Raw genomic sequence first — 206,493 nt, forward strand, 5'->3', positions numbered from 1 at the left:
CAAAAAAGGACTGATTCTGCAGGTGGTGACCACAGACCACTTCTCAGTTCCTATGCTTCCTGGCTGATGTTTTGTCACTTTTGAATGCTGGCGGTGCTCTCACTCTAGTGGTAGCATGAGACGGAGTCTACAACCCACACAAGTGGCTCAGGTAGTGCAGTTCATCCAGGATGGCACATCAATGCGAGCTGTGGCAAAAAGGTTTGCTGTGTCTGTCAGCGTAGTGTCCAGAGCATGGAGGCGCTACCAGGAGGACAGGCAGTACATCAGGAGACGTGGAGGAGGCCGTAGGAGGGCAACAACCCAGCAGCAGGACCGCTACCTCCGCCTTTGTGCAAGGAGGTGCACTGCCAGCGCCCTGCAAAATGACCTCCAGCAGGCCACAAATGTGCAGGTGTCAGCATATGGTCTCACAAGGGGTCTGAGGATCTCATCTCGGTACCTAATGGCAGTCAGGCTACCTCTGGCGAGCACATGGAGGGCTGTGCGGTCCCACAAGAAATGCCACCCCACACCATGACTGACCCATCGCCAACCCGTCATGCTGGAGGATGTTGCAGGCAGCAGAACGTTCTCCACGGCGTCTCCAGACTCTGTCACGTCTGTCACATGTGTTTCATTGTGCTCAGTGTGAACCTGCTTTCATCTGTGAAGAGCACAGGCGCAGTGGCAAATTTGCCAATCTTGGTGTTCTCTGGCAAATGCCAAACGTCCTGCACGGTGTTGGGCTGTAAGCACAACCCCCACCTGTGGACGTCGGGCCCTCATACCACCCTCATGGAGTCTGTTTCTGACCGTTTGAGCAGACACATGCACATTTGTGGCCTGCTGGAGGTCATTTTGCAGGGCGCTGGCAGTGCACCTCCTTGCACAAAGGCGGAGGTAGCGTCCTGCTGCTGGGTTTTGCCCTCCTACGGCTTCCTCCACGTCTCCTGATGTACTGCCTGTCTCCTGGTAGCGCCTCCATGCTCTGGACACTACGCTGACAGACACAGCAAACCTTTTTGCCACAGCTCGCATTGATGTGCCATCCTGGATGAACTGCACTACCTGAGCCACTTGTGTGGGTTGTAGACTCCGTCTCATGCTACCACTAGAGTGAGAGCACCGCCAGCATTCAAAAAGTGACCAAAACATCAGCCAGGAAGCATAGGAACTGAGAAGTGGTCTGTGGTCACCACCTGCAAATCAGTCCTTTTTTGGGGTGTCTTGCTAATTGCCTATAATTTCCACCTTTTGTCTATTCCATTTGCACAACAGCATGTGAAATTTATTGTCAATCAGTGTTGCTTCCTAAGTGGACAGTTTGATTTCACAGAAGTGTGATTGACTTGGAGTTACATTGTGTTGTTTAAGTGTTCCCTTTATTTTTTTGAGCAGTGTATTTAACATGGATCTCTGGCTTGTTTGGCACATTTTCTACCAGCCCGGTCTGAAAAGCTTCGGGCTTGAATCTGTGATGGGCCAGTTTCTACAGTTCTTCCTCTTAGTCTCTCATTTCTCTTGTAAAAAAATTATCATTTAAATCACGACGGAACTTAAAAAAAGTGGCCCCTAACACAGGTAGGCTACACGCAGTCATATCATACACACACACGCACACACACACACACACACACACACACACACACACACACACACTCATGTAACACACTATCACACACTATCACACACACACACACACACACACTCATGTAACACACACACACACACAATATCACACACACACACAGACACACTCATGTAACACACTATCACACACACACACACACACACACACACACACACACACACACACACACACACACACACACACACACACACACACACACACACACACACACACACTCATGTAACACACTATCATACACACACACTCATGTAACACACTGTCATATATACACACACAGGTGACACACTGAATCACACAAAGACAGGCTACACACTCACGTACACACACCTAATGAATCACTCACAAACATAATCATCGCACACACATACGCAGGTAAACGGCTACACACCTAATTATTCTCTCACAAACAGGTAACAACCTACTAACCACACACACAGAAGCTATTAACTAATAACTTCTCAACCTCTCTCTCTTTCCCTCGCTTTTCTCTTTCTCTCTCTCTCCTCTATGTCTGTCTCTCTCTCTTTCCCTCTCTCTCTCTCTTTCCCTCTCTCTCTCTCTCCTTTCTCTCCTCTCTCTCTCTCTGTCTTACTCTCCTCTCTCTTTCCCTCGCTCTTCTCTTTCTCTCTCTCTCCTCTATGTCTGTCTCTCTCTCTTTCCCTCTCTCTCTCTCCTTTCTCTCCTCTCTCTCTCTGTCTTTATCTCCTCTCTCTTACCCTCTCTCTCTCTGATTCTCCTCTCCCTCAATCTCTCTCTTTCTCTTTCTTTCCTCTGTCTCTCCTTCTATTTCTTCCCTCTGTCTTTCTCTCCTCTCTCCTCCCCGCTCTCTCTCTCTCTCTCTCTCCTCTCTCCCCTATCTCTCCTCCCCTCTCCCCTCTCTCTCTCTCTCTCTCCTCTCCTCTCCTCCCCTCTCTCCTCTCTCTCTCGCTCTCCTCTCTCCCCTCTCTCTCCTCCCCTCTCCTTGCTCTCTCTCTCTCCTCCCCTCTCCTCGCTCTCTCTCTCCTCTCTCTCCTCTCTCTCCTCTCCCCTCGCTCTCCTCCCCTCTCCTCTCTCTCTTCTCTCTCTCCTCTCCTCTCTCCCCTCACTCTCCTCTCTCTCCTCTCTCTCCTCTCCTCTCCCCTCTCTCTCCCTCTCTCCTCTCTTCTCTCTCTCCTCTCCTCTCCTCCCCTCTCTCCTCTCTCTCTCTCTTTCTCTCCTCTCTCCCCTCTCTCTCCTCCCCTCTCCTCTCTCGCTCTCTCTCCTCTCTCTCTCCTCTCTCTCCTATCCCCTCTCTCTCCTCCCCTCTCCTCTCTCTCTCTCTCCTCTCTTCTCTCCTATCCTCCCCTCTCTCCTCTCTCTATCCTCTCTCCCCTCTCTCCTCTCTCTCATCTCTCTCTCCCCTCTCTTTCCTCTCTCTCCTCTCTCTCTCTCTCCTCTCTCTCCTCTCTCTCTCCTCTCTTCTCTCTCTCCTCTCCTCTCCTCCCCTCTCTCCTCTCTCTCTCTCCTCTCTCCCCTCTCTCCTCTCTCCCCTCTCTCTCCTCTCTCCTCACTAGTCCTCTCTCCTCTCTCCTCACTAGTCCTCTCTCCCCTCTCTCTCCTCTCTACTCACTAGTCCTCTCTCCCCTCTCTCTCCTCCCCTCTCCTCTCTCTCTCTCTCTCTCCTCTCTCTCTTCTCTCCTCTCTCTCCTCTCTCTCCAGGTGTGAGTCTGTTGGTTCCATCAGGTACTATTCCTCAGGGGAAGTTCTATGAGATCTACCTCACCATCAACAAGTGGGAGAAAACCACGTAAGTAAACTAGACTCATCCAAGGTAACCTACACACACACACACACACACACACACACACACACACACACACACACACACACACACACACACACACACACACACACACACACACACACACACACACCTACACACACCTATACACCCACACACACCCACACACCCACACACCTACACACCTACACACACACACACACACACACACACCTACACACACACACAGTTTTTCCCCTAGGTCACGAAAGTCAGAAAAGCAATAAAATTAATCGCTTACCTTTGATCATCTTCGGATGTTTCCACTCACGAGACTCCCAGTTACACAACAAATGTTATTTTTGTTCGATAAATATTACTTTTATCACAAAAAAACGCCATTTGGGTTGCGCATTATGTTGAGAAAACAAAAGCCGTGTTCCGTTCGACAAATTCCAAAAAGTGTCCGTAATGGTCGTAGAAACATGTCAAATGTTTTTAATAATCAAACCTCAGGTTGTTTTTAACAAACATAATCAATAATATTTCAAACGGACCATAACCTATTCTTTAAGAGAGAAACGGAAAATGGGGAGCCCCTCTGTCACGCGCAGGAAATATTCAGAGGACACCGGACTACTTTTGAAAAATGTCGCTCATTTTTCAAAATAAAAGCCTGAAACTATGTCTAAAGCCTGGTCACAGCCTGAGGAAGCCATTGGAAAAGGAATCTGGTTGATACCCCTTTAAATGGAGGTTAGACGGGCCAGGGAACACCAATTGTTTTTTTAAATATCACTTCCGGGTTACATTTTCTCAGGTTTTCGCTTGCAGAATAAGTATTGTTATACTCACAGACAATATTTTGACAGTTTTGGAAACTTTGGAGTGTTTTCTATCCTAATCTGTAAATTATATGCATATTCTACGATCTGGGCCAGAGAAAATGTCCGTTTACGTTGACCCCTAGCGCTAAGAAGTTAAAGTACTACTTACGTCGTTTTTTGGGGGGTATCTGTACTTTACTTTACTATTTATATTTTTGACAACTTTTACTTTTTACTCCGTACATTTTCCCTGACAACCAAAAAGTACTTGTTACATTTTGATAGGAAAATGGTCAAATTCACACACTTATCAAGAAAACATCCTTGGTCATCCCTTCTGCCTCTGATCTGGCCGACTTAAGTATGACGTTTGAGTCGTTTTTTCCCACCACTGATTTTCAGTTCATAAGTTCTCTGTGACATGTTCACTCTAAAGTACTGTTGATCAGCTTTGACCCTGTCCCGTTAGGCTAGGCTATGCTAGTCAGCTTTTTTGATGAGGAGGATCCCGGATCCGGGAGAGAGAAGCGGTAGTGACATTATGCTTGCAGTCTCTCTACGATCAGGCCATCTCAAATGTCGATATCCAATCTAGTTGCTGGTGGTATGGTAAAGTAAACAATCATTTAAAAAGGACACTGGTATTCTTGTCTCTGAGTGTCTTCTAGGTTACTGTCGGAGGTCATGGATGAGACAGTGTTATTAACATGTTATTACTATGTGTTATTGTAGGTTACTGTCGGAGGTCATGGATGAGACAGTGTTATTAACATGTTATTACTATGTGTTATTGTAGGTTACCGTCGGAGGTCATGGATGAGACAGTGTTATTAACATGTTATTACTATGTGTTATTAACATGTTATTACTATGTGTTATTGCAGGTTGCCGTCGGAGGGCAGTCAGACAGTGCTGAGCCCGGTGGTGAGCTGTGGTCCATCAGGCATGCTACTGAGTCGACCTGTGGTCCTCACTCTGCCACACTGTGCCCAGCTAGATACCCCAACACCAGACTGGACCCTCACCCTCAAGACACAGACACACCAAGGGGCATGGGAGGTAAGACATGGGGAGGGAGAGAGAGAAGGAAGGGGCCAGGGGAGGAGGAGAGACAGAGAGGAGGGAAGAAGAGAGAGAGAAGGAAGGGGCCAGGGGAGAAGGAGTACAGAGAGAAGGAGGGGAGAAGAGAGAGAGAAGGAGGAGGGAGGAGAGACAGAAAGAGGGAGGGAAGAAGAGAGTGACAAGGACGGGAGGGAAGAAGACAGACAGACAGAGAGGGGTAGGAGAAGAAGCATGGGAGGTGAGGAGAGGAGTAGGGGAGGGAGAGAGAGGGAGATACCTAGTCAGTTGTACAACTTAATGCATTCATCTGAAATGTGTCTTCCGCATTTAACCCCTCTGAATCAGAGAGGTGCGGGGAACAGTGGGTTAACTGCCTTGCTCAATGGGCAGAACGACTGATTTTTTACCTTGTCAGCTCGGGGATTCAATCCAGCAACCTTTTTGGTTACTGGCCCAACGCTCTAACCGCTAGGCTACCTGGCACCAAGTAGGAAACAGTTGAGAAAATGTGCTGTAGACTAGAGATGATGAAATAGGGTCGAAGGTCATAATCAGAAATAAAGTGTAAGATTTAAAATGAGAAGTTGGAACATGATCTGGACAGGTCACCTCTACTGTCTCTACCGGGCTGGATGACAGGTCACCTCTACTGTCTCTACTGGGCTGGATGACAGGTCACCTCTACTGTCTCTACCGGGCTGGATGACAGGTCACCTCTACTGTCTCTAACTGGGCTGGATGACAGGTCACCTCTGCTGTCTCTACCTGGCTGGATGACAGGTCACCTCCGCTGTCTCTACCTGGCTGGATGACAGGTCACATCCTCTGTCTCCACCGGGCTGGATGACAGGTCACATCCGCTGTCTTTACCGGGCTGGATGACAGGTCACCTCTGCTGTCTCTACCTGGCTGGATGACAGGTCACCTCTGCTGTCTCTACCTGGCTGGATGACAGGTCACCTCTGCTGTCTTTACCGGGCTGGATGACAGGTCGTCTCTGGTGTCTCTACCAGGCTGGATGACAGGTCACATCCGCTGTCTCTACCGAGCTGGATGACAGGTCACCTCTGCTGTCTCTACCGGGCTGGATGACAGGTCACCTCCGCTGTCTCTACTGGGCTGGATGACAGGTCACCTCTACTGTCTCTACCGGGCTGGATGACAGGTCACCTCTGCTGTCTCTACCGGGCTGGATGACAGGTCACCTCTGCTGTCTCTACCGGGCTGGATGACAGGTCACCTCTGCTGTCTTTACCGGGCTGGAAGACAGGTCACCTCTGCTGCCTCTACCTGGCTGGATGACAGGTCACCTCTACTGTCTCTACCGAACTGGATGTCAGGTCACCTCTGCTGTCTCTACCGGGCTGGATGACAGGTCACCTCTGCTGTCTCTACCAGGCTGGATGACAGGTCACCTCTGCTGTCTCTACCGGGCTGGATGACAGGTCACCTCTGCTGTCTCTACCTGGCTGGATGACAGGTCACCTCTGCTGCCTCTACCTGGCTGGATGACAGGTCACCTCTGCTGTCTCTACCTGGCTGGATGACAGGTCACCTCTGCTGTCTCTACCTGGCTGGATGACAGGTCACCTCTGCTGTCTCTACTGGGCTGGATGAAAGGTCACCTCTACTGTCTCTACCGGGCTGGATGACAGGTCACCTCTGCTGTCTTTACCGGGCTGGATGACAGGTCACCTCTACTGTCTTTACCGGGCTGGATGACAGGTCACCTCTGCTGTCTCTACCGGGCTGGATGACAGGTCACCTCTACTGTCTCTACCGGGCTGGATGACAGGTCACCTCTACTGTCTCTACCGGGCTGGATGACAGGTCACCTCTGCTGTCTCTACCGGGCTGGATGACAGGTCACCTCTGCTGTCTCTACTGGGCTGGATGACAGGTCACCTCTACTGTCTCTACCGGGCTGGATGACAGGTCACCTCTGCTGTCTCTACCGGGCTGGATGACAGGTCACCTCTGCTGTCTCTACCGGGCTGGATGACAGGTCACCTCTGCTGTCTCTACCGGCCTGGATGCATTTCTGTGTCCTATACTGTCCTAAAACTGTACTCACTTTAATTGAATTCTTCTTTACCTTGATGCCAGAATAGATGATGTAAATGTTTATGTCCAGAAGTCCAGTCCCCAGTCAGTTCTTTAACCCCTTCTACTCTGCACTACCTCTATCCTGCCACTAGGAGGTGCTGACGGTGGGAGAGGAGAGTCTATCGTCCCCCTGCTACCTCCAGCTAGAGGAGTCTAACTGCCACGTGGTGATGGAGCAGTTGGGGACCTACGGTCTAGTGGGCCAGTCCTGCCCTCCCCAGCCCGCCTGTAAGAGGCTACAGCTGGCCCTGTTCGCCCCCAGAGCCCCCTGTCTCTCCCTGGATTACATCCTGAGGATTTACTGCACACAGGACACACCACACGCCCTGAAGGTAGGGCTGTCTGTCTGGTTCTCTGGCTGTCTGTCTGGTTCTCTGGCTGTCTTGTCTGGTTCTCTGGCTGTCTGTTTCTATGTCTGTCTGGTTCTCTGGCTGTCTTGTCTGGTTCTCGATCTGTCTGGTTCTATGTATTTCTGTTTCTATATATGTCTGGTTATATGTCTGTCTGATTCTATGTCTGTCTGATTATATGTCTGTCTGGTTCTCTGGCTGTCTGGTTCTATGTCTTTCTGTTTCTATATCTGTCTGGTTCTCTGGCTGTCTGGTTCTATGTCTGTCTGGTTCTATGTATTTCTGTTTCTATATATGTCTGGTTCTCTGGCTGTCTGGTTCTATGTCTTTCTGTTTCTATATCTGTCTGGTTCTCTGGCTGTCTGGTTCCCTGTCTGTCTGGTTCTATGTATGTCTGATTATATGTCTGTCTGGTTCTCTGGCTGTCTGGTTCTATGTCTCTCTGGTTCTTTGTCTGTCTGGTTCTATGTCTGTCTGGTTCTATGTCTCTCTGGTTCTATGTCTGCCTGGTTCTATGTTTCTCTGGTTCTATGTCTGTCTGTTTCTATTTCTCTCTGGTTCTATGTCCTTCTGGTTCTATGTCTGTCTGTTTCTATGTCTGTCTGTTTCTATGTCTTTCCGGTTCTATGTCTTTCTGGTTCTATGTCTTTCTGGTTCTATGTCTGTCTGTTTCTATGTCTGTCTGGTTCTATGTCTGCCTGGTTCTATGTCTGTCTGTTTCTTTGTCTTTCTGGTTCTCTGGCTGTCTTTCTGGTTCTATGTCTGCCTGGTTCTATGTCTGTCTGTTTCTATGTCTGTCTGGTTCTATGTCTGCCTGGTTCTATGTCTGCCTGGGTCTATGTCTGTCTAGTTCTCTGGCTGTCTTTCTTTTTCCATGTCTCTCTTGTTCTATGTCTGTCTGGTTCTATGTCTGTCTGGTTCTTGTCTGCCTGGTTCTATGTCTTTCTGGTTCTATGTCTCTCTGGTTCTATGTCTCTCTGGTTCTATGTCTTTCTGATTCTATGTCTTTCTGGTTCTATGTCTGTCTGGTTCTATGTCTGTCTGGTTCTATGTCTTTCTGGTTCTATGTCTTTCTGGTTCTAGGCCTATCTATATGTCTGTCCTGCCTGTGTCTTCACCCCCTTTTCTCTCTGTGTATCTCTCTCTCTACCTTTCTCCTACCTCTCCCTCTCTGTCTCTGTCTTCATCTTTCTCTCTGTCTCTGTCTCTGTCGCTCTCTCTACCTCTCTCTGCCTCTCCCTCTCTGTCTCGCTCTCCCTCTGTCTCTCTCTCTCTACCTCTCTCTGCTTCTCCCTCTCTGTCTCTGTCTCTCTCTCCTTCTGTCTCTGTCTCTCTCTACCTCTCTCTGCCTCTCCCTCTCTGTCGCTCTCTCCCTCTGTCTCTCTCTCTACCTCTCTCTGCCTCTCCCTCTCTCCCTCTCTCTCTCTACCTCTCTCTGCCTCTCCCTCTCTCCCTCTGTCTCTCTCTCTACCTCTCTCTGCCTCTCCCTCTCTGTCGCTCTCTCCCTCTGTCTCTCTCTCTACCTCTCTCTGCCTCTCCCTCTCTCCCTCTCTCTCTCTACCTCTCTCTGCCTCTCCCTCTCTCCCTCTGTCTCTCTCTCTACCTCTCTCTGCCTCTCCCTCTCTGTCTCTGTCTCTGTCTCTCTCTCTACCTCTCTCTCTGCCTCTACCTCTCTGTCTCTCGCTCTCTACCTCTCTCTCTGCCTCTCCCTCTCTGTCTCTCTGTCTCTCTCTCTACCTCTCTCTGCCTCTCCCTCTCTACCTCTCTCTCTCTACCTCTCTCTCTCTCTACCTCTCTCCCTGCCTCTCCCTCTCTGTCTCTGTCTATCTCTCTCTGTAGGAGGTGTTGGAGTTGGAGAGGAGTCTAGGGGGGGTGTTGCTGGAGGACCCTAAACCCCTGCTGTTTAAAGATAGCTACCACAACTTGCGTCTGTCCATCCATGACATCCCTCACTCGCAATGGAGAAGCAAACTACTGGCCAAGTACCAGGTCAGACACACACACACACTCTCTCTTTCAAACACACTAATGTAATATAATGTCTTCCTCAAGAGATTTCGTAGTGATAGTCGGAGACTCCACATTAATGCTCATGATTTTGGAATGAGATGTTCGACGAGCAGGTGTCCACATCCTGTTGGGTCATTGAGTCTAGAGAATATGTCTATTTAGCCAATCGATACATGTCTTCCCCCAGGAGATTCCATTCTACCACATCTGGAGTGGTGGTCAGAGACCCCTTCACTGTACCTTCAACCTAGAGAGAGGCAGCCTGGCCGTGTCTCAGCTCACCTGTAAGATCTGCGTCAGACAGGTGGAAGGAGAGGGACAGATCTTCCAACTGCACACAGACATACAGGAGGTAACAGGGGGAAGGGTTTCACTGTAACACACAGACATACAGGAGGTAACAGGGGGAAGGGTTTCACTGTAACACACAGACAGGTGGAAGGAGAGGGACAGATCTTCCAACTACACACTGACATACAGGAGGTAACAGGGGGAAGGGTTTCACTGTAACACACAGACAGGTTGAAGGAGAGGGACAGATCTTCCAACTACACACTGACATACAGGAGGTAACAGGGGGAAGGGTTTCACTGTAACACACAGACATACAGGAGGTAACAGGGGGAAGGGTTTCACTGTAACACACAGTCATACAGGAGGTAACAAGGGGAAGGGTTTCACTGTAACACACAGACAGGTGGAAGGAGAGGGACAGACCTTCCAGCTGCACACTGACATACAGGAGGTAACAGGGGGAAGGGTTTCACTGTAACACACAGACAGGTGGAAGGAGAGGGACAGACCTTCCAGCTGCACACTGACATACAGGAGGTAACAGGGGGAAGGGTTTCACTGTAACACACAGTCATACAGGAGGTAACAGGGGGAATGGTTTCACTGTAACACACAGACGGGTGGAAGGAGAGGGACAGATCTTCCAACTACACACTGACATACAGGAGGTAACAGGGGGAAGGGTTTCACTGTAACACACAGACATACAGGAGGTAACAGGGGGAATGGTTTCACTGTAACACACAGACGGGTGGAAGGAGAGGGACAGATCTTCCAACTACACACTGACATACAGGAGGTAACAGGGGGAAGGGTTTCACTGTAACACACAGACAGGTGGAAGGAGAGGGACAGATCTACCAGCTGCACACTGACATACAGGAGGTAACAGGGGGAAGGGTTTCACTGTGACACACAGTCATAAAGGAGGTAACAGGGGGAAGAGTTTCACTGTAACACACAGACAGGTGGAAGGAGAGGGACAGATCTTCCAGCTACACACAGACATACAGGAGGTAAACAGGGGGAAGGGTTTCACTGTAACACACAGTCATACAGGAAGTACATGTTACAATCAGACAGCACATTTCACACTTGTCATTCTAAAGTCGGAGAATACCAACCCTTTCCCAGGGCTTAGCCGGCCCTGGGGACTTTTTGGAGATAGCCAATGACTGTGTTCCGTTATGTCATTTAATTTTGAATTTTCTACTCCAGAAAAGTGGCAGTTGGTTTCAGTTAGCAGAAGCTTGTGTGAAGAGAAGCGAAGCTAGCCTCGGGCTAGTATTAACCCAGGGTTAACGATAGCCCTGGGCTAAGTACATTTCAAAGCTCTTGAGTCAGGTTTGTCCTGGATCCTAACTGCTATCTCTCTCCATCCACCCATCCTCTCTCTACCTCCAGAGCCTCCCGCCCTGCTTCCCCCTCCCCTCCGTGGGTACCTGCCTGCCCTCCTCCCAGGCGGGACCCTATGCCTTCCGTCTGCCCACCTCCATACGACAGAAGATCTGTGCCAGTCTGGATGCCCCCAGCGCCCGCGGCTGTGACTGGAGACTACTGGCACACAGCCTGGGCTTCGACAGGTGACAGCGAGAGATAAAGAGGGGAGGGAGTGAGAGATAGAGGGGAAGAGCGAGAGATAGAGGGGGGAGAGAGAGAGGGGAGGGAGAGCGAGAGACAGAGGGGGAGAGTGTGAGATAGAGATAGAGGGGGGAGATAGTGAGAGATAGAGGGGGGAGAGCGAGAGAGAGAGGGGGGGAGAGTGAGAGATAGAGGGGGGAGAGAGAGAGGGGAGGGAGAGCGAGAGGGGGGAGAGCGAGAGATAGGGGGGAGGAAAGAGCGAGAGACAGAGTGGGGAGAGAGCGAGAGATAGAGGGGGGAGAGAGTGTGAGATAGAGATAGATGCGAGAGATAGAGGGGGAGTGAGTGGGAGATAGAGATAGAGGGGGTAGAGAGTGGGAGATAGAGATAGAGGGGAGAGAGAGTGGGAGATAGAGATAGAGGGGGGAGAGAGAGTGGGAGATAGAGATAGAGGGGAGAGAGAGAGAGGGAGATAGAGGGGAGAGAGAGTGGGAGATAGAGATAGAGGGGAGAGAGAGTGGGAGATAGAGATAGAGGGGAGAGAGAAAGAGGGAGATAGAGGGGAGAGAGAGTGGGAGATAGAGGGGAGAGAGAGTGGGAGATAGAGAGAGAGATAGAGATAGAGGGGGTGTGCTCGTGCAGGCTGTGTTTATAATTACATTCTATCTGCATGTTAATTAAGGAGAGAATAATTATGACCTTTGTTATTCTGTCCACATGTGCTGTCGTTAACGTCTCTCCCTCTCTCTCTCTCTCTCCCTCCTCTCTCCCTCCCTCCCCCCTCTCTCCTCCCCCCCCTCCCCCCTCCCTCTCTCTCTCTCCCTCCTCTCTCCCTCCCCCTCCCTCTCTCTCTCTCTCTCTCCCTCCTCTCTCCCTCCCCCTCCCTCTCTCTCTCTCTCTCTCCCTCCTCTCTCCCTCCCCCCTCCCTCTCTCTCTCCCTCCCCTCTCCCTCCCCCCTCTCTCCCCCCCCTCCCTCCCTCCCTCCTCTCTCCCTCCCTCTCTCCCTCTCCCCTCCCTCCCTCCCTCCCTCCCTCCCTCCCTCCCTCCCTCCCTCAGGTATCTAAACTACTTTGCAACAAAGCCCAGCCCCACAGCTGTTCTGTTGGACCTATGGGAGGCCTGTCACCAAGGCGATGCGGACCTGGTGTCCCTGGCGACAGCACTCGAGGAGATGGGCAAAAGTGAGGTCCTGGTTGTCATGGCGACAGACGGCGATTGCTGATTGGTCAAAGAAAAAGGAGACAGAGGGGGAAAAAAGTAGGGGGGGGGAGATCTTGTCATCGTAAAGAAATAAATTCAATACACCAATACTTGCCTATGGACACGGAAACATGCCCAGTCCTTCTGCACTACAGACTCCTATGGAAACATGCCCAGTCCACACCTTCTGCATAGACTTAGCACTACAGACTATTAGCTTTCTCTTGCCTGTAATACCTCTGTCCCATGGCCCATCACCTCTCAGTGCCCCCTTCATCAGCCTCTCTATGCCCAGCACACCCACCCCATCCTGGGCTAGCTCTGCTACCAGCTACCCAGGCTCACCTTGAGGCCTAACTCCCCCTCAGCAATGTTGCAGCTCTCCTGAAGAGGAACGATGTTGGTGTGAAATCCTGTGTGGTTTGAACTGTGTTGTTTTAACAGAGCAGAAACAAAGCTGTTTAACTTGTACATAAAACAACCACTGGAGACCTTCAACAGTGAAATGTCAAGCACTCATACAATCAAAGTGCACACACACACACACACACACACACACACACACAAACACAAACACAAACACACATACACACATACACACACAAACACACACACACACACACACGAACACACACACACGAACACACACACACACAGTACAGACACAGACACAGTCACAGGTACAGACACAGACACCCTTACAGACACAGACACAGTTACAGACACAGACACAGACACAGTTACAGACACAGTCGCAGTCACAGACACAGTTACAGACACAGTCACAGCTACAGACACAGTCGCAGTCACAGACACAGTTACAGATACAGACACAGTCGCAGTCACAGACACAGTTACAGACACAGTTACAGACACAGACACAGTTACAGACACAGTTACAGACACAGACACCCTTACAGACACAGTTACAGTTACAGACACAGTCGCAGTCACAGACACAGTTACAGACACAGTCACAGCTACAGACACAGACACAGTTACAGACACAGACACAGACACAGTTACAGACACAGACACAGTTACAGACACAGTCGCAGTCACAGACACAGTTACAGACACAGTCACAGCTACAGACACAGTCACAGACACAGTTACAGACACAGTCACAGTTACGGACACAGACACCCTTACAGACACAGACACAGTTACAGACATAGACACAGTCACAGTTACAGACACAGTCGCAGTCACAGACACAGTTACAGACACAGTCACAGACTCATTCTCAGACACCGTCACAGTTACAGACACAGTCACAGACACAGTTACAGACACAGTTACAGACACAGTCACAGACACCGTCACAGACACTGTTACAGACACAGTCACAGACACAGTCACAGTTACAGACATAGACACAGACACCATTACAGACACAGTTACAGATACAGGTACAGGCACAGCTACAGACACAGTCACAGACTCATTCTCAGACACAGTCACAGTTACAGACATAGACACAGACACCATTACAGACACACTTACAGATACAGGTACAGACACAGCTACAGACACAGTCACAGACTCATTCTCAGACACAGTTACAGACATAGACACAGACACCATTACAGACACAGTTACAGATACAGGTACAGACACAGCTACAGACACAGTCACAGACTCATTCTCAGACACAGTCACAGTTACAGACACAGACACAGACACCATCACAGACACAGTTACAGATACAGGTACAGACACAGCTACAGTCACAGTCACAGACACCATTACAGACACAGTCACAGTTACAGATACAGGTACAGACACCGTCACAGACACAGTTACAGATACAGGTACAGACACCATTACAGACACAGTCACAGTCACAGACACAGTCACAGACACAGACACCATTACAGACACAGTTACAGATACAGGTACAGACACAGTCACAGACACAGAGAGCTGCTGGATGCGGACACAGACACACTTCTATATCCCTTTACACTGACGCGGTTTTCACTGACAAGACAACAATCAATCATATCAGGAATAATTCCCCTCTAATCTCACGTTGATTTCAGTTTTTATATTTTCCTTTAATTTTGGGGGGGGGGGGGTTGAAAGGGGGTAAATATGGTTTGTATTGAAGTTTCTACAGTAGCAGAGGGTTTGTGGGTCTGGGGATGGACGGGGTGGATGACTGACTATCTGATCAGTAGGTCTCGGTGGGATAAAGCTTCATTATAATACTGTATAGAGGCTTGTACATGCTTATAGGTGGGGTGACGGTCCAGATCGATTGATTCTTGATGCCACCAAACGCCTCAAAGCCTTTTGCGTCCCAAATGGCACCCTATTCCCGATATAGTGCACTAGTTTTTGACTAGGGCCCTATGGCACCCTATTCCCGATATAGTGCACTAGTTTTTGACTAGGGCCCTATGGCACCCTATTCCCGATATAGTGCACTAGTTTTTGACTAGGGCCCTATGGCACCCTATTCCCGATATAGTGCACTAGTTTTTGACTAGGGGCCTATGGCACCCTATTCCCGATATAGTGCACTAGTTTTTGACTAGGGCCCGTAGGACTCTGGTCTAAAGCAGTGCACTACATAGTAAATAGGGTTCCATTTGGGACGCAAGCGTTCACCTTCACAGAGGTTCTCTCCTCCTTCTCTCATCTCCTCTCTCCCTTCGTCCTTCTATCTTTCTGCTGCCGTCTGTCGTTTTTTAACCCGTTGAGTATATAAACAGCTGGAGAGGTTTCTGGTCAACTCTGTTTCTGGTCAACTCTGTTTCTGGTCAACCCTGTTTCTGGTCAACCCTGTTTCTGGTCAACTCTGTTTCTGGTCAACTCTGTTTCTGGTCAACCCTGTTTCTGGTCAACCCTGTTTCTGTTTTTTTCCAGTAGGGAACGCTTTTTATCTTTCTTATTAAGTTATTATCCATATTTGTGGATTGTTCTTTTTTTTAATTTTCTTTTTTTAAAACTTTTTCTCTCGTTTGTTTATGTCATTACCGTTATGTGATGTCATCGCTGTTATGTGATGTCATCGCTGTTGTACGATGTCATCGCTGTTATATGATGTCATCGCTGTTAAATGACGTCATCACTTATGTGAGGTCATCGCTGTTACGTGACCACGACGACTCTGTTTTCTCGGTTGTGTTTTATGACGGTCACTGAGCTCATGCGTTCCGTTGTGGTTGTTTATACCACAGCGGAGAAAGACTACTACAGTGATATTGGCTATCGCGTTGTCTTTGAGTTGATTCTAGAAGAAGGCCTCGTTGGAGAGTTACAGAACACAAGGGGCAAGGGGACAAAAGGAGACAAGATCAAATTGTTGATAACAAAACAAATGTTTGCTTATATGATTTGTAATTTTCCAATATGGTGTACATATACTCTTGTCAAAGTAGTCAAATGTATTCAGTAAAACAAAATGAGTTCTGGTGAAAATCGGATTTACTGTGTTGACATTCTGCGTTGTTGTGATTGGGCAGATTTTTTGTATATTTGCAGGTTAATGTCGCCTTGTATTGAACAACTGGCAGCAATGGATCATAAACTTTACCTCGAGCTTTTTCCTCTTCAGTGTTTTATCCATCCCTTTACCTGTTTCTAGCTTTCCATCTGAGTCTCTCTTTCTGTCTCTCTGTCTACCTCCTCCTCCTCCTCCTCCTCCTTCTGTTATTATCACGCTTGTTTCTGCCTGTTTTCAACCGTCTCCTTCCTGGTCGTATTCTTCATGTTACTTTGTGCATCGTCAGAATATTGTTACTGTCTAAAACACAGCAGGTTGTCTGGATGCTGTCTTCGTTAACAATGTTGTCATTACTTTATACTTCTATTATGATTATTATCCCTAGATGCGAGAAAGGGGGGGGGGGGGGAAGTGTTAACCTCTTGAGTATATATTCCAAATGGCACTCTATTCCCTATATCAGGTTATTGAACTCTGACCCCACGAGGGCCGGAGCCTGCTGGTTTTCTGTTCTACCTGATTATTAATTGAACACGCCTGGTGTCCCAGGTCTAAAAATCAGTCCCTGGCTGAATCTCAAACCGAACACTTGGGCCCCTAAGCCCTTTATCGAGTGGCCACTTGCTCTTGTGTTCGATAGTGAACGGTCAAGTCTCAAACGTTTTGGCCAAAATGAGCATCGAGATGATGCTGACTCAGGACAGAGCAAGCTGTTTTCTGCTTCATTCAAACTTGTTCATTGTGATAAAATGAACGTTACTACAGTAGCTAGCTTACTTATGGAAGGAGCATATCATTTAGTGTTGAACTAGCTGGCTTGTTAGCTGTCTTTGTCGTTTCATATGAAGTGACCTGATCCATACACGATCAAACTTCAGAAATACACTAAACAACTAAGACCTCGTCCAAATTAAACTTCAAAATGAAATACAGATTTCTTGATTTCTTGATTTTCATCAGACTCATTTTTTTTGTTGTAGGGCAAAGTAGACTGTTGTTGCTAGGTAACACGCTAAGATTCACAGGAAGAAGTTGCTGTCATGGGCACCGAGTCGGCGTAGGATGCCCACTTGATAGAGGCCTCTGAAGGTCGCAGTAGGAGCCGTAGCCTTTTACATTTACTCGATTGACTCTTGAACACAGCTATCGGGTGCTCAAAGTGTTCGGTGTGAGATTCAGCCCCTGATAGAGGGGAACAATGAAAACAAAGGCACTGGAACTGGCTTCGAAGTCCAGAGTTGAATTTGAGGACCCTGTATAGTGCACTACTTTGGGTCATAAGGACCCTGGTTGAAAATAGTGCACTATATAGGAAACTGGGTGCCAGTCCTGGTCTAAAGTAGTGCACTATATATAGGGAATAGAGTGCCATAGGGCCCTGGTCTAAAGTAGTGCACTATATAGGGAATAAGGTGCCATAGGGCCCTTGTCTAAAGTAGTGCACTATATAGGGAATGGGGTGCCAGTCCTGGTCTAAAGTAGTGCACTATATATAGGGAATAGGGTGCCAGTCCTGGTCTAAAGTAGTGCACTATATATAGGGAATAGGGTGCCAGTCCTGGTCTAAAGTAGTGCACTATATATGGAATAGGGTGCCATTTGGGAATTAACCCTGTTCTCTTAGACCGCAGAAACCAAAGCACAGGCAGTATATTCTATTGTCATCGCCCTTCTCCAACAGAAACCAAAGCACAGGCAGTATATTCTATTGTCATCGCCCTTCTCCAACAGAAACGGGGAACAATCGGTTGAATTCGTCCGTCTGTGTGTTACTCATATCTCAACAGTTCTATGTGTTCTCTTTGTACGCAAGCAACGTGCTATTCAAGTACAAAAATCCCTGAAATAAATGTATTATTTTTTCCAGATCAGATCAGGGCATATAGAAACAGGGTTGAAGAGTTAAGTCGTCACTGAGGCGGTTTTGTAAATTACTTTTAAAAATGAAAAGCACATGTTGATCAGACGTGCTGACTGTGGAATACAGGGCTACGGCAAGCAACAAAGGACATAATCACTGCTCACTGCTCAGTGAAGCACGATCTGGGGAAGAGTAAAAACAAGATGGTGACGAGGAGGAAGAGGACAATAATGATGAACCTTTTAGGATCCTGTCCAACAGAAAAAGACATCTGGAACAAAGACCAGAGAGTACTGAAGTACTACTGAAATACTACTGAAGTACTACTGAAATACTACTGAAGTACTACTGAAGTACTGTTCTCTCTCTCCTAAACCTTGAACTGTGTGATGAGGGGGATTATAGAGGCCGTTGTGAATCCTTCAGATGAGATGTTATGTTGTGTATCCAACTGGATTCTGGTCCAATCTTTCGCCTGGAGTGGGAGACAGTTGGCGCTCGATGGCGCCCCCCTAAGGGTGATACCTGTACCTGCGTCTGACTCCTCCACATTGCTGTCTGGTCAAAGAGAAACAAGAAATAAGCCTTTGATTGTGAACCGAACCCATGTCGTTTGTTATGAGAAAAACAAAAAAAAACTACAGAATTCAGAGATACATTTGTTTTCATTTAAATCTGTAAACTACCAATTGTAAATAAGCCTCTAGCCTTCTTAACTGTAACTAAATATAATTTTTATGCAATAAATTATATTTCCTAGTTTAACGAGAACCTCCTGTCGTTTTTTTGTTGTTGTGGAAGATTGGGAGATTGGAGAGTGAAGACTGCATTCACAGTAAAGGCTGCATAAAAGTATGTGGATATATTGAAGCAACATCTCAAGACATCAGTCAGGAAGTTGAAGCTTGGTCGCAAATGGGTCTTCCAAATGGACGATGACCCCAAGCATACTTCCAAAGTTGTGGCAAAATGGCTTAAGGACAACAAAGTCAAGGTATTGGAGTGGCCATCACAAAGCCCTGACCTCAATCCTAATGAAAATGTGTTGGCAGAACTGAAAAAGCGTGTGTGAGCAAGGAGGCCTAGAAACCTGACTCAGATACACCATCTCTGTCAGGAGGAATGGGCCAAAATTCACCCAACTTATTGTGGGAAGCTTGTGGAAGGCTACCCAAAACATTTGAACCAAGTTAAACAATTTAAAGGCAATGCTACCAAATACTAATTGAGTGTATGTAAACTTCTGACCCACTGGGAACGTGATGAAAGAAATAAAAGCTGAAATAAATCATTCTCTAATATTATTCTGACATTTCACATTCTTAAAATAAAGTGGTGATCCTAACTGACCTAAGACAGTGAATTTTTCCTTGGATTAAATGTCAGGAATTGTGAAAAACTGAGTTTAAATGTATTTGGCTAAGGTGTATGTAAACCTCCGACTTCAACCTTATATATGGGGGATTGGAAATGATGAAGACAATTACATTGATGGAAGCCACAATCTATCTGCAGTATTAAAGCTGATCTACAATGTAAAACATAATAATAAATATAGTTTCGTGCTTCTAAAACTTTGATGGATCAATGTGAAGAGAGAAGTACAACAACAGGTAGAAACTGAGCGGAAAACATTGTTGTTTCAAAGACTAACAACGAAATGTACAGCGCTTTCTAAGGGATTATTCAAAACTCAAGCCCCTCAAAATGTTTTTAAATACATCATGAAATTAAAATAATGATTGTGCCATTACTCTGTAATGCTCGTCGTTGGAATGAGAAGAGGAGGACCAATGCGCAGCGTGGTAAGTGTCCATATTGATAATTTATTATCATGAACACAAAACTAAATAACGAGAACGAAACGAAACAGTCCTGAACGGCGAATACAAAGAAAAAAAACACTGAACAGAAAATAATCACCCACAAAACACAATGAAAAACAGGCTACCTTAATATGACTCCCAATCAGAGACAACGACTGACACCTGCCTGATTGAGAACCATACTAGGCCAAACACATAGAAACAGACAACCTAGACATACAACATAGAATGCCCACCCACATCACACCCTGACCAAACAAAACATAGAAACATACAAAGCAATCTATGGTCAGGGCTTGACACACAATACAAAGCCTTCCACATATTATGCACAGCAGAATATTTATTTAAAAAATGTTTTAACTGGTTTAAGATGTCTTTAGTACATAATTGGTCCCTACTCCAAAATTAACATCAAAAAAATGTTTTAACTGGTTTAAGATGTCTTTGGTACATAATTGGTCCCTACTCCAAAATTAACATCAATTCTAGTAATCACCTTTTGAGTGTGGAGTGTAACATAAGGTAACCAGCCCATCCAGTACTCACACTGCATTACTGTGAGTACTGGATGGGCTGGTTACCTTATGTTACACTCTAAACGTTCTATTCATGAGTCTGGGTGTCACGCCCTGACCATAGAGAGCCTTTTTATTCTCTATGTTGGTTATGCTATCCAGGACCTCTATACCAGGTGGTGTCAGAGGAAGGCACAAACATTTTCAAAGACTCGAGACACCCAAGTCATAGACTGTTCTCTCTGCTTCCGCATGGTAATCGGTACCGGATCGCCAAGTCTAGGTCCAAAAGGCTCCTTAACAGCTTCTACCCCCAAGCCATAAGACTCCTGAACAATTAATCAAATGGCTACCCAGACTATTTACATTGACCCGATGCACACTCATGAGACTCTACCCACACGCTCACACATACTTACACTGACACTCCAACACACACACGCACACACACACACACGCACGCACGCACGTACACACACACACACACACACACACACACACACACACACACACACACACACACACACACACACACACGAAACACAGACAAACATGCATGTTGACGCCACACATAGACACACTTTCACACTTCACATACGCTGCTGCTACTCTGTTTATTATCTTTCCTGACAGACTAGTCCCTTTACCCTAAATACACAGTACCTGTCACGCCCTGACCATATTATTATTATTATATTATTCTCCATGTTGGTTAGGTCGGGGTGTGACTAAGGTGGGTTATCTAGGTTGTTTTGTGTCTATGTTGGCCTGGTATGGTTCCCAATCAGAGGCAGCTGTTTATCGTTGTCTCTGATTGGGGATCATATTTAGGCAGCCATTTCCCCACTGTGTTTTGTGGGATCTTGTTTATGTGTAGTTGCCTGTGAGCACTCCATAGCTTCACGTATCGTTTGCTGTTTTTCTTCTTGTTTTGTGCGTTTCACAAATAAAAAGATGTGGAACCCATATCACGCTGCGCCTTGGTCAGAATGTTATTTAGACGATCGTGACACTGGGAGAGGCCTAAGCGATGCTGTTGGTTCATTGATTGTGCAGGGCAGCTTACTGAGTAAATTGGTGTTTGATTTTGAATCGCCAAGTAATAGGGAACGGTTTATATTTTCAAAATGAAGACCCTGACATTACTTTTCCTAACAGAATATCTCCACCGGGCGTTTCCATCTCCTTCTCTCTCGCCTTCCTTTCTCCAGCGTGCAGAGCGAGGGGCTGCCAACAATTTAATTATGGGTAGCTGCAGGAACTTTGGATAGCCCGTGGAGTTTGGGCGGAATATCTGTCGTGCAGCAAGGGGCTGCACGCTCCTCAAACAGGGGTTGATGTGTGAAGTAAAATAACCCCATTTGATTGAAAAATGAACCAGCAGGAATGCTCTATTGGAGGAGGGCAGAGACCGTGTGGTGCCAGGACAACAACCTCTCCCTCAACGTGATCAAATTTAAGGAGATGATTGTGGACTAAAGGAAAAGGAGGACCGAGCACGCCTCCATTCTCATCGACTGGGCTGCAGTGGAGCAGGTTGAGAGCTTCAAGTTCCTTGGTGTCCACATCAGCAACAAACTATCATGGTCCAAACACACTAAGGCAGTCGTAAAGAGGGCACAACAAAAGCCTATTCCCCCTCAGGAGACTGAAAAGATTTGTCATGGGTCCTCAGATCCTCAAAAAGGTTCTACAACTGCACCATCGAGAGCATCCTGACTGGTTGCATTACCGCCTGGTATGGCAACTGCTCGGCCTCCAACCGCAAGGCACTACAGGGGGTAGTGGGTACAGTCCAGTACATCACTGGGGCCAAGCTTCCTGCCTACCAGGACCTCTATACCAGGCGGTGTCAGAGGAAGTCCCTAAAAATTGTCAAATACTCCACCCTAGTCATGGACTGTTCTCTATGCTACCACACGTCAAGTGGTACCGGAACGCCAAGTCTAGGTCCAAAAGACTTCCTAACGGCTTTTACCCCTAAGCCATAAGACCCCTGAACAGCTAATCAAATGGCAACCCAGACCCCTCTTTTACACTGCTGCTACTCTCTGTTTATTATCTATGCATAGTCACCTTAACTCTACCTACATGTACATATTACCTCAATTACCTCGACTAACCGGTGCCCCTACACATTGGCTCTGTACCGGTACCCCCTGTATATAGCCTCGCTATTGTTATTTTACTGCTGCTCTTTAATTATTTGTTACTTTTATTTTAAATATTTTATGTAACACTTTTTTTTCTTAACTGCATTGTTGGTTAAGGGCTTGTAAGTAAGCATTTCACTGTAATGTCTACACCTGTTGTATGTGACAAATACAATTTGATTTGATTTGATTTATATGGATGATATGTTCCTGCCCATTTGATAATGGGTCATTCTAAATCTAAACTAATTTGACAAATTAGTAAAGACAAGATTCAATTGAAAATAGTCTGATGGGGGAAAATAAGATTGATGAGAGAATAGTGTGTGCAGCCTGAGGCAAGGAACAGAGCACATGTTTTTTGGGGGGACTTTCTCAAATCATCAATAGCCTGTATAGTCTCATCATGCAGCCCATATATGTTTCTAAGACTTTCTAAAGTTGCCAAATAACTTGAAATGTAGTTTATAGGATCTGTTTCCAGATGAATACAGGGGGAAGACTAGTCTTCCCCCCCCCAAAAAAATTGACCGATTACATTTTTTTTCACCCAATCTTTCGTCTCTCTGTGTTTCATAATTTTCCTTCAATTCGTAAAAGAGGATATCTCACCGGATAAAGCATCCGAGCGCCCCTCTGTCTCTACGTGTAGACCATCTATCTGGTCCAAACGAGTACGACATTGTTGCCGCCCGTAGCAAAAATGTGCCAATCATTGTTGAGCTAAACTGAGCGAGCTCAACTGTGATTGGTCCTGGCGCACCAAGAAAAAGTGTCAAAGGAAGCCAGCTTGGATTTTGGCGTCACTCCTGTCAAATCCCATTGAGAGCAATACGTCATTGACAGAAACGACTTGAATTGTTGCATCTTGTTACGCTGTTGTCCTCCGGGGGTAACTGTAGCTAGCTAAAATTGTCCCTTTCCTAAATTAGCCATGGATGGAGATAGGGATTTGGACTTGTGGTTTTATCTTACTTCTCCGTACCGGGCCAATGATTACAAAGGAGATTCTGATCCACCCATTATTTCATACATTGTTGTGCCCCTGTCCTGAGAGGATGGATGTTCAATATGTAGCTAGATGTAGTCGGCTAATGTTAACTAGCTAACGTTGCTCATGAATGGAAGTTAGGCTAGCAAGCTAGCATTTTAGCCAGGTAGCCTTGGACAACAAAAACTAAAAGTGTGTACTGTATGACAGAGTGATAGACCTGGAATAGTTGGTGCACATTTGGTGCTTTTTTTTTATGTAGGCCTACTGTTTATATATTTAATTGGCCGATGGATCCTACCAATCATTGAAGTGCTTTGTTTTCATGAGCACAGTTTACGTTTAGCCCCCCCCCCCCCCCCCCCCCCCCTATCAGGTGTTCAACAGGAAACAGAAGAAGATGGAAGTCAACATGTTTCAACAGAAATCAAAAATCATGGACAGCAACATCATATTTGGCTTATGTTGATTGGACTAAATTGTTTTTGGTATCTTTCAGTTGTCATAGGTGATTTGATGATGTTAAAATGGTGGCGGTATCGTGTTTTCTTTGCGACTTGGCTGTAATTCTTATTGGTCCAAAATCAATAGTTGTTTAGCTGTCCGAGAAATGTCGGAGAAATGTATTTGTTTGACCATACTGTAGGTCATGTAACTGTTTGTTACATGCAATATGCTTTGTGGACTAAACCGGACAGAGGTCGCTATCCGGTTTTGGGATAAAACAAAGGTGTGGTTGAATTTATTCTGCCACTGTGTCTAATTATTGTCTCGGCCTTTAGGTCTACTACAGACTATAACATGGTGTATAACCAGGTCTACTACAGACTATAACATGGTGTATAACCAGGTCTACTACAGACTATAACATGGTGTATAACCAGGTCTACTACAGACTATAACATGGTGTATAACCAGGTCTACTACAGACTATAACATGGTGTATTAGTCTACTACAGACTATAACATGGTGTATAGGTCTACTACAGACTATAACATGGTGTATAGCCAGGTCTACTACAGACTATAACATGGTGTATAGGTCTACTACAGACTATAACATGGTGTATAGGTCTACTACAGACTATAACATGGTGTATAGGTCTACTACAGACTATAACATGGTGTATAATCAGGTCTACTACAGTCTATAAAATGGTGTATAGCCAGGTCTACTACAGACTATAACATGGTGTATAGGTCTACTACAGACTATAACATGGTGTATAGGTCTACTACAGACTATAACATGGTGTATAATCAGGTCTACTACAGTCTATAAAATGGTGTATAGCCAGGTCTACTACAGACTATAACATGGTGTATAGGTCTACTACAGACTATAACATGGTGTATAGGTCTACTACAGACTATAACATGGTGTATAGGTCTACTACAGACTATAACATGGTGTATAGCCAGGTCTACTACAGACTATAACATGGTGTATAGCCAGGTCTACTACAGACTATAACATGGTGTATAACCAGGTCTACTACAGACTATAACATGGTGTATAGCCAGGTCTACTACAGACTATAACATGGTGTATAACCAGGTCTACTACAGACTATAACATGGTGTATAGGTCTACTACAGACTATAACATGGTGTATAGGTCTACTACAGACTATAACATGGTGTATAGGTCTACTACAGACTATAACATGGTGTATAACCAGGTCTACTACAGACTATAACATGGTGCATAGCCAGGTCCACTACAGACTATAACATGGTGTACAACCAGGTCTACTACAGACTATAACATGGTGTATAGGTCTACTACAGACTATAACATGGTGTATAGCCAGGTCTACTACAGACTATAACATGGTGTATAACCAGGTCTACTACAGACTATAACATGGTGTATTAGTCTACTACAGACTATAACATGGTGTATAACCAGGTCTACTACAGACTATAACATGGTGTATAGGTCTACTACAGACTATAACATGGTGTATAGCCAGGCCTACTACAGACTATAACATGGTGTATAACCAGGCCTACTACAGACTATAACATGGTGTATAACCAGGCCTACTACAGACTATAACATGGTGTATAGGTCTACTACAGACTATAACATGGTGTATAGCCAGGTCTACTACAGACTATAACATGGTGTATAGCCAGGTCTACTACAGACTATAACATGGTGTATAGGTCTACTACAGACTATAACATGGTGTATAGCCAGGTCTACTACAGACTATAACATGGTGTATAGGTCTACTACAGACTATAACATGGTGTATAGCCAGGTCTACTACAGACTATAACATGGTGTATAGCCAGGTCTACTACAGACTATAACATGGTGTATAGCCAGGCCTACTACAGACTATAACATGGTGTATAGCCAGGCCTACTACAGACTATAACATGGTGTATAACCAGGCCTTCTTTAGGTCATGTCATATGCTGTTCTTCCTAAATAAATGGTCTTCATGTCATGATGTTTCTTTTATATCTTCTAAAACTAACTAAACAAATTATTGTGATGACGTATATTAAATTGATTTATTATACATTCTTAAATGTAGACTTTCCAAAGGCTTGTATACGTGGAGGTCTGGAGATGCTGAAGATGTTCAAGTTAATTAACGGTCAATTACCATGAGGCTGGCAGTGTTTTTCATGACAATAAAAAGCCCGGACTAAATTTTATGACTTCCTCTTAGAGAGTCCACTTGGAGTTACTTTCATCGATTCACCAGACCCCAACCACTTCTCCACCCAACCCGACACCACATATTGATTAGCCAGAATAAAAGGATCCATTCGCTCCACAAATCTCACTTCCACTGGGTCAGAATCATCTTTGCCATCATTGGGACAAAGCCTGAGCTCAGCGGTCTTCACGGCACCGCAGGTAATTCATTCTCACTCTCCTGAGATTCAATTTCTGAGCTACCAGAGTATATTGGGGTTTTTTTAAACTTGAAGGCAATCTTCCTCGCCACACTGCTTCCCTCTACACTCAGGTCCTTTCCTCACTACACTGCTTCCCTCTACACTCAGGTCTTTTCCTTGCCACACTGCTTCCCTCTACACTCAGGTCCTTTCCTCACCACACAGCTTCCCTCTACACTCAGGTCCTTTCCTCGCCACACTGCTTCCCTATACACTCAGGTCCTTTCCTCACCACGCTGCTTCCCTATACACTCAGGTCCTTTCCTCGCCACACTGCTTCCCTCTACACTCAGGTCCTTTCCTCGCCGCACTGCTTCCCTATACACTCAGGTCCTTTCCTCGCCACACTGCTTCCCTCTACACTCAGGTCCTTTCCTCGCCACGCTGCTTCCCTCTACACTCAGGTCCTTTCCTCGCCACACTGCTTCCCTATACACTCAGGTCCTTTCCTCGCCACACTGCTTCCCTATACACTCAGGTCCTTTCCTCACCACGCTGCTTCCCTATACACTCAGGTCCTTTCCTCGCCACACTGCTTCCCTCTACACTCAGGTCCTTTCCTCGCCACACTGCTTCCCTCTACACTCAGGTCCTTTCCTCACCACACTGCTTCCCTCTACACTCAGGTCCTTTCCTCGCCACACTGCTTCCCTCTACACTCAGGTCCTTTCCTCACCACACAGCTTCCCTCTACACTCAGGTCCTTTCCTCGCCACACTGCTTCCCTCTACACTCAGGTCCTTTCCTCACTACACTGCTTCCCTCTACACTCAGGTCTTTTCCTTGCCACACTGCTTCCCTCTACACTCAGGTCCTTTCCTCACCACACAGCTTCCCTCTACACTCAGGTCCTTTCCTCGCCACACTGCTTCCCTCTACACTCAGGTCCTTTCCTCACCACACTGCTTCCCTCTACACTCAGGTCCTTTCCTCGCCGCACTGCTTCCCTCTACACTCAGGTCCTTTCCTCACCACACAGCTTCCCTCTACACTCAGGTCCTTTCCTCACCACACTGCTTCCCTCTACACTCAGGTCCTTTCCTCGCCACACTGCTTCCCTCTACACTCAGGTCCTTTCCTCGCCACACTGCTTCCCTATACACTCAGGTCCTTTCCTCGCCACGCTGCTTCCCTCTACACTCAGGTCCTTTCCTCGCCACGCTGCTTCCCTATACACTCAGGTCCTTTCCTCACCAGGTGTGCTCGGCTCAGTGCATCAGCGATCTGCCTCTCCTTTCCTGGTTTGTATGTCACATGTAGACTGTATCTCTGTAGTCTCATCAGCGATCTGTGCAGTCTGGCTGGTGCTTTCTGGAGCGACTTCTTGAAGATTGTTTCCAAGAGTTTGTGGTCTGACTCCATCTGGATCTGGTTTCCATACAGGTACTGATGAAACTTCTCACAGCCAATCACAATCACCAGTAGCTCTTTTCAGTTTGAGCGTATCTCTTTGGACAGTCAGTGAGGGATCTTGACCCGTATGCGATTGGCTGACCATCTTGTAGGATCACAGCTCCCAAGCCTTCTGAGCTTGCATCTACAGATAGTGTCACAGTTTCATTTTGTCACATCGTTGTACTTTAACGTATTGCATGACGAGTGTTTTCCAGCTTTTGAAGCTTTATTTCCTGTGAAGACTCCAAGTGCCACTGTCTCCTTCTAGCAGTTGTGTCAGTGGTGTGCTGACACATCTGAGAGATTTGGGATGAACATTGTGAGATACTGCAACCCAGGAACCTCTGAAGTGCTGCTTTGTCCTCTGGCTCTGGCATTTATAGTTGTTGCTCTGACCTTTTGGGAGTCTGGATTCAGGCTTTCTTTGCTTAACACGTGTCCAATGTAGCGAATTTCTGTCATTCTGATTTTACACTTGTCCTTATTCAGTTTCAAGTTGATGCTTCTCAGTCTGTCTAGTAGCTGTCTCAGTCTCCGGGCATGCTGCTCTGTGACATCACCTCAGACAAGAATGTCATCCATGATGTTCACGACACCTTCCAGACCTTCCAGATGCTGGGCGAGGCACCTCTGGAACACCTCTGGAGCACCTCTGGAACACCTCTGGAGTACCTCTGGAGCACCTCTGGAACACCTCTGGAACACCTCTGGAGCACCTCTGGAACACCTCTGGAGCACCTCTGGAACACCTCTGGAGCACCTCTGGAGCACCTCTGGAACACCTCTGGAACACCTCTGGAGCACCTCTGGAACACCTTTGGAACACCTCTGGAGCACCTCTGGAACACCTCCGGAACACCTCTGGAGCACCTCTGGAACACCTCTGGAGCACCTCTGGAAGACCTCCGGAACACCTCTGGAGCACCTCTGGAACACCTCTGGAGCACCTCTGGAGCACCTCTGGAACACCTCTGGAGCACCTCTGGAACACCTCCGGAACACCTCTGGAACACCTCTGGAACACCTTTGGAACACCTCTGGAGCACCTCTGGAACACCTCTGGAGCGGGACGCGATTCCGAACGGCAGTCTCTTCAATGAATACCTCCCAAACGGCATATTGAACGTGCAGAGTCGGGAGCTCTCTTCTTCCAGTTGGATTTGCCAGAATCCTTAGTTTGTATCAACTACTGAAAATACCTTGGCGTTAGGCCTTTCAGCAACTACCTCTTTAATGGTACAGAAAGGATCATGTTCTCTCTTTAATGGCTTTGTTTAGATCCGGTGGTTTCATGCATACCGTATTTTGTTTGGCTTCACGATTGTCGCCAAGGTTTTTACCCATTCAGTAGGCTCAGTCTGCCTGACGACGACATCTATGTTTTTCATTGCTGTTCGGTTCCTTTTCCAGTTTTTGTTTTAGTGCTACAGGCATTTTTTCTGGGTGAGTGAACCGCTGGTGTGACTTCTGGGTCTATTTGTACAGTGGGGCAAAAAAGTATTTAGTCAGCCACCAATTGTGCAAGTTCTCCCACTTAAAAAGATGAGAGAGGCCTGTAATTTTCATCATAGGTACACTTCAACTATGACAGACAAAATGAGAAAAAAAATCCAGAAAATCACATTGTAGGATTTTTTATGAATTTATTTGCAAATTATGGTGGAAAATAAGTATTTGGTCAATAACAAAAGTTTATCTCAATACTTTGTTATATACCCTTTGTTGGCAATGACAGAGGTCAAACGTTTTCTGTAAGTCTTCACAAGGTTTTCACACACTGTTGCTGGTATTTTGGCCCATTCCCCCATGCAGATCTCCTCTAGAGCAGTGATGTTTTGGGGCTGTTGCTGGGCAACACGGACTTTCAACTCCCTCCAAAGATTTTCTATGGGGTTGAGATCTGGAGACTGGCTAGGCCACTCCAGGACCTTGAAATGCTTCTTACGAAGCCACTCCTTCGTTGCCCGGGCGGTATGTTTGGGATCATTGTCATGCTGAAAGACCCAGCCACGTTTCATCTTCAATGCCCTTGCTGATGGAAGGAGGTTTTCACTCAAAATCTCACGATACATGGCCCCATACATGGCCCCATTCTGTCCTTTACACGGATCAGTCGTCCTGGTCCCTTTGCAGAAAAACAGCCCCAAAGCATGATGTTTCCACCCCCATGCTTCACAGTAGGTATGGTGTTCTTGGATGCAACTCAGCATTCTTTGTCCTCCAAACACGACGAGTTGAGTTTTTACCAAAAAGTTCTATTTTGGTTTCATCTGACCATATGACATTCTCCCAATCTTCTTCTGGATCATCCAAATGCTCTCTAGCAAACTTCAGACGGGCCTGGACATGTACTGGCTTAAGCAGGGGGACACGTCTGGCACTGCAGGATTTGAGACCCTGGCGGCGTAGTGTGTTACTGATGGTAGGCTTTGTTACTTTGGTCCCAGGTCATTCACTAGGTCCCCCCGTGTGGTTCTGGGATTTTTGCTCACCGTTCTTGTGATCATTTTGACCCCACGGGGTGAGATCTTGCGTGGAGCCCCAGATCGAGGGAGATTATCAGTGGTCTTGTATTTCTTCCATTTCCTAATAATTGCTCCCACAGTTGATTTCTTCAAACCAAGCTGCTTACCTATTGCAGACTCAGTCTTCCCAGCCTGGTGCAGGTCTACAATTTTGTTTCTGGTGTCCTTTGACAGCTCTTTGGTCTTGGCCATAGTGGAGTTTGGAGTGTGACTGTTTGAGGTTGTGGACAGGTGTCTTTTATACTGATAACAAGTTCAAACAGGTGCCATTAATACAGGTAACGAGTGGAGGACAGAGGAGCATCTTAAAGAAGAAGTTACAGGTCTGTGAGAGCCAGAAATCTTGCTTGTTTGTAGGTGACCAAATACTTATTTTCCACCATAATTTGCAAATAAATTCATTAAAAATCCTACAATGTGATTTTCTGGATTTTTTTCCTCATTTTGTCTGTCATAGTTGAAGTGTACCTATGATGAAAATTACAGGCCTCTCTCATCTTTTTAAGTGGGAGAACTTGCACAATTGGTGGCTGACTAAATACTTTTTTGCCCCGCTGTATGTGATGAACTACTGGAGCACTTCCAGGTCCTGTGAATAAATCTTCATATTCACTCAAAAATGTCCGTCTGTGCTTTGTTCATATTCACTCAAAATGTCCGTCTGTGCTTTGTTCATATTCACTCAAAATGTCCGTCTCTGTGCTTTGTTCATATTCACTCAAAATGTCCGTCTCTGTGCTTTGTTCGAGCTTGAATATTCTCTGTATTAAACCCATTTGCAGACACGCTGATCCTCCAAGTATTACAGGGGACATCTTGTTCTATCACTTGAAATCCCAGTTCAAAACACTTTCTCTTTGTATTTGACATTTGAGTGTTTTCTTGCCTTTTGGCTCCATCTGGTGGCCAGAATATGGCACAAGCTTGCAGTTGAATTTTTCCATGGAATCACCATTCACTTTCACTTTCAGTGTTTTCAAGTCTCTCACAGACAAGATGTTACCCTCGGCTCCTGTATCCAGCTTAACAGAACGTTTGTGATTGTTTCTGTCCAGTGCTCTTTCTCAGTATTTGTCTCGTTGCCAAGACAAATCACAAATGACATGTCCTCATTTCCTGCTGTCATCTGCCTGTCAATGCTGTGAATCCTGCACTTTTCTGTCCGTGTGCGTGAGGAGCACATTTTGGTGTAATTATTTTTTCTGTAACATGCTTTGTATATCTGACCGTATGCTGGACATTTTTGTGGTTCATATTTGTTCCCACAACGTGAGGATTCTCCCTGCGACCTCTTTTCTTTACAAGCTGTGTTTTCTTTTGCTTATGCACCTTGAGAACCAGCACCTCGACTTCATCATGAAACATTTTCAGCTGGCTCACTTCACTAGCACGGAAAATGTCTATTGCTCTAGCTAGCAGGAAGTCTGGTTCTCTGAGTAATCTGCCTCGCACTTGGTCATTTGTGATTCCACACACACTTCTGTCCCGTGTCTCCACACGTCTGTCCCGTGTCTCCACACGTCTGTCCCGTGTCTCCACACGTCTGTCCCGTGTCTCCACACACGTCTGTCCAGTGTCTCCACACGTCTGTCCAGTGTCTCCACACGTCTGTCCCGTGTCTCCACACGTCTGTCCCGTGTCTCCACACGTCTGTCCCGTGTCTCCACACGTCTGTCCCGTGTCTCCACACACGTCTGTCCAGTGTCTCCACACGTCTGTCCTGTGTCTCCACACGTCTGTCCCGTGTCTCCACACACACCACTGTCCCGTGTCTCCACACGTCTGTCCCGTGACTCCACACGTCTGTCCCGTGTCTCCACATACACGTCTGTCCCGTGTCTCCACACACACGTCTGTCCCGTGTCTCCACACGTCTGTCCAGTGTCTCCACACGTCTGTCCCGTGTCTCCACACGTCTGTCCCGTGTCTCCACACGTCTGTCCCGTGTCTCCACACGTCTGTCCCGTGTCTCCACACACGTCTGTCCAGTGTCTCCACACGTCTGTCCTGTGTCTCCACACGTCTGTCCCGTGTCTCCACACACACCACTGTCCCGTGTCTCCACACGTCTGTCCCGTGACTCCACACGTCTGTCCCGTGTCTCCACATACACGTCTGTCCCGTGTCTCCACACACACGTCTGTCCCGTGTCTCCACACGTCTGTCCCGGGTCTCCACACACACCACTGTCCCGTGTCTCCACACGTCTGTCCAGTGACTCCACACGTCTGTCCCGTGTCTCCACACACACGTCTGTCCCGTGACTCCACACGTCTGTCCCGTGTCTCCACACGTCTGTCCCGGGTCTCCACACACACCACTGTCCTGTGTCTCCACACGTCTGTCCCGTGTCTCCACACGTCTGTCCCGTGTCTCCACACACACCACTGTCCCGTGTCTCCACACGTCTGTCCCGTGTCTCCACACGTCTGTCCCGTGTCTCCACACACGTCTGTCCAGTGTCTCCACACGTCTGTCCCGTGTCTCCACACGTCTGTCCAGTGTCTCCACACGTCTGTCCCGTGTCTCCACACGTCTGTCCCGTGTCTCCACACGTCTGTCCCGTGTCTCCACACGTCTGTCCCGTGTCTCCACACGTCTGTCCCGTGTCTCCACACACACCACTGTCCCGTGTCTCCACACGTCTGTCCCGTGTCTCCACACGTCTGTCCCGTGTCTCCACACACGTCTGTCCAGTGTCTCCACACGTCTGTCCCGTGTCTCCACACGTCTGTCCAGTGTCTCCACACTTCTGTCCCGTGTCTCCACACGTCTGTCCCGTGTCTCCACACGTCTGTCCCGTGTCTCCACACGTCTGTCCCGTGTCTCCACAAGTCTGTCCCGTGTCTCCACACACGTCTGTCCAGTGTCTCCACACGTCTGTCCTGTGTCTCCACACGTCTGTCCCGTGTCTCCACACACACCACTGTCCCGTGTCTCCACACGTCTGTCCCGTGACTCCACACGTCTGTCCCGTGTCTCCACATACACGTCTGTCCCGTGTCTCCACACACACGTCTGTCCCGTGTCTCCACACGTCTGTCCAGTGTCTCCACACGTCTGTCCCGTGTCTCCACACGTCTGTCCCGTGTCTCCACACGTCTGTCCCGTGTCTCCACACACGTCTGTCCAGTGTCTCCACACGTCTGTCCTGTGTCTCCACACGTCTGTCCCGTGTCTCCACACACACCACTGTCCCGTGTCTCCACACGTCTGTCCCGTGACTCCACACGTCTGTCCCGTGTCTCCACATACACGTCTGTCCCGTGTCTCCACACACACGTCTGTCCCGTGTCTCCACACGTCTGTCCCGTGTCTCCACACACACCACTGTCCCGTGTCTCCACACGTCTGTCCAGTGACTCCACACGTCTGTCCCGTGTCTCCACACACACGTCTGTCCCGTGACTCCACACGTCTGTCCCGTGTCTCCACACGTCTGTCCCGGGTCTCCACACACACCACTGTCCTGTGTCTCCACACGTCTGTCCCGTGTCTCCACACGTCTGTCCCGTGTCTCCACACACACCACTGTCCCGTGTCTCCACACGTCTGTCCCGTGTCTCCACACGTCTGTCCCGTGTCTCCACACACGTCTGTCCAGTGTCTCCACACGTCTGTCCCGTGTCTCCACACGTCTGTCCCGTGTCTCCACACGTCTGTCCTGTGTCTCCACACACACCAGTGTCCCGTGTCTCCACACGTCTGTCCCGTGTCTCCACACGTCTGTCCCGTGTCTCCACACGTCTGTCCCGTGTCTCCACACGTCTGTCCCGTGTCTCCACACGTCTGTCCCGTGTCTCCACACGTCTGTCCCGTGTCTCCACACGTCTGTCCCGTGTCTCCACACGTCTGTCCCGTGTCTCCACACACACGTCTGTCCCGTGTCTCCACACATCTGTCCCGTGTCTCCACACGTCTGTCCCGTGTCTCCACACGTCTGTCCTGTGTCTCCACACACACGTCTGTCCCGTGTCTCCACACGTCTGTCCTGTGTCTCCACACGTCTGTCCCGTGTCTCCACACACACGTCTGTCCCGTGTCTCCACACATCTGTCCCGTGTCTCCACACGTCTGTCCCGTGTCTCCACACGTCTGTCCCGTGTCTCCACACGTCTGTCCCGGGTCTCCACACACACCACTGTCCTGTGTCTCCACACGTCTGTCCCGTGTCTCCACACGTCTGTCCCGTGTCTCCACACACATGTCTGTCCCGTGTCAGTGACTCGGTAAATTATTTAGATCTGTCACATAAGCATCAGGTGACTCTGTTTGTCCTTGTACTCATAAAAAAAGATATGTCTCAGGTACGTCAGATTTTTTCTCGGCTCACAGTATGTTCTGAAAAAGCTATTTTAACTCATCAAAATCATCAACATCGTCAAAATCATCAACATCGTCAAAATCATCAACATCGTCAAAATCATCAACATCGTCAAAATCAAAAGTAGTGAATACCTTGATTGCATAATCTTCGGCAATCGTGCAGGAATGTGGCACATTTAACTTTTTCTGATTTTTCTGAGATGCCATTGGTGATGATATAAAGGTGGAATTTCTGGTTTCACTCTCTCCATTATGGGGGGTGATAAGTGCCAGAATTAATTCTCGTTAAGCTACTGATACCTACCCTCAAGTCACCTAACGTCTTCCTAGCGCCATAAAATACAGCCATGAATTAACATGGACTGTCAATGGAGACAAGTCGTTTTTCTAAGGCATCAAACTGCCGACGCATTTACGTCACGTTCATGTCAAGTGACACGTACACGTCACGTATCAGTTAGCTTGTAAGTTTATTATGAAAGATCTTACCATGAAAAAAAAAATGTCTACATGTGCATGATTTTGTCCCAAAAGAAATTCATTGCCAGAGAAATCTAATCAATTTCATTTGTCGATTTAGCTAAAATAGGCGCATCACCTCAATACAAAAATGATTAGGCTAGTTGATTTGCAGCCAGCCACCATTACTGTGTAGATATGCCTATTTCTCACATCAATACGGACACAAGGGCTTCTTTGTTGGAGGTAACCTCGGTCTCTAGTGGTGCATTCAAAACAACTCGGAAATCTCTGACTTCCGACTTCAGTGCGTTGAAGACAACTGGGAACTCGGTTTGAACGGTCATTCAACTCGGGATTTCCAATTCAGAAACTCGGGCATCTTCCTCTGACCTGAAAATCACTGATGTCATGATTTGACCTCGTTCCCCCCCCCCCCCCCCCAGAATTGCCAGTTTACCAGTTTTAACAGACACAATCACTGTCACCATGCAATCCTTAGGCTATACATTTCTGTGGAGATGCCTTACAGTTAAAAGTAGGGCTTGAATTGAGGCGGTATGTGAGGATATAGGCCTAACCTTTGTTATAGAGTCGGACACAAAGCATATGCTACCCCTTGTTTGCTTAGCCATAGGAAAAACAATGGTCCAGATTATATAAGCGATCTAGCCTAACAATGATTAACTCCACGATTATTTCCGCAAAGTCTACCAGCCTATCGAAGGTCTTACTCAGCCTCTACGTCACAGGAAAATGTGGTTGTTTAATTTAAATGCTCCGCAACCAATAATATTAGTGGTAGTCTATGCCTACAGCAAGACCAGAAAGATAGAATCTGTATGAGTCTATGCATAGACCAAACAGCTTAACAGATACACTTTTTTTTTGTTCAGGGGAATCTCATTGAATCAGGCTATTCATTTCAGTGCTGTTGCGTTCTTACGCATATCGTTAGACTAAACGGAAGCAAAAACAACCCCAGCCTGTTTTGATCACATGATGAAGCCTGAACATTTCAGCTGTTTGATTTAGCCCACAACCGCCTACAGATTTGATACACATGAAGACCTCAATTTAATCCGGATTTGACAAACAACAGCCTGACTTTTCCCCCGCGTTATTTTTGTTACCAATTAGGTTAAATGTAGTCCTATTAATAAGCTTTTAAGGCTTTTCTATTTATTTGCATCGGCTAACCATTGAGATTAATTTTATTTACCATCTGCTTTTTATGAATAAACAGGCATCGGGGTAAAAAATTATAGTATCATTTCGATGCCCCCCCCCCCCCCCCCCCACACACACACACACACACACACACACAAACACACGCACACACACACAAACACAGTTACTTACCTTACAGATCACAAAGTCAGCTAATTTCCACTCCATTCATATGCAAATATATTGTTTTCATACACTGGCTTGTCTGGCTATCATGTTTTTATTTTAAACTGTTCTTCCCTTATCTACACTGAAATAATATAATTTCAGTAGTCCTCTATTATGATATTTTAAAATCATAGCTCATTAGTACACCCTTGTGGTTGAATATATATATATATCGTAGGTCCTAGGATACAACACGAATAGTGCTGAACTAACAAATGCCATCAAGGGACACGTTATAATTTACAATAATGAACCTTGTGAAACAAGCTGTGAAAACCAATCTGGCAATATTTAAGATCTAAATATTTTTTGGGTACATGGTCTGTCAAATTACTTTCACAGATTTATTTTGTACACTCTCATGGCAATCGTAGACAAATACTGAATTCTGGCGTGTGGAATATAGAGGAGTTGGGTGCTGTGTGGATGGGAGGTTCTGCCTGTCCTGCCTGCCTTGTTCTCAATAGGCAGTCAGTCTCTAAAAGGGGACGTAAAGAGGGAGACGGCGAAGTCCAGGCACTGATGCTCTCTTTGTTCTGAGTGTTTACAGTGCTAGTGGTTTTTAGCTCATCTGTGTATCACACATTATGTGCCCAGTATGATAGTTGTCTTGCTCTTTCTTAGCAGATAATGACAACATGACAATAACAGTAGCTGTAGATGATGTAATGAAAAGTTGGAGGGTGGTTGGTAACGGAGGACATCAGGTGGATCCATGTCTGGGTTTTGGGTAGAACCCCTAGGTCCTGGGGAACAGGTAATGGAGGGCATCAGGTGGATCCACGTCTGGGTTTTGGGTAGAACCCCTAGGTCCTAGAGAACAGGTAATGGAGGACATCAGGTGGATCCACGTCTAGGTTTTGGGCAGAACCCCTAGGTCCTAGAGAACAGGTAATGGAGGGCATCAGGTGGATCCACGTCTGGGTTTTGGGTAGAACCCCTAGGTCCTAGAGAACAGGTAATGGAGGGCATCAGGTGGATCCACGTCTGGGTTTTGGGTAGAACCCCTAGGTCCTAGAGAACAGGTAATGGAGGGCATCAGGTGGATCCACGTCTGGGTTTTGGGTAGAACCCCTAGGTCCTGGAGAACAGGTAATGGAGGGCATCAGGTGGATCCACGTCTGGGTTTTGGGCAGAACCCCTAGGTCCTAGAGAACCGGAGCAGAGTAAAGGAAACAGGGTAGGAGACAGAGACGTAAACAAGCAAACACACAGGTTACAGGTTGATCAGGTATGTAAAAAATACAGTTATTGAATTATTTAATATAAAATGTTTGATTAGACATGCAATAATATTAATGGCAGACAGAAAATAAAGGATTCTTTTCTGTAATTGTTTATGTCAGTGGGGTGGATGTGGGAGGTAAGGGATGGTCCCTGGAAAAGATGAGAGAGGTGAGTTGTGACAGAAACTCCAGGGCTGTCACGCCCTGACCTTAGTTATCTATGTTTTCTGTATTATTTTGGTCAGGTCAGGGTGTGACGAGGGTGGGTATGCGTGTTTTGTGTTGTCTAGGGTTTTTGTTTATCTATGGGGATTTTGTGTGTCTAGGTAATGTAGGTTTATGGTGGCCTGAATTGGTTCCCAATCAGAGGCAGCTGTTATTCGTTGTCTCTGATTGGGGATCCTATTTAGGTTGCCATTTTCCACTTAGGTAGTGTGGGTAGTTGTCTATGTGTAGTTGCCTGTCAGCACTCGTTTTATATAGCGTCACGTTCGTGTTGTTTCTTTGTTAGTTTGTTTAGTGTTTCTTTCTTCATTAAAAGAAGAATGTATGCATATCACGCTGCTCCTTGGTCTCATCAATACGACGAACGTGACAAGGGTGGTGTCATGACAACTGCAGTCATACACCTTAACAGTACCGACGTGGCAACGGAGGTAACTTAAAACGTGACCCGGTGGTTAGCTTTGGAGAAACCCATGGGCCAGTGTTGGTAATGCTGACAGCATGGGGATGGAGGCAAATGCAAATAGTTATCATTTGCAAATAGTTACCTTAACGGATGGTGACCCCAGCTAGGAGCGAAAGAGCAGCGAGGTTTCCCAGGTCTCGCCTTCCTTCGCCCTTCTTTCAAGCCAAGTCATTCACCCAGATGACGAAGCACTCGGTCCCCTTGATTCTTCTCCGGTGGGCGGCTCCCGTACAGCAGGGATTGGGATGATTACTATGGGGGCACTGCTGTTGTGTGCCAAGATAATTACCTTCAGGTTGTCCTCCCACCCTTAGTATCCGTCAAGGGACTTGTCCATGGCGGTCTTGAGGGTCTGGTTGGTCCGTTCATCCATACCTGGAGTCACCATACATCTACACATTCACATTATATATAACTCACTGTACTGTCAGTGTCAATTTTCGGAAAACTATAAATTACTGGACACCTATGCGAAACAATGCTATAGCCATTACGTTATTAACCACTAACATGTAAGCTAACATTGACTGAAACCAACTAGCCTAGAGCTAACTAGCGCTTAGCCAAGCAAAATTTGATTAGCATCAAGCTAGCGAACTGTTATACGCTATTTTCGTACAAATATTAACACTAACACATTTTATCGTGACTTCACATATTTACAGATATTACCTGAACTGAACTGAGTCTGTTGAAAGAAAATAAAACTACACCTCCATTGTTTGCTGTTTGTGGTTTTAGGCTGGGTTACTGTACAGCACTTTGAGATATCAGCTGATGTAAGAATGGCTATATAAATAAATTGGATTTGATTTGATTTGATGTAAAACATTGTTGAAAAAAGTACAGAATGTTCGGAAGGCATTGTAATCCCTTCTCTTAATGTAAACCATTAGCAACCTAGCCAACCTCCATTACTTTACAACGGGGAAAATACCAACCAGTTGTTTCACCAAACTCATGGACTACGTAGTTAACCATGTTACCTCAATATTTTGAGAGTCATATTGCACTTTTGCACGTTACGTACCTGAATTAATAGTGTAAAATTATGAGACGGAGAAACATTCGTTTTTCAGTAGTAGGCATTGTCCAAGATTGAAGAAGAAAATCTCCAAGAATCTCACTAACTATCCCCATTGACGTCACAGCTCCCCCTAGTGGCAGTAATCATATACATTACTTTAAATATAAATACCTGGGAGACCTAGAAAATGATACAAAGGATGGCTCCATAAGATAACAAACAAAATAAAAACATCAAAAATATGACCATACATATTTGTGTGTGTCACATATACACATGGCATATTCTTGGGTACCACCTTGACATCTCTGATCTGCTTGCCTCAGTAAATGAATGCTAGAACATTGGTAGCCAGGATTAGCTGTTTGTATCTAGTCTCTTATTAATAATTGCATAACTGGGCAAGTTAGACACCTTATCTTCAGTTTGCATGTGAGCATGTATTTTTTTTCTGTCCATGTTGAGTGATCACACTGTAGGTCACTTTGCCTGCTTGCAAATGTGTGCTAAACCTATATTTTCACACACATATATACACACACATACACACATACACACATATATATACACACACACACAGTGGCGGTTCTAGCTTGTATGGCTCCCAGGGTGCCCACGTTACACCCCTGAAAAAGGGGGGAAAGAATCACGACTGTGATACGGTAATGTTACCTCATTGAAACTTTTAGTGCAATGAGAAAAAGACCGCGATTTCTCCGTGAACTTGAGTGGAGACCAGAGCAATCGATCTCAGGCTCATAGATTAAGAGCATTTAGTAGATCACAGATTAACACTTTTACCCACGACAAAATAAAGTAATCAACATAACGTTTACACATTCCTCTCACAATTCGTACCCTTTTTATGCTTGACGGATTTGAACAGAATTATATAAATGTTATCAATCTATCAACTAATACTGAATGCATGATCTTCTTAACCTTAGATGTTTTAAGATCCTCACATACTATGAACTTGCTAATACTTTTTAATGTATAACAGGCTATTAGTATTTCCTTTAACCTGTCACACCCACTCCGACAAGGTTAATTGACCCACAGTCCCACACGGTGACATGATATCATTGACGTGACGTGCAAATGAGCGATAGAACACAGATCGCGCAAATGTCACCATTCCAATTTTTTTTGGTGCGGGCGCCCCGTGCCGCCACCGGCAAGATGCCGCCCTGGGCAGCTGCCCATGTCACCTTTACCTAAATCCGCCACTGCACACACACACACACACACACACACACTACTGTAGCATCTTGTTAACATTTTTCACATTTTAGGCGTCCAGCTGAGGCTTTGGATGGATGATGATGCACTGAGATGGGCACAGAGGTAGGTATGTATGTACAATCCTTTTCAGTGTGGCAGCAAATGAGTTGAACAGGAGAAGAGGATGAGAGGTTGCTTGTGGAGGGAGAGCAGTGTGGGTGGTGGGTAGAACAGCTGCAGTGACGCTGATGGGATGCTCTGGCTCATCATTTCTTGACTAAAAGAAGATTTAGAAATGAGTTCAACATTGCCATAGTTCAACAGCTGAAAAGCCCCACATTAACATACTCCCAGAGATAGCAAGACACCCAGTGTTCACTGACTGAAGTAGCCTTCCCATCCTCATCAATGAAATAAATTATACTACAGCACAATCAATTACGGTATTTTTGTAGGCTTTAGGCTACTCCTGTATCAACCTTGTACAATACCATAATCCTTGAACGAAGTAGCGTACCCAGCCACATTTACAATTTCATTCATCAACTAGATAAATAACACTAGCACATACAGTTACATCATTGTAGAACAGGCTACTCCTGTATCCACACTATATTAGGATACCATTATGATGTCATCATTGTAGAACAGGCTACTACTGTATCCACACTATATTAGGATACCATTATGATGTCATCATTGTAGAACAGGCTACTCCTGTATCCACACTATATTAGGATACCATTATGATGTCATCATTGTAGAACAGGCTACTCCTGTATCCACACTATATTAGGGTACCATTATGATGTCATCATTGTAGAACAGGCTACTCCTGTATCCACACTATATTAGGATACCATTATGATTTCATTGGTCTTGTCAGGCATGATTTTAGGTCTTCGATCGAAGTTGTATGTTGTACCTCGTATACATTTTGGTGAGGATTTTTTCTCACCTGAGTAGGCTCGTTTCACTGGCAAAAATAAAATTAAACCATCTAGTGTTCAGCGAAATAACAACACAATGTCAAATACAGGTAGCTCTAGTCAAATAATTAACATCCAATCACATTAACCGTTACTCTCTCGCGGGAATTCCACTAACGGTCCGTATGTAGCCAAACGTAGCTGCTGCTCATGGTATCTGTACTGATGGCGCAAAAGCCATGACAGGGAGACATAGTGGAGTGGTAACGCACATGCAAGCAGTTACTCCTGACGCCACTTAGGTACACTGCAGCATCCACCGAGAGGCTCTTGCTGCCAAGGGAATGCCTGACAGCTTGAAAGACGTTTTGGACACTACAGTGAAAATGGTTAACTTTGTTAAAGCAAGGCCCCTGAACTCTCGTGTATTTTCTGCACTATGCAATGATATGGGCAGAGACCATGTAACGCTTTTACAACATACAGAAGTGCACTGGTTATCAACGGGCAAAGTATTGACACGTTTTTTTTAAAATTGAGAGACGAGCTTAAAATTTTCTTTACTGACCATAATTTTCACTTGTCTGACCGCTTGCATGATGACGAGTTTCTCACATGACTGGCCTGTCTGGGTGATGTTTTTTCTCGCATGAATGATCTGAGTCTAGGATTACAGTGACTCTCCGCAACTATATTCAATGTGCCGGACAAAATTGAGACTGTGATTAACAAATTGGAGCTCTTCTCTGTCTGCATTAACAAGGACAACACACAGGTCTTCCCATCATTGTATGATTATTTGTGTGGAAATGAACTCAAGCTTACGGACAATGTCAAATGTGATATAGCAAAGCACCTGAGTGAGTTGCGTACGCAATTACGCAGGTACTTTCCCGAAACGGATGACACAAACAACTGGATTCGTTATCCCTTTCATGCCCTGCCTCCAGTCCACTTACAGATATCTGAACAAGAGAGCCTCATCAAATTGCGACAAGCGGTTCTGTGAAAATTTAATTTAATCAGAAGCCACTGCCAGATTTCTTGATTAGGCTGCACTCAGAGTATCCTTTCTTGGCAAATCACGCTGTTAAGACACTGATGCCCTTTGCAACCACGTACCTATGTGAGAGTGGATTCTCGGCCCTCACTAGCATGAAAACTAAATACTGGCACAGACTGTGTGTGGAAAATGATTTAAGAGACTCTCTCCAATACAACCCAACATTGCAGAGTTATGTGCATCCTTTCAAGCACACCCTTCTCATTAACCTGTGGTGAGTTATTCACGATTTTCGATGAACAAATAAGGTTTTATATGTAAGATGGTTAAATAAAGAGCAGAATTATTGATATTTATTATATTATTATTTGTGCCCTGGTCCTATAAGAGCTCTTTGTCACTTCCCACGAGCCGTGTTGTGACAAAAAGTCACACTGATTTTTATGTTTAATAAATGTATTGTGTTGTGTGTGTGGAAGGCTTACAATGATGGCAAACAACAACATTTGAGAGTGCGCTGACCCTGGTGCTAGAGGGGGTACAGCTGACCCTGGTGCTAGAGGGGGTACAGCTGACCCTGGTGCTAGAGGGGGTACAGCTGACCCTGGTGCTAGAGGGGGTACGCAGGTAGAGGTTGAATGTTTGAATGGGTACGGAACTATAAAAAGTTTGGGAACCACTGCATAGTACAATGGCATGTAGTGTATTACAATGTAAGATATATATATATATATATATATATCCTATAGCACCGTGTGTGTATATTTTAATTTACAATTTAATCAATCCATTAAATAAATAGTACTAGGACATAAAATTACATTATTATTGTACACTTGCCTACTCCCCTATCAACACAGAAAATAATATTGCTTAATTGCTTTCGACAATACGTTATCAACTTGTGTTTTTGAGAACCTGCTGGACTGTAAATTCTTAGCGCTGTGTGTTCTCTTCCAGGTGCTTGTAAGGGCACAGACGACAGACAGGTAGAATTCAAATCAAATCCAATTTTATTGGTCACATACACATATTTAGCAGATGCTATTGTGGCTGTAGCGAAATGCTTGTGTTCCTAGCTCCAACAGTACAGTAGTATCTAACAATTCACAACAATACACACAATTCCAGTTAAGGTAGTTTATTGATGCTGATTCACATAGAGTAGGAAGCTATAAATAATATGGCTACAATTGGTTATCTGCTGCACAGGGCAATACAACCTAACAACATGGCTGTGACTTCACTAATGAAGCACTACCGAGCAGCACTACCAGCACTACCGAGCAGCACTACCAGCACTACCGAGCAGCACTACCGAGCAGCACTACCGAGCAGCACTACAAGCACTACCAAGCAGCACTACCGAGCAGCACTACCAGCACTACCGAGCAGCACTACCAGCACTACCGAGCAACACTACCGAGCAGCACTACCGAGCAACACTACCGAGCAGCACTACCGAGCAGCACTACCGAGCAGCACTACCGAGCAGCACTACCAGCACTACCGAGCAGCACTACCGAGCAGCACTACCAGCACTACCGAGCAGCACTACCGAGCAGCACTACCAGCACTACCGAGCAGCACTACCGAGCAGCACTACCAGCACTACCGAGCAGCACTACCGAGCAGCACTACCGAGCAGCACTACCAGCACTACCGAGCAGCACTACCAGCACTACCGAGCAGCACTACCGAGCAGCACTACCGAGCAACACTACCGAGCACCATCCTCCTCACACAACTGCGTTAACTTGAATGTCTATAGCTACTGTACATCCAAGTCTCATTGCTAACAAAATAGCCACATAATCTACACAGTAAACATCCATACTACCAGAGCGCATATAAGACTAGACACTGGTGGACATTATACTATATAAATGTCTGAAATGAGATGACAGAAACAACAGGGTTAGCAAGCTTACAGTTGCTAGCTCACGGTAAAAATGCAAATTAGCGTAACAAAGTGGAGTGCGTCCACAACACATGAATAGTAAATCATATGAACTGACATTTCTGAAGGACGCACACTGGCCTTGGCTAAAACAAAGGATGCTAATTAAAGGTAATTACAGAAGATGGCTGGAACTTATCACTTGGCTTGTGTACTTTCTCTAGTTACTTCCTTTCCCTCAGTTATTGGGGGCAGCAGGAAGGGCAGCAGGTAGCCTAGTGGTTAGAGCGTTGGACTAGTAACCGAAAGGTTGCAAGCTTGAATCCCTGAGCTGACAAGGAAAAAATCTGTCGTTTTACCCCTGAACAAGGCAGTTAACAGTTAACCCACTGTTCCTAGGCTGTCATTGAAAATAAAAATGTGTTCTTAACTGACCTAGTTAAATAAAGGTCAAATATTTATTGCCCAGCATGCTCTGCTCCACATCACAGGTGGGCGGAGCTACAGCTCTCCTATGTTAAACTAATATTTACTCTCAAAAGTCTTTCGTACAACTTGTTATCAGCAAAAAGTATTATTTTCAAATTTAAAAAAATTGCCTCATCAACACAGTAGGCCTAAATATTTTCTAACGATATCACTACTTAAATATTGCCTACTTACTCCTCAATCGGATCAAAGACATCTTGATAATTTTTTCATCGTCTCTAAGAAAACTGTCTGGGCTAGACACTCTCGAAAATCGCGTCTGCCGCTTGTAAAAAAATAAAATAAAACAATTGTCTGTGTTGCCGCCGAACTCTCAAATACCGTGCCCGTCTCTCACTCTATGAACGGTCACTGCTTTCCGGATTCCTTGGGACGACCTTACCCTGAACCCTAAACTATAACCCTTAACTAACATTAAACTTAACCATTTTACATGTCTACTTGATTGAGGTATGGACATCCCAAGGATCCCGAATAGCACATACCCTCTGGGAAAGCCTATGAACTCCTCTATTCGACTGAAGACCACGGACACAGCTCTTATTGGTTGTCTAATACTGGGAACTGGAAACAACACCGTCTGTGATTGGCTAACAAGATTTAGATCTGAAAACAGTGAGATAACATACCATGCAATGAGGTGTTGAGGGAAAGACAGATTACCTATAGATTGGACATAATCTTTTCTAGGCCCATTAGTGATAACAGGAAATACACAAGCCGTAGGCTACACTATCACTCAGGGTGGCTACTTCGGAATGTCGGCTTGCACGGGTAAAAATGGTAAGTTTCTAACATTTATGTTTGAGATTTAACTAATATAAATAGAAACGATGCACCTTTATGACTTTCATTAACACGCAGGCGTTGGTATGACGACGTGTTAGTTACACACAGCCGTCGGTATGACGACGTGTTAGTTACACACATCCGTCACGCAGGCTTTTGGATGACGACGTGTTAGTTACACACAGCCATCGGTATGACGACGTGTTAGTTACACACAGCCGTCACGCAGGCGTTGGGATGACGACGTGTTAGTTACACACAGCCGTCGGTATGACGACGTGTTAGTTACACACATCCGTCACGCAGGCGTTGGGATGACGACGTGTTAGTTACACACAGCCGTCGGTATGACGACGTGTTAGTTACACACAGCCGTCACGCAGGCGTTGGGATGACGACGTGTTAGTTACACACAGCCGTCGGTATGACGACGTGTTAGTTACACACAGCCGTCACGCAGGCGTTGGGATGACGACGTGTTAGTTACACACAGCCGTCGGTATGACGACGTGTTAGTTACACACAACCGTTACGCAGGCGTTGGTATGGCGACGTGTTAGTTACAGACAGCCGTCACGCAGGCGTTAGTAAGGCGTTCAATGGTAGGCGACAGCCACACGGTGGTACGGTTACCTTGGCTTAATTCTGTCATTTATCACCCCCTATACTCCCATCTTTCAGGTAGATTTCTATGGAACGCTGTTTGGGTTTTTGTGTGTCAAAAAAGAAACACACGTCAAATAACACTATATGATGCGTCAAATCAGCTTTTAAATTTGACACGTCAAATAACAAAATTATATTTTAGAATGTTGTGTGTGCTGAATTTGTGTTTACAGTACTGCGTTGGTAATAAAACATTATTTGTTCAACCAAATGGGAAAACGTCTGCGCTGAGCATTTGAAATAAGAGCAGGATCAAAAATGTTTGCAAATATCTTTCATACAGATGTTATTCTAAACTATAGCTTGGTATCTAGCTAGCACCAATACAACCAGCCTGAACACAATGACCAGTAGCAATTGCAGTCATTTTCAATATTCTTAGCAATGATTTAGGAATCCATGTGAGTAAGTATTAGCTAGTTAGCCACTTGTTGTTCTCCTATTGAAATCGAACTTCAGTTCATGAAAATAACTACATTAGCTAGACATCTACCCTGTTGCCCAAAGCTAACATTATAAGCAGCCAGCTAGCTCCAGTTGGCTAGTGAGGCTTGACCGGACTGGGTTATGTGTTATGAAGCTAGCCACAATAGTGGAATTTGCAGTTCGCCTTCAAAATCAAACTCAGTTTGAGCAAATAAAAGAGAAGGGGATTCAGCTCATTCTCTGTGGACACGCCACACATTAAATGTACACGCTTGCATATGACATCATTAACAGACAAGTCATGACACACAGTGGTGCTCCACTTGATTCAGGTCTCACTTTTTATTATGTGAAAGTTTTTTATACATTTAAACATATTAAAACTCATCTTTGAAGATCCATTAAATACAGCATATCTGTACATGTTAATTTAGTTTTTTTCTGCTGCAGTGATTAGCGTGTTTAGATTAAATCCACAAGCATTACTATCTTGGTTTTGGAAGAGGCTGGTGGAGGGAATCACCCAGACTAGCTTGGCTCAGTACCCAAGTGCTCCCCCCCCAAAGTCCTCCTCAGAGTTATCAGACTCCAAAACATCCACGTTGCTTTGTTTTTCCTATGTAAGTGTTCAATACACCATAGTAGTGTAACGACCCTGGGTTTATAATCGGGGGAATCGACTCTGCCGCACGAGCATGCTTTTGCGGCACAGTCGATAGCGCACCGGACTTCGGGCTAGAAGGTCGAGGGTTCGGGACCTGCTCCCTGCTGTTTCATTACAGTAGGTTGACTGGTACAATAAATGAGGGCTGTACAGTATTCATTCACAATACACGGGTATAACTTTTCTAAACCATCGCTAATAAAATATGCGGTCCCACATCGCCGTCTGCTGCTGAATATGAGTACTGCACGATTAATCCATGCACTTGTGGATATGTTGTGAATATCTGCGACGACTGCTCTGAATTCTGCTGTCCAGGCTCTATCACATCCGGCGGTGATTTTTGAGTGCCATAGGGCGGCGCACAATTAGCCCAGCTTCGTCCGGGTTTGGCCGTCATTGTAAATAACAATTTGTTCTTAACTGACTTGCCCAGTTAAGTAAAGGTTAAATAAAACAAAACATTTAAAACAATACTCTGGTCTCTCTAGTCAGGAACTTGATAGAAACACACCGGGGGTGTTTTGGTTTCCACTAGTTACCACAACTACAAAGTGTAAAAAATCGTCAAAATGTATATTAACAGAAAATAACTTTTTGTTCTTAATTTACGGTTAGGGTTAAGCATAAGGTTAACATTGTGGTTAAGGTTAGGTTTAAAATCAAATTTTAAGAAGCTACATTTAAGAAAAGGGCGGAGTTTATAACTCTGTGGCTGTGGTAACTGGTGACGACCGAGTATTTCGAGCCGAGACTAAGACAACAATAAAACAAGTCAAGTTCATCTGACATCGGATACAACATATTCTGACACGCCAAAGCCAACAACATCAGCGAATGTGTGCTTTCTTTCTCGTCATGCTGATGGGTGACACGCGTCCAATAGTAGGTGAGTATCGGATGGTACATGAATATCGATAAGGGATATTTGTTTTCTTGAGTACACACCGCACATTGATTGGTGACTGACGGTGTATTCTGAACGTTTCAAGAAGTCTGTTCCATACGGTGTTATCGGTTTGATACGTTGTACCGTGGATTCAATCAAACGAATGATGTAGGGAGTGTATAAAGGTTACTAGATTGCTGCTGCAGTGTGGAAAGGCAGGTGAACGAACCGGTTGAATTACTATTGTGTTTGCGGATAGATGCGTTATGAACAAATATAGCCACTAAACTCGTGATCACAGTTTCAGACCAGTCAATCTCAGGCTGATGTGATTGTGAATTAGCCTAGTCGATGCGTCATCTATCCACAGCAGTTGTGCAAAGCACAGAACTAGAATTAAAGTCGTGATTCTATTTCCATGCCTGCCAACACGTGATACTTATGGATGCAAGATCAGCACTTTACAATCCTATAGTCCTCTCTGGTTGACTAGTAGAGGACTAGTCCTCTCTGGTTTCGGTGAGGTTGCAAAACTCTTGTTTTGCAAGAAAATAGCAGAACGGAAGACCGCATCATTTAATCACATCACACCTATAACTATATGAGTGACATTGGTTCACTGGAACAAGTATTGTGGCTTCATGTGATCTGTCTGGTCACGTTTTCATTCAAATCGGTTAACCCAGAACTAAAAGCTTGCGTCATTTGGTCAGATGCTTAGTTATGTTGAGTAGTCTGTCAACGAGAGAGAACGTGTTCATAAACTGCCCAACTGTAGGCTGGCTACATTCATTTAAACGGACTGGTGTCGTCCTGGTGTGTCTGTCACAGTCAAGGACACGGGGGAGTACCTGCGTAGCCTAGTGGTTAGAGCGTTGGACTATTAACCGAAAGGTTGCTACATTTACATTTACATTTAAGTCATTTAGCAGACGCTCTTATCCAGAGCGACTTACAAATTTTGCTAGATCGAATCCCCGAGCTGACAAGGTACTAATCTGTTGTTCTGCCCCTGAACAAGGCAGTTAATCCACTGTTCCTTGGCTGTCATTGAAAATAAGAATTTGTTCATAACTGACTTGCCTGGTTAAATAAATAAAAAGTGTGCGCAACTCACTCAGGTGAGTTCTATTTGACATTGTCCATCATTGAGTTCATCCTTGTTAATACAGACAGAGAAGAGCTCCAACTTCTTAATCATAGCCTAAATGATGTCCCGATCATTGAATATAGTTGCGGAGAGTCCCTGTAATCCTAGATTCAGATCATTCAGGGAGAAAAAACATCACCCAGACAGGCCAGTTGTGTGAGAAACTCGTCATCATGCAAGCAGTCAGACAAGTGAAAATTATTGTCAGTAAAGAAACCTTTAAGCTCGTCTCTCAATTTAAAAAAAACATATCATACTTTGCCCCTTGATAACCAGCGCTCTTCTGTATGTTGTAAAAGCTGCCCATATTGCATAGTGCAGAAAATACACGAGAGTTCAGGGGCCTTGCTTTAACAAAGTTAACCATTTTCACTGTAGTGTCCAAAACGTCTTTCAAGCTGTCAGGCATTCCCTTGGCAGCAAGAGCCTCTCGGTGGATGCTGCAGTGTACCCAAGTGGCGTCGGGAGCAACTGCTTGTGTAACAGTATAACTTTAGACCGTCCCTTCGCCCCGACACGGGCGCGAACCAGGGACCCTCTGCACACATCAACAACAGTCACCCACGAAGCGTCGTTACCCATCGCTCCACAAAAGCCGCGGCCCTTGCAGAGCAAGGGGAAACACTACTTCTAGGTTTCAGAGCAAGTGACGTAACTGATTGAAACGCTATTAGCGCGTACCCGCTAACTAGCTAGCCATTTCACATCCGTTACACTTGCACGTGCGTTACCACTCCACTATGTCTCCCTGTCATGGCTTTTGCACCATCAGTACAGATACCAAAACATCTTGACCACCAAAGTCCATTTGATGTCACAAAGCTGTCCAGTACTTAAAAAATATCCTATCCTGTTGTCCTGGTTTCCAGAAGAGGATGTCTTCCTTAATTGACCCCCCATAAACGTAATGTACATATACCAGGAGCTGTGCCAGGCCCGCCACGTCTGTCGACTCATCCAGCTGTAACACATAGAGTTCACTGGCTTTTATGCGAAGCAGTAAATGTTTCAAAACATCTCCTGCCATGTCACTGATGCACTGTGAAACAGTGTTGTTTGATGAAGGCATTGTCTGTATAGTTTTTTGGGCCTTTTCCCCCAGCATTGTCCCAGCCATATCCGCGGAAGCAGGAAGAATTAAGTCCTCCACAATAGTATGGGGCTTGCCTGTCCTAGCCACTCGGTAGCTCACCATATAAGACATTAATAGCTCCTTCTTATTAATGGTATCTGTTGCTTTTATACATCTCTTACTACTTGAAAGTCATCTTTATTTTCGCTCAAACTCCTGTGGCTTATTTTTCAAATTTGTCGTTTCTAAATATCTGAGTAAAAGTATTTAGAAACAATGTGATTGGCCGTTAATTATTTGACGAGGCTACCTGTATTTGACATTGTGTTGTTATTTTGCTGAACACTAGATGGTTTAATTTTATTTTTTGGCAGTGAAACGAGGCAACTCCATTTATTAATAATTTTAAAAAAGGAATCACATTTTTATTTTGGCGTACCCCCGACGGCGTTGCGCGTACCTCTGGGGGTCAAAACCATTTGAGAATACCTGCTCTAGAACAAGCAGCTGAAATGGTGCAATGTCCAGGTCAAAACCATTTGAGAATACCTGCTCTAGAACAAGCAGCTGAAATGGTGCGATGTCCAGGTCAAAACCATTTGAGAATACCTGCTCTAGAACAAGCAGCTGAAATGGTGCGATGTCCAGGTCGAATACCAGATTGGGGAAATGGTGCAATGTCCAGGTCAAAACCATTTGAGAATACCTGCTCTAGAACAAGCAGCTGAAATGGTGCGTTGTCCAGGTCAAAACCATTTGAGAATACCTGCTCAGAACAAGCAGCTGAAATGGTGCGATGTCCAGGTCAAAACCATTTGAGAATACCTGCTCTAGAACAAGCAGCTGAAATGGTGCGATGTCCAGGTCGAAACCATTTGAGAATACCTGCTCTAGAACAAGCAGCTGAAATGGTGCGATGTCCAGGTCAAAACCATTTGAGAATACCTGCTCTAGAACAAGCAGCTGAAATGGTGCGATGTCCAGGTCAAAACCATTTGAGAATACCTGCTCTAGAACAAGCAGCTGAAATGGTGCGATGTCCAGGTCAAAACCATTTGAGAATACCTGCTCTAGAACAAGCAGCTGAAATGGTGCGATGTCCAGGTCGAATACCAGATTGATGAAATGGTGCGATGTCCAGGTCGAATACCAGATTGATGAAATGGTGCGATGTCCAGGTCGAATACCAGATTGATGAAATGGTGCGATGTCCAGGTCGAATAACAGATTAGTGAAATGGTGCGATGTCCAGGTCGAATACCAGATTGATGAAATGGTGCGATGTCCAGGTCGAATACCAGATTGATGAAATGGTGCGATGTCCAGGTCGAATAACAGATTAGTGAAATGGTGCGATGTCCAGGTCGAATACCAGATTGATGAAATGGTGCGATGTCTAGGTCGAAACCCAGATTGGTGAAATGGTGCGATGTCCAGGTCGAATAACAGATTAGTGAAATGGTGCGATGTCCAGGTCCAAAACCAGATTGATGAAATGGTGCTTTGTCCAGGTCCAAAACCAGATTAGTGAAATGGTGCGATGTCCAGGTCCAAAACCAGATTAGTGAAATGGTGCGATGTCCAGGTCCAAAACCAGATTAGTGAAATGGTGCGATGTCCAGGTCCAAAACCAGATTGATGAAATGGTGCTTTGTCCAGGTCCAAAACCAGATTGATGAAATGGTGCGATGTCCAGGTCCAAAACCAGATTAGTGAAATGGTGCGATGTCCAGGTCCAAAACCAGATTAGTGAAATGGTGCGATGTCCAGGTCCAAAACCAGATTGATGCACATTTAGAATAGAATGAGAAGTTTAAAAAGTTATTAGCTGAGAGTTGGCCAGGGATTCTAAATCTTTGGAAAGACAAAATAATTGTTGAATTGGACAAAAGTCAGAAGGATCTCCTCTTTTATGGGGAAGAGGACATATGCTGCTTTCCAGATCTTAGGGGGGGGGGGGGGGGAGTGGGTGCTTCAGAGATTTAACTACTTTCCAGAAGTTCACTGGATTCCCACCATTCACCATTCCCACCACCTACATAGTGTGAGACTTTCTTTCTTGTTTTATCCAGTCAAGGACAGATGAAACGTTCCAACTGTGGCAGAAGTTAGGACTGTCTTTAACAGTGGTGTTAGGTCTACCTCTGTGTCTATATAGACCTGTCTTTAACAGTTAACTGTGGTGTTAGTCTACCTCTGTGTCTATATAGACCTGTCTTTAACAGTTAACTGTGGTGTTAGTCTACCTCTGTGTCTATATAGACCTGTCTTTAACAGTTAACTGTGGTTAGTCTACCTCTGTGTCTATATAGACCTGTCTTTAACAGTTAACTGTGGTGTTAGTCTACCTCTGTGTCTATATAGACCTGTCTTTAACAGTTAACTGTGGTGTTAGTCTACCTCTGTGTCTATATAGACCTGTCTTTAACAGTTAACTGTGGTGTTAGTCTACCTCTGTGTCTATATAGACCTGTCTTTAACAGTTAACTGTGGTGTTAGGTCTATATAGACACAGCGGTAGACTGTCTCAACTAGGGAGGAGAGGTAGTTTTCACATTCCACTTTTAAGTGGAACACAAGCAGCTATGTCAAATGCTCTCTCACCTCTAAACTAACTGTCCGTGACATCCTTTTACCATGGTGTTACACACACACACACACACACACACACACACACACACACACACACACACACACACGTACGTCTATAAGTATCTGAGTGGTAGTGTTGTGGGTCATGTGCTGATGTCAGGGGTCACGGTCATCCTGAACTTCCCGTTCTATAAGCGTGGAGGATATGTGTGTGTGTTCCTGTTACATGGTACAGATAAAACACTGTATTCAGTACTATAACTGTCATGGTCGTTGGTCAAACACATTCATGTGAGCTCTCTCTTCCCCCTGTCTCTGTTCTTCTCTCTCCTTCCTCTCTCTTCCCCCTCCCCTGTCTCTGTCCTTTCTCTCTCTTCCCCCTGTCTCTGTCCTCTCTCCTTCCTCTCTCTTCCCCCTCCCCTGTCTCTATCCTTCTCTGTCCTTCCTCTCTCTTCCCCCTTCCCTGTCTCTGTCCTTCTCTCTCCTTCCTCTCTCTTCCCCCTCCCCTGTCTCTGTCCTTCTCTCTCCTTCCTCTCTCTTCCCCCTCCCCTGTCTCTGTCCTTCTCTCTCCTTCCTCTCTCTTCCCCCTCCCCTGTCTCTGTCCTTCTCTCTCCTTCCTCTCTCTTCCCCCTCCCCTGTCTCTGTCCTTCTCTCTCCTTCCTCTCTCTTCCCCCTCCCCTGTCTCTGCCCTTCTCTCTCCTTCCTCTCTCTTCCCCCTCCCCCTGTCTCTGTCCTTCTCTCTCCTTCCTCTCTCTTCCCCCTCCCCCTGTCTCTGTCCTTCTCTCTCCTTCCTCTCTCTTCCCCCTCCCCCTGTCTCTGTCCTTCTCTCTCCTTCCTCTCTCTTCCCCCCCCCCTGTCTCTGTCCTTCTCTCTCCTTCCTCTCTCTCCCCCCCCCCCTGTCTCTGTCCTTCTCTCTCCTTCATCTCTCTTCCCCGTCCCCTGTCTCTGTCCTTCTCTCTCCTTCCTCTCTCTTCCCCGTCCCCTGTCTCTGTCCTTCTCTCTCCTTCCTCTCTCTTCCCCCCCCCCTGTCTCTGTCCTTCTCTCTCCTTCCTCTCTCTTCCCCCTCCCCCCTGTCTCTGTCCTTCTCTCTCCTTCCTCTCTCTTCCCCGTCCCCTGTCTCTGTCCTTCTCTCTCCTTCCTCTCTCTTCCTCCCCCTGTCTCTGTCCTTCTCTCTCCTTCCTCTCTCTTCCCCGTCCCCTGTCTCTGTCCTTCTCTCTCCTTCCTCTCTCTTCCTCCCCCTGTCTCTGTCCTTCTCTCTCCTTCCTCTCTCTTCCCCCTCCCCCTGTCTCTGTCCTTCTCTCTCCTTCCTCCCTCTGTCTGTAGGTGCTGCAGCCTGACTGCCCGTACTGCCCTGGTCCCCAGTGTCAGCCTGACTGCCCGTACTGCCCTGGTCCCCAATATCAGCCTGACTGCTCTTACTGCCCTGGTCCCCAGTGTCAGCCTGACTGCTCATACTGCCCTGGTCCCCAGTGTCAGCCTGACTGCCCGTACTGCCCTGGTCCCCAGTATCAGCCTGACTGCTGGTACTGCCCTGGTCCCCAGTATCGCCTGAGGCTTCCCCCCACACTATGGACCTCAACCTTGGGTAGAGCAGTCCTACACACCCCTGGAGGAACACTCCACCCTCTCTCCTTTCCTCCCTCTTCCCCCTCCCCTGTCTCTGTCCTTCTCTCTCCTTGTCTCCTCCTCTCCTCCTGTCCCTCTCCATCCCTCTCTCCTCCATCTCTCTCCTCCATCCATCCCTCTCTCCTCTCTGTCTCCCTCTCTTTCTCCATTCCCCTGTGTGTGATGATGGCTGAAGGTACAGAGTCTCTACAGGCCAGTGTAAACTCTTACTGGGCAGCTTCTCCCATCCACGCCTCCGCTATGTCTGACGAGGAGACCGAGGGACAGGTCCCTGATGAGGTAAACCACATCAACACGTTTCAAGATGTGTTAGTCGTGTATATATACAGGATATTTGTGGTGTACATCACACAACTAAATGCTGACTGCAGGTTCAATCCGGACCATGCAACAACAAGACATAATAAAAGATAAGAATACGAACATAAAGTAAATGTCTCAGTAGAATATAATAAACATTTTAGCATCAGTATAAAACAGGAAGGCACAATTTATAGTCCGATATTTACACGTGTTTTAAAGGGGGAATAAATTGTGTAGTATTTAGAAATCATAAAGGAGTCTGTTAGCAGCGTGTGTGTGTGTGTGTGTGTGTGTGTGTGTGTGTGTGTGTGTGTGTGTGTGTGTGTGTGTGTGTGTGTGTGTGTGTGTGTGTGTGTGTGTGTGTGTGTGTGTGTGTGTGGACATCACAACATGTCATTTAGAAAGGCAGAAATCTAAAAATTGTGGACATTATAGTGTATATTAAACTGCTTTATTTTCAATGCTACACTAACCCAATGCTACACTATCCCAATGCTACACTAACCCAATGCTACACTGACCCAATGCTACACTAACCCAATGCTACACTGACCCAATGCTACACTATCCCAATGCTACACTAACCCAATGCTACACTGACCCAATGCTACACTAACCCAATGCTACACTAACCCAATGCTACACTAACCCAATGCTACACTAACCCAATGCTACACTGACCCAATGCTACACTAACCCAATGCTACACTAACCCAATGCTACACTAACCCAATGCTACACTAACCCAATGCTACACTAACCCAATGCTACACTGACCCAATGCTACACTGACCCAATGCTACACTAACCCAATGCTACACTAACCCAATGCTACACTAACCCAATGCTACACTAACCCAATGCTACACTGACCCAATGCTAACTTTTATAACCTTTCCCCACATTTACCCGTAACACATCCACTTCCTTACATTGTAGATAGACAGGGCCCCTCTCCTGCCCAAGCAGCATCATGCAGGACCCCCAGGGGCCACCGGGAGGCCCCTAGCCTCCCGCCACTGTCCAGAAGACTCGTACTGTATGGTGTACATGATCTTCTTCCTGTTGGGCATCGGCTCCCTGCTGCCCTGGAACTTCTTCATTACGGCTAAACACTACTGGACCTACAAGCTGAGCAATAATACTGATGGTGATGGAGAGGAGCCTCGCTCAGATCTTAGTGTGAGTCAGTGAAGTTGTGTCTCTCTGCCTGGTCTGTCTTGTCTTGTCTGTCTGTCTGTGTCTCTGTCTCTGTCTGTCTGTCTGTGTCTCTGTCTCTGTCTGTCTGTCTGTGTCTCTGTCTCTGTCTGTCTGTCTGTATACTGCATTAAATCACTTTGACAGCTGTAGGAATTTAAGTGCTCGTTCACTTGCAACACAATTAGATATCGCAATCGGGGACGGCAGTTAGCCTTGTGGTTAGAGCGTTGGACTAGTAACCGGAAGGTTGCAAGATCGAATCCCCGAGTTGACAAGGTAAAAATCTGTCGTTCTGCCCCTGAACAAGGCAGTTAACCCACCGTTCCCCAGTAGGCCATCATTGTAAATAAGAATTTGTTCTTAACTGACTTACCTGCTTAAATAAAGGTAAAATAAAACAATAATCTGTGTCAGGTGGGCGTCGTTTTTAAAGATGATTCTATTGCCAACATGGCTAGCTAAACTATAAAATATAACACTATAGTGTTAGCCGTTAGCCGTTAGCCGTTCCAAAAGCCACTTCAGACAAACAGATTGTAATGTTGGTGCCCCTAGAAAGGAGCCATGATGGCATTCAGGTGCTAATTGTGTTCACAATACAACAAACAGGCTTATTCTGTTCAGGACGTCCCAGGGTATAACGTCATGTCATCCCTGGTACTGTGGATCAAATGGAGAACCTGAGCTCTGACGCTATGTATAACATGTTACTGTACAGACGCCATGTATAACATGTTACTGTACAGCCACTGAGCTCTGACGTCATGTATAACATGTTACTGTACAGACGCCATGTATAACATGTTACTGTACAGACGTCATGTATAACATGTTACTGTACAGACGTCATGTATAACATGTTACTGTACAGACGTCATGTATAACATGTTACTGTACAGACGTCATGTATAACGTGTTACTGTACAGACGTCATGTATAACATGTTACTGTACAGACGTCATGTATAACATGTTACTGTACAGACGTCATGTATAACATGTTACTGTACAGACGTCATGTATAACATGTTACTGTACAGACGCCATGTATAACGTGTTACTGTACAGACGTCATGTATAACGTGTTACTGTACAGACGTCATGTATAACATGTTACTGTACAGACGTCATGTATAACATGTTACTGTACAGACGTCATGTATAACATGTTACTGTACAGACGCCATGTATAACATGTTACTGTACAGACGTCATGTATAACATGTTACTGTACAGACGCCATGTATAACATGTTACTGTACAGACGTCATGTATAACGTGTTACTGTACAGACGTCATGTATAACGTGTTACTGTACAGACGTCATGTATAACGTGTTACTGTACAGACGTCATGTATAACGTGTTACTGTACAGACGTCATGTATAACATGTTACTGTACAGACGTCATGTATAACGTGTTACTGTACAGACGTCATGTATAACATGTTACTGTACAGACGTCATGTATAACATGTTACTGTACAGCCACTGAGCTCTGACGTCATGTATAACATGTTACTGTACAGACGTCATGTATAACATGTTACTGTACAGACGCCATGTATGACGTGTTACTGTACAGACGTCATGTATAACGTGTTACTGTACAGACGTCATGTATAACATGTTACTGTACAGACGTCATGTATAACGTGTTACTGTACAGACGTCATGTATAACGTGTTACTGTACAGACGTCATGTATGACGTGTTACTGTACAGACGTCATGTATAACATGTTACTGTACAGACGCCATGTATAACATGTTACTGTACAGCCACTGAGCTCTGACGTCATGTATAACATGTTACTGTACAGACGTCATGTATAACGTGTTACTGTACAGACGTCATGTATAACATGTTACTGTACAGACGTCATGTATAACATGTTACTGTACAGACGTCATGTATAACATGTTACTGTACAGCCACTGAGCTCTGACGTCATGTATAACATGTTACTGTACAGCCACTGAGCTCTGACGCTATGTATAACATGTTACTGTACAGACGTCATGTATAACATGTTACTGTACAGCCACTGAGCTCTGACGTCATGTATAACATGTTACTGTACAGACGTCATGTATAACATGTTACTGTACAGACGTCATGTATAACATGTTACTGTACAGACGTCATGTATAACATGTTACTGTACAGACGCCATGTATAACGTGTTACTGTACAGACGTCATGTATAACATGTTACTGTACAGACGTCATGTATAACATGTTACTGTACAGACGCCATGTATAACATGTTACTGTACAGACGTCATGTATAACATGTTACTGTACAGACGTCATGTATAACATGTTACTGTACAGACGTCATGTATAACGTGTTACTGTACAGACGTCATGTATAACGTGTTACTGTACAGACGTCATGTATAACATGTTACTGTACAGACGTCATGTATAACATGTTACTGTACAGACGTCATGTATAACATGTTACTGTACAGACGTCATGTATAACATGTTACTGTACAGCCACTGAGCTCTGACGTCATGTATAACGTGTTACTGTACAGACGCCATGTATAACATGTTACTGTACAGCCACTGAGCTCTGACGTCATGTATAACGTGTTACTGTACAGCCACTGAGCTCTGACGTCATGTATAACGTGTTACTGTACAGACGCCATGTATAACATGTTACTGTACAGCCACTGAGCTCTGACGTCATGTATAACGTGTTACTGTACAGACGCCATGTATAACATGTTACTGTACAGCCACTGAGCTCTGACGTCATGTATAACATGTTACTGTACAGACGCCATGTATAACATGTTACTGTACAGACGCCATGTATAACATGTTACTGTACAGCCACTGAGGTCTGACGTCATGTATAACATGTTACTGTACAGCCACTGCGTTTCAATTTAGACTAAATCTGCCATTTTCAACCGGTGTAAGGGATGACGGGCTGTGAGTGGGAAGGTCTATGATGAATGCCCTGACTGTAAGACTCTCTGGATAGGAGTGTCTGCTAAATGACTAAAATGTGACTGTTTCCCTCTGGCCTTGACAGGAGTACTTTGAGAGCTATCTGGCCATAGCCTCCACTGTGCCTTCGGTCCTCTGTCTAGTCCTCAACTACCTACTAGTTAACAGGTAACCTACACTGTGCCTTCGGTCCTCAACTACCTACTAGTTAACAGGTAACCTCCACTGTGCCTTCGGTCCTCAACTACCTACTAGTTAACAGGTAACCTCCACTGTGCCTTCGGTCCTGTCTGGTCCTCAACTACCTACTAGTTAACAGGTAACCTCCACTGTGCCTTCAGTCCTCTGTCTAGTCCTCAACTACCTACTAGTTAACAGGTATTCTTCACTGTGCCTTCGGTCCTCTGTCTGGTCCTCAACTACCTACTAGTTAACAGGTAACCTCCACTGTGCCTTCGGTCCTCAACTACCTACTAGTTAACAGGTAACCTCCACTGTGCCTTCGGTCCTCAACTACCTACTAGTTAACAGGTAACCTCCACTGTGCCTTCGGTCCTCTGTCTAGTCCTCAACTACCTACTAGTTAACAGGTAACACACACATACCAAATCAAAAGCCAAATCCCCCTTCAGAGAACATCATGAGAGGGACCAGATTCAATCAGCCTATCAGTAGGCCTGGCTACAAACACTGGAGCCTGTGAGGTCACATGTTCTCTCGGCCAAACAGATGGTCTGTTCTGGATATAAAGGACTCAGTATCCTTCCACACCGTGACCTTTATTTTACAGTCCTGCAGTTTGTTTTGGACCTTTTTAAATGTAAGTGTTGAGGGAAGGCATCACTGCTACTTCCTGAAACTGAAGACGTTTTGGCCTTCTTTAGAGTTTTCCTTGTATTGACATCCATTGTCCTCCAAGAGTTGCTGAATCTCCTGTACTAAAGGCATTGGATAAGCCTGATCCCAGATCTGTGTGGGCTGTCTTGCCAACTCCTAGTTACAACTCACGACTGGCACAAACAGATCTGGGATCAGGCTGGGTCTGGGACAATGTAGATGTCGACAATTCTGATCATAGTCTCCATCCCTCCGGCTGAGGGGGGGGGGGGGGGGTGAGCATAAAGACACATTTCACTTCTCTGCAAGTTAATGAAGTACTTCTTATGTGTAATTAGTATAAAGTGGCAGGTAGGTCTGAATAACACAATCCCAGTCTCTCATGCGTGGACCAGACCTGGGTTCAAATAGTATTTCAAATCATTTCAAATCGTTTTATATGTGCTTGATTTGAGCTTGCCTGGCACAATGGGACCAACAGAATGGTCTCTAAACTTCAAACCCCGCCCACCTAGCACTCCAGGTAGGCTAAAGCAAACGCTCAAAAGTATTTGAAAGATTTCAAATAGTACTTGAACCCATGTCATGTGTTGAGCAGTCTTGCCGTCTAATTTAATCCACTCGATCCACTTCCTGGTTGATCAGCAACACCATACCATTGATGCGTCCTCATACGTAGGTTTGGTTCGCTCCGAGCAGAACACGGATAGGCGAAGCGAACGTCTTATACAATATCACTGTTGTTTTGTCCCTCTTGAGCCACTGTAGCAACAACATAGCCAGAAACACTATCTCAAAAATAAATCAAGAAATCTGTCATAAATGTTGACAGTGATGCCGTTTTAGGGCCTAGCTTCTGCCCTCTCCTCTTTCTCTCGTTGAATGACAGCAAACACATTGAAGAATCACGTCCCACCCCTATTGTTGACCGGTCACCGACGATGGGGCATAGACTTCGACTAGAGAACTTCGACTTGCCTCTCTGATGTAAAGGGAACGCAGTGCTAGAACAGAGGGATGCCAATCCATCAGTCAGTCTCCCTCAGTCAGTCTCCCTCAGTCAGTCCCTCAGTCAGTCTCCCTCAGTCAGTCTCCCTCAGTCAGTCTCCCTCAGTCAGTCTCCCTCAGTCAGTCTCCCTCAGTCAGTCTCCCTCAGTCAGTCTCCCTCAGTCAGTCTCCCTCTGTCAGTCTCCCTCTGTCAGTCTCCCTCTGTCAGTCTCCCTCTGTCAGTCAGTCTCTCTGTCAGTCTCCCTCAGTCAGTCTCTCTGTCAGTCTCCCTCAGTCAGTCTCTCTGTCAGTCTCCCTCAGTCAGTCTCCCTCAGTCAGTCTCCCTCAGTCAGTCTCCCTCAGTCAGTCTCCCTCAGTCAGTCTCCCTCTGTCAGTCTCCCTCTGTCAGTCTCCCTCTGTCAGTCTCCCTCTGTCAGTCTCCCTCTGTCAGTCTCCCTCTGTCAGTCTCCCTCTGTCAGTCTCCCTCTGTCAGTCTCCCTCTGTCAGTCTCCCTCTGTCAGTCTCCCTCTGTCAGTCTCCCTCAGTCAGTCTCTCTGTCAGTCTCTCTGTCAGTCTCTCTGTCAGTCTCTCTCTGTCAGTCTCTCTCTGTCAGTCTCTCTCAGTCAGTCTCTCTCAGTCAGTCTCCCTCAGTCAGTCTCCCTCAGTCAGTCTCCCTCAGTCAGTCTCCCTCTCAGTCTCTCTGTCAGTCTCTCTGTCAGTCTCTCTGTCAGTCTCTCTGTCAGTCTCTCTGTCAGTCTCTCTGTCAGTCTCTCTCTCTGTCAGTCTCTCTCTCTGTCAGTCTCTCTCTCTGTCAGTCTCTCTCTGTCAGTCTCTCTCTGTCAGTCTCTCTCTGTCTGTCTCTCTCTGTCTGTCTCTCTCTGTCAGTCTCTCTCTGTCAGTCTCTCTCTGTCTGTCTCTCTCTCTGTCTCTCTCTCTGTCAGTCTCTCTCTGTCAGTCTCTCTCTGTCAGTCTCCCTCAGTCAGTCTCCCTCAGTCAGTCTCCCTCAGTCAGTCTCCCTCTCTGTCTCTCCCTCTCGGTCTCTCTGTCTCTCTCTCTCTGTCAGTCTCTCTCTGTCAGTCTCTCTCTGTCAGTCTCTCTCTGTCAGTCTCTCTCTGTCAGTCTCTCTCAGTCAGTCTCTCTGTCTCTCTCTGTCTCTCTCTCTCTGTCTCTCTCTGTCAGTCTCTCTCTGTCAGTCTCTCTCAGTCAGTCTCTCAGTCAGTCTCTCTCTGTCTGTCTCTCTTTTAGGTTGTCCCCAGCGGTGCGTATCCTGTCTTCTCTGCTCATCATCTTGGCTGTTTTCATAGTGACCACGGTCATGGTCAAGGTGTGTAATATATATACTACCGTTCAAAAGTTTGGGGTCACTTATAAATGTCCTTGTTTTCCATGAAAACATACTTGACAAGGTTATAAATAAATAATGATAATTGAAATAATAATTGAGTACTTCAAACTTTGCTTTTGTCAAAGAATCCTCCATTTGCAGCAATTACAGCCTTGCAGACCTTTGGCATTCTAGTTGTCAATTTGTTGAGGTAATCTGAAGAGATTTCACCCCATGCTTCCTGAAGCACCTCCCACAAGTTCGATTGGCTTGATGGGCACTTCTTTACGTACCATACGGTCAAGCTGCTCCCACAACAGCTCAATAGGGTTGAGATCCGGTGACTGTGCTGGCCACTCCATTATAGACAGAATACCAGCTGACTGCTTCTTCCCTAAATAGTTATTGCATAGTTTGGAGCTGTGCTTTGGGTCATTGTCCTGTTGTAGGAGGAAATTGGCTCCAATTAAGCGCCGTCCACAGGGTATGGCATGGCGTTGCAAAATTGAGTGATAGCCTTCCTTCTTCAAGATCCCTTTTACCCTGTACAAATCTCCCTCTTTACCACCACCAAAGCACCCCCAGACCATCACGTTGCCTCCACCATGCTTCACTGATGGTTCACTCCTCCAGTATCTTTTCATTTGTTCTGCGTCTCACGAATGTTCTTCTTTGTGATCTGAACACATCAAACATAGATTCGTCTGTCCATAACACTGTTTTCCAATCTTCCTCTGTCCAGTGTCTGTGTTCTTTTGCCCATCTTAGTATTTTCTTTTTATTGGCCAGTCTGAAATATGGATTTTTCTTTGCAACTCTGCCTAGAAGGCCAGCATCCCGGAGTCGCCTCTTCACTGTTGACGTTGAGACTGGTGTTTTGCGGGTACTATTTAAGGAAGCTGCCAGTTGAGGACTTGTGATGCCTCTGTTTCTCAAACTAGACACTCTAATGTACTTGTCCTCTTGCTCAGTTATGCACCGGGGCTTCACACTCCTCTTTCTATTCTGGTTAGAGCCAGTTTGTGCTGTTCTGTGAAGGGAGTAGTGCACAGCGTTGTACGAGATCTTCAGTTTCTTGGAAATTTCTCGCATGGAATAGCCTTCATTTCTCAGAACAAGAACAGACTGACGAGTTTCAGAATAAAGTTCTTTATTTCTGGCCATTTTGATCCTGTACTCGAACCCACAAATGCTGATGCTCCAGATACTCAACTAGTCTAAAGAAGGCCAGTTTTATTCCTTCTTTAAACAGAACAACAGTTTTCAGCTGTGCTAACATAATTGCAAAATGGTTTTCTGATGATCAATTAGCCTTTTAAAATGATAAACTTGGATTAGCTAACACAATGTGCCATTAGAACACAGGAGTGATGGTTGCTGATAATGGGCCTCTGTATGCCTATGTAGATATTCCATTAAAAATCAGCCGTTTCCAGCTACAATAGTCATTTAACAATGTCTACACTGTATTTCTGATCAGTTTGATGTTATTTTATTTTAATGGCCAAACAAATAGTTTTTCTTTCAAAAACAAGGACATTTCTAAGTGACCCCAAACTTTTGAATGGTAGTATATATATATATATATATATATATATATATATATATATATTAACAAATTATCTGTGGTAGGCTATGTGAATAACGTGGTAGGCTACATACATATATATATGGCTTTACAAAATGACATGGGTAACATGGTTTATTGTGTGAATGTCAAGTCTGTAATGTACAGTTTATTTTGTATACAGCTGTAATGTACAGTACCAGTCAAAAGTTTGGCCACACCTACTCATTCCAGGGTTTTTCTTTGTTTTTACTATTTTCTACATTGTAGAATAATAGTGAAGACATCAACACTATAAAATAATACACATGGGAATCATGTACTAACCCCCCCAAAAAAATATATATTTGAGTGGTCACCCTTTGCATTGGCATTCTCTCAACCAGCTACATGAGGTAGTCACCTGGAATGCATTTCAATTAACAGGTGTGCCTTGTTAAAAGTTAATTTGTGGAATTTCTTTCCTTCTACAATGTAGAAAATAGTAAAAGTAAAGAACCCTGGAATGAGTAGATGTGTCCAAACTTTTGACTGGTACTGTATACGTGTCTAAGACAGTTTTAACCTCAGGACATTAAAGTTGATGCTACTGTACAGGTGGATTCGTCTGGCTGTAGAGAGCAGTTCTTCTTTGGGACTTTAGCCAGTGTTGCTATGGTCAGTGGGGCATCCAACCTCTTCTCTGGCTCTGTGTTCGGGATCAGTGGGCATTTCCCCATGAGGATATCACAGGCACTCATATCAGGTATCTCACACACACACACACACATGCACACTAAGTCTCTCATATTGGGAAGATTAATGTGTCTACATTCCATACTTAGCCAATATCATATACCCAACAGTCTAGTCTACATGATAATAAACCATAGCATACCTGAACTGTTCCCTTGGAGACTCTCTGTATCTGTCCCATCACTGCTTACATTCTCTTAGCCGGGGCTTTCACACTTGAACCACTCATCAGCTGATTTGACTTCCTTCTGCTTAATCCAGACATCACTTTATAACAGCATAACACAGTCAGTTCTTTTGCTCTCTCCCTCTCCCCCATCCCTCTCTACCGCCATCCCCCTCTCCCCCTCCCTCTCTCTCCCCCTCCCTCTCTCTCCCCCTCCCTCTCTCTCCCCCTCCCTCTCTCTCCGCCTCCCTCTCTCTCCCTATCCCTCTCTCTCCCTCTCCCCCATCCCTCTCTACCTCCATCCCCCTCTCTCTCTCCCCATCCCTCCCTCCCTCTCTCCCATCCCTCTCTACCGCCATCCCCCTCTCTCTCTCCCCATCCCTCTCCCTCCATCCCCCTCTCCCCATCCCCCTCTCTCCATCCCCATCCCTCTCTCCCCCATCCCTTTCTACCGCCATCCCCCTCTATCTCTCCCCATCCCTCTCTCTCCCTCCATCCCCCTCTCCCCATCCCGCTCTCCCCCTCCCCATCCCTCTCTCTCCCCATCCCGCTCTCCCCCTCCCCCTCCCTCTCTCTCCCTCTATCCCGCTCTCCCCCTCCCTCTCTCTCCCCATCCCTCTATCCCCCCATCTCTCTCCCCCCTCCCTCCCCCACCTCTCCCTCTCCCAGGCCAGGCTATGGGTGGTACTATCAGTGCAGTAGCCTCCATAGTGGACTTGGCAGCAGCTAAAGATGTGACTGACAGCGCTCTAGCTTACTTCCTGACAGCTGACGTCTTCATCCTTCTCTGCATCATCATGTACCTGCTGCTGCCCAAACTGGCTTACTCACGGTACACACACACACACACACACACAGACACACACGCACAGCAATAACACTCTCACTCTCACCATATCAATCAAATGTATTTATAAAGCCCTTTCTACATCAGCCGATGTCACACAAAGCTATACAGAAACCCCAAACAGCAAGCAATGCAGATGTAGAAGCACGGTGGCTAGGAAAAACTCCCTAGAAAGGCCCAAACCTAGGAAGAAACCTAGAGAGGAACCAGGCTCTGAGGGGTGGCCAATCCTCTTCTGGTTGTGCCGGGTGGAGATTATAACAGAACATGGCCAAGATGTTCAAATGTTCATAAATGACCAGCAGGGTCAAATAATAATAATCACAGTGGTTGTCGAGGGTGCAACAGGTCAGCACCTCAGGAGTAAATGTCAGTTGGCTTTTCATAGCCGATCATTCAGAGGTCGAGACAGCAGGTGCGGTAGAGAGAGAGAGTCCAAAACAAGGTTTCCATAGCCACAGGCAGAACAGTTGAAACTGGAGCAGCAGCAGGGGGACTGGGGTGGACTGGGGACAGCGGGTGGACTGGGGACAGCGGGTGGACTGGGGACAGCAGGTGGACTGGGGTGGACTGGGGACAGCGGGTGGACTGGGGACAGCAGGTGGACTAATATAGACTGTACAACAATGTGCATACACATGTGTCAAAGAGGCTGAGTGAGATGTGGGGAGAGATGAGGAACTGTAGCGAGACTGAGTTTTGTCCTGTTGTGGTCAGGCAAACCACAGTTAAATGAAACTAGTCTCCTCTCCCGAAACCAAGGAAACAAGCTTTATTGATACTGAGAATAACATAAACGCTTCCCAGTGTCTGTTTCTTAAAAACCTTTTGATATGAGCCTTTGTCAAAAAACCTTCTCACAGACGGCTCCTTTGACTCAAAAGGCATCAATATCAACAACACGTTATCAGTAGAGACAAAGGAGAGGTGCTGTTTGTTCAGGTTATCGGTGTGATAAACCTGGAGGAGCTCTTAGATTACGAGGTGCATTATTACAGAGAACAAACAGCAGTTGATGCTGAACAGTAAACGCGGCCAAAAAAGCATTTTTCTGGGAAAAACTATTCCAGAACTAAACCAGGAAGTGTTTTGAACAAAAGCTTGCTGGACATAGTTTACTATTCAGCATTGTAATACATTACAAGTGCTAAAGATCAATGACTTCTAACTAAATGACTTAATTACATAGAGAGACAACATATTATAGACCTTATAATATTACATTATAAAGGCTTATACGTAGTTATAACAAGTTATAAAGCATATACCTACAGGTGTTACCAATGTTATTGCATAGATGATACATGATTTAAATGTTGCATACCGTGGATGTCGTTTAACGCAGCCCCCTCCGCACCTCTCTGATTCAGAGGGGTTTGGGTTTAAATGCAGAAGACACATTTCAGTTGAATGCATTCAGTTGTACAACTGACTAGGTAACCCCCCTTTCCCCTACTGAAACTGTTTCCCTTCCTCAGGCACTACATGCTGGCAGCAGAGTATAACAGGTCAGAGTCTCTACCAGAGCCCCGTGGTGAGCCGGACGGCCACGAGGGGGCACCAGCCAGCACGGTCCCCTCCGTGTCCATCCCTCCTCTAAAACCCATCCTTCAGAAGACATGGCTCCTGGGTCTCTGTGTCTTCTACGTCTTCTTCATCTCTATAATGGTGTTCCCTGCCGTCTCCTCTGGGATCCAGGTAGAAGGACTAAGATGTCTCCTTACTAACAATGACAGTTCTGAGGGGGGTAAACAGAGCTGCTAGTCTACAACGCAAACTGAATTCTAAGACAATAGTCAACTTGGGGACAATTAAGTTATCTTATCTTTTATGTTATATTATCTCATTTTGTCTTCTCTTCAGTCTGTTAACCAGGACAGCATGTTGTCTTCTCTTCTCAGTCTGTTAACCAGGACAGCATGTTGTCTTCTCAGTCTGTTAACCAGGACAGCATGTTGTCTTCTCTTCTGTCTGTTAACCAGGACAGCATGTTGTCTTCTCAGTCTGTTAACCAGGACAGCATGTTGTCTTCTCTTCTCAGTCTGTTAACAAGGACAGCATTTTGTCTTCTCTTCAGTCTGTTAACCAGGACAGCATGTTGTCTTCTCTTCTCAGTCTGTTAACAAGGACAGCATGTTGTCTTCTCTTCTGTCTGTTAACCAGGACAGCATGGTGTCTTCTCTTCTGTCTGTTAACCAGGACAGCATGTTGTCTTCTCAGTCTGTTAACCAGGACAGCATGTTGTCTTCTCTTCTCAGTCTGTTAACCAGGACGGCATGTTGTCTTCTCTTCTCAGTCTGTTAACCAGGACGGCATGTTGTCTTCTCTTCTCAGTCTGTTAACCAGGACGGCATGTTGTCTTCTCTTCTCAGTCTGTTAACCAGGACGGCATGTTGTCTTCTCAGTCTAACCAGGACGGCATTTTGTCTTCTCAGTCTGTTAACCAGGACGGCATGTTGTCTTCTCTTCTCAGTCTGTTAACCAGGACGGCATGTTGTCTTCTCTTCTCAGTCTGTTAACCAGGACGGCATGTTGTCTTCTCTTCTGTCTGTTAACCAGGACGGCATGTTGTCTTCTCTTCTCAGTCTGTTAACCAGGACGGCATGTTGTCTTCTCTTCTCAGTCTGTTAACCAGGACAGCACGTTCTCTTCTCAGTCTGTTAACCAGGACAGCACGTTCTCTTCTCAGTCTGTTAACCAGGACAGCATGTGGCCTTCTCTTCTCAGTCTGTTAACCAGGACGGCATGTTGTCTTCTCTTCTCAGTCTGTTAACCAGGACAGCACGTTCTCTTCTCAGTCTGTTAACCAGGACGGCATGTTGTCTTCTCTTCAGTCTGTTAACCAGGACGGCATGTTGTCTTCTCAGTCTGTTAACCAGGACGGCATATTGTCTTCTCTTCTCAGTCTGTTAACCAGGACAGCATGTTGTCTTCTCTTCTCAGTCTGTTAACCAGGACGGCACGTTGTCTTCTCTTCTCAGTCTGTTAACCAGGACAGCATGTTGTCTTCTCTTCTCAGTCTGTTAACCAGGACGGCATGTTGTCTTCTCTTCTCAGTCTGTTAACCAGGACGGCATGTTGTCTTCTCTTCTCAGTCTGTTAACCAGGACAGCATGTTGTCTTCTCTTCTGTCTGTTAACCAGGACAGCATGTTGTCTTCTCTTCTCAGTCTGTTAACAAAGACAGCATGTTGTCTTCTCAGTCTGTTAACCAGGACAGCATGTTGTCTTCTCTTCAGTCTGTTAACCAGGACAGCATGTTGTCTTCTCTTCTGTCTGTTAACCAGGACAGCATGTTGTCTTCTCAGTCTGTTAACCAGGACGGCATGTTGTCGTCTCTTCTCAGTCTGTTAACCAGGACGGCATGTTGTCTTCTCTTCTCAGTCTGTTAACCAGGACAGCATGTTGTCTTCTCTTCTCAGTCTGTTAACCAGGACGGCATGTTGTCGTCTCTTCTCAGTCTGTTAACCAGGACGGCATGTTGTCTTCTCTTCTCATTCTGTTAACCAGGACGGCATGTTGTCTTCTCTTCTCAGTCTGTTAACCAGGACGGCATGTTGTCTTCTCTTCTCAGTCTGTTAACCAGGACGGCATGTTGTCTTCTCTTCTCAGTCTGTTAACCAGGACGGCATGTTGTCTTCTCTTCTCAGTCTGTTAACCAGGACGGCATGTTGTCTTCTCTTCTCAGTCTGTTAACCAGGACAGCATGTTGTCTTCTCTTCTCAGTCTGTTAACCAGGACAGCATGTTGTCTTCTCTTCTCAGTCTGTTAACCAGGACAGCATGTTGTCTTCTCTTCTCAGTCTGTTAACCAGGACAGCATGTTGTCTTCTCTTCTCAGTCTGTTAACCAGGACAGCATGTTGTCTTCTCTTCTCAGTCTGTTAACCAGGACAGCATGTTGTCTTCTCTTCTCAGTCTGTTAACCAGGACAGCATGTTGTCTTCTCTTCTCAGTCTGTTAACCAGGACAGCATGTTGTCTTCTCTTCTGTCTGTTAACCAGGACAGCATGGTGTCTTCTCTTCTGTCTGTTAACCAGGACAGCATGTTGTCTTCTCAGTCTGTTAACCAGGACAGCATGTTGTCTTCTCTTCAGTCTGTTAACCAGGACAGCATGTTGTCTTCTCTTCTGTCTGTTAACCAGGACAGCATGTTGTCTTCTCAGTCTGTTAACCAGGACAGCACGTTGTCTTCTCAGTCTGTCAACAAGGACAGCATGGTGTCTTCTCAGTCTGTTAACCAGGACAGCATGGTGTCTTCTCAGTCTGTTAACCAGGACAGCATGTTGTCTTCTCTGTCTGTTAACCAGGACAACATGTTGTCTTCTCAGTCTGTTAACCAGGACAACATGTTGTCTTCTCTTCTCAGTCTGTTAACCAGGACAACATGTTGTCTTCTCTTCTCAGTCTGTTAACCAGGACGGCATGTTGTCTTCTCAGTCTGTTAACCGGGACAGCATGTTGTCTTCTCAGTCTGTTAACCGGGACAGCATGTTGTCTTCTCTTCTCAGTCTGTTAACCAGGACAGCATGTTGTCTTCTCTGTCTGTTAACCAGGACAGCATGTTGTCTTCTCTGTCTGTTAACCAGGACAGCATGTTGTCTTCTCTGTCTGTTAACCAGGACAGCATGTTGTCTTCTCTGTCTGTTAACCAGGACAGCATGTTGTCTTCTCAGTCTGTTAACCAGGACAGCATGTTGTCTTCTCAGTCTGTTAACCAGGACGGCATGTTGTCTTGTCTTCTCAGTCTGTTAACCAGGACAGCATGTTGTCTTCTCTTCTCAGTCTGTTAACCAGAAGAGTGGCAGCCCCTGGACAACAACATACTTCACCCCCATCACCAGGTGAGAATCGGACTGATTCGGCTCTTTATCTTGTCAGTAGGTGTCTAAATCAAATCAAATTGTATTTGTCACATGCTCCGAATACAACAAGTGTAGACCTTACCGCGTAAAATGCTTACTTACAAGCCCTTAACCAACTATGCAGTTTTAAGCAAAATAAGAGGTTAATAAAATATTTACTAAATAAACTAAAGTAAAAAAAATATCAAAAAATATCACAATAACGAGGCTATATACAGGGGGTACTGGTACTTAGTCAATGTGCGGGGGTACAGGTTAGTCAAAGTATTTGAGGTCATTTGTACATGTAGGTAGGGGTAAAGTGACTGCATAGATAATAAACAATGAATAGCAGACGCATTAAAAAAAGGGGGCAGTCAATGTGAATAGTCCGGGTGGCCATTTTATTATCTGTTCAGCAGTCTTATGGCTTGGGGGGTAGAAGCTGTTTAGAAGCCTTTTGGACCAAGACTTGGCGCTCCGGTACCGCTTGCCGTGCGGTAGCAGAGAGAACAGTCTATGACTGGAGCGGCAGGAGTCTTTGACAGTTTTTAGGACCTTCCTCTGACACTGCCTGTGACAGAGATCCTGGGTGGCAGGAAGCTTGGCCCCAGTCATGTACTGGGCCGTACACACTACCCTCTGTATCGCCTTGTGGTCGGATGCCGAACAGTTGCCATACCAGGCGGTGATGCAACAGGTCAGGATGCTCTCGATGGTGCAGCTGTAGAACTTTTTGAGGATCTGAGGACCCATGCCAAATCTTTTCAGTCTCCTGAGGGGGAATAGGTTTTGTCATGCCCTCTTCACAGCTGTCTTGGTGTGCTTGGACCATGATAGTTTGTTGATGATGTGGACACCAAGGAACTTGAAGCTCTCGACCTGCTCCACTACAGCCCCCCGTCGATGTCCACAATCATCTCCTTTGTCTTGATCACGTTCAGGGAGAGGTTGTTGTCCTTGCACCACCTCCTCCCTATAGGCTGTCTCATCGTTGTTGGCGATCAGGCCTACCACTGTGTCTTTGGAAAATTAACGATGGTGTCAGAGTCGTGCTTGATCACGCAGTCGTGGGTGAACAGGGAGTAAAGGAAGGGACTAAGCACGCACCCCTGAGGGGCCCCGGTGTTGGGGATCACGTGGCGGATGTGTTGCTACCTACCCTTACGACCTGGGGGCGGCACGTCAGGAAGTCCAGGATCCAGTTGCAGAGGGAGTTGTTTAGTCCCAGGGTCCTTAGCTTAGTGATGAGCTTTGAGTGCACTATGGTGTTGAACGCTGAGCTGTAGTCAATGAATAGTATTCTCACATAGGTGTTCCTTTTGTCCTGGTGGGAAAGGGCATAGAGATTGCATCATCTGTGGATCTGTTGGGGCGGTATGCAAATTGGAGTGGGTCTAGGGTTTCTGGGATAATGGTGTTGATGTGAGCCATGACCAGCCTTTCAAAGCACTTCATGGCTACAGATGTGAGCGCTACGGGTCGGTAGTCATTTAGGCAGATTACCTTAGTGTTCTTGGACACAGGGACTATGGTGGTCTGCTTGAAACATGTTGGTATTACAGACTCAGACAGGGAGAGGTTAAAAATGTCAGTAAAGACACTTGCCAGCTAGTCAGCGCATGCTCTGAGTACACGTCCTGGTAATCCGTCTGGCCCTGCGGCCTTGTGAATGTTGACCTGTTTAAAGGTCTTACTCACATCGGCTGCAGAGAGCGTTTTCACACAGTTGTCATGCATGCTTCAGTGTTGCTTGCCTTGAAGCGCACATAGAAGTAATTTAGCTCGTCTCGTAGGCTCGTATCACTGGGAAGCTCATGACTGGGCTTCCCTTTGTAGTCTGTAATAGTTTGCAAGCCTTGCCACATCTGACGAGCATCAGAGACGGTGTAGTAGGATTCAATCTTAGTCCTGTATTGAAGCTTTGCCTGTTTGATGGTTCGTCAGAGGGCATAGCGGGATTTCTTATAAGCGTCCAGGTTAGTGTCCCGTTCCTTGAAGTGGCAGCTCTACCCTTTAAGTCAGTGTGGATGTTGTCTGTAATCCATGGCTTCTGGTTGGGGTATGTACGTACGGTCACTGTGGGGACGACGTCATCGATGCACTTATTGATGAAGCCGGTGACTGATGTGGTGTACTCCTCAATGCCATCAGATGAATCCCAGAACATATTCCAGTCTGTGCTAGCAAAACAGTTCTGCAGTTTAGCATCTGCATCATCTGACCACTTCCATATTGAACGAGTCACTGGTACTTCCTGCTTTAGTTTTTGCTTGTAAGCAGGAATCAGGAGGATATAATTATGGTCAGATTTGCCAAATGGAGGGCGAGGGAGAGTTTTGTACGTGACTCTGTGTGTGGAGTAAAGGTGGTCTAGAGTTTTGTTCCACATGTGACATGCTGATAGAAATGAGGTAAAAACAGATTTTAGTTTTCCAGCATTAAAGTCCCCTGCTTATGGCCTTATACAGCTGCTTGAATGCGATCTTCGTGTATCTATGCTTCCTGTATGTATGCTTGATATGCCAGCACAGGGCTTGTATTCAGAAAGCGTTACAGAGGAGGAGGGCTGATCTAGGATCAGTTTTGGCTTTTTAGATCATAATGAAATTGATTACATGGACAGGGAAAACCTGATCCTAGATCAACTACTCTGAGACTCTTTATGACCTGATTCTAGATCAGCTACTCTGAGACTCTTTATGAATATGGACCATGGGGATAATGAAGTCATTATCTTCTCTCCCAGCTTCTTCCTCTACAACGTGGCTGACTTCTGTGGTCGTCAGGCCACTGCTTGGCTGCAGGTTCCAGGCCCCACCAGTAGAGTCCTCCCTGCCCTGGTCCTCTCCCGGACAGTCCTGGTGCCTCTCCTCATGTTCTGCAACTACCAGGTAAAGAAAAGGAGAGGACGTCCTCAACTCTCATCCTCTAGTGGAAATAAGGAAAAGGGTGCTTGGAGGAGCATCCATTAGCCAGTCTGTCTGTGTTATCATGCCAACTCCTTGTCACTTGGCTAGACAATGACCAGGCAGTCGATCACATCAAAGATTTTTATTTTTTTTATTAAAAGACCAGCACTCAGTTGAATATAAGCTTTGTTAAAAAAAACTATTTAAAATGTGTTTAAAATAAATAAAATGTATTCTTATTGCAACACGTCTTAATAGTTTTTTTTAGTAGCACCTTCTATGTAGTACATGTGTATAATGCTTTATAACGTCCTTTATAATGCCTTATAATACACTTATGTGTTATGACATTGACTATTAGCTTATTTTTCCCCCCCCTGTAACTACCCAAGAGGGCCAGCACTGTTGCAATTGAAGCTTTGGGTTGAGTCCCAAATGGCACCCTATTCCCTATAAATAGTGCACTACTTTTGACCATGGCCTATAGGGCACTAGTGCACTACTTTTGACCATGGCCTATAGGGCACTAGTGCACTACTTTTGACCAGGACCCATAGGGACGCTGCCTTCGCTTTAATTTAGTTTGTCTTATAGCAACTTGTCTTTAATAATAATTTTCTGTGTGTAACCTCTAGCCCAGAGACCACCTTCACACGGTCCTCTTCAACCACGACCTCTTCCCTGTCTTCTTCATCTGTCTCCTGGGCATCACCAACGGGTACCTGGGCACCTTGCCCATGATCTACGGACCCAAGGTGGTGCCACGGGACCTGGCGGAGCCCGCAGGCGTGGTGATGAGCTTCTTCCTGACGTTGGGACTGGCTGTGGGATCGGCCTTCTCTGTGTTGATAGTACACTTCATCTGAAGATGAGACAGGAGGAGGAGAAAGATGGCAAATCCAGGCTGACTTCTCCAACAAGCTTGGTCTCACTGCAGAATCCGACATTTGTTCATAAACGTAAAATTGCAAAGGTTAAGTTTAGGCATTAACTCTGAATGGTTAAAGTTTGGGATTAGGGTTAAATTTTTTTTTTACTGGGATTGAACTCATGACCCTCGGTGCCGAAGCTCACGGCATACGCCCATCCGCCATCCCAGTCCACATGACCCTCGGTGCCGAAGCTCACGGCGTACGCCCATCCGCCATCCCAGTCCACATGACCCTCGGTGCCGAAGCTCACGGCATACGCCCATCCGCCATCCCAGTCCACAGCGGCCTACTTGTGATTGGTTGTTCCACAACGCCCTACACTCACCGTTGTTCCTACTGGCCCGTTTTGAAGTCATCTCCTGACGTCCTGCTTACCTTGGACGGACGTCGAATTTCACAGTGGATCTTGAGCGACCTGGCTGGACTTCTCTGTCCTCATTAGTCCACTGTATCTGAGGAGGAGTAAGGCCCAGATTCAATCAGATAAAGCGATAGCTGACACCCACGTAAATCTATGGATTGTTTTTATGATTTGACTAAAGGCATTACACAGTTGGTTCAGTTCTCTCCATGTAATATAACAAGTCATCTACATTTCCTGTTTTGATAGTTTCATAATAAATGGTTGCAGTCCTTTTGTCGGTTCTTCTCCCTTCCACCCATCACATTGGTTATCATCACAGAGGTTAAGAATGCACTGCAATGTCATGTTTCATGTGGACCCCAGGAGTTGCTGCTGCTTTAGCCGTGGCTAATGGGGATCCTAATAAATACCAAAACCAAAGTCAGTGACAGTTATAAATGTATTATTATACCTTTATTTCAACAAGGAACACAGACTGAGACCAAGGTCTCTTTTACAGCTGGGCCCTGCGTATACATGTTTACACATACAGTTTAGGTACAATGATTAAGAAACTACACAAGACGAACAAAACGATCACAGATAACATAATAAAATACAGCAACAGATTACATTTACACAGGTTATTCCCCTAACAGCACAAGAACCTGCATTACCCGAAACAGTTACAAGCAATACAAAAATAAAAATCCTCCCAATAAATATTGAAAATAAGCAACAGGAGGACAAGAGTCTGAAGTTAAAGTTTAGTCTGCAGGCTATTCCATAGGCAAGGAGCGTAACAGGAAAAGGCAGCCATACCCAACTCTGTGGAAATATGTAGGTGTAACTGACGGTGGATGCCGATAGTGGCTAATATTTAAAAGGATACAAATAGTTTAGTTTTTTTTATCAAAAAATAACACAAGTGCATAAAAGAGAATTACGTTCCAATTATCCACTCGTTTAACTCGGTTCGGGAATTCCCCCCATTATGCATAGTGCATGTATTGTTAACAAACCGGAAACAGACACTACCCGTGACCAGGCAAAATCGGTGAGAGGAGCAACCTTTATCAAACCTAAATAATAATCTGTGCTGACAGATTATATTGTCAACAAAACAACATCGGTCATTGTTCAAATGCACGTGTTTTTTAATAAAACATGTATGTTACATTTTCTAACTAGTTTTCCTTGGGCAGATAAGGCACGTGCATTTTGATTTAGCCCTAACAAAACTTTTACATGTAAAATGTGAAAACTGAATCCTAAATCGTTAAAAATTATTGTAACAGATATGGAGAATTTTCAGAATATGATTATGACTATTTTGTGTAATTATCGTGATTGGAAAAAAAATAATTATCTCTTTCCTGCACGCATCCCTCTCACTCAAACAGTGTCGACGGGGGTTCACACTAAATAACTCAATTGGCTAGTTCTGTTTGGATGTAACATAAATTCTGCTGTCTGTAAAGGGCTCCCGAGTGGCGCAGCGGTCTAAGACAAAAAGACCATCAAACATATATTAAATTCGCTTTGTGGATAAAAGTAATTGTATGACGTAGGGATGGTGATAAAATAATTTATATGTTTAAGGATAACGATTAAATAATTCCACTTTGAAACCATATAATTGTATGACATTTTTTAGAATCATAAAACTCTAATCTGATGATGTGTGTAGTTTTAGTCAGAATTAGAACAAGGACCTTTTGTTCCTTGTTAGTATGTAAGCAGGGTGCAAGTGAGAAACAAATGATCAGAGGAGCTATCGACAGACGAGCTGGACCACTGTGTTCCTTACAGGACATTCTGTCTCCACCCGTCGAGGGGAGAAACTGTTAGGTTTGCAGAAAATTATGAAACATGTTGCAGATTAAACAATGTATCTGTGTAGTGGAAAAACCCCGACTGTCTAAGCAAGGCGTAGTTTAAGATTTTAACTTGTTTGTGTTATAAAAGACTGGGTTTGTATAATGGACTTCAGAACGTTCTCGTGAAAAAACTGTACTAACCTTTTGCATAAACTGAGTCTTTGACTAATTATTATTAAACCCAGGGTCTTACAAACCTCGGGGATTGGTCAAAGCTATTGATTGTTAGTTATTATCATTGTGATTGAAAATTCTCGTGACAGATGGGCACGGTAATGTTGGCTGTTTGTAACTGTCTCAGTTACCGTGGTACCAGGCTATTTGTTGGTTTGAATCCCCGAGCTGACAAGGAAAGAAATCTGTCATTCTGCCCCTGAGCAAGGCAGGGCGCCAAAGACGGGGATGTCGATTAAGGCAGCCCCCCCCCCCCCCCCCCCACCCACCTCCCCTCCCGCATCTCTCTGATTCAGAGGGGTTGGATTAAATGTGGAAGACACATTTCAGTTGAATACATTCAGTTGGACAACTGACTAGGTATCTCCCCTTTTCCTTTCCGTTTCTTTCTCTTTCATCCAGAGAGAAAGTGGAGCTTCTGAAATAATTGGATTGGGACAGAAGCAAATGAAATCATGTAAATGTAATAATTATAAAAATGGTCAGGAAATGTATGTGATTTTGATCCAGTAAATGATAAAGATGTGGATAATGTTTTTAGAGTATTGGGCAGACCATGGGGTGGAGAACGTTACAGTGACATGGCTGGTGTCTGTGGGAGGGCCTGAGAATTATTATTTTTATTTAACTAGGCAAGTCAGTTAAGAACAAATTCTTATTTACAATGACGGCCTGAGAATGGGAGGCTGATGTCTGTGCGTGGGCCTGAGAATGGGAGGCTGATGTCTGTGTGTGGGCCTGAGAATGGGAGGCTGATGTCTGTGGGTGGGCCTGAGAATGGGAGACTGATGTCTGTGGGTGGGCCTGAGAATGGGAGGCTGATGTCTGTGGTTGGGCCTGAGAATGAGAGGCTGATGTCTGTGGATGGGCCCGAGAATGGGAGACTGATGTCTGTGGGTGGGCCTGAGAATGGGAGGCTGATGTCTGTGGTTGGGCCTGAGAATGAGAGGCTGATGTCTGTGGATGGGCCTGAGAATGGGAGTCTGATGTCTGTGCGTGGGCCTGAGAATGGGAGCTTTATCACAGGCAAAAATGCACAATCAGCAGTAAGCTTTAATTATATTTATTTCCATGACGACTATGAGATGGTAATGCATATGAAACACATATTTTGTTTAGTCAGTAATCACACACCAGCATTGAAAGGTTGTGGTGAGACGTTAGGATGGCATCCTGCACACGTCGGAGGACAAGTGGCACCTGGATCTCAGCAGCAGAATAACATTATGTGTTCCTGCCACAGTCTCGATGTATTCTGCGAAGGATGGGACAATCATCCAATGAGGACGGAGCAGAACCTGACCCCAAATCAGATGTGAACTGCATAATCCCATTCATGATCCTGATGATATTGAGGTAAATATTTTCTTAGGTGACAAAACTTGTATTTAATGAAAATATTACCATAATTGTAAACAGCAAATTCTCTATAATTAGCATAGCTGTCAGTGGCCAGCCCCTCTTTGATGCCAAACATTCCTTTGTTCATCGATCAGCATTGCTACGTGAACTAGGTGGTGGAGAGTAACTACAGCTGTGCAATTCGTGGCCATTTTGCCGATGCAGACTGTGACTCCACTTCCGTCACTTTTTCTGGCTATGTACCTACCCAGTGTGAACCGACAAGAATTCACCCATTGGTTGTTGCGTCATCTCGCCTGAGCAGGAGAACACAACTGTCAGAAGCTACTGACTTGTGCCGCGTTCAAAACAACTGGGAACTCGGATAAATACGACGGCGGTGATAATCACGTCGGAAAGTCAGAGCTCTAGAAACAGGCCCGAGTTGGATGACTCGATTTTTCCCCAGTCGGAGCTCGTTTGTTTCCCAGTTCCCAGTTGTATCTGACAATCTGCAGTGTTTGAATTTCCAACTTTAATTACTGAAAAAGTAATTACATTATTGCCACCAGCCAGCAGTCATAAAATAGCTGCATTGTGACACCATGTTTACATATCTTGCATTACTCATCTCATATGTATATATTGTATTCTATACTATTCTACTGTATCTTAGTCTGTTCTGCTCTGACATCACTCATTCCTACTTAGATTTGTGTGTATTGGGTATATGTTGTGTAATTTGTTAGATATTACTTGTTAGATATTACTGCACTGTTGGAGCTAGAAGCACAAGCATTTCGCTACACCCGCAATAACATCTGCTAAACACGTGATTGTGACCAAGAAAATGTGATATGATGTATAGCTTCATGAAACGTTAGGCTTTAACCGGAGAAAATAAAGACCAAATAGACCTACCAATAAACATGTATCAATTTTCTAAAGCACATCTAAACCCTGGCTGGCAGAAAGCCTTTCATTGACTCGATAGGCAGATGCAGCTGCATAGACATGTTGGAATTTAAGCATCATAGACAGCAATCTGTCATTTTCTTTGTGGGTGGCTGTCTGGCTGACACATTCAATGATTATTATATTTTTGTAAGGGGAGGGTGCAGAGAAACGGTGTTATGCCAGTGACATGTAGGCTGCAATTGTTTTCAAATATGTTGCCTACTTGACTGATAAACCGTGGTTTATACCCCAGTATATTTTAAACTACATCTTCAGTCTACTTTTCATAGGGAAGATCATAACCATTCCTCTAATTCATTTTCCACACAAGACCCAGGCAATTTATCCGCTCATTTTACCAGCATTGCTTCGCATAGACCTGAGAAAAAAATAGACTTTATTTCTCGTCCACAGTCGCCAGATCTGACTGCCTACCGAATCTGATTGACCTTTGTTCTGATCAGCGTCACAAATTAACGTTGTGGATGCTGATTCGCTGATTTTCTCCCACAACTCCGCCGCATAGTTACTGTTGCTACGACTAAACAGGCGTGTGGGAGCAGTTCCCCGGAAAGACAGATCGGGCGTAGCACGGTGCTGAAACGAAAACTAGCAATATGATGGCTAATATGTAGCTAGCTATCTTAGATAGCTTATCTTAGATAGCTGGCTATGGTGAGAGGCAACAGTTTGTTCTGCTAACTGGCTAGCAAGCCGTTTAAGGTATAATTTAGCTTGATGAAACCCACCAGCTTGCTCTGTCCCTCCAGTACTGTTACACTGTGTACACTTATATTTGCTTGACTCAATACTTTTAAAGTTACACTTTACTTCACACAGGAGAAAAATCCTACATTCAATGCGTATTGAGTTTTTCCTTTGCCACCATCAACAGGAAAAGGTTTTGTGAGGTTTAAAGTAAATAAATGAGATCATTAGTTCATTGATTTGTCATGCCCATACCATACCAATTACTCTGAACATTTAACCATCACAGGTGATACTGTAACCCGGGGAATCGTGAAAGAGACATTGTCTGAAGCTTACACAGTCATTCTTGTTCTAAAAAAAGAAATCACTGGTGTTCGAAGAAACTGGTTACAATTTACACAAGTAATGTGCAACTTGTCACGTTGGCATGAAGGATCGGGAGACAGACGCAGGAATGCGTAATAGTTTTTTTTTTAAAGCCCAAATTACAGCGTGCCGTGTAAAGGCACGGGGACGAAGACCAAACAAACACGTCACAAAAACACAGGGTAGAAACCCAAAACAAAAGAGCGAGGAGTACCTTGAATAAATAACACACGCGCACAATGATTAACACACGGGACGAGACCCGTAATCATCTGTGCAATCCACAAGGGCACGAAAGCCATAACACACAGCACAGGTACTCACACGCACCAACGGACAGTGTAACGAATGTTATGTTCTGTTAATTACTGATGTCCCCTTTAAGAATGGAGCATCCTTGGTCATGCGCAGTGTTGTTCTATGTTATTCTGGCCAGCCCAACGGAAACCAAAGGGCACACTTATACAAGTACTAATCAGAGGGAACGGGACAGATGTGCGTAATGAATGTTCCGGAGGGATCCGTGACACAACTAGGTTTCTTTGAATATGGTTTCCAACATAAGATTGACAGAAGTTTACTGAAGCATTACTGTTACTGTAATTTTTTTTACAGAATACATTATTCACCTATTGACAAGTAGCTGTAAACAAAGTAGCACTGGTAATTATGACTGAACAGTTTTAGCAGTTTAGCACCAACTTCTGTATAGTTGTTTTTTGTTTCATCGGTTCAGGGTAGTACTGCCACCATGGCGCATCGGTGAGAATGCAATGAAGTCATAAGGAAAGAGTTCCATTATTGGATATTTATTACATAGGCCAAAACAGTAACACAGAGGCACATGAGGGGTTTGAATGGAGGCTTAGTAGTTGGGAGTTTCAAAACTAGGGAAGAAAAGCCCTCTCCTGACTATCATAACGACACTGAGCCCAATGTTCAATGAAACGAGCGTTGCATTGTATTGGCAGAGTCTGAACTATTTATTTTCCAGGTTTGATAGTCTGGACTTTAGTACTGAGAAGGATGAGCTGCTGTGTAAACTCTTATCATTAGAGCACAAGAGGAACATTGATTTGGTAATAGAGGAAGAACTGGTGCAAACAGTTGCTTCGTACATTTGTTTGTGTTTTTTATTTAACCTACATTTTAACAGGGAAGACACTGAGACTTAGGTCTCTTTTACAAATGTTCCTTGTATATGTAACAGTATAACTTTAAACCGTCCCCTCGCCCCGACACGGGCGCGAACCAGGGACCCTCTGCACACATCAACAACGGTCGCCCACGAAGCATCGTTACCCATCGCTCCACAAAGGCCACGGCCCTTGCAGAGCAAGGGGCAACACTACTAATAGGTTTCAGAGTAAGTGACGTAACTGATTGAAACGCTACTAGCGCGTACCCGCTAACTAGCTAGCCATTTCACATCCGTTACACTCACCCCCCTTTCAACCTCCTCCTTTTCCGCAGCAACCAGTGATCCGGGTCAACAGCATCAATGTAACAGTATAACTTTACGTCGTCCCCTCGCCCCGACCCGGGCGCGAACCAGGGACCCTCTGCACACATCAACAACGGTCGCCCACGAAGCATCGTTACCCATCGCTCCACAAAGGCCGAGGCCCTTGCAGAGCAAGGGGCAACACTACTAATAGGTTTCAGAGTAAGTGACGTAACTGATTGAAACGCTACTAGCGCGTACCCGCTAACTAGCTAGCCATTTCACATCCGTTACATATATACACAATATATATATATATATATATATATATATATATATATATATATATATATATATACACACACAATATATATATGTACACAATATATACACTATATATATATATACACACACACAATATATATTATATATACACACACACACACAATATATTATATATATACACACACACAATATATATATATGTACACAATATATATATGTACACAATATATATATATATATATATATATATATATATATATATATACACACACAATATATATATGTACACAATATATACACAACATACACAATATATATATATATATATACACACACAATATATATATATGTACACAATATATACACAACATATACACAACATATACACAATATATACACATACACAATATATACACAATATATACACAACATATACACAATATATACACATACACAATATATACACAATATATATATATACACACACAATATATACATATGTACACAATATATACACAATAAATACACAATATATATACACACACAATATATATATGTACACAATATATACACAATAAACACAATATATATATATACACACAATATATATACACAATGTATACACAATATATATATATGTACACAATATATACAAAATATATATATATACACAATCAATACACAATATATACAAAATATATATAAATATATACACAATATATACACACAAACAATATATATATATATATACACACAATATATACATACACAATATATATATACAATATATACACAATATATATATACACAATATATATATATATAAATACACACAATATATATATATGTACACAATAAATACACAATATATATACACAATATATACACAATATATATATATATACACAATATATACACTATATATATATACACAATATATATATATATACACAATATATACACTATATATATACACAATATATACATACACACTATATACACAATATATAAATGTACACAATATATACACAATAAATACACAATATATATAAATACACAATATATATATATACACAATATATACACAACATATACACAATATATACACATACACAATATATACACAATATATATATATACACACACAATATATACATATGTACACAATATATATATACACACAATATATATATATGTACACAATATATACACAATAAACACAATATATATATATACACACAATATATATACACAATGTATACACAATATATATATATGTACACAATATATACAAAATATATATATATATACACAATCAATACACAATATATACAAAAGATATATAAATATATACACAATATATACACACATAAACAATATATATATATATACACACAATATATACATACACAATATATATATACAATATATACACAATATATACAATAAATACACTATATATATATACACAATATATATATATGTACACAATATATACATACACAATATATATATACAATATATACACAATATATACAATAAATACACTATATATATATACACATTATATATATATATATATAAAAATACACACAATATATATATGTACACAATATATACACAATATATATATATATACACAATATATACATACACACTATATACACAATATATAAATGTACACAATATATACACAATAAATACACAATATATATAAATACACAATATATATATATATATATATATATATACACACATACACTATATATATATATATATATATATATACAGTTGAAGTCGGAAGTTTACATACACTTAGGTAGGAGTCATTAAAACCCGCTTTTAAACCACTCCACAAATTTCTTGTTAACAAACTATAGTTTTGGCAAGTCGGAAAGGACATCTACTTTGTGCATGACACAAGTCATTTTTCCAACAATTGTTTACAGACAGATTATTTCACTGTATCGCAATTCCAGTGGGTCAGAAGTTAACACACACTAAGTTGACTGTGCCTTTAAACAGCTTGGAAAATTCCAGAAAATGATTTCATGGCATTAGAAGCTTCTGATAGGCTAATTGACATCATTTGAGTCAATTGGAGGTGTACATGTGGATGTATTTCAAGTCCTACCTTCAAATTCAGTGCCTCTTTGCTTGACATCATGGGAACATCAAAAGAAATCAGCCAAGACCTCAAAAAAAAAAAATTGTAGACCTCCAGTCTGGTTCATCGTTGGGAGCAGTTGCCAAATGCCTGAAGGTACCACGTTCATCTGTACAAACAATAGTACACAACTATTAACACCATGGGACCACGCAGCCGTCATACCGCTCAGGAAGGAGACGTGTTCTGTCTCCTAGAGACAACTGCACTTGGGGTTACAACTGCACTTGGGGACAAAGATCGTACTTTTTGGAGAAATGTCTTCTGGTCTGATGAAACAAAAATAGAACTGTTTGGCCATAATGACCATCGTTATGTTTGGAGGAAAAAGGGGGAAGCTTGCAAGCCGAAGAACACCACCCCAACCGTGAAGCACGGGGTGGCAGCATCATGTTGTGGTGGTGCTTTGCTGCAGGAGGGACTGGTGCACTTCACAAAATAGATGGCATCATGAGGTAGGGAAATTATGTGGATATATTGAAGCAAAATCTCAAGACATCAGTCAGGAAGTTGAAGCTTGGTCGCAAATGGGTCTTCCAAATGGACAATGACCCCAAGCATACTTCCAAAGTTGTGGCAAAATGGCTTACGGACAACAAAGTCAAGGTATTGCAGTGGCCATCACAAAGCCCTGACCTCAATTCTATAGAAAATTTGTGGGCAGAACTGAAAAAGCGTGTGCGAGCAAGGAGGCCTAGAAACCTGACTCAGTTACATCAGCTCTGCCAGGAGGAATGGGCCAAAATTCACCCAACTTATTGTGGGAAGCTTATGGAAGGCTACCCGAAACGTTTGACCCAAGTGAAACGATTTAAAGGCAATGCTACCAAATACTAATTGAGTGTATGTAAACTTCTAACCCACTGGGAATGTCCTGAAAGAAATAAAAGCTGAAATAAATAATTCTCTACTATTATTCTGACATTTCACATTCTTAAAATAAAGTGGTGATCCTAACTGAACTAAGACAGGGAATTTTTACTAGGATTAAATGTCTGGAATTTTGAAAAACTGAGTTTAAATGTATTTGGCTAAGGTGTATGTAAACGTCCGACTTCAACTGTATATATATATATATATATATATATATATATATATATATATATATATATAAATACACACACACACACACAATACCAGTCAAAAGTTTGGACACCTACTCGTTCAAGGATTTTTCTTTATTTTTTATTATTTTCTACATTATAGAATAATAGTGAAGACATCAAAACTATGAAATAACACATATGGAATCATGTAGTAACCCAAAAAGTGTAAAGAAAACCAGGTGTGTCTGAAATGTTGACTGGTACTGTGTGTGTGTGTATGTATATATACATATAGGTACTGTATATAAGATTAAAATACAAATACAGTCATGGGAATCACAAATAAAACATCACAAATCACCCAGAAAAAAGTTACATTCCTCCACAAATAAGTCCCCAATCAAAACTTTAAATTGCCTGAACGGCACCAGAACATCAAGATGAAATGTATTTGGAATTTTGTTCCAGCAAAACGATGCATTAAAACTAAAAGTAGATTTACCTCGCTCGGTGGAGACCCTAGGAACTTCAAGAGTTAACCAATCCTGTGAACTGGTTAGGAACCTCAAGAGTTAACCAATCCTGTGAACTGGTTAGGAACCTCAAGAGTTAACCAATCCTGTGAACTGGTTAGGAACCTCAAGAGTTAACCAATCCTGTGAACTGGTTAGGAACCTCAAGAGTTAACCAATCCTGTGAACTGGTTAGGAACCTCAAGAGTTAACCAATCCTGTGAACTGGTTAGGAACCTCAAGAGTTAACCAATCCTGTGAACTGGTTAGGCAACTCAGGTGTCTCCACTTCAACAGCACAGTCAGATAAGACAGAAGTTTATTAAGTAGGGCCTTGTAATTGTATTCATCCGACGGACCAATCTGGGTTTGGCAGATGCCAGGCGAACGCTACTTGCATGAATGCATAGTGCCAACTGTAAAGTTTGGTGGAGAAGGAATAGTGGTCTGGGGCTGTTTTTCACGGTTCAGGCTAGACCCCTTAGTTCCAGTGAAGGGAAATCTTAACGCTACAGCATACAATGACATTCTAGATGATTCTGTGCTTCCAACTTTGTGGCAACAGTTTGGGGAAGGCCCTTTCCTGTTTCAGCATGACAATAAACCTGCGCACAAACATAAATGGTTTGTCGAGATCGGTGTGGAAGAACTTGACTGGCCTGCACAGAGCCCTGACCTCAACCCCATCGAACACCTTTGGGATGAATTGGAATGCAGAGTACGAGCCAGGCCTAATCGCCATGTAGCCATTTACTCTGGGAGCTCATTCCCTGTGAAATCAGAGATAGACCTCCATCGCAGCTGATTGATGAAATATTTTTCTATCATACAATTAAATAGTCTCTTGCCTTAATCTTTGGATCGAGTTTTCCACAACAGTCTCAAAACTGTCACCTGTAACAACCTTGTTAAACATGATCTAGTCTAAATATGACATGATTCCACCAATTGTAACCTTCTGCATCACTTTAAAGAGGTAATTAGGACCAACCCTGCTTAGCTGTACATACATCGTTCGTGGCCAGTGTGTGCTTGTTTGCAGACTTTTTTGTACAGCTTTGACACTGCTACTTATAGTAGTGGTGGTGCATATATTGCAAGTGCAAATTCAGCACACAACATTCTATAATATAATTGTGTTATTCGACGTGTCAAATAATGTTTACACACACAAAGACCCAAACGGCTTCCATACTATGCATACGCATGTGCCTATTAAAGACAATTGATGCTTGTTCTGAAAATGTGCTTGATGATTCGAATGGAGGATGTGACGCAATCGCGGAGCCTCCATGGGCCAAATCAAGCTCTAACGCATCGCCATGTGCCTCTCAAATGGTGTTAATGTGGAGGTCTCAGTATAGCGCCGAGTCGCAGTTAATGCTGTAAAGCCACTGCAGATATCAGATTCACAATTCAAAACCTTTAAATCGTAGCAACAGTAAAACTACGGGGCTGTGTTGTGGGAGAGGCACGGCAAAAATCAGCATACAAAACGCTTATTTGTGACGCGGGTCGGCGCGACGGTCAGCCGGAATCGGTGGGCAGTCAGATCTGGCCTCAACACCGGTCCATGAATCCGAATCGGTGTAGGCGAACGTGAGTAGATTACCTTGGAAACATAAAGGTCCGGACAGCTTGGACGCAGTCTCCAGTTCTTATACCTCAGTGGCGCCATCTATTGGCGTTCATCCCTAAACACTATGGGCTTTATAAGGCCATATGATTAACATAGATCTTCACACCCGAAGTACTGCATCATTGCATTTTAGTGGCTCAAATTACATTGCATACTAAATACTACTTACTTGATTAATTAGTGTCTTGCATCTTCAGGACGCATGCACAGCCCACAAAGGCTTATAATAATGTGCCCCCCCCCCCCCCCCAGAACCACCAGTGGTGGGTGCCAGTGGCGGTTCTAGACCATTTCAACTGGGGGGGGGGGGGGGGGGGGGGGGGGGGGGGTGCAGTTGTACTGTTAAGAGGGGCCAGTTACATTAGATGTTATTGTTGTCATATCGTTTTCTTCACATTAGCAGGCAAAATATATCATTGCCACTGTCTAATAACAGATGTAAGATAGCAAAAATTAGTTATGTAAAAATGATTTCATACTGCACATTTAGGGGGGCCACAACGGGGTCCAAAATTGTTGTTACAAGGGCACTGCCCCCCCCCCCCCCCCCCCCCCCCCAGAACCACTAGTGGTGGGTCCAATATGTCCTATATAAAGCAACAGTATTCAAAGGCTGCTTCTAGTGTGTTAATTACTAGTATAAACATTCTGACCAATCAGAATACAAAGTGGATTTGAGATCGTTTTTATTTCAACTGTAAAAAAAAAAAAAATCTGACAGCCAATCGATCGCCCGACAGTAGACTGATTATTGATCACAAAAAGCTCTTAATCTTTAAAGCAACAAAATCAGCAGATTAAACAATTAAAAACTCCCCACCGCTTTCAGAAAAAGGATGAGGGTTTGACATCCCATGATATTAAAATTGAGTTTTAACCACGTTGAGGCGATATACCGTTTTGTTTACATTTCCTTCAGAAAACATTACTTCACAAAAACAGGGTGAAGAGAGCATTAGCTGAGAAGGAAACTGCAAGCGGAGAGGCTATAAAAAAGGGCACAAACATGCCATTAGAAATCTGCATCCCAAATGGTACCCTATTCCCTAATATAGTGTACTACTTTTCAACAGGGATCCATTGGGGGTCAAGTAGTTTCCACTGTAGGACCAATAGAATGGTCTACTCTAAATGTTGAGCCACGCCCTATGTGTGCGTGAGAACGAATGCGTCCTTTGACTGTGTCCCATATGGGACCATATTCCCTACGTAGTACACTACTTTTGACCTAAACACCAACGGGCCCTGGTGAAAAATAGCACACTATATTAGGGAATAGGGTACCATATCACACACCCAATATCTCCTCACATCAGCTCATTCATTTAAAAATAAAACTTACACAAAATAATTTATAACACAATTCAACTGTTTCTACAAAATAGAGATGAACTTGCATTAGGAGAGACTCAATTAAAACAGAAAATATCCCAGGAAGGTATGCTAGATACACTGTCCAAGAAAGTTGCAGTCACTGCAAGGGAGTACATTTGAAAGGACCCCCTGAGATTCAATAGGTCTCGGACCACTGTTCTTTCACAGACAGTAGTATCCATTTACCCACCTGTCTGCGTCACATACCTAAATGGGCCAGTTTCATGGACAGAGATTAAGCCTAGTCTTGGACTAAGAATCATTATATTTTAGTTCAGGACTAGGTTTAACCCATGTCCGGGAAACTAGGTGTGTCAAATAAGCGACCGTGTGTGACATGTAAAATCATTCATCTAAAGAGATCTGTACACAAACCACACCCATGTACATTCAATAATCAGTACAACTAGGTCTGTTTGGAGGGTTGTCCCAGTAACTAAAAACAGTCTGGTAGATTGCCTCTACAACCCTAACACTGCTTCTCCTACCCCCCAAAATAAAGAAACAAACTTCTCTCAGGAAAAAAAAAAGGTTTCCACTCCCTCCCCACTTCTCCAGTCCAAACTGCCTGGTAAATTTATATTGACAATTGCAAAAATCTATTCCATGTTTAAGAAAACAGGACACATTTATTGATTTAAAAAAAACATCAGTGCAACAGTATTTCTCCTGAAAGGTTTAGATTGGTCTTTATCCATTCTTCTATTACCACACGTGACGCCTGCAGTGTGCCACCGCCTGAGAGAGAAGAGACAAAACCCACAGGTTACACGACAATAGGCATCCTAGAGGCTACTCTGTCCTTTACAGAAGATATCCTGTCTGTGATATTCAGGAGTACTTTAGGTCGCAGGATTTCAAGAACAGACCCGGATGAGCCGTTCTTCTCGGCCAATCATAATGCATGGCCGGAAATAAGTTGGATAAAAAAAATAAAAAAATAAAAAAACAGGAATTTGTATTGAATTCATTCATTTAAACCAGTGGAGCTGCATTGACAATTTATTTTTCAACCCTGGAATGAAACATTGCTCACTGCTGTAGTGCTACTATGATAGAAACAGTGCCCGTGTTGAGTACTCACGTTGCAGAGTTTTGCAGAGTCCATGTTCTTGCACCAGAACGCAGGTCCCCAGCTACACTGGTCCATACCCAGAAGACTTTGCACTGCCTCGGGACACAATCCCACCCTCTGTAACCCAGGACAACCACAGAACCAACTGTCAGACACTGGCAGTCATTTAAACCAGGGAAGTCGGTTAAGTGAAATCCTCTTCATTGATCTCAACACTAGATGTTTTTTCCCCCCTTCTATCATCATCATCCTCCTTCTGACACCTTTTCTCTATAGTGAAGTATATTCTCTATGTATTCCAGTGCTCACCATGCAGACAAAGTCAGGGTCCAACACCTGCAGCAGGAGCTGAACCAGCATGGGCTCATACTGCTCAACCAGCTGGTTACACTGGAGGAGAGAGAGGGAGTGGTTAAGGGTCACACCAACAACGTCTAGTTGACCAGTTACTAGCCAATATTCATTCTTCTTCTGTTGTATTAACACTGTTTTAGGAAACAGGGTCCTCCATCCTCACCTCGCCCCTGACGGCCTCCGGGACAAGGCTGCAGACTTTCCTGACTGCGTCTTCAATCTGAGCCTGTGTGGCGTTCCGTTCCAGGATCCCGTCGATGTAACGCACAGCCATCTTGCAGATGTCACAGGAGCCTCCCGCCGCGACCTGGGACTGGTCCAACACCGCTGAGGGGAAAGGAGAACACAGGGGTAACTTCATCTGGATTGGAGCACCATCAATAAATTGGCCTTTTCTAGTTGAATGATATTGAATAAATAAATAGGCCATCGGCCTCCTAGACCCCCCCCCCCCCCCCCCAAAAAAAATTCTACGTATCAGCCTCCTAGACCCCCCCACCCCAAAAAAATTCCTACGTATCGGCCTCCTAGACCCCCCCACCCCAAAAAAATTCCTACGTATCGGCCTCCTAGACCCCCCCAAAAAAATTCCTACGTATCGGCCTCCTAGACCCCCCCAAAAAAATTCCTACGTATCGGCCTCCTAGACCCCCCAAAAAAAATTCTACGTATCGGCCTCCTAGACCCCCCCAAAAAAATTCTACGTATCGGCCTCCTAGACCCCCCCCAAAAAAATTCTACGTATCGGCCTCCTAGACCCCCCCCAAAAAATTCTACGTATCGGCCTCCTAGACCCCCCCCCAAAAAATTCTACGTATCGGCCTCCTAGACCCCCCCAAAAGAATACGTATCGGCCTCCTAGACCCCCCCAAAAGAATACGTATCGGCCTCCTAGACCCCCCCAAAAGAATACGTATCGGCCTCCTAGACCCCCCCAAAAGAATACGTATTGGCCTCCTAGACCCCCCCAAAAGAATACGTATTGGCCCGGTCGTTCTCTAATCTGTATGCATTAAAACCACCAACAAGGCCTGTCTCAAACATACAGGATAGATCACACACACACACCCCTCAAGACTTTCCAAGGACACACACTCCCTCTACTCACAGATGAAGGCACGGCTGGCGTCCTGGCAGAGCCCCACCGCGGTGCAGATAGTCTTGGGGTCGGCCTCCTGTAACAGCAGCTCAATGATGACCTTGCCGTAGGACTCAATCAGATCCTTACACTGGGCTGACAGGGAGGGCGGCAGCACAGAGCACACCTTCTCCAACACACGCACCACATCTTGCTGAGGGAGGGAGGAGCAGAAGAGCATAGGGGTCAGTTAGGCATGACTTACTCTCCTTCCCAGACACTTCTGCCCAAATGCCAACGTGGCCTTCATTAGCAAACAAAAGAATCTCCCGGGGGATTGGCTTAATCTACCAACCAATAATCTCCCACAACACCTTCCCACTAACCCTCCTTGTACGCGTCTTCCATACGGGGTCTTGCCTCTGTTTGGAGCCACGCCTCGCAGTCATGTGATTTGCTCAAATTAAATGATCACCTATACTTTACTTAGTAAGGTCACGCCCATAGAATTAAGAACTCCTCTGGATTGGTTGATGTCCCAGAGTTATATGCACAAAATCCTGGAGACGAGGTCAGGCGTGACCAACACCATTTCACATTCCTTTTATCTCCTAGTTTAGCCATTGCCTGTACACCATTTACCTTACTAGGTTTTTGATAGAAAATTCTCATAAGACAACAGCTTGGCTTAAAAAAAAGGTAGCTAGCTAGAGCGCCTTCAGCGGTGAGGATATAAAGATAGCTCCTCGGTCGGCGCGGCAGTTTGTGCAACTCTGCAGAAGTCTTATTGTCAGCGTGCTCAGTTTGTAAAGTGTTTGAAGATGATCGCCGGGGTTACCCCTCTTTGGCTGTATATTTTGGGACTGCGCCAGTCATTGACATTTGCGAAGCTTTGACAAACCAACCCGCCCATCAGCTGTAACCGACGGACAGTCAGTCAACAGCTAAGAAGCCTTTCTCCATCTTCCCTCTATTGTTTACACTGTAGCAGACTTCTTTTTCAATGCTCTTCCCTTTCATGTTCAGTGTCACTGGACTATTATTGCCCTGCCAGATGCATTTGGGTTGACATTTTAGTTAAAGGGGAGGTTGCTGCCGGTTTGAAATGTATTGATTTGGTGTGGTACTATTGACATTTGGAGAGATTCTGTAATGAATAACAACTCATACATTCTAGCATATTGCAGACAGAATCATTGTTTTTAACAACCCTGAAGACACAGCCAACATGTTACTTTAATAACAATTTCAGTTGAACTCTTTAAAATGAACATTAAATGTTACGTGAAAGCCGCAAATAGCTTCTTTTGTCTGGATTAACTGTGGCTTTTTAGCAGAAATATTCCAACTGAAAATGTGTTGTCCATCCAGCATATTCCAGAGGTGGAGAGCAATCACATATAGTGCATTTGTATTTTAGAATAAAAATCACAATTAGTAAAGGGCTGTTTTATAGTTTTTCATGGCGTTAAGAATGTGTCAAAACTGCTCCCCCCCCCCCCCATGATAAAAACATAATTTACTAACTCCCTTACAAACAGCGTTACGTCTCGATCATACCCCATCAGACACAGAGAGAATCATACCCCATCAGACACAGAGAGAATCATACCCCATCAGACACAGAGAGAATCATACCCCATCAGACACAGAGAGAATCATACACAGAGAGAATCATACACAGAGAGAATCATACACAGAGAGAATCATACACAGAGAGAATCAGACACAGAGAGAATCAGACACAGAGAGAATCATACCCCATCAGACACAGAGAGAATCATACACAGAGAGAATCATACACAGAGAGAATCATACACAGAGAGAATCAGACACAGAGAGAATCAGACACAGAGAGAATCAGACACAGAGAGAATCAGACACAGAGAGAATCATACCCCATCAGACACAGAGAGAATCATACCCCATCAGACACAGAGAGAATCATACCCCATCAGACACAGAGAGAATCATACCCCATCAGACACAGAGAGAATCATACCCCATCAGACACAGAGAGAATCATACCCCATCAGACACAGAGAGAATCATACCCCATCAGACACAGAGAGAATCATACCCCATCAGACACAGAGAGAATCATACCCCATCAGACACAGAGAGAATCATACCCCATCAGACACAGAGAGAATCATACCCCATCAGACACAGAGAGAATCATACCCCATCAGACACAGAGAGAATCATACCCCATCAGACACAGAGAGAATCATACCCCATCAGACACAGAGAGAATCATACCCCATCAGACACAGAGAGAATCATACCCCATCAGACACAGAGAGAATCATACCCCATCAGACACAGAGAGAATCATACCCCATCAGACACAGAGAGAATCATACCCCATCAGACACAGAGAGAATCATACCCCATCAGACAGAGAGAGAATCATACCCCATCAGACAGAGAGAGAATCATACCCCATCAGACAGAGAGAGAATCATACCCCATCAGACAGAGAGAGAATCATACCCCATCAGACAGAGAGAGAATCATACCCCATCAGACAGAGAGAGAATCATACCCCATCAGACAGAGAGAGAATCATACCCCATCAGACAGAGAGAGAATCATACCCCATCAGACAGAGAGAGAATCATACCCCATCAGACAGAGAGAGAATCATACCCCATCAGACAGAGAGAGAATCATACCCCATCAGACAGAGAGAGAATCATACCCCATCAGACAGAGAGAGAATCATACCCCATCAGACAGAGAGAGAATCATACCCCATCAGACAGAGAGAGAATCATACCCCATCAGACAGAGAGAGAATCATACCCCATCAGACAGAGAGAGAATCATACCCCATCAGACAGAGAGAGAATCATACCCCATCAGACAGAGAGAGAATCATACCCCATCAGACAGAGAGAGAATCATACCCCATCAGACAGAGAGAGAATCATACCCCATCAGACAGAGAGAGAATCATACCCCATCAGACAGAGAGAGAATCATACCCCATCAGACAGAGAGAGAATCATACCCCATCAGACAGAGAGAGAATCATACCCCATCAGACAGAGAGAGAATCATACCCCATCAGACAGAGAGAGAATCATACCCCATCAGACAGAGAGAGAATCATACCCCATCAGACAGAGAGAGAATCATACCCCATCAGACAGAGAGAGAATCATACCCCATCAGACAGAGAGAGAATCATACCCCATCAGACAGAGAGAGAATCATACCCCATCAGACAGAGAGAGAATCATACCCCATCAGACAGAGAGAGAATCATACCCCATCAGACAGAGAGAGAATCATACCCCATCAGACAGAGAGAGAATCATACCCCATCAGACAGAGAGAGAATCATACCCCATCAGACAGAGAGAGAATCATACCCCATCAGACACAGAGAATCATACCCCATCAGACACAGAGAATCATACCCCATCAGACACAGAGAATCATACCCCATCAGACACAGAGAATCATACCCCATCAGACACAGAGAATCATACCCCATAAGACACAGAGAAGCACCTCCACTCCTGTTTGAACGTGAAACCCTTTACCACATCGTCACAGTGTTTTATAGCAGGTCATGACTCATGAGCAACCCGTCAGGTGACCTACCTCCGTCTTCTCATCCCCCAGCATGCTCTCCACCTCCTTCATAATGAACTCGCATGCGATACATTGAGGGGAGGCGAGGGCGTGCAACATGTTCTGGAGGATAGACAAAGAGTCGGCGTAACTACAAAAGTCTTGGAACAAAATAAGTTGTGGTCCCAAAACGCATCAGTATAACTGGAATAGTAACCATGCCAACGTCATAACTACATTACAAAACACGTAGTCAGTGTGATTATATAACTTTATGTTTATGGAAAAGTCCATGTATTTCATATGGAAGAATGAAAAGGGAAGGTACAGATGTACAGGGCCACTTGCCAGCGCCTCTGGTACCAGTAGGTTACCTTGGCGGGCTTGACAGCGTCCAGCTTAGTGGCAGGGACCAGTTTGACAGCAGGGACGGCCTTGGCAGCCACCAGGTTCATCATGGGGACAGAGCTCTTCACCTCTGCAGAGCAGAACTCAGCACGGGAACAGATATCTTTAGGTTGCTGAGTGGGGAGAATGTCAGAATGTACAGTTAGACACATTCATATCATTCTACAGAAAATATGTTTCATCACATGACATTAAGATGTATGTATGAATCCACTGTTCCTTAGTCTCAGAGACAGAGCCAGGCTAAAATGTCCTCATGCAATCACTTTCAAACCCACACAATAGGTAGTGTAGAGTCTAAGCCAGCAACCAATGTCACAGGTAGATGATTCTCATGCTAGAGGCATGCATGCAGATGGTTCCAGACACTAATGAGGCTATAGCATTGGTAAAGAATCATTCATTTTAGTGGCATGGACAATATCCAGCTTTTCACATCATCCTACCGTCCTCTCACCCCAGGATTTACGGTATTACCGGCTTAATGGGTTGCCATAAAAAAAAAATTAAAAAGTGTTATTAGCAGAATGCTAACAAAATTAGTACAAGTAATAGTGAATTTCCATGGAAGCTGCTAGCTAAATATGCTAACAAGTATGTGTGATATATATATACACACACACACACAACCTACCAAATGTCATTTTTGGTGAGTTGACATTTACAAGTGAACGTGAAACATTGTGCAAATGAAGAAAGTTTTAACGCATGCTTGTCTGAAGGAAGAACAGTACTGCCTCTGGAGCAGCATGTCTACCCGCTGTGTGTGTGTGGAGTCGCTAGGGCAACGGGCCTGCCTGCTCAGCGAAGATGGGGGCAGAGCAAACAGGACCAGAACAGAGAAGAAGAAATAACAAGGTAATCAAAGCTGCAGTGGCAACTGTACAGAACTCATCCAAAGGGCTTTGACTTCTCAAACACAACAGAAAGCCAACACAATATGATGCCCCGTGACCTTATTCATTCAGCCACTTACTTAGATAACTACCAAGTTAAATGTAAGGGTCATGTTAAAACACAGAAGTGTGTTTTTCCACGCAGGAAAAAAATTACTTAAGAAATATATTTCTGCGTTTTGTAAACACAGATCTAAAATGGTTCTTATTGCAATTTCTGCTCAGCATCAAAACACATGTTTTGCTTCAGCTACTGTTCTCCATCATTCTATCAGCGCTCTGACTGACGTGGAGCTACTGTTCTCCATCATTCTATCAGCGCTCTGACTGACTGATGTGGAGCTACTGTTCTCCATCATCCTATCAGCGCTCTGACTGACGTGGAGCTACTGTTCTCCATCATTCTATCAGCGCTGACTGACTGACGTGGAGCTACTGTTCTCCATCATTCTATCAGCGCTGACTGACTGACGTGGAGCTACTGTTCTCCATCATCCTATCAGCGCTGACTGACTGACGTGGAGCTACTGTTCTCCATCATCCTATCAGCGCTGACTGACTGACGTGGAGCTACTGTTCTCCATCATTCTATCAGCGCTGACTGACTGACGTGGAGCTACTGTTCTCCATCATTCTATCAGCGCTCTGACTGACGTGGAGCTACTGTTCTCCATCATTCTATCAGCGCTCTGACTGACGTGGAGCTACTGTTCTCCATCATTCTATCAGCGCTCTGACTGACGTGGAGCTACTGTTCTCCATCATTCTATCAGCGCTCTGACTGACGTGGAGCTACTGTTCTCCATCATTCTATCAGCGCTCTGACTGACGTGGAGCTACTGTTCTCCATCATTCTATCAGCGCTCTGACTGACGTGGAGCTACTGTTCTCCATCATTCTATCAGCGCTCTGACTGACGTGGAGCTACTGTTCTCCATCATTCTATCAGCGCTCTGACTGACGTGGAGCTACTGTTCTCCATCATTCTATCAGCGCTGACTGACTGATGTGGAGCTACTGTTCTCCATCATCCTATCAGCGCTCTGACTGACGTGGAGCTACTGTTCTCCATCATTCTATCAGCGCTCTGACTGACGTGGAGCTACTGTTCTCCATCATTCTATCAGCGCTGACTGACTGATGTGGAGCTACTGTTCTCCATCATTCTATCAGCGCTGACTGACTGATGTGGAGCTACTGTTCTCCATCATCCTATCAGCGCTCTGACTGATGTGGAGCTACTGTTCTCCATCATTCTATCAGCGCTCTGACTGACGTGGAGCTACTGTTCTCCATCATTCTATCAGCGCTCTGACTGACGTGGAGCTACTGTTCTCCATCATTCTATCAGCGCTCTGACTGATGTGGAGCTACTGTTCTCCATCATTCTATCAGCGCTCTGACTGACGTGGAGCTACTGTTCTCCATCATTCTATCAGCGCTAACTGACTGACGTGGAGCTACTGTTCTCCATCATTCTATCAGCGCTCTGACTGATGTGGAGCTACTGTTCTCCATCATTCTATCAGCGCTCTGACTGACGTGGAGCTACTGTTCTCCATCATTCTATCAGCGCTAACTGACTGACGTGGAGCTACTGTTCTCCATCATTCTATCAGCGCTCTGACTGATGTGGAGCTACTGTTCTCCATCATTCTATCAGCGCTCTGACTGATGTGGAGCTACTGTTCTCCATCATTCTATCAGCGCGCTGACTGACTGATGTGGAGCTACTGTTCTCCATCATTCTATCAGCGCTGACTGACTGATGTGGAGCTACTGTTCTCCATCATCCTATCAGCGCTCTGACTGACGTGGAGCTACTGTTCTCCATCATTCTATCAGCGCTCTGACTGACGTGGAGCTACTGTTCTCCATCATTCTATCAGCGCTCTGACTGACGTGGAGCTACTGTTCTCCATCATTCTATCAGCGCTCTGACTGACTGACGTGGAGCTACTGTTCTCCATCATTCTATCAGCGCTCTGACTGACGTGGAGCTACTGTTCTCCATCATTCTATCAGCGCTCTGACTGACGTGGAGCTACTGTTCTCCATCATTCTATCAGCGCTCTGACTGACGTGGAGCTACTGTTCTCCATCATTCTATCAGCGCTCTGACTGACGTGGAGCTACTGTTCTCCATCATTCTATCAGCGCTGACTGACTGATGTGGAGCTACTTTTCCTCAGTATAGCCAGCCTACTTTTTCCTCTGGTAAAATACAAGATTAACTTTAAGCAAAACATTAGAAAATTCAGCTGGCTACATGCGTTCTATTATAGGCCTAAAAACATTACAAATATGGCAGCCATGCATTGTTTTTGCCCAAAAATTGCATTTTCACTGTCATCTGAAGAACACACCAAATGTGTTCCGCTAATGTCTTGAAAGAAAACTATAGTTGGACGTCCCTGATCATGCTATTGAAGCAACAAGAAAAAAAATAACTTGACTTTCAATATAAAAACGTGACCCCTGTCAATACACAGCTGGTCTGAGCTGCTGCAGCTTTCTCCTGTTGTGCCATTTACAAACACGACTGGCTCAACCGTTCTGGGGAACTATGGGAAGCTTCATAATGTCAAATGTAACAGGTGAAATTAACAACACAATCTGCTTTATACATGTCGACTGTATTTACTTAAAATATGATAAATATTTTTTAAATTTAAAAGAATTTGTTTCAACGGTATTGGTAGAATTGAAAAACCATCCCGTGTCTATTTCCAAATACACATCCCAAACCTAATGGACTAAATGGAAACCGTTGCATGGACCAGTCTACAGTCTAGAATCATGACATGCCCATCAAATATGTTTTCCCCCCCAAAAAAGCTTGGTTTGCCAAGGACTCAGGTATTAGCATTCAGCACAGAGAAACATCGTGATGCAGTTCAAGAACAGTAAAATGTGAGTACTTGAAGTAAGTAGCACTAGTGGACAGACCGTACAGAAGCTAGGGCTGTGGGCAGACAGAAAATGCCAGATCTTTCTACAATGGTAGTCATCCATTAACAGATGGACAACGGAGATGATTGTCTGTCAAAACGCTCGATACATCAGCCTTTTTGCCGGACAAAAATGGGACAATGCTGAATGCATAATAAGGATTTCATGCAAGTCTCTGTGTGGCCGCAGCCTAAAGGGTGTGAGACTACAGACTGAACACAGAGAAACCTACCTGTTCCTAGAGACCCACAGCAACCCCAGGAGAGAGCAGGAGGGGAGAGAGAGCGAGAGAGCAGGAGGGGAGAGAGCAGGAGGGGAGAGAGCAGGAAGAGGCGCATGAATGGAGGGGAAAATAAAAACAAACGATTAAAGATGTGAATGGAATCAGCAGGCTAGGAGGAGCTGTAGTAAGAGTCTGGATATATATATATATATATGATACACTAAATTATTATGACATACACATATTGGTTCACGTATAAACCTGTTAAGTATTTGTCAGGCAACACTGTGCAGAGTTATCAGCTACAATTACACATCAGCAGAAGAGAAACCTCTCCAGTTTGGGGGGCGGCTGAAAACCAGAAGTGGTGCACTAAATATATGAAACAGGATGCCATTTTGGAGACACCCTAGAAGACAATGAGTGACTGACCATGGACATGAGCTGCAGGGCGACGAGAGGAGCGTACTGGCTGATATACTGAGACACCCTAGAAGACAATGAGTGACTGACCATGGACATGAGCTGCAGGGCGACGAGAGGAGCATACTGGCTGATATACTGAGACACCCTAGAAGACAATGAGTGACTGACCATGGACATGAGCTGCAGGGCGACGAGAGGAGCATACTGGCTGATATACTGAGACACCCTAGAAGACAATGAGTGACTGACCATGGACATGAGCTGCAGGGCGACGAGAGGAGCATACTGGCTGATATACTGAGACACCCTAGAAGACAATGAGTGACTGACCATGGACATGAGCTGCAGGGCGACGAGAGGAGCGTACTGGCTGATATACTGCTTGCACTGAAACACAGAAGACAAAACAGTCAGAAACAAAGTCAGTCAAAACCAATGATCTTCCAGCTTCATAGATTGGAAGTATTTCTTGATCAATCAAATGTATTTATAAAGCCCTTTTTTTTTTTTTTTTACTTCCTAGAATGGCGGGAACCTAGGAAGAAACCTAGAGAGGAACCAGGCTCTGAGGGGTGGCCGGTCCTCTTCTGGCTGTGCCGGGCTAGAGATTATTAAGGCCAGACTGTTCAACATGTTTGAACATTCATGGATAACGAGCAGGGTCAAATAAACCAACTAATGCATTAAACCAGATGGCATCTAGGGCACAAACTGTAAATTCGATTATGGCTAATTCCATTGCTGGATTACTCAAAATAGTCACTCCACCGAACTTGTTTAAAAACTCCGTAGCCAGATCACTAACTCCGTAGCCAGATCACTAACTCCGTAGCCAGATCACTAACTCCTAGCTAGATAAGTACGTAGTCCTCTCACCATGTCAGAGATTCCAGGCCCCAGCAGGTCACACTGGCTCTGGATCCGTTCGATCAGAGAGTTGACGAAGGTAGTGTTTCTCTTCGCCTCGTCCTGGAAGTCTGTGATGAACTTCACACAGTCCTCACACAAGTCTCCAGCCTCCTACAAGGAGACAGAAGACCCTCACTAGTGAATAAAGGAGTAGCAGTTACACATTAAGAAATCAGTGACAGTTTAAAGTTGGTACTGGGTCATGTTCAGTAGTGAAATAACAGTTTGGAATGGGAAAGTACAGCCAGAATTTGATCAATAAGACAGATTTCAGTTGCAAAAAGATTTGGTACTTTGTGCCCTACTGAACATAACTTATGTGCAGCTATGCTGAGCACCATAGTAAATTATAACTCTAATGATTTTGTAAAGTCCTTTAACAATTATTACACAGACACCCAATCCTAGACACCAAAGACCAGAATTACAACCCCCAAAATTCTACGACGACTGGCGTACCTGTTTAGGAACCTCTTGCTTGGTGTTCTCCTGGGCCTGGGGGTAGAGGAGCCCAGGGATGTTGAGGAGGAAGGGGGCGACCCTCTGGGCCAGGTCTTCCTGAGGAATCTCATTGGACGTGAGCTGTGGGATCTGGTTAGACTGGATCTGAGACTGGAGTCTGGCCAGAGCTGCCTGCTGGGAGTCACACAGACCTATGGCACCACACACCACCTGAGGGTTCATCTGGAATCCAGAAACATCAGACTCTGGTCACTACAGTCTGTACATCTCACTACTGGTATGCACACTACAATAAACTCAGGGTCAATTTCCCACTTCACAGATCCAGATCAGGCCTTGTCCTGGACCAAAACAATATTTCCAATGAAAGTGTGTTTGAGTCCAGGAACCTGGTTAATCTATATGCAGCTGGCATCCTTCTAGATGCCACCGTGTTCCCCAGTCCAACAGAACAGCCACCGTGTTCCCCAGTCCCCAACAGAATATCTACCGTGTTCCCCAGTCCCCAACAGAATATCTGTGTACTTTCCAATAAATGACCATTACTACACAGAGCTCAACTCTAATGACTAAAAATGGCCCTGTGTCTGTCCCACTACGGGTGTAGCTAGAGCCCCACTACGGGTGTAGCTAGAGCCCCACTACGGGTGTAGCTAGAGCCCCACTACGGGTGTAGCTAGAGCCCCACTACGGGTGTAGCTAGAGCTACACTACGGGCTAGTGTTACATAATGGCCCATATATCCTCCTAATGTTTACTAGGGTGAACCCAACTTTTAATCTGAGGAGCTCTCAGATTTCAATGTTCAATAGCAATACAATAAACCTGAATCCACAGAAAACACAAACCAATTCACAAATACTGATATAAACTACTATGAGATGGAGTCAAATGTGAGTGACTGTGCCCATCAATAAACACTGTCAGGTGTTTATAACAATCCCACTGCAATGTGTGATGTAGGATTTCTTGCAAGACATCATTGCCACACCGTAGTGTGAAAAATTCTGTGTTCTCCAAGGAAAATAAATCTGCATGTAAAATCTTCTTAAACTCTTCCTGGGTTTCGGACGGCTCGCCATCCGTGGTGGAACTGAATCCATACTCATAAAACCTGACCAAATCCTGGCGTCAATCTTTCCCTCAATCCCTTCACAGCACCTTTGTATAGATAAGTGTTAATATCCAGTTCACCCTTTCAGTTTTATACAACTCAATGATTTGAAATGTAGTTTCTTCGTGGAATGGCGGTAGCTCTACGCGTTCCGTTCGAACTCTTTTCCCCCCCTCAGCAAGTTGGAGCCAACTGGTGCATGATGGGAGGTTAGGAGAGGGACTAAGAATACTGAGTTTTGATTGGCTCAAAGTGAACTGCTCGTCATGCAGCTTCTGACAGCTGATTTGTAATAGGAGTCAACTTAAACATATCAATATAGTATAACATGATTGGTTACTGGAATCTCACTAGTAGTCAACGTGCGTTACACCAGTCTCACAGTATCATGCCCAGCACCTTCAGTGTCAACATTTAACTTATAGTATTGTAAAGTGTCACAACTCAAGTGATCGTCAATGTTGCTTTAACTTGTTTGTCAAATGTTATATTGGAGCAGTGACAGACTTTCCCAACCTAATATCCATTCAGTCACAACATATTGCGGTCCTTGGACTAGTCTGCATGAAAGTCATTTTATAATGATAAGACTGTATGATAAACATTACGGCCAACAGAAATCCAGTCCATCTTGGCTCATCAGGTATGCTGTGATTTAAGAATGTACAAAGCTGTCGTCAAGGCAAAGGGTGGATACTTTGAAGAAACTCAATATGTTTAACACTTGTTTGGTTACTACATGATTCCATATGTGTTATTTCATAGTGTTGATGTCTTCACTATTATTCTACAATGTAGAAAATAGTAAAAACAAAGAAACTGTAATGAGTAGGTGTCCAAACTTTTGACTGGTACGAGAGAGATATATATATACATACACACACACACACACACACACACACTGAGACTGTTACCTGACAAAAATAAGGGGTTAAATACCTGTGTAAATTTCTTTAAATAATAATTCCCGATCTTATCTCTCAAAGATATAAAACAGTACAAACTTCGTTTTGATTTGGGGGGGGGGCTCTATGTAGTGAAACTGTAATTCAATACATTTGTATGGGCTAATAGCATTAAGGATAAACATTTATCATCAAATTCAAATGGCTAAATTATCCTTGGAATGACCTTGAAACAATGCCATTTAGCTTCGCAGAATGAGGATGTTGGATTGATTCTGAATAACAAACCATTTCTCTCTCCCTCTCTGTGTGTCTGTAGGCTAGCTTACTTTCCTATAAACCACTGTGTGTGTGTGTGTACCAGCTCTCCAGCGATGATACCAATGAGGATAGGGTAGTATTTGTCCACCGTCTCTTTACACTCTGCAGCCAGGCTCTTTTCAGGGATCAGGTGACAGGCCTTCTCCAGGACGTCCAGGATCTCACCCTAGAGGACATGAACATCAGCTTAGAGACGCCCAGCCTCAGACCCCACTATGTGGCGCGACCCCCCCCCCCCCCCCAGCCTCTCCTCTGGCCCCCCCAGCCTCAGACCCCACTATGTGGCGCGACACCCACCCCCCCCCCCCAGCCTCTCCTCTGGCCCCCCCAGCCTCAGACCCCACTATGTGGCGCGACACCCCCCCCCCCAGCCTCTCCTCTGGCCCCCCCAGCCTCAGACCCCACTATGTGGAGCGACGGCCCCCCCCCAGCCTCAGACCCCACTATGTGGCGCGATGGGCCCCCCCCCCCCCCAGCCTCTCCTCTGGCCCCCCCAGCCTCAGACCCCACTATGTGAAGCGATGGCCCCCCCAGCCTGTCCTCTGGGACCCCCAGCCTCAAACCCCACTATGTGGAGCGATGGCCCCCCCAGCCTCTCCTCTGGGACCCCCAGCGGTTCCATGTATTGGAACCATTCCAGAAATAGCACCCGATTCAACTAATCATCAAACCCTTTACTACGTAAATCACATGAACTAATTCAGGACGACAACATTTTTAAATGTTGGAAAACAGTTTTGGCATATTTGTACCACTTGTGTACACTGGATAGAAGACAGTTTGGCAGAGCATGAATTTGTTTTCAGCAACAACAAAAACAGGGAACTTCCCCACATTCCTCCTCCATGACTCACCTGAGTAGCATTGTTGTTCAGCAGCTGGTCCACCGCAATCAGCAACCCCTTACACAGGTCACATGGCACGGATTTCTGAAACAGGGAGGAGGGAGTTGATTAGGGAAGCAAAACCAAGGCCAGGATAAACTATGTCCACTGTTCATCCGTTTACACAGGGAAAATACCTTTCCCCCCTTCATAAGACAGCATGCTAGATAAAGTAGACTAGAGTCTCACCATCTGGGGCTGGTTCCATACGTTCTGCTGGCAGTGGACTACGGCGCCACAGATGGAGGCAGTCTTCACATTTTGGCACCAGTAGGGAGGACCACGGGCACACTGTTCAGTACCCAACAGAGGGGTGGCGACAGCTAGGAGAGAGAGTAGACACTAACGTTAGCCACACTGTTCTGGACCCAACAGAGGGGTGGTGACAGCTAGGAGACACTGTTCTGGACCCAACAGAAGGGTGGCGACAGCTAGGAGACACTGTTCAGTACCCAACAGAGGGGTGGCGACAGCTAGGAGACACTGTTCTGGACCCAACAGAGGGGTGGTGACAGCTAGGAGCCACTGTTCTGGACCCAACAGAGGGGTGGTGACAGCTAGGAGCCACTGTTCTGGACCCAACAGAGGGGTGGTGACAGCTAGGAGCCACTGTTCTGGACCCAACAGAGGGGTGGTGACAGCTAGGAGACACTGTTCTGGACCCAACAGAGGGGTGGTGACAGCTAGGAGACACTGTTCTGGACCCAACAGAGGGGTGGTGACAGCTAGGAGACACTGTTCTGGACCCAACAGAGGGGTGGTGACAGCTAGGAGACACTGTTCTGGACCCAACAGAGGGGTGGTGACATCTAGGAGACACTGTTCTGGACCCAACAGAAGGGTGGTGACAGCTAGGAGACACTGTTCTGGACCCAACAGAGGGGTGGTGACAGCTAGGAGACACTGTTCTGGACCCAACAGAGGGGTGGTGACAGCTAGGAGACACTGTTCTGGACCCAACAGAGGGGTGGTGACATCTAGGAGACACTGTTCTGGACCCAACAGAAGGGTGGTGACAGCTAGGAGCCACAATGTTCTGGACCCAACAGAGGGGTGTTGACAGCTAGGAGACACTGTTCAGTACCCAACAGAGGGGTGGCGACAGCTAGGAGACACTGTTCTGGACCCAACAGAGGGGTGGTGACAGCTAGGAGACACTGTTCTGGACCCAACAGAAGGGTGGTGACAGCTAGGAGACACTGTTCTGGACCCAACAGAGGGGTGGTGACAGCTAGGAGACACTGTTCTGTACCCAACAGAGGGGTGGTGACAGCTAGGAGACACTGTTCTGGACCCAACAGAAGGGTGGCTGCTAGGAGACACTGTTCTGGACCCAACAGAAGGGTGGCGACAGCTAGGAGACACTGTTCTGGACCCAACAGAGGGGTGGTGACAGCTAGGAGACACTGTTCTGGACCCAACAGAAGGGTGGTGACAGCTAGGAGACACTGTTCTGGACCCAACAGAAGGGTGGCTGCTAGGAGACACTGTTCTGGACCCAACAGAGGGGTGGTGACAGCTAGGAGACACTGTTCTGGACCCAACAGATGGGTGGTGACAGCTAGGAGACACTGTTCTGGACCCAACAGAGGGGTGGTGACAGCTAGGAGACACTGTTCTGTACCCAACAGAGGGGTGGTGACAGCTAGGAGACACTGTTCTGTACCCAACAGAGGGGTGGTGACAGCTAGGAGACACTGTTCTGGACCCAACAGAAGGGTGGCTGCTAGGAGACACTGTTCTGGACCTAACAGAAGGGTGGCGACAGCTAGGAGACACTGTTCTGGACCCAACAGAAGGGTGGCGACAGCTAGGAGACACTGTTCTGGACCCAACAGAGGGGTGGTGACAGCTAGGAGACACTGTTCTGGACCCAACAGAAGGGTGGTGACAGCTAGGAGACACTGTTCTGGACCCAACAGAAGGGTGGCTGCTAGGAGACACTGTTCTGGACCCAACAGAGGGGTGGTGACAGCTAGGAGACACTGTTCTGGACCCAACAGAAGGGTGGCTGCTAGGAGACACTGTTCTGGACCCAACAGAGGGGTGGTGACAGCTAGGAGACACTTCTGGACCCAACAGAGGGGTGGTGACAGCTAGGAGACACTGTTCTGGACCCAACAGAGGGGTGGCGACAGCTAGGAGACACTGTTCTGGACCCAACAGAAGGGTGGTGACAGCTAGGAGACACTGTTCTGGACCCAACAGAGGGGTGGTGACAGCTAGGAGACACTGTTCTGGACCCAACAGAGGGGTGGCGACAGCTAGGAGACACTGTTCTGGACCCAACAGAGGGGTGGTGACAGCTAGGAGACACAATGTTCTGGACCCAACAGAGGGGTGGTGACGGCTAGGAGACACTGTTCTGGACCCAACAGAAGGGTGGTGACAGCTAGGAGACACTGTTCTGGACCCAACAGAAGGGTGGTGACAGCTAGGAGACACTGTTCTGGACCCAACAGAGGGGTGGTGACAGCTAGGAGACACTGTTCTGGACCCAACAGAAGGGTGGTGACAGCTAGGAGACACTGTTCTGGACCCAACAGAGGGGTGGTGACAGCTAGGAGACACTGTTCTGGACCCAACAGAAGGGTGGTGACAGCTAGGAGACACTGTTCTGTACCCAACAGAGGGGTGGCGACAGCTAGGAGACACTGTTCTGGACCCAACAGAGGGGTGGCGACAGCTAGGAGACACTGTTCTGGACCCAACAGAAGGGTGGCGACAGCTAGGAGACACTGTTCAGTACCCAACAGAGGGGTGGTGACAGCTAGGAGACACTGTTCTGGACCCAACAGAAGGGTGGTGACAGCTAGGAGACACTGTTCTGGACCCAACAGAGGGGTGGTGACAGCTAGGAGACACTGTTCTGGACCCAACAGAAGGGTGGTGACAGCTAGGAGACACTGTTCTGGACCCAACAGAGGGGTGGTGACAGCTAGGAGACACTGTTCTGGACCCAACAGAAGGGTGGTGACAGCTAGGAGACACTGTTCAGTACCCAACAGAGGGGTGGTGACAGCTAGGAGACACTGTTCTGGACCCAACAGAAGGGTGGTGACAGCTAGGAGACACTGTTCTGGACCCAACAGAGGGGTGGTGACAGCTAGGAGACACTGTTCAGTACCCAACAGAGGGGTGGTGACAGCTAGGAGACACTGTTCTGGACCCAACAGAAGGGTGGTGGCTGCTAGGAGACACTGTTCTGGACCCAACAGAGGGGTGGTGACAGCTAGGAGACACTGTTCAGTACCCAACAGAGGGGTGGTGACAGCTAGGAGACACTGTTCTGGACCCAACAGAGGGGTGGTGACAGCTAGGAGACACTGTTCTGGACCCAACAGAGGGGTGGTGACAGCTAGGAGACACTGTTCTGGACCCAACAGAGGGGTGGTGACAGCTAGGAGACACTGTTCTGGACCCAACAGAGGGGTGGTGACAGCTAGGAGACACTGTTCTGGACCCAACAGAGGGGTGGTGACAGCTAGGAGACACTGTTCAGTACCCAACAGAGGGGTGGTGACAGCTAGGAGACACTGTTCTGGACCCAACAGAAGGGTGGTGACAGCTAGGAGACACTGTTCTGGACCCAACAGAAGGGTGGCGACAGCTAGGAGACACTGTTCTGGACCCAACAGAGGGGTGGCGACAGCTAGGAGACACTGTTCTGGACCCAACAGAGGGGTGGTGACAGCTAGGAGACACTGTTCTGGACCCAACAGAAGGGTGGCTGCTAGGAGACACTGTTCTGGACCCAACAGAGGGGTGGTGACAGCTAGGAGACACTGTTCTGGACCCAACAGAAGGGTGGTGACAGCTAGGAGACACTGTTCTGGACCCAACAGAGGGGTGGTGACAGCTAGGAGACAATGTTCTGGACCCAACAGAGGGGTGGTGACAGCTAGGAGACACTGTTCTGGACCCAACAGAGGGGTGGTGACAGCTAGGAGACACTGTTCTGGACCCAACAGAGGGGTGGTGACAGCTAGGAGACACTGTTCAGTACCCAACAGAGGGGTGGCGACAGCTAGGAGACACTGTTCTGGACCCAACAGAAGGGTGGCGACAGCTAGGAGACACTGTTCTGGACCCAACAGAGGGGTGGTGACAGCTAGGAGACACTGTTCTGGACCCAACAGAGGGGTGGTGACAGCTAGGAGACACTGTTCTGGACCCAACAGAAGGGTGGTGACAGCTAGGAGACACTGTTCAGTACCCAACAGAGGGGTGGTGACAGCTAGGAGACACTGTTCTGGACCCAACAGAGGGGTGGTGACAGCTAGGAGACACTGTTCTGGACCCAACAGAAGGGTGGCGACAGCTAGGAGACACTGTTCTGGACCCAACAGAGGGGTGGTGACAGCTAGGAGACACTGTTCTGGACCCAACAGAAGGGTGGCGACAGCTAGGAGACACTGTTCAGTACCCAACAGAGGGGTGGTGACAGCTAGGAGACACTGTTCTGGACCCAACAGAGGGGTGGCGACAGCTAGGAGACACTGTTCAGTACCCAACAGAAGGGTGGCGGCTGCTAGGAGACACTGTTCTGGACCCAACAGAAGGGTGGTGACAGCTAGGAGACACTGTTCTGGACCCAACAGAGGGGTGGTGACAGCTAGGAGACACTGTTCTGGACCCAACAGAGGGGTGGTGACAGCTAGGAGACACTGTTCTGGACCCAACAGAAGGGGTGGTGACAGCTAGGAGACACTGTTCTGGACCCAACAGAGGGGTGGTGACAGCTAGGAGACACTGTTCTGGACCCAACAGAGGGGTGGTGACAGCTAGGAGACACTGTTCTGGACCCAACAGAGGGGTGGCGACAGCTAGGAGACACTGTTCTGGACCCAACAGAAGGGTGGTGACAGCTAGGAGACACTGTTCTGGACCCAACAGAAGGGTGGTGACAGCTAGGAGACACTGTTCTGGACCCAACAGAAGGGTGGTGACAGCTAGGAGACACTGTTCTGGACCCAACAGAAGGGTGGTGACAGCTAGGAGACACTGTTCTGGACCCAACAGAGGGGTGGTGACAGCTAGGAGACACTGTTCTGGACCCAACAGAAGGGTGGCGACAGCTAGGAGACACTGTTCAGTACCCAACAGAAGGGTGGTGACAGCTAGGAGACACTGTTCTGGACCCAACAGAAGGGTGGCGACAGCTAGGAGACACTGTTCAGTACCCAACAGAGGGGTGGTGACAGCTAGGAGACACTGTTCTGGACCCAACAGAGGGGTGGTGACAGCTAGGAGACACTGTTCTGTACCCAACAGAAGGGTGGTGACGGCTATCACCCATCTATCCCAAACGGTCGGTGTAGCAGAAGTGACACTGCCCTACACATTCTTAGATAAACAGTGTATGTTAAACATTAATTGGTTTATAAGTCAGCCTATTTGTTTGAAGGATCTGTTCAAGCCTAGCCGTTATACTGAAGACATTGGCCTACGGTATGTAACCCAGTCCTACAGCATGTATGTAACCCAGTCCCAGGCCTACGGTATGTAACCCAGTCCTACAGCATGTATGTAACCTAGTTCCAGCCCTACAGCATGTATGTAACCTAGTCCTACAGCATGTATGTAACCTAGTCCTACAGCATGTATGTAACCTAGTCCTACAGCATGTATGTAACCTAGTCCCAGTCCTACAGCATGTATGTAACCTAGTCCCAGTCCTACAGCATGTATGTAACCTAGTCCCAGTCCTACAGTATGCATGCAACCTAGTCCTACAGTATGCATGCAACCTAGTCCTACAGTATGCATGCAACCTAGTCCTACAGTATGCATGCAACCTAGTCCTACAGTATGCATGCAACCTAGTCCTACAGTATGCATGCAACCTAGTCCTACAGTATGCATGCAACCTAGTCCTACAGTATGCATGCAACCTAGTCCTACAGTATGCATGCAACCTAGTCCTACAGTATGCATGCAACCTAGTCCCAGGTCCAGTTCCTTTTCAAACAGGCGAAAGTAGAGACGTATTACAATTCCCTAAAATAAATCTGAGAACTGGAAGTGAAAGAAGGATCATGCGACTCGTAAGGGAAATACCACGACCAACTAGGTCTATTTCCTCATCTGATCAGAGAGAGGCAGAGAAGTTCACTATATTTCAGTTTTGGAAACAGATCCTACCAAGAAACCACAGTGGAAAGCACCCAACACCAACCATCTGTTATATATATATATACACACACACACATGTTAGAGAGGTCAACGAGGTCAGCGTCCAATCCTCCAACATCTGGAGAAAATTAAAGGCAGTTGGCCTCAATATGAACACAACAGCTATACACACAGTGTACAAAACATTAAGAACACCTTCCTAATATTGAGTTACACCTCTCCCTTTTGCCCTCAGAACAGCCTCAATACGTTAGGTCATGGACTTCACACGGTGTCGAAAGCGTTCTACAGGGATGCTGGCCCATGTGGAGTCCAATGCTTCCCACAGTTGTGTAAAGTTGGCTGGATGTCCGTTGGGTGGTGGAGTACTCTTGATACAAAACGGGAAACTATTGAGCATGAAAAACCCAGCAGTGTTGCAGTTCTTTGACACACTCAAACTACCACACCCCGTTCAAAAGGCACATCAACGGTTTGTCTTTCCCAGTCACCCTCTGAATGGGACACATACACAAGCCATGTCTCAAGGATTAAAAATCCTTCTTTAAACCGTCTCCCCCCTTTCATCTACACCGACTGAAATTGGAATTAGCAGGAGTGTCATGGATGGATCGCGCTCACCCCCCACGCGAACCATGAAAAGCCCCCCAGACCATTATTCCTCCACCAAACATTACAGTTGGCACTATGCATTGGGGCAGGTAGCGTTCTCCTGGCATCCGCCAAACCCAGATTTGTCCCGTTTCCAGAGTCCAATGGCGGCAAGCTTTACACCACTCCAGCCAATGCGTAGCAGTGCGCATGGTGATCTTAGGCTTGTGTGCAGCTGCTCAGCCATGGAAACCCATGAAGCTTCCGACAAAGTTATTGTGCTGACGTTGCGTCCAGGGGCAGTTTGGAACTCAGTAGTGGTCCCGTTCTGTGAGCTTGTGGCCTACCACTTCACGGCTGAGCCGGTGTTGCGCCAAGACATTTCTCACTTCACAATAACAGCACTTACAGTTGACTGGGGCAGCTCTAGCAGGACAGACATTTGACGAGCTGACTATGATGCCAAGCTGAAAGTCACTGAGCTCTTCAGTACGGGACATTCCACTGCCAATGTTTGTCTATAGAGATTGCATGTCTGTGTGCTCGATTTCATACACCTGTCAGCAATGGGTGTGGCTGAAATAGCCAAATCCACTAATTTGAAGGGGTGTCCACACACACACAAAAGTACACAGTTGTCCCTGAAAAGAGAACCTACGGAAGACAAAAATATAACAGTCATAGTGTACTGAAATGTCAGTACTCCCCCCCCCCCCCCCCCCCAATACTAGAACGTGTTACTTTCGGTACCTCTGTCAAACACGTTTCACGTCATATACAGATTGAGAGGATCAAGTCCATCTAGTAATTTGTCTGAATGTTCTCTAGCTAGCCAGGCTAGCTGACAGAGAGTAAGCCACGTTTGAGAAGCGAGAGGAGAGAAAAGAGACAGCTTCTTTTAAAAACATACCTCTATGCCTACAGCGTGACAAAACTGGCTCCATAAGAAAATTACAATATTATATATTAAGTCAGCAACAAAAAAAGAAACGGCCCTTTTTCAGGACCTTCATTGTAAAGGGTTTAAACACTGTTTCCCATGCTTGTTCAATGAACCATAAACAATTAATGAACATGCACCTGTGGAACGGTCTTTAAGACACTAACAGCTTACAGACGGTAGGCAATTAAGGTCACAGTTATGAAAACTTAGGACACTAAAGAGGCCTTTCTACTGACTCTGATAAACACCAAAAGAAAGATGCCCAGGGTCCCTGCTCATCTACGTGAACGTGCCTTAGGCATGCTGCAAGGAGGCTTGAGGACTGCAGATGAGGCCAGGGCAATACATTGACACATCCGTACTGTGAGACGCCTAAGACAGCGCTACAGGGAGACAGGGCGGACAGCTGATCGTCCTCGCAGTGGCAATCCACGTGTAACACCTGCATAGGATCGGTACATCCGTACATCACACCTGCGGGACAGGTACAGGATGGCAACAACAACTGCCCGAGTTACACCAGGAACCCACAATCCCTCCATCAGTGCTCAGACTGTCCGCAATAGGCTGAGAGAGGCTGGACTGAGGGGTTGTAGGACTGTTGTAAGGCAGGTCCTCACCAGACATGACCGGCAACAACGTCGCCTATGGGCACAAACTCACCGTCGCTGGACCAGACAGGACTGGTAAAAAGTGCTCTTCACTGACGAGTCGTGGTTTTGTCTCACCAGGGGTGATGATCGGATTCGCGTTTATCGTCGAAGGAATGAGCGTTACACCGAGGCCTGTACTCTGGAGCGGGATCGATTTGGAGGTGGAGGGTCCGTCATGGTCTGGGGCGGTGTGTCACAGCATCATTGGACTGAGCTTGTTGTCATTGCAGGCAATCTCAACGCTGTGCGTTACAGGGAAGACATCCTCCTCCCTCATGTGGTACCCTTCCTGCAGGCTAATCCTGACATGACCCTCCAACATGACAATGCCACCAGCCATACTTTATGGAAATTGTCTCTGGTTCAGGTGTCAGTTAAACTGCAGTACCGACACAAAGCTATAGGCGCAGTCAAAACCATGCTTCTAGACCAGAACCCTGGCCCCTTGAGCCCTGGGTGGAGCATTGCACCCTGGGAGTTGAAATACACTCTGAATCATAGTATAAATGTGTACATTTACATTTGAGTCATTGAGCAGACGCGCTTATCCAGAGCGACTTACAAGTACATACATTCATACTTTTTTGTACTGGTCCCCCGTGGGAATCGAACCCACAACCCTGGCGTTGCAAGCGCCATGCTCTACCAACTGAGCCACACGGGGACTAGGGTTGAGTTCCTTTGCTCAATGGCAGACAGATTTGTCACCTAGTCTGGGATTCCAACTAGCAAGCTTCAGAAACGAGCTTAAGTGCTTGTTGCTTTGGCACTAAACTCTTCATTTATTACAGAATTAACTTAACTGTAATAGATTCTAGGTCTAATGAACGTTATAGCTCAGCAAACCCTGATATGTATCAAATTACTTTTTTTTTTTTTTCCTGTAATTGTCAACAAAAAAATAAGTCAGACATGATTTTGCATAAGGGAAACTTCAGATGTTGCGTTATTTAATATTTGCGTTATTTAATATTTGAAAGAAAGTTGTTTTATCAGTTAAACATATTGTTCAGTGTTTAAAAAAAAACATTAAGCCCAGTGGTTGTTCTCCGACTTCAGCCAATACACTTCCTGTTTTGTTGTATCAATACAGCGTCGAGTATCGTTTTGGTATGGGTGGCAGGTAGCCTAGTGGTTAAGAGCATTGTGCAAATAACCGAAAGGTCGCTGGTTGGAATACGTGAGCCGACAAGGTGAAAAAAATCTGTCGGTGTGCCCTTCAGCAAGGCACTTAACCCTAGTTCCTCCTGTAAGTAAGTCTCTCTGGATAAGAGAGTCTATTATTGGGACAACACTAAACCGTTTTATATTTAACCAGGTGCAAAGGAGGGTTTTTTTGTTTGTTAAGGAGCGTGGTTTAGTAAGTCATGTTTCAGAGGATGCATGACTTGACTTTTGCCCCTCCCAAGCGTGTTGGGGGAGTTACAGCAACGAGATCGCAATTGGTGATCACTAAATTGAAAAAAAAAAAAGACACGATTACCTTTTGTGCACAAAACTGTTGAGTGTATTGTTGAAGCATATTTATCCATCACTAACTGCCGAAGATATTACCATTTTATTTTCAATCAAAGGCTACCATGAGTTGTTTTTTTTTTGTTGCCAAATTTGCAGAGACGCAAAAATGCTAATCTTCAGAGTCAAAGACGTAAAAACAAATGTTGCATTGACTGAGGGAAAGAAACTGACGATGCACAGCCTTTGCCAAATAAACCACCAATCTGATAGATAGCTACTCATGTGACAAAAGAAAAATCAAAAGACAAAAACCAACATAACATTGCCTAGTTATCACAAAGCCCCACTCCAAGCTAACAGCCTGAAGAGATAGCAGATAGGACAGTGCCTGTGTTCTGTAAGCACGAAACATTCCCGAAAGGGGGCGGTACTATGTGCACTTGTCCAATTAGAAACGCTCCTTTTGGTTCTGTTGCAAAACCTTGTACGATGTGCCCCAAAACTCATCCCCAGGCGTCTGAGGTCATAGTCAGCAACCCAATGTTAAACAAATCACTCATGTTCATATGCTGATAATACATTCACACTGCAGTGAGTCAACCATTCACTCTCCCATGCTGCCTTGTACTGGGAAAGCTACAGTAGAGATGGAGAAAATGAGGGGGGGGGGGGGCCTCTTAGGCAGACAAAAAAGAACAACTTGTTGCTCTATGAGGTGCTGGGCCTCGTTATCACAAGGACATTTCAGCTCGTCTGACTCCAATGAGCAAAGCCATTATGCTACATTGTCAGTGAGTCAGCTATTCACATTTTTTTTAACCACCTACTTTGAAAACATCACAAGGGGGATAAACATGACAAAAACAGGCTACATTTTAGGAGTCTACGCTGCCATGTTAGCCTATAGTTCTACAGTAAACTTGCCCGGCTTTTTTCGTAAAAAAATAAATAAAAATAAAAATAAAAAAGGACCATTCACGACTAACACAGTTGAGTGATCAATCTCATGTTTGAGTTTGATGAAGCATACTGGAACAGCTCAGAGCTGCTTGTAGCCTACGCCACTCAGCTGTGCGAGGCGGGAGCCACTCAGCTGTGCGAGGCGGGAGTGAATCAAACATCACATGGCGCCACAAAAGAACCTCCCCTTCACCTAAACACCCCCCCCCCCCCCCCCCCCCCCCCGACTGCACCTTCAGCTAACACCCCCCCCCCTTCAGCTAACCCCCCCACCCACGACTGCCCCTTCACCTAACCCCCCCACGACTGCTCCTTCAGCTAACCCCCCCCCCACCCACAACTGCTCCTTCAGCTAACCCCCCCCACCCACTTCCCATTTGATAGCCGATGCCAACGAGAGGGGGCAAATCAAAAAGTTTAGTCACGTACACAGTTTAGCAGATGTTATAGAGAGCACAACCAAATGCTTAAGCAGTACTCCTAATGACGACGTCAAAGAACTAGTCTCGTACTGATTGTGTTGTCTTCGTCGCAAACTAAGTGCTCTACAAATTACCTCAAAACTAAAAGGGGAACCAGAACAATTGTATTGCAGGAACTGATACCGAGCCTGTAGTTTTGCAAATATGAGAAATCATACGACTGACACTCACTGTGAGTAATCGAACAGTTTCATATCACACAGGGTGTTGTCAACAAGGAAGTTGACTGTTATAAATAGGCCTAGCCATTGTCTCTCTCAGAGCAGCAATATGACACCCTCAACACCCTGACCAAACTAGGACACTAAAGCAAAAGGTAACAAGCTTGTGCATGTTTATTACAACAAAGCTTTTTGTAATGATATTAGCCAATTAGGCCTATAGGGAAGACAGCTCTGCGTGATTAAGCATACAGCATGTATAGGGGAATGTGACAGACTGACTGCATGATTGATTTAGGGAGCGTGTTAAATAGTTTGCAGCAAAATTACTCTGGATCTGAATCATGGAAAGACAACATTATACATGTCGATACTAACATCTATTACTTAAAATCAGAAATAAATCCACACGATCAAAAAGTGAAGCGAAACATAAAATGAGGAAATTGAAAACGTCTACATAAAGACCCACTAGCTTTCACTACCCACACTCCCTTGGGGCCTACCTACCCACTCCAAGATTTACTTGTCCTACACACTTTGTCCCCGTTTTGTCTCAACAATCATTTGTTAGGACTTCTGCGTTAGGAACGTAGTTGGGGCGAAAGAACTTTGAGGATATGATTGCATTTGTTTAGATGAGAAAGGTAGAGGGGCCCCCATCATGCACCTGGATGGACTACCTCAAGAATACATGCTGTCTTTCAAATGACATTATTATTATTTTTAAGTGAACAGGAACACAGGTTAGAGTAGGGATAGATTGATTTGAGACGACAACAGTACTATACTTTGGTTCCCTAAAAGATGCTCCACGTAAAGGAGAGGGTACAGACTCAATGTAGACAGATGTAATAAAAACAGGTGTAAGAAACACATTGGCCTAGCTAGATACTGCGTTTAACTAAACGCATCACACCAACGGCTGAGCTAAAATGAGCTAGCATGAGGACTGCCACAGCCTGGAGGTGTGTTGGGTCATTGTCCTGTCGAAAAACAAAATGACAGTCCCACTAAGCGCAAACCAGATGGGATGGCGTATCGCTGCAGAATGCTGTGGTAGCCATGCTGGTTAAGTGTGCCTTGAATTCTAAATAAATCACTGACAGTGTCGCTAACAAAGCACCCCCACACAGCATATCACCTCCCCCTCCACGGTGGGAACCACACATGCAGAGATCATCCGTTCACCAACTCTGCGTCTCACAAAAGACACGGCGGTTGGAACAAAAAAAAAAAATCAGACTCATCAGACCAAAGGACAGATTTCCACCGATCTAATGTCCATTGCTCGTGTTTCTTGGCCCAAGCAAGTCTCTTCTTATTATTGGTGTCCTTTAGTAGTGGTTTCTTTGTAGCAATTTGACCATGAAGGCCTGATTCAGTCTCCTCTGGACAGTTGATGTTGAGGTGTGTGTTACTTGAACACTGTGAAGAATTTATTTGGGCTGCAATCTGAGGTGCAGTTAATTGCCAATATCTGAGGCTGGTAACTCTAATTAACTTATCTTCTGCAGCAGAGGTAACTCTGGGTCTTCCTTTCCTGTGGCGGTCCTCATGAGAGCCAGTTTCATCATAGCGCTTGATGGTTTTTGCGACTTCACTTGAAGAAACTTTCAAAGTTCTTGACATTTTTCAGGCTTGACTGACTTTCATGTCTTAAGGTAATATACTGTCGTTTCTCTTTACTTATTTGAGCTATTCTTGCCATAATATCTTCTACCAAATATCTTCTACCACCCCTACCTTGTCACAACTGATTGCCTCAAAAGCATTAAGGAAAGAAAGTCCACAAATTAACAAGGCACACCTGTTAATTGAAATGCATTGCAGGTGACTGACTACCTCGTGTAGCTGGTTGAGAAACTGCCAAACTGTCAAGGCAAAGGGTGGCTACTTTGAATAATCTAAAACATAAACTATTTTGTTTAAAACTTTGGGTTACTGCATGATTCCATGTGTTATTTCATAGTTGACGTCTTCGCTATTATTCTACAATGTAGAAAATAGTTTAAAAAATAAAGAAAAATCCTTAAACGAGGTGTCCAAACTTTTGACTGATATATAAATATAGCCATCGTTAGCGCTAATTTGCTGTCTCCTAGGAAGCGTCATAACACAATGATTAGCCAACGTTAGCCAGCTACTACAAAGTCGCTGCTGCTTCATCAGCTAGTTAGCTACACATCTTGAATGTGCATAAAGTGAAGGAATAGGTTTAAAATGTATCAGTGACATAGCTAAATGACTTGGCTAGCTAGCAATGGCTACTGTGTTGTTGTTTACGAAACGAAAGTAACCTGGATACTTTGTTTCTCTCTACAACTTTAACTAGCCATCTTTGATACAAAGTGACAATTATGTAACTAATCATACATTCTACATTGTATCATATTACCTGCGGAGACGAAAAACAGCGCAAGGCACAGCATGGCGGAGCTGTGTGAAGTCCCTCTTGTTGTGTGGAGTATATTTGAATCTCGGGTGTAGTTCTGAGAGCTGCTATGCAGGACGGGTGCTTGCTCTTGGTTTATATCACACAGCTTCTACTGTCTTTGTTTATAAGACGCCTCACCGTCAGCTGACCACTGAGCCCCGACATGTGACCGTCTTGTCTTGGCGTCTTTGATTGATCGATGTTTCCACAAATAACCATTTACTGTCATTTTTTTGTTGTTGTTGCTTTTAAAATAGATAGTATATCATTACGTATTAACATAATTGCAATTATGTGTAGACAAACATTCTCATTGTTCATCCCCACATTGACTAAAAAGGCTATAGGCACTTTATTTCTCATCACAATTGATCTTTAGCTAGTAGCCTATGAGGTGAACAATATGGGCACATTTAATTTTTGTATTTAACCTTTATTTAACTAGGCAAGTCAGTTAAGAACAAATTCGTATTTATAATAACGGCTTGCACATGATAAGATCACCGATCACTGTATTCAACTGATCAAATTCAACTTGGTTTGATTTCTACTGAGGGTTGGTACTCAATTTATCCCGTTTACACACAAATAAATAACCCACTGTTCCCCGGGCGCCGAAGACGGGGCTGTCGATAATGGCAGCCTCCGGCACTTCTCTGATTCAGAGGGGTTAAATGCGGAAGACACATTTCAGTTGAATGCGTTCCGTTGTACAACTCACTAGGTATCTCCTCGGGGAATATGTAGACGTACTACTGTAATGTAACGTCATTGCGCCAGATCACATTTATTTGATGTGATTTATTTTAACAGGGTGTATTGTGACAGAGAACAGCCATATTTCCTCAAAATAGTTATATTGCGTTGGGAGCGATATGGTGCAACAGCACAAAGCTCTAGTTAATGACACTAAAACGGAACTGCTACTTTTCATTCCTGTATTTTACTGTTGTGACTCAATCAGGGATTCAAGATGTTATTTTGTACAGAGGTTGCTTACCGTTATTAGAATGTATTTTATTGGAAATGTCATTAAATTAAGATGCCCTATGTTTATCTTGCATATATTCCTTTACATACAATTTGACTTAAATGTGAATGGTACACGTTTACTATATATATATATATATATATATATATATATATATATATATATATATATTATATATATATATTATATATATATATATATATAATATATATATATTACGTAGAGGTCCCCTGGAAAAAGTTAAGTTAGTCAAAACGCACCAATTTGTCAAACTGTCTGCGTTACTGTAGACTGTTTAGGCTACCCGTTTATCGTGAGTTTAATTTCTACCAGCTTCTACGTTAAAAACAAAGGTAGGCTACAGACTCCTGCCAAATGTTTTTGCTTTTTAAAAGTGTTCATTAAGAATCGCTTTTGGGGTGACAGATCATGATCTCATTCAGGAAAATAATTGCATAATTTGAAAAATGCAGCTGTCATAGTTTTTTTTTGCTGTCATTGTTTTTTTTTGCTGTAGCCTAAGTATTCTTTTCCATATGGACATTTATTTGCTTGCATTTTTCTTAAATATAAAAACTAAGTCCAAAGTAAATGATATTCAAATGAGCAACGCAAAACTTTTGAATCACGCACTAAGGTTTTACAGCAAACTCAGTTTAAAGCGTACATTTTTATTTAACTTAGGCAAGTCAGTCATTCTTATTTTCAATGACGGCCTATGAACAGTGGGTTAACTACCTTGTTCAGGGGCAGAACGACAGATTGTTACCTTGTCAGCCCGGGGATTCGATCTAGCAACCTTTTGGTTACTAGGCTACCTGCCGTCCTCTACACCTGCTACTGCTATTGATATGAATCGTTCAGTATTAGCCTACATTTACGGTTGGTTTGCTCATTTAGGTTGTATTTCTTTTTGGGTTTATTTCTGACACTAAATATGTCACTTATTTATGTAATAAGTGGGATCCTACAAACGTATTTTTGGGGTATTTAATTTCCGGGTTTTTTTTCCACCAGAAGGATCTTTCTCCAAATGTTCCTACATTTTATTAGTATTTATCTTCAGCTGGAGCTCAAGCTTAGTGGTTCTCATTTGAACCCTCGGTCATATTTTGTGAAGAAGAGTAACAGTGTTTTTGTACAATATCTTCATTAAATTGGGTCTAAATACATCTGCTTATCTCTTTACTATTTCCCTACATGGTAGCCTACCCACAATTGTACATTTACACGTGGATCATTTAGGAGACAACCTTGTCCTGACTTACAATCAGGCAAATCCTCAATCACAGATTCTTTCCAAGTTCACTTGTGAAATTCTGGGCATTGGATCAGGTCATATAGCCTACTGTAACATTACCACAGTTTGGGAAACACATGTGGCTGTGTTTACACAGGCAGCACAATTCTATTCTTTTTTTTTGGTTTACTTATTGGTCTGTTTACCAATCAGATCATTGGGAAAATGATCAGAATTGGGCTGCCTGTGTAAACTCAGCCATGGTGAAGGATGCTTAGAAATGGATCCTTAACGACCACAAGAGGGCAATAATATTAGATACCCAGATTGAATAGTAACCTACAGATAGATTGCAATGGTAGAATTGTAAATCCTCTATCCAGTGTTATTCCCTAAACCCCTCTAGTCTAGGTCATTGTTTAGTCTGAAGTTGTTGAATACTGAAATAATTTGAGTTTTGTTTTGTTGTAATTCCTTCGACATGACTGAAGGACAAAATACATGAGATGTGTTTCAATCCATCCCATTTGTTTTCAGGTTTGCCGCAGAGCTGTGGGGGAAAGGTGATAGACATTAATCACTGGAAAACAAACAATGGATGTCCACGAGCCTGAAGACAAGTGAGTTAGCAGCCTAGTTAAGTGTTCACTTTTTATCCTGAAATCTTAACTGTTTTAGATACCGTATCTAGTCCCTCTTTTTATGGTGACATCTTAACTGTTTTAGATACAGTATCTAGTCCCTCTTTTTATGGTGACATCTTAACTGTTTTAGATACCGTATCTAGTCCCTCTTTTTATGGTGACATCTTAACTGTTTTAGATACCGTATCTAGTCCCTCTTTTTATGGTGACATCTTAACTGTTTTAGATACCGTATCTAGTCCCTCTTTTTATCCTGACATCTTAACTGTTTTAGATACCGTATCTAGTCCCTCTTTTTATGGTGACATCTTAACTGTTTTATATACAGTATCTAGTCCCTCTTTTTATGGTGACATCTTAACTGTTTTAGATACAGTATCTAGTCCCTCTTTTTATGGTGACATCTTAACTGTTTTAGATACAGTATCTAGTCCCTCTTTTTATCCTGACATCTTAACTGTTTTAGATACCGTATCTAGTCCCTCTTTTTATGGTGACATCTTAACTGTTTTAGATACCGTATCTAGTCCCTCTTTTTATGGTGACATCTTAACTGTTTTAGATACCGTATCTAGTCCCTCTTTTTATCCTGACATCTTAACTGTTTTAGATACTGTATCTAGTCCCTCTTTTTATCCTGACATCTGAACTGTTTTAGATACCGTATCTAGTCCCTCTTTTTATGGTGACATCTTAACTGTTTTAGATACAGTATCTAGTCCCTCTTTTTATGGTGACATCTTAACTGTTTTAGATACAGTATCTAGTCCCTCTTTTTATGGTGACATCTTAACTGTTTTAGATACCGTATCTAGTCCCTCTTTTTATGGTGACATCTTAACTGTTTTAGATACAGTATCTAGTCCCTCTTTTTATGGTGACATCTTAACTGTTTTAGATACAGTATCTAGTCCCTCTTTTTATGGTGACATCTTAACTGTTTTAGATACAGTATATCGTTTCTGTGAAACTCTGGCTAGTCCCTCTTTTAATGGTTACTGGCAAATTATATTGTAACATGCACCAAATGGTAATGTACCCGATAGGTTAGCCTTTTTATTGGAAGTGTGTCACGAGCTCCTCCAAGGGAGATACCTGTTTAGGGAGATACCTCTTTAGGGACTGTGGCTAGAGTCACCTTGAGGTCAGCCGGGCGTCCGAGATCTAATGCCCTCTAGTGGTCACACCTTGTCCTACAGACATTTTTTGAAATTTGCTTAGTTTAATTTAACTAGGCAAGCCAGTTAAAGAACAAATTCTTAATTGCAATGACGGCCTACCCCGGCCAATTGTACACCACCCTATGGGACTCCCACTACAGTCCCTGGATTCAAACCAGGGACTGTAGTGATGCCTCTTGCACTGAAATGCAGTGCCTTGGACCGCTGCACCATTCAGGAGCCCACTTTAATCCCAAATGTAGTATCATATGTGTCAAGTAATTACCATTTTACCTTGTAATTTCTTTGTGGGCCTACATACTACGTAAATGAATACGGTATTCATTGTCATATTAAACTACACAAATAAACCCGGGTAACAGTTGCTTCCTCTCCTCTGTCATCCAACAGAAACAATGGCGTGTGGCTGATCTTTTTCATGCTGGGTTTAGGAACTCTCCTGCCGTGGAACTTCTTCATGACAGCCACCATGGTAAAGCACGGCATTAGTTCTCATCGTCTACTTTCAGACTGAACGATAAATGAATACATACCAGAAATACAATGGCGGAGCGTTTAGTGAGACGTCTGTATTCAGTCTGTATTCTTTTCCAAATATGTCTCAAGTGTTCTTTTTCCAGACCATCTTTGATATTAGCTTGTGATAATTCACAGAGATACTGATACCCCCCGTATCTATTCATTAGAATAATTAATTTGAACAAGTATTATTTTCAAGTGCTCAAAGAGCTTTACATAATATTTGATACATTATTGTACTGCATCCACTACCAATGGATAGCACCTAGCTGGGTGATGCACGACAGACTTGTTGCTGTAGAACCTTTCCGCCACACATTAGCAATGAACTAAAATGAACGGTCTGTCCTCTTGTCTCTCTACAGTATTTTACCAGTCGTCTCAGAGACCAATGAACTAAAATGAACGGTCTGTCCTCTTGTCTCTCTACAGTATTTTACCAGTCGTCTCAGAGACCAATGAACTAAAATGAACGGTCTGTCCTCTTGTCTCTCTACAGTATTTTACCAGCCGTCTCAGAGACCCCACCCAGATATCAACCGACAAGCCCTACGACCGTAATCCTATGGAGACCAGTTACAATAACGTATCGACACTTTGTGCCATGGTACCTTTACTGATCTTCACCTGTCTCAACTCAGTCCTGCATCACAGGTTAGTTAGACCCCCACTTCACCCCCACCCGCCCCACAATATCTTGAGTTTCCTAATGCGTTAAAGCACTACTCCAAAAGTTAAATCTTCATATTTTATGGGACAACCTAATATCATAGTAATTGTATAGCTTGGCCCAGCTTGGCTCAGTAGTGTTAAAAGTGCACTAACCAGGCAGAGGACCCACTTGTGATCAACATAAGATTGACCTCAGATTATTTGACTCCAACTCCCAGGATTTCTCTAAAGTTCCGGATCACGGGCAGCCTGGCGGTGATTTTGGTGCTGTTTCTTATCACGGCCATCGCGGTGAAAATAGACATGGCCGCCGTCCCTTTCTTCACATTAACCATGATCAAGATTGTTATCATAAACTGTGAGTTTTCTTTAGCCTAACTAGGCTACTTTTTTGGCCCCTTCTTCCTTACCAGTCAATTCTTTCCCCTTGAGTTGTCCTGAAAGCACCATTAGACCTCAGCCACCCTTCAATGTGGTCTGTCTTTACTTTACATTTTGTTAATTTAGCACAGTGGTTCCCAAACTGTGGGGCACGCCCCCTGGTAGGGCACGGGTAAATACCTTATTTACATTCAGACCCTATTCAGACCCTAAGTATTCAGACCCTTTGCTATGAGACTCGAAATTGAGCTCAGGTGCATCCTGTTTTCATTGATCATCCTTGAGATGTTTCTACAACTTGATTGGAGTCCACCTGTGGTAAATTCAATTGATTGGACATGATTTGGAAAGGCACACACCTGTCTATTTAAGGCCCCACAGTTGACAGTGAATGTCAAAGCAAAAACCAAGCCATGAGGTCGAAGGAATTGTCCGTAGAGCTCCGATACAGGATTGTGTTGAGGCACAGATCTGGGGAAGGGTACCAAAAATTGAAGATCCCTAAGAACACAGTGGCCTCCATCATTCTTAAATGGAAGAAGTTTGGAACCACCAAGGCTCTTCCTAGAGCTGGCCGCCAGCCAAACTGAGCAATCAGGGGAGAAGGGCCATGGTCAGGGAGGTGAACAAGAACCTGATTGCCACTCTGATAGAGCTCCAGAGTTCCTATGTGGAGATGGGAGAACCTTCCAGAAGGACAACCATCTCTGCAGCACTCCACCAATCAGGCCGTTATGGTAGAGTGGCCAGACGGAAGCCACTCCTCAGTAAAAGGCACATGACAGCCCACTTGGAGTTTGCCAAAAGGCACCTAAAGGACTCAGACCATGAGAAACAAGATTCTCTGGTCTGATGAAACCAAGATTGAACTCTTTGACCTGAATGCCAAGCGTCACGTCTGGAGGAAACCTGGTACCATCCCTACGGTGAAGCATGGTGGTGGCAGCATCATAATGTGGGAATGTTTTTCAGCGGCAGGGACTGGAAGACTAGTCAGGATCGAGGGAAAGATGAATGGAGCAAAGTACAGCGAGATCATTGATGAAAACCGCGGGATGTTCCCCAATGCTGTAAGGGGGGCCCCGTGAAAAAGTTTGGGAACCGCTGATTTAGCAGACGCTCTTATTCATTCAGCTGCCAAGAAGACAAATACAGTAATTATCTCTAACCCAAATGTATTTTTAGACTGAGAAGTAAGATTATTGAACACTCAAACTGCATATTAAATGTTAGCTTCATGTTTGTATAACTGGACTCGGTGTTATTGACTGTGTTTAGTATTCTTTTTTTTAACCTTTCTTCAGCCTTTGGAGCTATCCTGCAGGGCAGTCTGTTTGGCATGGCAGGCCTTCTGCCCGCCAAATACACCACACCCATAATGAGTGGGCAAGGCCTGGCAGGCACTTTCGCTGCCTTCTCCATGATCTGCGCTATCGCAAGTACGTCTGAGACATGATACGCCTTTTTATTTCAGAATTAACACATCTACAGATATATATCATCATAAAAAATACATGTTTTTACATTTTTACTAATAATGCTTTAGAATAATAATAATTAATAATAATAATTAAGTCCACCTCCACAAAAGACAGTTGAGGCAAGTGATTAGTAGTATTGAAATTAATTCATAGACTCCTTTGGGATATGTACATGTTACCATGTCTGTAAATGATTCATATACATCTGTAAATGGTGATGTGTGCCTGGAATTAAGATTATATGACTTTTGATATGGCTGTGCAAGTGATGTCTCTCCCTCCCAATCTCTCTCCTCTGTCTCGCTGTCTCTGTCTCTCTGTCTCTCTCTCTCTGTCTCTCTCTCTGTCTCTCTCTGTCTCTCTCTGTCTCTCTCTCACACACCCCAGGTGGCTCAGCACTAAATGATGTTGCATTTGGATACTTCCTCACAGCCTGTGTAGTGATCATATTGGCCATAATGTCCTATGCGATCCTCCCTAAACTGGTAATAAACTCTGGATTTGAAATGTTATTATTACATATATTTGACAGAAAAATGGGGTTAGGAGATGCTACTCGATGATAATACAACTAATACTTCGTAATGCAACTAATACTTCATAATACAACTAATACTTCATAATGCAACTAATATGTCATAATACAACTAATACTTCATAATACAACTAATACAACTAATACTTCATAATACAACTAATACTTCATAATACAACTAATACTTTGTAATGCAACTAATACTTCATAATACAACTAATACTTCATAATGCAACTAATACGTCATAATACAACTAATACTTCATAATACAACTAATACAACTAATACTTCACAATACAACTAATACTTCATAATACAACGAATACAACTAATAATTCATAATCAACTAATACTACGTCCCCTTTTCATTCTTCACATATTAATTTACCAGTGTATAAATGTCAAATATGTAATACTTCCAGTTCATCTCTTCTGTTTCGTTAAAATCCCTAGACTGTGTGAGATAATTGAATGTAATTTTGTGTCGTTCTGAACCTTCCTTTAGGAGATCTACCGATATTACAACAAAAGACAAGGTGGAAACAGGTTTAGTAACGAGGTGAACAGGCTGGAAGGTAAACAGGCTTAGTAACGAGGTGAACAGGCTGGAAGGTAAACAGGCTTAGTAACGAGATGAACAGGCTTAGTAACGAGGTGAACAGGCTTAGTAACGAGATGAAAAGGCTGGAAGGTAAACAGGCTTAGTAACGAGGTGAACAGGCTGGAAGGTAAACTGGTTTAGTAACGAGGTGAACAGGCTGGAAGGTAAACAGGCTTAGTAACGAGGTGAACAGGCTGGAAGGTAAACAGGCTTAGTAACGAGGTGAACAGGCTGGAAGGTAAACAGGCTTAGTAATGAGGTGAACAGGCTGGAAGGTAAACAGGCTTAGTAACGAGGTGAACAGGCTGGAAGGTAAACAGGCTTAGTAACGAGGTGAACAGGCTGGAAGGTAAACAGGCTTAGTAACGAGGTGAACAGGCTGGAAGGTAAACAGGCTTAGTAACGAGGTGAACAGGCTTAGTAACGAGGTGAACAGGCTGGAAGGTAAACAGGCTTAGTAACGAGGTGAACAGGCTGGAAGGTAAACAGGTTTAGTAACGAGGTGAACAGGCTGGAAGGTAAACAGGCTTAGTAACGAGGTGAACAGGCTGGAAGGTAAACAGGTTTAGTAATGAGGTGAACAGGCTGGAAGGTAAACAGGCTTAGTAACGAGGTGAACAGGCTGGAAGGTAAACAGGTTTAGTAACGAGGTAAACAGGCTTAGTAACGAGGTGAACAGGCTTAGTAACGAGGGGAACAGGCTGGAAGGTAAACAGGTTTAGTAACGAGGTGAACAGGCTGGAAGGTAAACAGGCTTAGTAACGAGGTGAACAGGCTGGAAGGTAAACAGGCTTAGTAACGAGGTGAACAGGCTTAGTAACGAGGTGAACAGGCTGGAAGGTAAACAGGCTTAGTAACGAGGTGAACAGGCTGGAAGGTAAACAGGCTTAGTAACGAGGTGAACAGGCTGGAAGGTGAACAGGCTTAGTAACGAGGTGAACAGGCTGGAAGGTGAACAGACTTAGTAACGAGGTGAACAGGGTTAGTAATGAGGTGAACAGGCTGGAAGCTAAACAGGCTTAGTAACGAGGTGAACAGGCTGGAAGGTAAACAGGCTTAGTAACGAGGTGAACAGGCTGGAAGGTAAACAGGCTTAGTAACGAGGTAAACGGGCTTAGTAACGAGGTAAACAGGCTTAGTAACGAGGTGAACAGGCTTAGTAACGAGGTGAACAGGCTGGAAGGTAAACAGGCTTAGTAACGAGGTGAACAGGCTGGAAGGTAAACATGCTTAGTAACGAGGTGAAGAGGCTGGAAGGTAAACAGGTTTAGTAACGAGGTGAACAGGCTGGAAGGTAAACAGGCTTAGTAACGAGGTGAACAGGCTGGAAGGTAAACAGGCTTAGTAACGAGGTGAACAGGCTGGAAGGTAAACATGCTTAGTAACGAGGTGAACAGGCTGGAAGGTAAACAGGCTTAGTAACGAGGTGAACAGGCTGGAAGGTAAACAGGTTTAGTAACGAGGTGAACAGGCTGGAAGGTAAACAGGCTTAGTAACGAGGTGAACAGGCTGGAAGGTAAACAGGTTTAGTAACGAGGTGAACAGGCTGGAAGGTAAACAGGCTTAGTAACGAGGTGAACAGGCTGGAAGGTAAACATGCTTAGTAACGAGGTGAACAGGCTGGAAGGTAAACAGGCTTAGTAACGAGGTGAACAGGCTGGAAGGTAAACAGGTTTAGTAACGAGGTGAACAGGCTGGAAGGTAAACAGGTTTAGTAACGAGGTGAACAGGCTGGAAGGTAAACAGGTTTAGTAACGAGGTGAACAGGCTGGAAGGTAAACAGGCTTAGTAACGAGGTGAACAAGCTGGAAGGTAAACAGGTTTAGTAACGAGGTGAACAGGCTGGAAGGTAAACATGCTTAGTAACGAGGTGAACAGGCTGGAAGGTAAACAGGCTTAGTAACGAGGTGAACAGGCTGGAAGGTAAACAGGCTTAGTAACGAGGTTAACAGGCTGGAAGGTAAACAGGTTTAGTAACGAGGTGAACAGGCTGGAAGGTAAACAGGCTTAGTAACGAGGTGAACAGGCTGGAAGGTAAACATGCTTAGTAACGAGGTGAACAGGCTGGAAGGTAAACAGGCTTAGTAACGAGGTGAACAGGCTGGAAGGTAAACAGGTTTAGTAACGAGGTGAACAGGCTGGAAGGTAAACAGGTTTAGTAACGAGGTGAACAGGCTGGAAGGTAAACAGGCTTAGTAACGAGGTGAACAGGCTTAGTAACGAGGTGAACAGGCTGGAAGGTAAACAGGCTTAGTAACGAGGTGAACAGGCTGGAAGGTAAACAGGTTTAGTAACGAGGTGAACAGGCTTAGTAACGAGGTGAACAGGCTGGAAGGTAAACAGGCTTAGTAACGAGGTGAACAGGCTGGAAGGTAAACAGGCTTAGTAACGAGGTGAACAGGCTGGAAGGTAAACAGGCTTAGTAACGAGGTGAACAGGCTGGAAGGTAAACAGGCTTAGTAACGAGGTGAACAGGCTGGAAGGTAAACAGGTTTAGTAACGAGGTGAACAGGCTGGAAGGTAAACAGGCTTAGTAACGAGGTGAACAGGCTGGAAGGTAAACATGACAGCCATTTATGTTTTGTCAGATATGTAGAAATAAGAGAACGACAGTTGTCATGTTTTATGTATAGATAGGTAAATCCAAGCCATGCATCAACTTGGACTCTTGTTGAATATATTTTTATTCAAACATTGGATTAGGCTACCAATTTTTAATGATCACGAAAGCAATGTATTGGATAGCCTCGTTCCTTATCCCGTCAGAAAATGCTGCAGCGACTACAACAGTTCTCAAACAAGGAGAAGAGGAACAACCCGTGTCCATGTTGACCATCTTCAAGAAGGTATGCCATAATTATTTTTGGATTGAGGCCGGAATTCAAACCATGGCTCGCTTTAGACACTAGACAGACAGCCCACAATGAGGCTTTTAATTGAAGACATTTTTAGATGGTCACGTAGATCGCACTCATTGTAAACTCTGCACATGTTGGCTCAACTGTAAATTAAAAAGTTTGTTATAGCACGGATTAAATCCCTACCTAAAACAATTCAGGAGATGAATTGAAATTCTATTGATGAACTGAAAATCGTTACTGCGCTTTAAAAGCAAATACAAAACACTACATTACATCATTTTTAGAGACACATTTGCAGACACTTATCGCTAATCGATAAAAATGACAAGTTCATTTAGCTGTCTCCAGCATGTCGAATGTCGAGTTTGAGTATTTAAAAAATATATATATTAATTTCAATTCACTTTCTCAATTGGAAAAACAATGAAAACCAATACACTTTGTAGGTATTTAAAATGGATTATAAACCCACCATAGCAATAAATACTTTTTAAATACTCGTTTTTCCATGACTTAAAAAGTAGATCCCTAAACTAAAGAGTCACCTTCAATCCCACTTTTGATATTCTTCACTATACCCTCCCTCATTCTGCTCTCTATCCTTCTCTTTTTCCTGGTTTGAATACATCTCTCGTGGACAAACGGACGTAACATACTGTCAACAGACTAGGCAAGCGACAATTTAAAGGGTCTGCATGCTTCTGCGTGCAGATATTATGAAGAAATTGAGAAATACAAGGAACTTTGTTCCGGTGCCCGGATTTTTCATTACTGATTATTTGGACAAATCACGATTTCGCAGGTGGTCGCATATTTATAATTTCGGGAAGTGGAGGGGACATCTGACTCAAAAACTGGTTAAGAGTTTCTATTTAGAGAGGTGGAGACTTTGCTAGCCTGAAATTGGCTAAATTTCCATTTAGGGGGCTGGATACTTCGCTAGTCATGCCCCCCCCTCTGTGGTGGACTCAGTCTAATGTTGAGCCATACAGTTGCAGTCGGAAGTTTACATACACTTAGTTAAAACTAATTTTTCAACCACTCCAAAAATGTATTGTTAACAAACTATAGTTTTGGCAAGTCGGTTAGGACATCTACTTTGTGCATGTCACAAGTAATTTTTCCAACAATTGTTTACAGACAGATTATTTCCCTTATAATTAACTGTATCACAATTCCAGTGGGTCAGAAGTTTACATACACTAAGTTGACTGTGGCTTTAAAAAGCTTGGAAAATTCCATAAAATTGTCATGGCTTTAGAAGCTTCTGATAGGCTAATTGACATCATTTGAGTCAATTGGAGGTGAACCTGTGGATGTATTTCAAGGCCTACCTTCAAACTCAGTGCTTCCTTGCTTGACATCATGGGAAAATCAAAGGAAATCAGCCAAGACCTTAGAAAATAAATTGTAGACTTCCACAAGTCTGATTCATCCTTGGGAGCAATTTCCAAACACCTGAAGGTACCACCTTCATCTGTACAAACAATAGTACGCAAGTATAAACACCATGGGACCACGCAGCCGTCATACCACTCAGGAAGGAGATGCGTTCTGTCTCCTAGAGATGAACGTACTTTGGTGCGAAAAGTGCAAATCAATCCCAGAGCAACAGCAAAGGAACTTGTGAAGATGCTTGAGGAAACAGATAAAAAAGTATAGATATCCACAGTCAAACGAGTTCTATATCGACATAACCTGAAAGTCCGCTCAGCAATGAAGAAGCCACTGCTCCAAAACCGCCATAAAAAAAGCCAGACTGCGGTATGCAACTGCACATGGGGACAAAGGTCGTACTTTTCGGAGAAATGTCCTCTGGTCTGATGATACAAAAATAGAACTGTTTGGCCATAATGACCATTGTTATGTTTGGAGGAAAAAGGGGGAGGCTTGCAAGCCAGAGAACACCATCCCAAACGTGAAGCACGGGGGTGGCAGCATCATGTTGTGGGGGTGCTTTGCTGCAGGAGGGACTGGTGCCCTTCACAAAATAGATGGCATCATGAGGTAGGAAAATTATGTGGATATATTGAAGCAACATCTCAAGACATCAGTCAGGAAGTTGAAGCTTGGTCGCAAATGGGCCTTCCAAATGGACAATGACCCCAAGCCTACTTTGAAAGTTGTGGCAAAATGGCTTAAGGACTACTAAGCCAAGGTATTGGAGTGGCCATCACAAAGCCCTGACCTCAATCCTGTAGAAAACTTGTGAACAGAGCTGAAAAACCGTGTGAGAGCAAGGAGGCCTACATACCTAACTCAGTTACACCAGCTCTGTCAGGAGGAATGGGCCAAAATTCACCCAATTTATTGTGGGAAGCTTGTGGAAGTCTACCCAAAACGTTTGACCCAAGTTAAACCATTTAAAGGCAATGCTACCAAATACTAATTGAGTGTACGTAAACTTCTGACCCACTGGGAATGTGATGGAAGAAATAAAAGCTGAAATAAATAATTCTCTCTACTATTATTCTGACATTTCACATTCTTAAAATAAAGTGGTGATCCTAACTGATCTAAGACAGGGAATTTTTACTAGGATTAAATGTCAGGAATTTTTTGAAAAACTGAGTTTAAATGTATTTGACTAAGGTGTATGTAAACTTCCGACTTCAACTGTATATTTAGAATGCGTAATATCATTCTAATTCAAAACATTCAGTAACATAGCATTGTTGAAATATTCCCCATTTATTTTGAATGTGGCACTAACATGGCTGCCATAGAATGTTGTAGTGTTATATGTAAATGCATCATAATGCAGAAACCTCAATGTCCTAACCATTCGATTTCTAGCGTCCCAACTCTCCAAATAGGTGATCTAAAGTACTTTCTTCTCGACCCATTGACTGTAGATCTGGGTCCTGGCTCTCTCTGTATGTTTTGCCTTCACCGTCACCATCGGTGTCTACCCTGCTGTCACAGTGGATGTCAAGTCTACCGTCGCTAACGGAGGCGCCTGGGGTGTGTGTGTGTGTGTCTGTGTGTATGAATATCTATGACAAGAGCATGGTTTATGTGTTCATTTTACGGTATACTTACACACTTTTGATTTACAAGCCTTTTTACAAAAAAGATGACTGGTAATATGTGTTATTGTACCCTCTCCTCTCAGAGATGTACTTCGTCCCCGTGTGTTGTTTCCTGCTCTTTAACCTGAGCGACTGGGCCGGGAGAAGCCTTACTGCTGTGTGCATGTGGGTAAGTCAGCAACAAAAGAAATTGGCTCTGATACTTATTTGAATTGTGGATATTGTGAACTAAGGATTCCAGCTCACGCGAACAGAGCAGTAGAGGTTACCCATAAGCCTTTGTAACAGTATAACTTTAAACCGTCCCCTCGCCCCGACATGGGCGCGAACCAGGGACCTTCTGCACACATCAACAACAGTCACCCACGAAGCGTCGATACCCATCGCTCCACAAAAGCCGCGGCCCTTGCAGAGCAAGGGGCAACACTACTTCTAGGTTTCAGAGCAAGTGACGTAACTGATTGAAACACTAGTAGCGCGTACCCGCTAACTGGCTAGCCATTTCACATCCGTTACACTCACCCCCCTTTCAACCTCCTCCTTTTCCGCAGCAACCAGTGATCCGGGTCAACAGCATCAATGTAACAGTATAACTTTAGACCGTCCCCTCGCCCCGACCTCGGGCGCGAACCAGGGACCCTCTGCACACATCAACAACGGTCGCCCACGAAGCATCGTTACCCATCGCTCCACAAAGGCCGCGGCCCTTTCAGAGCAAGGGGCACACTACATCTAGGTTTCAGAGCAAGTGACGTAACTGATTGAAACGCTACTAGCGCGTACCCGCTAACTAGCTAGCCATTTCACATCTGTTACACTCACCCCCCTTTCAACCTCCTCCTTTTCCGCAGCAACCAGTGATCCGGGTCAACAGCATCAATGTAACAGTATAACTTTAGACCGTCCCCTCGCCCCGACATGGGCGCGAACCAGGGACCTTCTGCACACATCAACAACAGTCACCCACGAAGCGTCGTTACCCATCGCTCCACAAAAGCCGCGGCCCTTGCAGAGCAAGGGGCAACACTACTTCTAGGTTTCAGAGCAAGTGACGTAACTGATTGAAACACTAGTAGCGCGTACCCGCTAACTGGCTAGCCATTTCACATCCGTTACACCTTTACTGGCATGGTACATTTACCGTCGTTTTTTAAGAGAAAAAAAACTGCAAGTAAACTTTGAACTACTCTGAATTTAAGATAAATCTCTTTTGCATCTTATCTACTTATCTTGTGGTGATGTTGTGAATGTGATGCATGTATCAATCCAATTTCTATGCATTTTACAACCGGCTTAATTAAAACAAACACAGCTGTAACATTTTATTTAACAATGTTTTTATCGAATGTGAATTTAAGTCATCTTCTATCGAATAAAGCACGATCCCTTAGCCTTGGCACTATCCCTTAGCCTTAGCACTATCCCTTAGCCTTAGCACTATCCCTTAGCCTTAGCACTACGACTTAGCCTTGGCACTATCCCTTAGCCTTAGCACTATCCCTTAGCACTATCCCTTAGCCTTGGCACTATCCCTTAGCCTTAGCACTATCCCTTAGCCTTAGCACTATGACTTAGCCTTGGCACTATCCCTTAGCCTTAGCACTATCCCTTAGCCTTGGCACTATCCCTTAGCCATAGCACTATCCCTTAGCCTTGGCACTATCCCTTAGCCTTAGCACTATCCCTTAGCCTTGGCACTATCCCTTAGCCATAGCACTATCCCTTAGCCTTGGCACTATCCCTTAGCACTACGACTTAGCCTTGGCACTATCACTTAGCCATAGCACTACGACTTAGCCTTAGCACTATCCCTTAGCCTTAGCACTTTCCCTTAGCCTTAGCACTATCCCTTAGCCTTAGTACTATCACTTAGCCTTAGTACTATCACTTAGCCTTAGTACTATGGCATTTAATTGAATGTGCATGTGCTATGTCTCTTTCTCTGCCATCCACTTTCAGCCTGGGAAGGAAAGCAAACTGGTGCCCATTTTTATGGTGGCCCGTGTGATCTTTGTGCCTCTCTTCATGCTGTGCAACGTTCAGCCCCGCTACAACCTGCCTGTCGTCTTTCAACACGATGCCTGGTTCATCGTCTTCATGATCCTCTTCGCCTTCTCCAGTGGATACCTGGCCAGCCTCTGCATGTGCTTCGGGCCCAAGTAAGACCACTTGGCTCCTTCGCCTGGGCGAAAAACCAGATAGATTTGAAACTTTCAAGGTAGCCTACAGCCTGTTTGTAGCCTGGTCCCAGACCTGTTTATAGCCTGGTCCCAGATCCTTTTGTAGCCTGGTCCCAGACCTGTTTGTAACCTGGTCCCAGATCTGTTTGTGCTTTTGCCTACTGCTCCATTGGCGTTGTCAAGCCATGTTCTGCATGACATTTCCATAAGGAGTTGGCCAGACAGCAGAAACACACAGCCACCCAGGCCATACCTGATCCCCCCCTCTCTCTCTCCCTCTTTCTCCTTTCTCTCTCTCTATCTCTTTCTCTGTTCTCTCTCCTTTCTCTTTCTCCTTTCTCTCTCTCTCTCGCTCTTTCTCCTTTCTCTCTCTCCTCTCTCCAGATTAGTTGCTCCTAATGAGGCAGAGACGGCTGGTGCCATCATGGCCTTTTTCCTGTCCCTGGGTTTGGCTCTGGGAGCATCCTTCTCATTCCTCTTCAGAGCCATTGTCTAAAATAGCCCCCTGTGAGGAGCATGCATAACCCAAACATAACATAACCCAAACATAACTCTTGCATTGCAACAGATTCTCAACTGTTTGTGTATATTTTTAAACAAGTGATACTGATTCACTTCAAATCTGGTCATCCAAAGAACAGAAAGTGTGGCAAGTAGCTTAAGGCCTGTATTCAATCCGATCACGCTTTGTCGGCTAGGCTATGTGCTATTTAGAGGTAATTTCCGATTGAGCGGACATACTGTATGCAGCATTTACCGTTGAAGTGGTCTTGCATGAATGCCTTTAAAAGGTGCATAGCCAGCAAGGCGCGATCAGATTGAATCCTGGTCTTATTAGTAGTATCAAATCAAATTTTATTTGTCACATACACATGGTTAGCAGATGTTAATGCGAGTGTAGCGAAATGCTTGTGCTTCTAGTTCCGACAATGCGGTAATAACCAACGAGTAATCTAACCTAACAATTTCACAACAGCTACCTTATACACACAAGTGTAAAGGGATGAAGAATATGTACATAAAGATATATGAATGAGTGATGGTACAGAACGGCATAGGCAAGATGCAGTAGATGGTATCGAGTACAGTATATACATATGAGATGAGTAATGTAGGGTATGTAAACATTATATTAAGTGGCATTGTTTAAAGTGGCTAGAGATACATTTTTTACGTGTATGGCAGCAGCCACTCAATGTTAGTGGTGGCTGTTTAACAGTCTGATGGCCTTGAGATAGAAGCTGTTTTTCAGTCTCTCGGTTCCTGCTTTGATGCACCTGTATTGACCTCGCCTTCTGGATGATAGTGGGGTGAACAGGCAGTGGCTCGGGTGGTTTTTGTCCTTGATGATCTTTATGGCCTTCCTGTGACATCGGGTGGTGTAGGTGTCCTGGAGGGCAGGTAGTTTGCCCCCGGTGATGCGTTGTGCAGACCTCACTACCCTCTGGAGAGCCCTACGGTTGGTAGGATTCTTTTATTTGACAGCAACCAAACTAAAATGGAACATAGCAGAAGGTTTGTGAAACATCTCCACGTTCCTATCACATTATATGCCTTTTGGATTCTATGCCTTTTGAACAATCCTTATGAAGCTGAATCCTTACCAGGCTACAGCAGTGGAGGCTGCTGAGGGGAGGACGGCTTATAATAATGGATGGAATGGAGTCAGTGGAATGGTATCAACCACGTGTTTGACAGCCTGGATGTATGCATATGCATGTATATATATATACAGTTGAAGTCGGAAGTTTACATACACCTTAGACAAATACATTTAAACTCACCGTTTTTCACAATTCCTGACATTCATTCCCAGTAAAAAATCCCTGTCTTAGGTCAGATGAATGCACTAACTGTGACTGTGATATGTGGTTGTCTCACCTAGCTATCTGAAGATGAATACACTGTGATATGTGGTTGTCTCACCTAGCTATCTGAAGATGAATGTACTAACTGTGACTGTGATATGTGGTTGTCCCACCTAGCTATCTGAAGATGAATGGACTAAATGTGATATGTGGTTGTCTCACCTAGCTATCTGAAGATGAATGTACTAACTGTGATATGTGGTTGTCTCACCTAGCTATCTGAAGATGAATGTACTAACTGTGATATGTGGTTGTCTCACCTAGCTATCTGAAGATGAATACACTAACTGTGACTGTGATATGTGGTTGTCTCTCCTAGCTATCTGAAGATGAATGTACTAACTGTGACTGTGATATGTGGTTGTCTCTCCTAGCTATCTGAAGATGAATGTACTAACTGTGACTGTGATATGTGGTTGTCTCACCTAGCTATCTGAAGATGAATGTACTAACTGTGACTGTGATATGTGGTTGTCTCTCCTAGCTATCTGAAGATGAATGCACTAACTGTGATATGTGGTTGTCTCACCTAGCTATCTGAAGATGAATGTACTAACTGTGACTGTGATATGTGGTTGTCTCTCCTAGCTATCTGAAGATGAATGGACTAAATGTGATATGTGGTTGTCTAACCTAGCTATCTGAAGATGAATGTACTAACTGTGACATGTGGTTGTCTCACCTAGCTATCTGAAGATGAATACACTAACTGTGACATGTGGTTGTCTCTCCTAGCTATCTGAAGATGAACACACTAACTGTGACATGTGGTTGTCTCTCCTAGCTATCTGAAGATGAATACACTAACTGTGACATGTGGTTGTCTCACCTAGCTATCTGAAGATGAATACACTAACTGTGACTGTGATATGTGGTTGTCTCTCCTAGCTATCTGAAGATGAACACACTAACTGTGACATGTGGTTGTCTCTCCTAGCTATCTGAAGATGAATACACTAACTGTGACATGTGGTTGTCTCACCTAGCTATCTGAAGATGAATACACTAACTGTGACTGTGACATGTGGTTGTCTCACCTAGCTATCTGAAGATGAATATACTAACTGTGACATGTGGTTGTCTCACCTATCTATGCACTAAATGTAAAGGCATCCGCAGGTTCGGTTTGCTCCTCGCAGAACTCGGGTAGGCATGGCGACCATCTGTGCTCTCATACTCCCTAAAGACCTTCGCTTGAAAAACAATTTTTTTTTAAACTGCAATATTACCGTTTGTCCCTCTTGAGCCACCGTAGCAACAACATAGCCAGGAACACTTCCTCAAAATAGTCCAAATTAATCTAACTCAAGAAATCTGTCATTAATTATGACGTTTTTGGTCTTAGTCGCAGCAATTTTACATCTAGCTAAGATGTTTGGTGCAATATTTCTCAAATGTAAAAATGTGCATGAAAACTATTTGTCTCTCGTTGAATGACTTCATGTTCCCACTCCTACTAGATGTAGTGCTGTTGACCAATCACCGAACCCTTCGGGAAGACCAAACCGAACAAAAACGTCAATGTTCATAATATATACCCAAACTGTACTGACTGGAAAGCATACGGTAAGTGTAAGTCGCTCTGGATAAGAGCATCTGCTAAATGACAAATGTTGCTTAAAGTAGTGTAATAGTATATGGTCTCAATGTAGTGTCCCAAATACAGTACTGTAATGAAACAGCAGGGAGCAGGTCTCGAACCCTCGACCTTCTAGCCCGAGATCCGGCGCGCTATCGACTGTGCCGCAAAAGCATGCTCGTGCGGCAGAGTCGATTTCCGCGCTTATAAACCCAGGGTCGTTACACTACTTTCAATTTGAATTATGATGGAATAAACACTAAGCAGCCTTCAAAAAGCCTACTTTACAGAAGTCGCTGAGGAAAACAATTCTATACCTAGTGTGGTATTGTTACGAAACCAATAACTAGCCCGCTAAAAATAAAACTACAAAAATCATGCCTAAACTCAAGATTCCAAACTCAAAACAAAAAGGCCATCGAACAAAACTAGCAGCCTCGTCGGCTTTCCAAGCTAGCACTCTGACTGACAATCACCTTAATTAGACACAGCAGAGTAATTACCAAGGCTTAGCTCAGCACCTAGACCGCCACCTGGTGATCAAGTGTGGAAGTGTCTCCTGGATAGTGTGTCTATTTCCTAACAGTAACCTTCCCCCCCAATGCAGAATGTTATTAGTTGTCAATGGAGTGAGTTTGTGTTCATGCAGGACCTCCCGCCCTCACCGTCAACTAATCATGTGAATGCGGCACACGGCGATGCGGTACACAGCTCAATTTGGTCTCTGTATGCCTCCGGAGGCCCCAAATTGCGTCACACCCTCCATGACGCCTCCGACCACATTTTCAGATCAACATAAATTGGCTCTAACACTTTAGTCTTTTCTTAATAACACTGACTTTGTTGACAGTTGCTTGAGGAAAACGTGTACTTTTAATTATATGACTGTGATATGTGGTTGTCTTAACCTTGCTACGTTAATAAGATTAATGCACTAAATTGTCTGGGCGTCTGCTAAATGACTAAGGGAAGGTAATGCGCCATTACTTTAACAGCTCACTGAATGCATTTTAGAGTAGGTGGAAATGTCATGTAATTAAACACGTACCAAAACTTGACTACCGGTATGCACTTCATGAATAAAAAATGAAACCATGTATTGTTTTACAAGTTTAAAGTGTTTAGTCATTTATTAATCAACTCTTAAAGTAGATGGCACTGAAATAGTATTACAGTATATTGGATGGTATGAATGACCAAGGAAAAGGTGTTTACATGTTGTATGCCAAAAACGTACTCAATGATACGTTGTAATTTTCCGATGGTTTTGTGTAAAGGCGGTGCCTCCCTGTTTGTCAATTTTCTTCCGTTTGGTGCCTAATGAACATGACGATGTGAGTCTTCACTCAGGATGTGAAAAATCCTGCCAACAATTTAGAAATAGAAGACAATGGAGCAGAAATAGACTTGCACCCAGGCTAAAGCCTGGCTATCAAATGCGATCCACTTCCCAATGTGTCACAGAAGTTGGGCAACTAGAAACAACTCTTATGATGCCCGTTCATTTCTACACTGTGTCCTGGAGTTTAGATGCCACCGGGGGTCCGCAACAGGGTCCATTGGAAGGCTCCGGATCATTCTTCAAGACCGTAGGCCTCACCACGTCAATGTCCCGCTCCAGATGATCCAGCAAGCCCGTGACAATACCGGGAGCAGCGTGGAAGTCAATCAGAAAGTATCCACCGCGCGTGTGTCGTTCGTTGTGTTTCGATATCTTGTACGGTAGAAGTTTCTCTCCAAGGTTCTCCAAGCCTCTCACCACAGCGCCTCGTTCCATCAAGGTTTCCACTGTGCGCCGCAAAAGTGCCGCGGTCTCCGGCCTCTGCATGGCCTTTACAATGAGGGCAAGTTCATATCGAGGCATGATTTACAGTTTGTGAAAGACAAGAACAGACAGTAATACCGTTTAAATGTCCAGACTCACAAAAATGTCCTTCATTTACAACGTTTCCCGGACGTCAAGTGCCATGTCGTGAGACGATTAGAGATGACGTAAAATATATACACTAGATTGTACCAAAGGTGGAGGGGTGTAGGTATGGCGCTTAAAACGTTTTACATAACAAAAAATATCTTGATACAATACATAATAAACGCAATTAGGACAATGTTTGGAGTTATGTCCATTAATATTACTAGTTTTGAGTACTAAATGATTATTGGTCTCAAACTAAAGATTTTTGACTTTTACAGATGTGCTTTCCGTGTTTTTTTTTATTTTGGTGACGTTTTATTACGCGACGGCGTTTCAACGCGCATGCGATTTCGGCGATATTCTTCCACACGAGCCTGGTGAAAATGGCGGAGCAAAGTTCTGTGCCGAGTGATCTTTACAAACATGTCTATTCATTTCTACTGGAGAATAAGTTTACCAAGAGTGCCCAACAGTTCATCAAACAAGCTAAAGTGGTAAGTGACATATTCCGTATACCGTTTAGTAGCTGTTGACAATGTTGTGTACCGCTCGGCTAGCTAGGTGAGCTAGCTACGCAGGAGGTACACGCCGTGCCGAGAGAACACGTGTGACTCCAACCCACCAATAATTTGTTTTTTATTAGAATACCCATTTAATATGTTAAGTTACATATTTAACTTTTAGGATGTTTTCTGCTTCAACTGCCGTCACACAATAACTGGACTAAACTAGATAGCTTAGCAAGTTCACGTTGAACGATTGAATAAAATGTCTGTCTGACTAGTCAGCAGGCTATGAAATACCGTGTGTGTACGCTATAACTACCTAACAAGCTAGATTAACATGTCAGGCGTTTATTGGGAAATGGTTATTGCTGTTGGAAAATTGATACATAATCGAAAACTTTACTTGTTCGAATAATACTCTTCAATATGTGTTTCATGCACTTTGTAGGTGAAACATTGTTCGGAAAAAAATTGGTTACATGTATTACCTCATGATGCCTATAAACCTGCAAAGAGAATAAAATGGCCGATGTGAATGATTCTTCCTTTGCAACAGCCACCCCAGGATGAAAAAGAAGCTGCGGGTCTTCTTGACATTTTCAACTTCTGGGTGAAGTAAGTACACTCTTGTCAGTAACTTTACTACCCAACAACTTCGCTGTCGAGAATGACTTGACATGTGTATATTTTCAATCCAACCTCATCTTCCCAGAGCCCCTTTGTCGATGACTGTGAGGCTAAACCATTAAGTGCACATACCAATAGTTTACATTTTCTTTAAATTATTTTTGAATGTCTCTCACTGCTCTGTTTGCCATTCCCTTCTCAGGTCTCCCGAAGCTAAGAAACGCAAGGCGCTGCCCATCGGTCCTAAAACCAGTGGCAGTCCGTCTGCTAAGAAGGCAAAGACTGCAGAGAGCTCCAGTGAGGAGTCAAGCAGTGACGAGGAGGAAGCAGCAGCACCTGTCGAGGCTGCACCCACAGGTACGCACTCATCTGTCCTTTTAATATATGCTATTTAGCAGAGACATATCAAAAGCAACAGTAGTGTGTGCATACATTTTTGTATGGGTAGCCCCGGCGGTAATCGAATCCGTGGCTTTGCAAGCACCATGCTCTATCAACTGAGCCACACTGCTGAAATGAGTTATACTGGCCTGGCCTGGAACAATGCTGGAAAGGTCAATGCAAGAGAGAATACTCGAACCAGAACATTATGGTCCAGGTTGGCCCTATAGTGTAATACCTGAGCCAGAACATTATGGTCCAGGTTGGCCCTATAGTGTAATACCTGAGCCAGAACATTATGGTCCAGGTTGGCCCTATAGTGTAATACCTGAGCCAGAACATTATGGTCCAGGTTGGCCCTATAGTGTAATACCCGAACCAGAACATTATGGTCCAGGTTGGCCCTATAGTGTAATACCCGAACCAGAACATTATGGTCCAGGTTGGCCCTATAGTGTAATACCCGAACCAGAACATTATGGTCCAGGTTGGCCCTATAGTGTAATACCCGAACCAGAACATTATGGTCCAGGTTGGCCCTATAGTGTAATACCTGAACCAGAACATTATGGTCCAGGTTGGCCCTATAGTGTAATACCCGAGCCAGAACATTATGGTCCAGGTTGGCCCTATAGTGTAATACCCGAACCAGAACATTATGGTCCAGGTTGGCCCTATAGTGTAATACCCGAACCAGAACATTATGGTCCAGGTTGGCCCTATAGTGTAATACCCGAACCAGAACATTATGGTCCAGGTTGGCCCTATAGTGTAATACCTGAACCAGAACATTATGGTCCAGGTTGGCCCTATAGTGTAATACCCGAACCAGAACATTATGGTCCAGGTTGGCCCTATAGTGTAATACCTGAGCCAGAACATTATGGTCCAGGTTGGCCCTATAGTGTAATACCTGAGCCAGAACATTATGGTCCAGGTTGGCCCTATAGTGTAATACCCGAACCAGAACATTATGGTCCAGGTTGGCCCTATAGTGTAATACCTGAACCAGAACATTATGGTCCAGGTTGGCCCTATAGTGTAATACCCGAGCCAGAACATTATGGTCCAGGTTGGCCCTATAGTGTAATACCTGAACCAGAACATTATGGTCCAGGTTGGCCCTATAGTGTAATACCCGAACCAGAACATTATGGTCCAGGTTGGCCCTATAGTGTAATACCTGAACCAGAACATTATGGTCCAGGTTGGCCCTATAGTGTAATACCTGAACCAGAACATTATGGTCCAGGTTGGCCCTATAGTGTAATACCCGAACCAGAACATTATGGTCCAGGTTGGCCCTATAGTGTAATACCTGAACCAGAACATTATGGTCCAGGTTGGCCCTATAGTGTAATACCCGAACCAGAACATTATGGTCCAGGTTGGCCCTATAGTGTAATACCCGAACCAGAACATTATGGTCCAGGTTGGCCCTATAGTGTAATACCTGAACCAGAACATTATGGTCCAGGTTGGCCCTATAGTGTAATACCCGAACCAGAACATTATGGTCCAGGTTGGCCCTATAGTGTAATACCTGAACCAGAACATTATGGTCCAGGTTGGCCCTATAGTGTAATACCCGAACCAGAACATTATGGTCCAGGTTGGCCCTATAGTGTAATACCCGAACCAGAACATTATGGTCCAGGTTGGCCCTATGGTGTAATACCCGAACCAGAACATTATGGTCCAGGTTGGCCCTATAGTGTAATACCCGAACCAGAACATTATGGTCCAGGTTGGCCCTTGTGAACCCATGCACAGATGCTGTTAGAGCAAAGTCTTGCATCGCGCTAAAATCATTATCTGCGGTGTTGCTCGTGGCAACGTCATTTTGCTGAGTCTACCTTTTAACGGTTTCTTGATGTGTTTTTGTTAGCAGCCAAAGCTCCACGCCCGGCTAAATCAGATTCCAGCAGCAGTGATGATTCCAGTGATGAGGAGGAGGCTGTAGCAAAGGTACATGAGCTATGTTTTACAATTCATCTTCTCTTTTATTATGTTAAAAATCCCTAACCATATGATCTATGGTCAGCTCCAGAACAAATTCAAGGAAACGTGCAGTATTATACAGAGCCATGATTGCATGGACCTCCCTTTCCATCTTATGTGGTGAACAGCAAACCTGGTTTATAAAAACAGATAAAGCAACACCTCACGGCATAACGCCCCCCCCCCCCCCCATGTGACCTACTTGTTGTGTGTATGTACTGACATTTATGTGGAACTGATAGATGCACACACACACACACACATACATTTTAAAAACATTAACATGTAGTTTGTGGCTGTAAACGTCTAATGTATTTTTTGTTATGTGTAGACCCCCAGTAAGATTAGCTGTCACCATTTGTTGTCGGCTAATGGGGATCCTCATAAAATATAAATGTTTGCTATAATGGCTGACCATAGGCTATAACAGAGCAATAGGGGGGGGGGGGGGGGGGGGGGGGTTTAGTGAAGATGATGCGTGTCCTGCTGAAAGCATCTCGCTGTTGAGATGTTGGTTATGTTATAAAGAAGGTGTGGGTCTGTTCTTGCAGCATGTTTTTAAATCCGTTCCTCTGCTCACAGAAACCTGTTTTTAAATCCGTTCCTCTGCTCTGCTCACAGAAACCTGTTTTTAAATCCGTTCCTCTGCTCTGCTCACAGAAACCTGCAGCAGCCAAAGCCCCAGTGAAGACGCCCGCGGGGTCAGCAGTCAGGAAAAAGGCCTCCAGCAGTGAGTCGTCTGAAGATGAGGCCAAAGCTCCTGCAGCTAGTAAGTACATGTTAACCTTTTGGAATGAACAGGAAGGCCCGCGGACACTGAATATGCTCCCAATCGCCACCTTTACTTGATAACGCTTTGATCCAGAAGGATCTCCGTCAGATTCTAGTGTCTTTCTTTAGCACAGCACCCATGTTTTTTTATTAGGATGTGCGTATGACCTCACTTTTGTACATTTTAACCTTTGTTCAACCATGAACTCCCTTGAGACATGGAATCTCTTTAGACGGAGACCTGACCAAGACGATCGCTTTACGACCATGCACACATGATCCCATATTTGTATGAGCTTTGCTTCCCTCATTGTGCGGGTGTCTTGTTGACTGTTCTTCTTGCTCTGTAGAACGAAAGGCTCCTGCCGTGACCCCTAAGGCAGGAAAGGCTGCAGCCGTGACCCCTAAGGCGGGAAAGGCTACAGCCGTGACCCCTAAGGCGGGAAAGGCTACAGCCGTGACCCCTAAGGCGGGAAAGGCTACAGCCGTGACCCCTAAGGCAGCAGCTCAGAAGAAGACTGCGAGCAGCAGCAGTAGTGAAGACAGCTCCAGTGAAGACGAGGCGCCCACTAAGGTACTGAAACTGATCCACAACACACAACCTCTCACCAGGGGGGTCTATTCAAAAAGCCTCTCAGTGGAGGAGACCTGATCTAGGATCAGTTTTGCCTTTTAGATCGTAACGACTTAAAGGTCGGTTGACAAGAAGGGGCCTGATCCTAAATCAGCAGTCCCATTCTGAGACTATTTGTAAATATGTGCCCAGGACTCACAAACAGAACAGGCGTCCACGTTACCATGGGAGCTGTGTTGTCAATGACGGCGTCCCTTCCTAGGCGTGGTACAGTATCTTCTTGATCTAACAAAGCAGTCTCGTGGGCCTCTGTCATACGATGCAGGAATGGATGAAGGAACATTAGCTATATATTGTGAAGTAAATGTGTTTTGGGGGGGGGGGGGGTAGTAAACGAGAAATTAAGACTCAGTCAACCGTAAAACTAAGTCATTACACATCTTCATGAAAAATCTACAATGTACACATTAGAACGAAAATACCAAGGCACTCTTCATATTTTGGTGGGATTTTTTTAAATGTCTTGTTTTAGCATGTCCTCAATAATAATTAAAACCACATGTACAGCTGCTATATCTTCAGACTGTCTACACGATGTAGTTAGTGATACCTGTACCTCCTAGACTGACTCGGTCTCTCCCAACAGACCCCGGTGAAACCCTCTGGCCCTGTCAAGACCCCTCCAGCTAAGGACAGTAGTTCCTCAGACAGCAGCGATGACAGCAGTGATGATGATGAGGAGGAGAAGAAGAAGAAAGTGGCAGGTAACAAACTACTGTTTGTACTCAGGGCCGGTTTCCCGGACATAAATTATTTAGAAGACTAAACTCAAATGAAGTGTTTTGTAGTCCAAGACCAGCTACATCTGTCTGGGAAACCGGCCCTGAGTGCTGCTATCTGCCACCTTGTTATTCTCCTCAGCTAAAGCAGCCCCGGTCAAAACCACCCCGGCCAAGACTGTGACCCCCAAAGCTGCCGCAGCTGCCAAGAAGGCAGAGTCTAGCTCTGAGAGCACAGGTAGGTTCTAGATCGAGTTCCTAAAGGCTATAGATCATATCTGTTGTAGACCCTGGTTCTTAAGGTTCTAGACTAGAGCGATGGTAAACACGACACGTTGTATATCTTCAGCACGGGTGAAAGGGAAAATTGAAGAAAATCCGTTGCTGTTCAACATCCTGATTTTGTTTTCATCCTTCAAACTAAAAGTCCCAATATGATAGATCACTATTTATTTATTTTATTTCACCTTTATTTAACCAGGTAGGCAAATTGAGAACACGTTCTATACACTATACATTTTGTATTTCGGTAGAAATGTATATTTTTATATGAATTTGATCGAAGTCGCGTTGGGGAAAGGGACGTAAAGAGAGAACCACTACACTAGCAGGAGGAAAGCCGCTGTCCACACAAAACGGCGAAGACCCACGTCATCCTGAGGTCTGTTGTTTTAACAACAACATATTTTGACACTGAATAAAACCAACTTATCGTCTGACCATATCCTTTGATTTCTTTGTTCTCTATCAGCTAAAACGTTATTTTGATCACTTACGCAGGCTTTTAACACAGCATCTTTTCCACTGCTGCTGGATTACTTTTACTAGCTAACCCACTAGCAGCCGTGAAACACATCACATGCAAGTTCAAATCCCCGAGCTGACAAGGTACAAATCTGTCGTTCTGCCCCTGAACAAGGCAGTTCACCCACTGTTCCTGGGCCGTCTTTGTAAATAATAATTTGTTCTTAACTGACTTGCCTAGTTAAATAAAAACATACTACCAGTTCAGCACATTTCTTTTACTGTGAAAAACAAGATCTACCTTTACCAGCATAGTAGACATTGAACGTCTATAACCAAACGGGTTAAAACTCTGTTGTTGGCTGCTGATAGCTATAGCTAGCCACATGCTAACACGAGTGATACGACTAGCAGCAGTAAACCCAGACGATGGTTAACACAACCGTTGGCTACAATGATATCCTTGCAAGTTACATCGGCTAATAAAGATCAGGAAGTAGAGCAATCATAAAGACGTGTCTTGAATTATGCCCGTTTTCATTTCAGCAAAACGGGCCGTATTCTGTTGGAATAAGCTAGCAACAACAACTCCATCGCCAAACACCATTCTAAATCCGTGTGTGTGTGGGCCAGTTCGTTTTGCTTAGCCAGCTATCTATATTTGTTTATCTACTAGCAACATAACATGAGAAGTTTTTGGGCACTTTAGTACCTACTTGGGCCTGCGTATGACTGAAACGCCAGGGGTTCCCCTAACCCTAGTCTGTCTGACGCAATAGGACTTTCTTCCCGTCTACTTGCATTTCAACCAAACATGCATGCCGGTACAGTGCACTGCCGCCAGCACCAGGCCGTTACTCCTTGACGTCAAAGCCGCAATGTATTGTACGTCTCAGTTATTGATAAATATAATTCGCATTTCTAAAATAGAAGTGTCTATTTTTGTTGTGAACTTTTGCATAAAGACTGTTTAGATGGAGTATCATCAATCTACGTTAGATTTGTGGAAATATATTGTGAAACTTGTCAAAAAATTTTTTTTTAATGACGAGCCACTATTCCAACTGTTTTACCTGAGTTGAGGTGTTATGATTTTAAAGTGGAAGTGAACAGTTTCATTGATTCTCTTGTTCCTCTTAGACTCCAGCTCTGAAGAAGAAGAAGCAGCAAAGAAGCCAGTGGCCAAGTCTACCCCGGCCAAGTCTACCCCGGCCAAGTCTACCCCGGCCAAGTCTACCCCGGCCAAGTCTACCCCGGCCAAGGCTACCCCAGCAGAAGACTCTGACTCCAGCTCTGAGGATGAAGAAGAGGCTAAGAAGCCAGAAGTAATAAGGGTTAAGTCCACAGCTGTCAAAATAACAGTTACCCCTGCCAAGGAAGACTCTTCCTCAGACTCCAGCTCAGAGGAGGAGGAGGAGGGTTCGAAGACTGTGAAAGTAACGCCAGCTACAGCAGCAGTAACGGTGGCAAAGGTAAAGGAGCAGGGGGCCAAGACTGTGACTGTCGCGGGGGCCAAGGCTACTGTGAAGGTGGTGGAAGACGGCTCCTCTTCCTCGAGCTCCGAGGATGACGAAGAGGGGACAGTGAAAGTAGCACCAGCTAAGGTGACTCCTACCGTGACCCGGGGCAAGGCTGCTGAGTCCTCCTCGGACTCTGACTCAAGCTCAGAAGATGAGGAAGAGGCTAAAAAGCCAGCAGCCAAGGTGACTCCAGCGAAGACTGCCCCAACTAAGAAATCAGACTCTTCCAGCTCTGGTAAGACAGATTTAATACAATAGGCTGTAAGATGGACTGAGTCATTTTAGAATGTGTCCCAGATCTGTTTGTGCAGTCTTGCCAACTCAACTGAATAGGTTGGCAAGAGGCCACAAAAAGATCTGTGACTCGGGTTAGAGACTCATTTACTTTTTTACTATTATGCATGGGTTATGTTACAAAACCTTTAAACAATGCAGTAAATTGCGACTCATTCTCGCCGGTTGGACACCTCTATGGTCTTCTCAGGGCTAATACTTTGCTAGATAGTTCTCATGATGGTGACGTCCATCAGATCTGTATACGGCGCCATAAGCAAACCGGAAAACGTACATCCAGAGGTGGCGCTCCTAGTGGCCGTGGACTTTAATGCAGGGAAACTTAAATCAGTTTTACCTCATTTAATTCAGCGTGTTAAATGTGCAACTAGAGGGGAAAAACACTTAAGACCACCTTTACAGAGACATGTACAAAGCTCTCCCTCGCCCTCCATTTGGCAAATTTGACCATAATTATATCCTCCTGATTACAAGCAACAATTAAAGCAGGAAGCGCACGTGAATGGTTCAATGAGGAAGTGGTCAGATGAAGCAGATGCTAAGCTACAGGACTGGTTTTCTAGCACAGACTGGATTATGTTATTGGATTCCTCCAATGGCATTGAGGGGTAAACCACATCAGTCATTGGCTTCATCAATAAGTGCATCAAGGACGTCGTCCCCACAGTGACCGTACGTACATTTTTAAGAATGACGAAGCATCAAACGGGGAAAGCTTCATAACAGGTCTAAGATCGATGCGTACTACACCGGCTCCGACGGTCGTCGGACGTGGCAGGGCTTGCAAACTATTAGACTACAGAGGGAAGCACAGCCGAGAGCTGCTCAGTGACAAGCCTACCAGACGAGATAAATAACTTCTATGCTCGCTTCGAGGCAAGTAACACTGAAACATGCATGAGAGTACCAGCTGTTCCGGACGACTGTGTGATCACGCTCTCCGTAGCCGATGTGAGTAAGACCTTCAAACAGGTCGACATTCACAAGGCCGCAGGGTCAGACAGATTACCAGGACGTGTACTCAGAGCATGCGCTGACCAACTGGCAAGTGTCTTCACTGACATTTTCAACCTCTCCCTGATTGAGTCTGTAATAGAGGTCGACCGATTAATCGGAATGGCCTATTAAATAGGGCCGATTTCAAGTTTTCATAACAATCGTTAATCTGCATTTTTGGACACCGATTATGGACGATTACATTGCACTCCACGAGGAGACTGTGTGGCAGGCTGACTACCTGTTATGCAAGTGCAGCAAGGAGCCACGGTAAGGTGCTAGCTAGCATTAAATATATCTTATAAAAAACAATCAATCTTAACATAATCACTAGTTAACTACACATGGTTGATGATATTACTAGTTTATCTAGCGTGTCCTGCGTTGCATATAATCGATGCGGTGCCTGTTAATTTCTCATTGAATCACAGCCTACTTCGACAAACGGGTGATTTAACAAGCGCATTCGTGAAAAAAGCACTCGTTGCACCAATGTGTACCTAACCATAAACATCAACACCTTTCTTAAAATCAATACACAAGTACAGTGGGGCAAAAAAGTATTTAGTCAGCCACCAATTGTGCAAGTTCTCCCACTTAAAAAGATGAGAGGCCTGTAATTTTCATCATAGGTACACTTCAACTATGACAGACAAAATGAGAAAAGAAAATCCAGAAAATCACATTGTAGGATTTTTAATGAATTTATTTGCAAATTATGGTGGAAAATAAGTAAAAAATAATAACTAAGTAATAATTTGCAAATAAATTCATTAAAAATCCTACAATGTGATTTTCTGGATTTTCTTTTCTCATTTGTCTGTCATAGTTGAAGTGTACCTATGATGAAAATTACAGGCCTCATCTTTTTAAGTGGGAGAACTTGCACAATTGGTGGCTGACTAAATACTTTTTTGCCCCACTGTATATATTTTTAAACCTGCATATTTAGGTAATATTGCCTGCTAACATGAATTTCTTTTAACTGGGGAAATTGTGTCACTTTTCTTGCGTTCCGTGCAAGCAGTCAGGGTATATGCAGCAGTTTGGGCCGCCTGGCTCGTTGCGAACTGTGTGAAGACCATTTCTTCCTAACAAAGACCGTAATTAATTTGCCAGAATTGTACATAATTATGACATAACATTGAAGGTTGTGCAATGTAACAGGAATATTTAGACTTATGGATGCCACCCGTTAGATAAAATACGGAACGGTTCTGTATTTCACTGAAAGAATAAACGTTGTGTTTTCGAAATGATAGTTTCCGGATTTGACCATATTAATGACCTAAGGCTCGTATTTCTGTGTGTTATAATTAAGTCTATGATTTGATATTTGATAGAGCAGTCTGACTGAGCGATGGTAGGCAGCAGCAGGCTCGTAAGCATTCATTCAAACAGCACTTTCCTGCATTTGCCAGCAGCTCTTCGCTGTGCTTCAAGCATTGCGCTGTTTATGACTTCAAGCCTATCAACTCCCGAGATTAGGCTGGCAATACTAAAGTACCTATTAGAACATCCAATAGTCACAGGTATATGAAATACAAATGGTATAGAGAGAAATAGTCCAAAAATAACTGAAACCTAAAACTTCTTACCTAGGAATATTGAAGACTCATGTTAAAAAGGAACCACCAGCTTTCATATGTTCTCATGTTCTGAGCAAGGAACTTAAACGTTAGCTTTTTTACATGGCACATATTGCACTTTTACTTTCTTCTCCAACACTTTGTTTTTGCATTATTTAAACCAAATTGAACATGTTTCGTATTTTTATTTGAGACTAAATAGATTTTTATTTATGTATTATATTAAGTTCAAATAAGTGTTTATTGTTCATTCAATATTGTTGTAATTGTCATTATTACAAATATATATTAAAATCGGCCAATTAATCGGTATCGGCTTTTTTTGGTCCTCCAATAATCGGTACCGGTGTTGAAAAATCGTAATCGGTCGACCTCTGGTGTGTAATACCAACATGTTCCAAGCAGACCACCATAGTCCCTGTGCCCAAGAACACCAAGGTAACCTGCCTAAATGACTACCGACCCGTGCGCTCATGGCTATAGCCATGAAATGCTTTGAAAGGCTGATTATGGCTCACATCAACACCATTATCCCAGAAACCCTAGACCGACGCCAATTTGCATACCGCCCCAAAATATCCACAGGTTTCATCTCTATTGCACTCCACACCGCCCTTTCACATGTGGACAAAAGGAACACCTATGTGAGAATGCTATTCATTGACTACAGCTCAGCGTTCAACACCATAGTGACCTCGAAGCTCATCACTAAGCTAAGGACCCTGGGACTAAACACCTCCCTCTGCATCTGGATCCTGGACTTCCTGACGGGCCGCCCCCAGGAGGTAAGGGTAGGTAACAACACATCCACCACTCCGATCCTCAACACGGGGGACCCTCAGGGGTGCGTGCTCAGTCCCCTCCTGTACTCCCTGTTCACTCATGACTGCATGGCCAGGCACGACTCCAACACCAAGTTTGCCGATGACATAACAGTAGTAGGCCTGATCACTGACAACGACGAGACAGCCCATAGGGAGGTCAGAGAACTGGTCATGTGGTGCCAGGACATCTTCCTCAACGTGATCAAGACAAAGGAGATTGTGGACTACAGGAAAAGGAGGACCGAGAATGCCCCCATTCTCATCGACAGGGCTGTAATGGAGCAGGTTGAGAGCTTCAAGTTCCTTGATGTCCACATCACCAACAAACTAACATAGTCCAAACACACCAAGATAGTCGTGAAGAAGGCACAAAAAAGCCTATTTCCCCCTAAGGAAACTGAAAAGATTTGGCATGGGTCCTCAGATCCTCAAAATTCTACAGCTGCACCATCAAGAGCATCCTGACTTGTTGCATCACTGCTTGATATGGCAACTGCTCAGCCTCCGACCACAAGACAATACAGAGGGTAGTGTGTACGGCCCAGTACATCACTTGGGCCAAGCTTTCTGCCATCCAGGACCTCTATAGCAGGTGTTGTCAGAGAAAGGCCCTAAATTGTCAGACTCCAGCCACCCTAGTCATAGACTGTTCTCTCTGCTACCGGTACCGGAGCGCCAAGTCGAGGGCGAAAATGCTTCTAAAAAGCTTCTACTCCAAAGCCATAAGACTCCTGAACAGCTAATCAAAGGGCTTTCCAGACCCTTTTACACTGCTGCTACTCTCTGTTTTATAATCTATGCATAGTCACTAACTTTACCTACATGTACATATTACCTCGACTAACCGGTGTTAGCAGTTGATGTTATTATTCAATAACAAAGACACCAAAGCAAATCAGGGGGAGAAAAAATAGATTTATTTGAAAAGGACAAATCATAGATATGCTGGGAGGTTATAGATGTTCAGTCTTCCCTGTCCTCAGTATTCTGTTCTCACTCTGCACCAGTTGAATACATTTCAGTCTGACACCGGATAAAGCTGTCTGAACTTGTTAAGAAATATTTTTCTCTTTGTTGGGCGCTGAATAATTTTTTGGAAATATTTTCCCCCCGTGTCCACAAAAACACAGTAAAGTGTTACATAGCACTAGGTAGTGGGGGATTATAATTTAGGTCTTGGCTTAGACGATTGTCAAACAAACTCACATTATTTAACTGAATCTACCATTTAAAATGCTGTATTGTTCACATCTGTCTGTCCTGTAGACTCTGACAGCAGTTCTGAGGACGAGACACCAGCTAAACCTGCTGCAGCTGCCCCAGCCAAGGCCCCAGCCAAGGCTGCTACAGAAAACAGCTCGGACTCCGAGTCTTCTTCTGAAGATGATGAACCCCCAGCTAAGAAGGCTACCCCAGCCTCTGTTGCTAAACCAGGCTCCAAACCAGCCACCTCGGTTACTAAACCAGGCTCCAAACCAGCCACCCCGGTTACTAAACCAGGCTCCAAACCAGCCACCCCGGTTACTAAACCAGCCTCCAAACCAGCCACCCCAGTGGTGACTAAATCAGCCCCAGCCAAAGCAGCAGCCGAGAGCAGCTCCGATTCAGACAGCTCGGACTCGGAGGACCAGGCTGCTGCCGCCAAGAAGACCACCACCAAACCTGCAGCCAAGAGTCCTGCCGTCAAGACACCGGCTAAAGCTGCAGAGTCGTCATCGTCCGAGGAGAGTAGCTCTGAGGAAGAAGAGGCCAGTAAAAAGGCTGTAAAACCCGCCACCACCCCCAAGACCACCGCAGCAGCCAGACCTAAAGCCAAGGAGGACAGCAGCTCTTCAAGTGACTCCAGCGATGAAGAGGGTAAGAAGATTCACAGATTCTCTCTCATACTTATGTGTAGGCTTATTTTTTTGTTGTGTATCTTTTTCATATTTCGAGGTCGCTTGTGAATAAGCATTCCATTGTATTTTTTATACATATGACAACTAAATTGAACTTTGAACCTTGCAGCAGCAGCGCCCAAACCAGCAGCAGTGAAGGCTACAACCCCAGCCTCAGCTAAAAAGGCAGCCGAAAGCAGCTCGGACTCTTCCGACAGTTCCGACTCGGAGGTGGAGACAGAGGCCGCCAAGACGACGCCCGCTAAGCCTGCTCTGACCAATGGAAAGCCAGCTACACCCAAAGCAACCACCTCTGCAGTCAAGGCAACTAAACCGACCAAGGCTGCCGAGTCTTCCTCTTCCGAGGAGAGTAGCTCTGAGGAAGAGGAGGCCAGTAAAAAGACTGCCACCCCCAAGACCACCCCCAAGACTACCCCAGCAGCCAGACCTAAAACCAAGGTGGCCAGCAGCTCATCAGACGACTCTTCTTCAGAAGAAGAAGAGGCGGCGGTGAAAGCACCGGCAGCAGTCACCACTCCCATCGCTAACGGTGAGTGTTGAACGCCACTAAAAAGGTACAGTCTGGAACCTGGGGAAACTGTTCAATGGTCATTTTAAATTCATGATATTTACCCATTTTGATTCTTGACAATTTATAGCTTTTAAATGCCTCCATAAGCCTCAGTACAACTGAGGCTATCTGTTGAGTGCTATCTTAATGGCCTACATATTGGAGCCATTTACCAAAAGAAGGAAAAATGGCCCATGTTTTGCAGCAAGGCTAATTATCACGCTACAATTAAATTAGTCATCCTTGTTTGAATTGTTTTATAGTTGTATTGCCCTTTTTTAAATGGGTTATTGGGTTCGTTTAAATTCTTATAACCAGGATTGTTTTTATATAACTGGATAGATTGACAAGAAGGATATTTTTCTCATTATCCCTCTTCTCTCCCTCCACAGGCACTGTAAACGGTAAGAGAAAAAGGAATGGAGAAGCCTCGTCAGAGGATGAGGAAGAATTAACGACACCTAAAAATAAGAAGGCAACAACAACTAAACCACAGACGTTCCCTAAAGTCTCTAAGAAGGTGAGAACAGAGACTGGCTGGCGCTGGGCTTGTATAACTATTTAATACTTATTTGTTGGTTTGATTCAGAGTATTTGTTGTATATGGTAAATAAACTTTAACATGGTGTCAGACTATTAGTATACAGAAATAGATGTTTCATTTCTGTACCACAGAGATATTTTCTGGCATGTAAAGTGCATTCGGAAAGTATTCAGACCCCTTGACTTTTTACACATTTTGTTACGTTACAGCCTTATTCTAAAATTAATTTAAATTGGTTTTTTTCCTCGTCAATCTACCTTATAACGATAAAGCAAAAACAGGTTTGGACATATTTGCTAATTTATAAAGAAATTTAAAAACAAATTCTACACTTGTATTTTTCTCTGCATATCCTATCAAGCTCTGTCGGGTTGGATGGGAGCGTTGCTGCGCAGCTATTTTCAGGTTTATCCAGAGATACGCTTGACATTTCAAGACCGCTCCTGCGTTGTCTTGGCTGTGTGCTGACAGTTGGCGCTGAAGGAGATGGCTGCCATTTTACAGGCTCCTAACCAACTATCCTATTGTGTTTTCGCGTTATTTGTAACTTATTTTGTACGTAATGTTTCTGCCACTGTCTCTTAAGACCTGAAAAGAGCTTCTAGATCTCAGGACAGCGATTACTCACCTCGTACTGGACCAAGATTATTATTTTTCTTAAACGAGTCGGACGCGAAGGATTTGCTTCAGACACCCGACGAGGCCCAAATCCCTGTCCTTCTCATTAAGAAGAGACTGAGATATCGGGAATCTAGGTCAGGGTGCCTTGTAAGGATCCGACGGCGAGTGAGTAATCCCCCTCTACCAACAGTTCTATTAGCTAACGCGCAATTGGATAACAAAATGGATGAGCTCCGCTCAAGACTACTGTTAGCAGTGGATGTTATTATTCAGTAACACAGACCCCGAAGTAAATCAGAGGGAGGTAAATACGTTTATTCAAAGAGAACAAATCATGCGGGGAGGTAGATGTTCGTGCTCCCCTGTCCTCAGTGATTCTCTCCACAGAACAAAGGAACGGGAATTGATTTATAACCCAGCCCTAGCTTGTGGTTGACCAATAAGAATTCCTTGCAATAAAACTGGGCCAATGGCCAAATAACAAGTATCCTATTTCAGGCTCAGTGCCTAGACAAATTCCTGCCACGTATCTGACCCAGTGATCAATAATTTCCTATTACAGAAAAAACACAATTTCCATTGATCATTAAATCTAGTCTTTTCGTCCTCTGCGTTGTGTATTTATCTTCAAAATATTCTTACACTATCCTACCAACGGGATATTAACTGTAATATCTTATGTTTCACCGAGTCGTGGCTGAACAACATACAGCTGGCTGGGTTTATGCTGCATCGGCAAGATGGAACAGCTGCCTCCGCTAAGACAAGGGGTCTGTGTGTCTTTGTCAATAACAGCTGGTGCACGAAAGCTAATATTAAGGGAGTCTAGAGGTTTTGCTGGACTGAGGTAGAGTATCTCATGATAAGCTGTAGACCACACTATCTACCAAGAGTTTTCATCGTTATTTTCGTAGCTGTTTATTTACCACCACAAACCGATGCTGGTACTAAGACGACACTCAACGAGCTGCATAAGACCATAAACAAACAAGAAAATGCTCATCCAGGGGCAGCGCTCCTAGTGGCTGGGGACTTTAATGCAGGGAAACTTATCCATTTTAACCTCATTTCTACCAGCATGTTACGTGCAATCAGAGGGGGGAAAAACTCTAGACCGCTTTTACTCCACACAGAGCTGCTTACGAAGATCTCCCTCACCCTCCATTTGGTAAATCTGACCATAATTCTACCCTCCTGATTCCTGTGAAATTTAAAGCAGGAAGTACCAGTGACTCGCTCAATATGGAAGTGGTCAGATGACGCAGATGCTAAGCTACAGGACTGTTTTGCTAGCACAGACTGGAATATGTTCCGGGATTCATCCGATGGCATAGAGTATACCACATCAGTCACTGGCTTTATCAATAAGTGCATCAACAACGTTGTCCCCACAGTGACCGTACGTACATACCCCAACCAACATCTGCACTGAGCTAAAGGCTAGAGCTGCCGCTTTCAAGGAACGGGACTCAAACCCGGAAGCTTATAAGAAATCCCGCTATGCCCTCCGACGAACCATCAAACAGGTAAAGCGCCAATACAGGACTAAGATTGAATCGTACTACACCGGCTCCGACGCTTGTCGGATGTGGCAAGGCTTGCAAACTATTACAGACTACAAAGGGAAACACAACCGAGAGCTGACCAGTGACACGAGCCTACCAGACGAGCTAAATTACTTCTATGCTCGATTCGAGTCAAGCATGAGTGCATCAGACGACACAACAGTAGTAGGCTTGATCACCAACAACGACGAGACAGCCTATAGGAAGGAGGTGAGGGCACATCGGAGTGCCTCACTCAACGTCAACAAAGCAAAGATGATTGTGGACTTCAAGAAACAGCAGAGGGAGAACTCCCCTTATCCACATCGAGGGGACAGTAGTGGAGAAGGTGGAAAGCTTTAAGTTCCTCTGTACACATCACGGACAAACTGAAATGGTCCACGCACACAGTGGTGAAGAATGTGCAATAGCGCCTCAACCTCAGGAGGCTTAAGAAATGTGGCTTGTCACCTAGAACCCTCAATTTTTACAGATGCACAATTGAGAGCTTCCTGTCGGGCTGTATCACTGCCTGGTACGGCAGCTGCACCGCCCACAATCGCAGGGCTCTCCAGAGGGTGGTGCGGTCTGCCCAACGCATCACCGGGGGCAAACCACCTGCCCTCCATGACCCCTACAGCAACCGATGTCACAGGAAGGCCAAAAAGATCATCAAGGACAACCACCCGAGACACTGCCTGTTCACCCCGCTATCATCCAGAAGGCGAGGTCAGTACAGGTGCATCAAAGCAGGGACCGAGAGACTGAAAAACAGCTTCTATCTCAAGGCCATCAGACTGTTAAACAGCCGTCACTAACACAGAGGCTGCGGTCAACATACAGACTTGAAATCATTGGCCACTAATAAATTATCACTAGTCACTTTAATAATGTTTACATATCTTGCATTACTCATCCCATATGTATATACTATATTTTATACCATCTATTGCATCTTGCCTATGCCGCTTGTTCATTGCTCATCCATATATTTATATGTATATATTCTTATTACATCTCTTAGATAGTTGTTGGGAATTGTTAGATATTGATGCACTGTCAACTAGAAGCACAAGCATTTCACTACACTCGCAATAACATCTGCTAACCATGTGTATGTGACCAATAACATTTTATTTGAGATATTACCTCAACTAACCTGTGCCCCTCACATTGACTTTGTACCGTAACACCCTGTATATAGCCTCCACATTGACTCTGTACCGGTAACACCCTGTATATAGCCTCCACATTGACTCTGTACCGGTAACACCCTGTATATAGCCTCCACATTGACTCTGTACCGTAACACCCTGTATATAGCCTCCACATTGACTCTGTACCGTAACACCTGTATATAGCCTCCACATTGACTCTGTACCGGTACCCACTGTATATAGCCTCCACATTGACTCTGTACCGGTACACCCTGTATATAGCCTCCACATTGACTCTGTACCAGTACCCCCTGTATATAGCCTTCACATTGACTCTGTACCGGTACACCCTGTATATAGCCTCCACATTGACTCTGTACCGTAACACCCTGTATATAGCCTCCACATTGAATCTGTACCGTAACACCCTGTATATAGTCTCCACACTGACTCTGTACCGTAACACCCTGTATATAGCCTCCACATTGACTCTGTACCGTAACACCCTGTATATAGCCTCCACATTGACTCTGTACCGTAACACCCTGTATATAGCCTCCACATTGACTCTGTACCGTAACACCCTGTATATAGCCTCCACATTGACTCTGTACCGTAACACCCTGTATATAGCCTCCACATTGACTCTGTACCGTAACACCCTGTATATAGCCTCCACATTGACTCTGTACCGTAACACCCTGTATGTTGACTCTGTACCGGTACCCATTTTAGAATAAGGCTGTAACGTAACAAAAAGTCAAGGGGTCTGAATACTTTCCAGAGGCACTGTATACGTTTCAGATATGTTTGTTTGGGTCTATACAGAACTGAGGTGCATTGTGGAACTAACTGGTCTGTGTCATTGTGGCGCATTGTGTCAAATATGGACGTAACTTGCCTCCTAAATTCCCTGTTTGACCCGTCTGTCCCTCCTAAAGATCAATGTACCTTTCCGTAGAATAAGAGAGGAGGACATTGATGTGGATAACCGACTGGCCGATAACTCCTTCGACGCCAAGGTGAGAACGCCACTCCCCTCTGTGTACTAATGGGGCCAGCTCAAACCTGATTCAGTTGCAATTTGTATAATTATTTCCTTTATAACACATCTGACTAAGAACACACATTACAGTTCTGTGTACTAAGCCCTTCATTTAAACACCATTACAGTTCTGTGTACTAAGCCCTTCATTTAAACACCATTACAGTTCTGTGTACTAAGCCCTTCATTTAAACACCATTACAGTTCTGTGTACTAAGCCCTTCATTTAAACACCATTACAGTTCTGTGTACTAAGGCCTTCATTTAAACACCATTACAGTTCTGTGTACTAAGGCCTTCATTTAAACACCATTACAGTTCTGTGTACTAAGGCCTTCATTTAAACACCATTACAGTTCTGTGTACTAAGCCCTTCATTTAAACACCATTACAGTTCTGTGTACTAAGCCCTTCATTTAAACACCATTACAGTTCTGTGTACTAAGCCCTTCATTTAAACACCATTACAGTTCTGTGTACTAAGCCCTTCATTTAACACCAATACAGTTCTGTGTACTAAGGCCTTCATTTAACACCAATACAGTTCTGTGTACTAAGCCCTTCATTTAAACACCATTACAGTTCTGTGTACTAAGGCCTTCATTTAACACCAATACAGTTCTGTGTACTAAGCCCTTCATTTAAACACCAATACAGTTCTGTGTACTAAGCCCTTCATTTAAACACCGTTACAGTTCTGTGTACTAAGCCCTTCATTTAACACCAATACAGTTCTGTGTACTAAGCCCTTCATTTAACACCAATACAGTTCTGTGTACTAAGCCCTTCATTTAAACACCATTACAGTTCTGTGTACTAAGCCCTTCATTTAAACACCATTACAGTTCTGTGTACTAAGCCCTTCATTTAACACCAATACAGTTCTGTGTACTAAGCCCTTCATTTAACACCAATACAGTTCTGTGTACTAAGCCCTTCATTTAAACACCATTACAGTTCTGTGTACTAAGGCCTTCATTTAACACCAATACAGTTCTGTGTACTAAGCCCTTCATTTAAACACCAATACAGTTCTGTGTACTAAGCCCTTCATTTAAACACCAATACAGTTCTGTGTACTAAGCCCTTCATTTAAACACCGTTACAGTTCTGTGTACTAAGCCCTTCATTTAACACCAATACAGTTCTGTGTACTAAGCCCTTCATTTAAACACCATTACAGTTCTGTGTACTAAGCCCTTCATTTAAACACCATTACAGTTCTGTGTACTAAGCCCTTCATTTAACACCAATACAGTTCTGTGTACTAAGGCCTTCATTTAACACCAATACAGTTCTGTGTACTAAGCCCTTCATTTAAACACCATTACAGTTCTGTGTACTAAGGCCTTCATTTAACACCAATACAGTTCTGTGTACTAAGCCCTTCATTTAAACACCAATACAGTTCTGTGTACTAAGCCCTTCATTTAAACACCGTTACAGTTCTGTGTACTAAGCCCTTCATTTAACACCAATACAGTTCTGTGTACTAAGCCCTTCATTTAAACACCATTACAGTTCTGTGTACTAAGGCCTTCATTTAACACCAATACAGTTCTGTGTACTAAGGCCTTCATTTAACACCAATACAGTTCTGTGTACTAAGGCCTTCATTTAACACCAATACAGTTCTGTGTACTAAGGCCTTCATTTAACACCAATACAGTTCTGTGTACTAAGGCCTTCATTTAAACACCATTACAGTTCTGTGTAAACATTATTGGTGATATTTATTCACCTCTAACAAGTCATTTCTGGGTAATGATTTAAATACCTTACTGTGATTGGTTAAAATGGTCAAAAAGAAACAAGCAGCTTCTTAGCAAAGAGCGATTTCCCCCAATCACCAATTTAGCTGGGAGGGGAAAACAAGTTATTGGCCGAGAGCTTTGGAACTCTTTCTTATTGGTCTATTAACTAATTTACTGCCTTGTGATGTCACTAGACAGACAAACTCCATCCTACCAAAACAGGCTGACATTTCAGGCCATCTTTTCAAACACTAAAAGGGCATTATCATTTCGCAGTATTATTCCAACCTCTTTATGTCATTAATCATTCACACTCTGAATGGACAACAGCACGTTCACACATTAGCTTGCACTAATTTACCGTGCTTGATCATTAAACTCTACAGTAGTTATGACTTGACAGTCGTCAACCCTTCAACCAGGGATGTGATCATTGGCTAGACTGGTTCTGACTGTCTCTCTGCTTTCTCCTCCTCAGCGCGGGTCGGATGGAGACTGGGGCCAGAGGGCCAATGACGTGCTCCGCTTCACCAAGGGAAAGTCCTTCCGCCACGAGAAGACCAAGAAGAAGAGGGGTAGCTACTGTGGAGGAGCCATCTCCCAGTCCGTCAACTCCATCAAGTTCGACAGCGACTGAGAACCTAGTCATCGTTTGTCACTACCCCTCTCTCTCCTCTCTCTCGACCCAGGACTATCTGAGGACCAGGACAGTCTGCCCCCCCCCCCCCCCGACCCCCTCAGCAGCAACCTGACTGAGCTGAAGATCATGAACTAGATCTGAGACTGCTGCACTCATATAACTGGCTGGTGATTTTTAGTTCGTACGTCTGTGTTAAACCAGTCCTTTAAAATGCACATTTGTGGAATGACGGGTGTAGAAGTGGAGACTAGCTTTCCTTGAAATGGCACCCTATTGCTATGTAGTGCACTGCTTTTGACCTTATTGAAAGTAGTGCACTATACGTAGGAAATAGGGTACCATTTAGGACACAGGTAAGGCTGCAGGGGAGGTCTTGACTGTCTCCCCTGTGCTTTCAGGACGGATCACAAAGGATTCATGTACAACATATAGCCACCAGGTGGCGGTAGTACGCCACATTTCAATTTAAACTGTTCAGATTTCTTGTTTCCTTTTTCTCTCAGCCCGTTAATCTGTTGCTTGCTGTGATATTGTTGGCCTGGATCTCACACCTTCTGTCCAGTGATTTAAAAAATAATGATAATTCAGTGGTAAATTTAAATTCTGTTTCTTGTGTATTGCAGTTTGCATTGTCAGACACATTGCGGGGAGAAGGGTTATTTGTTTGATTTTTTGTATGGAACATGCAGACCTGTGGTTTGAGAGTTGAATGAAATGTTCTTTAGTTTCTCTTTGGTATGATTATTATGGTGTGAATCTTTCGTAGTGGGTGCGTTCCAGGCTGACTACATTGCAGTGGCCTACCAGATCTCACGCCTGGATAAGGATTCAACCGCTGCAATGTAGTCTGTTTGGAACGTACCCGTTTTCTTCTACTGCAGACTCATGTACGGCCGTCACGGTTTAGATTTTGTAGGTTTTATGTCACTATTTAAGTTTTTCAGCCTGGGATCATCCAACTGTCATTACAAGCTGCAGTCTAAAAAAAAAAAAAACTTCCTGGGTCGTGTTCAGTAGGGTATACTGAAACAAAACGTTTTGAAACGGTAAACTCAGTATGTTGTGCCTACTGAACAGGATCTGGTTGCATCTGAAATGGCACCCCATTCACTCCTGGTCGTAAGTAGTGTACCGTAGGGAATACGCTGCCATTTCAGATGTGATGATGTTTCCTGCTGAGGTGAAACTGCCAGGTGGTTCAGCAACCAGCCCCAAGTTGTTTTAATTTTGTGAATTTTCAATTTCCTGTTTCTATTCCTATAAACACCCTTAGTCTTATCGAGTATTAGTATTATTATTACTTGAATAAAATACTTGGTTGTCCCAATCTCTCCTTCCTCCCTCCACATTCAAAAGCTGTCTTTTCCTTTGATTTGTGAACTTAGAGGAGTTTCAGCAACTCCTGGAGGACAGGAATTAAATAAAAAAAATGTTTTACCATTTGATTTACTTAACGTTGTCCTCTAAGTTACTGAATCTCTTTTCTACTGTAGTTTGCTACTCAATTCATGCACTTTGGTTGAAGAGGAACGAGGTAGTGATCCATTTGCATACTTTTGACTAGGGACCAGGGAAGCAAAAATTACTTCCCTTTTTAGCATACCTTTATTTAACATTTTAGGCAAGTCCTTATTTACAATGACGGCCTAGGAACAGTGGGTTAACTGCCTTGTTCAGGGGCATCACGACAGATCTTTACCTTGTCAGCTCGGGGATTCGATCTAGCAACCTCGGCCCTACGCTCTAACCGCTAGGCTACCTGCCGCCCAAAGTGTATTGGTTGGATACACAGTTTAGCTGGACGTTATAACCGGTGCAGCCAAATAGCGTGTGTTCCTAGCGCTCGACTGCACTAGAATGTTAAACAGTCAAACAATCGAGAATACAAAATCAAATATTAGAACATTTACAATCGTATGACCCTGAGTCAATAGTGCAAATAGCAGTCTGCGTATGAATATATTAGGAATGACGTGCAGCAAAATGCAGTATATCGTGTGGGCAGTATATAGAAAGATATTTACAGCAGTAGATAGAGGAATGGCATAAATGCGCAGTATTAGCAGTATGTCTCTATAATATAGTGCATTCGGAAAGTATTCAGACCCCTTGACCTGTTCCACATTATTACATTACAGCCTTATTCTAAAATGGATTAAATAGTTTTTTTTGCCCTTCAGTCTACTACCCCAGAATGACAAAGCAAAAACATTTTTTTTTTTTTTTTAAATGTTTGCAAATATATAAATAAACTAATATTAAGACCCTTTACTCAGTACTTTGTTGATGCACTTTTGGCAGCGATTACAGCCTTGAATCTTCTTGGGTATGACGCTACAAGCTTGGCACACCTGTATTTGGGGAGTTTCTCCTATTCTCTGCAGATCCTCTCAAGCTTTGTTAGGTTAGATGGGGAGCGTCGCTGCACAGCTGTTTTCAGGTCTCTCCAGAGATGTTAGATCGGGTTAAGGTCTGGCCTCTGGCTGGGCTGCTCAAGGACATTCAGAGACTTGTCCCGAAGCCACTCCTGCGTTGTCTTGGCTGTGTGCTTAGGGTTGTTGTCCTGTTGGAAGGTGAACCTTCGCCCCAGTCTGATGTCCTGAGTGCTCTGGAGCAGGTTTTCACCATGGATCTCTCTACTTTGCTCTGTTCATCTTTCCCTCGATCCTGACTAGTCTCCCTGTCCCTGCTGCTGAAAAACATCCCCACAGCATGATGCTGCCACCACCATGCTTCACCATAGGGATGATGCCAGGTTCCCTCCAGACGTCACACTTGGCATTCAGGCCAAAGAGTTCAATCTTGGTTTCATCAGACCAGAGAATCTTGTTTCTAATCTTCTGAGAGTCCTGTAAGTGCCTTTTGGCAAACTCCAAGCGGGCTGTCATGTGCCTTTTACTGAGGTCTGGCCATTCTACCATAAATGTCTGATTTTGTGTGCTGTGGAGATGGTTGTCCTTTTTGGAAGCTTCTCCCAGAAAGGAACTCTGGAGCTCTGTTGGAGTGACCATCGGGTTCTTGGTCACCTCCCTGACCAAGGCCCTTCTCCCCCGATTGCTGAGTTTGCCGGGCGACCAGCTCTAGGAAGAGTCTTGGTGGTTCCAAACTTCTTCCATTTTAAGAATGATGGAGGCCACTGTGTTCTTGGGGACCTTCAATGCTGCAGAAATGTTTTGGTCCCCTTCCCCAGATCTGTGCCTCGACACAATCCTGTCTCGGAGCTCTACGGACATTTCCTTCGACCTCATGGCTTGTTTTTTTTTGCTCTGACATGCATGTTTTTCTTCTATGGTATATTGTCGATCACACAATTTAATGTACATCCCGCCACCGACTATGTGGGATTGAAACAACAGGATTTCCCCCCCCCCAAAAAAACTACAAAAAATAAGAAATCAAAGCACTTATGTTAAAAATTAAACCGATCTGATCCCTACCTGGGAGGGCGGGGGTCTTCCGGCGCCAGTTCCTCTTGCAAGTCTAAAGATGTAAAATCCTTGAGTCCCAAAAACTTTTATGCCGCAGCCACAATTAATGTCCAGTTTCTTACACTTCTTTTAAGACTTATGTTCAGTTTATAACTGTGGCAATGAATGCAACAATCCACCTTTTTAACACACAACTGGCAACAAACATTAACAGGCTGTGGCGTATCCACCACTATCTCTTCACTAGCGTCACTTGTTTTTATTTTAAATCGCCTCCGTATAGGAGATTCGATTGACCGATCTAACTTTTTGCCACCTCAATTTCCTTCGCCCTTACAGGGCACTCCAGAAACTCAGGATCATGGTCCTCGCCACAATTGCAACACCGTCGTCCTCCTACACACCGTTCTTCAGTATACTCTGTTCGTCTACACACACTTGAAACACGGCCAAATCCTTTACAATTCTTACACTGCAGTGGTTTGAGGACGAAAGCTCTTACATGCTATTTTAGGTATTTGCTCTTATCAAAAACCAGGACCGACAGACCTTTTCCTCCATTTACCCAGCGGGTCAGACGCCAACCACACCAGGTATTCAACATGAACATCCGTCGTTATCCCCGAGATGACTCATTTGACGGGTGCTGTACTCCGAAGTTTAAAAGAAACACAACTTCTGTTGTCTGGATTCTTTTGACGTCCACTGCAATCTTCCTCTGCTCTTCAGAAATACACTTTAATCAAAATAAGACTGAAGGGCTTACGTAGCCAACTTCACTTGTTTGGACCAAGGGGATTCTTCCAAGGGTCCTGGAGCGCCAAGTCTAGGTCCAAAATGCTACATTTCTTACTTTAGAGTTAAGAAAATATTTACTAAATAAATTATTTCTTGACCTGCATTGTTGGTTAAGGGCTTGTAAGTGAGCATTTCACGGTAAGGTTCGGCAGATAACAATTTGAGGGTGTGCCTTACTAAGTACATGTGTTTGATACTTAGCCTTAATGTTTCAGTTTATTTAAAAAATAAACACCGGTCCCTCATTTTAGTCAGCCCTGTTACATGAACTGAACTCTCGTTTTAATGAAGTTATGGTATTTTTACCATCTGGAAATCTGCATATTTCCATCCGGAGGCACCTGTGTCTTAGTGTCTAATTAATTACAGATCTACAGTACCAGTCAAAAGTTTGGACACAGCTACTCGTTCAAGGGTTTTTCGATATTTTTACTATTTTCTACATTGTAGAATAATAGTGAATACATCAAAACTATGAAATAACACATATGGAATCCTGTAGTAACCCCCAAAAAGTGTTAAACATATACATGTTATGAGATTCTTCAAAGTAGCCGCCCTTTGCCTTGATGACAGCTTAGCATTCTCTCAACCAGCTTCATGGGGTAGTCACCTGGAATGCATTTCCATTAACAGATGTGCCTTTTTAAAAGTTAACTTATTTGTGGAATTTCTTTCCTTAATGCGTTTGAGCCAATCAGTTGTGTTGTGACAAGGTAGGGTTGGTATACAGAAGATAGCCCTGTTTGGTAAAAGACCAAGTCCATATTATGGAAAGAACAGCTGAAATAAGCAAACAGTCCATCATTACTTTAAGACATGAAGGGCAGTCAATCCTGAAAATTTCAACAACTTTGAAAGTTTCTTCAAGTGCAATCGCAAAAACCATCAAGCGCTATGATGAAACTGGCTCTCATGAGGACCGCCACAGGAAAGGAAGACCCAGAGTTACCTCTGCTGCAGAGGATAAGTTCATTAGTTACCAGCCTCAGAAATTGAAGCCCAAATAATTGCTTCAGAGTTCAAGACACATCTCAACATCGACTGTCATTCAGGCCTTCATGGTCGAATTGCTGAAAAGAAACCACTACTAAAGGACACCAATAAGAACAGACCTGCTTGGGCCAAGAAACATGAGCCATGGACATTAGACTGGTGCGAATCTGTCCAAATGTGAGATTTTTTGTTCCAGCCGTCATGTCTTCATGAGACACAGAGTAGGTGAACGGATGGTTTCCAGCGTGAAGCATGGAGGTGTGATGGTGTGGGAGTGGTTTGCTGGTGACACTGATTTTATTTAGAATTCAAGGCACACTTGACCAGCATGGCTACCACAGCATTCTGCAGCCATACGCCATTCCATCTGGTTTGGGCTTAGTGGGACTATCATTTGTTTTTCAACAGGACAATGACCCAACACACCTCCAGGCTGTGTAAGGGCTATTTGACCAGGAAGGAGAGTGATGGAGTGCTGCATCAGATGATAATCACCCAACCTCAACCAAATTGAGATGGTTTGGGATGAGTTGGACCGCACAGTGAAGGAAAAGCAGCCAACAAGTGCTCAGCATATGTGGGAACTCCTTCAAGACTGTTGGAAAAGCATTCCTCATGAAGCTGGTTGAGAGAATGCCAAGAGTGTGCACAGCTGTAATCAAGGCAAAGGGTGGCTACTTTGAAGAATCTCAAGTTTAAAATATATTTAGATTTAACACTTTTTTGGTTACTGCATGATTCCATATGTGTTCATAGTGTTGTCTTCACTATTCTACAATGTAGAATCTTGTACAAATAAAGAGAAACCCTTGAATGTGTAGGTGTGTCCAAACATTTGACTGGTACTGTATGTGTTTCAATTTCAATTTATTTATTTTATTTATTCCTCCAATATGATGAGGCAGTGTCAATCAAACAATCTGTGGTATCTAATACACAATCGGTTGATCAATGTCATGGAGCGTTGCTCGATTGGGTTTGGATCACCTGTGTGAAGCTGGCCGAAACAATATTGGAATTTGCGGTTTACCTTCAAAATAAAAGTTTGAAACAGATGCAAACAGGTATAAATAGTAGAATCATACCATATTTCAAATCAAATGTTATTTGTCACATGCACCAAATACAAGAGGTGTAGACCTTACAGTGAAATGCTTACTTGCAAGCCCTTAACTAACAATGCAGTTTTACTCAGAAGTACTGTTACTTTAGTTACATTTGACTCAGAAGTAAAATGACTGACTGAAAAGTACAAGTACTTGGAAAAGCTACTCAGTTACAGTAACGAGAGTATGTGTACTGAACGCCTACGAGCCAGGACATTAGGGCCGGCCGACTTAGGTATTCTGAGAAATAGACTCCAAAACAAAGTACTATTTCTGTCTCTCGTGTTTCAGAAGTGACTAGACTAAATGTGCATGTGTCAGCATATGGTCTCACAAAGGGTCTGAGGATCTCATCTCGGTACCTAATGGCAGTCAAGCTACCTCTGGCGAGCACATGGAGGCCTGTGCGGCCCCACAAAGAAATGCCACCCCACACCAGACTGACCCACCGCCAAACCGGTCATGCTGGAGGATGTTGCAGGCAGCAGAACGTTCTCCACGGCGTCTCCAGACTCTGTCACGTCTGTCACATGTGCTCATGTGCTCAGTGTGAACCTACTTTCATCTGTGAAGAGCACAGGGCGCCAGTGGCGAATTTGCCAATCTTGGTGTTCTCTGGCAAATGCCAAACGTCCTGCACGGTGCTGGGCTGTAAGCACAACCCCCACCTGTGGACGTCGGGCCCTCATACCACCCTCATGGAGTCTGTTTCTGACCGTTTGAGCAGACACATGCACATTTGTGCCCTGCTGGAGGTCATTTTGCAGGGCTCTGGCAGTGCACCTCCTTGCACAAAGGCGGAGGTAGCGGTCCTGCTGCTGGGTTGTTGCCCTCCTACGGCCTCCTCCACGTCTCCTGATGTACTGGCCTGTCTCCTGGTAGCGCCTCCATGCTCTGGACACTACGCTGACAGACACAGCAAACCTTTTTGCCACAGCTCGCATTGATGTGCCATCCTGGATGAACTGCACTACCTGAGCCACTTGTGTGGGTTGTAGACTCCGTCTCATGCTACCACTAGAGTGAGAGCACCGCCAGCATTCAAAAGTGACCAAAACATCAGCCAGGAAGCATAGGAACTGAGAAGTGGTCTGTGGTCACCACCTGCAGAATCACTCCTTTTTTGGGGGTGTCTTGCTAATTGCCTATAATTTCCACCTTTTGTCTATTCCATTTGCACAACAGCATGTGAAATTTATTGTCAATCAGTGTTGCTTCCTAAGTGGACAGTTTGATTTCACAGAAGTGTGATTGACTTGGAGTTATATTGTGTTGTTTAAGTGTTCCCTTTATTTTTTTGAGCAGTGTATATACACTACCATTCAAAAGTTTGGGGTCACTTAGAAATGTCATTGTTTTTGAAAAAAAAGCAATTTTTTTGTCCATTAAAATAACATAAAATTGATCAGAAATACAGTAGACATTGTTAATGTTGTAAATGACTATTGTAGCTGGAAACAGCAGATTTTTAATGGAATATCTACATAGGTGTACAGAGGCCCATTATCAGAAACCATCACTCCTGTGTTCCAATGGCACGTTGTGTTAGCTAATCCAAGTTTATCATTTTAAAAGGCTAATCGATCATGAGAAAACCCTTTTTCAATTATGTAAGCACAGCTGAAAACTGTTGTCCTGATTTAAAGAAGCAAAAAAAATGTCCTTTAGACTAGTTGAGTATCTGGAGAATCAGCATTTTTGGGTTTCAATTACAGGCTCAAATGGCCAGAAACAAAGACTTTCTTCTGAAACTCGTCAGTCTATTCTTGTTCTGGGAAATGAAGACTTTTCCATGCGAGAAATTGCCAAGAAACTGAAGATCTCGTACAACGCTGTGTACTACTCCCTTCACAGAACAGCGCACACTGGCTCTAATCAGAATAGAAAGAGTGGGAGGCCCCGGTGCACAACTGAGCAAGAGGACAAGTACATTAGACTGTCTAGTTTGAGAAACAGACGCCTCACAAGTCCTCAACTGGCAGCTTCATTAAATAGTACCCGCAAAACACCAGTCTCAACGTCAACAGTGAAGAGGCGACTCCGGGATGCTGGCCTTCTAGGCAGAGTTGCAAAGAAAACGCCATATCTCAGACTGGCCAATAAAAAGAAAAGATTAAGATGGGCAAAAGAACAGACACTGGACAGAGGAACTCCCAAGTGGACTCTGCGATGCAGCAGAATACCACCCTTAGGTACCATCTGGAGGAATTCCAGAACAGTCACGCGCTACAGTATGACTACTCGCAACCAGAGCTCAGGGAACGAAGGAACGAAGATGACAAGAGGTTTCATACTTCACCTGTCTTAGGGGTCCCTCAGTCTTTTCCTCTTGGCTGAATGGCGCCTCCTCGGCAACAAAGCCAAAAGCTTGGCTTTTCCTTTCGGTACAAAAAAATTATGCATTTGGCGCTGAACGCCTTGACAAAATCGTTACACTTCCCCACCTTTGGCCCCGTTCCAAGTAAGCCGAACGACACAGACGTTCTTAGCAGACATAGAGGACACCTTGGATGGCTATCCTAATGCTACGAATACTGACAGGCTTTATCTGTTGAAGCGAATGTCCAGACACGTGGACAAGGTTAATCCGTCTACAACAGCAACACGTGCAAAACAACTATGCTAAACTTGCCACAGCTTTGAAAATAGAATTCAGTGTTTCTGCGACTCGCAAACATGACAAACAAGCTCGAAATGAATACCCACAAGCCTACTATCATAGGCTTCGTTCAGCTTACTTTGGCATACTCACTGAAACAGGAATGGAAGAGCTATTACCATTCAAACAAATGTTTGTCAAACATGTATCCCAACTTCATTAACTACTTGGGCCCTATTGCCCACGTTGGTTTGCCAATCTCGGCACTCCAAGAGCTTGCGAGCACAGCTTTTGAAGCATCGAAAGCGAGCCGGGCTAAGAGCCCTGACAATTCGGTTTTCAAGCTTGGGGGGGAGCAATCACTCCAGTTGGAAGGTGCGGCATCAGGTACAGGAGTGGCAATTGTCACTTGTCAATGACACCAGTTGCGGGAATTGTTTAACAAACACAGAGATCTGGTCGACAGACTCGCTGGACTGCGGTGTTATGGGTATTCGTGTGTTGCTTATTCTTACCACTCAGAGCAGCTCCTATGTTTGTGAGACAATCCAAAATTCCGCTTGCAGCGTACTCGGCGGTACAAGAGATTATCGACTCCCTATTAGCTAAACAGATAATTAGGGAATTTTAACAGTACGTACAGCAACCCCATGTGGCCTGTTTTGAAACCAATGGGTAAATGGCGTCTTACCATTGACTACAGATAACTCAACAAGCTGGTTCTGTTGTCTCGTTGGCCAATAACATAACTCGACCAAGAATTGCCAAAAGGTGGCAAACGCCGAGTACTTCTCCACCGTCAATGTGGCAAATAGTTTCTGGACCATGACAGTCGACCCTCGTGACCAACATAAGTTGGCTTTGTCTTTCTCGAACAAGCTCGTTCAATCGTTGCCCGTTTGGGTATGCAGAGTATAACATATATCTTCCTACACAAGGCAATGCCAGATGCAGCCACCAGGGGGACGATAATCTATGTGGACGATGTTCTCATGAGAAGCCAAGTGAGACTTCGTCACATCTCAACGAGATGGACCACGTTCTTACCCAACTCCGGTTGGCAGGGGCTAAGTTGGCTATCATGAAAGGACAATGGTGCAGGACCAAAGGTAAACTACGTTGGGGTGCTGAGGGCTTCCAGCCACAGCCGAATCCAAGCAGTCCGCAACATGAAAACACCTACAAACCTTCATGAGGTGCACAGGCTGTGACTTCCTTGAAAAACCTGCTTTGTGAGGCACCATGCCTGGTTTACCCCAACAAAGACAATACGTTATTTTTGGAAGTTGGTTTCTCAGAGCACTGCCTTAGCCCTGGGTTGTACCAAAAATACGACTGAGACAGATGTGTGGTTGCTTACGCAACCCTGCTGAACACAAGTGCTCAGACTGCGAAAAAAGTGCTGCTTTCGATAGTCTAGGTCAAACACTTCACTAGTTATGTCGGCGGACAAAAGGTGATCATAGAAACATGTCACCAACCGGTGACTTTCCTGAAAAGCCAACAAATCCGTGAGAGTGCAAGTCGGTTAGGACATCTGTGTGTATGACACAAGTAATTTTTCCAACAATTGTTTACAGACGGATTATTTCACTTATAATTCACTGTATCACAATTCTAGTGGGTCAGAAGTTTACATACACTATATTGACTGTGCCTTTAAACAGCTTGGAAAATTCCAGAAAATGATGTCATGGCTTCAGAAACTTCTGATAGGCTAATTGACATAATTTGAGTCAATTGGAGGTGTACCTGTGAATGTATTTCAAGGCCTACCTTCAAATTCAGTGCCTCTTTGCTTGACATCATGGGAAAATCCAAATAAAATCAGCCAAGACCTCAGAAAAAAAATTGTAGACCTTCACAAGTCTGGTTCATCCTTGGGAGCAATTTCCAAATGCCTGAAGGTACCACGTTCATCTGTACAAACAATAGTACGCAAGTATAAACACCATGGGACCACTCAGCCGTCATACCGCTCAGGAAGGAGACACGTTCTGTCTCCTAGAGATGAATGTACTTTTGTGCGAAAAGTGCAAATCAATCCCAGAACAACAGCGAAGGACCCTGTGAAGATGCTGGAGGAAACCGGTACAAAAGTATCTATATCCACAGTAAAACAAGTCCTATATCGACAACCTGAAAGGCCGCTCAGCAATGAAGAAGGCACTGCTCCAAAACCGCCATAAAAAAGCCAGACTACGGTTTGCAACTGCACAGGGGTGGCAGCATCATGTTGTGGGGGTGCTTTGCTGCAGGAGGGACTGGTGCACTTCACAAAATAGATGGCATCATGAGGCAGGAAAATTATGTGGCTATATTGAAGCAACATCTCAAGACATCAGTCAGGAAGTTAAAGCTTGGTCGCAAATGGGTCTTCCAAATGGACAATGACTCCAAGCATACTTCCAAAGTTGTGGCAAAATGGCTTAAGGACAACAAAGCCAAGGTATTGGAGTGGCCATCACAAAGCCCTGACCTCAATCCTAGAAACCCATAGAAAATGTGTGGGCAGAACTTAAAAAGTGTGTGCGAGCAAGGAGGCCTACAAACCTGACTCAGTTACACCAGCGCTGTCAGGAGGAATGGGCCAAAATTCACCCAACTTATTGCGGAAAGCTTGTGGAAGGCTACCAGAAACGTTTGACCCAAGTTAAACAATTTAAAGGCAATGCTACCAAATACTAATTGAGTGTATGTAAACTTCTGACCCACTGGGAATGTGATGAAAGAGATAAAAGCTGAAATAAATAATTCTCTCTACTATTATTCTGACATTTCACATCCTTAAAATAAAGTGGTGATCCTAACTGACCTAAGACAGGGAAATTTTACTGGGATTAAATGTCAGGAATTGTGGAAAACTGAGTTTAAATGTATTTCGCTAAGGTGTATGTAAATTTCCGACTTCAACTGTATGTATATATACAGTATAGTCTGTATTTTGCATCTTGCCAATGCCGCTCGCTCATCCATATATTTATATGTACAGTGGGGAGAACAGGTATTTGATACACTGCCGATTTTGCAGGTTTTCCTACTTACAAAGCATGTAGAGGTCTAATTTTTTATCATATGTAAACTTCAACTGTGAGAGACGGAATCTAAAACAAAAAATCATACAATGTGATTTTCTGGATAAGTAATTAATTTGCATTTTATGTGTCTATAGGGACTGGTGTCCTTTTACCCCTATGAGGGTGTGTCTATAGGGAGTAGTGTCCTTTTACCCCTGTGAGGGTGTGTCTATAGGGAGTAGTGTCCTTTTACCCCTGTGAGGGTGTGTCTATTGGGAGTAGTGTCCTTTTACCCTTATCAGGGGAGTATATAGGGAGTAGTGTCCTTTTACCCCTATCAGGGGAGTATATAGGGAGTAGTGTCCTTTTACCCTTATCAGTGGAGTATATAGGGAGTAGTGTCATTTTACCCTTATCAGGGGAGTATATAGGGAGTAGTGTCCTTTTACCCCTATCAGGGGAGTGAGGGTGTGTCTATAGGGAGTAGTGTCCTTTTACCCCTATCAGGGGAGTGAGGGTGTGTATATAGGAATAGTGTCCTTTTACCCCTATCAGTGGAGTATATAGGGAGTAGTGTCCTTTTACCCCTATCAGGGGAGTATATAGGGAGTAGTGTCCTTTTACCCCTATCAGGGGAGTATATAGGGAGTAGTGTCCTTTTACCCCTATCAGGGGAGTGAGGGTGTGTATAGGGAGTAGTGTCCTTTTACCCCTATCAGGGGAGTGAGGGTGTGTCTATAGGGAGTAGTGTGCTTTTACCCCTATCAGGGGAGTATATAGGGAGTAGTGTCCTTTTACTTCTATTTTAATGCATGTCTTGCCTTTAGAGAGGTTTTGTGTTTGTCTTTGTGCATATGTAAATTTTACTCCAGGAGCTGTTTTGAAAGTGTGAGCACTGACAAACAAAGAACGTTGCATCCTGCAGGCCCAGGCATGGATCAAAGCTGGCGAGACATTCAATAACGCCATCTTCACAGATGACATTAACCGTGGCCCTTGAGCAATTTGCTGAAAATTGCTACAGAAAAAAAATAATCAAGAAGATTAACGATGTTGATGAAGAAATGCTGTTTTGAGTTATAAATGTAACACTTTAGAATCGAATACATTGCAAATTGAGGGATTTTCACATTTGCCCGGCTATTAAAAGTCTATTGTTCTGCTAATAGGAATCAGTTGCATGATGGGCTACATTCTTTATTGTAACCACAATGTATCTTTCCAATTACTTTTAGAGTTTGGGAATTACAAATGTGTGCTTTCTTTTTAGTTACATTGTTTAAGTTCGAACTTGCAGACTTTCTTTAAATGATTGTTTTATTTAGAATGCTACATTTTTGACCAGTTGCAATTGTAAGTAGGCCTAATACAAAAATATCCTACTTCTATTAAGCTGTTAGCCTACCTCAGTCAGTTAAGTTATTTTATATAGGTCGAGGCTCCGAAGAAATACTCAAATTAAGCCGTCTTGTTTGTCAAGTCAAATTCAAAAGGCACTCGCAGGTGTATGGCAACCGCCGGATAAGATGAGGAGAAAGGAGAAGGAACCCGTACACTGCTCTTGATCTTATCACTGATCTTTAATAAGCTTTACGTTTTCCTAAATTAACTTTACGACAAAAAAAATATGCGCAATCGTTTGTCTCTACATTAACTAACATGTTACTCTCAATTGTACATTTTTTGCTTGGCTCGTTATGACGTTATAACTACAAACATTTGCTTCCACCGTAATGTTTTGTCAGCCATCTTTGCGGAAGTCACCAGGGACGGGTGGCCCACGTCAAATTCGTCATTGGAACCACTTGATATGATCGGTCATATAAAAACCTTGGGACCCAAATGCATAATGAGTGCTCTAACTCCCCCTTCTGGTGGTCTGGAGTAATGTAGCCATGACGCTGGGTACCTCTAACTCCCCCTGGTGGTGGTCTGGAGCAATGAAGCCGTGACGCTGGGTACCTCTAACTCCCATGATGCAAGCTCGCAACTTTTAAAGGAGGAACCACTGTAGCTGGTTAGACTATACTTGCCCCTAGCCTAGCTGGTTAGACTATACTTGCCCCTAGCCTAGCTGGTTAGACTATACCTGCCCCTAGTCTAGCTGGTTAGACTATACTTGCCCCTAGCCTAGCTGGTTAGACTATACTTGCCCCTAGCCTAGCTGGTTAGACTATACTTTACCCTAGCCTAGTTGGTTAGACTATACTTGCCCCTAGCCTAGCTGGTTAGACTATAATTGCCCCTAGCCTAGCTGGTTAGACTATACTTGCCCCTAGCCTAGCTGGTTAGACTATACTTGCCCCTAGCTTAGCTGGTTAGACTATACTTGCCCCTAGCTTAGCTGGTTAGACTATACTTGCCCCTAGCCTAGCTGGTTAGACTATACTTGCCCCTAGCCTAGCTGGTTAGACTATACTTGCCCCTAGCTTAGCTGGTTAGACTATACTTGCCCCTAGCTTAGCTGGTTAGACTATACTTGCCCCTAGCTTAGCTGGTTAGACTATACTTGCCCCTAGCCTAGCTGGTTAGACTATACTTGCCCCTAGCTTAGCTGGTTAGACTATACTTGCTCCTAGCTTAGCTGGTTAGACTATACTTGCCCCTAGCTTAGCTGGTTAGACTATACTTGCCCCTAGCTTAGCTGGTTAGACTATACTTGCCCCTAGCTTAGCTTGTTAGACTATACTTGCCCCTAGCCTAGCTGGTTAGACTATACTTGCCCCTAGCGTAGCTGGTTAGACTATACTTGCCCCTAGCGTAGCTGGTTAGACTATACTTGCCCCTAGCCTAGCTGGTTAGACTATACTTGCCCCTAGCTTAGCTGGTTAGACTATACTTGCCCCTAGCTTAGCTTGTTAGACTATACTTGCCCCTAGCCTAGCTGGTTAGACTATACTTGCCCCTAGCCTAGCTGGTTAGACTATACTTGCCCCTAGCTTAGCTGGTTAGACTATACTTGCACCTAGCCTAGCTGGTTAGACTATACTTGCCCCTAGCTTAGCTGGTTAGACTATACTTGCCCCTAGCCTAGCTGGTTAGACTATACTTGCCCCTAGCCTAGCTGGTTAGACTATACTTGCCCCTAGCCTAGCTGGTTAGACTATACTTGCCCCTAGCTTAGCTGGTTAGACTATACTTGCTCCTAGCTTAGCTGGTTAGACTATACTTGCCCCTAGCTTAGCTGGTTAGACTATACTTGCCCCTAGCTTAGCTGGTTAGACTATACTTGCCCCTAGCTTAGCTGGTTAGACTATACTTGCCCCTAGCTTAGCTGGTTAGACTATACTTGCCCCTAGCCTAGTTGGTTAGACTATACTTGCCCCTAGCCTAGCTGGTTAGACTATACTTGCCCCTAGCCTAGCTGGTTAGACTTGCCTCTAGCCTAGCTGGTTAGACTTGCCCCTAGCCTAGCTGGTTAGACTATACTTGCCCCTAGCCTAGCTGGTTAGACTATACTTGCCCCTAGCCTAGTTGGTTAGACTATACTTGCCCCTAGCCTAGCTGGTTAGACTATACTTGCCCCTAGCCTAGCTGGTTAGACTATACTTGCCCCTAGCCTAGCTGGTTAGACTATACTTGCCCCTAGCTTAGCTGGTTAGACTATACTTGCCCCTAGCTTAGCTGGTTAGACTATACTTGCCCCTAGCCTAGCTGGTTAGACTATACTTGCCCCTAGCCTAGCTGGTTAGACTATACTTGCCCCTAGCTTAGCTGGTTAGACTATACTTGCCCCTAGCTTAGCTGGTTAGACTATACTTGCCCCTAGCTTAGCTGGTTAGACTATACTTGCCCCTAGCTTAGCTGGTTAGACTATACTTGCCCCTAGCCTAGTTGGTTAGACTATACTTGCCCCTAGCCTAGCTGGTTAGACTTGCCTCTAGCCTAGCTGGTTAGACTTGCCCCTAGCCTAGCTGGTTAGACTATACTTGCCCCTAGCCTAGCTGGTTAGACTATACTTGCCCCTAGCCTAGTTGGTTAGACTATACTTGCCCCTAGCCTAGCTGGTTAGACTATACTTGCCCCTAGCCTAGCTGGTTAGACTATACTTGCCCCTAGCTTAGCTGGTTAGACTATACTTGCCCCTAGCCTAGCTGGTTAGACTATACTTGCCCCTAGCCTAGCTGGTTAGACTATACTTGCCCCTAGCCTAGCTGGTTAGACTATACTTGCCCCTAGCCTAGCTGGTTAGACTATACTTGCCCCTAGCTTAGCTGTTACACTATTGTATTTATGTTCATTAGTGGCTTGGTGGCAACAATTTAGTTACGTTTTAGCCAATGTTTACTGGCTCCTGTTGAATTTAACTGGTGTAGTCATTTTCTAAATTCCTCAAATACTCTACACTTTGTCACTCTCAATCCAGAGTGCTCTGTTAGTGTCGAGTGTAAACTTGTCCCCCAGTCTATTGCAATCAGCATTTATAACCCTGGGACATCAATCATTTAACTTTGGCCGTAGTGGGAGTGACCATATAATTCTATGGGTGTGACCTTCCTGAGTAAAGTATTTGTCATCATTTAATTTTAGCGAATCACACGACTGCGAGGCGTGGCTCACGAATGGAACAGTACAGGGGAAGGTTAGGAGGAAGATGCTGTGGGAGATGATTGGTTGGTAGTTTCAGCCAATGCCTACGCGTTGGGAGATTCTCCTGTCCTTTCTATTTGCTATCGAAGGCCAAGTTTGATGCATTGGTCCACCAGACTCTTGTATCTGGGAACGAGATTAGGGCAGAGTGTACAATTTGATTTATGCCCCCTTTGGGTTCAAATACAGGTTCTATGGAATGCCTGGTGAAGTCAACAATGTGATACAGGTTCTATGGAATGCCTGGTGAAGTCAACAATGTGATACAGGTTCTATGGAATGCCTGGTGAAGTCAACAATGTGATACAGGTTCTATGGAATGCCTGGTGAAGTCAACAATGTGATACAGGTTCTATGGAATGCCTGGTGAAGTCAACAATGTGATACAGGTTCTATGGAATGCCTGGTGAAGTCAACAATGTGATACAGGTTCTATGGAATGCCTGGTGAAGTCAACAATGTGATACAGGTTCTATGGAATGCCTGGTGAAGTCAACAATGTGATACAGGTTCTATGGAATGCCTGGTGAAGTCAACAATGTGATACAGGTTCTATGGAATGCCTGGTGAAGTCAACAATGTGATACAGGTTCTATGGAATGCCTGGTGAAGTCAACAATGCTTGTGATGCCAGTATGAAAACTTGGGACGGTCTGTTCCAGAATGTTTCGTATTTTGCGAAACATCACTTCAGAAGATCTGTGTTTGATTTAGAATTATTAGCAGAGTGCTTTCCAACAATTTTTTTGTCTCGAGGTAAGAAAACAATTAAGATTATGGTAACATTTTGGAAAACTACCCCTTAACTTCCAGCAATCTATAGTTGATTTACTTCGTCATATTTTTTGTCCTTAGTTGTGATGTTAAACAAACAAATCCCACTAATATCAATGAATGTTATGGATTATATTTTTATGTAAAAATGACTGATAATGAATAAAAACACTTGTCAATGAAGTTTTGCCTTAAAATGAAAATGTTGAGTATGTTATTAAAGGGTAACAGGATCGGAGGGGTAACATATTGGTACACCAGCCCTGGCTTGGTTTAAATAAACAGTCAGGGTTATATTAGTTTCCCTTAGAATGTTGTCCATCCTTAAGCATTCTAATAATTCAAACTTTTTCCAGGTGCCGTGTGTTGAATTCCTGGTGTCTTTGGGGACTGCGGTTCTCACCATCGTCACCATGCCATTCTTTGGGGACTGCGGTTCTCACCATCGTCACCATGCCATTCTTTGGGGACTGCGGTTCTCACCATCGTCACCATGCCATTCTTTGGGGACTGCGGTTCTCACCATCGTCACCATGCCATTCTTTGGGGACTGCGGTTCTCACCATCGTCACCATGCCATTCTTTGGGGACTGCGGTTCTCACCATCGTCACCATGCCATTCTTTGGGGACTGTGGTTCTCACCATCGTCACCATGCCATTCTTTGGGGACTGCGGTTCTCACCATCGTCACCATGCCATTCTTTGGGGACTGCGGTTCTCACCATCGTCACCATGCCATTCTTTGGCACTGTGACACACGTGATGATGCTGAACGCAAATCAGCATCCTGTCCTCTATTTTCCAGGTGGGCGCTCAGTGCGTTGCGATGGAGAGGAAGCGATTCATGCAGGTAAATTAGCATAACCTGGTTGACGACGACATGCTGGTAAATTAGCATAACCTAGTTGACGACGACATGCTGGTAAATTAGCATAACCTAGTTGACGACGACATGCTGGTAAATTAGCATAACCTGGTTGACGACGACATGCTGGTAAATTAGCATAACCTAGTTGACGACGACATGCTGGTAAATTAGCATAACCTGGTTGACGACATGCTGGTAAATTAGCATAACCTAGTTGACGACGACATGCTGGTAAATTAGCATAACCTGGTTGACGACATGCTGGTAAATTAGCATAACCTAGTTGATGACGACATGCTGGTAAATTAGCATAACCTGGTTGACGACATGCTGGTAAATTAGCATAACCTGGTTGACGACGACATGCTGGTAAATTAGCATAACCTAGTTGACGACGACATGCTGGTAAATTAGCATAACCTAGTTGACGACGACATGCTGGTAAATTAGCATAACCTGGTTGACGACATGCAGGTAAATTAGCATAACCTAGTTGATGACGACATGCTGGTAAATTAGCATAACCTAGTTGACGACGACATGCTGGTAAATTAGCATAACCTGGTTGACGACGACGTGCTGGTTAATTAGCATAACCTGGTTGACGACATGCAGGTAAATTAGCATAACCTAGTTGACGACGACATGCTGGTAAATTAGCATAACCTAGTTGACGACATGCAGGTAAATTAGCATAACCTAGTTGACGACGACATGCTGGTAAATTAGCATAACCTAGTTGACGACGACATGCTGGTAAATTAGCATAACCTGGTTGACGACATGCAGGTAAATTAGCATAACCTGGTTGACGACGACATGCTGGTAAATTAGCATAACCTAGTTGATGGCATGCGGGTAAATTAGCATAACCTGGTTGATGACATGCTGGTAAATTAGCATAACCTGGTTGACGACGACATGCTGGTAAATTAGCATAACCTAGTTGACGACGACATGCTGGTAAATTAGCACAACCTAGTTGACGACGACATGCTGGTAAATTATCATAACCTAGTTGACGACGACATGCTGGTAAATTAGCACAACCTAGTTGACGACATGCTGGTAAATTAGCATAACCTAGTTGACGACGGCATGCTGGTAAATTAGCATAACCTAGTTGACGACGACATGCTGGTAAATTATCATAACCTAGTTGACGACGACATGCTGGTAAATTAGCACAACCTAGTTGACGACATGCTGGTAAATTAGCATAACCTAGTTGACGACGGCATGCTGGTAAATTAGCATAACCTAGTTGACGACGACATGCTGGTAAATTATCATAACCTAGTTGACGACGACATGCTGGTAAATTAGCATAACCTAGTTGATGACGACATGCTGGTAAATTAGCATAACCTAGAGTGTAGGTGTGATTAATGGGGAACCAGTTAGTTATCTCCACAATGTCTGTACGCCAGTCACTCCCTCCTTTTCTCATTGGGGGGGAGGAGTATGGCAGTGTCTGGGACCATTGTATGTCCCCTCTGATGTTGCCCTTCTCTTGACCTAGTATATGACCTAGAGGCTCACTCCCCTCCGTGAGCTTGTCCAGGAGGGGGTGTATTTGAGATGGGGGTATCTAGAATTGACAATTGATATATGCCTTTGGATGAGGTAATGTTTTGGTACCAAGAACGAGATTAGAACCTCGTTTTAGAGACCAAACTGAACGATAATTTATAGCGAATGCAGTCTGGCTATGGGATACTCCTCTCTCAAATAAAAGTATTTCTTTGTGAACAGTTGCTATTATCTGTGGTTTGTCATGTCGACTAGGGGGTGGATCGTTGCTATAAAAGATCTCAGTTGCCATGATGTTGACCACTCTCAACTTTTCATTAGAGATACTGAAATGTTGAAAGTCAAATGCTATTGCAAAAGGTTAATGATTATTAAAGGTGAAGTTTAAGTATAACTCTGACTGGTGTGTGGTTTGCTCTCTCATCATTTGGTAATACAGGAAATTACCACGACAGCGTACAGAGGCCCATTATCAGCAACAATCACTCCTATGTTCCAATGGCACATTGTGTTAGCTAATCCAAGTTTATCATTTTAAAAGGCTAATTGATCATTAGAGAAAACTGTTGTGCTGATTAAAGAAGCAATTAAACATTTCTAAGTGACCCCAAACTTTTGAACGGTAATGTAGTTTTATATGTAAGATGGTTAAATAAAGAGCAAAATGATTGATTATTATTATATTATTATTTGTGTCCTGGTCCTATAAGAGCTCTGTCACTTCCCACGAGCCGGGTTGTGACAAACTCACAATCATTCTTGTGTTTAATAAATGTATCGTATAGTGTGTGTGTGGCAGGGTTACAATGATGGCAAAAAACAACATTTGAGAGTGCGCTGACTCTGATGCTACGCCTGGAGCTTGAATGTTTGAAGGGGTACTGGACTATAAAACGTTTGGGAACCACTACAATAGAGGGTGATTTGGTCATTAGACTGCAGGAAAGGAGTACATTGGGCATGTCTATAAGTTGGGCAATTGACAGCAGTGGTGGAAAAAGTACCCAATTTTCATACTTGAGTAAAAGTATACCTTAAAAGAAAATTACTCAAGTAAAAAAGTGAAAGTCACCCAGTAAAATACAAATTGAGTGAAAGTCTAAAAGTATTTGGTTTTCTAGGGACTCGAAGTGAGGCGACCATCTGGCTCCAACAGAGCCTCGCTTCCTTAGGAAACTATGCAGTATGTTGTTTTTTTATGTATTATTTCTTACACTGTTACCCCAGGAAATCTTAAGTATTATTACTATTGGATATAAGAGCAGCGTCAACTTACCAACATTACGACCAGGAATATGGCTTCCCGAAGCGGATCCTCTGTTTGGCCCACCACCACCCAGGACAATGGATCCCAGAAACCGACAAAACAATGACGCCGTAGAATGGGCAGATGGAGCGGCCTCCTGGTCAGGCTCCGTAGATGTGCACGTCACCCACCGCTCCCGAGTATACTACTCGCCAACGTACAGTCTCTTGACAACAAGGTAGACGAAATTCAAGCAAGGGTTGCCTTCCAGAGATACAGAGATTGTAACATTCTCTGGGAAGAGGAAGGGCTGGGGTGTACGCTTCATGATTAACGACTCATGGTGTAATCATAACAACATACATGAACTCAAGTCCTTCTGCTCACCCGACCTAGAATTCCTTACAATCAAATGCCGGCCATATTACCTCCCATGCGAATTCTCGTCAGTTATCGTCACAGCTGTGTACATTCCCCCTCAAGCAGACACCAAGACGGCCCTCAAGGAACTTCACTGGACTATGTAAACTGGAAACCATATATCCTGAGGCTGCATTTATTTATAACCCAAGAAGGCATAGATAACTGAACTAAATGACTACCGCCCCGTAGCACTCACTTCTGTCATCATGAAGTGCTTTGAGAGACTAGTCAAGGATTATATCACCTCCACCTTACCAGCCCCCCTAGACCCACTTCAGTTTGCATACCGCCCCAACAGGTCCACAGACGATGCAATCGCCATCACACTGCCCTATCCCATCTGGACAAGAGGATTACCTATGTAAGAATTATATTCATTGACTACAGCTCAGCATTCAACACCATAGTTCCCTCCAAGCTCATCAAGCTGGAGGCCCTGGGTCTCAACCACACCCTGTGAAACTGGGTCCTGGACTTCCTGACGGGCCGCCCCCAGGTGGTGAAGGTAGGAAAGAACATCTCCACCCCGCTGATCCTCAACACTGGGGCCCCACAAGGGTGAGTGTTCAGCCCCCGCCTGTACACCCTGTTCACCCACGACTGCGTGGCCATGCATGCCTCCAACTCAATCATCAAATTTGCAGACGACACAACAGTAGTGGGCTTGATTACCAACAACGACGAGACAGCCTACAGGGAGGAGGTGAGGGCCCTCGGAGTGTGGTGTCAGGAAAACAACCTCACACTCAATGTCAACAAAACAAAGGAGATGATCGTGGACTTCAGGAAACAGCAGAGGGAGCACCCCCCTATCCACATCGACCGGACAGTAGTGGAGAAGGTGGAAAGTTTTAAGTTCCTTGGCGTCACATCACGGACAAACTGAATTGGTCCACCCACACAGACAGCGTGGTGAAGAAGGTGCAACAGCGCCTCTTCAACCTCAGGAGGCTGAAGAAATTTTCCTTGTCACCCAAAACCCTGACAAACTTTTACAGATGCACAATCGAGAGCATTCTGTCGGGCTGTATTACAGCCTGGGACGGCAACTGCTCCGCCCTCAACCGCAAGGCTCTCCAGAGGGTAGTGGGGTCTGCACAACGCATCACTGGGGGCAAACTACCTGCCCTCCAGGACACCTACACCACCCGATGTCACAGGAAGGCCAAAAAGATCAAGGACAACAACCACCCGAGCCACTGCCTGTTCACCCCGCTATCATCCAGAAGGTGAGGACAGTACAGGTGCATCAAAGCTGGGACCGAGAGACTGAAAAACAGCTACTATCTCAAGGCCATCAAACTGCTAAACAGCAATCATTAACTCAGAGAGGCTGCTGCCTACACTGAGACTCAATCACTGGACACTTTAAATAATGGATCACTAGTCACTTTAAACAATGCCACTAAATAATGTTTACATATCTGACATTACTCATCTCATATAGGGGTGGCAGCGTAGCCTAGTGGTTAAAGCGTTGGACTAGTAACCGAAAGGTTTCAAGTTCAAATCCCCGAGCTGACAAGGTACAAATCTGTCGTTCTGAACAAGGCAGTTAACCCACTGTTCCCTGGTAGGCCATCATTGAAAATAAGAATTTGTTCTTAACTTAGTTGCCTTGTAAAATATGTATTTTATAGCACCTTGCCTATGCCGCTCGGCCATCGCTCTTCCATATTTATATGTACATATTCTCATTCACCCCTTTAGATGCGTGTGGGGAACTGTTAGATATTACTGCATAGTCAGAACTAGAAGCACAAGCATTTCGCTACACTCGCATTAACATCTGCTAACCATGTGTATGTGACCAATAACATGTCATTTGATTTGAATGTATCAAAAGTAAAAAAGTAGAAATCATTTTTTATTCCTTATATTAAGCAAACCAGACGACACGATTCTTGTAGTTTTATTTAGTTATGGATAGCCAGTTGCACTCAGACATAATTTACAACAAAAAAACATGTGTATTTAGTGAGTCTGCCAGATCAGAGGCAGTAGGGTTGAACAGGATGTTCTCTGTTTAGTGTGTGAATTAGACCATTTTCCTGTCCTGCTAAGCATTCAAAATGTACCGAGTACTTTTGGGTGTCAGGAAAAATGTACGGTGTAAGAAGTACATTATTTTCAATAGGAATGTAGTGAAGTAAAAGTAAAAATTGTAAAAAATATAAATAGTAAAGTACAGATACCGCCCCAAAAAACTACTTAAGTAGTACTTTAAAGTATTTTTACTGAAGTACTTTACACCACTGATTGACAGCATCTTGGGACTATGCGTTTGGTGATTGATTGATGACAGACCTTTCAAATGATCGTTAAGGGACTTGATGCCTAAAGCGATTTACAGTTGTTGAACTGAACTAGAGAGACAAAGCGTTTTTAATATAAAACGGTTATCAAAATTCTACATTCAACAACCATTTTCATGATTCAGGACAACATGCTTATCGACATTCTTCAGGATTATGAATGACAACATATTAGAGGCAAGAATTAAGAGAAGGCAAAGTGATCGTGTCAGGCGAAAATATAAAACGTTTCACCAACATTTTAATGTCCCATTCACTGTGGTTGTCTGAAGAGTTCATTCTCCCTGAACCAGTTGAGTCGACCCTGTGGCAGTAAGACTGGACAAGGAAATTACTCAAGCCACTGAAAAACTAATCTCATCCCCAGAAATCACCCCTGAGTAGCCTACAGTCTGTGTGTGTGTGTGTGTGTGTGTGTGTGTGTGAGGGTACTACAGTCTGTGTGTGTGAGGGTACTAGTCTGTGTGTGTGTGTGTGTGTTTAAGGGTACTGCAGTGTGTGTGTTTTAGAACAATCTTTTAATGAGCACCAGTAGAGGCAGAGGACTTACCCATCCTGTCCATGTCAATGAGAACAAAATGCTGACTACTACACACACACACCTTTGTCTTATCACATACACACATGCTTGATCACCCATTATTTTGCTCACACACACAGACAAAAATCATCTCCTCACTGAATTAATATTACATTAACAAAACACCTCAGATTAGCCTAATGCAATCCTTCTAGAAATTACTCAGTCAATTAAAACACGGCCACCATTAGTCAAGTAGAACAAGAAACAAGATGAGAGGGGGGGGGGGTAAAGAGAGAAGGAGAGAGAGGTGGGGTAAAGAGAGAAGGAGGGAGAGGGGGGGTAAAGAGAGAAGAGAGGGGGGGTAAAGAGAGAGAAGGAGGGGGGGTAAAGAGAGAAGGAGGGGGGGTAAAGAGAGAGGAGGGGGGGTAGAGAGAGAAGGAGGGGGGGTAGAGAGAGAAGGAGGGGGGGTAGAGAGAGAAGGAGGGGGTGTAAAGAGAGAAGGAGGGGGGTAAAGAGAGAAGGAGGGGGGGGTAAAGAGAGAAGGAGGGGGGGTAAAGAGAGAAGGAGGGGGGGTAAAGAGAGAAGGAGGGGGGGTAAAGAGAGAAGGAGGGGGGGGTAAAGAGAGAAGGAGAGAGAAAAAAAGGCTATGTCGGTCTTGCCTGACACCTCACACCAAATTTTTCAGCTGTGCGGGTGTCGGCTATTGCCGGTTAACAGTTGATCTGATTGAATCCAGGCTTAAATTCATTGTTCGTGGGCCTCCCGAGTGGCGCAGTGGTCTAAGACACTGCATCGCAGCGCTAGCTGTGTCACTAGAGATCCTGGTTCTAGTCCAGGCTCTGTCGCAGCCGGCCACGGCGCACAATTGGGTTAGGGGAGGGTTTGGCCGGCAGGGATGTTCTTGTCCCGTCGCGCTCTAGCGATTCCTGTGGCGAGCGAATGCACACTGGTGTACGGTGTCACCAGGTGTACGGTGTTTCCTCCGACACATTGGTGCAGCTGGCTTCCGGGTTAAGCGGGCGTTGTGTCAGGAAGCAGTGCTGGGTCGTGTTTCGGAGGACGCACGGCTCTCGACCTTCGCCTCTCCCGAGTCCGTACGGGAGTTGCAGCAATGGGACAAGACTGCAACTACCAATTGGATACCACGAAATTGGGGAGACAAAGGGGGGGGGAAAGCACAAAAATATTTTTTTTGTGCTTTTAGTCTGAATCATTTTTGGTGAAAACAAAGTCATCAGCGATTGGACCAAAAGTACCAACTGCGGAGAAAAACAACAACATGGGCGTAGAGAGTCGTTTGACCAGAAAAAGGAGTCCGTCTAGCCAGGTCAAAGGTCAAAGAAGACAATGAGTCTATTCAGAAAAACAAACATCTTTAATAACAGAGACTCTGGTTAAACATCAGTAATAACAGAGACTCTGGTTAAACATCAGTAATAATAGAGACTCTGGTTAAACATCAGTAATAATAGAGACTCTGGTTAAACATCAGTAATAATAGAGACTCTGGTTAAACATCAGTAATAATAGAGACTCTGGTTAAACATCAGTAATAATAGAGACTCTGGTTAAACATCAGTAATAATAGAGACTCTGGTTAAACATCAGTAATAATAGAGACTCTGGTTAAACATCAGTAATAATAGAGACTCTGGTTAAACATCAGTAATAACAGAGACTCTGGTTAAACATCAGTAATAATAGAGACTCTGGTTAAACATCAGTAATAATAGAGACTCTGGTTAAACATCAGTAATAATAGAGACTCTGGTTAAACATGACGGTAACAGCTAATATAACAGCTTCAACTGTCCCTTAAAAAGGTAACGCAACCGTATACAGTCTGAACAGTTGTAGAATATCTCAGAGACACATTATAGAGATGGAACAGCGTTATATTACAGAGACATTCCACATGATTTAAACGAATCCTTCACCTTTGAATTGAGGGAGTAACAGGATTTCTAATCTTGTGTTTTGCAGTCAAACAGAAATCCTCTAAAACTATACCTTAGGGTTTATAGAGTTCTGTTTAATCTTTATTCGGGAAAAGGTTGTGTTTATGTTTACATTCGCCGAGACACAATTACTACGAATCGCAAAAAACAATAAATATACAAGATTATAACTCCCATCCCCTAATAATACCCATGATGCATTGCGGAGAGCCGCCCATTGCAAAGCCTCTTAGGACAAACTGTGCCACGTCAGCATCTCAAATGGCACCCTATTCCCTATGTAGTGCACTACTTTTGACCAGGGCCCTATGGGGAATGGCACCCTATTCCCTATGTAGTGCACTACACCTGACCAAGGCCCATAAGAAGACCCATAGGGCCCTGGTCTAAAGTAGTGCACTACATAGGGAATAGGGTGCCATTCCCCATAGGGCCCTGGTCTAAAGTAGTGCACTACATAGGGAATAGGGTGGCATTCCCCATAGGGCCCTGGTCTAAAGTATTGCAGTACATAGGGAATAGGGTGCTATTCCCCATAGGGCCCTGGTCTAAAGTAGTGCACTACATAGGGAATAGGGTGCCATTTGGGATGAAATGACCAACATGATTGATTATGTTTACGCCAGAGCTGATGTCATAATGAGTTTGTTGTCTTTGATTGGTGTGATCAGATATAATGAGTTATAACGCCTATTGTTGCCAATGAACTATCTGTTTTTAATCCGAGACAGAGAGAGAGAGAGAAAGAGACACAGAGAGAGAGAGAGAGAGAGAGAGAGAGAGAGAAAGAGACACAGAGAGAGAGAGAGAGAGAGCAAGAGACACAGAGAGAGAGAGAGAGAGAGAGAGAGAGAGAGAGAGAGAGAGAGAGAGAGAGACAGAGAGAGAGAGAGAGAGAGAGACACAGAGAGAGAGAGAGAGAGAGAGAGAAAGAGACACAGAGAGAGAGAGAGAGAGAGACAGAGAGAGAGACACAGAGAGAGAGAGAGAGAGAGAGAGAGAGAGACAGAGACAGAGAGAGAGACAGAGACAGAGACACAGAGAGAGAAAGAGAGACAGAGAGAGAAAGAGAGACACAGAGAGAGAGAAAGAGACACAGAGAGAGAGAGAGACACAGAGAGAGAGAAAGAGACACAGAGAGAGAGAAAGAGACACAGAGAGAGAGAAAGAGACACAGAGAGAGAGAAAGAGACACAGAGAGAGAGAGAGAGACACAGAGAGAGAGAGAGAGAGAGAGAAGACGTCATCGACGGTTAGAGTTGTGTGGAGGAGTCGAGTAAACAACTTTTTCGTCACATGAAGACACACACTTGCATTCTCACGCCTGCCCAAGCAGACACACATCCCTCCCATCCTTAATGCTGCTTGGGCATGACACACACACACACACACACACACACACAGGTCTCTAATTCTGTTTTGGCATGGCGAAGTCCCATGCGGTGTCTTGGGCACACTTCACCATGGCTCGTACCAACCGGGTGAAACCCATGTCTTTAGGTTTCTCTAGACCTCGCATCAGACGCTGCTTCATTATGGCTATAAACTCCTTGTTACTCAGTTCTCCATTACCTGGAGGGGGGAGGGGGAGCAGAGAGAGGTAGGGTGGGATGGGGGAGGAGGAGGGAGAGAGAGGGAGGGAAGGAGAGAGCAGCGAGAGGTAGGGTGGGATGGGGGAGGAGGAAGGGGGAGAGAGGGAGGGAAGGAGAGAGCAGCGAGAGGTAGGGTGGGATGGGGGAGGAGGAAGGGGGAGAGAGAGAGGGTGGGATGGGGGAGGAGGAAGGGGGAGAGAGAGATAGGGTGGGATGGGGGAGGAGGAAGGGAGGAGGAGAGAGTAGTGAGAGAGAGTTGCATTAGTTAACAAAATATATTGAGAGAAAGCGTCTCGCATGAATATAAACATGGAACAATGAACACACAAACACCTACTCACCATCGCAGTCGAACAGAGCAAACACGACGTCACACACATGATCAGACAGCTCCACTTTAGCCACCGTACGAGCTACCTGCTTCATCGTGGCTGAGAGAGACGAGGAGAGAGAATGATAGGACAGAGAGGAGGAGAGAGATGGAAGAGGAGAGAGAATGATAGAGGGATAGAAGGACAGAGACGGAAGAGGAGAGAGAATGATAGGACAGAGGGATAGAAGGACAGAAAGGGACAGAGAGAGACAATCTTAAATACAACGTCTCAGTGTATTTATTATACCCCCCCCCTGAAAAAAAAGGGATATGTGGTTGTCTCTCCTAGCTATCTGAAGATGAATGCACTAACTGTGACTGTGATATGTGGTTGTCTCTCCTAGCTATCTGAAGATGAACGTACTAACTATGACTGTGGTATGTGGTTGTCTCTCCTAGCTATCTGAAGATGAACACACTAACTGTGATATGTGGTTGTCTCACCTAGCTATCTGAAGATGAATGTACTAACTGTGACTGTGATATGTGGTTGTCTAACCTAGCTATCTGAAGATGAACGCACTAACTGTGACTGTGATATGTGGTTGTCTAACCTAGCTATCTGAAGATGAATGCACTAACTGTGACTGTGATATGTGGTTGTCTCACCTAGCTATCTGAAGATGAATGTACTAACTGTGACTGTGATATGTGGTTGTCCCACCTAGCTATCTGAAGATGAATGTACTAACTGTGACTGTGATATGTGGTTGTCTCACCTAGCTATCTGAAGATGAATGCACTAACTGTGACTGTGATATGTGGTTGTCTCTCCTAGCTATCTGAAGATGAATGGACTAACTGTGATATGTGGTTGTCTCACCTAGCTATCTGAAGATGAATGCACTAACTGTGACTGTGATATGTGGTTGTCTCTCCTAGCTATCTGAAGATGAATGTACTAACTGTGACTGTGATATGTGGTTGTCTCACCTAGCTATCTGAAGATGAACGCACTAACTGTGAATGTGATATGTGGTTGTCCCACCTAGCTATCTGAAGATGAACACACTAACTGTGAATGTGATATGTGGTTGTCTCACCTAGCTATCTGAAGATGAATGTACTAACTGTGACTGTGATATGTGGTTGTCTCACCTAGCTATCTGAAGATGAACGCACTAACTGTGAATGTGATATGTGGTTGTCCCACCTAGCTATCTGAAGATGAACACACTAACTGTGAATGTGATATGTGGTTGTCTAACCTAGCTATCTGAAGATGAACACACTAACTGTGAATGTGATATGTGGTTGTCCCACCTAGCTATCTGAAGATGAACACACTAACTGTGAATGTGATATGTGGTTGTCTCACCTAGCTATCTGAAGATGAACACACTAACTGTGAATGTGATATGTGGTTGTCTAACCTAGCTATCTGAAGATGAATGGACTAAATGTGATATGTGGTTGTCCCACCTAGCTATCTGAAGATGAACACACTAACTGTGAATGTGATATGTGGTTGTCTCACCTAGCTATCTGAAGATGAATGTACTAACTGTGACTGTGATATGTGGTTGTCTCACCTAGCTATCTGAAGATGAACGCACTAACTGTGAATGTGATATGTGGTTGTCCCACCTAGCTATCTGAAGATGAACACACTAACTGTGAATGTGATATGTGGTTGTCTAACCTAGCTATCTGAAGATGAACACACTAACTGTGAATGTGATATGTGGTTGTCCCACCTAGCTATCTGAAGATGAACACACTAACTGTGAATGTGATATGTGGTTGTCTAACCTAGCTATCTGAAGATGAACACACTAACTGTGAATGTGATATGTGGTTGTCCCACCTAGCTATCTGAAGATGAACACACTAACTGTGAATGTGATATGTGGTTGTCTCACCTAGCTATCTGAAGATGAACACACTAACTGTGACTGTGATATGTGGTTGTCTCACCTAGCTATCTGAAGATGAATGTACTAACTGTGATATGTGGTTGTCTCTCCTAGCTATCTGAAGATGAATGTACTAACTGTGACTGTGATATGTGGTTGTCCCACCTAGCTATCTGAAGATGAATACACTAACTGTGATATGTGGTTGTCTCTCCTAGCTATCTGAAGATGAACGTACTAACTGTGATATGTGGTTGTCTAACCTAGCTATCTGAAGATGAATGGACTAAATGTGATATGTGGTTGTCTCACCTAGCTATCTGAAGATGAATGTACTAACTGTGACTGTGATATGTGGTTGTCCCACCTAGCTATCTGAAGATGAATACACTAACTGTGACTGTGATATGTGGTTGTCTCTCCTAGCTATCTGAAGATGAATGTACTAACTGTGATATGTGGTTGTCTCACCTAGCTATCTGAAGATGAACACTGTGATATGTGGTTGTCTCTTCTAGCTATCTGAAGATGAACACTGTGATATGTGGTTGTCTCACCTAGCTATCTGCAGATGAATGTACTAACTGTGATATGTGGTTGTCTCACTTAGCTATCTGAAGATGAATGTACTAACTGTGACTGTGATATGTGGTTGTCTCACCTAGCTATCTGAAGATGAATGTACTAACTGTGACTGTGATATGTGGTTGTCTCTCCTAGCTATCTGAAGATGAATGTACTAACTGTGACTGTGATATGTGGTTGTCTCACCTAGCTATCTGAAGATGAATACACTAACTGTGACTGTGATATGTGGTTGTCTCTCCTAGCTATCTGAAGATGAATGTACTAACTGTGACTGTGATATGTGGTTGTCTCTCCTAGTTATCTGAAGATGAACACACTAACTGTGATATGTGGTTGTCTCTCCTAGCTATCTGAAGATGAATGTACTAACTGTGACTGTGATATGTGGTTGTCTCACCTAGCTATCTGAAGATGAATACACTAACTGTGACTGTGATATGTGGTTGTCTCACCTAGCTATCTGAAGATGAATGTACTAACTGTGACTGTGATATGTGGTTGTCTCACCTAGCTATCTGAAGATGAACACACTAAATGTGATATGTGGTTGTCTCTCCTAGCTATCTGCAGATGAATATACTAACTGTGACTGTGATATGTGGTTGTCTCACCTAGCTATCTGCAGATGAATGTACTAACTGTGATATGTGGTTGTCTCTCCTAGCTATCTGAAGATGAACACACTAAATGTGATATGTGGTTGTCTCTCCTAGCTATCTGCAGATGAATATACTAACTGTGACTGTGATATGTGATTGTCTAACCTAGCTATCTGAAGATGAATATACTAACTGTGACTGTGATATGTGGTTGTCTCTCCTAGCTATCTGAAGATGAATGTACTAACTGTGATATGTGGTTGTCTCACCTAGCTATCTGAAGATGAATACACTAACTGTGACTGTGATATGTGGTTGTCTCACCTAGCTATCTGAAGATGAATACACTAACTGTGATATGTGGTTGTCTCACCTAGCTATCTGAAGATGAATACACTAACTGTGACTGTGATATGTGGTTGTCTCACCTAGCTATCTGAAGATGAATACACTAACTGTGATATGTGGTTGTCTCACCTAGCTATCTGAAGATGAATACACTAACTGTGACTGTGATATGTGGTTGTCTCACCTAGCTATCTGAAGATGAATACACTAACTGTGATATGTGGTTGTCTCACCTAGCTATCTGAAGATGAATGTACTAACTGTGATATGTGGTTGTCTAACCTAGCTATCTGAAGATGAATGTACTAACTGTGACTGTGATATGTGGTTGTCTCACCTAGCTATCTGAAGATGAATACACTAACTGTGATATGTGGTTGTCTCTCCTAGCTATCTGAAGATGAACGCACTAACTGTGATATGTGGTTGTCCCTCCTAGCTATCTGAAGATGAATACACTAACTGTGACTGTGATATGTGGTTGTCCCACCTAGCTATCTGAAGATGAATGGACTACATGTGACTGTGATATGTGGTTGTCCCTCCTAGCTATCTGAAGATGAACACACTAACTGTGACTGTGATATGTGGTTGTCTCTCCTAGCTATCTGAAGATGAATGGACTAACTGTGATATGTGGTTGTCTCACCTAGCTATCTGAAGATGAATGGACTAAATGTGATATGTGGTTGTCTCACCTAGCTATCTGAAGATGAATGGACTAAATGTGATATGTGGTTGTCTCTCCTAGCTATCTGAAGATGAATACACTAACTGTGACTGTGATATGTGGTTGTCTCACCTAGCTATCTGAAGATGAATACACTAACTGTGACTGTGATATGTGGTTGTCTCACCTAGCTATCTGAAGATGAACACACTAACTGTGACTGTGATATGTGGTTGTCTCTCCTAGCTATCTGAAGATGAACACACTAACTGTGATATGTGGTTGTCTCTCCTAGCTATCTGAAGATGAACACACTAACTGTGACTGTGATATGTGGTTGTCTCTCCTAGCTATCTGAAGATGAACACACTAACTGTGATATGTGGTTGTCTCTCCTAGCTATCTGAAGATGAACACACTAACTGTGACTGTGATATGTGGTTGTCTCACCTAGCTATCTGAAGATGAATACACTAACTGTGGTATGTGGTTGTCTCTCCTAGCTATCTGAAGATGAACACACTAACTGTGACTGTGATATGTGGTTGTCTAACCTAGCTATCTGAAGATGAACACACTAACTGTGACTGTGATATGTGGTTGTCTCTCCTAGCTATCTGAAGATGAATGCACTGACTGTGGTATGTGGTTGTCTCTCCTAGCTATCTGAAGATGAATACACTAAATGTGATATGTGGTTGTCTCTCCTAGCTATCTGAAGATGAACACACTAACTGTGACTGTGATATGTGGTTGTCTAACCTAGCTATCTGAAGATGAACACACTAACTGTGACTGTGATATGTGGTTGTCTCTCCTAGCTATCTGAAGATGAATGCACTGACTGTGGTATGTGGTTGTCTCTCCTAGCTATCTGAAGATGAATACACTAAATGTGATATGTGGTTGTCTCTCCTAGCTATCTGAAGATGAACACACTAACTGTGACTGTGATATGTGGTTGTCTCTCCTAGCTATCTGAAGATGAATACACTAACTGTGATATGTGGTTGTCTCACCTAGCTATCTGAAGATGAATACACTAACTGTGATATGTGGTTGTCTCTCCTAGCTATCTGAAGATGAACACACTAACTGTGATATGTGGTTGTCTCACCTAGCTATCTGAAGATGAACACACTAACTGTGATATGTGGTTGTCCCACCTAGCTATCTGAAGATGAATACACTAACTGTGATATGTGGTTGTCTAACCTAGCTATCTGAAGATGAATGTACTAACTGTGACTGTGATATGTGGTTGTCTAACCTAGCTATCTGAAGATGAATGGACTAACTGTGATATGTGGTTGTCTCTCCTAGCTATCTGAAGATGAACGTACTAACTGTGACTGTGATATGTGGTTGTCTCTCCTAGCTATCTGAAGATGAATGCACTAACTGTGATATGTGGTTGTCCCACCTAGCTATCTGAAGATGAACGTACTAACTGTGACTGTGATATGTGGTTGTCTCTCCTAGCTATCTGAAGATGAATACACTAACTGTGATATGTGGTTGTCTCACCTAGCTATCTGAAGATGAATACACTAAATGTGATATGTGGTTGTCTCTCCTAGCTATCTGAAGATGAATACACTAAATGTGATATGTGGTTGTCTCACCTAGCTATCTGAAGATGAATACACTAACTGTGATATGTGGTTGTCTCTCCTAGCTATCTGAAGATGAATGTACTAACTGTGACTGTGATATGTGGTTGTCTCTCCTAGCAATCTGAAGATGAACACTGTGATATGTGGTTGTCTCTCCTAGCTATCTGAAGATGAATACACTAACTGTGATATGTGGTTGTCCCACCTAGCTATCTGAAGATGAATGGACTAAATGTGATATGTGGTTGTCTCTCCTAGCTATCTGAAGATGAACACACTAACTGTGATATGTGGTTGTCTCACCTAGCTATCTGAAGATGAATGCACTAACTGTGATATGTGGCTGTCTCTCCTAGCTATCTGAAGATGAACACTGTGATATGTGGTTGTCTCTTCTAGCTATCTGAAGATGAACACACTGACTGTGATATGTGGTTGTCTCACCTAGCTATCTGAAGATGAATGTACTAACTGTGACTGTGGTATGTGGTTGTCTCACCTAGCTATCTGAAGATGAATACACTAACTGTGACTGTGGTATGTGGTTGTCTCACCTAGCTATCTGAAGATGAATGTACTAACTGTGACTGTGGTATGTGGTTGTCTCACCTAGCTATCTGAAGATGAATACACTAACTGTGACTGTGGTATGTGGTTGTCTCACCTAGCTATCTGAAGATGAACACACTAACTGTGATATGTGGTTGTCTCTCCTAGCTATCTGTAGATGAATGCACTAACTGTGACTGTGATATGTGGTTGTCTCTCCTAGCTATCTGAAGATGAATGTACTAACTGTGATATGTGGTTGTCTCTCCTAGCTATCTGAAGATGAACGCACTAACTGTGACTGTGATATGTGGTTGTCTCTCCTAGCTATCTGAAGATGAATGTACTAACTGTGACTGTGATATGTGGTTGTCTCTTCTAGCTATCTGAAGATGAATGTACTAACTGTGACTGTGATATGTGGTTGTCTCTTCTAGCTATCTGAAGATGAATGTACTAACTGTGACTGTGATATGTGGTTGTCTCTCCTAGCTATCTGAAGATGAATACACTAACTGTGATATGTGGTTGTCTCACCTAGCTATCTGAAGATGAATACACTAACTGTGACTGTGATATGTGGTTGTCTCTCCTAGCTATCTGAAGATGAATACACTAACTGTGATATGTGGTTGTCTCTCCTAGCTATCTGAAGATGAATACACTAAATGTGATATGTGGTTGTCTCTCCTAGCTATCTGAAGATGAATGCACTAACTGTGACTGTGATATGTGGTTGTCCCTCCTAGCTATCTGAAGATGAATACACTAAATGTGATATGTGGTTGTCCCTCCTAGCTATCTGAAGATGAACGCACTAACTGTGAATGTGATATGTGGTTGTCCCTCCTAGCTATCTGAAGATGAACGCACTAACTGTGACTGTGATATGTGGTTGTCTCACCTAGCTATCTGAAGATGAATGCACTAACTGTGACTGTGATATGTGGTTGTCTCTCCTAGCTGTCTGAAGATGAATGTACTAACTGTGATATGTGGTTGTCCCACCTAGCTATCTGAAGATGAATGTACTAACTGTGATATGTGGTTGTCTAACCTAGCTATCTGAAGATGAACGTACTAACTGTGACTGTGATATGTGGTTGTCTCTCCTAGCTATCTGAAGATGAATGTACTAACTGTGATATGTGGTTGTCTCTCCTAGCTATCTGAAGATGAATGTACTAACTGTGATATGTGGTTGTCTCACCTAGCTATCTGAAGATGAACGCACTAACTGTGACTGTGATATGTGGTTGTCTCACCTAGCTATCTGAAGATGAATGGACTAACTGTGATATGTGGTTGTCTCACCTAGCTATCTGAAGATGAATGTACTAACTGTGATATGTGGTTGTCTCTCCTAGCTATCTGAAGATGAACGCACTAACTGTGACTGTGATATGTGGTTGTCTCTCCTAGCTATCTGAAGATGAACGCACTAACTGTGACTGTGATATGTGGTTGTCTCTCCTAGCTATCTGAAGATGAATACACTAACTGTGATATGTGGTTGTCTCACCTAGCTATCTGAAGATGAATACACTAACTGTGACTGTGATATGTGGTTGTCTCACCTAGCTATCTGAAGATGAATGCACTAACTGTGACTGTGATATGTGGTTGTCTCACCTAGCTATCTGAAGATGAATACACTAACTGTGACTGTGATATGTGGTTGTCTCACCTAGCTATCTGAAGATGAATACACTAACTGTGATATGTGGTTGTCTCTCCTAGCTATCTGAAGATGAATACACTAAATGTGATATGTGGTTGTCTCTCCTAGCTATCTGAAGATGAATGCACTAACTGTGACTGTGATATGTGGTTGTCCCTCCTAGCTATCTGAAGATGAATACACTAAATGTGATATGTGGTTGTCCCTCCTAGCTATCTGAAGATGAACGCACTAACTGTGATATGTGGTTGTCTCACCTAGCTATCTGAAGATGAACGCACTAACTGTGACTGTGATATGTGGTTGTCTCACCTAGCTATCTGAAGATGAATGTACTAACTGTGACTGTGATATGTGGTTGTCTAACCTAGCTATCTGAAGATGAATACACTAACTGTGACTGTGATATGTGGTTGTCTCTCCTAGCTATCTGAAGATGAATGTACTAACTGTGATATGTGGTTGTCTCACCTAGCTATCTGAAGATGAACACTGTGATATGTGGTTGTCTCTTCTAGCTATCTGAAGATGAACACTGTGATATGTGGTTGTCTCACCTAGCTATCTGAAGATGAATGTACTAACTGTGATATGTGGTTGTCTCACCTAGCTATCTGAAGATGAATGTACTAACTGTGACTGTGATATGTGGTTGTCTCACCTAGCTATCTGAAGATGAATGTACTAACTGTGACTGTGATATGTGGTTGTCTAACCTAGCTATCTGAAGATGAATGTACTAACTGTGACTGTGATATGTGGTTGTCTCACCTAGCTATCTGAAGATGAATACACTAACTGTGACTGTGATATGTGGTTGTCTCACCTAGCTATCTGAAGATGAATGTACTAACTGTGACTGTGATATGTGGTTGTCTCTCCTAGTTATCTGAAGATGAACACACTAACTATGATATGTGGTTGTCTCTCCTAGCTATCTGAAGATGAATGTACTAACTGTGACTGTGATATGTGGTTGTCTCACCTAGCTATCTGAAGATGAATACACTAACTGTGACTGTGATATGTGGTTGTCTCTCCTAGCTATCTGAAGATGAATGTACTAACTGTGACTGTGATATGTGGTTGTCTCTCCTAGCTATCTGAAGATGAACACACTAAATGTGATATGTGGTTGTCTCTCCTAGCTATCTGCAGATGAATATACTAACTGTGACTGTGATATGTGGTTGTCTCACCTAGCTATCTGCAGATGAATGTACTAACTGTGATATGTGGTTGTCTCTCCTAGCTATCTGAAGATGAACACACTAAATGTGATATGTGGTTGTCTCTCCTAGCTATCTGCAGATGAATATACTAACTGTGACTGTGATATGTGATTGTCTAACCTAGCTATCTGAAGATGAATATACTAACTGTGACTGTGATATGTGGTTGTCTCTCCTAGCTATCTGAAGATGAATGTACTAACTGTGATATGTGGTTGTCTCACCTAGCTATCTGAAGATGAATACACTAACTGTGACTGTGATATGTGGTTGTCTCACCTAGCTATCTGAAGATGAATACACTAACTGTGATATGTGGTTGTCTCACCTAGCTATCTGAAGATGAATACACTAACTGTGACTGTGATATGTGGTTGTCTCACCTAGCTATCTGAAGATGAATACACTAACTGTGATATGTGGTTGTCTCACCTAGCTATCTGAAGATGAATACACTAACTGTGACTGTGATATGTGGTTGTCTCACCTAGCTATCTGAAGATGAATACACTAACTGTGATATGTGGTTGTCTCACCTAGCTATCTGAAGATGAATGTACTAACTGTGATATGTGGTTGTCTAACCTAGCTATCTGAAGATGAATGTACTAACTGTGACTGTGATATGTGGTTGTCTCACCTAGCTATCTGAAGATGAATACACTAACTGTGATATGTGGTTGTCTCTCCTAGCTATCTGAAGATGAACGCACTAACTGTGATATGTGGTTGTCCCTCCTAGCTATCTGAAGATGAATACACTAACTGTGACTGTGATATGTGGTTGTCCCACCTAGCTATCTGAAGATGAATGGACTACATGTGACTGTGATATGTGGTTGTCCCTCCTAGCTATCTGAAGATGAACACACTAACTGTGACTGTGATATGTGGTTGTCTCTCCTAGCTATCTGAAGATGAATGGACTAACTGTGATATGTGGTTGTCTCACCTAGCTATCTGAAGATGAATGGACTAAATGTGATATGTGGTTGTCTCTCCTAGCTATCTGAAGATGAATGGACTAACTGTGATATGTGGTTGTCCCACCTAGCTATCTGAAGATGAATACACTAACTGTGACTGTGATATGTGGTTGTCTCTCCTAGCTATCTGAAGATGAACACACTAACTGTGACTGTGATATGTGGTTGTCTCTCCTAGCTATCTGAAGATGAACACACTAACTGTGACTGTGATATGTGGTTGTCTCTCCTAGCTATCTGAAGATGAATACACTAACTGTGATATGTGGTTGTCTCTCCTAGCTATCTGAAGATGAACGCACTAACTGTGACTGTGATATGTGGTTGTCTCTCCTAGCTATCTGAAGATGAACACACTAACTGTGATATGTGGTTGTCTCACCTAGCTATCTGAAGATGAACGCACTAACTGTGACTGTGATATGTGGTTGTCTCACCTAGCTATCTGAAGATGAATACACTAACTGTGATATGTGGTTGTCTCTCCTAGCTATCTGAAGATGAACGCACTAACTGTGACTGTGATATGTGGTGTCTAACCTAGCTATCTGAAGATGAACACACTAACTGTGACTGTGATATGTGGTTGTCTCTCCTAGCTATCTGAAGATGAATGCACTGACTGTGGTATGTGGTTGTCTCTCCTAGCTATCTGAAGATGAATACACTAAATGTGATATGTGGTTGTCTCTCCTAGCTATCTGAAGATGAACACACTAACTGTGACTGTGATATGTGGTTGTCTAACCTAGCTATCTGAAGATGAACACACTAACTGTGACTGTGATATGTGGTTGTCTCTCCTAGCTATCTGAAGATGACTGCATCCTGACTGTGGTAGTTGGTTGTCTCTCCTAGCTATCTGAAGATGAATCACTAAATGTGATATGTGGTTGTCTCTCCTAGCTATCTGAAGATGAACACATCCTAACTGTGACTGTGATATGTGGTTGTCTCTCCTAGCTATCTGAAGATGAATACACGAACTGTGATATGTGTTGTCTCACCTAGCTATCTGAAGATGAATACACTAACTGGATATGTGTTGTCTCTCTCCTAGCTATCTGAAGATGAACACACTAACTGTGATATGTGGTTGTCTCCCTAGCTATCTGAAGATGAACACACTTAAACTGTGATGATGTGGTTGTCTCCACCTAGCTATCTGAAGATGAATACAACTAACTGTGATATGTGGTTGTCCTACCTAGCTATCTGAAGATGAATGTACTAACTGTGGACTGTGATATGTGGTTGTCTCTCCTAGCTATCTGAAGATGAATGCACTAACTGTGATATGTTGGTTGTCTCTCCTAGCTATCTGAAGATGAAGTACTAACTGTGACTGTGATATGTGGTTGTCTCTCCTAGCTACTACTGAAGATGAATGCACTAACTGTGATATGTGGTTGTCCCACCTAGCTATCTGAAGATGAAGACTAACTGTGCTGTGATATGTGTTGTCTCTCTAGCTATCTGAAGTGAATACACTAACTGTGATATGTGGTTGTCTCACCTAGCTATCTGAAGATGAATCTAAATGTGATATGTGGTTGTTCTCTCCTAGCTATCTGAAGATGAATATACACTAATGTGATATGTGGTTGTCTCACCTAGCTATCTGAAGATGAATGGACCTAGACTGTGATATGTGGTTGTCTCCCTAGCTATCTGAAAGATGAATGTACTAACTGTGACTGTGATATGTGGTTGCTCTACCTAGCAATACTGAAGATCCACTGTGATATTGGTTGTCTCCCTAGCTATCTGAAATGAATACACTAACTGTGATATGTGGTTGTCCACCTAGCTATCTGAAGATGAATGGACTAATGTGATATGTGGTTGTCTCTCCTAGCTATCTGAAGATGAACACATGACTGTGATATGTGTTGTCTCTCTAGCTATCTGAAGATGAATACACTAACTGTGATATGTGGTGTCTCTCCTAGCTATCTGAAGATGAACACTGTGATATGTGGTTGTCTTCTAGCTATCTGAAGATTGAACACACTGACTGTGATATGGGTTGTCTCACCTAGCTATCTGAAGATGAATGTACTAACTGTGACTGTGTATGTGTGTTGTCTCACCTAGCTATCTGAAGTGAAACACAACTGTGACTGTGTATGTGGTTGTCTCACCTAGCTATCTGAAGAATGATGTACTAACTGTGACTGTGGTATGTGGTTGTCTCACCTAGCTATCTGAAGATGAATACACTACTGTGACTGTATGTGGTTGTCTCACCTAGCTATCTGAAGATGAACAACTAACTGTGATATGTGGTTGTCTCCTAGCTATCTGAGATGAATGACTAACTGTGATGTGATATGTGGTTGTCTCTCCTAGCTATCTGAAGATGAATACTAACTGTGATATGTGGTTGTCTCTCCTAGCTATCTGAAGATGAATGCACTAACTGTGACTGTGATATGTGGTTGCTCCCTAGCTATCTGAAGATGAATGACTAATGTGACTGTGATAGTGGGTTGTCTCTTCTAGCTATCTGAAGATGAATGTACTAACTGTGACTGTGATATGTGGTTGTCCTCTTCTAGCTATCTGAAGATGAATGTACTAACTGTGACTGTGATATGTGGTTGTCTCTCCTAGCTATCGAAGATGAATACATACTGTGATATGTGGTTGTCTCCTAGCTATCTGAAGATGATACACTAACTGTGACGTGATATGTGGTTGTCTCTCCTAGCTATCTGAAGATGAATACACTAACTGTGATATGTGTTTGTCTCTCCTAGCTATCTGAAGATGAATACACAATGTGATATGTGGTTGTCTCCCTAGCTATCTGAAGATGAAGCACTAACTGTGACTGTGATATGTGGTTGTCCTCCTAGCTATCTGAAGATGAATACACTAAATGTGATATGTGGTTGTCTCCTAGCTATCTGAAGATGAACGCACTAACTGGATGTGATATGTGGTTGTCTCCTCCTAGCTATCTGAAGATGAACGCACTAACTGTGACTGTGATATGTGGTTGTCTCACCTAGCTATCTGAAGATAAATGCACTACTGTGACTGTGATATGTGGTTGTCTCCCTAGCTTCTGAAGATGAATGTACTAACTGTGATATGTGGTTGTCCACCTAGCTATCTGAAGATGAATGTCCTAACTGTGATATGTGGTTGTCTAACCTAGCTATCTGAAGATGAACGTACTAACTGTGACTGTGATATGTGGTTGTCTCCCTAGCTATCTGAAGATGAATGACTAAACTGTGATATGTGGTTGTCTCTCCTAGCTATCTGAAGATGAATGTACTAACTGTGATATGTGGTTGTCTCACCTAGCTATCTGAAGATGAACGCACTAACTGTGACTGTGATATGTGGTTCCCACCTAGCTATCTGAAGATGAATAACTAACTGTGATATGTGGTTGTCCACCTAGCTATCTGAAGATGAATGACTACTGTGAATGTGGTTGCTCTCCTAGCTATCTGAGATGAACGACTAACTGTGACTGTGATATGTGGTTGTCTCCTAGCTATCTGAAGTGAACGACTAAGACTGTGATATGTGGTTGTCTCTCCTAGCTATCTGAAGATGAATACACTAACTGTGATATGTGGTTGTCTCACTAGCTATCTGAAGATGAATGACACTAACTGTGACTGTGATATGTGGTTGTCTCTCCTAGCTATCTGAAGATGAATGACTAACTGTGACTGTGATATGTGGTTGTCTCTCTAGTATCTGAAGATGAATACATAACTGGACTGTGATATGTGGTTGTGTCTCCCCTAGCTATCTGAAGATGATACACTAACTGTGATAGTTGGTTGTCTCCCTAGCTATCTGAAGATGAATACCTAAATGTGATATGTGGTTGTCTCTCCTAGCTATCTGAAGATGAACTGCACTAACTGTGACTGTGATATGTGGTTGTCCTCCTAGCTATCTGAAGATGATTACACTAATGTGATATGTGGTTGTCCTCCTAGCTATCTGAAGATGAACCACTAACTGGATGTGATATGTGGTTTTCCCTCCTAGCTATCTGAAGATGAACGCACTAACTGTGACTGTGATATGTGGTTGTCTCACTAGCTATCTAGATGATGACTAACTGTGACTGTGAATTGTGGTTGTCCCACCCTAGCTATCTGAAGATGAAACACTAACTGTGACTGTGATATGTGGTTGTCTCTCCTAGCTATCTGAAGATGAAATGTACTACTGTATATGTGGTTGTCTCACCTAGCTATCTGAACGATGAACACTGTGATATGTGGTTGTCTACCTAGCTATCTGAAGATGAACTACTGGTGATATGTGGTTGTCTACCTAGCTATCTGAGATGATATGTACTGTGATATGTGGTTGTCTCACTGCTATCTGAAGATGATGTACTAACGTGACTGTGATATGTGGTTGTCTCACCTAGCTATCTGAAGATGAATGACTAACTGTGCTGTGATATGTGGTTGTCTCCTCCTAGCTATCTGAAGATGAATGTACTAACTGTGACTGTGGTATGTGGTTGTCTCACCTAGCTATCTGAAGATGAATACACTAACTGTGACTGTGATATGTGTTGTCTCTCCTAGCTATCTAAGTGAATGTCCTAACTGGTGACTGTGATATGTGTTGTCTCTCCTAGCTATCTGAAGATGACATAACTGATGATATGTGGTTGTTCTCTCCTAGCTATCTGAAGATGAATACAACTGTGACTGTGATATGTGGTTGTCTCACCTAGCTATCTGAAGATGAATACACTAACTGTGACTGTGATATGTGGTTGTCTCTCCTAGCTATCTGAAGATGAATGTACTAACTGTGACTGTGATTGTGGTTGTCTCTCCTAGCTATCTGAAGATGAATCACACTAAATGTGATATGTGGTTGTCTCTCCTAGCTATCTGAGATGCATATACTAACTGTGACTGATATGTGGTTGTCTCACTAGCTATCTGAGATGAATGACTAACTGTGATATGTGGGTTGTCTCTCCTAGCTATCTGAAGATGAACACACTAATGTGATATGTGGTTGTCTCTCCTAGCTATCTGAGATGAATAACTAACTGTGATGTGATATGTGGATTGTCTAACCTAGCTATCTGAAGATGAATGATACTAACTGTGACTGTGATATGTGGTTGTCTCCCTAGCTATCTGAAGATGAATGTACTAACTGTGATATGTGGTTGTCCCACCTAGCTATCTGAAGATGAATACACTAACTGTCTGTGATATGTGGTTGTCTCCCTAGCTATCTGAAGATGAACATACACTTACTGTGATATGTGGTTGTCCCACTAGCTATCTGAAGATGAATACACTAACTGTGATGTGATGTGGTTGTCTCACCTAGCTATCTGAAGATGAAATACACTAACTGTGATATGTGGTTGTCTCACCTAGCTATCTGAAGATGAATACACTAACTGTGACTGTGATATGTGGTTGTCTCACCTAGCTATCTGAAGATGAATACACTAACTGTGACTGTGAGGTTGTCTCGCCTAGCTATCTGAGATGAATGTACTACTGTGATATGTGGTTGTCTAACCTAGCTATCTGAAGATGAACGTACTAACTGTGACTGTGATATGTGGTGTCCTCACTAGCTATCTGAAGAATGAAACACTAACCTGTGGATATGTGGTTTCCCTCCTAGCTATCTGAATGAACGCACTAACTGTGATATGTGGTTGTCCCTCCCTAGCTATCTGAAGATGATACATAACTGACTGTGATATGTGGTTCTCCCACCTAGCTATCTGAAGATGAATGGACTACAGGACTGTGATATGTGGTTGTCTCCCTAGCTATCTGAAGATGAATGACACTACTGTGACTGTGATATGTGGTTGTCTCTCCTAGCTATCGAAGATGAATGACTAACTGTGATATGTGGTTGTCTCACCTAGCTATTGAAGATGAATGGACTAACTGTGATATGTGGTTGTCTCTCCTAGCTATCTGAAGATGAATGACTAACTGTGATATGTGGTTGTCCCTCCTAGCTATCTGAAGTGAATCACTAACTGTGACTGTGATATGGGTTGTCTCTCCTAGCTATCTGAAGATGAACACACTAACTGTGATGTGATATGTGGTTGTCTCTCCTAGCTATCTGAAGATGAACACTAACTGGACTGTGATATGTGGTTGTCTCTCTAGCTATCTGAAGATGAACACTACTAACGGTGATATGTGTTTGTCTCTCCTAGCTATCTGAAGATGAACACACTAACTGTGAACTGTGATATGTGGTTGTCCTCCCTAGCTATCTGAAGATGAACACACTAACTGTGATATGTGGTTTCTCTCCTAGCTATCTGAAGATGAACACACATGTACTGTGATATGTGGTTGTCTCACCTAGCTATCTGAAGATGAATACACTAACTGTGGGTATGTGGTTGTCTCTCTAGCTATCTGAAGATGAACACACTAACTGTGACTGTGATATGTGGTTGTCTAACCTAGCTATCTGAAGATGAAGCACACTACTGTGACTGTGATATGTGGTTGTCTCTCCTAGCTATCTAAGATGAATGCACTGACTGTGGTATGTGGTTGTCTCCTAGCTATCTGAAAGATGAATACTACTGTGATATGTGGTTGTCTCCTAGTATCTGAAGATGAACACTACTGTAAGCTGTGACTGTGATATGTGGTTGTCTAACCTAGCATATCTGAAGATGAAACATAAATGTGACTGTGATATGTGGTTGTCTCTCCTAGCTATCTGAAGATGAATGCACTGACTGTGTATGTGGTTGTTCTCCTCCTAGCTATCTGAAGATGAATACACTAAATGCAAAGGGGAGAAGAGAAGTAAGAACTCGCCGTCAGGTGTTGATGTCGAGAGGGGTGAGGGGACGTTGGGCGCATGAGGCGGGGGGGAAGGGAAGAGATAGCCGGGTAGAGAAGAAGGGCAGGGA

The 206,493-nt window shown here is 44.2% G+C and overlaps 7 protein-coding genes across 9 annotated transcripts in view; 4 read left to right on the forward strand and 3 right to left on the reverse strand.

Moving 5' to 3' along the window:
- unc5b (unc-5 netrin receptor B) overlaps window positions 1-12,823 on the forward strand; it is a 22,616-nt gene extending 9,793 nt beyond the window's left edge. The window contains exons 5-11 of the mRNA XM_038990197.1: window positions 3,303-3,398; window positions 5,083-5,257; window positions 7,459-7,698; window positions 9,556-9,705; window positions 9,914-10,078; window positions 11,425-11,603; window positions 12,658-12,823. Coding sequence (XP_038846125.1) covers window positions 3,303-3,398; window positions 5,083-5,257; window positions 7,459-7,698; window positions 9,556-9,705; window positions 9,914-10,078; window positions 11,425-11,603; window positions 12,658-12,823 — 1,171 coding nt within the window. The remainder of the gene's footprint in view (window positions 1-3,302; window positions 3,399-5,082; window positions 5,258-7,458; window positions 7,699-9,555; window positions 9,706-9,913; window positions 10,079-11,424; window positions 11,604-12,657) is intronic.
- Window positions 12,824-48,323: 35,500 nt separating this feature from the next.
- Window positions 48,324-75,247, forward strand: slc29a3 (solute carrier family 29 member 3). The gene is made up of 11 exons (XM_038991001.1): window positions 48,324-48,552; window positions 54,690-55,271; window positions 56,235-56,477; window positions 59,550-59,632; window positions 62,534-62,612; window positions 64,777-64,924; window positions 65,750-65,912; window positions 67,406-67,625; window positions 70,710-70,768; window positions 73,518-73,662; window positions 74,316-75,247. The coding sequence occupies exons 2-11, from the start codon at window positions 55,155-55,157 to the stop codon at window positions 74,544-74,546; spliced, it is 1,488 nt and encodes a 495-aa protein (XP_038846929.1). The 5' UTR covers window positions 48,324-48,552; window positions 54,690-55,154; the 3' UTR covers window positions 74,547-75,247.
- Window positions 75,248-88,149: 12,902 nt separating this feature from the next.
- Window positions 88,150-118,366, reverse strand: LOC120046070 (prosaposin-like). Its single transcript, XM_038991002.1, has 14 exons — window positions 118,225-118,366; window positions 104,633-104,766; window positions 104,414-104,488; window positions 103,600-103,725; window positions 101,217-101,441; window positions 100,725-100,868; window positions 100,179-100,235; window positions 95,318-95,464; window positions 94,974-95,066; window positions 91,389-91,572; window positions 90,444-90,607; window positions 90,236-90,316; window positions 89,936-90,043; window positions 88,150-89,589 (listed from the first exon to the last, which is right to left on the reverse strand). The coding sequence occupies exons 1-14, from the start codon at window positions 118,256-118,258 to the stop codon at window positions 89,557-89,559; spliced, it is 1,605 nt and encodes a 534-aa protein (XP_038846930.1). The 5' UTR covers window positions 118,259-118,366; the 3' UTR covers window positions 88,150-89,556.
- A 4,314-nt stretch (window positions 118,367-122,680) lies between these two features.
- LOC120045317 (equilibrative nucleoside transporter 1-like) lies at window positions 122,681-135,078 on the forward strand (the record flags this gene model as incomplete). Its single annotated transcript, XM_038990198.1, has 9 exons — window positions 122,681-122,791; window positions 123,338-123,492; window positions 123,729-123,868; window positions 125,196-125,330; window positions 125,760-125,857; window positions 132,226-132,334; window positions 132,486-132,571; window positions 134,362-134,561; window positions 134,967-135,078. Coding segments are annotated over 9 exons (1,146 nt in total), but the record flags the coding sequence as incomplete, so codon positions are not given.
- A 4,050-nt stretch (window positions 135,079-139,128) lies between these two features.
- mrps6 (mitochondrial ribosomal protein S6) lies at window positions 139,129-140,017 on the reverse strand. Its single transcript, XM_038990281.1, has one exon. The coding sequence runs from the start codon at window positions 139,891-139,893 to the stop codon at window positions 139,537-139,539; it is 357 nt and encodes a 118-aa protein (XP_038846209.1). The 5' UTR covers window positions 139,894-140,017; the 3' UTR covers window positions 139,129-139,536.
- Window positions 140,018-140,302: 285 nt separating this feature from the next.
- Window positions 140,303-162,752, forward strand: nolc1 (nucleolar and coiled-body phosphoprotein 1). 3 transcript variants are annotated; one of them, XM_038991003.1, is made up of 14 exons: window positions 140,303-140,438; window positions 141,007-141,065; window positions 141,280-141,434; window positions 143,347-143,426; window positions 144,120-144,228; window positions 144,581-144,804; window positions 145,451-145,568; window positions 145,726-145,821; window positions 147,468-148,082; window positions 152,817-153,407; window positions 153,558-153,977; window positions 154,391-154,518; window positions 158,806-158,886; window positions 161,142-162,752. In XM_038991003.1, exons 1-14 carry the CDS (start codon window positions 140,328-140,330, stop codon window positions 161,298-161,300), a joined length of 2,946 nt encoding a protein of 981 aa, XP_038846931.1. In that variant the 5' UTR covers window positions 140,303-140,327; the 3' UTR covers window positions 161,301-162,752. The 3 variants fall into 3 exon arrangements, with proteins under 3 accessions (XP_038846931.1, XP_038846932.1, XP_038846933.1); XM_038991004.1 differs by having other exon boundaries at window positions 143,350-143,426; XM_038991005.1 differs by having other exon boundaries at window positions 158,826-158,886; window positions 161,142-161,254.
- A 25,870-nt stretch (window positions 162,753-188,622) lies between these two features.
- LOC120045404 (calcium uptake protein 1, mitochondrial-like) lies at window positions 188,623-189,593 on the reverse strand. Its single transcript, XM_038990282.1, has 2 exons — window positions 189,412-189,593; window positions 188,623-189,050 (listed from the first exon to the last, which is right to left on the reverse strand). Exons 1-2 carry the CDS (start codon window positions 189,494-189,496, stop codon window positions 188,887-188,889), a joined length of 249 nt encoding a protein of 82 aa, XP_038846210.1. The 5' UTR covers window positions 189,497-189,593; the 3' UTR covers window positions 188,623-188,886.
- Between the last annotated feature and the right edge of the window lie 16,900 nt (window positions 189,594-206,493).

Source organism: Salvelinus namaycush, chromosome 4 (assembly GCF_016432855.1).
Source record: "Salvelinus namaycush isolate Seneca chromosome 4, SaNama_1.0, whole genome shotgun sequence".
NCBI classification, from domain to species: domain Eukaryota; kingdom Metazoa; phylum Chordata; class Actinopteri; order Salmoniformes; family Salmonidae; genus Salvelinus; species Salvelinus namaycush.

Excerpts from the sequence above, each read along its gene's own strand:
- slc29a3 (XM_038991001.1), top strand. The coding sequence starts at position 55,155 with ATGATGGCTGAAGGTACAGAGTCTCTACAGGCCAGTGTAAACTCTTAC. Across the intron at positions 59,633-62,533 it reads AACTACCTACTAGTTAACAG|GTTGTCCCCAGCGGTGCGTA; the intron begins GTAACCTACACT and ends TCTCTCTTTTAG. Across the intron at positions 64,925-65,749 it reads ATCACAGGCACTCATATCAG|GCCAGGCTATGGGTGGTACT; the intron begins GTATCTCACACA and ends TCCCTCTCCCAG.
- LOC120046070 (XM_038991002.1), bottom strand. The coding sequence starts at position 118,258 with ATGCTGTGCCTTGCGCTGTTTTTCGTCTCCGCAG. Across the intron at positions 104,767-118,224 it reads GCTGTTTTTCGTCTCCGCAG|CTGTCGCCACCCCTCTGTTG; the intron begins GTAATATGATAC and ends TCTCTCTCCTAG. Across the intron at positions 100,236-100,724 it reads GGCCTGGAATCTCTGACATG|TGCAAGCAGTATATCAGCCA; the intron begins GTGAGAGGACTA and ends TCTGTGTTTCAG.
- mrps6 (XM_038990281.1), bottom strand. The coding sequence starts at position 139,893 with ATGCCTCGATATGAACTTGCCCTCATTGTAAAGGCCATGCAGAGGCCG.
- nolc1 (XM_038991003.1), top strand. The coding sequence starts at position 140,328 with ATGGCGGAGCAAAGTTCTGTGCCGAGTGATCTTTACAAACATGTCTAT. Across the intron at positions 144,805-145,450 it reads AAGACGAGGCGCCCACTAAG|ACCCCGGTGAAACCCTCTGG; the intron begins GTACTGAAACTG and ends CTCTCCCAACAG. Across the intron at positions 153,978-154,390 it reads CACCACTCCCATCGCTAACG|GCACTGTAAACGGTAAGAGA; the intron begins GTGAGTGTTGAA and ends CTCCCTCCACAG.
- LOC120045404 (XM_038990282.1), bottom strand. The coding sequence starts at position 189,496 with ATGAAGCAGGTAGCTCGTACGGTGGCTAAAGTGGAGCTGTCTGATCAT. Across the intron at positions 189,051-189,411 it reads TGCTCTGTTCGACTGCGATG|GTAATGGAGAACTGAGTAAC; the intron begins GTGAGTAGGTGT and ends TCCCCCCTCCAG.